The 288,358-nt window shown below is 48.9% G+C and overlaps 4 protein-coding genes across 5 annotated transcripts; 3 read left to right on the forward strand and 1 right to left on the reverse strand.

The window, feature by feature from the left end:
• The first annotated feature begins 1,624 nt into the window (after positions 1-1,624).
• Positions 1,625-5,859, forward strand: LOC117879661 (perilipin-3-like). 2 transcript variants are annotated; one of them, XM_034774933.1, is made up of 7 exons: positions 1,625-1,969; positions 2,543-2,738; positions 3,360-3,442; positions 3,546-3,831; positions 4,556-4,746; positions 4,945-5,067; positions 5,189-5,859. In XM_034774933.1, exons 1-7 carry the CDS (start codon positions 1,916-1,918, stop codon positions 5,558-5,560), a joined length of 1,305 nt encoding a protein of 434 aa, XP_034630824.1. In that variant the 5' UTR covers positions 1,625-1,915; the 3' UTR covers positions 5,561-5,859. The 2 variants fall into 2 exon arrangements, with proteins under 2 accessions (XP_034630824.1, XP_034630825.1); XM_034774934.1 differs by having other exon boundaries at positions 5,192-5,859.
• Positions 5,860-9,056: 3,197 nt separating this feature from the next.
• LOC117879650 (perilipin-3-like) lies at positions 9,057-17,704 on the forward strand. Its single transcript, XM_034774922.1, has 8 exons — positions 9,057-9,081; positions 11,626-11,705; positions 12,639-12,834; positions 13,529-13,611; positions 14,005-14,242; positions 14,745-14,920; positions 15,333-15,461; positions 16,658-17,704. Exons 1-8 carry the CDS (start codon positions 9,057-9,059, stop codon positions 17,021-17,023), a joined length of 1,293 nt encoding a protein of 430 aa, XP_034630813.1. The 3' UTR covers positions 17,024-17,704.
• A 3,256-nt stretch (positions 17,705-20,960) lies between these two features.
• On the forward strand, positions 20,961-28,800 carry LOC117879225 (perilipin-3-like). Its single transcript, XM_034774255.1, has 8 exons — positions 20,961-20,988; positions 22,450-22,526; positions 23,056-23,251; positions 24,741-24,823; positions 25,177-25,462; positions 26,691-26,878; positions 27,812-27,940; positions 28,049-28,800. Exons 2-8 carry the CDS (start codon positions 22,464-22,466, stop codon positions 28,421-28,423), a joined length of 1,320 nt encoding a protein of 439 aa, XP_034630146.1. The 5' UTR covers positions 20,961-20,988; positions 22,450-22,463; the 3' UTR covers positions 28,424-28,800.
• A 21,095-nt stretch (positions 28,801-49,895) lies between these two features.
• On the reverse strand, positions 49,896-190,836 carry SHB (SH2 domain containing adaptor protein B). The gene is made up of 6 exons (XM_034774138.1): positions 190,208-190,836; positions 150,065-150,182; positions 104,456-104,671; positions 89,816-89,987; positions 83,964-84,083; positions 49,896-53,833 (listed from the first exon to the last, which is right to left on the reverse strand). Exons 1-6 carry the CDS (start codon positions 190,766-190,768, stop codon positions 53,650-53,652), a joined length of 1,371 nt encoding a protein of 456 aa, XP_034630029.1. The 5' UTR covers positions 190,769-190,836; the 3' UTR covers positions 49,896-53,649.
• Positions 190,837-288,358: the final 97,522 nt, after the last annotated feature.

The following is a 288,358-nucleotide window of genomic DNA, read 5'->3' on the forward strand; positions in this document are numbered from 1 at the left end:
GAAGCTTTATTATTATTTGTATTACAGGAGAATTTAGAAGCCAAAATCAGAACTGGAATCCCATCATGCTAGGTACTGTCTTAACACAGAGTAAAAGGCCTGCCCCAAACAGCTCATAATCTGAAACTAGATTTGCCAGCCCTCCAGGATTGTCCTGGAGTCCCCAGGAATTAAAAATTAATCTTTAATTAAAGATTGTCATGTGATGAGACCTCCAGGAATACATCCAACCAAAATTGGCAATTCTGAAATTGGCTCACAGCCCTCAGTGGGCAAAGTAGAGAATGCAGCTGTGCAATTGGTCTCCTGAGCTGTCTGTCAAGTGTGTCCAGTCCCATGATGACATCATCACAGGAATATAATGGCTGAGAGAGGGATTGGTCCTAGTATTGATGAAGGATTAGTAGTGTTGATACTTGGTAAGATGTGTGGCTAAATTCTGTGAAATGTCTCTGGTTCCTAGGTTGTGGGGGTGTTTAGATGGGGGCTCTTTTCTTACACAGAGTGTGACCTGATGTCTTGCCTGATTGATGGTCGTAGCTAGGATTGAATGATCAGAACCTCTTAGTCCCTTTCAGTGCTTGGTAGCTGTACTTGTGTAAAGCATCTCTAGGTGATAGCTGGGTCTCCTGAACAAACAGTCCAGGGAAAGAAACTATTTGTCTTCCAGACCAGGTTGCCTGGATTAATGGTATGTTCTAGGAGATGGAGCTTCCCTAGAGGAGAATGGCATATTTAACAAGAACTAAATTAGAGCCTGGACCATGGAAAAACTGTCTACATACCTTTCTACATGAGCGAAGCTGTGCTGTTCCCATTCATGGATGGGGATTGGGACTTCTGGCTGTGGTCTGAGTTCTGGTGTGTCATAATGATCTGCAGGTGGAAACACTTGGCTGAGGTGGCTGATTCAGCTGGGACTGGGGTGCTGGGTAACCAATATGTATCTCAAACAGATAATTTAGGAAACACTAAAGGAAAACAGGCCTGGTGCCTTCTCATAAGGGAAATGCTTTCTGGCCTCACTCTCACCTCTAGAGGTGATGATGTCAATTTACCTCAACTGGAATCTGGTGGGTTTTTTTTAACCAGATCAGTCTCTAACTGATAATAGAAAATACTTGTATTTTACCAGCTAAACTGGCTCTAAAATAACCAGTCTGCCATAGTGGAGATCTCCTATGTAATTAAATATCCAGGGAGACTCAAACACTACTCATTCTAGAGGTCCCTGAACACTCACCGATGGTACCTTCTCAATTCAGTGTTCTCCATGTGCAGTCAATGACTGCTACCTTCAGCAGGATAACGTCTCTCGGTGATTGTACTCTGGTACAAATGGAATTAACCCCTGGCACTATCTGGGAAAATACTGAACTAGGAGGGTGCCTGTGATGCACTGTGCAGCTGTCCTGGTGCTCTCCTCGGGAGGCATTGCTGGGTCTGTAAGTCTGAATAGAAGCTTTAGGAGTGTGTAACACTGACAGACCCTGGTTGTTGGCGGGCGGGATTGAACCTGGGACCTCTGGAGCTAAATGCATGAGCCTCTACTGCATGAGCTAAAAGCCATCTGACTCTTGGCTAAAGCTGTAGAGCAGACACATTAATCTCTCTCTAACTGGTCTTTGGTGCCACTAGATGGGACAGAACACCACACCCAGAAGGTGTAGGTTCCAAGTGCATCCCTGGACTTGAGGATGCACTCTGGGCCTGCCTTGGATCAAAGGTTTAACGTACTGGCCTGTTCTCTCTGTAGAGAGAGAGATTCACTACAGGGCACAACCTGGTCTGGTTCTTAGAGAAAACAGAACTGGAGCACCTCTCCTGGTGTTATTACCCAATATTTATTCTATTGTTTCCTGCTGTAGCCTCTCAATATTCCTTTTTGGGTCTTGCAGGGACATCTCACTCCACCATGTCTGCTAATGAAAATGAAACACAGGTAGAGATCCAGGCACAGGAGCAACAGGTGGGTCCCTCCTGGGGAGGCAGGTGTGCTTGGCAGCTGGAGTTGCTGCTCTAGCTTGAATGTGCCCATTCCTGGAGATGGGGACTCATAACCACAATAGTAGCCGATGCTTCAAGTTCTAATGCTCAGTCACTGCCCAGAAGTGCCTCCTGAAGCCAGGGTGAGCACTGGCACTGGTGACCCTGTGAAGGCTGTCTGCGCTGTAACACTGGCAAATCCCTTTGACAGTAGTGCCCAAGGGCCCAAAAAGGAGGGGGGCATTGTACCAAGTGCTGGACAGACATGGCTCCTGAGCGGGAGACGCTGCACTTGGTAAGACAAAAGGTTGCTCAGTTCCTGCTCTCACTGACAGAACAAGATTGACACCATTCTGTTTTGTTGGTGGGTGTGCCAGGATGCAAACAGCATTCCTGAGATCTTGCTGAATATAGGCAGCTGTTCCAATGGAACCAGGCTTCTGAGGACAGTCTCCTACATGTCCTACAGAATCAGTAGTTGCAGAAGGAAAGAGATGGGGGGGCACCTTGACAAGCAGGAACTCTTCCCCAGCTGACTCCCCTTTCCCTCCCTCAGACTGCAGTGGGCAGGGTGGCTGGCCTGCCCTTGGTCAGCTCTGCCTATGAGATGGCCTCTGCCAACTATGTGGCCACCAAAGAGACCTACCCAGCCATCAAAGCTGTCTGTGAGGTGGCAGAGACTGGGGTGAGGGCCATCACCTCTGCTGCCATCGTTGGGACACGGCCCATCCTGGACCAGCTGGAGCCACAGCGTGAGTAAGGGAAGGGAGCAGGAACACTCCTGTGTGCGTAGCAGGGGAGGTGGGTCTGGGTGCAGGCTCCACCTACAGTGGCTCTAGGCCCACTACTGAACTCGACCTCCAACTGGAGGCAAACAGAATCCAGACTCCCTTCTCCTGCTCCACTGAACTCTGCTAGCTCCTAGAAGTGATCTGGCCAAGGCATTGTGCTGAGCTGGGCCAGTCTAGAGAGAGGCAGTGCCCAGGCACAATCCTTGGTGTGCGTGGCTGGCCCAGTGCCACATAGCCACATGCACAGTGTATGGCACCTAATGCCATGGAGCAATACTTGCTAGAAGGCACTGGAAGCAGCTCCAGTGCTAAAGGGATCTGAGCCCATTACGGCACTGGAGACTCCTGAAACCCTCTAGGAGAAGCTGGGGTGGTTGAACAGACAACTGGCAGCTGGGATCTCCCGAGTGCTAAACCTGGCTCTGACACAGACTGGCTCCATAGCCTTGGGCAAGTTGCCCAACCCCTCTTCCTTGGCGTCCCCATCAGTGCTTAGGAACACCAGTCCCTCAATGTACACAGATTAGCAGCCCCACAAGATCAGTGCACATGAAGGAATAAAGGGAACTGGTTGTGTTACAGTTGCAGCAGCCAATGAATACGCCTGTCGGGGTCTGGACAGACTGGAGGAGCAGCTGCCCATCCTGCAGCAGCCGATTGAGAAGGTAACTACACTAGTGTCCAGGCTGGTTCTGGAGCAGGCTGAGGCTATGGGCTCTTCACTTCCACTAGGTGTTCAGTGACCTCTCCTGACACCTTTTCCTCTAGGTGGCTTTGGATGCCCAAGACCTAGTGCATGCCACAATGGTGGGTGCCAAGGATACAGTCTGCAGCACGGTCACTGAGGCGAAGGATGCAGTGACCAGCATGGTGGGCATGGCCAAGGGGGCTGTTCAGGAGAGCGTGGAAGTGACCAAATCTGCAGTGACCAGTAGCATGAGCACAGTGATAGGCTCCAGCATGGGGCAGATGGCTGCGAGTGGCATAGACGTGGCATTGGCAAAATCTGAGCAGTTGGTGGACCACTACCTCCCCATGACAGAGGAGGAGCTTGGTAAGAACCCCTTTGGTTTGTATTCAGCAATGTGACTCTGGTGTCTTGGGGCATGGCTTAGACTCCCAGCGTTCACAGCTGAGCTGCCAAACGAGCCACCTCTCCTTGGGGTTCCCTTGCAACATAGCTTGGCTTCTAGGCCTCCCCTTGTTCCTTCATGTTGGGCCCTCTGCTAGCCCTGCCTGATGGAAGGAGGCTGGACTAATGGCTTTGCTGCTCCCTGTGCAGTTACCCGCTCCCTGGCTGGTCAGTGCCGCAGGACATCCAAACATGCTCTGGGAAAGATTCTGTAGGCCACAAGCTTTGGGAGGTCTGAATGCAGCTGCCTTGGTATCCTGGCCCTGCCAACCAGTGGTGCAAGTAGATTTTTAACTGTTACCAGTATGGTGACTCATGGGAGGGACCCAAAGGTGGGGACATGTGACACCCCCCCCCCAACACACACACACACACACACACACACACAACCCCACGCTGCCCTGTGGGGGGGCTGTACAGACCCTAGACAGGAGATCCAGTTGTGTGGAAGGGATGGTGGGGCAGCTGGGGGTGGTACAGCCACACCGGAGGAGCTGCTGGCATTCTGCTCCTTTTGCTGCTGTGATTCCCGGGAGAGCCCTGCGGTGTTCAGCAGATGCTAAATGTCTTAATGGTACGGCGTACCTGACTGTACTGGCTTACTTGCACCACTGCTGCCAGCTGACCCTCTTTTTCCCCCTTCCAGCTGAGCTTGCAACAGCTCCCGTGGAGGGGCCGGGAGAGACTCCTGCAGAGCAGCAGAGTTACTTTGTGCGTCTGGGTTCCCTTTCGAGCATGCTGCGCCAGCGAGCCTACCAGCACACCCTGGGCAAGATGAGACAAGCCAGGCAGCGCACCCTGGAGGCCCTCTCCCAGCTCCAGCAAACCATTGACCTGGTAGGAACATGACCTCTCTCCCCTTCCCTGTAGCTGCTATGGGTCACGGTCTCTGCAGCCTCCTGTGCTCAGTGCCGTTGGCACTGTTTGTTCCTAGGCCCAGCAGTGTTGCTGCAGTAGTGCTGCCTGCCTGCTACCCGAAGTTCCATGGCCAGCCGCCTCCTGCTGTTCCCAGCTAACTGCACTCTCCTCCTGCAGATCAACCATGCCAAGCAGGCTGTAAATCAGAAGCTTCACAATGGCCAGGACCGTCTGTACCAAATGTGGCTCCAGTGCTGCAGGGGGAAGTTTGAAGGGCAGGAGAACCCAGACTCAGCAGAGGTATTCTCCTCCTCCTTCTTCTTCTTCTTCTTCTTGCCCTGACAGCCTTGCTCCAGCAAACTCACCCCATCTGTAAGGGTGACTTGCAGATACTCCAGTCTGTCTTGCTTTCTCCCTCCAGCAGGTTGAAGCTCAGGCTCTTTCCATGTCCCAGAGCCTCACCGAGCAACTGAAAACCACCTGCCTTACTCTCCTGGGCAGCATTCAGGGCCTTCCCAGCACTATCCAGGACAAGGCCCAGCAGGTCTCGAGCAGTATAGAAGCGCTCCAGGCTTCCTTCTCCAGTGCCAGCTGTTTCCAGGATCTGTCCAGCAGTGCCCTTGCCCAGAGTCAGGAGAAGGTGACCAAGGCCCAGGAGTCCCTGGATGAGCTGCTGGAATATGTGATGCAGAACATTCCCCTGGACTGGATTGTGGGACCCTTCACTCCCACTGGAGACTCCACACCATGTCCTGATGAGATGGTGAAGGAAGGAAAGAAGGTGGAGGCCTGAAGGGTTCCATTCCCCCTGTTGCTGGAAGGAATCTAGATGAATTCCCTGCATAGCTAGTGTGAGGTCTCCTCGCTGAGGCTGTGGTCCTCCTTTGGCAGATGGTGGACTGATTTCAGCTCTTCCTTCTGCAGAATTAAAGAACCTGAATGTCATTTCCCCAGGCACACTTCCCTGGAACCGTTTATTACCAGTTACAGGGCGGCATCGCTAATCATGCAGGACTGCACCCCTTACAGGGTTAGTCTGCTTCTCTGAGGACATGGCTTGTAACTGACATACAGCTGTCTTCCTCTGTACATACCAAGTGCTGCTGAGCTTGGGGTTTTTTTTTTCTAGCTCTTTGTATTGTATAAAACTAGGGTTTAACTTCACAATAAACCTCAACTGCATTCAAAGTGCTGGCTGCTTAATGTGATCCCTCCCCAGCTCATGCTCTATACAAACATGTACAGTACAGGTGACCCCATCTGCCATGCATGTGTACACACACACACACACACACACCTTTTCTCTGGCAGGGCTCCAGAATGGCTGAGCTCATCTCCTGGGTGAAGGCATCTCTTCAGTTGCCTCCATTTGACACTCTTCCATTGAGACTTTTCTCAAATAGGAGTAGGTGGGTGAGATTCTGTGGTGTGTAGGAGGTCAGACTAGATGATCATAATGGTCCTTCTGACCTTAAAGTCTGAGGCAACAGCCCATTGGGAACACTTGTCTGGCTTCCAGTGGGTAGCAAGGCAACATTACAGCCTCTGAGACCAACTAACAGAGGGAAAGACCCAGGGTGTTGGGGCACTATCTCCTTGAGAGGAAATGGGGTGTGTGGAGAACAGAGAACCTACTATTGATAATAAGCGAAGTTAAAAGGATAACCTACAGTGGTGTGAGACTGCCAGGCCTTGCCTCTAGTCCAGTGCAATAAGACCAAGTACAGCAGCTACTTCAACCTAGATCAGAAGCGTCACAATGGCCAGGACCATCTCATGACAGCTGAACAGGTTGGGAGTGTCTAGGAAAAGAGTTGGTGATTTGACAACTCCAGACAACTGGGATTTAACAAAACACACACAGGGAGATAAGTTGCAAAAAAATAGAGCAGCAGATAGGATCGCTGATGTCCAAGCTTCAGCAAGACTGCCTCCTTTCTCCATGCCATTAGCCAAGCCCCTGTCTAACCTTTCCTACTGCCTAGTGTAAACCTAGCCAGGCTGCTAACAGTACAGGCACATGGCTCAGGGTTGTGGGAGATGCATAATATGACCAGTGCTGGGCTTTTAATGCATTTCCCTGAGAGCTTGTGTCTATACTTGAAGTCACTTGTGGAGTGTCATCTAGGCAGCTCCATCACTGTTGCTTATCTAGCTAGAGCTTGAGCTATTAAAAAGCTTCAGGCAAGGAAATGTCTCTCAGGTTCAGCAGTACCATGACCATTGCTCTCAATGATGGGGAAGAGTAACCAAAGTAGTGATGTAGCCAGCCATGTGAGCTGCTTACTCCTGATCTCATTGGACAGGGCCTGCCTTCTACTCCAATGGGCTGGGGATATCAAGCCCTTCAAAGTCTAACTGCCAGGGAGTGATCACTGAGGCTAATCTGCCTGGGTAACTGGAGGTGTGTTACAAACCCTGCTGTGTTCTGGATTAACAAAGGCCCCTCCAACACTCGGGGGGAAAAGTAAGTAAAAGCACTAGCCAGGTGGAGCCCTGCTTGGGTGAGTAGAGGTCCTAACCTGCTCCTTTTAAGGCTATGGAAGAGTAACTAACTACAGACTTTAGCTGTTCTGTTCAGCTAATCTGTCTTCTGTGTTCAAGCCCTTTCCTATTTAGTCTAAGTTTAATAAAATGTATGAGGTCAATGAGTGGATTTCACATCAGCAGATATTAGCTTCAACCATGGATTTTCTTTACACCATGAAGAACATTGTAGCCTGCATTTCCCCAGCACAGCCCCTACAGCTAATCCTTACGTAGAGAAGTGGTTCTAACACATCCCCAAGCCAGGGTCAGACCTAAGATACCCCACAGAAACTGTTGCTGGACCAGTCTTAAGTTATACAAAGCAAATGCAGTAACTGACCAACCCAACGGATGCAGTGTTTATGGCACAAGGAGCAGTGAGTTATTTCAACAGGCCCCAGCATGATACACCAACGGGCTCAAGTGTTTAATCCAATGGCCTGTTAGAAGATCCAAGGCATGAGCATAGAGATCACGCCAGCTACACCCTAATGGTCTGAATGGGAAAAGGAAAGAGATGCTTCCTGCCCCCAGCTGGCTCTCTCTCCTGGGTGGTACCCCCTGGATAACTAGCGATTGTAGCTGTAGATACCCCAAAGGAAGACTTGCACTGTGCTCTGAACATGTTTGGGCTTGTTCTGCTGCCTACATGTACATGTGCCGGGGGGCTATGGTTGGAAAGGTGGTTTCTATGCCCTGAGTACGCAGTGGTCTCTGTGTGCTGGGGATCCTTGCACCTGTGCAGAGCCCTCTGGAACTCAACTACTGCTCCCAACTGCCTGGTGAAGCTAATGGGGGTCTGAGTAAATGCAGGGGCTGGTTTGTGCAGGGCTCACTGTAGGATCAGGGCCTAATACTGCCCCACTCTGGCACTTGCAGCCACTGAAGCGGAGGATCGTGTCTCTGGATAGAGGCCCGCTCACATCCCTCTGTGGGACAGAAACATGGGTATAATCTAGGCTTGCTTTAAAGGAGTGACGTGAGCACCAGCCCCAGGCCTCTGTCATCCTCCCCAGCTGCTCCAGGCATTTGCACTCCCTGCTTTGATTTTACTCCATGTGTGAAGGGCAGTGGGGAGGTTATGGGAAGAAGATATCCATGGTGTGATCTGCTGTCACTCCGGCTGGGAAGGGCCCTGGCACTGAAGTAACTAGGCCAGGAATGATAACAGGTAGGGTTACCATATCTAATAAATAAAAAAAGAGGACCCTCTATGGGCCCTGGCTCCGCCCATTTCCCCACCCAGCCCCGCCCCCAACTCCGCCCCTTCCCGCCCTAACTCCGCCCCCTCCTCCGTCCCACTCCCAGCCACGTGGAAAGGGCTGCCCGAGCGCTACCGGCTTCACGGTTTGCCGGGCAGCCCCCAGACCCTGCGCCCCCGGCCAGGCACTTCCCCTCCCGGGCTCCGACGGCACTCGGCTCTTAAACAGAGCCGAAGAGTCAGGGGAGGAGCAGAGCCGCCATTTTCCCGGACATGTTCGGCTTTTTGGCAATTCCCCCCGGACGGGGGTTTGAGTGCCGAAAAGCCGGACATGTCCGGGAAAAAGAGGACGTATGGTAATCCTATAACAGGAAGAGGGCAGAGCCGAGCATGACCCGCCTCCCCACCCAAACTTTTCCCAGAGCTTGTCTCCACACTTAGTCCTGCCCTGTGGCTGTCACCCCCAGCATCTCCCCAAATGCTCCCCTGATACCCCCTGAGCCTGTGGGTTCCATGTATTGAACTGACACCTATATTAGACTGAGTGCAGTTAGTGGAGATGGGAAATGCTATCAACAGCAAAGGTAAAAGGCACCCAGGAGAGTCTGCTGAGGAAATGCCTGTTGCTGGGACAGTGCTCATGACGGCATCAACTCACACACGAGCCAGCCACCAAACCATGGCAGAGAGATTGTCAAACATTTAACAGGCTCCCAGGAGAAAGCAAAACTCAGGTAATGATACCTGATGGAGTTGTTAGTCTGATTTATTGTGCATGAATGGTACTGGGGTAAGGGCCAAAGGCCTCCCCCGGGACCGGAGCCCCAGTTTGCTGAACGCTACACAAAGAGGTGGTCTGCCCTGGAGAAATACCACACAGCATGAGCCAGCCCTGGGACAGAGAACGCACCCAGCCTCTGCCAAAGTGGATGGGGAAGCAAACAGCTACAGCAACCACCCTGCTGCCCGCTGACCTGAACGCCTGGATCGAAACATGCCAATGAGCTGGTGTGGAATTCCCTGGCTGATGGGCACTTCCAAAGTGAGGGCTATATTCATTGGCAGCTTGGTGGGCCTGATGCAGGCATATCACCGTGTCTATGCTGGGGGGATGCTAAAGATTTTAGCCCCCCTGCCCGCTCCAGGAGCAGCCTGAGTCCTGTCTCGGCTGAATGCACAGGTGTATTACGCTGCTCGGCAGGCACCGGGAGCTGGAGGGTTGCCTGAGGAGAAGTGTCCACATGCAATGTGTAAGGAGGTCCCTAGTGATATATACATACCGTCCCAGGGGAAAACCCTGCGGTCCCAATCCTACACTAGCTCTGTGCTGCTGTGACCTGGAGCCCATGTGGTGGAGTTGCCCTGAAGCCCGCACTCCTTTCCTAAGGTCAGCAGAGCTGCACACTGGCAGGGCCGGCCCATGGGCCGGCCCTGCCAGTCAGGTGCTGGATGTGGCGTACCCTAAGAAATGTCCCCTCAGCACTCCACGGGCATCCCACCACCCTCTACATGAACCGAGGAGAACTCAGAGCTGTGGAAACAGTTTCCCCGGTCTCATATATCATCACAGTGGTCAAGGTTCCCATCTGGAACAGCTGGGACTCTATCTAGGCAAACAACTCCCTATGTCAATCGTAACACTGCCATTTTCCAGGCTCCACCCCCTTCCAGACCTCAGTGGTCAGGGTAGAGACCGCACCTTCCTGATTGCTTTGCTGAGCTGTCTGTCAAGTGGCCCCTGTCCTCTGCTGACATCATCACTGGGCTATAAAAGCTGTGCAGGGGCTGGTTTGTGTACTGCTGAGGGAGCTTCAGAGTACAGGCTTGGTGAGAGATGGGCTGAGAGCTGGAGTTATACTCTGGTTTTTGGGGCTCCAGGGTCTGAAGTGTTGAGTTCTGGGGGGATTGTTTTGTTTGAGCTTGTCTGTCATTGGAATGGACCTTAAAGCTGTGCTTGCCTTGCCGTGTTTGGTTTTCAATTGCGAGAGCTGGAGAGTTTGAACCCTTTTCAGTTCTTGAGCACTGTTAGTGTGGGAAGTTGTGATGTTAGATGACTGGCCCACTCTCCACTTCAATAGGCAGCACTTGCAGGTGTGTCTAGCTCTGACCAGGATTACTATTGGCAGAAAGGGAAGGGGGGGGGATGGGGCACAGAGACTGTCAAAGAGAACAAAATCACTCCTGACCATGGCTGCTGTTCTAAGCTCCCAGTGAACTCATGACAAGGAACAGCCAAGTGCCTGTCTCAGGAAGGAAGAGCTCTGCTCCCTCCAGGGGGAATGTCTTCTCTTGGGAGCCCGTCTGCCCAGCTAGGCCTCCTGTGCAGCTTGGCCCTGGCTGGCCATGGCCACACAGTGCTGCTGTTCTGGGGGCTGCTGGAGCTCATCTCCGTGCACACCCTGATGCTAACTCTCCATCCATCTGGGGCACCATGCTTGTCAAAGAGAATCCAGCCTGGCCTGGGGTGTGTCCATGGTTGGGGTGCAGTAGACATCTCCTCTCCCGCCCCACCCCCATATCCAAGGAGGTGGTGCCCAGAGGAGCTCGGTCTGCTCGTGGGAAGGGAGAGGGGCCAGACATTAGAAACACCCAGGGCTGCTCTGTTCTCCCCTCCTCTCAGTCTAGCCTGTGTTGCTGCAGGGGCACTGCCAGCCCCTTCCTACCGCTCTGCCGGGGCTCGGCTCCTGGCGGATAGAGTGCATGGGGGAGAGGGAGAAGCTGACTCTTCCCTTAGTGCAGTTACTACCCTGACCCTGCAGCCTGGCTGCAGCTCCTTGTCATGGCTCTGACTCCTGCTGGCAGGAGGAATTTCCTCTGCCTGGCCCTGTATCCTACTCACTGAGGTCTCCAGGGCCTGGGACAGGTTTCCTTGGTCCCAGCCATTAGTGTAGCTAGGACAAGCCAGAAAAGAGAGCTGCAAAGGGCCACGGCTTTCCGGCACTCCTGCATTACCTGGTCCTGCAGTGTGGTTTCCCTTCCTGGGGAAGCCCATGGGTGCCCTACTATGGTAGGCACTGACTGGCCAAGGGACTGCAGCAGCTGTTAGACATGAGTGTGAGGCTGCAATCTGGTGCAGCTGGAAGCCTGAGGCCTGCTGATCCCTTAACGGTTCCTCCTGGTTCTTGCAGTGACAACTCCCTTCTGCATGTCTGGTAACGCGACTGAAATCCAGGCTGTCTGCCCTGAGCCCCAGGGACAGGAGCAACAGGTAGGTCCATGCTGGGGAGCCGGTGTCCCGCTGGCCTTCTGACAGAACTTCATTGTGGCAGAAAATGCTGATTTTGCTGGAATGAAATGTTTAGCAAATCTATTGCGGAGTCAACAAAACTTTTGATGAAATGCAGGCAGACTTCCCATGGAAACCTGCCAGTCTCTGAGGGGGAGCCCAGCCGAATCCTGGGCAGCCTGTCTGGAGCAGGGTCTCTGAGGTCTTGGAGGCTCCCACTCAGCAGAGCAGCTAAGTGAAATCGATGTTCTTGTCACTCTTGCAGTTGCTATAACTGAAAAGGTCAATTTCCCAAACTTTGTTTCAAAACATCTTGGAGTTTCTGATTTTAACTGAGTGGCACTCTCTGGTTTGCAGAGAAGGTTTTTGTTTGCTTTTCTTCCAAATTTGGCTCTGGCAAGTGCTACCTAGAACTGTTCTAGAGCAGCCCAGCACTACTCACTGCTGCACTGATTGCAGATGATCACCCTGGAGCACAATGGGATTCGTGCAGGGGCCCTTCTCAGGCAGGACTCTTTCCATCAACTAGTTCTTGTGAAAGGAAGCCCAGAACTAGCTGTATTAATCCTGGCAGCAGCAGTGATGGGGTTAGCGCTTAGCTGTGGCATTCCAGCCAGAATATAATAGATAAATATAGCCCCCTATGCTGCTGGGAGCAGAGCTCTGCCATGCTGTACGTGTGCAGAAGAAAGCAAGGATCATTCTGGGGATGTTGCTAGCTATTCTTGTTGAGCCAGCTGGGGTTATGGTGTGAGGGAGCAGAAATGGCCTGGGATGGGGGAGCACTGAACCCTTCAGCACCCAGCTCTGTGGCTAGCTGGGTACAGAGTTAACAATCCCAAGAGGGTAACCGACTGAGGCATCATTCGGTCCAGACAGTGGATGTTCCCCAACTGACTCCGTTCTCTCCCTCAGACTGTAGCGGGCAGGGTGGCTGACCTGCCCTTGATCAGATCTGCCTGTGAGATGGCCTCTGACAGCTACGCGGCCACCAAAGAGACCCACCCAGCCATGAAAGCTGTCTGTGATGTGGCAGAGACTGGGGTGAGGGCCATCACCTCTGCTGCCATCACCGGGGCACAGCCCATCCTGGACCAGCTGGAGTCACAGAGTGAGTAAGGGAGGGGAGACAGGAACACTCCTGTATGAACAGCCTGGGGTGGGTACCTGACAGATTCTGTCTCAGTTCACTCTAATGTCCTGGCAAATGAGTGTTTGTAGACAGTGCCCCTTTCCTGGTATCCTTGAAGCTGGACACAGGTCCTGGGACAAGACACTGGGCAGGTAGCTCTCCATGGGGACTAGCGCTGCTCTGCAGGGATTGCTGTGGGGCAGGGCATGGTTTTCCCCCTGTCCTAGGACTGAGAAGCCAGCTGAGAGCGAGCAGTGTCAGGCATCCAACCCTGATCTCTCCATGGCCATAAAGCCAATGGGGCACTAACCAGTCTACAAAATGCTGGAGTGATGCTTGCAGGAGCCTATTGAAATCCCTGATGAGCTAGAGTGCAACAGAACATTAATCTCCAAGAGGTTCTGGTTGCTTCAGGGGGCTGTCTTCCTCTCCTGAGGGATCTTGGGGCTAGTGCTCTGAACCCAGAACTGGCAGCCGGGACCTGAGTTCTAATCCTGGTTCTCATGTGACTTTGTTGGCCAAGTTGCATAACCTCTTCCTGAGCCCCACACGACACATGGGAGGCTATTTACAACAAAGGGACACTGGGGCAGGGGGTCCCCCTGCCCAAATGCTTGCTGTGATTGAGCACATAGGAAGGAGTTGAGGGGAAACCACTCTGATCCTCTTCTAGTTGCAGCAGCAAATGAATATGCCTGTAAGGGACTAGACACCCTGGAGGGGAAGCTGCCGGTGCTGCAACAGACTGTGCAGAAGGTAAGAACCCTTCATCTTGGTTACAAAAAACACAACACGCATTATGGTTTTGGGGCAGATCACAATTACTGCCATATCTACTCCATTGATGCTGCTAAGTAGCAACAAACACTTCCTTGAAATCCAGGTTCTGTCTGGCGCTTCCCACAGCTGTAACACCTCCACAAGGAGGCCACAGTCAGCTCGATGGGGGGGTGAATGCTGGTTAGTATGTTAGAAAGCTTCCACAGATGAGCATTAACCACTTGGAGGGAGAGATCCTGCCGCACTTCCAGGCTTCCCTTGCTATGCTTCCCTCCTCTTCTCCTCTCTTCTTCCCTCCCACCCCTCCAAACCCATCTCTTAGCTCTAGTGTAAGAGTGCCATGACTTCTCCTTTGACACCCGCCTCTAGGTGGCTTCAGATGCCCAAGACCGCATGCGTGCTGCAGTGGCAGGGGCCAGGGATGCAGTCTGCAGCATGGCTGGTGAGGCAAAAGATGCGGTGACCAGCATGGTGGGTGTGGCCAAAGAGGCTGTCCAGGAGAGCATGGAGATGACCAAATCTGCAGTGACCAGCAGCATGAACACAGTGCTAGGGAAATCTGAGCAACTGATGGACCACTACCTCCCCATGACAGAGGAGGAGCTTGGTGAGAATACTGGTGCTGGCTCTCCATGACCCAATAGCAGAATGGGGCTTTAACCTCTGTATCCTACTCCTCTGCTCCCTCACGCTCTGTGGGGTAACAAGGGCCATGCAACCCACCTTGATCACATGGGCCTGCTGTCTCTTGCAACTTGAGAATCTGACTTATTTTCTGCCCATTAGGTGGCAGCTAGTGGACATCCTGCAGCAAATGTTGGCAGCTGGAAACAGTTTACCATAGATCCTTTCTTTACATAAAATATGGTATTGGTGGGTGGAGGGGAATCTCCAGCCTCATCCGGGAGGGAGGGCTGGGAATGAATGTCCGTGTATTGGTGTCCATGTCTCTGCCTAATCCCTCATTGTAGTGATCCTTAACTTGTGTTTGACACATCAGTGCCTGTAGCTAGGCCTCCATAGCCTGGAACAGGATTCCACACACTGGGGTCTGACTCTGTAGTTCAGGTCTCATCACAACTGGCCATTTCTCCCTTGCTATATTCCAGCTGAGCTGGCAACCCCTATGGAGGGGTCTGGAGAGCAGAAGAGTTACTTTGTGCGTCTGGGCTCCCTGTCTACCAAACTCCGCCAGCGAGCCTACCAGCACACCCTGGGCAAGATGAGACAAGCCAGGCAGCACACCCTGGAGGCCCTCTCCCAGCTCCAGCAAACCATCGACCTGGTAGGGCCTTTTGTCTTATTGTGCTTTCCCCTGTAGCTGCTCTAATCACTGAAGCTCAGACTGGGGCTTGCCAAGCTCTACATGTCCCTGAATGATCATATGAGCAGGTGGGGGTCATGTAGTGTCTGCACACAACTAGAATTCAAAGCCCAGCTGAGTGCCATGTAGTGCTGGGTGCATGGTATGGTACACCACTCCCATAGATGCAGGTGACACTGGTCTTTGGTGGCTGCAGAAGTCAACAGCTCCCTTCCAGGTGGAGGGTCTCTAGCCTAGTGGTATCACAGGTGTGGCACTGTCTGCTTCACTCAGCTTCTGCTGCTCCCCTGTACACAAGACACTGGGAGCAATACTGGGAGTAGCTCTTGTTCTCTGCTGTCCTGCACAGTGACTGAACCCTTGTGTCCTCTAGATGGAACATGCCAAGGAGGCCGTGAGTCAGAAGGTTCATGATGGGCAGGAGCAGCTGCAGCAGATGTGGCTAGAGTGGCACAAGGGCCAGCTAGGAGGCAATGAGGATGACGGCTCACCACAGCCAGAGGTATCTGACGGGTTGTACTCCTGGGGTGTGATGTAGGAGCTGTTGGAACCACTGATTCTCTCCCCCCCCCCCCCCCCCCCAACAACTCAGCTGGGTTGGCCTTTCTCATGTTGCTCTGCTGATAACAGGCCTTGGAGAGGCTGGCTGTGAATCACCCACCACAACAGCAGGTGGCTCCACACACCCAACTGAGTTACCTGAGTGCTTTACCTAAGCCACTCATGGACAAACAGGAGGCCCCCCCCCCAGCCAATTTCCCAGCTCCCCTGCTGCGCACCCCTACTAGAGCAAAAACCTAGAATTATACCATCTTATGCTGCACAGGGATCTGTTTGCTTCCCCCCTTGATGTGGGGAAGATGTGCAACAGCCTCTGTTTAGAGATAGGATTCCCAAACACTTATCTTTAAGATACACTGTTAAGATAAAACAAGTTTAACTACAGAAAGATATCACTTATAATTGCTTAAAGTCTAGCAAGCAGATTACTTAGCAAATAAACAAACACAAACTAAGCCTAATATATACTAGATATGGTTTGAATTAGTAATTTCTCACCCTGGTTTATATGAGCAGTCCACCAAGTTTCCATATGTAGGCTAGAAATCCCTTTAGCCTGGGACCAGCACTTCCTCCAATCTGCCTCTCAGGGATTTCCAGAAGCCCTCTTGTGTGGGGAGCAAGGCCAAGAGATGTCTCTCCACATAACTTGGAACAAAGGGTTCCCACCAAGTTGCCAGCCCAGTTTGTGGGGAAAAATACAGGTACCAAAATGGAGTTCAGTGTCATGTGGTCTGGTCACATGCCCTTGCATGCCTTGCTGAGTAATAGCAGCCATTACTCATAGGCTAGCTGAAACATTCCCAGGAAGGCTATCAGCCCTCTATAGCTTCTTCATTGTTGTACCTCAAAGGCTGCTTGTGGTGTCTTCAACTTCACAACCTCTTCCAGTAACACATACATAGCATATACAGTCTGAGAGATTAATGTTCAACAGATTGAGACTTTCAGAGTGATACCTTACAAGGCATACTTTGTACAAAATGCCACATAATCATATTACTATGGTGAATGTGGGGTGCAGAGTGTCACAGTATCCTTGTCCTCTTGCTAAGATGCAGTGTGACAATGCTGTATGTCACATCCTGACAGGAGTGAGCTTCACATGCATCTAATCACTCCCTTCTCTCTCTCCAGGAGATGGCGTCCCAGGCTCTAGCCACTTCCCATAACCTCATCTTGCAGGTGCAGACTGCCTGCCATAGCCTCCTGCCCAACATCCAGGGTCTCCCTGCCGCTCTCCAGGAGAAGGTTCAGCAAGCCTATGAGAACATGGGAGAGCTCCAGACTTCCTTCTCCAATGTCCAGTCCTTCCAGGAGCTGTCTGAGGGTATCCTGACCCAGACCCGGGAGAAAGTGACCAAAGCCCAGGAGTCCCTGGATGAGCTGCTGGAATATGTGGTGCAGAATGCTCCCCTCACGTGGATTGTGGGACCCTTTGCTCCTGCTGGAGACTCCACAGAGCCAGTGGGGGAACCAGCAGAGGAGAAGGTCACAGCCTGAAGGTTTCATATCCATGCCTCCTCCGCCCCCATGCTGCAGATGTTTGTGGTGAACAGCATGTCGCACTCTTCAGTTACTGCAGCAACTCTCATGGAATGGAGGCAAATCTCATCACCTTGATGATCCTAGCTGCACTGGGTCTGCTATTCTAATACCTTGGCTTTCTCATCTCCTCACTAGTTAGTGACTGACAGGATAACTTCTCATGAGTACCCAACTGTCTAGAACACCCACCTATTAAATGGGCCTTATGCCTTCTGAGGGCTTCCAGCTGTGACTCATGGTGACTTGGCTTCTAACAGCTGTTGATGGGTTTGCAGGATGGGAGAACCAGCTCAGTAGGTCCAACTTCCAGGCTGGAGAAGGGTGGGTCAGAGATGGGAACCCCACTACATGGGAATCCTGGGGTGTTGAGCACATGCTGGCTACAGGGGCTGACTCCAGTCCACCTAGAGGTTCTAAGGGATCACTTGTCCAGTATGAGGGCTCCACCTTGCCTTCCTCCAACAGCATTTAACCAGTGCTGCTAGTTCAGTTATTATGGGTGTTCCTCCCACCTCTCATTCCTGTGCTGGGTTTCTCTAAGGTAACTGTAACAAGCCTTGTTAATGGAACTGCATATGGGCTGGTGGATATAAAAGGTTTCTGCTGGTGACTAAACACTTCTGTATGTTAAAACAACTAGCCTCTTCCACAATAAACACTAGCTGCTTTCAACAAAGGTCTCTCGTCCTTGTGTTCATCTGCAGATCTCTCCATGTGACTCCCTGTCTTGCTATCCCACCTCAAATGTACCCTCTGAGCCAGGTTCTGGAGACCAGCTCTCTCTGAGTAGGGCAGCCTGACTTCAGTTCCTTTGCTGACTTGCTGTCCTGGGCCTTCCCAACTCCCTAGGACAGGATCTGAGGGCTAACAATGCCAGGAAAAGGTCTCCCATGGATGCTGTTCTGCCATTCCACCCCTCTGAAGACAATGCAGGTCTGGAGTATTGTTCAGACCCTGGCTATGGGAATGATGCTCTGCCCTGGATCACTCAGATTTCTGGGGCTTGCCACTCTACCTTCCCTTCCCCATTTCTTACCCTGACCAGTCCTATGTTGCCTTCCCTGAGTCCTACCACTCACCCTCTCGTTGGCTTTATGCTCTAACAAAGGAGATGCTTAAAGCCTTCATGAGAGAAGCTAGTTTGGCACTGATAAGTGTTTCTAGTCAGGCAGGGTTGGGGGAACTTGGTCTCAGGCAGGATGATGCTAAAGCATCCTCCTTGCTACAAGTACTGGTGTAAAATGCTCCCCTGAAAGGTGACTGTAGTCTCACCCATAACACTCACCACCTACCTGGGAACCAGACCAGCTTGAAGACAATGCTCAGATAACTAGGTCCTCCCTCTGGTTTCTCCTGCCATCTACTGCACTCAACATGCCTGCATGGATTTCAAAGAAGCAGAACTTAACCCAGTATGTTAACACAGGTAGAAAAGACATTTGAGAAATGACCCAAAGGAATTTAAGGGAACTCTTCTTCCTTCTCTCCCCTCCCCCCCAAACCCCCCCGACACAATTGTCAGTCTCACCAAAGCTACATACAGTATTTCCCTAGCTCAAATATTTGGTGTCTTTGCTGTGGTCAGTGTGGTTCCACATGAAGCATTCTTCTTCAGATTACAAGAATGCTATTAAGGTTGCAGTGTTTCTAGAACTTCCTGGGCTTCAAAACACAACAACAAATCAGTCAGGCCTCTGTTAGTATAAACCACTTGTGAATATATGCTATGGCCTTCTTTAGCTCAAGGTGTAGCACCTTGTACTTAAGCAGCCCTGGTTCAATTGCCAGGGTTTCATTGAAATTCTGACTGAAAAAAAATTTCAATTAACGCCAAGTTGTGGCTTGCAAAATCCCATGCAATTAACTAGTGAAACACTTACATAAAGTTTTGTGAAAATGTCTCTCCTGTTCCCACCACTCACCTGTGAGAAAATGGAAAAGACACCACATGTACAAGAAAATAAGACCCTTTTATGTGTTATGCAGATGTTTCTCCTCAGGAAGTCTGCATGGGTGCTTCCTGGCCCATGTGACACAAGGCACTTGTGTAACTCTCAATTTTAGCCAAAGGGAAAATTGTCACAGCAGCTGCAGTACCAGAATGTAGCCAATCTGCCAAGGAGTAGCAGAGAGACCTGTAGAACACATTTAAGAGTATTCCTAGACAAGCTGAGGCTAGTGAAAATATAGGCTACAATTATAAATGGAATCCATGAGGATAGCCAGAAATTAAGTAAGGAGGCATCTTGGCTGGTCCTGGACCAAGGAAAACATCCCAGCCTTTCCCAAAATAGACAGTGAAGCAAGCAACCACACAAAATGCCCAATTGCACTGAACAACAGGGTCAGCACCCTAGTGTGGAATGGGGCTACAGCCTCTAGGAAGCATATTCTGGGGCCTCCTATGGGAGCTTGGGAGACCTGAAATGGGCTGATTACTTTGTCCAAGTGCCATCTTTTAGCTACGCTGCCCTCTAGGAGCCAAGTCCTGCTGTGATGAAGTGGTCAGCTCTTCTGGGCAGGAATTATGAGCCCTAAGCATTCCCTGAGAGGCATTGTCTCACTCAGTGGTTGTACTTCTCAGCCAATCACGCTGATAAAACATCTAAAATTATGGCTCTCACTATTCCCCTGAGAGCCCTGCTGCCCACACGCCAGAGAAATCTCATTTATTTTAATATCCCTGTTCAAATGAGCCAGCTGATGGCATATGATTTAAAACTAGCTAACTGATAGGTCTCAGAATGTAATTGTAAACAGGGAATCACCATGGAGTTGATGTATTTCTAGTGGGGTCCCATGGGGATCAGTTCTTGGCCCTATATTATTTTAACACTTTTATCAATGACCTGGAAGAAAAATAAAATAAAATCATCACTGATAAAATTTGCACATGACAAAAAAATTGGGGAAGTGGTCACTAATCAAGAGGACAGGTCACTTGGACTAGCAAACAATATGCATTTTAACATGGCTAAATGTATATGCCTAGGAACAAAGAATGTAGGCCATCCTGGGTGAAACAGTGACTCTGAAAAAGATTTGGGGGATAATCAACTGAACATGAGCTCCCAGTGTGATGTTATGGCAAAAAGAGCTCATGTGAGCCTGGGATGCATAAACAGGGGAATCTCGAGTAGGAGTAGAGAGCTTATTTTTTCTCTATTTGCCACTGCTGGAATGCTATGTCCAGTTCTGGTGTCCACAATTCAAGAAGGATGTTAATAAATTGAGGAGGGGTCTGAGAAGAGCCAGAGAATGATTAGAAAACCTGCCTTATAGTGATAAATGCAAAGAGGGCAATTTATTTATCTTAACAAAGAGAAGGCCAAGGGATGACTTGATCCAGTTTGGACGTACCTACACAGGGAACAAATATTTCAGAATAGGCTCTTCGAATCTAGCAGTCAAAGGTATAACACCATCCAATGGCTGGAAGTTGAAGCTAGACAAATTCAGATTGGAAATAAGGCATACATTTTTAATAGTGACGGTAATTAAGCATTGGAACAATTAACCAAAGGGTCATGGTGGATTCTCCATCACAGACCATTTTTAAATCAAGGTGGGATGTGTTTCTAAAAGCTCTGTGCTGGGAATTATTGAGGGGCAGGTCTCTGGCCTGTGCTGCACAGGAGATCAGACTAGATGATCACAACAGTCCCTTCTGCCTTGGAACCTATGAATCGATAATATCAGGGCTCCATTAATACCTGTTGTTTTTGTTAAGATGACTGAAGGGGAAAAGGCATTTCCTACAAAGCAACTCATTGGTCAGGGTGGAGAGTTCTGATTTCTTTCTGGTGCTGTCTGTCTAGGCCTGCCCTCTGATGACATCAGCACTGGTATATAAAGGCTGAGCAGCACTTGTACTCTGTACCATTGCAGGATCTGAGAACTGACTGGAGAACCTTGCTGAGGTAGGCTGTGGTTTTTATTGGAACAGCTTTGTTTACCTGTCTGTTGGGCAGAGGGGTCATTTGGCCTGTTCGGAAGTGTTTGGTGAAGATTTTTTTTTTTGAGCTGTGAAATGTGTGGTTTTAATTTAACCTATTTCAGTGTATGGCATCTGCACTACTAAGAAACCAACTCTAGACTTTAGTACAGGCCTAGAAGGGAGATGCTTAGAGAAGAAGGTTCTTGAGTTTGTCTTGTGATCTGTGAAACCTGGATTAGTGAAGAGGAAAGAAGTGGAAGTCATGAGACTTTTCAATCCAGAGTGTCATGTTAGTCCTAATGCTGCCTAGTCACCCTTCCTGGGTGAAACTCTTCTCTTCTTTCCCCCCCCCCCCCCCCCCCCCAAAAAAAAAACAAAACAAACACCACCAACCAAAAACTCTTAAGGTTTATGGCTTTGAGATCTTGATTAATCATCTGCAGATGGGGAATTACCTGCCTTGGGAAGCTGAATCAATTAACCAGTCTTAATCAATGATCTTAGTAAGGCAGGGCTAATGAGAAACAAGGGGAATATGATCATAGAAAAGACAAATTTGCTTCTTTAGGTGAAATTCTGATGGGGCTTTAAATCTCTGTATCAAGTGGTCTTACTCTCTAATTTCTGGTCAATAACTCTGGTGCCTCTAGCTAGGGGACTTCACAGTGTGAGGATGGGAGTCCTTAACCACTTAGAAATGGTCCTGTGGTGATGGTCACAGGGTTGCTGTCTTTTTGCAGGTGGATGTTTACCTTCCATTAGGCTTGTTTTCAAGCTTAGTAGCTGGTATCTCATGTACTTAAGGGAACTCCTCCCTTCAAGCTTGTCTTCTAACTCTAAACCTGTCTTTCTCTGTGAACCCCACATGAGGGGAAATGCTATAAACAAGGCAAACTGCTTTTGGTCCCCATTTTGACCATATTTCTGTATGCAGTGTAAGAATGAAATCCTATCATTTGATCTCCTAGCTGCCTGATGGTTGGTCGGTGAGCTTGGTTGGCTGTATAATCTCATTTCAATCTCTTTTAATGATGTTGGACAGTTTAGCACCTGCTGGGGGAAGGAATTGTGGGTTTCTTGCTGATTGTGTGCTGCAGGAATCTGATCCAGCAACTGCAGAGAGTGACACTGCTGTTGTCACACTAACCTACACAGCCTTCATAGACCTGCCTGTGCCACTACCTGTGAGTTTGGCCACCCTGCTATAGCAGGAAAGTGGCATGACTGAGCTGCTGCATTGGTTGGCTGACTCTAGTCTCTTGGAGTAAACTAGAGTGGCTGAAAAGGTTACTGGTAAGATCTCTCCAATAGCTCTTCCAGGAGGACTCTGCCTTGGGCAATCTAGGAATGATCAGAAGCACTGTCTGCAGTTAAACTGTTAGTCTGGGCACTGCTTGTCTCCCTTGTTGGTAGGCTAACCTCTGTGACGTTCTCTCCACCACAGCATTTGGCTTCACCATGTCTTCTAACGAGAATGACGTTAAGGATGCTCCCTCAAAGAGTGGGGAGCAGGAGCAACAGGTGAGAGTGTTGGAAATCTGGCCAGTGAGAGCATGGTTCTATCGGCTCTTTTAGCCAGTTGTAATCCTATAGTGACTGCTGTAGTGGCTCTAGCCCCAGGCATATGGTGGTGGCAAACCAGCCTATGCCTAGACCTATGTAGCAGAACAAGAAGCACCGTCAGCCCTCCTGAGAAGTCCAGGTTCCAACTTGGCTGGTAAATCCAGATAGCTAATGTGGCCCACAGTAGTAGCTAACCATCACTCTGTCTGTGATGGGAACACAGTGCTGCCCCTCAACATGACTGAGCCTGGTTGCACTGAGGCCTGCCCCATCCTAGGAAGTCACTACACCATTAAAGGGCTCTCCAAGCAGTGGCTGAGAGACTTAATGCTCTGGTGTTACTGTGTCTGGCCTCCTTTGCCCAGGAGGCTACAGACCTTCAAATCTGAAGGGGGTGTTGGAGAGGAAAGGTAGCTGAGTACCCATAGTCCTGCACGCTAACCAGCAAGCAATGGTGGTCATGCCTCTCCTTTCATCCACCTGTTAGAACTTGGTGAGCAGAGTGGCCAGCCTGCCCATGGTCAGTGCTGCTTACGACATGGTCTCCACCACTTACACGTCCATCAAAGAGACCCACCCAGTCATCAGATCCATCTGTGATGTGGCAGAGACTGGAGTGAGGACCATCACCTCTGCCACAATCAGTGGGGCCCAGCCCATCCTGGACCAGCAGGCACCTCAGGGTGAGTGAAGGGGGGGCGGGGGAGGTGCTCCCATATGCAGGGGATGGGGAGTGAATTGCCAAGTGAGTCCCAAGAATGAACTGTCCTCCCCAGAGTGAGAAATGGGGCCTTCCTCTCCTTCATCCTGGGAGAAGGGCTCCCTGCTTCACCGGGTACCCCCCACTAAATCCATCTTGGGTATTCTGCAGCACCCATCCGCACAGCACATGAGTACCAAACACCCCTCTGAACCGTGGTCCGTGAGGGAAGTTGGCACTATTCAGTCACATGGGATCTGTTGTATACGCCAAATACAAAGAAGCGTGAATGAAGTTTCCTGATTGCTGGGGGTAGCACAGTCCAACACCGCCAGGCCAAAGCAGTTCCATGTCTTGGGCTTGTAATTGGCTTCATACGCAGCCTTATGATAGTGCTGTTGGCTCCTCCTTCAGGCACAACCCAGAGGCAGCAGTGGAATGGCCTCCTATGCCCCTTATGCTCAGCATGTCCACACGGAGATGGAACTCCGTTCATGTTACTGGCTTCACTTGAAATCCTGCTGTCCCAGCTCAAGGTGTCCCTGCCCTGAAGAGCTCCCAACATAAACATACCATGTAGCCTTCCTACCCAGTGCTGGTCACAATGCACAAGAAACAAACATGTCTGCATCTCCCTTAATTAATGGTGCAGAAACAACTCCACCAGGCCCCATAAGTGTGTGTGTGTGTGGGGGAGGGCGTGCTGCCACATCCCCTGGCTTGAAGTGGTTTCCATCATATGCAGGGTTTACAGTTCAATGGCTCTCAGCACCTGCACTATAAACACTGTTCCAGCCCCCTTGCTAGACCCTCTGGTACCAGCCACCAGAGAGGTGTCCCGCAAAGCTTAGTGTCAACCAGTGCTTGGCTGGAGCCTCCTACACCACTCCTTATCTGCCTCAGTCAGCTGACCCCATTCTCACAATCCCAACTCTGTCTCTGGTACTGTACTGGCTGACTTCTGTTTTCTTCCACACAATGTAACTCCCACAAAGCTTCCTGTGTGGTAAGGCTGAGCACTACCAGCCAAAAAGGTTTTCTCCAACAACCCACCCCTGGCCAGCCGCATAACTCCACGGGGGTGCAAACAGCCCCATGTTCTAGCTGGCAAGCCAGCACTGCTCCAGAACAGCGAGGTGCTGGAATGAACTGTCTGGAGGAGAGGTTGCTTTTCCCAAAGTGTCTTTCTCCCACCTGAGGGTCTTTCCCAGTGGCGGTAAATCACTCTTCACATGGGCGGCACAGCCTAGTGATCTCCTCACAAATGGGAGCAAGGACCACTTCCTGAGGTCTTGTCTGGCTCCAACACAAACTTACTCTAACCTCTGACTAGTTCACCTCTCTGCCCTCTCAAAGAGGAAAAGGAGGTGACCTCGCATGTATAGAGGGTACAATGAACTTGGGAACTCCCCTGGATGTACACATCCTACTGAAATGGAAAGGCTTTTGGTAACTAATCCTAGAACTGTTAGTCTCAACAGCCAGTGACTATGCCTGCGAGAGCCTGGACAAACTGGAGGAGAAGCTGCCTGTCCTCCAACAGCCAGATGACAAGGTAACTCTAGCCTTGGTTTCAGGGCTCCCTGTGGAGGGGAAGGGCTGTGGTGTGCAGGGGTTTGAGACCTGGTACTGCCCTAGCCGAGGAAGGCTCTGACGGACCACAGTTGCTGGGTTGCAGAAGCAAGCTGTTTCCGGGGACAGTCCATGCTGTCTCCACTAGCAGCATTGCATCAGCCAACAGATGCCTCTGTCAGGCAGAGAAAGAAATGAGCTGAGAAGTGGAGTTTCAGGCTGGCCAATGCCAGAGTTATTTCAGGGGGGAGGGGATTTCTCCTCCCCAATTTGGTGCCCAAGTGTAAGTGTCTAGCTTTTTGAGCAGACATAAACTGACCTTTCCTCTGCCTTCAGGTGGCCTCTGATGCCGAACAGCTAGTATCATCAACACTCACCTGTGCCAAGGATGCCGTCTGCAGCACGGACACTGGAGTGAAGGATGCAGTGACCAGCATGGTGGGTGTGGCCGAAGGGGCTGTCCAGGAGAGCGTGGAGGTGACCAAATCTGCCGTGACCAGCAGCGTGAGCACAGTGGTGGGCTCCAGCATGGGACAGACGATCCTGAGCGGTGTTGACTTGGTACTTGAGACGTCAGAGTCGTTGGTGGATCACTACCTCCCAATGACAGATGAGGAACTTGGTTAGAATGCTCCTACACTCTTCATAAACCTAAAATGTGACCCCTGGCTCAGATACCCCTACATAGGTTTTTGGTGTAGTCCTAAGGGTAACTTGGATAACAAGAAGCTTCATTTCCCCATTCCACAGATCAATGGTGGTGCTCATACTGTACCCATTGCTGTGATACAAGAGTTCAGTGCATTAAATAACATAACTTGCACTTGTCACACGGGGGGCGGGGGCTGCTTTTGTGGACCCCCTGATGTAGATTAGTAATACTAATGCTAAGCATAGCTCTCTCCCTTAAAAGTAAGGCTGGAGGTGTATCATCTGCTCAAAACCCAAGTGGTGGCTTTCAGATTCTGCCTAGGGCCAGCCTTGAGTGAGCTCCTGCACAAACTAGCTTTAATCTTGCTGTAGGTGGTTCTATCAAGCCAGAGAGCAGAGTGGTCAACTGTGACAACCCCCCCCCCCTCCCCGGCCCATTCTGGAGTCTTAGGCATTCCTGCAGATAAACCCAGATCAGTTCATGTGGTGCTTGTGAGATCTCCTGCTTGATGGCACTGTAGGGACTTCTGCTTGTGGTAGGCTGTTGCTGAAATTATGCATGGTTGCGTTTTGTAGCTTGGTGAGGCTTGCCTCTGTCTCATATAGACAGTACAGCTGCTCAGTTGAGAGGCAATGCAGGCCAGGTCACTGTGTCCAGATGAGATGCTGGATAGGAGCAGGGCCAGCTCCAGCTTTTTTGCTGCCACCCCAAGTGGCGAAGGAGGGAGGGGGTGAGCCATGATTGGTGGCAGCTCTGCTGTGCTGCTTCATTCTTCGGAAGCAGGTCCTTCCCTCCGAGAGGGACTGAGGAACCTGCTGCTGAAGACCCAGATGTGCTGCCCCTTGCTTGGGGCGGCCAATGGAACCTACTTCCTGTGCTGAAGCCTGGAGCTGGCCCTGGATACGAGATTGCTGTAGATAGTGCTATGCAAGAGCTCAGTGTAAACCTGAATTGGGAACACTTCTAGACTGGACTGACTCCATCAATTGTAGAAGTTCTAGTTCCCTTCAGTTAACTTCCCCTATGGCAGGTGTTTGAACTCCAATAAAGTCTGAAGGCCAAGCTTTCTCCAGCTCTCTGCTCTAGTACAGCCCAAACTAAAATAATACAGGAGTGGCTGGCTGGCACCAGGGCTGAAAGCATCCTGTGCGTGTCTGCTCCCTGCTGACTAGATCCTGGTCCTCCTGTTCCTTTCCAGCTAAACTTGCAGTGTCCCTGGAGGGGCCAGGAGAGGCTCCTGTTGAGCAGCAGAGTTACTACGTGCGTCTGGGTTCCCTTTCGAGCACGCTGCGCCAGCGAGCCTACCAGCACGCCCTGGGCAAGATGAGACAAGCCAGGCAGCGCACTCTGGAGGCCCTCTCCCAGCTCCAGCTAACCATTGACCTGGTAGGAACACTTCTCTCCCCCTGCCTCCCCACCAGGTCTGCTTTGGGTAAAGCCCTCTGTCTTGCTAGCTACATAGCTTGCTGTGTGTCTGTGAAGGCTTTTCCTTCACCCCTGCCCCTGGGTCTTGTCACATAGACTGAAAGCAGAAGTCCAAAGTGCAGGCAATGCGATGTTTATTGGGATTACTTCCAAGCAAGCGTATTTATAGTGCTACACACTGGCAGTCTGTTCCCCAGTGTCCCATTCCCAGCTCTCATACCAGAGCCTTACCCATGTTCCCTTCCCAGCTTTGATGCTGCAGAGCCTTTTTTGTCCCCATTCTCTTTCTTAGCAGGCCTAAATAGACCTGTAGTGGACACCCTTAGTCACACCTCTTGCACATTATGGTCACATTCCATTTTCGTCATAGGTGGGATGAAGACCCCAGACTTCTTTTGTATCCCATGGCCAGAGCACAACCTCGCTCCTTACCCAAGGCCAGTCTTTTCTTTGGCTTTTAGGGTTTTTTATATGCCTCTACCACGTTTTCTCCCTTCCCCCCACCCCCACCTAACTGGTTGCTTGACCTTGGCTTAAAATAGGAGCCAGGTAACCTTTCAGTGCATGCTCATATTACAGGGTATGGTGGGAGTGTAATACTCTAACTGTTCTTACTTGTTCCCATTATACTAACAAACCCATCTGGCCAGGCAAAAGCAACACCGTGTCTTTGTCCTTTGTTCACACATTAGTCTAGAATAGACTAATCAAAGTCAAACCCAAAATTCTATCCCAGGCTAACAGGCCTATATACCAACAGTGCCTGCCTGGCCTGAGCAGCCCCACTGTAGTAGTGGACGGTGAATTGAGTCCTGTGCACCAGCAGTTCCTCCCCTCACTATTAGCTGTGTACGTGTGACTTGTGGCTGTGGAATCGTATGTTCCCTCTCCTAGATGGAACGTGCCAAGCAGGCCGTGGATCAGAAGGCCCATGATGGGCAGGAGAAACTGCAGAAGATGTGGCTGGAGTGGCGCAAGGGCCAGCCAGGAGGCAGTGAGGACAATGGCTCACCGCAGCCAGAGGTATCCTTGTTCTCTTGCAGTGTTGCACTGCACCTTGTGTCTAGAGCATGTCATGACTGGAGTGAGGTTCACGTGCACCTAATCACTCCCTCCTCTCTCTCTCTACAGGAGATGGTGTCCCAGGCTCTAGCCACTTCCCATAACCTCATCCTGCAGGTGCAGACTGCCTGCCATAGCCTCCTGCCCAACATCCAGGGTCTCCCTGCCACTCTCCAGGAGAAGATTCAGCAAGCCTATGAGAACATGGGAGAGCTCCAGACTTCCTTCTCCAATGTCCAGTCCTTCCAGGAGCTGTCTGAGGGTATCCTGACCCAGACCCAGGAGAAGGTGACCAAAGCCCAGGAGTCCCTGGATGAGCTGCTGGAATACGTGATGCAGAACGTTCCCCTCACATGGATTGTGGGACCCTTTGCTCCTGCTGGAGACTCTACTGAGAAGGTGGAGGCACCGGCGGAGGCTGAGAAGGTGGAGGCAGAGGCCTGAAGTAGTGGCTGTATGGTGATCTAATGCAATACATCTCACTACTGCACAAATAGAGCTTAATGTTCAGTCAGAATAGTCTAGTCATAGTTGGCTTTGGGATCGGAGTCTCTGTTACTTTGCACACTGTATGTCCAGCTGTATGCACATGACTCTCTACAATGTATTTAAGGCTGTCTATCTTGTATTCAAGTCCCTACTTGCTAGAGCACCTCTGATGCTCTTCCTGGTGAGGTTTGAGTGGGAATAGCAATCTCTCTGATGCAGGCCCTAAGCTTTATGGCCTTAATGTCTCCTCCAAGGGAATGGGAACAGATCTCCAATCCCTTTATTTGGGAGACTTCTATCTCTGATCTTTCAAAGTCCTGGTAGGGCTTCCTCTGGCCTGTCTGTTAGGGGTATAAAAGGAGTGAGGGTGGGACCTGGTCTGCTTTCTGGTCTTCTTGCCCCTACTGTGCAAACACCTGACAGGATATCACAGACCCTCACCCTGGTTTCCCTTAAACTCCACTTCCCCTTGGAGTACAGCCTTAAGCATGGAAGCTCACTGCCTGTTCTGCACGTAGCATCTCCTGCTCCGCAGCACCATGCCCTTATTGTGACGGTTGCTAGCTTTTGTCCTCTTAATAGCATTGCATTGTTGGGGTACAGAGGCTGGTCTCATACTGCTCCCCTGAGACAGTCCATAGTCTCTGCCCCTAGAAAGACCTCCACCCTTCCCTGTGACTGACTTACGAGTAGAACAAAATGTAAAACTACTGGCTGTACTAAAATAAACATTCTAACTGCATTCAGATAAGGGTCCTGGACTCATGTTTTGGTTCTTAATGAAACTGAGTGAGCAGCAGGCAGGTCTCTCCTGCTGGAGAAGTATGGATTGATTGACTGAAGCAGGAAGTGGAACTTCCAAGTGTCAAGTTCTGGAGTAAGGGGCTTATAGCTTCTCCCCTACCTGTGTGCTCAGCAGGGCATGCTCCTAGCAGAGATGAAGGCAGAAACACCAGGCTCTTTCAAACCTAACTCCTCTCAGCTGCTTGCAGACTTCATTTCTGCTGCAGCACTGATGGGAGAACACCTCTACTCAAGTGAGCTGGGGGAAGCAGATGGTCACAATAGCCTTCCTTGCCTGTTGGGTGGCAAGAATCTCTTCCCTCCAATCTTCCCCCCAACTTCCATAGCTTGTGCCCTTTTTCCCCTTAAAGGGAGGAGCTGACTTAGCCAGAGCATGCAAAGTCAAATACAACCTGCATCTAGCCACTGCCCTGGGGCAATTAATAGGCAGTACTGGGCTAGAGGCTGAATTGCAATGATGAAGCTTGTCCATAGATGGGATGTTACAGGAATCATTCAGCTGAACTTAAAACTCTACACTGCAAGCACTCCTACCTTGGGATACGCTCCCTACACAAGCTGAGGGTGTCTCTTAAAGGTGCAGCTCAGCAAACTGCTGGCAAGGGCCCCAAGAACCACACAAGCTGGAGGGAGGTGTGGTGGGGAGAGTGGGTCTGCAGGGGCTGGAGTTCCTGATGCTAAGCCATGAGTGGGGGCTAGGTTGCTGTCTGTATGGGCATCTTGCATATATTTAAGGCTTGATTGCAGGAGGTGCTGGTAGAAGGGGAAAGATTCTGATGCAGCTTAACTGAGAGGACACATGTGGCCTGTCTGAGCAGGGCCTGATGCACTGAGTCTCTTCCCAACAAATTCTTGCTACAGCCATTCCCTGGGGAGAAGGGCCATGCAGGGGAAGGGGCCAGCCCTCCATCTGCTCTCAGCCCAGCAAGACTTATAGTACGCTAACCCTCTTCCTCTGATCTATCAGCTGTTAATACTTCGGTGCAAAGTGCCCATCACTGGCAGACTCCTGCCCTTAATGGGGTCTAGCTGAGCCCTTGTGCTGTCAGGAGAAATGGTCGCAGTTGACCGCTCAGGAGATGAGTTAGTTACCCTGTACGTGCAGGCCTCTCGCAAGCTTGCTGATCGCTTTCCTACCCCTGCAGTTGGAGCTTGTCTTCTGGGCTGGAGTCAAAGAGACAGAAGTCAGGGTCTAGGCTGCCAAGGCAATTCAAGTTTGCAGTGTGGCTGTAGCAGTGTTGCTCCCAGGGGCCTAGAGAGCCAAGGTGGGTGAAGTAACATCTCTTATTGCACCAACTGCTGGGGGGCGGGGGGGAGAGACAGTATGCTCACTAGAGTTCCAAAGCTAGGTTTAGGTGTGGGGAAAGACCTGAACTGTCACTGAGTAATTTCCCCAGAAGAGCTAAAATGTCTGCCTCTAACAAACAGAAGTTGGGCCAATAAAAGGAAAGATTAAAATTACAGCACATGCTAATTAACATGCCAAGGAGGAGCACCATGTGAGGGGTTCAAATATGGGGGTCCCTAGCGTCACTAAGAGGTGACTACAGGTGAGCACCTGATGCTGTCTAGGAAGAGCGAGTTTGTTTCCCAAGGTAGCCCTGCCCAATGGGAGCTGATAGTTAAAAAACAAATAGCGTGAGGCATCTCTGCCTTCAAACCACCTGTCTCCTCACTGCTTCGGGGTAGAGGGCAGCCGCTGCACTGGCCCTGCAGGAAGAACTAGTACATGTCACACAGCTCTATTCCATTGGTTGTTAGCAGGGAAAGCACCAAGGGAAAAGCGTTTTCTGACATAACCCTGGAGGCTCTACAAGTCTAGTGGGCAGCTTTGCCAAGGAGGTAACGGTCTGCTGTTGCACTTTGTAGTGACAAGGCAGGGCCTCCAGGCCCTCTCCCAGAGCAATGCTTGACCATGCCAGGAGCTGTGCGGATAGAAGAAAGTGGGTCCTTGCTCCAAAGTGTGGTGGATCTAAGTATGTCCACCATCCTAGCCCCTTCCTTAGTGCCCACTCCCAGCCCCTTGTGCCCTGGAATGGGGGGGGGGAGACCCCCTCCAGCAAAAAGCACAGCCTCTCAAAGGCCCCTTCCCTCCATTTCTGGCAAACTGAAAGACCAGTCACTTTTAGGGCCTGGTGTTTGCTTCCTGGCAGCACCTCCAGCTTGTGAGCAGGATTGGGCCTATCGTGCTTGGGGCTATGCAACATAGAAGCAAAGAGCAGCTTGTGGCTGGAGGAGGTGCCCTTTGACTGGCCACCCCCAGTACCACTCAGGCTCAGTCTGTTTGGGCCTCACCTCTGGCCTGTGAGCAGTGTGGGGCAGGGCTAGTGTCTGTGTTTTTTATAGGGGTGAGGCCCGTGGGCTGTGCTGAGCAAATGATGAGCTGAGTACAGGGCTTAATTCATGCCAGGGCTGAGCTATCGCACTTCTGGACTTGGCAGCTTAGAGCCCCCGCCCCTCTGGGTTTGCCACATCCGTTACGAACGTCAAAAAATTGCCCGAGCCCCAGCACCTCTTTCCTTACAAATTATGCCCTGTGAGCCTCTAGTGCCAGAGCTGGGGTAGGGCGGGAGCATTGCTGGGAGGCAGTGCCGGCTCACTCCCAGGACACAGATATCCTGCTAGCAAAGTGGTCAGGGAAGTTTGCATCCAGCTGAGCCCATAATTAGTGGCGAGGGGACAAGCTGTGCAGAGAGCGAGTGGAAGAGTGGCCTGAGTGGGGAAACCCTGGAGTCCACTCACACTGTGTCCAGCAGCCCAGGCAGGGAGCTGGTCACCTCCCCCCCCAGGGATGAGTCTCAGTCACGTGCATGCACCCAGCAGCCCAGTGAGTCTGTCACACACGCTCACTGGCCGGCTGCTTCGGGCTGGGTGAGGTTTCAAGCAAGGAAGTGAGCAGCAATGCACAGGTTAACCAAGCCCCAACAAGGCTGCTGGAAACTGCTGGGCCTGGCCCTGCCTGGGCAGTGACACAAAACCATGCAGTTAGCCATGCCCTAGCCAACCAGGGGGCTTGGCCCAGTGCTGTTTGGAGCTTCCCCGATGAGACTCATTGGCACCTTGGAGGGGGTGAGCCACACCTCTGGTCACCCATGGCCCGCTGGGGGCAGCCAGGCATGCTTGGGGGAGCCCTTTGCTGGCACAGGACCAGGCTTGGCAAGAATGGGATGCCACAAGCATGTGGGGTTGGGGGGTGGGTGTTTTTTTCCCCCTCCAGCTGCCTCTATGGAACTTCCCAAACTCAACCTTTCCTGTGTGCTCACAGCCATGCTGCTCCTGCCGCCCCGGTGGGTCCTGTAAACAACCCAAACCCAATGGGAGCCCCAAGGAAGTGTCACCTACTGGCCAGGGACTGGGACTCAGGGGACCTGGGCTCTAGCCCCAGCTCTGCTGTTGCCAGCTGGGTGACCTGGGCTGACTCACTCCCCGCCCCACCACCCCCGTGTCTATTATCAGGGCTGGTCTGTCTGTTTCTTTTCCCCAGTAGCTCTCGGTGGGCAGAGTTCAGTGCTCTCTGCCTGGGCGTCACGGAGGGGAAGCTATTTGTATTCTGACACTGTGACTGTCCAGGGGCCCTGGCCCTCTTCTCCACTCACCCCGCTCTTACTGGCCAGACAGGAGAGCGACTCTGGCCGGGGTGCCCTACCCTGCCCTGACATCAGCAGAGGCTGAGCAACGCTTCCCTGACCTCGAGTTCTTATGCCCCATTTTTGAAAGTGACTGGCTCTAACATCTGCATCATTTTGAGCAAGCGGAGTTTTCCAGCCACGAAAGAGAATGGCTGTTTTAACTGAGCGGAGCAGGACCATGTTTCTGATGCCAATTGAAAGCAGCAAGGCAGGAGATATGCGTCTTGCACAAGGGAAAACACCTGATGCTGTCTAGGAAGAGCTGCCCTATGGGGTGGTCTCCTGGCCGGTAGCTGGTGCTGGCACTATGCTTGTCCTGCTGAAATGATGCTCCCCCTTCTCTCCCACCCCACAGCCACTTGCTACCTTGTCACATCACACCACCTTGTAGCTTTGGAGTTGTTGGGGCTGGTTCTTTGACATCCTCTTCCTGTGGGTGGTTTCTGGCCTCACGTAGCTCATGTCTGCCACCACCCCAGCCACCAAAGATGCACTTAGCAGCACCATCGCCATAGCAAAGGATCAGCGACTGGCAAAGTGATTGGAATAGAGATGCTGCCCCGACCAGACCAACCTGCCAGTGAGCAAAGGCTAAGCTAAACACCGGTCACAAATCCTCCCAGTGCCACTCACTCTCTCTGCTCAGATACCATCCCCACTTTGCCTCATGCTTACATCCGTCAGCAACATGCTCCCGGGCCCAGGGCAAACCAGTCTCCCATCTGTAGCAGAGACTTTACAGCACTCCTGCTTGTCCCTACCACCCAGCCACCAACCACTTTTACCTTCTCTCCAGTCTCTGTCCACCACAGCTGGTTCAGCCATCACTCTGCGTGCTCCAAGCTCAGCGGCGTCGTGTGCCAAGGCTGGTGCCCTCTCAGACTAATCAGCGCTTCCTGTTACAGCTGTCGCATTCCAAACGATTTTGTCATTTTCTTTCCAGGGGAGGACATCTACATCCCTGAGTGACAAGGGGCTCATGGAACTGCTTGCAGGAGGATTAGTTCATCAATTCTAATTTGACGGCCTTGAAATAAAATGCCTGGCAGACTATAGAGATGAGCTTTTGTGTCTTCAGCAGAAGGTGCTGAATCATGCCCAACACGCTCGGAAGGACAACTCAGTTGTTTGGTTTTCAAAGCTGCATCCTTGCCAATTCAGCATTTATACCTCCCTAGCTACGGGTGTGTGAAACTAATCTGACACGGCTGCACATACAAAATATTTGCGCACACACATTTGGCATGCAGACAACCGCTGGGAAAACATTATTTACCGTCTATGGTGCGGAAACCTTGAAAGCTCTCAACCCAGGTGGTGCCTTATAGTAGATGACAGGCCAAAAGGCTTAGCCTCAAAGGTACTTGGAGGCCTCCCTCTAGTGCTGAAACACCTTTGAGGAGTTGGGCCTTGCAGTTTTAAGAAAGATACCCTTAACTTTATTTGGTTTAACTGACAGCCATCTGGCCACAGTCGTTATAAGAAAATCTTGGCTCATGACCGGCTAAAAAGCATCACGGGAATCGTTGTGTTATTGTTACAACAGGGTGATACTGGTCCATTGCAACTCAGAGCAGCATCTGGCCCAGCAGCTGGGACACAGAGCAGCAGTAGCTTCTATTCCGTCTCACATCACCATGAAGAGAAAGGGACCAAGAAGTATTGTCAACCTCAGCTTTACCAGCTAAAAGGGAACGCAGTGCAGAAATCGCTACTCTCAGCCAGCTGCCAAAGTCACGAGCTGATGCCTGGGCACCCTGCCCTATTGAACAGGGCAGGGCCCGTCTTTGTGTTCTGTTTGTACAGCTCCTAGCACAATGGAGGGCACAACTAGGGCTCCTCGGTGCTACAAATAATAATAATATGATAAATGTGTATGGCACAAACTCATCCTATTCCAGAGCGAGCCAGCTGTATTGGGAAACAAAAATAAAACAAACTGGTGATGTTTTCAGTTAACAATTAGACCATCATTTCCCCCAGCTGAGTATGGGTCCAGCTCACATTTCCACGGGACTCAGGATGAACATTTATAGCTATAGCAACACTGGGTTAACCTTGACCAACACATAAAGGTTAAAAACTACAGGGGCTTGTCGCCATTAGGATTTTACACTGAGATTGGTATCATGCCTTATCAGTCTCAGTGCAAACCCACAGCTCCCTCTGCAGGGACCACAAAACCAGTGTGATCAAACGGCAGGGAAAAGAGACAGACAGGCTGGGCAAGGGCCAGACAAAGAAATGGAAAAGCATATGGGGGCAAGAGGACACCCAGGGAGAGAAGTAAGTCAACAGCAAGGGAGTGAATGGGGTGGGCGGAGCGAAACAGAGATTCAGACACACAAAATCCAGAAGCAACTTAACAATGAAGGGCGCAAAGCGGCGGCTGTTTATCATTCGGGACGTAGGGATTGCCCCACGCCTCATTACCCCCCCATCACGGTGTATTTGGGCAATGTGATCATCACATGGTTGACAGCCTCTGGAAAAATAATGACCAGCGAGGCTAGTTTATGGGGGAAAAGCAGAGTGTGGGCAGGCCGGCACTCACACGGGTCACTGCGCCCAATGATCGCTGTGTACACAGCTAATAAAGAGAAAAGCACTGTCACCAGCTACGAGGTCTTTGACAGCAAACACTGTGTGTAAGAGAGACAGCGGGAGAGCAGAACAAGGATGGGGAGGGGGAGGGGAGGGGGAGGGGGAGGGGGGAGGCCTGATATGGTCCTGCAGGAATTTAGAGTTTGAAGGGCTAAAATCACACTTAGGAACAGAGGGCCTGCCAGTTGGACTTAACCGCGCCGGCCCTCTTGCTCTGACAGTGGCTAGCACCAGCCGCTTCAAAGTAAGGTGCAGAAAACCCTGCAGCAGGCAGTTCTGGGCTAGTCTGTCACAGGGCCAGCCTCTTCCGAACCCTGCGCAGGTCAGCTCATACCCTGAAGCTTGCTCAGGTCTTGGCCTCAATGACCTCATGTGACAATGAGTTCCACTGGTCGCTTGTGAGTTGCATGGGAAAGTACTGCCTAGTATCAGTTGTCTATCGGCTGCCCAGCCATGTCACTGAATGTCCCCTTGCATGCATAGTGTGCCAGAGAGCAAACAGAAATGCCCATTCTACTCTCTCTAAACCATTCATATGGCGCCTGTAAAATCCTGGGATTGTACCTGTCTGTTGCTGAGGCAGGATAGTTTATAGCAAAAACCAGCATGAATTCAAGTCCGTGAATCGCTGTGTCATTCCTGTCCTGCTGTGTGCAGAGCTGGGGGCTGACGACAAGGCACGGGACATCACTTGCAAATAACGTCAGCTCCATGGTACAAGGGCACTCAGTCAAAGCCCCCGGGAGGAATGCGGAGCACGGTGCTGGCTCTCTGTGGGTAGGAAAGTCAGGGCCGGCTCTAGGCACCAGCAAAACAAGCTGGTGCTTGGGGCAGCACATTTTTAGGGGCGGCATGGCCGGCGCCAGAATGCCGCCCCTAAAAACGTGCCCGGCTGCCCTAGCTCACTTCCGCTGCCGCTCGCGCACCGCTGCTCCCCCTCCCTCCCAGGCTTGAGAGCCTGGGAGGAGGAGGCAGGGCTGGGGATTTGGGGAAGGGGCGGAGTTGAGGCGGGGTCGGGGGTGGGGTAATTAAAAAAAGGGGGGGGCAGCCAAAATTGTTTTTGCTTGGGGCGGCAAAAATCCTAGAGCCGGCCCTGAGGAAAGGTGCTTGCTTTTATCCCTCATTCCCAGTTTTCCAGCCTTCTTCTGCCTTGCACTCTGCCTCCCTCTTCTGCTTTCACTGGGACATGCAGTGTCTCTCTCTCCCCTCCCAGCCCACCTCTGCCCTCACACACCCCACCGGCTTCTCACTGCCGTCCTCCCTTCCCCCCAAAGAACCTGGGGAGCAGCTGCCCCATGGCCTGCTCCAGCCTCCTCTGCCCATAGCTGCTAGCTCGCTCCGAGCCTGAATGGCTGTTTGTGCTCAGTGCACCCGTCCTGCCCTGTCCTCCTGGGGGGGGGGGGGGGGCGGGGGGGGGGTACTGGCCAAAGCTCTCTGTGTTTCAATGGGAGCAGGAGCAGGACCTTTGTCTCACCATGTTTGCATCTCTTATGCACCCCGACACCCCACCGTCATAGAATCATAGAATATCAGGATTAGAAGGGACCTCAAGAGGTCATCTAGTCCAACTCCAAACCCCTGCTCAAAGCAGGACCAATTCCCAACTAAATCATCCCAGCCAGGGCTTTGTCAAGCCGGGCCTTAAAAACCTCCAAGGAAGGAGACTCCACCACCTCCCTAGGTAACCCATTCCAGTGCTTCACCACCCTCCTAGTGAAATAGTGTTTCCTAATATCCAACCAAGACCTCCCCCACTGCAACTTGAGACCATTGCTCCTTGTTCTGTCAGGAGAACAGTGGGTTTGGCTGGGCTCTCTGGGGCAGCAGCTGTGTGAGCACTGCCCCGGCTCAGCGCTGGGCACATCGTCACCTGGCGGGACGGATGATTTTGACAGACCAGGGGGCCTTGTGCTCCCCTGTTTATTTCCTGGTGTGCACCCAGCTCCAAAGCTAATGTCAGGGCGGGTTAGCTGGTGGACTCCTGCTCCCACTAACCCAAACCTTTGTGAGCCTCCATGGGCTGGAGCTGCCAGGTGGTAGGGTCCCCTCAGCAACAGAACGGGGAAAGTCCCCACCCTCCAGCAGAACTCAGTTCTAGGGAAGGGGCGGAAGGCTGTGGCTGGCAGAGCCAGTCTTAAGGGGATGTAGCACGTATAAGTTTTCTCTACTTGTCCTGAGCCTGTGACAAGCTCTTTGTCTGAGCCCTGACGCAGAGGTAGATTTAACTACTTCAGTGCCGGTGCAGGCTGCAGAATGCACTGCTGGTGCGGCTCCCCGGAGCCGCTGCAGCTGCTGACAGCATGTCAAAGAGCGCAGCTGTATTCTGCTGCCAAGAGACCAGGCTAAGAATGCTCTCTGTGCTGAACAGCAGCCTGGCGGGGAGCGGGTTTTTACCATCTATTTGCAGGAGCCGGGGGTGTGAGCTTGGAGTGGGATGAAGTGGCAGACGGCGGGTTTCTAAAAATGCCAGCAACACTCCACTCATTGCTCAAACTGGACTTTGCCCGGGACAGCCCTCGCCGCAGCTCACCGCAGCCACGGGGTCACTTTTAGAGCCTCTCACCCGTTTACTGGCTAGGTCCAGCCCTAGTTAGTGCCAGAGATTGGCATCCCCTGCCCCCACCATGGCTAAGAAATATCTCGAGGAGTTTATAAGAATTGTTACAATCGTTGCACGCCTGGACATTCTCCCTTTGAAATGCTCCAGGACTGATTTTTTCCCCCAGCGTAATTACATCTGGGGCCATCTCTGCCCCTGAGGTGAGCCGAAGTCCCAGAGCTTAAGGCCAGAACCTGCCACCAGATCCCGTCAAAGGAGCGACACTGATCAGCAACAGCCCAGGAGATTTACTGCAATATCAAAGGAAACCCCAAAGGCATCATCTAGGGCATAGCACTCGGTTCTCCAGCCCTCCAGGCAGAGTGCCTGGCACTAGTAATAAAAGCGCAGCCTCCTTCAATCACTGGTGCTCTCGCTTAATACAGCACTGAACTAAGCAGTTCCTCCTGCCCCCAAACACTGACACTATGGAGTTAGTGCTGAGACAACACAGGAGCTGATGCAAGCCACACGTCAAGGAAGGAATCATGTGGATAGAGTGCTAGGAGCCGGATTCCCATTCAACCAATCCCGCTCTTCCTGCCCGCTAGGCTGGGCTTTTCTTTTTAGCGTTTGGATGAATCTGGTAAATCCTGGCCAGATGCCAGCAAAGGGCCATTCCCATCACACCACCCCTGCAACAAACCGAATGAGAGCAAGCAAGCCGCTCCGGATTTGTGGGTTCCCCACGCCGCCATGGGAAGCTGCTGTGCTGACCTCCCTGCAGCCACACCAGGCCTCGTCCAGGACCTAAAATAGCCACCAGCCAGCCCTGTGGATGGCCCGGGCATCTGAGCACCCCACTCTCTGCTTTGCACCCTGGAGCTGGCCCGCCTCTGACTTCCCCTCTGAAACACTGTATTGGAGCCCTTTGGTAAATTAGCCCTGCAACAGAGCTGCCCAGTAGGTTCCCATTCCGAGGCGTGACTTGCTCTGTGATCCCCAGACCCAGAGTCCAATCCCTCCCTCGGATCTAGCACCTTTCCCTCCAGAGATCTCCACACATTTTACAAAGGAGGTATCATTATCCCCACTTTACAGATGGGAAACTGAGGCACACAGAGAGGGAGTGACTTGCCCACGGTCACCTAGCAGGTAAGTCACAGAGCTGAGCCTAGAGCCAGGGTGGCTGAGTCCCAGTCCAGTGTCTGTAGCTAATGGACAAGATGGAATCACCCCCTATCTTACAGCCAGGGAGCTGAATCACAGGGTGAGTTACCCAGCATCACGCAGAAAGCCTGTAGCAGAACTGGCAATAAAACCCAGCTCCCCTGAGGGCCAGGCCAGTGCCTTTACCTTCAGTCCACCCTTCCTCTCCAGTACAGCTCACACCACCGTCCAGCCCCTCCGCCTGGGCATGCCACTGAATGAGCCTCCCTCATATTCCTAGAGACTGATAGGTCTCAGCCTACCTATTTACCATTGTGGGTGCATATGCAGCTCGCTACGTGTTACAGGGCCACATCCACACAATACATAAACTACCTGTATGGCCCTGAGGACGTCATATGGACCGCAGCTGTGTGCTGATTGGGTTGCAAGCGGCCTGCGGGCTGAGAACCACTGACCCATCCCCTGGCATGTCCTCACCCAGACAAGGAATGTGTAACTATGGACGCAACATCCTGTTGTCCTCCTCCTCCTCCACTGCCTGCTGCTGCAGCTGGAGAAGCCACCGTTGTAGCCACATCATTGGCTCTGTGGTGAAGTCCAAAACTGAAGCCACCTGGTGCCAAGTGCCCATATAAAGTACAAACAGCTTCTGCGCATCGGCAGCTGCCGGCACAACGGTGCAGAGCTCTCTGACGCCCTGGCTGGCTGACAGCCCACCAAGAGAGGAAGCATGGGATGGAGACAGCAGAATCCTGGGATCTGGGGAGTTTGACCCCAAATCCTAGAATTCCACTGGCTTCTGCTAGGCATCCCACAATGCAGAGCCAGGGAAATCCCAGCATGCACACAGCTCAGCAGCAAAGCTAAGGACTATGGGATACCCACCCAAAATGCCACGTGCTCAGTGCACACCGAGCCCTGCCCACGTGTACATAGTGAAAAGGGTTCAGGTGTCTCCTGTGCATGCTATTACTGCGTATTGCACGCTAGTTAGTGGGTGTGAACCCAATGCGCGCTAACCCCCCTGCGTAGACAAGCCTGAGAGTGAGAGACCTGCTTGTCCAAACTAGTTCTGGAGCTGGCTGGAGCCGGGAGGCAGAGTCTTCAAAGCTAACCATTCACGTATGGTCTCAGAACAATCCTGCAACATTTACTGGGGTGTGGGCTATTATTTCACTTCCGGCTTGTTTTTCCGGACAACTCCCCCTGCATAATCATACAGCAAACATCCCAATAACCAAGTCACCGCTGGAGTGTTCCTTGGTTATCACAGAGCAGTTCCACCTCCATCGCTAGGAATAAAACAGCCTGCATTTGTCCCTAGCCCTTTTTATCCCAAAGGATCGTGAACACCCCACACATTAATAGCAGCCTAATGAATGATCATGCCACCAGGGCATGAGACGCACCAAGGGCAGTGGGACGTAGCAGCTGTCCCCAGTGCCCAGATGGGGAAGCTTGTGGAGAGTTGGGAAAATCCAGCTCTTGCAGAAAAGGGGAGAAAGAAAATCTCCATTCAAATCTAGTTAACATAAGAACAGCCATACTAGGTCAGACCAAAGGTCCATCTAGACCAGTATCCTGTCTTCAGACAGTGGCCAGTGCCTGGTGCCCCAGATGAACAGAACAGGGAATCATCAAGTGATCCATCCCATCACCCATTCCCAGCTTCTGGCAAACAGGCTAGGGATAAACCTGAATAAACAAAGGTCTAAAAGAAATTCTAGCTCCCTCTGGTTTTGTCACTTTAACTCAAGCCTTTGTGGGTCAGGACAGTTAGCTGCTTTTACAGCAAGCTGCGATTTATTCATGTGGGGCTAGATCGAAGCCGTATTTCTAGCCGGCTAAGGAGCCGTGCACAGCTGAGCCGTCTCCGGAGCAGCCAAGGGGAGAACTGTGGTCTGCACCCCCCACTTACCAGTGGATACTGGGGAGTGGCTCTGCAGAGCCGGCTTTGTCCCCCCATCCCAGGAGCAGCGGGGTGGTGCGGGACTTGTGTGTCCTGAAAGCGGGTGTCACTGACAGCTCCGGCTGTGCTGCTCACACGTACTGGTGCAAGATGATGACCCTCACGTGCTCCTCCTCAGCTCACATGGACTTTCCCTTTTCTTTTGCGTATTGCATGTTACAGTCTCTAGTCTAGGCTGAAAGCTCAGTGCAATCCATCGCTGTACTGGCCATGGGCAGATCTGCGCTGCTTCAGTGCTAAACCCAATCCTCTTCCTGGCTGATTCCTTTCCGGGGCTGCTGAGGCATGTCCGGCCACTGGTAAGCAGAGCAGAGTTTAATTAGTGGTTTTAGATTTGATTTGATTTCAGACCCACTCCAATGACAGGCAGATCCCTCCACTGCATTGCTCCCTGAGGCACCCTTTCCACGGGTTGAACTGTCTGCGCTTGCCGGGCCGGCTGGGAGGCAGTCGTGGTATTCGCCCCAATAGTCTTTCTCCCACAACACTGGAGCGCCAGTGGCGGCCCTCTTGTCACGTGTGGGATATGCCTGCGCATACCGTGTAAAATGGTCAGTCACGACTAAAATGTTCCCAGCCTTCCTCCTGTCCACTTCTAAAGACAAGAAATCAATGCACAGCAGCTCCAAAGGTTTGCTGCTGGTGATACTCTGCAGATCTGCAGCTCTAGCGGGCAGAGTTTTCCTCTGAACACACAGAGCGCATGTCTCGCGTACATCGTTGGCCATCTGGGGCCAGTAGAACCTTCTACGAATAAGTTCCAGGGTTCTCTCCATTCCCAAATGTCCAAAGTCATCATGCAGGGCCCTCGTGGCCAGGGCTCTATCCTCTTTTGTTGTGTTGGTTGATTTTATAAAGGATCTACTGTGATCCGGTGCAGCACTCCCTGAATCAGTTTTAGTTTGCTTCATTCCCTCAACAGTAATCTACCCTCGGGGGTAGATGGAATAATTGCAGCAGGGTTTCGCCCCTCTCTTTCTGCAAGTCGTGAGTCACGAATGTCAGTATCTTGCAGTTGGGCTTTTTGCCAGTCAGCGGCACTAAGCATGGGCAACGGAGATTGGTCCAACACAAACTAGTTCACTGAGGCAGATGGCACACTCTCCGGGGGCAGGCCCAGAGTTTCTGCAATACAACCATGAAGACTCTCGCGGGCCTCTGACTCTTGATAACTTCCATTGCATATAGCTCTCACTCCATCTATAGGACTCTCAGCAATTTCCGATGGCAGCAGACGCCGGGACGACGCATCCGCACCTACATTGCTTCTCCCTAATCGGTACTGAATGCTGAATTCATAGCTCGCCAAGGCGGCCACCCATCTCTGCCATGTAGCATCCAGCTTAGCACTTGTCAACAGGTAAGTCAGGGGATTGTTGTCTGTCCACACTCGAAACCTAGCACCATACAAAGTAGTCACAAAACTGCTCAGTGATGGCCCATTCCAAGGCCAAGAACTCCAGCTTGTGAATGGGGTAGGAGTTTCACTATCAGACAGCCCTCAGTTGGCAAAGGCCACCGCTTTACATTTGCCTTCAACTTCCTGGCATAGGACCGCTCCTAAACCCTCCAAACTGGCATCTGTATGTGGGATAAATGGCACCAGGTAGCTTGGGGGTTGGGTTTAGCGCACAGCTTCAGGCCGGCACAGAGGAAAAGCAAACAGCTGGGATTTCTGTGCGCAGTCCGGCCTCAGCGTCGGGCTGCAGAGGTCCTTTGCTGTGATCTAGAATTCCCCCACGTGGTGGCAGCAATGGCCCACCATTGCTCGCGAGACACATCCAATGGCAGCTGACCCTTGGCTCTCCCTTCTGCTTCTCACCCCTCCCCAGGAGCGGTTCTGGCTGAACTCAGGGCATTTCTGCGGCCCCATAGCCCTCCTGCTCACCGCTGGCTGTTCTCTTAGGAGCCAACACTCCACAGCCACGCACAGGGCTGGGCCACACGCGGCTCCTCGCCCAGATCACACAGCAGCAGGGTGAGGCCTGGGGCAGAGCCAAGGGTCTCAAGGCATCCCAGGGGATTTGGAAGTCCAGTTCGCATGGAACTGAAGTGGGAATTGGGTGCCCAAATCACTTGGCTAGCTCTCAAGCTGGACCCCCGTGGCGCTTGGGTGTCTGAAGGCAGGGAAATGACTGGGCTGTTTGGAGGAGGTGGGGAACAGCTGCTCGGGTCGTCTAGCTTCTGATCCCGCAGCTCTGGCTGCCCACACAGGGCGTGGCCCCTGCAGCTGCGTTGGCTGTGACTACCCGGGACTGGCCAGACCTGCCGCGGATCTCACTGACACCGGTGTAAACCTGGACTGTCTCCACTGGGCTCAATGGCGTTAGCTGAGTGGAAACCGGTGACAGATCACCTGCCCTCACAGTGGGGAGAGGCACAGCGAGGCGGGGGCCGGGGGGAGCTTGAGATGTCTGAGACTTTGAGAGCAGCCGCCGTCTCTCCCCCTTCAGCCACGCTTCCATGAAATCAACCAGACACAGACAGCGGTTGGGGATGGTAGGTACCTGCAGCCCGAGACAGAGCACGGGAACTGCAGCGCCCATTGTGAGACCCCCTGAGCCTACCACAACTTGGGGTGCAAGCAGAGAGGCCTTGGGGGGACAGGGAGTGCCCCCAACTCCCTTCAGCTCTCCCTGGGGAGATTGGTACCATGGCTGCTCAGGCCCGGGCCCTTGGGGAGTGGACTAGACAGCGAGTTAGTGTAAGCGACGTGCCCATCCCCAAACAGGCAGCTGGGTGCTGTCCTTAAAAGAGCTGGAAGAAAACACCACAGCAAGCTCCATGGGAGGGCAGGAGACCCTGACAGAGCGGTGTGGACTTGTTCCTGGACAGAACAACAGCAGATGCTTTAATAACTCCTTGCCAATGAGTCACTGTCGGGAATGCCTTGGGTGTGGGTATCAGCTGTTGTCCCACCTGGGCGCGTGGCTTGTGATTGTGGCTGATTGTCAGCTGTTCCTATCATGGGGAAACAAATGCTTCAGTCTTAGTTCCTGCCCACCTAGGTGTTCTACCCACTAGGGCTGCCCGAGCGTATCCCAGGAGAAACTTGACCTTTACATTTTGGGTCAGTAACTAATAATGCTGGGGTTGAGAAATCGATCCTGGAGTAGAAGTCAGTATAGACAAAATCACCAACCAACACCCCCAGCAACTGGATTAACTTCCAACCCATGAGCTGCGAGGCACATCGGCTGTTGGCCACATCAGTGCAACTTGGGAAGTGGCTGGGCTGAGCCCCATGCCAGGGAGAGCAGCGCTGCGTTCACACCCTGTTTATGGAGAAACCACGCTGGGGGCTGACAGCTGTTCCTGCACACAGCCCGCCAATGAGCATCCTGCAAATGTGGGCATGGCATGGGCAGAGGGGCAGATAGGGATATAGGAGAACTGAAGTGTTATGGCCCAGATTCTCAAAGGTATAGGGGCACCTAACTCCCAGGGGGCATATGTGCCTCCCATTTCTTGTGTTCAGGGGAAGGTGACCAAACGGATCCCAATCCGCACCCCATCCAGGGAATTTAAACATGATCCCTTGTAACAAGGAAATAAACATTGCAGTGAGTAAGTTTCATTTCCAATCTCCTCAGCTGACTGCAGATGCTGTAAGTCGGTGGTTCTCAAGGAGGGGCCCGGGCCCCCGGGGGGGGGGAAGCAGGTGTCAGGAGATCTGCCCAAAAAACACCAGACAGGAGGGCTGGTGTTAGACTCCCTGGGGCCAAGGGCAGAAAGCTGAACCCCCAAGCAACTTAGCTTCGTGGGTCCCTTGTGGTGTAGGGCCCCAGGCAATTGTCCTACTTGCTACCCCCTAATGTCAGCCCTGGTTTTTAATCTACTGGATATGCAGAAAAAGAGTTGTTATGGCACGGGTGGGCAGTGGAGTTTTTATAGCATGGGAGGGTCGGAAAGAAAAGTGAAACAAGTACAGATTAAACCCAGGAAATACAATTTCACATCATGAATATTAGTAGGTTATGGTAACATTCATTACAGCCCTGCACTGGGTCCCTCGGCTGTGAATCAAGGAGAACATTCCATGGGCAGACTAGGCCTTAATAAAATGTGGTGCTTGGTCAGTTGTTTTAATAGACTTTAAAGCCAGAAGGGACCATTGTGATCATCTGTCTGACCTCCTGTATAGCAAAGGCCAGGAACCTCACTCAGGGATTCCTGCGTCCGGCCCAGAACGTCTGGTTGTGCTACAGCTGATCCCTTAGAAAGAAATAACCAATCGAGTTCAAATGATGGTTCTTCCACGGGCTACTTCCCTTCCCTCTTACAAATCTGCCCCCACGTGCATTCTCCTTTGCTTTTTCACCTCCTCCCGCCCCCCCACCCCCAAACTCATTGCAAACATTCACTTTCAATAGACAGCAGTCCCTAGCCCCCACCCTCTTTCTAGCCAGTGTCCAGCCCTGCTCACGTTTCACATGCTTCGGGAAGGCTCGCAGCTGAAAAGCAGGCACACTAAGCAGGGGTGTTTCCCCGCACCCAGAGCAATGCAGTGAGTGTGCCAGCTCTGGGTGTACCAGCCGCAGGGCTCACAGAGCGGGGGGGCTAAAGATCTCCAGCGCAGGGTAGATTTCACAGCCATTTCCAGGGTGAATCAGCCTGCAAAGGGCAGTTGAAACAAATGTTGCTCAGGATCATCACATATTACTACCCGGACCTCTCCCCTTCTCTGCAGGTGTGGCAGGCCCGCTCCACCGATGAACTGCTAGGGGATGCGCCCACTAGAGACTCCAGGTCACTGCTCCACAGGGGCAAGACAGGTCCATGCTGTGCCCACACCGTGCAGCATGGGGGTGTGTGGTTTCAGGCACTTTTGCCTTGCCCCAGTTCTGGGGCTCCCCCGGGTTTCCCCACATCACGAAATACCTGAGCCTTTGGGATTCAGACAGCATTAACCACTAACCCCCCCATCCTTTTCCAGAGTCCACGCCAGCGTCTCATGAGGGGGTTACCTCCCTGCAGGTTAGTGCAGTAGAGGCAATGCTGGTACAATGTAGGCTCCTAACGACAGGTGTGGGTCCTTTAAAATACAAACCGTGCAGGACACCGTGAGCTCGGTGGCTGTATTGGCCTGGGAGGAACGGACAGAGCTAGGCTGGCTCCAATTCAGGCCGCAGGAAGTTTTTTCCATTAAAAAGTGGATTTTTGGTCAAAAAAAGTTTAATCAAAAATGAAAGTTTGTATTTTTTTTTTAAATAATGGCAAGAAAGAATTTCTAATAAACTCAAAATGTTTGATTTTTTAAATAGGAGAATTTGCACTTCCTCTCCAATTTTTTACTGTCCTCCCTTTCATCCTTACTAGAAAAAGCCTCCCCCCTACTTCACCAATGGAAAAAAAGAATGGGTTAAAATCACACTTTTTTCGTGGAAAACAAAAAAGCAAGCGGGAGGGGGAGTGAACAATTTTGAATGAAAACAAAACTCTTAATAGCTCTGAAAACGTTCCCACCTCCCGCTCCCCAAATAACGGTCAGCCAGCCCTCGTTTCTCTGGGTCAGTTACAGACAGTGCATGATCACTGTGGTCCCGGTTGGTCTTGAATCTCTGAAGTGCTGATCGGGGGAGCTGCATCTTCCTAGCCCCTGGGGAGCAGCTTCGGGTGTGTGTTATACCTGCCACCCGGAGGAGAGGCATCATGCCCAGAATCTCCAGCCCTTGCACTAGTCCTGGACCGGGAGGAGAATCCCCTGCCAGGACGCCAGCTGGCAACCCGCAGCGTGTCTGCCAGTCACCAATGGCCAAAGGACGTGCACTTCCTCCAGCTCCACCCCCAACCACCATTGCTGGGCTGATCTGCAGTGTAGGGCCCACCTGTCACTGAGCAGGGGCAGCACCATAGCCAAAGCAGAAGGGCGCGATCACCGTGCGGAGAAGGCAAAGACAGGCATACACAACCGAGGCCAGAGCCAGGCACGTACTGGGGCCCCAGTAACCTATGGTGGAGCCATGGGGGTGAGGCAATGGAATCCCCCGACACCCCCAACACAGGGGTTAGTCACATGCCAAGGGGCTGGGAGCTGGTGGCACCGGGTAGCCTCCAGCTGTCCATCACTAGCTGGCTGAGAACTGCCAGCTGCTGGGCACCCCTGGGTGAGATACCAGAGCCCCATTCCCTGCCCTAAGAGCTCCAGGCCGCCTGTGCAAAGCAAAGCAGGGGTTGATCCCAGAGACAGGAAGGTAGCGAGGGAAGGTCAGGCACTCTTGTCATGTGCCCGAGGAGACTCCAACACCTGCTGTCCCCTCCAAATCCGATTGGCAGCGACAGCTCTTCTGGGTCCTTCTCCCGCCGTTTGGTAGATGTCTTCTTAAGCCACTAAAATCCCTTCCCCATCAAATTGCCTCTGCCCGCCCCATCCACCAGCTTGGGGGGCACTTTACGGGCTGTTCCTTCTCTCCCTCTCATCACAGCCAAGTCGCTCCTCCTGATTTCCCCCCCTGTGCGAGAGAGGATGCTGGGAGTGCGAAGAACGGCCTAACCCGCATTATCATGTGCTTTAATCGGCCAATGGTGGCCTCTTTTTCTAGCCTCTATCCAGAACACTCCCCTACAAGGAGCAATTCCCAGCCCCAGACCAGGCTCCCGACAGCGTATTCACCTCTAGGAAAAAATCGAATTTTAAAAAGCGAAGGTGATATGTTAATTAGTGTTAATTACAGCTGAAATCCTGGCCCCACTGAAGTCAATGGCAGGACTCCGACGGACTGTAATACTGCCAAGAGTTTACCTCATCACCAAGCCTCATGTCCGGGATTTGATTTAGAACGTGCTAAGAAAGTTACACTCTCGAACCGGACTTGCTGCCGTCTGGCCCACGTGTTCTCCTCTCTGCAGTTCAGACGGTGCAGACAGCCGGGATGGGCCGTTTCACTTCGAGCCCATTTTCAAGGTGGGTTCTCCTGCGTGAACAGGAAGCAGCCAGGGGTCAATCGCAGCCTGCATGAAGAACCCCTAAGATCTATGTCTAGCTTGGTGGGGCCGCGTCCCTGGCAGCGACATCGGGGCCCATGAAAGGCGCCACGGGCAGCACTGAAGGTGAGGACCCGATTCTCCCCCACTAGAGCCACTGTTTGTGCCTGCGTGCAGTGACAGTCACACACCACCCACCGTGCGCTCCCTTTGCCCAGCAGTGGGCGTCTGATCCAACCTCAGGGAAGTCAATGGAGTGGCCATTGAACCAGGCTCCAAGGCAGTGGGAATCTCTCAGTTCGCCCCCGTGGGCCTGCCGGTTCCTCGCACGGCCCTGCCATAAGCCTTGCCCCTTGTTCTGGTGGGAAAGAGAAGTCGGGGTGCCGAAGCCTAGTCTCGGAACTGCTCTCTTTAAAGCACTGCCAAGCTCCTGCAGCCCCAACCACAGTCGCTGGGAGCAGGTGCGCTCAGCACCTCTGAAAGCAGCCACTCGTGGTCTAGATTGGGCAGCCGAAGTCTCAGACCATTGTTGGAAAGTTGGGCACCAGCTCTGCCCATTCAGAACCTGCACCTTCTGGGACTGATTTCAGCCAAGGGGCCACGGGTACGGAGGTTCTTGGCATGGCTGGGTGGAGCCACAGCGAAAGTCACTCACGTGACATGGAAAGTCCTGCTAGCCCACCAGATGGCAAGGACCTGCCTGAGTTCAGACTGAAATGAAGAATAAACAACAGGTAGGAATATTAATGGGCTGAATTCAACGCAGTTTCTTTTCTTCATATTAATACCCAGCTTCGGCACTTGATTCTGCTTTTGGTTCCTATCTACCCTTTCGCCCCAGAGGTATTTGATCATCATTGATTTTCATTTTAATACGCTGCAAACTAGGGCAAATGCTGCACAATGTGGAAAAATCCTTCAGCAGCAGCAGATAGTCCAAGTTCTACAACCACAACCATCAACTCCACGCTAGCTGTACCACAATGGTGCGGAGTTCAATCACTTTTACCCTACTGCTTTATGCATCGGAGAGTAACAGTGCCCCAGCGCAAGAACACGGAAGAGATAAGAGTGGGTCTCCCAGCCACACACACACGTACAGGGCACGGGTCTCCTTGCCCGTACACCACGGGATTGAAGTGGTGCCTTGTGGCATTGAAATGATGCCCTAGACTTGTGGTCCCCAAACTGTGGGGCACACCCTCCTGGGACGGCACAGAAGAATGTTGGTGGGGCAAGGAGGGAGCCCCCACCTGTCCTGCTTTGACCCCAGCTGCAGCTCCACTCTGCCCCCTGGCTCCACCCTCATTCCCTCTCCACCTCTAGCCCCAGCTCCTCCCTCCCCCCCCAGCTCTGCCATCAGCCCAAGCTCCTTTGCTGAGCCAACCGTGCAGTAATTGGGGGGGGGGGGGAGGGGGGTTGCGCACAGGCAGATTCCATTACTGGTAAGGGGGTGGGGGAGCACACCATGAAAAGTTTGGGCACCACTACCCTAGACCTTGTGCTGTACCCTCTGCAGAGGGGGGAATTTCTGAAGGTAACTGGCAAGGCAGAATATTGAATAGGGCTGAGATGCCTGGCAGAATGTGGAATAGAATATGGCATAATAATTATTTTCACTGCACGCTGCTGACACGCCAGCCTTACAAAACCTACGAAATCTGAATGCAGTTGCTTTCCAAGAGAATAATAGCGTCAATTGTTAGCTGTTCATGAAAAGCTCAATACATGCTGACAAAGAGGAAATCTCCACAATTAGAGGAAGAAAAGGGAGAGGTTTCTAATTTTTTAAAATAAACTTTTAATGGGCTTTACAGGCATGATTGCTACTTGTTCTCTCAGCCATAAGCAATATCACAAACTGCAACAGACCACATTTTCACTGTACGTTACAAAGGGTTGGTTTTTTTTTTTTTTTTTTTTAAACTGGAAAAATATCATACAATCACTTAAATAAACAAAGACAACATTACAGTGCAAACAAACTCCTGGTTTTATTTATGCTGCGTTACTGAGCAATTTATTTTTTCCCAAGTCTTTTTTTTTTTTTCCCCCCCGTTAGAAAACATTGGTTGGATGATTTCCTTTCCCAAACTCAGGGCTTGTCTACACCTAGATGCTCCAGGAGCATTTCAGTGCAGCAATACCTATGCCAACAGGAAGGGCTCTCCCAGCAGTGTAGGTGACCCACCTCTCAGAGCTGGCAGCTAGGTCAACCTAGCACTGCCCCCATGGGGACTTGGTCAGCCTAGCCATGCCGCTCTAGGGGGGTGGATTATTCACACCCCTGACTGACGTCGTTAAACTGACCTAATTTTCTAAGGTAGCCCAGGCCTCAGTTTGTTTCTCAGAGTTGTGCTACGTGCTATACACATGGCTGTAGGGGTTTGATCTGACTGCATTAATCGTGTCGGGCCTGATCCACAGTTCATGGAAATCACTCCCACCCACGTCAATGGCATTTGGATCTGGCCCTTGTACAAAACCCTACTTGACAATTCCTCCACCTCCCCAGCTCATAAAAGCCTGACTAGGCTCTCCCTTGACTGACTCCTGTTCTTTGCACTTCATCGTGGTGAAGACGTGGGGATCTAAAATGATTATTCCACTGCAAAACCACGGAGAGACAAGTTACAGAATAAAAACAAAACGCACTTGAACATGCGAAACAGGGAAAAGGGCAGCTTGGAAGTTTGGATCGCCAGGGAAGGCTAGGCTAGGCTAAGGTTATGCCTTGGGGCAGCCCCAAGCCAGGCGTGGTATGTAAGCAGCCCCACCCTGGTGGCAGGGGACTCGGACACACCCTCCCCAGGATTCCTCCTTGCTCTGGACAGGGAGGGGAGTTCGGAATTCGCTGGGACCCACGTAGCCCAAGTTACAATCTCTCTCCACTCCCACCTGCCCCAATGTTAAACCGAAAGTGGCTCCCACGTCCCCATATCTGAGAAGTAACATCTGGGAGATCATTGCCTGCCTGTGTCCTGGGGGAGTCACGGAGGAGCGGATAAACAAGGAACCTGTAGGGTAAGTTCAGCCATTTGTAAAGACCATCACACAATCCCCACTTCAAGGGTAAGGAAACCATGGCCACGCTCCTGCAATGCGGATTCAGCCAGAGCGTTCATGAGCTGACCACGGTATTACACAGAGCTCTCCTTGGTATTAACAACCAGCTCGCAAACTTGTTCTAACTAATGCTGGAATTCTCTATACCCAATTCACATCTGGAACCGATAGGGTTAAAAAACAAACAAACAAACAAACAACCCAGGCAGCAAAATGCTTACTATCAATCTGGAAACATCATTATGGAACATCCTGGAGGTTCTTTTCACATTATACAGTACAATGAAGCAGTATTTTACAGGCATTAGAGTAATGATTATTCCATTACACTTCTCAATCAGCACTTATTTCAAAGCATGTATGAGGGGGAGAGAGTTGGAGAGAAAGGTGAATTAAATAGACATTTTCACAGCCGTATTGCAGTCTGTAAAGTCTGTAAACTGCAAGTAACCAAATCTCTGCTCCAGTCCCTGACGTATAAATACACAGTGCTCTAGACTGCAAGGTGATGACAGACCGGGATCAGGACTACCTGGCTACTGGATGTCACCAGTTCTAGCATTCACGTGCAAACACAGTTTGTCCGTTATCCTATTCAGCAGGCATACGAAGAGCGTGCCAGCCGTCTCTTGAGTTGGGGAGGCCGCTGCATTTGTCCTGTGGAGGTAGTACAGCTTCGATACAGCCACACACAGATGGGGTATGACAGAGTTGCTTGTGATGGCAGAGGTCAGGGCCCCACAGCCCTTGGGCTCCCTTCTATCTTATGTCCCTAAAGCTCATGCTTCAGGGCTTCAGCTGGCCATCTGCAGCGGTCAGGAAGGGATCTCCTTCCTCTGAAGCATCAGGGATGGCCATGGCTGGAGATGGGACATTGGGTGGGGCGGACCAGGCTTGGAGGTGGCATCAAGCAGTCTCTCTCTCAGGAGCTCAGCTGGCTGGTTCTTGCCCACGTGCTCAGGGTCTAACTGATTGCCATGTGGGGGCTCGGGCAGGAATTTCCCCCAGGTCAGATTGTCCGTGAGCTTGGGGGGGGAGGGGAGTTCACCTTCCTCTGCAGCGTGTGGGTGGGGGGTCACTTGCCAGGCTTGTTTGGGTCTCTCTCACTTAATCATTTCCCTGCCATTATACGGGCCTCAGGAACTGGTGCCCCTTGGTGCCTCCTGCTCTGTGCCTGCAGCACGTGATAGTCTCGTTTCCGGGAGGCTGCAAGACCCTGGACTCATTTCCATCTCTGGGTTTAGTGTGTGGCTGGCCTGTGATGTGCAGGAACTCAGACAGGATGATCTGGTGGTCGCTTCTGGCCCTAAACTCCAGGACTCTGGATATTCTGTTGGGGGAGGAAATGCCAGTGACCGTAGTAGTTCCATATGCAGGGGCACCAGGCTCTTCGTATGCAAGTTTCAAGAATTCCCCATAACACGCAGTGCCACAGAGCCATGTTTTCCTACACACTGTACGTCTCTCTTGGAGAGCTGGAAAACCCATCCATCACATGCTCTTCCATGCCAGAGGTGGAAAGCATCTTGGATGCCGTCAGTCAGTTGCCCCAGTGGGACTATTATCTGCCCAGATAAAATGAGCACAAGAAGCGTGGCCTCTGCCTGCCTTTTGAGGTCTGAAACCCAGCCTGTCGTCACAGTCAGATGACGTACTGCCACTGCTGACACATCAGCACCCGCTGCACTGACACAGCAGACAATGAGAATCAACTGCCTGCCTTGATCTAGGAATGACACTTGCAAAATGAACGCAGTAACCCTCCGAGATTTATTAATGTACCAAAAAATGATAAAAATATATATATTAAACCACTATTTTAATTACAGACCCTATTCATAAATAATCAAACACATGTTGCTATTGTAAAATTACTCATTAAGATCTCCTAGTCACACTGTGCGAGACAAAAGACTCTTGTGTTTAGATCATCCTGACAAACTGTGCGTGAAGAGACACACTAACACGGGGTGAGTGGGCAGAGCTGCGAGGACTCGCACGTTAAGCCGGTCCTGTGCCGATTTCTCCTTGAGCCCTGAAAGAATCTGCATCCATTTCAGTGTCTGTTAAGGACAGCATGTCACCAGTGGAAGATTATTTGATCATACACAGGTATTAAGTCAGGAGAGTGAAAGAACAAATATCCTTAGTTTCCTGACTGAAGGAAGATGTTGGCTTTATTTACCCTTGACGGCAGTTCTTTGGATTGGAAACATTTTTTCATTCACAGAAACATCCCCCAGGAAGGTTCTCTGTTCTCATCACATGGAAACAGAAACACAGTAGTGCAAGAGTACCATACACACAGGACTGTCTAACAGTTTTCAGACAGCCAGCACACATCAGAAATGAAAGGCAGGACATCTCCATTTCAACCTCGAGTTTCTGAGTTCTGGTCATCGATGCAGCATGAATTCCTGCTTCCTTGCTTGCCCGTCCCCTCCCATCCACAGGAAGGAGTGAGATTGGAGTGTTATAGGGTCCGGACAGCTACAGGGTAAAGCAGGGACAAGTGTTCTGCGCCCTTGATGGGCAGTTTTTTGGTGGTATAGTAGTGGATGACTTCTGGAACGCTGTCAAAAGGGGGGCTGTTCTGACCCAGGATGTATTTCTCTTTGGTTTTTGTCAGTTTCATGTGCATAAAACCTTGACTGCTCCTGTGAAGGAAGCAAAGGAGAGAGTGTTAGTACCTGCACAACCCCCCCGGACACAGTTAAGCGTTCAGCATCAAAAGGCAGCTCCTCTTTGGGGGCAACATGCCACTGCTGCGTAAGAACCGCGAGACGGTCCACCAGCACAGAACGTTCAGACCAGTCTTTTGTCTTGTGCCAACAGCTCAGAGCAGCGTGCGAGGTCTTCCCTGCATCAGCACAGGCCGCCGGTCCATGCCAACCGGGAGCCCTGGCTCTGTGCTGACGCTAGCCCGCATGGAGCAGTGCCCGGCAGGCCCCAGAGATAACAGGCCCTTTCAATGGCTTTGAGCCTTCGTTCCCAGAAACTTCTGGGGTTTCCTTCCCCAGGGCGCTGGTCTGGTCCAAAGCTGCACTAGGGGCGGGGCAGCCTGAACAGCTGGTGGCCCCTTCCAGGACAGCTAAGCATCGCCAGCTCCCTGCTGCGGCTAGCTAGGGACTCAGGCTGGGAAAAGCCAAGGGCCCGGAGATGTGACACATTTCAGCCTTTTAAATGAACGCGAGGCCCTGCTCTGTCAACCCCTGCAAGAGGCTGAACTCTCCCCGGGGTGGCCTCAGGTGCTGCACAGGAGTCGGGCTGCAGCTTTCCGGCTCCTAACCCCAGGCAGCCCCCACCCCCACCAGGAGGTAACAGGCACCTGTGCAAAACCCCTTCCGAGCTGGGTCCAGCAATATCCTTCGAATCAGCAGGCGGCTGGATTCCTGCTGCCAAGGGCCCCAAGCCTCGCGGAGTCCAACCCTCAGAGCACCGGCACAGGGACTTCCGCAGACGGAGCAAGCCCCTCCTCTCCCGAGCCCGGCCGAACCCTCCCAGCACAGCAGGGCCCCGCCTTTCCCTGGGCCTTGACAAGGACAGAGGCAAGTTACGGGCTGGATCGGGGCTTTCTGGCTACAGCCCTGCGCAGTGGGGGGCGTGGGGCCGCCCTGCCCCACCAGGTGACTGTGTCTCTGGCAGTGAATGCGGCAATGGGGGTAGAACAAGGAGCCAGAATTCTGCCAGTGCAGCTCCTTGGGCATGGTCGGGGGATGGGAACAGCCCCCCCACTTATGTGCCAGCCAGGCTGGGGCGGTGCCAGCATGGCCCTGCCTCTTCCGGCCCGCTCTTCACTGCTGGCTCCTGGGAGGGGCCGGCGAGCAGGAGAGAGTTCCGGTGAGATGCCCACATGGCAGCAGTGCAAGGGAAGGCGGCTTCTCGCATGCCCCCGCGCTCCTGCCCAAAGCCAACTTGGCACCCGGCCCTGAGCGAGCCCAAGGACTACAGGGATTTGAAGGTGCCGTACAAAGCGTTTTCTGGCCCTGGCTCCCTGCTCGGGTGCCCAGCTGTATCGATTAGCCTTAATTCCCCCTTCCTGAGGGGATGGGCACAGTGGGGAGAGGAATCGAAATGCAATGCCCCCTCTGGCCAATAGCGAGGGGGGCACATCTCAGAGCTGCCCTGGCACTAGTCTGCCTGGCCCATTGTCCCAGACGGGCAGGAGTTGTCTAACTGCACCGGAGACAGTGGCGGTATGTAGCGAGCAGCGCCCCTCATTTCCACGGGCATCAAACGACTGGCAAATGCAATGACGCGTAGGCTGTCCATGCCAGCGGCAAGTCAGTTACACGGCAACTGTGCGAGCTACTAAGCATCAAGAGCAGCCTCCAATCCACCCGCCTGGCCATGGGTGTGGAGCAGAACTGCAGCGCTGGGGACAGAAAACCTGGAGAAGTCACCCCTGTTCTGCTTTGCTGCCCGGGCAGGGCAGAGACACAGGCCTCAGCACCCGGCACACAGGGCAGCAGCTGCCAACCCCACCCGTGGGCTCCAGTACCGGGAACACAGCACTGCACACGCCCACTCAGCGTAGCTTGGATCCCTGCGGGGACGACACAAAACCAACAGGCACTGGCTGCTGGACGTGGTGCAAAACGAAACAAGTTGTAGCATGGCTAGCACTGCTTCCTTCGGACCGTCTTTCCGCCGCCGTTTCCACTAGGATGCAGCATTACTTTATGAATGGGATCAACATTTCATTTTTAGCCCAAGTCACCCTTCTGTGAAAATGGTGTTTGGAAAAGCTCCCTCGTTCCATGCGCTAGAAACAACATCTCCTAGGGAAGAGCCAAACGCTCGGCTTTTCCAGATTTGCTGAGGCAATTCTCTGATGAAATGACCCTTCTCTGCTGAGCAGAAATCACCACAGGCCCTGTAATTACAGCTCTGCAAGCTTAAAATCTTGATTTTAAGTTTTTTACAGGAATGATTCTCTTTTGAAAGCTCTCTAAATGATTTCCTGCAAGCCAAGGGTGACATCTCTAAATACGTTCTTATGAGGAGATCGATTGTCCCCTTCCCTTCAGCTTATTGTCTATTTCCTTTGCTAGTAAACGGCTTACGAGTCTGCCATTAAATTAGCAGGATCAGAGAAATAGGTGCATATGAATTTAAAGAATCTGGCCCGAACTGGAGAGCAGGCTGTTAAATGTCTTCAGGTCTATTGCTCAGGCAATCGGAGTGGAGACGTGCTACTTTTAACAATAGTAAGGAAGAAAGAGGAGAAAACATTCTTCATGTTCCCAGCAGAATGCTAAATACTATGAAGTCACCCCAGAACAGTTAGTGTTCTCAAAGCAACCAGCCACCCCCATTCACAAGACAATTCGCTTCTGCACTAGGACAGCACATTACCGCATTTTCAAAACCCCAGGCTGGGACACTTCTGGGGGACGTGTTTGAGGTTAGCAGGGTACTCCTAAGATAGCCAATAGCTGTTCTCTTTCCCAGCGTGCTGGTGTCTGCAGCGGGCACCCGGCTCACAGCGACGTGGCCGGACTGCTCGGAGCAAAGGGTTTAGCCAGTCCCTTAGCGGCTGCATGAGTCGATGGGGACGCACTGAACGAGCGTCCTGAACATTCGCTCAGAGCAAAGGAACAGTCTGACAGCCACACTCCTTTCCCCTCCACGCCCTGCCCAGCGCACCCAGCGCTCACTCCATGGGCAAGTGCTATGCCACACAGCAATGCACAGGGGATAAGGCAGATAAAGAGGTGGAGATCTCGCCACACCCACCCCACGGGAGAGGGAGGAAGTGCTGTCCTCTCTTCCCATTTTCTTGGCATTTCCTCTCGAATGACCACTGTCATTCTAACCGACCCAACGCTGCGACTGGTGAAACAAAACCAGGTCCTTTCAGAGAGCCCCAGAGATGTGAGACGCGGAGACTGCACTGGACAAGCCAGCTAGCTCAGATCTCACTGCTCGGCTCCAAGCACCCAGCCACGCATTCAGTGTGACGGAGTCTGCTCCGCCCACCACAGCCTGTTCTCCAGCGCGTGTCCTGCTCCAGCAGCACGAGCCTGTCCGAGCCAGAAAGTCCCAAGGGGAGCGTAATGAACCAAGGAGCTCAATGGAGCTGGCTGCCAGATTGCTAATTAGCAGCACTGGCCTCCATTAAAATGGAACCTGCACACTCCCCTCAGCGGCGCCGCACCCAGCGACAGGAAGGCAATGGCCCTGCAGATCCATTCAGGGTGGGCGACGCTGCGCTGGGACCTCTGCAGGTCGAGCGGCTGGGGCTGGTGTCCCCAGCGGACTGGAGATGGGGGTTATGCCATTGGATACTGTGGCAGGAGCAGAGCTGGGAAAGCCTTAAAAGCCAGAACAAAGACTGGGTGAGGTAGTGAGCTAATGGAGGGCTTTGAAGAGGAGCTGATGTGGTCAGAGCACCCCTAAGAGTGGCACTTAAAGTGGAGCAGAGAGGGGGCCTGCCATGGCAGAGGGGGCATGAACCGGCCAGCAGTAAATCCAAGCTGGAAATGAGAAGGTGTCTAACCACCAGAGCGGCAAGGCTCCGGAAGTGTGAGGGGCAGACAACCTGCCTAGCTTTGAGGTAGAGCTGGATACGTTTGTTGTGGGGATTATAGGAGGGGCAGGGATTGGACCCGATGACCCAGGAGATCTTGTCCTATGTCCCCACGGAGTTGATGGGAGATGGGGAGACCCCGGATGCGTGTGAACTCTGGGCATCAGGGAGAGGCAGCAGCTGTGGGTTTGAGTTGTGTGGGGCGAGGGAGGAGGAGACAGGCCCCAGCCTGTGCGTGTACGTGGCAGGGTGGCTCTGGAGGAGGGCAGAGAACAGGAAGGGCTGGGCCTAGCACACAGGACAGGGTGTTGGCCAAGTGGCCATGCAATAGCCACAAGGGTCAGGGAATGCAGGACTCAGATTGACAACATCCCTTGCTGCTTCCCCTTCCCCTCCTGAGCAGGGTCTCAGCGCAGCACAGTGGGGTCCAGGGCACAGGCTGCCCCCCGGCTGACAGCCTGGCAGGTGGAGAGTCCGGCAATGAACCGCTTTTCCTCCTGCTCCGGTGTCACTGTGCGAAAGGAGGCAGGAGTGCACATAAACTGCTGAGTGTGCAGCCACTCCAAAGAAGCAGGCCCCCGTGCAGCCCCTCGCTGCACCTGTGCTTAAGGCCCAGCCTGACCCCAAAGACAACGGTCAATGAAGGACCGCATCTGCTTTGGGCTTATTGCTTCTGGCCGTGGTGCATACAGGAATGTAACCCTCACCCCGATCTGCTCCTGCCAACATCCCCCAGCCCAGCTGGAGGGGCGAGGGCCACTCACGCCAGGAACCAGAGAACATGACCCTACGGCTTGGAGAATCCTGCTACAGCTGGACGTCACGACCCCTCTGCTGATTTTTCATGATTGTTACATTTCCTGCCAACTACAGCCCAGCCGGTCAGACCAGGCCTGGACCAGCTGGGTCTGGCTGGTTGGGGAACGGGACAGAAGGCTGGGAGAGGGCTACCAGGCAGACGGCAGTAGAGGTGAGCTGTGCCCACTGGCCATGGCGTCAGAAGGCTGGTCAGAAAGCAGCGGACGCTTTGGAGAGATTTACTTCTGGCTGGCACCTGCTGCCAATCTTTTGTTCGGAAGGAGACCAATTGCGGTATAATTGTGGCATTCTCCAGTACCACCCTACATACCAGAGACCCTCAGTTGAGGGCAAGGTCAGATTTCTGCAGCTGTTTTTTCCCCTTGATTACAAACCCACGGAAATAAAGCTTCTGTTAAGAGCACTGTAATGCCACCATCGGTTTACAGCAACGCTAAAGAAGCCAGGACCAGCAGCCCTGTTTCTCCAAAAGAGCAGAGCGCTTAGGTCATTTTCTGCTTCTTTGATCCAACAAGCTGAAGGAGCAAGCCATAAATACACAGCCCTCCCAGCGGGTGACTTGCCTAATTAATGCACCAAAGCTTTCAAATAATACAGAACACTATTCATACCTAGGCTAACCCTGTTCATTAGCATAACAAAAAGCAATTTCTGATCTAGAGGATTATTAAATACTATTGCCTAGACAGACCCTAATAATAGGAACGGTCCCCTCCTAATAATCAAGGTATTTAATAATACATTACACATCTTTGCAGCTGCCGGTGCACATTGCCTGCAGAAAGTATGCCTGCCCTATACCTCTTCCTTTCAGTTGTAATTGCTTAATGCATATTTCATGAAGAATGCAGAGTAACTGTTATGTTAAATCATTTCTCTTCAGGATAAAATGACTTAAAAACACTTGCATATAGTATGTGTGTGATTGCAGGCGGGGCGGCTGTCCGCGGTATCCAGGCACTGTTAGCCTCTGCGCCTCTGAGTGGGAGACCAGGGAGAATCAGCACCATCATTTTCCAAGCCAAGTGGAATAAAACAGATTTCTGCATCAAATCATGGTTCCCAGGCCTCTGCTGAACACACGCCTTTCCTCAGTTTGCACCGTAATTCTGAGGAACCTGAGCCTGCAATTAGTGACGGCAGGACTGGGCCCAGAAGGCTCAATCATTGCCCTCATCACACCATCACTGGATGGCCCCTCCTCCTTGCAACAGGTAGCGCACACGAATCCGTTCTAGAGTGGGAGGGAAACGCAGCCCACGCTTACCACTGGCTCAACCGAACTGCCCACAGACGGCTGCCTGAGACTAACGCACATTTTGTGAATGCTTGACTCCACCAAGCCTAGCTAATTACCACCGGTCCTGAAATCACTAACAGCATTGTCCACAGAGCACCCCACGTTACTAGGCAGAGAGACAGGACCAAAAGACTTCCATTACTAACAGGCTACCAGGTGAGGAATTGCCTCCGGGTTACCTTCGCTCTCAATGGTATCACTGTGATTGTTCCAACACCCCCCATCACCAGAATATCTGGCTACCTTCACAATAGACAATAGACTTCAAAACAATAGATTTTCAAAACTATAGACTTCAATCTTGGGAAAAGTGATGGAAATCAGCAACTCTCCTAACCCATTTCCCACCTGTCTTCACTTTGAAGCAAGTCTGACACTTCCATCTGCTGAATCCATTTATTACCCTGAATTTACATTTCTTCTGCTTCTCTTCAGCAACGCTGTGCTTAGCGTAAGGACGCAGCGAAGTGCCTGAAAAGAACGGCCTTCAATTAGCTGAACAGAGGCTGTCCTGACTTTAAATGTGCTAGCGTTTGTTTTACCGCTAGTTTACGAAGAGTATCAGAGCAGAGTGGCGGGGGATACACTTCATCACACAGCTACGGCAGTGAACCTCAACCCTGGTGTGCAACCCCCCTGCCATGTCTCTCCATAGTCTCCTGTGAAGATCCTGCCCCGTGCACAAAGCTGTGCGGTGGTATGCAATATGGAGACAGATTCACTAGGAACTCAGACACTCATTCCACCTGAGAACCCAAGCTGTAACTTAAATCCAGGTCTCTGTAGCTGGAAGGCGACTACATTAACTCATTGTGCCATGGAGCAACCGCTGGGAAATATTTAAAATTAAGAGTGTGCAGCACTTTCTTAGTTCCATTTCACTGACTATTTGTAGCCAACATAGTGACCGCGTCGTTACGGCTGGGTTCAACATTCCGTTCCGGCCCACTTTTGTCAGTCGTTCATAATTCTCTCCGATTTTTTGGGTCTGGACGTTGTCCCAGGCTCAAATGCAGCCGCAAGGCAAAAGGTTTTGGAAAGCTGGAGATAGGTTGGTTTAAGCATCTTTTCCCTTTAACGTCAGCATGACAGCCTGACTCCTCCCTCAGCCCCTTCCCCCTTTGCCTGTGCTCCAGTCACAGGAACTGTGCTCATGCTGGCGGCAACTAGAAATATTGGAAGACGTTTTTCACCATCCTGCACGAGGGTGAGAAAACAATCAGTGGAGCACTTTGAAAGCTATGGCCGTTTAAATGCAGCACCCTCAAGCACGCACGATGGGAGTTGGTTCCCCCTCCCTGCCCCACGATGTTCAGGGCCTCTTGACACATTTGTTACCGAGGCCTCTGCTAAGTAGCTACAAATCCAGAGTCTGCTCCTGAACGTCCCCCGCCCCCCGCCCACCAGGCCATGTGTTTTTACAGACACTTTTCAAGTTTCTCTTCCCCATGTTGCTGTGCCCAAAAATCAAAGAGAGGCAAGTAACTAAGACCCAGATCCTCATAGGTTTTTAGGCACCTAACTCCCAGCGAAGTCAGTGGCAATTAGGCAGATAAATGCCTTAGAGATCTGGGTCGAGCTGACAAGTCTTGGTGGGCAGAATGCATGTAGTCAATTGCACACAGTGCTGTCATCCATTGACCAGTGACTAAATGGGAACGTTTTCATGCCCATTCCCCCCATCTGCCCCCCCTCGGTATGCAATTAGGAGTGTTCCATTCTGGGGCACTCGGGGAGGCGGAGTCTGGGAACGGGGCATGCTGACAAGTTAGGGGGGTCTAGCATGCCCAGAGCAGAGCGTGGGGTGCAGCCCACGCAACCCCACGCTGCAGCTACAGCTCACTACAGCACAGCTTTCAACCAGTGGATCCACGCAGCAGCAGGTTCTGTGGAGCTGTATGCTACGGTTCACAGTGTGCACGCGCATGGCCTCTCTGCCCTATGCCCACCGCAATGGTACCATTACATATGGCTCCTCGTGCTGGTCTTGTGCTCATGGAACACTTGTAGAATACATATAGGCTCTGTAATGTGGCTGCAATGACCTGGGCCCCACGTCCTGCTTTCGGTTACTCGGGTGCCATTGGACCAAACAGGAATGGACCATTGTGACCATCTAGTCTGACCTCCTGCATAGCACAGGCCAGAGACCTGCCCCGCAATAATTCCTGGAGCAGAGCTTGTAGAAAAATATCCCACCTTGATTTAAAAACTGTCGGGGATGGAGAATCTGCCACAACCCTTGGTAAATTGTTCCAATGGTTAATTACCCTCATTCCTAAAAAATTATGCCGTCTTTCCATTCTGAATTTGTCAAGCTTCAACTTCCAGCCATTGGATCGTGGTAGACCTTTCTCTGCCAGATTGAAGAGCCCATTATTAAATATTTTCCCCCACGCAGACACTTATAGACTGAGATCAAGTCCCCCTTCACCCTTCTCTTCGTCAAGCTAAATAGGTTGAGCATCTTGGGTGTATCACTAGAAGGCAGGTTTTCTAACCCTTCAGTCATTCTCATGGCTCTTCTCTGAACCCTCTCCAATTTATCAACATCCCTCTTGAATTGTGGGCACCAGACCTGGACACAATATTGCAGTTCCAGTCATACCAATGCCCAACACAGAGGTCAAAACCTCTCTGCGCCTACCCAAGATTCCATCCCAGGATCACATGACCTCTTTTGGCCACAGCAACACACTAGGAACTCACGTTACAGTTTGAAGATGTCATTGTCACCCACAAAATTAACATAGGGTTAACACTTGCGTCTAAAACTATTCAAAATGTGACTTATGAACAGGAAACACAGCCGGTAGTGTGCAGCATGCAAGGAGATCGCAGCACGACAGTGACGCAACTTCCTATTATAATCAGCATGTGCTGCTGAAGCCATGTGGGGGTGAAGCTGTGAGCCACGAGTGCCAATTCACCTCTTCTCTCCCTCCCCCAAGCCCGTGGGGTGAAGTTCCGAGCTCTGTGAGCTGCAGCTGACCCCTCACAAGCTGCGGCTCGGCCCTGCCTGGTATATTACATCAATACTATTACCTTTATCAACCAAACTTGCAATCTCACCCAAAAAATATATCAAGGTTAGTTTGACTTGCAAAATCAAGAGTAGACTTTATCCCTAAGTTTTAGTATGTCTTTAGCATTTTTAATATTTCTGGATTTTTCATTCCCAATGTTGCTAGTTGCCAAGTTGACGTCCGCTAAACCTAAGAAATTCAAAAACAGGGCCAGGGTCTCTTAAAACCACACTTTTGAAAAATCAGACCATCTGCCTAAGTGTTGAACACCCAGCAATGCCGACTGATGACCACAGAAGTTGCTGGGTGCTGGGCCTTTGTGAAAATCTTGGCCTACATACAATAAGCAACTTCTAAAAATATTATCACATTTTGCTGACTTCCTGTCTATCAGCACAATTATTCTTTGCCAAAGTCCTGTTTTACTGAAGCAAACCAAAAGCTTCGCTGCAAACAGCATTTACCTCTTTTGCCTTTTCTTACTTCATTCATCTCCCTGGGCTTCGAATGCAGAGCGTGAGTATTTTTAGACACTAATCATTGCAATAAATGCCTTTTAAACACTTTTAGACCCAAACTGTTTACATTGATGTAATAGCTTGTGTGACACAGTTACGCTGCACTGAGGGAAATATGTTGCAGCAAAACTACTGTCATGAAACTGAACCTTTGAATTAAAAGTTTCCTAGGCATTTTTCTTAGACTGAGTAACTAATTGCGGGGAGAGGGTGCCTGTGTGTGTGGTTCTGGTTGGGGGGGGGGGGGGGAGAGAGGATTCTTTATAGGCAGCCCCTCAAACTACACTTCATCTTACCTTGCTTTGGCATTGCTCGAAGTGGCAGCACGTCTGACATGTGTGTTCTCTCTTTCTCTCTTTTTTTTTTTTTTTTTTTTTAAAAGGAAAAAATAATTTAAAAAATTCTTATTCAAATTATGGTGACTGGTCAAAAGAGCGGGTCAAAAATTCTGTCCATTTATTTTTAAATCAGAAGATCCCATTTAATCAAAATGGGAACTTTCCATGGGATGTGCTGATTTTGATGACGTCTCATTTAAAAAATGAAAATGAAGTGTTTCAATAATGTCAAAACATTCCACTTCAGCATTTCAGGACTATTTCCATTTTGAAACAACTGTCCGCATATTATATAGATGACTGAAACAAAACCTATTTAAAAAAAACCTTTGTTTCATGGGGAAATTTCAAAATACAACATTTTGTTCCAATTTCAAAATTGCAAAATTTCCTGTGAAACAGAAATTTCAGTTCCCGGATGGTTCTAGCGACTGGTGTGCCGAATCCTCAACTTAGAAACGTGTAGAAAATCGACCTTCTGGTGCGTGGGGTGGGGTTTTTTTGGTTTTGGCTCAGCTGTGTTCTTCTCCAAGAAGAGACGACACAGCAATAGATCATTCTGTACCTGACAGCGGCTATCTCCACAGAGCAATTAACACCGTCTCTCTTCTAGCACTGGCTGATAACATGTCCCTCAGCAACATTATCAAACAGGTGGGAAAGCTACAGCAGTGTCAGCCTCAGTTCTCTATGAAGGATTTCCGTCAGCTGCTTTGAAAGAGGGGCGAGATTGTTAGCCTGTTGGATAACTTCAAATGACAGGGTACTTCTGAGGAAAGCCAATCTGCAAACAGCAGGGGCCCTGTCACTTCTGTTTAGATTATAAGAGGAGTAGAAATACATTAAAAAACCACTTTGGATAAAATGTTTATTTGAAGAACCCTGAAAAATGTCCTAGCTCTTCCCAAATTGTACAGGGAAAGGGAACTAAGATTTTCTTTTGCTATCCGAGTTACATTGCAAGGGCTTAGGAAATGTTTTAATTAGATTATTTAAGATTTCAAAAACACAGCACTGGTTCGCTGTTTTCACAGATATGTATAAGATTTCTGGATTTCCAAAATCTGGGCTCTTCTATTCTACAGCCCAGTTCTGAAAACACTTAAGCATGTGTGTAACTCAACTCACATTGACAGTCTCAGGGCTGGTCCACACTAACCCCTCAGTTCGAACTAAGATACGCAACTTCAGCTACGTGAATAACGTAGATGAAGTCGAAGTATCTTAGTTCGAACTACAAGGTACTTAACGCGGGTCCACACGCGGCAGGCAGGCTCCCCCATTGACTTCACGTACTCCTCTCGCGGAGCAGGAGTACCGGTGTCAACGGCGAGCACTTCCGGGATCGATTGCTTACCGCCGAACCCGGAGGTAAGTATAGACGTACCCTCAGCTACTCACGCCTAGGGAGTTACATTCGTGCTTCTGAGTGTGCAAAATCAGGCCCTCGGTAAATATTTTTCTACACGCTGGTAGAAGATGCCAGAAGTATCTTCTGTCCTCACCCAGGCTTACGCTGATGTGACTAATGACATCAAGTGGAATTACTCCCCGTGTACACCAGTTGGAGCAGCGTGGCCCTGTTTTGACACATTTTTGCAACGTTTAGATGACTTGTAAAGTAATCTCCAGCTAAAATAACCGCATTGCCATGAGCTTGACATTGAAACACAAGCCAGAAAGCTTGGGGCAAAGGCTGACTTCTCCATGCTTGACCGAGGTGAGGGGCGGGGGAGGCCCCAACTGCAACTGCTTGAAAGGCATATCAGCCTAAACCCTGAACAGCCTGGCTTCTGACAGGTTATCAAAGCTTATACCGACTCCAGGGTGAATATGGATTTAGGGGTGGGGGTTACCAAGGGAATCCCACTCCCAAGACCATCAGAAACAGACCACCGAGCAAGCAAGGAATACAGATACAAAAGTTATGGATCTGAATATGGACTTTTAGATTAAGCTGAAGATTGGAGAAGCAAGCGTGCGGATGAGGTTAAGGCATGGTCGGGCTGCCACTCTTCCGGGCGTCAGGCTGGAAAGCTGTAGAACACTAGGTGAACATGTGTTTTGGCACGGTACTAATTCTGAAAATACCTCCCATTCACCCCAGGGACGTGGCGCCATCTATCAAGCAAGCATATACTTAGGCACTTGCACGAGAGATTTTCTTTTTTATAGACTTACTGAGCATCTTGACATGTAAGTCTGAGTTCATGAATTAGCACCCTACTAGATGGTAATTTCTCCCCGTCATGTAAACCTGACTGCTGCTCAGACACACACTAAGTTCCACAGGCTGGACGACTTTGCATTAGAGTCTGTACATATGGACAGATAACCGTGGCTCTAACCAAAATAGAACTTGTAGGTTGGTTGTTAAGAGATCTCCTACACCCTCCGAATAGTCACTTCTCATCTGTCTCGTGGACTAAACCGCCTGAACGATTACTTTGAAGTTCATACCCATGGCGGGCCGGGTCCTCTCTTGGAAATCATAAGTAGATGTTACCACCATGTTACCAAAACTTAACGGCATTCAACGGAGTTTTAAAGGGTTATTCTCGAATTAGACGTGCGGTATTGCTCTCCTACTTCGGGCCTGACATTACAACTTGGCTCAAATGTAAATATAGACCATTCATCGAGATGCTGTTCTGGTACTGGATTCAGGAGACAGAGCCCAGATGAGCCAGATGCATCAAGGAGTCAAACCTAAGCAACTTCACCCCCTATTATCTGGGTATATTTCATGAACCTGTGTTAATAAATGAAAGGCCACCAGGAGCCTGCTGCTGAGTGCCCAGCGCTTGAGGTGTTACCAGTCTGGGAGTGGCGCTCCCTTTCACTGCTGGCTCCAGCGGCATCCGTGGGGCCAGAGCTGGACGAGTGTGCCCTGGGGCTGCTTGAGAAGCACTGATGGCTCTGGCAGATCACCTGAGATGTCTGTCCTGGGGGGTGGATCCTGTTCCTTTGAATTCTTCCCCTGCCCCAAAACACTCTGGTGAGAGCTGCAAAGGGATTCCTTGTCTTTGCCACTCCCCCCGCACCTGTGTGCCAGCAGGACAGGCACATCTAGCCTTGTGCATTTGTAACTGACCAGACCAGTTCTTGATTCAAATGGGACATGCAATAAATAGCAAAGTGCTTGCGTGAGAGCGGAGACCTTTGCTCTAGCGTCAGCCTACAGTGAACTGAAAGTGCAAATAATGCTGGAGATCAAAGGTGCTGACCTGATTACGTGTAACTGCCTTGACACCTGGAGAAGATGTTTTACGGCACTGCCCTGTGATTCCTGGCAAGGGCCCTAGTCCTATCTGTGTTTGAGTGAGTGTTCTTGGCTGCCCCGTCGAGCTTCCCTTCCTGCTGTAGATATGGAGAGAAGGAAGCCATGACAGAAGTCACCAGGACAGAGACAGGATTCTGCTTTATTTCCCTCTGCTGCGGAAAACCCAGAAGGGCGGGTTCTCTGCTGGATCCCCGGGGACAAGGACAGATGTTGGGGAGCTGGTGTCTAGGGAGGTCTAATGCACACCCGCTGCCTATGCTCTCAAAGCGCCAAGCGCCACTCAGGGACCTGCAGGTCATTCCAGTCCCAGCCACCCGCGCTGGGAGCTGCTGGCAGCATAGTAAAGGAGCTGGCTCGAAGCTGGCTACGGACTGCTCCCCCAAGGGGGAGGACAATAAAAAGTCCAAAATTCCCCCTAACACAGGCTAAATATCCTCCCCCACTCCACACTGATTGGACATGGACGGCTTTCCTGTGGCACAGGAGACATACTCTCCGGGAGGAGGGGGGGGGGGGGAGTGCAGTTTATGGTGTCATTACTCAATCAATGACATTTGAGTGAAGTTAGGATGACAAGAGTGGTTGTCATCGTATTTAATGTTAACTTGGCAACTACAGGGGGAGTAGTTTGCAGATTCTTCTTGCCAAATATGGTAACATTATTGCAACTTGTAGGCGTAGAGCCAGTCTCCTGGTACAGTGCACCTAATGCAATTTTAAAATTCAATAAATAAAAACGAGATGTTGTGAAATAAACAAAATCACCAAGAGATGCCACACACAACTAGCCACACACAACTAGCTTCAGAACCCCGTGTCAATGTTTAATTAAAAAAAACCCAACCCGACATTAGCCCTTTAAAAAAAGCAGCCATGTGACATTAAAGAATAGACTTTTCAATCCTTGACACCTAATCTTGATATACAATCTGGGTGTCATTCTTCCTTTTTCCTGGAATCGGAACTCAGTGCACCAAACAGAGAAAATAAATGCAAACACACTAGGGGAAGGTCTCAGAATGGCACAAACGCACAATATAAAACCCCTCCAAGCCTCACAGACAGTGGTGCACGTTTCATTGCATAGGAAATGCTCAGGAATCTACGCAACATTCAGATGAAAAGGAACGCTGTTTTTAAACGCATATGGTTGCGCAATTACTGTTACTTCACCTTCAGAATTCCCCTTGCCCCTTTGAGAGTTCCAATCGCAGGATGACCTACAGAAGGGAGAAGTGATCATCTTTAACTATATAGGAGACATTTGTGCCAAAGCAATATAAATACTAGTCACAAACAGAGTGATGTAACAACTGGGGACAAAAGCAACTCATTACACTTCAATCCCAATTTAAACAGACAGAAGAACCTCCATTTTAATGAACAAAAATGGAAAAGGTAGCACTCCTAAATGTATTAATATGCAAAGCACCTTCAGCTTCAGCAACACTTACGAAGACTTGGAAACGCAATTTAGAAAGGTCAGTTTCATCTCTTTGTAATTTGGACTTTGGATAGCAAATCCACTCCTGGCTGGTACTCTATCAATTTCTTGGCAGCCTATTTCCACAGGGTGAAAAATTTTCTCTAAATTAAATCTCCATCTCTGTGCCCTCTAATGCAATTGATTTATGCACTGATACACAACAAAGATTCGGTTTTATTCTCTGGCCCAGAATGTGCCTACATTAATTACAGGGTTTTGCAGCATGACTGCTAGTAATACAGTTCCAAAAATTTACTTAATCTCAGAGCTGATTGCCTCTTTTTGTTTTTTTAATTCAACACCCACATACATCAACACAAATCAACATTTATAGATAGAGTTCGTTCACTAGAGTGCATTTGTGAGGAGCTGAATTTTTTAAACTGTGCAATACCTATGAAACTGGTGGGGGAGGGTTCGGATGGGGGAAAATCCATTTTTAGAGAGATTATCTGCCTTTGGATGCCACGGCTCTCCCCATATCTCCTCTATAGGTTTTGTCCCACAATGCAGTCACATCGATAACTACAACGATGTACTGCTGGGACCCTTCAAATCAGCCATTAGCTGACAACTGCCCCTGAAAAGCTGAAGGGAACATCTAGCGAGCTGCTCCTGGGAGTTCTGGGCAGGAGGCCTGCCAAGTCTGCAGGCAACAATCTCCTGCTCTTCAAACACTCACTCGGTCCGTCCCCACGCCGCACTCAGGTCCTGCAAACATTTGGGGCCATTTGTATGGGTCTCAGGTGTTCCTCACTGCCCCTAAACCCCCCTCCCACAGGCTTTGACAGACTTCTCAGCCCCTGATCAGCCAGAACAGGCAACTAGAGGCCAACAAGCCTTCTGCGGTTGCAGGGGGTCGTGGGTGGCCCTTAATGAGCCTTTCTGGCTCAGGGGCGGTCACTCTGTAGTGGCCAGAGTGTAGCCTCGTGGCCAGGACACGAGGCTGCGAGTCAGAACTCCTTCGGTTCTATTCCTGACCCACTGTGCGACCTCCAGCAGGACACATGCGTAGAACGCCATCTCCTTTGTCCAGGGCTCTGGGAGGGCTGCAGAAAAGCACTGAGTATTACGATCGCTACCACGTCAGATGACAGAGCAAGAAAAGCCATGGGCAGAGGTGTGAAACCCACTACTGAGCTTGGAAAATTGACACTTCTAAAAAAAAAAAAAAAAAAAAAAAAAAATTCCTCCTTCCATTACTAAATAAAAGACGCACCCTCCTCGTGAGAAGTGTGTCCATTAACGGCCTGAAAAGTGTAAATATTAATTACAGAACAAACTGGCTATAATTACACAAGTTATTAAATATGTATATTATGGCAATGCCCAGAGGTTTCAAGCAGGTTTTCTGACGCACCGGGTTGAGTGTAAGATAACCCGCATCAGGCGTCTGACAGATTCCGCTATGTTCAGAGGGATCACGGTAGGAGGAAAATGCTGCCGATAAACAGCTTAGTGCTGTACAGAGCATATTAATTAACAAATGAAAAGGAATTGCAGTAATTTAAAAGCCGTTTCATTAAAGGTGTCTCCATACAGCTGCGGTTATTATTGATATTTCTATCTGGTGAAGTAATCGCTTCTCAAATCTGTTACACTTAGAAGAAATAACAGCGAAGTGTGACATGCAATTAGATAACCAAGAAGAAATTCAATAACTGCCCCCTTGAGAGCTTATTCTAACACACTGCCAGAGAGAGCCTGTCTGGGCTGCAACTGCCGCCCGGCCTAAGGGGCTTCAGCCCTGGGTTACTTTCAGAATCACAAGGATGCTCTGAAGTTGCATCCAAGGCTTGCAGTCGCTGCTCTTAGGGCATACAAACCTGGAAAGAGATGGCAGAACGCTGCTAATAACTCAGCCTTAGCATCGAGAGAATAATTCACCATCAGAATAACCACAAATGTCGGCTCTGGAAGAGACGTTGTAGTTAGCTTGGAGCCAAACCACGGCTGGGCCTTGGGGAGAGCGCGGGGGGATGCTAGGCGCCTTTCAGAGCCCGCCATGCGTGGGGTTGTAAATAATCTCTTTGGGGAGCTGGCTTACTGCTTCGTGCCTTCCCAAGCACGCACGGCACCATTTAAAGAGGGGGCAGAACTAACAGCTCGGTGTGCCTGGAAATTCTGCTGCGGCTCCCAGAACCAGGGCTGGGCTCTCAGGGCGACAATCCAGCCTGTTGTTCGCTTTAATTTCAGACTGACCTATCAGGCTGTGTATGACCACACACTATCCCTTCTTATGGACAGATTCAATCACCTGTGCATGGACTATTAGCAGAAATCATCACTTCGTGAGGCTGCACCTTGCTGTTTATGCACGTCAGTGGCCCTTGGTGCTTCCCATCTTTATAGTTTCAGTACTATTAGTTACAGACTGTCTAAAAATAGCGGAGGAACAAGAAAGGATAAGCTATATACAGCAGCTGAAGCTGCTCCCTTAGAACAAAGGTCTCTGAAGATGAGATGTAAGGCCAGAAATATTTGTGGGATGTTATGTTACAAAGACTGAGCGGATCTTTCCATCTCAGCTCTCACCTTGGAAAATATTCACTTGTGCATTCTCTTATTCCATTGCAGGAACACGGCGAGGAAACATACGCCTACTCATCGAGGGTGATTTACGAGTCAGGGAGGTTTCCTTGCCTCGAGAGCCTGGACAGCCATTCGCCACTCAAGGCTACGGTGGAATAGCAGCAGCACTAAATCACAGCCGTCTCCTCCTGCTTTAAATGGAAGTTGGCAAAAGACTCCGGATCTGCAGGGTTTTTGATTTTACTTTTATCTATTACAATCTCTAGCCATGGCTGAACATGCATGGTTCAGTATCCATTACCACCTTAGTTCCCTTCACCAGGGGGCTCTGATAAATGGCCCACCAGACTGATGGGCTGGACTGGTGTCTCTGCCAGTGCTTTTGGGGAAGTGTGGTTTTGTAACTCTGTATAGCAATCCTGGGGAGGAATAAATATCCCTCTGCTTCTCCCGGCCTGCTGGGTTCTAGAGCAGTGTGCGTAGGTCTGTGCATTCCCCCTTCACCCGCTCTTCTCCGAGCTGGCTCGCACTGGGCCAGGCAGGGAAATGGCCTAGAGAGCGGCTAGGCTCCCGCTCTCAAACGCAGCACCAGCTGTTACTGCCAATGACCCCACGTTGGTGTTACACACCCTTGTCAATGCAACACGGCCCTCTGGGCTAACGGCTCCAGGGCTCGGCGTGCCCACGGCCACCAAGCCAGGTCGGTGGCTAGTGCTGTGGTGCCGCAGTTCCCGGAGGCGTTTCGCCTGCAGGAACCCTCGGGCAGACAAAGGGAGTGTGTCACCTGCTAACCCCCCCACCGGCAGAGCGCAGCACAGGCCCAGTCTGGTGGCCGGTGTGGAGGGGGAGCATGAAATCTCCCCTCCACCAGCCCCTCCCAAGGGGGTGCTAGTGATCATAGATGGCAGGCGCAGCTGGCCCCAGTGTGAGGGAAGCTGATTTCACATCCTCTCAGAGGCCAACCGCACCCTGACCCTGCAGTGAGGATGAGCTGGGCGGACTCCAAGCTCCCTTTCTAACGAAGATCACAGAACACAGCAACTTCTTAACGTTGTCGGGGTCTACTCTGTAAAGCATAACGTTGCATTCTCCATGTACTGGAAATGGGACTCGACACTAGCTGCGGGACAGCAATCTGCACTGGAGAGCCAACATTTACAATACATTCCCCAAGAGGTGCTCTGACTGTCTGAAGCTGGGATGGGACAACAGGGGATGGATCACTCAGTAATTGCCCTGTTCTGTTCATTCCCTCTGAAGCACCTGGCATTGGCCACTGTCGGCCGACAGGATACTGGGCCGGATGGACCATTAGTCTGACCCAGTGTGGCTGTTTTCGTGTTACGTGCTAGGTCTGTAAGAAGAATCAATACCTTGTGCAGCGGGACACAGCTCCCAGTGTGTCTGTGTGCCCCGTAAGTTATCGAAAGAGTTTCTGTTGTTGCACGCTGCCCAGCTGGAGCACGGGAGGGAACATCGTGGCTGGACACAGCGCTGGAGTCTATCACCTGTCTGCGATCGCCTACCAACTTTGCTGCCCCATATTCATGCAACTGGGACTCACTCAGTGCGTTGGCACTGGAGAGCTGCCCTGGCCTCTCCCCGCCAGCTGACAAACACAGGCTATTTGCATCACAGAAACAAACCCAGAGGTGTTCAACGGGGCCTGCTGCAGTGGCTCTCAGGCAGAGCAGCTCTCCCCATAGCTCCTGCCCAGTCTTCACTGGGGACAGTGATCAGAAGCCCCACTGTTTATGCTCAGGCCAGCACCTAGAGGTTCTGTGCCGACACCCCTGGACAAGTCAGCCAAGAGTGATTCGCCTCAAGCCCAGCTGTCCGTCACGGAAGCAGATCTGAGTGACAAATCACAGCACTAAGAGAAGAACTGATGAAACGCCCATTCTCTGGGCCAAGCCTGAGAGGCAGCTTCGCTAGGGGAGCCGAAGTATTGCTAATATTCCTCAGAACTCTTATAGGACAGGAAAAAGACCTCCCCTCCCCCAGCCTGACAGCTCCAAGTTCAGCCACGCAGTCCCCCCCCCCCCCCACCCCAAGGCATCCGGGTTAGGAAAGGCCCTAGAGTGCGCCCCCTCCCCTGGGGTGTAGAAAGACGGGGTTCGCGGCTCACTGTACCAAAGTGGGGTGACACTGCAGAGTGACCGAGGAACAAGGATACAATGAGTTTCTTTCTGGCACCCACCTACCTGAGCTTGGCTTTCCTAGCTCTGTGGAAATGGATTTTGTTCCTTACCGCTTATTGGTTTAACCTCCAATTCTCATCACTCCCTGTTTTAGGTGTCGAACACCCAAAACCCCACAGGTTTCATTGCTCAGCGCCTCGGACAGTCAGGTCCTATCCGTTTCCATGCTATTAGTGAATCCTGGGTTGCATTTAAACGCATAGACACGTGTCCCTGACTTTCAGCACCTCGTTTGATCACAGGAGGCGTTCATTTGCAGGATGTTTGCATTAACTCCTTAGCCCTGTCAACAGCTTCGGAGACATTACCATGCTAACTGAGAAAGCTCCTTCACGGTAGCCTCTGGCAACATCCCTTCTACCAAGCCCAACTGGGGAGCACCGCAATGAAGGTGGCCAGTTCTTATCACAGCAGGTACACCCCCTGCCAGAGGGGCTGGTGATACGGTCACAGACGCGGTAGGATACCTCAGCGATACAGTGTTAAAACTTCAGAATCACACTTGGGATGGAGCCTATTAATGAATCAGCACTTCACTTAGCATGCTTTACTGGAAAGGGCTAACACACCTGGGCCAACACCCAACCAACCCGCAGGCTGCAACAGGAGGACACGGAGGTGCTGGAACCCCCCAGCCAGTGGGACCCCCTCAGCACTGGGCTGCTGAGAGAGGAAAAGCTCAGGGTCTGCACTCCTACTGCAGTCACTGGCAGGGAAAAGGAGGAAACAGAGGGCGGGGAGCAGAGCACCCAGTGGCCAGGAGGCAGACAGTATGTTTTGGGAAAAGGAGCTGGGAGGGCAAGAACCTGCCGGAGAGGTAGAGACATTGCCCCCGGTGCAAACACCGCACCCCACCCGAGTATATACATACAGTCACATTCCCAGCACCAGGGCAGCGGGGGCACGCGTGCAGTCTGGCTCGAAACAGTTTTCCCCTGAATTTCACAACGTCAGGCAATGATCTGGAATCAGCCTGTGTGGACCTGTCTTATGCTGGCATTCTGAGCTGCATATCTCAGCAAACACTTGGTAACGCCATCAAAGGAAGCGGTCATCTGCACGGCTCTTTTCATCCTGTTTAGAAGAGTTAATCCTTTCAGCCTGGGAGACGTTTACACATTTCCATTAATATTTGTGGTGATGTACTGAATTCTAGCTTATTTTCAGACTCTAATGTGAACACATTCCCTCGCCACATGCTGAACAAAACAGCAGTGAGTCCTAACAGAGCCATCCTTGTATCAACACCCAAACTGAACTGTTTCAACAAGCAAACGTGCTAGACTACGGGAGGGCTTTCCAGACGCACAGCAAAGGCACCACTTTTGTCTTCACGACTCCATGTAAAATGGCGTTGGCCTAACACTGAATTCGGTTTCACGCCCGTTGCACACCTGTGTCAGACTGCAAAGACAGAAGTCCCAGTGGAAGCACTGCCTCCCACCGTGAATGCTAGATGATGTTCGAAAACCCTGCCACTAAGCCACAGACAACAGATCCTCTGGGGGATTCCAAAGACACCACCACGTGCCCGTTCCCACTAAGGGACCCTGGAGAAAGTAATAAGGAGATAGGCCCCTGGCCAAGGAGTGCACCGTTCCTTCCCTACTCATGGCTGACTGCTCTAAACTGCCGACTACCAACAGCCCAGTGTAACAGCTCGTGAACAGCAGAGGGCACAGAAGCCTTGGACATGACCCCTCTCCCCTCCCGTGCCCCCCTGCTGGCAGAAAGAGGGATGGTGCACATGTTGAGTTCCTTTGATCACGCTAAATTTGGTGACCCTCCTATGCCTGGATACAGTGGCACAGAGCAATGGCAAATGATACCAGCTGTAATATTTATTCGCAGGCGCTGTTCCAAGGGGGCCTTTCGTTCTGGGTGCACCACTTTCCGCCTTTCAGAAAGGCCGAGTCTCCACCCCCGTCCCCTCCCCCAGATCCTCCTGAAGTAAGTGGGAGCTTCAGGACTAGGGTGCCCAGGTTATGCAACAAACAACAAAGCACCGAAGCCAATGGCCACTTCTGCAAAGACTGACCAGAGCCTGGGATCCAGATGACCCCCAATCACTACAACAGGATATTGCATTTCTACAGGCTCAAGGCAGGAAGATTTAGAAATCCCCATATGGAGACTGGGTAAATAACAGTAACCTGATGTTAGTCAAGTGCTTTTCCCAAGTTGTGAGCAGCTCTGGGGGCATTTAGGGAAGGATACCATGCTGACTTGCTAGTTAGCCTCTAGCTTCACACTAGCACAGTAGCTCCAGGAGATAGCGATGTATCAATGTCCCATTTTACAGATGGGGAAACTGAAGCAAGTAGTAGTTAAGTGAGTTGCCCAAGGTCACATAGAAGTTTGCCGCAGAACCAGGAATAAACATTGATCGCCTGATTCCCAGTCGTGTAGTTTGAAATACAAGATTGCCATTGTCCTCTTAACAAAAGCGTCCATCCCTCCACAATCTTGCAGAACCCTGCAAACACTCTCCCTGGTTGGGCACAGCGGCTTTCTCAAGTTATTTTCCACCAACCTACTCTTATTCCTGACCACCACCTAACCACTAGCTCTCACTGCACGCGAGTAAGACAGAAGTGATGCAGACGGGCAGAGGGGAGCACTCGGAAGAGTTTGCAGCCATGGTGCAGTCTCCTGTCACACCCACTATTGGTCAACTTGGGTCCCTGGCTCAGGAGAGCTGCTCACGGATTCATCACTGACCCTGAACTTTCACATAGCAGCATGAGCCACACTTTCTATCATCTCTGCTTGGCTAGAAGAGATTGTCCCATCCTGGCACACAAGGGCCTGGCCTGTTTTTCTTGGCTGAACTACAGCAATGCTGTAGGCCTGGGCACGAAGCTTTCAGAGGAAACTCCACCTAGTCCAGAATGTGGCAGCGCATCTCCTCAGCAACGTGGACTAGTGTGAGCACATCCTCCCAACACTGACCTCCCACAGAATAGGGAATCTAGTTCCAGGCTTCAGTCCTTATCTAAAAGGAGCTCCAGGGCCTGGGCCCAGGGCATGTCAAACAGCTTAAAGCTCTGGGATGAAGACCATGGTCCACAACTCTGGTCTCATGGCACAACAGAACTCTCTCTATTAAGGGCAAAGCTCATCGGTGCAGGAAATGGGACTCTCTCAGGGCTGGTCTGAGACTCCGGAACGAATTCCCCAGAAGGAAGGACCATCACAAAGCTCCCCATGTTTCCACTCCAAGGGGCGGACACATTTCTTTGATCTGCCTTCTTTAATATAAACACAGAGCTAAATATGTATTAAAATCCACACTCTAAAAGCAAGACACTCAACTGCACCTACTTCTCCCCCGTGGCAGAGGAGAGAATGAACATCACATGACAGATGTTACTTCTATTCCTTAATGCACTACTGGAAGGAGTTCAGATATTACAGCAATGAGCACGGTATAAGAACCTAAAGAGAACAGAACTGAAGAATAAAACAACTCATGCTTCCTCAGAACCCTAGGTCTGACCAAAACAAAACAGAAGAAAAACGTTATCCCTTGCTCCAGCAGCATTTATATACAGACCAATATTCATTGTCAACCGCTATTCGCAAACCTGTTGCTGCAAAACCAACTATACATTGCGGTTATTCAAGTTCACATTCTAGCTAAAGGGGTGTCCGAAAACTGAAAGCATCTATTTAATATAGTGCAAAAGAAGTGAGACTTGGAAATGGCTCTCTGGTCCCATGTTTATTAACAAGGACAAGGTTTATTCTGTAAAACAAATAAAGGGCTACCGGGTTTTTACAAAGAAAATCTTGTTTCTTGCTCTCAAACTGGCAGTGGCCACAAACCAAGATTTACAGCTGACTGTCCATAACTGAATGAAACACGCCTACTGTACCCCTTGGAAAATTGTCTTGTCACCCCATAAATCAACGAGGAAGCAATTGCTGGACTGCAGAATGGCAGCCCTTTGAATTCCCGTTGTTGCTCCTTTCTCCCTGAAGCCATACAGCAAATTAGTGAACGGGGGTGGGGGTGGGAAGGTATCCAAAGACGTCCTTCTAGAATTCCATTGCAATTAAATTGTGAGATATCAATAATGAAAACTACACCTAAGACTGACCGGACTAAGAACTGTTGTGCCTTGAAAGAGATTTTGTTTTTTTTAACTCTTATTTGAAAGGAGTCAGGCCATATTCTTTGTCAAAGTGGAGTATTTCTTGGGGCCAGTATTTGAAGCCAATAACATCAAAGGCAAAACTAGCTCGTTGAGATTAAAGAGGCATGTGACTAAATGGCAGTGAAACTAAAATGGAAATAGCGACAGAGTCCTGTGGCACCTTACAGACTAACAGATGTATTGGAGCATAAGCTTTCGTGGGTCAGTTTACTGTCAGTTTCACAATTTGTTACCAATTTATTACAAAATGAGGCTAGCCACTGACAGATGCATAGCAAGTCTGCTTTCTTTGATCCTTCCAGGCCAGTAAAATCACTCCCCCTGTAATTCCGGTTCTCTCGCAGTGAGAATCAGGCTCTTACTAACGGACAAAAACGTCATCCCAACTCTGAAAGCAGATGGGTCGAATCTGTAACTGTCTGCTCTCTGAAGGCAAGATGCTGTGGTTCTAGGTAAAAACCAAACAAAATCAGGCTCCAGCCAGCTCAGAGGAAGTCTCTGTAAAATAACATTTAAATTCACAAACTAATACTTAGCAAGCAGAGCTATGACGTGGCTCTGGAGAGCTTCCCAAGGACATCCTGATGTAAAGAATTACATGTGCGGCATGTGCCAAAGCAGTGGGCAGGGATGGGGCTCGGTTTAGCTGGAAGCCAGAATACTGTCTTAGAACAGAGAGTTGGAGCACAGATGCACTCTAATTACTCTGACAGTAAGCTGCTCCCTGATCAGTCTCTCTCTCTTTACTGGCTAACTATGACCTACTGGGTCAACAAACACGGAGCAAGGGCTACACTCGGATGCAACCGATGTACAGAAGAGCTTTTTATTATTATTATTTTTTTTTAAGTTAATTCAAACTATTTTGGAGGGTACATCTCACTAATGACAGCACTAAATTATGCATGGCTTTTGGGAACTAATAACGTGTGCTGAAGTTGTTTTTCATACATGGAATATCATCACTAATTACCATGTTTGTTTATACTAGGCTACCAAATGCACTAAAACAAACAAGGTCGTAGCTGGCGGTTCCTAATTTAGATCTTTATAATTGCAACATTAAAATAATTTACAAAGTGGAGAGGCTCAGCACTGAATCTTATTTGTATATTGAACACATTTAACATCTATTTTACAGTTGCATTCAAGAACCTCAAACAGTATATTCTGTTTTATCTTATTTTACACACCCCCAAACACACCTCCATGAATGCCTGTGTCTGTCTACCAGGGGAAAACTGAGCATCTTCAAAATCCCGGGCTGGTTTCTGCAACGATTGTCCTTACGCTGTAACTGTTGATTGCATTCCTGCGGGTCAGCAGGGTACTGAAGTTGTGCAGTGAAGCACTCTGAAACTTTTGGTTTGTATGTGTGAAGAGGGTGGGATACAAGGATGGAGGGGAATGAGCAGCAGGCTGACCTTGATGAAGAAAGGTCTGGCTCGGTTGGGGTCAGGGAATGTCCATACGGAGGGTCACAGCGACCACCAGCCAGGAGCCGGATGGCTGCATTTCATTTACACTTCTTAAAAAAGGAAGAAGACAGAGAAAACTCTAATATGATCTTGATGTTTTATTGTCTCTGAAAAAGAACAGCTTGTTGATGGTGCTATGCAGCATTCTAGACCAGCTGTCAATGAGTTCTGAACTCACCACGGGCCCCGGCCTGCAAACATTTCTACATGTGACTAACTTTACTCACAGGAGTAACCCTCCGTGGGACCATAACTCTGAGTTACGTTACTTTCATGTGTAAGTATAGGCAGGATTGGGGCCAATGCCGTTCAAGGGAGAAACAGCCTGAGACTGGGTTTTAGCAGCCTAGCTCTTCCACCCTTCTTGGAGCACCCTGGGTATAACATGTTAGAACCTATACAGGAGATCACGAGGTTGGGAAAACTGATGGGGTCTAGTATTTCATCTTCTTTACATCAGCCTCAGGGTCCAGACAACTGCATTAAGAGCCACACAGGTGGGCCCCTGCACTCAGGCTCTAGGTGGGTGCATGGGGGTGGCCATGTGGTTCGCAATACTGGATCAGGGCCTAAGAGTAACCACAAAAGTCTACTGGCTTTAGAGAAGGAAGGCAAGGCAGTTACGCTAGATGCATGCTACACATCAAACACCACCTATTCCAGGAACACAGAGCAACAAAGTCACCAGGGCTCATACTCCCCAGGGATTCTAAATTACTCCGATATTTATTGGCAAGTGGGAACTGGAAGGGCACAGGATAGCCACACAAAAATGACACCAAACAGAACGACAATAGATGAGCGTGCAATTGCAGTAAAGCTTGGTAGGAGTAAAACCTAAGAAAAGCTTCAAAATGAAAGTAAAAACGACCAAACTAAAAGTGCAGAATTAGTGTGAGGTTTTAAAACCTGCATCAGGGACAACAACAAATACTAAAGGGAAATACAGAGCTGCTGCCAAACACAGAGGAAGTTCAATAACAGAGATGGGAAAGGGCGAAATACTCAGAACACATGCACTTTGTTTCATTCTCCAACAAAAAAGAATGAAGGAAGCAGGCGGCACGGCAAGATAAACGTTAATGAGGATCTGGAACGGAGCAGCAATGAAGTTAATGAGGCAGGTAGGAGATTACTCACTGAACTTGAAGCTAGTGGGCTGCCTAGGTGGAAGTGATCATGATGACCTGGTTACATTTGCTTTGAGCAAACAGAATTAAACTAGACAGCAATAAATGTTTGGCACTTGAAAAGGGTCCATTTCCAAAAGCTAAAAATAATGATGGGAAAAACGCATTGGGAGGAAATAATTAGACAGAGACACGTGACTAATGCCTGGGAACAGTCCAGAAGAACATCTTACTTCAGGCCCAAAGGGAACGAGTCCCTCAGCAGCCAAAGGGCTATTTTGGTTAAACAGCCCTCTTCATTAGGAGGGGATATGAAAGCAGCAATACAATATAATGAAACAATACATTAATAAATGGAAAAACAGGGAGGCAGCTGGCAGCGAATAGGAATCAGATGTTAAAGGAATGCAGGCGATTTATTTCAGAAGCTAAAAGGTATCAAACTTTCCCATGGCCAACAGGGCCAAGGACAAAAAGATGGCATGTTTTGAAATAGATCAGGAACAAAAGGAACCCATTCAAACGTACAGATCCACTCCTAGCTGGAGATGTGGAAAGTGACAACAATGAGGACAAGGCAGAAGCAGTGTTCAATAAATAGTTCTGCTCTGTATTTGGGAAGAAGCTGGATGGTGCAGTCTCACCATATAATGATGATGAAATACTTTCCAGTCCAACAGTAGCCAAGGAGGATGTTAAAACCATGTCTGCTAAAGACAACCGTTTTTAAAACCATTTTTTTGCACCCAAGAATTTTAAAGGAGCATTCCAGAGCACTGATGTTAATCTTGGAGAGCTGGAGATAAGAACGTTAGTGATTTGCCAATATTTAGAAAGGGCAAATGGTATGAACCAGGTAACCATGGGTATGCTTACATTGCATTTAGACACCCGTGGCTGGCCCCTGCTGGCTGACTGGGGCTCACGGGGCTGTTTAATTGAAGTGTTGACATTTGGGTTCAGAGGCAATGCAAGCTCTGGGACCCCCCTCACCTTCCAGGATCATAGAGCCAGGGCTCCAGCCCGAGCCTGAATGTCTATACTGCAATTAAACAGCCCCTAAGCCTGAGGCCTGCCAGCCGCTGGTTTTCAATTGCTGTGTAGACATAACCTATAGGCCTGTTTGTCCGGGATCCAATAGCAGGCGAAGTCATGGAACGGCAGCTACAGGACCATCGCCGAAGAGTTGAAAGGATGAAAATATAATTAACTACCTGCAATGCGGGATCCTGGGAAACGCGGTTCTGTAAAAGAACGTGTTATTGTTCTCGGAGAGGAGTACAAGTGTGGCTGACCGCGGGAATCGGGCGGCGGGAATATCCTGGGACAGCTGACAGCACCACACAACAGCCTCCTTGAAAAGGGCGAATGAGCTAAAAATCGGCGTGACTCAGATGAAAGGGATTTACAAGGGTTAACTGATCAGCCTCAAAACACAGTTGTGAATGGGGAACTATCAATGTCTAGAGGGGGCCAATTCTCAGCCCGACGCTATTGTGAAGGACTAGGGAGGCGGTATACCTCGCTACACTGTATATTGCGCTAGTGAGACCATCGTTGTATTCTGTGTCCAGATTTGGGGTCCACACTTTAAAACCATGTTGGGAAGGGTTTGGAGAATAGCGACAAAAACGATCGGTGGCCTGGAAAACGTACCTTATCATGACAGATTAAAGGAACTTGAGCTATTGAGTTTATCAAAGAGTCGGTTAAAGGGAGATTTAAAACACAGACTAAAGACCCACACAGAGAGTTACTAGTAACAGTCAGCTCGTTAATGTAGCACATGAAGGCACAGCAAGAGCCAATGCCGGGAAGTTCAGTCAGCAAAATTCAAACCGGAAATAAAAATGCAACATGTTACCAGCGAGGTCAATTAACCCCTGGAACAGGTTCCCGGGGGAGGGGTGAGTTCGCCATCATCTGGAGTCTAACACAGGGTTAGTTAGTTGTCTTCCTAAAAGATATGCTCTAGTTGGACCACAAATCATTGGGCTGAAATTCTCTGTCCTGTGTCATACAGGAAAACAGACTAGATGATCCTGGTGCTCCCTTCTGGCCTTAAAACCTATTAAATGTATAATTTAAATGTACTTAAGTCAGCAGAACCGGGGTCATTCATTCCAAGGTTCTCAGAGAACCAGAGGAATCGTTACAGCTGACAACTCACAGAAAACAGGCGAGGATCAGAGGAGGATATCATCCACACCAGTGGTTCTCAAACTAGGGCCATCGCTTGTTAAGAGAAAGCCCCTGGCTGGCCAGGCCGGTTTCTTTACCTGACGCATCTGGAGGTTCGGTCGATCTCGGCTCCCACTGGCCATGGTTTGCCACTCCAGGCAACGGCGCGGGCTGAGGGATGTGCTGGCCGCCCTTCCCGCAGCCCCCAGTGGCCTGGAGCTGCGATAGGCCAAACCTGCGGACGCGGCAGGTAAACAAACCGGCCCGGCCCGCCAGGGGCTGTCCCTGAACAAGCGGCGGCCCCAGTTTGAGAACCACTGCTCTACACAGAAACTGCACTCCAGCTGTTCTGGGTGGGTCTCTGCACACGACAGCACAAAGCCACAGTGCAAGCCTGCATGTGAAAGGTGTGTTGACACACATACAGAGAGGAATCTGGATTTTAATATTCTTGAACGGCATATTTTTAACCTGTAGGGCCAGACCCTCAGCCTGTGCACATTGGCACACATCTGCTGAAGGCAACGGGAGCATAAAACCAAATCTGAGAACATGAAGTCAATGGACTATGCTGAGTATTTGGCCTGTAGCTTTAAGGGTAGGAGGTCTGAAACGGGCTAACTGCTAGATTTACATGTAAGTGTGGAGCCCTTGTGAGATTTTAGGTACCCCTCCCTACCCCCATGGAGTAGGAATGGGCCTGCTGCACCATCCCAGGACTTGCCGTAGGAAGCATCACGAATCGAGGTATGTCTACACTGCAGTTAGCCCAAGCCCCAGAAGCCCGTGCCAGCCACAGGGGTCTAAGGGACTGGTGGAGGCTAGAGACCAGGTCGGTCTGGAGCCTGGGCTCTGGGACCCTGCGAGGTGGGAGGGTTCCAGAGCCCAGGTTGCAGCCAAAACCTGAACACCTATAGCACAGTTAAACAGCCCCTCGCCCGAGCACCGCGAGCCCGAGTCAGCTGGCACAGGCCAGCCGCGGGGGTCTCACTGCAGTGCTGACGTACCCTCCAACAGAGGCATAGTCTTTTACACAGACCTGTTCCAGGGAGGGTGTAAATAAGCCTCCTTACGCCTGCGTGCCCAGACCCAAGGTCGGCGTAGCCCATGGAGGGGCTTCTTCCTGCCGTACGCAGGCACAGAGGGTTAGGTTGTGACTTCGGCTAAGACAGCATTTCCTTAGCTGCTGGAACAGTGGCATGAACGCTTGAGCCAGGTGAGTCTATGATGAGCTGATATGCACAACGTGAGCATGCTCTGAGTGAGCCAAGCCAGGAGGGGAAGAATTGTTAACTGGAAGTATGGAAGAGATGAGAACAAAGACAATTACTTAATTTTGGAGTTCCATGGGCCTTGACTTTGTCCCATTAACTGTTACGAATCTCCTCCAATCTCTCACTCATAGCACTACATCCTACACACCAGCTTCCCCCAACTGCACATTTCCAGCCAGAAAGACAGTCTTTGTTAAAAAGGAAAACAAGCAAGAAATGGGTGTCTATTAAAAAGCTGAAACAAAACAGAAAGAGCATGAATGTTTTAATTAGATGCTGGAAAAGATCAAGTGTATTTCGTTAAAAGCGCGCCAAGCAAAGATTAAAAATCCCTTAACACCCCAGAAGTGCAAAGCCAAATCTAGGAACTGTCACTAGACGCAACACAAGCTGACAATCCGAATTCTACAATTCCTTTGGGTACATTATCCAGCCTTACTAGCGCCACAAAAGTGACTGAATTCTACTGCACCAAAGGAAGCCTTGTTTAGAAGGTTTTGTCCATCATGTTTTACTGAACTGTACTTACTTTAAGGAAAGAGAATAGTCATGCTTGCTTGTTTGACTATTCCTTACAAGGTAGCTACATTCTTTACACAACCGTAACAGGTTTTCTGCATCTGTCCGACTGATTGCGCCATGATACCATCTAGGAAAAAGGAAAAGCAATTAAGACATCAGTAAACAAGTATTCAACTCACAGAACATTTAGCTACATAAGTGCTTTAATTTGAATCATTGGTTAACAGCTTGAAGATCACTCCAATAAAATACATTGGTTACGTTCTAGAAGGCTGTCATTACAATTTGAGAGAGACAGGGGGAGTGAAGTAATATCTTTTATTGGACCAGCTTCTGTTGGTGAAAAGGACAGAGCTCAGTGTCAGCTTGAAAACTGGTCTCTCTCACCAACAGAAGATGTTACCTCACACACCCCGTCTCTCCAATATCCTGGGATCAAGCTGGCCAAAACAACACTGCAAGTTACAATTTAAGATGACGCTTGCACAGGAGTGTCACAGAAGGCTGAAATATAAATCAGGATGTATATACTAGTAGCGTCTATATGAACCTTCCCATGCAATGTTTGGTAACAATCTGAGGACATTGTTAGAAAACAATGGTATATCTGCCATAATCATATGATAGGAGAGAACTGTGAAAATCTCTGGTCTCCAACCCACACAGGTTTCCTGCCTCCCACAGAAGGGAGTGTATCTGTAATTTAAATAATTGAAATGATCCAATTGTATAAATCTAACTGGGGAATAAAAACAGAACAAAAAGGGAACATCAGGATTGCTATATATGAGAAATGCTATATGAAATATGAGAAAGCATGAAAGAATAAGAGAAATGAGAAATAGGTGTGCCTGTTTCCTTAACAGAACGGCTAAACCAAAGGCACTCTTTCTAAATACACCTGTGAATAATGTAGAATGTTTTTATTTAACCCCCTGGATAAGTCTATCGGGCTAGCTCCTTTAAGGAGAGATGAAGGGGTCAGGCATTCTGAAAGCTCGTCAATTACATCATGAAGGAGGGGAGGGAGAAATTAGCCCTTCCTCATCTGCAAGCATGTCTGCAAATTAAATGTTGTGGAGGCTTGGTTTCCCTAGGATTTGCCATACAGGATCAGGTTGTACTAGTCCCATAATGCACAAGCTAAGGCATTAGAGGAAAACAGACCTCACCCCTTGTGCCAGACACATGATATGCCTGGTCAGTGGTGCAATGATGTACATGTATGGGGAGAATCTCTTCCTTACTCCTGCAGTGCGCAGCTGACACCCCGATGCAGAAAATTTGATCCCCCACCCCACCCTTAGCAAGCATTACCACAAATATTACTGGGCTTGAATGCCATGCATTGCTGCATGCTGTGTGGAAAAGCATTTCCTTTTATTTGTTTTAAATTTACTTCCCCAATAACTTCCTCTGAGAAGGGCGCTGCACTCACTACCACTGAACAAAAGGCATTGCCAGAGAGATTCCCTGGAGGACAATCCATTACGCTCCTCAACATCTGTGGGGTAACGTTAGCCCTATGGAAAATCCTGCTAGCAAAATCTGGTGCAAGGCCCTAAACAAAGCTCGGTGCTAGTATTAAATATTCATCACGTCATCCTCTCTTGTTACATCCAGAGTCTCCACCACAAATGGAATATCTCAACCGATGGAGGGATTAGGACATAGGCTCTTGAGGGTCTTTATTCTGCTCTCTACTAACTGTGAAATGAAAGCATGAGAAGTATTGAGAAATGAGTATGAAAATTAGCTGACAAGGCTTTTTCCATCAGATATTTACAGGTAGGGGAGATTTCTTAGTAAGAATTTTAGAGGTTATCCTGATAAGGTTCTGAGAACCAAATTGAAAGAAGCGTTATCAAATGGATGAAGTGATCTGAGCACGGAAGAAAACACTAAAATGATCGGATTTCACAAAGTGACAGAACAATAGAATTGAGAAGGGTGATCTGAAAAAATATATCATTTCCATTCGTGCAAAAAAAAAAAAAAAAAAATTAATAATCCTCAAAAACAAAACATCTAAGCCAACAACATGGAAATACCCATTAACCTGAGATTGAAAGCAACACACTTCAGCTATACCCATAGGGCTTAATGCATGCCTCCCGGCCCGGGGCAGCTGCATTAGACGTGAGTGTGCAAGGCAGAGTGTGTGCACAAGTGAGCAATGCTTGTGCTACTGCTTCACGTGTGCGTTGCAACACGGAATTTGGGCTTTAAAATGTGATGGGCGAAAACAGCAGCCTGAGGAGACATGGGGTAACGGCGGATGGCGATTACATTTCTGTATCAGAGATCAAGATTGCTAATGTGGCTTTGGGGAGTCAGTGACTCTTTACTGGTATATAGGAGTATTACTTTGCATAGCATAGCCATATACACTAGACACCCAATACTGCAGAGATTTCCAAAGCCAACTACAGGCTTTAGCACGGCAGTGTGTCCTTAGGCAGCGTTAGAATCTCAACGGATAGGTTTATTTTGTTTGCACTGGGGCTGTCTATTGTTCAAATGTCTCTCTCTCACACACATACACATACACACACACACACACGTCAAGACTCAGCTGCCAACAACATGGCCAAGAAGCCGTGAAATTGCCGCAGCACGTATGCTCGCATAAACATGTAAAAAGAAGACGGTCTAGAGGTCCAGGTCTCATAAGGATGCTAATAAGAGACCCAGCAAAACTGTATGGCAAAACACTAAAAGAGGGGTAGGCAATCTATGGCACGTGTGCCGAAGGCAGCACGCGAGCTGATTTTCAGTGGCACTCACACTGCTCGGGTCCTGGCCACCGGTCTAGGGGGCTCTGCATTTTAATTTAATGTTAAATGAAGCTTCTTAAACATTTTAAAAACCGTATTTACTTTACATACAACCATAGTTTAGTTATATATTATAGATTTATAGCAAGAGACCTTCTAAAAACATATGACTGGCACGCGAAACCTTAAATCAGAGTGAATAAATGAAGACTGGGCACACCACTGCTGAAAGGTTGCCGACCCCTGAGCTAAAAACGTATACGCATCATTCAAATGTGATCATGTATTTCTACCCACGTAGGGCCTGTTCCAGCTCCCAGTGAAGTGAATACAGAGAGTCCCGTTGATTGCAATGTGCAGTAGATCAGGCCCTTAATGCGGTCTTTTCACTTTGCACCATTGAATCTGCTTGTCTACACATGGCGTTGTTGCTGATTAACTTAGCTAAATGGCTATTAGCTAAACAGGATCAAGAAACTCTAGTTCTGGAATAACAGCATCCAGCCACGGAGTTAATCGGGGACCACCACCATATGTAGACACGCTCTTAGAATGAGGGCCAAATTCAGCTCTGGTGTAAGCAGCTACAATGCCACTGAAGACCAGGTAGTTGCATCACTTAGGGTATGTCTTCACTACCCGCTGGATCGGCGGGTAGTAATCGATCTATCAGGGATCAATTTATCGCGTCTCGTCTAGACATGATAAATCGATGCCCAAACGCGCTCCCCGTCGACTCCGGAACTCCACCAAGGCGAGAGGCGGAAGCGGAGTCAATGGGGTAGCCGCGGCCATCGATCCCACGCCGTGAGGACAGGAGGTAAATCGATCTAAGATACGTCAACTTCAGCTACGCTATTCTCGTAGGTGAAGTTGCGTATCTTAGATCGATTCCCCCCCCAGTGTAGACCAGCCCTTACTCATCCTGTCATGCCCATGTATTGCAGATCACCTGCTATGCAGCATTACATTACTCACAGTTCTGAGCTGGGCACTGGAGGACTAGAGTAGCTGCAAAGGACCTTATTTACAGGGGCAGGGGGAGGAAGGAAGATCTCATCTCCAGTGAGAGGCAGGAAGTACAGAAGAGACATCATCATCTTCATGGTCTCATTTTTTGCCTTGTATATGGGGGAAGTGGAGCAGTTCCACTCAACTTCTTCAGGTCTCTGACTTGCCAGGTACATGTGCTTAGAGGTTTGTTTTTCCCTTAACACCAGGCATCTAAAAGTAATTTCCTGATGCTTAGCTGGAGCTGACATTTGTGTCTTGCCAACATACCCTGCACTAATCCACTCACTTTATAATCTGCACACACACACACACAAACCCTGTCTCTCTCTGCTTTTCAGCAAAGATTTAGTAGCAGATGCTGCAGAAAGGTGTCATATTACTAAGACTTATTTTAAACCAATCATTTACACTCATATTTCAAGATGTACTGCCGCATAGTTTGTAAAAATGAACTACCTGTTCACCTATTTTGTGATACGTTACTGTTGCTTTTTAAAAATGATTTGTTCATTTCAGGCTTGACCCTGGAGATGCAGTTATGGGAACTGAGGTTTCTCGACACCTCACAGCTTCAGACCTTTACATTTGCCCGTTCACAAAATCCAGAAAGTTGCAAAGGGTCTCCCAGTTACTGGTGCAAATTAGCAAGGTGCTACTGTATTCCCAAAGTCAGACGCTGCTCCTTTGCGGGGATTCAATCTTGGATTTCATGTCAAGTTGATGAACCAAGAGTCTGGTGTAAATATCTGAACATCACCCGATGAATTGAAGACAGAAGTACAGCCAGAACTCTGGTTTTTACTTTCTATTTTAACACAGTTGTTGCATTTCAAATTATCCACTAAATCTTGACCTCAGTCATGTCCTATTTTATTCGCCCACCAAATATTCTGAGTTACACTACCATCCCCACCCTACTAAACTTTGTATTCTTTAAAGAGCCCAAACTACTTAACTGATTCTAATCAAAATTTGTCGTATGAAACTGATGGTAGTTTCTTGGCTAAAAACACTTAAATCCCAGAGTGAGTTTTTATAGCCAACGTTATAGTCCTGTAAAAGCCAGGGGGTTATAGTAGAGGTGTTGACTGATCCTTGACCGTTGCAGTTTCCTAGATTAGAGATTTCTGTATTTTCAATGCGTAGCTGCTTGAAAGCTTTGGGCGATGCCAAAGGGGTAGCATGACTGTGTGGATGGGAACATTGCCCATTGGAGAACTTGAGGTGCAAACCCCACCTGCAGAATGTGCTGCCACTTGGCTAAGCTGTATCTGCTGCAATAGGTCCGGTACCAGATCACATTACCACTTGTAACCACACATGCAGCTCTGCTCAGTCATCCGTTGTGTGACATGGAAGCACAGGGAACCCAAGAGGCACCCCCGTAGAGGGGGGGGGGGGGAGGAGAGAGAGAGAGAGAGAGAGACAGACAGACACAGACATGTTCTGGAGACTCTTCCCAGACTGCCCTAGGAGCAGGTGTGGAGCCAATAAACCCAGAGCTGATTATCACTCTTGTTCTGATGACCCCTCCTTATACTGGTTTTTTAACAGGTCCAGCCAGGTGAACCCAGAGACTGTTCTCACTGATAGGTGGAAGGGGATGAATATCTGAAACAGTATGACTACTTTCTATATAAACAAGATCTTAATTAGAGAGACTTTAAACCAGGGCTTTGATAGGCTTGAAATACAAGAATAAATGTGATCGACACAGATAAAAATTTAAACACAAAAATGAGCCACTTACAATTCACACAGGTCATGATGATTACAGTTCTTGAGCATCATTCAGACAGACTTCTATTGTTCCCCCCCCCCCGGCACCTATCAGCATAATATTTACACACTGTACAACAATTAGAGATAACCCTCAGGGTGGTGACATTCTCACATCCTCCCTTGTTCCTTGTGTGCATGCTTAGGGGTTTGTAACAGCATGAAACACCGGGAAGTACAGGAGACAACAAGACCGGAATGTTAACAGGCCTCATTCCTTCCAGCTGCCTGTCACTCACTCAGGCAGATTCAGAGCTGTGCACACACAGCGTTTTCCATGTGAACTCACATTTGTTTTTCCAGTGGCACAGTTGGATCTACTCTCTCTCCCAGGATCCCACAGAATTCCGGGCTGCCATGCTTGATGGGTTTGAAGCCACCTCCTGGCGCTCGGAGCTGTCGACGCCTGTCACTTGAAGGTGAAGGAGAAGATTGCCTTTTCTCATTCCCGTTAAACTGGGCTGCAAGAGATTTGTAAGAGACAACAGTTACCTTTTCAGAATCTACTGACAAAAATAATTCTAACAATGATCACCAGAACTGCAGCATTTTAGAGGGCTTTATGCTTTAGAATGAGGATAAATATGCATCTCTGACATGGGATTTAGTGGTTTACCCAAGATGCTTAACGTAATATGGAGCCTTTCTGATAGTTCACATTACAGTCCTAAAATACTGCATCAGATAACTTAGTCCAGTTGTTAGACAACCATCAACAGTGCTTGTTTTCAACATCTGACTTGCATCTCCATCACATTTAACTGCTCAGTGTGGAGCAATTTGCATTATACTGAAGAGACTTATTTTCGCTTGTTTTAGGGATGTGATTCAAACATAAATCAGGTCAGAGAAGATGCAAGAACCCAGTTCCTCTGAAGGTACAAGGAATTGCTTGGACAATGATCCAGGCAAAAACACGGACAGTACATAGTTATATGAATACTTCAAATGCACTGACTGATGAGCAACCATTTAAAAATGCAGCCAGGCAGTGTTTGGCAAGACCAGGGGTTCGGGACCCCTCAAGGGGTCACGAGGTTATTACATGGGGGGTTGCGAGCTGTCAGCCTCCACCCCAAACCCCGCTTTGCCTCCAGCATTTATAATGGTGTTAAATATATAAAAAAGTGTTTTTAATTGATAAGGAGGGGAGTCGCGCTCAGAGACTTGCTGTGTGAAAGGGGTCACCAGTACAAGAGTTTGAGAATCACTGGGCAAGACGCTTGTGTCTTGAAATAATGGGGTAAAATGAGTGACAAAACCAAAAACGTTATTCGCCCGTCTCTCACGTGGTGGTCCCACCAAAGCAGAGTGTCCGTTCTGGAAGCCTGTGATTAATCATGGCATTGCAACATCAGTAACAGAAAACACACTGAAATAAGTGCTCATAAAAACTACACTTAAGAGTTTTAGGGACCATCACGCAATCATTATTTTTATCCAACCCCACATATTGATAGCTGTGGTCCTCCAAGGAAGAAGGCACAGATGTGGTCACAGAGGTTTTAATATCTACATTCCCTGCTCTAAGTTCCTGGGTCATCTTCCCCATAAAAAAATGGGAGTGCTGACTCTGCTGCTCTGGAGAGATTTCTCTAACAGCAGCAGCAGCATGAAGCTGTCATGTTTCACTGCCGCCGACAGATTTCTGAATAGCAGCTGCAAAACTGTCCCGTCTTGACAGGCACATGCTGCTGTTGCTGGACAACAGGTTGAGCAGCAGCAGAGGCACTGGAGCTGCCTGGCTGCAGATTCAGGATGGCTGCACTGCACTGGTTTACATTCAGCTCACATTTTTGATTTTCTCCTGGCAACAAAATGGGTTAAAAAGCTTAATTAAAAAGCACCCCTCACGTGCAATAGAAATTGATGTCATAGAGCCCCATGTTTGCCAGAGAGCTGCCCACTCACCTCTGGAAGAGGATTTTTCCTTCTCTGCTGAAGATCATGAATTATTGATTCTCAACAGATCTGTGGACCCAGTACAACACAAACCAGTCTTTCCAGGGGTTTAGAATAGGGCAACGATCGTAAATTAAGATCAGTGGTTACCTGCTGAGAATTTTGACAGCAACCACAGGGAAACAGTCATATCAAGAACGTTCCTGGACATGCTTGGTCGGTGCCAGATGCTAAACACCACCTAGTGCTCCAGGGCAACGGTATTACTATGGCATAAGTTTGCAGTGACTAACATGGAGAGTTTGGAATGGTTTGTACACACCCTGCAGCTTTGCATCCACAACACTTTGTTAAAGCCAGCCTGGATGACCAGCTTAGTCACCATTTAATTGACAGGACAGGAATCAGCATGACCCGGCACAGCCAGAATTCAGCTTACTAGGATACATAGCATGTCAGACGTATATTTGGTACGAATCACAATTGCTGATCTGATCCAAACCATTTACATATTACACGCTCAGGGGCGCTAGCCAAAGTGTCCTAGGCATTATGCAAATCTCAAAAGATTGCACTTAACGAAACACAATGAATGTGGGGAAAGGGAACAATTTTTTTTTTTTTTTTTTTTTTTTTACTTAATTTGCAATTTTAAAAGGTTTATCTTATCAGTTGTAAGATCAATTCCCAAGTGCCCCTCTACCTCGGCATTATAAATTAGGGGCAGAAATGGGTCAAACATATTCATACATAACCTATTTCCTTCTCGCACTGGCAAATTTAGCGTAGTTACTGCAGAATGAGTTACTCTCCAAAAGAAGATGAAATAGCATGTGCCACAGAGAGCCAACACATAATCCGTTATTATTTCCACTAGGAAAGAAACAAACACACTAAGCTGCTGTAAAATGGACATCATCTCTCTACTGGGACTCTGTGAATGAGAATGAACAAGTTTTATGCCTCCAGCCGACGAGAAATATCCTTAAAATAAATATTTTATTAATCCTAGCCAAAAAGAGAGACAACCTACCACTAAACAGTAATATTGTAATAGCAATGCGGTATTTAAAATCAGTGTCTATATACATTCCTTGTGCAAAAATCTCCTGTTTAAATTCCAGAGGTACTTGCATATTCTGTTTCTGGCTGGTGGCCTTAGGCATCTGATTCGGGCACCTGGCCAACGAGTGTCTGTGTGTGTGGAGGCAGTACAAGCTTCCCAGCTACAGTTTGGTTGAAAGTCTGAATTTCTGTTCTGCAGGAAATTCGGAGGGGGGGTGAGAGGGAGAGCCTTCCATTTTGGAACAAAAAGTAGAAATTTCAAAAAGGTTGCCACAGAAGGGAAGTCTGAAAAAAGTAAGTTCCTGGAGACAACTGCAGAATTCCTGGGGTATGACAGCACTTGGCAGTGTTCTAGCAATCCAGCCAGTCCTGCAGTGCTATACAGGTGAGGGTACGCGGCGAGAACATGGAAGTAACGGCTCAGGCCAAAGGTAACCGTTTCGAGAATGAGATAATTGGTATTAATAGGAATGGATGCGGTATTAATACACAAGAATATTCTAACCTACAGAGTAAGTGTAACCCTACGATTTATCTGGATGAGGAAAAAAGATTTGTGCGTGGAAGTTTGGGCACTGATATGAATACTCAGTATAGTGCCAGGACCCTATAAGGGGGGCAAATCACCATGTGGAGAGGATTCTTTTTCCTTTTCTTTACCCTTAAGGCCTCTCTTGTTTCGGCTATCAGCTCAGCTTTTGCAATACAGTTTAACGACTAAACACCCGATCCTGATCTCCACCATCTCAGGAGTAAAGGAACCTGGACCATCGCACTCCCACGACCAGGCCCCAAAGAAGGATGTGAGTATACTAGTTTAAGTGGCTTTGTAAAGGGATGATCATAGAATATCAGGGTTGGAAGGGACCTCAGGAGGTCATCTAGTCCAACCCTCTGCTCAAAGCAGGACCAATCCCCAGACAGATTTTTACCCCAGTTCCCTAAATGGTCCCCTCAAGGATTGAACTCACAACCCTGAGTTTAGCAGGCCAATGCTCAAACCACTGAGCTATTCCACCAACCCACCCACAAGGGTCTATAGTACTGTACTACTTCTTTGTGGCTCCGTGGTTTGGGGTGTTAACTCTTTCCTTTATTTTCATAAAAATCTCTAAAGCCTGGCTTTGTCCTCAGTGTGAATGTCCTTGCCATACACCCCGAGGGTCCAGACAAATGATTGAACGCTTTACATTCTCTCATTCTGTAGCCTGTTTTGGGACAAGCACCTAAGTATCTTTTGGTCAGAACACTGGCGAGCCTATAATAAATCAGCCCTATAAAAATCAGGTTAATGATGGCTTGCTAGGCTTCTCGGCTCCTTGCTTTCTGCTAAGGCTGATGGGGCGCAGAACCGGTGACTGAGCCAGGAGCCTCGGAGCTTGGACTTAAGTTCATTTTAAATGTTAGAAGTGAAACATTTTGATTTCAAAATATTTCCTCCCTCGTCTCTGCTGGGGTAGGGAACAAGAGAGGACGCTGGGTGGTTTTGCTTCCTAGTAGCTCTTTCTCCCCTCTCCTTCACCAATAGAAGGGAGAGGACAGAGGTCAGTTTAAAGTGAGCTGCCTGGGAAGACAAGTTGAGCTTGAAACCTTTTTGCAGTTTTACGGAGTATCGGGCTAGTAAACCAAACATTTCCTGTAACACACACCTGGCTCCGTTTTCAAATTTCAAAACGTTGACGACGTTTTGAACATTTCAGCCCGTCCTGCTGCTGACACTTTTACGATGAGAAAACTCACCTGAGTGTTCTTTGTGCTGCATAGAGCAGCAATAAAAGGGCAGAAAGATTTTTAAAAAATAATTTGCAAGTCACTGTTCCAGGCTAGTTGCACCGGTCGCCTCTCTGGTTTGTCTGAGCACACCCTCAGGTATTGGGGTTCACGCTTTCCCCTCTCCTGTAGATGAGGATGGGGGGAGGGTTGCAATTCTCCATTCTGGTCGAGGCTACAGGGCCCTGCAGATCAACTATGCTTATCCGGCAGGTCCAACTGGCTTCTGAACCTATGATTCTTCCCTGTGGGAGGGAGTCTGTGACCAGCTGCGAATAGAGTGACCAGCCAGCTGCCTTAAACCAACATATTGCTTGTTCAGCAGTAGAAGCAAAGCATTAGAGGGAAGGATTTTAAACCACATGCAACCTGCATGTGTGTCCATCTGACCAGGCCCTGATGGTAGCCTACACAGGCTTAGGTTCCCTCAGACACCCCAGCAGGATCCTGCTTTCCCTGAACAGCTACCTAATGGCCTTTGGGAGGGCGGGAGAGAGAGATCCTCACAGCCTAGATCGAGTGTTCCTTTGTTCTGCTCAGGTCCCAGGCGTTGGGCCCTGATTGTTCAAACCAGCTCCCCGGACTCAGCAGCAGGTCCAGCCAGACTCCTCAGAGGCAATGGCCCCTCGGGTGTTTGCTATGGGGTGGTTCATCCGGAGTCACTGTTTCCTTTCTGCTTGCTTTTCCTGACAGCCCCCTATTAAACTAACCCAATCCGTTCAGACTGACAACATCCACTAACCCGGGCGACACACAGGAGTAATACGTTATTACGCAGCAGTTATTCCATTTCCATCATTATCCCCTGAGCATTCTAACCACACCCTGCCCAGGCTGGCTCTCTAAGGACTTGATGGGACATTGACTCAGAACAGCCACACTGGGTCAGACCAAAGGTCTATCTACCCAGTATCTTGTCTGTCGACAGTGGCCAATGCCAGGTGCCCCAGAGGGAATGAACGGAACAGGCAATAATTGAGTGATCCATCCTGTCATAGAATAACAGGGTTGGAAGGGACCTCAGGAGGTCATCTAGTCCAACCCCCTACTCAAAGCAGGACAAATCCCCAGACAGTTTTTTTACCCCAGTTCCCCAAATGGCCCCCTCAAGGATTGAACTCACAACCCTGGGTTTAGCAGGCCAATGCTCAAACCACTGAGCTATCCCTCCCCTCTGTTGCCCAGTCCTAGCATCTGGCAGTCACAGGCTAGAGACACCCAGAACATGGGGTTGCATCCCTGCCCATCCCGGCTACTAGCCATTGACGGACCTATTCTCCGTGACAGAAGCACCTGCTCTTGGAAGATTCCATGAGGCAACCTTGGGGGCTGTGCTATGGGGCACACTGGCCCTCAGCCGGAGTTGGAAGGGTTGGAAGGGCTGGCAAATCTCTGGCTACAGGAAGAGATTTCTGACAGTTGTAGATTGTGTCTTCTCCCATCAGTGAATCTAGAGAGTAGACTTTGCCTATATCATTTCAGGCGTAAATCTATCTGCAGTAGAGGATCAAATGTTTTCTTGAGCAGTAATTGAGTGGGTGATAATTCTCTGCATTTCTTGCGGTTCTTGTTTTGTTTTCCAAATCTCAATTACTCCACAGATCAAAACCATCTACCAGGAAGGCCCAGCATTTACCGAGTTCACACCACTGGAGCATTTGCAGATTGGTTTTGGAGGATTAGTCAAAATCGGGAGGCCTAGAAATGAGGATCCTGCAAGACCTGCCTGGACTCCAATGGCAGTTGTGCGACAACAGCTGGATCAGGCCCAAAGCCTGTACTTTGAGTACTAATCAGTGCCAGGGCCGCCCAGAGGATTCAGGGGGCCTGGGGCAAAGCAATTTTGGGGGCCCCTTCCATAAAAAAAAAAGTTGCAGTACTATAGAATACTATAGTCTCATGGGAGGCCCCTGCGGGGCCCGGGACAAATTGCCCCACTTGCCCCCACCCCACCCCCCAACCCCCGGCAGCCCTGATCAGTGCAAGGCTCTATTTACCTCTTATGAAACTAGCCACTCTTAACATGAAACAAAATCCCACGTACCATTCAACAACCGAGCAGGCTTCGGTAATTCAGAAAGTGCTCTAGTTCAAACAGGAATTCATTCGGGCGAGTCCTATCGCCTGCGTTGTGCAGAAGGGCAGACTATTCGTATTATTGATACGACCATAGAGCCTTGAAGCCCCAAACATGGACTGGGACCCGACAGTGCTGGGTGCTGTACCAGTGCAGAACAAAAGGATGGGCCCCAGCCCCCAAGAGCGACAGTCTAAGCAGATGATCACAATGCCCCTTCTGGGCTTACCTCTGTGAATGAGTGCTTGAAGGAGATTTTCTATCCCAATGTAGTGAATAGAACAGTCACCCTATTGGACAACCCTACAGAGTTACAGTTGAGAGCTCCTGTTTATAGTTCACCTATATAAATATTTATTCTTCACAGAAATTAAACGTGGTACAATATCATGAAACCGTGTTAGCTTCAAGCTGTTGTCTACGCTCAATGACAATACTGACACATTCACTTGCAACAAATAATCATAACCCTATATTTTAAAGACAGCAAGTGCCAGTGACTGACAAGTATAATTACAGAAATCTCATTCACCTAAATCAAAGAACTCCCATTCAGAACACTATAATTCAGAAGTAAAAGTGCTGATAGGAACCAACAAAAGATTCAAATGTATCGTAATACATTTTAATTAAATTTCTTTTTGTAGGAAGTAATTTTAAACTGGCAATATTTTTAATTTAGTGGATCTTCATAAAAGATAACTGTTGTAATCCCTTAAAAGAATATTTACATTTAGACAAATCATAAAACCAAACAGTAATGACGGAATTAATTACAGCCACATGCAGCAAATTAAAAATTAATCTTAATCTAACACATTCCAGAACAAAGAAATAATTGGTGCAAAACAAAAGCTGTGTTTTTTTAAATAAAATTAATTCAACATTAAAACAGTAAATACAATATCGGAGAGCACCAAAGAGTGCATTAAAAGCTTCATTATTACTCAAGAACCAGACTCCCCATGAGTTGTGTAAGGGACCTGAGGGGAAAGAGGTAATATGTTAAGGAGACCAACTATTTATTGTTTTGATCAAATATAAGTTATTGATCTTATACTATATGCATAGAATATAAAGAGCATTGTCTAGTTTGACACACATGTACAAACAAACGTAAACTCAAGATTATTTTTGAATAAAGCCAGGGATATTGTATTTTCTACATATTTTGTACTCCTAGTTCAAAAAGGTTTCAGTTTGTCCAAGTGTACTCAGGTGTGATCTCACTTTACATGGAAGTGGTGCGGTACTGTACACTCACACAGTAAGTATTTGATTTGCATTCTCAGCGTTGGACAAACAATGAAGTCTCTGTTTTAACATTTCACATACGGCCTCAAAGAAAAACAGTGTTTGGGCAGCACACAAACAACACCCTTGTGTGGGAAGCTCACAATAACTGATATTATTCTTTATGGTTGGAAAAGGACCAAACTACTATGTGAGGAATGACAAGAACTTAATGTAAAATGAGAACCGTGTGCACTACGTTGCACAAGTATTACAGAAAAGTGATACATGTCCCAAAAGAATCCCGTCTTTAAATGTTGGTTATGTAAATGCATCTGTCATTTACTTGACACTTCCACCATGTTTTACACACCAGCATAGCATTTCCTTTCTTTAGAAAGGACTTTAGCACAGACAGCACACCACACAGGCAGAGGAGCATGTCCAGCCCTGCCTATGGCTTGGGTAAGGCAGAAGGTCAGAGCGGAGGATTCCATTTGGCCTTAAAAATTTATGTCCATGGGATTTTGCTACTCAGCTTTCACCTCTGCTAAGCGCCTGCGTTGCCCTGCAGAATTTCATCCGAAGTCTCCTAGCTAAATGAACGCTGACGCACGGAAACGTGTCACCCTGGGATCCTCGCTCAGCTGACTCCTCTCTACTCCAGTCCTCGCTCACCCCTGGATTAACAGCCACTGGTGTAACCCAGGGCATGGGGCTCCAGCGGGTCAAGTCTGCCAAGAGAGGGGCTGCTGCAGCTCCAAGCACCTGGAGCACTTTCTCCACCAGAGGCCCGCAGCAGGCCAGCACGGACCCAAGTGCAGGCCTGGCTGGGCAATATGCTGAGGCCTGGCCCTCCAGGAGCAGTGAGGAGAGACTCCAAATGAGAATTAGAACCGCCCTCTCCACCCAGCCGGACCCCTAAGGGTGGGGTCTGTGGTGCGAACGCCACCCGCCTTTTGCGCCAGCAGGGTGGATCAGCCCCATGGGTGCTGACCGGTTTGAGTGAACTGACGCACAAGCTCAGTGGGGCAATATTGCTCCAACTCCCTGCAACTCCCGCACTGAGGGGGTATGTCTGGGTAACTGCTTGGAACTAACTGAGGCCTTGTCCACACTTATATTTTATAGCGCTCTAACTTGCTGGCTCGGGAGGGGGTGTGTGTGAAAAATCACCCCCCGGTCCTTGGCAAGTTTGAGCGCTTTAAAACGCTAGAGTTGGCAGGCTCCGAGCGCTGGGAGCCCTTGGAGCTATTCCCCTCGTGGAAGTGGATTCCTAGGAGCCCTGGGAGAGCTCGCTCCCTGCGCTCGTGTGTGACCACATTCACACTTCAAAGCGCTGCCGTGGGAGCGCTCCCGCGGCAGCGCTTTGAAGTGTCTAGACGTAGCCTTACTGCTCACAATGTGCACAGGAGGAACAGCAGAACAATGAGTCTCTAGAGCATCAGGAAGTTGCACGACAACTCACTGATTTGCTGTCTCCTTTTTCCTAGTTAATCTTTAACACCTCGTCGTGAGTAATGCAGCACGTACTCTGTCTGTTATGGAAATGTGCTCACCGCTCACCTACAGTGCAATAAACCAATACACCTGCCATTCAATAACGCATGGCAGAAAGTCCGGACCCCAGCAAGGACCCTGAAGCCGGCCACTCTGTTGGCATCACAAAATCCTGCATATGTTTTATCAGGCCAAGTGGAAACAACCCTTCTGATCCTCTAGCATGAACAACAGCCTGCTTAAAACAGAAGCAAAGGAAAACCAGAACCTAGGTCCCGCCTAATCAAAGACCTGCTTATGCAGACGCTGTAAATTATAACCATTTGGTAGAGTCTACATAAGCCTGTTTGTTGCGTTTGATATTTTCATCCAGATATTATCTTAGAACGAGACTGTAAGCTCCTGGGGCAGGGCCCATCTTTGTGTTCTTTGTTCGTACAGCGCCTGGCAGAAATGGGTCCATTATCGGAGCCCCTAGGTGCTACTGCAATACCAATAACAAACAACCAAGTAGAGTTCAATGAAACCAGGGCCTCAGCCACAACCCACTGAAGTCAATGGAAAGACTCCTAGAGATTTCAAAAGGGCTTTGGATCAGGCCCTAAATAAAAAGCTTGCCCTAGTCCAGGACATTCCTTAAAGTGGAACAATGAAGAAGCCACTACAAACAACCAAGCAACTCACTGGCTACTTATTTATTTGCTCTCAATGACTCTGATCTAAATTAGTCTATTGACAAGTTACAAAATTCCCAACCCCACCCCAGCAACACACAATCTGGCCTGTAAAAATCAGGAGCGGTTTATGCCTCTTATCTCACCCTTGGGATAGAGCCTGCCATCCGAATTGTTCTGACAGCTCTATTACTAGCATACGCACCAGAACACAACCCGGCTTGCTCTCCAATAGCCATGCTAACGAGGGGGGAACAGTAGTTCCTCTCCTCCCCACTCCGTGCAACAGAAGAACTAACGCATTGTAGGAGCGGCTTGATTTTTTTAAAGCCATCTTTATGTTTGTGTGGGTGTGATAGAGACAGACGGATGCACACACATTTCCGAGGGTGTACACTACAACTGAGGGTGTACATTACAGCCAATCATTAGGCTTGAAAAAAACATATCAAATAGAAAAAACAACAAAACACAGAAAGGCGGCAAAGAGGCAGAAGGGTGGTGTCTGCTCACCTAACCTGGCACGGACAATCCTAGACAGCCAAACGGCACTATGCTATGGCGCACGACAGCTCATGCCATGTGCTTCTCCACGACGTCTGACGTACCCTTCCACCATCCTGCTGCACACGGAAGAGGGGCAGTAATGATCTTTTTAGGGAAAGGTACGGTACTGAAGTAACAGCCCCTGGAGGCTGAATGTCTATTAAGCCACAGAAAAACTTCCCCAAGATAGAGACACTTGGTGGAGATGATGCGGGAGATTATGAACTGCTTCTTTAAAATTAATCTAGCCCTTATGCGTGCCCAACTGAATGGTCTTCCTCCTCTTGCAGAGCAGAGGATGGCTCTCTCGGGTCGAACTGCATTCCACACCCTGGCAGGCTCTGCAATGTGACTAGCAAGCACATTGCAGAACCCACCTGGTGATGCAAGTCTGGACAGACCGTGCTGTTCATTACCTCAACTGGAGTGCGAGTTTTACAGTCTGGTAGGAACGGACGTGGAAATGGCTAACATGCAAGACCCCTGCTGACTGGAGCCAAGGTGGCCCGTAAGGCTGATTAAACCCACAACATCCTCCTGTTCCTATTGAGATGCTGTGTCATTTCACTTCACAAGCAGCGCAGACTGCAGCTCTGTGAAATCAGACCCTTCGGATCTGCTCTCGGTTGTTGATACTCACCAAAAGCCAAATGCTCCTAATCTTTTATGGCATCCTGGGAATTTAAACAAGTGACTGCACTCGCCTAGCCAGCCCGGGAATTACACTGATGGTCAAGGTTACCGGAGAGACTATTCACAAACCCAAACACCCTCCTGCCCGAACAACATGCCAAAAGAAAAGGAGCGAGTCAGCATACCAAGCGTACCGCTGAGCAGCCTCACAACGTGATAGAAATAGCAGATTGCGGGGAATGCCAATTATAGGTTTAGATCCTGAAAGCACCTATTGCCACGTACTGTGCAACTGACGCTAATGGAGCTACAACTGATCAGAAGCATTAACCTCCAGAGCGCTGGCAGAATATTGCCCTGAATTTGGAAAGTTACATCGAAGTATTCTTACTACGCAGTTCGTATAAAGCCAAGATTCCCTTCCAAAGACCAGGTTTATTTTGGAGCCTTAGTACAGTGTTACTCCAGCAACGCATCTGATTAACAAGGATGAACTCCCATTGTTCGGTCCTTCGAAAGCTTTCCCAAAGTAGAACTCTTTGGTCTTCTCTCTCTCAGGATTGTTCCCAGCTCAGAGGGGATTTTTGTTTTGGGAAGCTGAATCAAGTTTTCCTTGGTCACTGGTGTGTTATTCAAACATGAAATAAAAATGGAGACGCTTGCACCCTGGTAACACCAATGCTTGAGCACGTGATTTTGCATTCACACGTGTGCAACAGTTTCACACAAGAGGGAAGCTGAATGCAAACTTACTTGTATGTTTAAGTGTTAACAGAGCCAGAGAGCAAGTCATCCTTTCCACACTAACGTTTACATTTTTCAGCTCCTAGACGTGCTCTAGGAAGAGAGCGCGCAGAGCCGAAGCGCAATCCCAGAGTGACTATCACACCCGATACAGATAAAAACTACACTTTAAAGAGCTGACACACAGCGTACGCTGGTCAATCGTGGTCTCTGGCTTGGCAGAGCTGCTGTCACTCCTACACTCCTGCCATTGCCGTGCCTAGCGCAATCTGACCTGTAAGTACATAACTCACATAACTACACTTACAAAAACTAACCTGCCGGGCAGTCTCTAGGGCCCCCGACAGGCTCTTTCCAGGCACATATAAAGGGGATTCCAAGTGGCCATCCAAAAACACGTCTTTGAACTTCAGGCTTGTCCTGGTTTAAAACCCCAGTGGGGGCCAGCAGTGCCTTTGACAGGTTGGACAATATTGGGCTGGGAAATAACAAGGTGACAGTCCTTTGCCGGTGAAGATAAGCAGCTCCTGTGTTAGCTCAGGGAGCGCACTGCCCATCTCCTTCATTCACTGCCTACTTCGTGATGGTCTGAAAAGAAGAGTCATCAGGAGCTCTCCCACAACCCCGAGGGCTGACCAGAAGCTACACAGTGGTGATGCACTGAATCCTATGGAAGGATTCAAAGACCCTGGCTGTGGGGGACACCTCCACAGATAAACAGATACGCCAGATGCCAATATTTCAAATGCTCCATAGGGCGAAGCACCAAGTCTCTTGGTGCATTTTCGGTTCCATTTTAGAAAACCTTTGGGACAGGTCACGACCACGGGCTAAGTGAGAAAATTCACCTCTAGAAAGGACGAGAGGACGGAGACGCATGTGCGCGTACTAGGGTTTGATCTGCTAACCAGTCTTTCCAAATGGCTGATGCAAGGATCACGTGACTAAGGTGGCGAATTGTACAGTCACACAAAGAGGGAACAAATGCTCCTCACGCCTCCTTTGCTTTAAAAAATCCTATTTGTTTATGTATAAGACATGCGAGAAGTGGTTCTCACTTTTCATACATTAAAGCAACTACACCTCTACCCCGATATAACGCTGTCCTCGGGAGCCAAAAAAATCTTACCGCGTTATTGGTGAAACCGCATTATATCGAACTTGCTTTGATCCGCCAGAGCGCACAGCCCAGCCCCCCCAGAGCGCTGCTTTACCGAGTTATATCCGAATTAGTGTTATATCGGGTCGCGTTATATCAGGGTAGAGGCGTATTAACAAATTTAGCTCAATATCATCTCCTCCCGCTCCATATTCTGCTGTCAGCTTGGTCAAATAGCAGAACAATCGTTTTCTCACTGCATATTTCAACTCCTACCCTAAGCTAGAATATTGTTGCCGTTCTGCTGAACAGAGATTGGTGCTTTGCGGGGGCGTTTCCCATTGGAGGAAAAGTCACTGATGGGGAAGGTTTTTTTTTCACCCCACTTCTCCAAGAGAGGTGGTCACAAACAGCGAGCAGGCAAGCCCCCTTCTCAGAAATCTCAGCCACAGCGCCGATGGCAAGTCCTCGGGGAGCCACTGTGCCTCAGGAATGGGCACTAATTAGAGGTATTAAAGCAAAGAGCAGAAATTCTTCATGTTTGCAACAGTTCTCCCCAAAAGAAACAGCATCACAAAACACAGAGCGTTTATTCAAAGACTGGACCCTGCCTGCATGAAGAAAACACATGAATGACTAAGTAACAGAGTCACCTGATAATTCCCACCACAGTATGTACAGCCATGAAAAAAATCACTAACTTGTCAGCCCCCCAACTCCTAGTCCAGCTCCGCTGTGTCCATTTAATCTCAACAGAAAACACAGGATTTCTGTGGCTATGTATTATTCTAGAGAATTAGCAATGCTATCACCGGTATTACGGTACTCAAACAGGTGCTGGAAACTCACCTTACTCCAGAAGTCAGAGCTTCCTTAAATGAGTCAGATCTTCAAGCGTTAATTGCTCCCTGACTCAGAACCCTCCACCACCTTTCCTTTTGGATGTGGAGGCTCAAGAGACCTCAGCATAGTGGATTAAAACATCATTCCGGCCCACCCCACACCCTGCGAGCAGTGGGACGGAGGCAGTTTGCCTGTCTGAAGCAGAATATCGCCACTGGCTCCAGGTGGACATCAAGCCTGGAGCACTGGAGATGGATGTACAGAAGTGACTGTCTGGATACAACATTTTCGTGAATGGTGAATTTTGAGGTGGACTAATGTAATAGTGCAAGGGGGTGAATTTAAGACCAAGCTATGCAAGTTACTCATGTGCACATCAACCAGCTTGACTCAAATGAACACATTTATTCACTGTAACAACTACTGAAAAGTTGTTTTAACAATGTATTAGAGAAGGCGTGAGCTTTTCCGCTTGCCATGCACATCTAAGTCGCTAGCTTTATGGAGCCATCTGAGGTGTATCTTAAGGAACAATACTTCTCAGCAGCTCCACAGTGCTGCAGTAAGTGCAATGGGTTATTCACCTCGAGCATCTGAGACGATTCGTATACCAGAGACTGGACCCACCATGGAGTTTCTTTGCCAGATCTATGCTGGAATGCTGACAAGTGTCTATTGTTTCTTATACTGATGGAAGGAAAAAACTCTCAAAATGACTTAACCTTTTCTTTAAAAAGCCCTTAAAAATGGACAAAATTCAGGGCACTGAGCCTTCCTCACTCTGGGCATGAGTGCTGCACATGCAGGACACACAACGGTGTGGACCAGATCCAGGATTCCTACCTGCCAAGGCTGGGATTGTGACTTTGTTCCACTCCCAGGGCTGATCGTATTCATCTGCAGGCCTGTCGTCATCCTGTGGCAGCTTGCTCTCTCGCAAACGCTGGCCCACCAAGCTGTCAGTGTCTGACTCCACGCCATTGCCTTCTGGTTCATAGGGCGTGTCATAGAGCTGAATGCCTTTCTGCTGGGACTTCACGCTTTCTTGCCTTTGAAATTCTGTAGCAAAGAGAGAAAATAATTGTGTTAGGCTGACCACTGACGATACCTATATATTGAACAATTGTATAGCATTAAACACCGATGAAAACGTTGCTGCAGACAGCAAGCTGTTTAAAGGCTTCCCAATTTATTTCTCTATTAGGTAACTGACATGAAACAGACCCAGGTCTCTGTCATCAATATTTTGCATGAAGTAAAGATAGCCCACAGCATGAATGATTTCTCCTCCTGCCCAGCTGATGATAAAAATACTGGAGGGGAGATAAGTGCCGACTAGATCACAGGATCTATGCAGCACTTTGATGAGCAGCACTTCAAATGGGTCTGGTTGTATCAGAGTTCACCATTATTCCCAATGTCATTTTGATACACGGCAGCACCCATACGCTGTCACAGAAAGAGAGAGAGGTCTTCATGATCACAGAAAGATGTAAAGAGAGGCATTTAGGTGGCTATGTCGGATGGATGCCAATGTGTCTGTTTTATTCGTTGGATCACTACAAAAAATATAAAAATAAAAATACCAACACTACACAGAACAATAGTAATGCTGATATAAATAATGGGTCTGGGTCTCTACTGGGCTAGTCCAGTTTCAGCAGGGTATAATCCAGGAGTTAACACCTCTGGAAATTTCCACTACATGCATCCGATGAAGTGGGTATTCACCCACGAAAGCTTATGCTCCATACTTCTGTTAGTCTATAAGGTGCCACAGGACTCTTTACCACCCCTAATGTTATAACACCTCGCTTTCACACAGCACTTTCCATCAGGAGCTCCCCAAGCACTCTACAAAGGAGGTCACGTATCATTAAGTCCATTTTACAGCTGGGGAAATGGAGGCACAGGGAAGGACAGTGTCTTGTCCCAGGTCCCCCAACAGCAGCGGAGCCAGGGCCAGAACCCAGTCCAGTTTCTATCCATTGGGTCACACTGCCAAGATACAGTCTACAAGTTACATGCATTAGTACTAAGCAGCAGCATTACGATAGTATTTCTTTAACTTAGGAAACATCAATTGAAGTACTCAAATAAACAAAGCCCATCCCTGCCTATAACACTGCAGAACATTCCCAGACCAAACTGATGGCTGACGTTTTCCATCAGGGCCGCCATTATACTCAAGAGATGAAATCTGGGACAGACCAGGATGGCTACACTATTTCCTTCCTAGGAGGATAGAGCAGATCAATCCCATGCAGCAGTCGTTCAAAGGGAGAGCTTTTAAGGCTCAAATGGGAATTTGGCACCTTGTTCCCCTGGAAAGCCAATGAGAGTTGGACACGTGACACCCATTTCTGCCTGTCAAAGTCTCCCCTGAAGTCCTTCTGAGCAATTCATTTTAGAGGGAAAAAACCTCTCCAGGGAAGTCTGACTAGGGCAACCAGTACTGTCAATTACAGCGCATGTCTTACAGGAACCGCTGGCCAGGCTTCTTGCAAAGGGCACCCCCGGGCCACCTGAGCGTTTGCAGTGTGGGCAGTGGGAGCACGCAGTGTGCCACAGCTCTTCCTAATTTAAAAGAACTGACAGTCTTTAAATTAGTCTCTTCCTGTAGCACATGGACAACGACAGTCAGCTCTACTGCAGTGAAACGAAAGGGCACATTGGGGAAGAGTTTTTGGAAATGAAAAGACTCATCTCACACCGAAAGCCTCTCCTGCCTGAGTACGAAGACGGTTTGCGGGGGAAGTATTCTGCTCTGTGCATTTTACTGCACACGCCCCTTTAAAATGTCCATATTGCCACCAACACATCCTGCTCCCAGCTTGCCAAGGGTCTGCTCTAAAGCTGTGTGTACTGCAGGGAGAGCAGTGTCCTGGACAGAGGCGAGAATGAGTCTCCTCTGCCCTGCCTGGGATTCAAGAGTTTAACTGCAGCTGTGGGCCCCATCGCTGTTGGACCAGATGTAAGCGGAAAAGGGAAAGGTCAAAAGGGAAAGGAGGCCCCAAGAAGCCGCCTGCAAGCTCTGCAGAGCCAGCTCCCATGCAGCAGCAGTAGCCATCATGTTCAAAGCCTGACATTCACTTTCCTACTAGGCCAAATAGATCTGAAGTACTTGGTAAAGACCACAATACCCTGGGCAGGAATCACAAATAGCAAACACTGCAACAAACCGAAGAGCCCTGTAGAGTTACTCATTTGGAAAAGGTTAACCTGGCCCCTCCAAGAAGAGAGTAATTAACCGCTGGAACAATTTACCCACGATGATGGTGGATTCTCCATGACCGGCAAGTTGTAAATCAAGATGGGATGTTTTTCGAGAAGATCTGCTCTGGGAACGATTGTGGGGCAGGTCTCTGGCCCGTGTTATACAGGAGGCCAGACTAACTCAGGGGTTCTCAACCTTTTTCTTTGAGCCCCCGCCCCCCACCCTCCCCCACACACACACATGCTATGAAAACGCTGTGCCACAACAACTAGTTTTCCACATATAAAAGCCAGGATCGGCATTAGGGGGGTAGAAAGCAGGGCAACTGCCTGGGGCCCCATGCCACGGGGCCCCCACAAAGCTAAGTTGCTCTGGTTTCGACTTCAGTCCCAGGTGGCAGGGCTCGGGGCCTCGGGCTTCAGCCGCACACAGCAGGGCTTCAGCTTTCTGCCCTGGGCCCCAGCGGATCCAACACTGGCCCTGCTTGGCGGATCCCCTGAAACCTGCTCGTGGCCCCCCAGGGGCCCGGACCCTGGTTGAGAACCACTGGACTACTGATCTCAATGGTGCCCTCTGGCCTTGGAACCCAGGGACACGTAAACCACTATCATGCACCCACATTAATCAATCAGGCATTGCAGAATTATTATCTGTAAAAATTTATTTTAAATGGATGTTTATTTCAAAACATTTTTCTCAGTTGCAGAACATTATGGGGACAGGGCCTGTCAGACAATTATTTAATGACGGGGGATGCGGAGATTCAAAAAGTTAAAGCTTTCCAATTGTAAAGCACAAGTTATTAACATCGCATCAAATGAGCATAAATATCCTTACATCAAACTCTCAACCAGCATTTTTCTGACTTTGCCTATCTGTAAATTTTAATGGTTATTCATGGAAATATTTTCGCGTGTGTGCGTGCTGAAATCAATGCTTATCAACATTTACTGATAAAAATTTAATCCTCCAAAGCCTAGTCATAATTTTGGATTTCACTACAGAGAAGTGATTATTTTTAATAGAGCAACAAAGACCTGCAAACATCACCACCCTGACTGCATAATCCATTTTCCTCCATACAAAAAGAAAACTGATTTAAGAGTTAATTGTTAAAAACAATACTTCAAAATAAATAATCAGAACTACCTATGGAAGAACAACTTCACTGCCGGGCAGAAGCATTTCCAATGTTAACTTATACATTAAAGATGCAAATAAACATCAAGAAAATCATACTGAAACCCCTGATGCATCTAAACGACACAGTTCCAGATAATTCACAGCCGTGGATTTCAGACTACACTCCCACCTTTGTAACAGTAACAACGCCTAGAAAACAGTTATCTGAGTAGTTCTTCTACAGCAGCTTAAGTGTATGAGAAAAGTGTCATTCCACATCATTAGTGCTTTCACATAGTGAGATACAGGGAATCTTCAGTGCCTATATTGAAAGTGTCTCTTTGTAAAAGAATTTTGCTCAAGGGTGGAATTCTACATTAAGAAAACTCTCCCTGTCAAAGATCACATAGGCTGCACCCAGCTATAAGCTATTAATACCCTCCTGACTCTTGCTGGATCAGAACCACAAGAGTCTCCTCCCTTTTAAATCACAGCCATATTTAGTGTCTGGCAGTTTACTAAAATGTGAAATGTGTTTTGTGTTCAAAGAATACAAAAGACAATCTTCCTAAAACCAAGAGTCCAGAGCTAACAACGATCAGTACCTGCATTTGCGCTGCAGACGCCATTAACCCCATAGGAACCCATGAAAGGCAGGAGCCCAGCAATCATATGTTTCAAGTCACAAGTTATTTTTACAAAGCATCAACAAATTCATAGAAAAATGACCTTTAATAAAGGATGTGGCAGGTTGCTATTTCATGCCTTCTAGTCAGAGAATACGAGCATTAAACAGACATGTGTCTGAACCCTGAAGGAGAAAGGTTTTCCGTGTGAAGCCAGGCTCTAAGGCAAGCAGAGAAATATTAAGATCCCTTTAATTTGTTTGAATTTCAATCTTTAATTAACATGTCAAACGACTATTTACACAAGAATGTAATTTGTCTCAGTTAAATCACACGCGCTTTCCCCGTCAGCAGCAGGCTGAACTGAGAAGCTGCCGCACAAGCAGTGACAGCGTGATGCGTTGCTGACAGCACAGCCGGGACCGGAATACTTAAGCATTAGCTATTTGTAGGAGACAGAACATTTGTGCTGGGGCACTTCTTATGGATCTTCATGAAAGCTGTAATCGCTACAGCTCTAAGCACTAAAATAATTCTTGGAATGACCAAGGAATCTGAAAGTGTGTTAATTCCACTTTCTTGAAGTCTGGCTTTGAGGATTACAAGGCCACGGGTCTTTTCATTCAAATAGAAGCAAGAGCAAATCAAGAATGCATTGAACAAAAGGCTGCTAAAGCTTTATATAGACTATTTTCTGCTTTCTTTGAAGACCAAATTTTAATGCCCCGATTTTCGCATTTATTAATTTTATCCTTTGATCTCAATGCTGAAGTGCATTTTTCTAGAATTGTGCTTATTAAAATTCAACAGCAGTACAGGGAATTGAAGTTTCCATGGAAGAAATGTACTGTCACTTTTGTTGCTAGCAGGTTGAAAGTCACCACAATGGGAAGAATAAACTTACCTCCAATTCTTATTCTCTGCAGTTAGTGATTGTAACAGAGCCATGGTCCAGGTTTTCAGTCTCCTGTGTGAAATTCAGAGGCTGACTAGCAAGCTAAAATAATTCAGAACTTTTGGGAGGATCAGGTTATGTGACCCAAAGGCTGAGCTAAAAATCTTATGACTTCCAACAGCCAAAGAAAAATGCCTACAATATAGAGAGCTACGACTATCAAGGGGAAGCAGATAACCACTGTAGCAGTTACACTAGCGCTAAATTGCTCTTAAACTTTTCAGTAGCCTAAATTACTAAACAACTTAAGTATTTGTAGCATTCCCATGGTATCCGCTTACTTGAGGGAATACCTTTCGAGTTAAATAGGGAAGCAGCAGAAACTCTGCAAACACAGAAGTAACATTATCTAAAGAAAACTGGAAAGTGTTGTTTATTTTGGAGACCGGCACTGTGCCTTCTGAGAACCAGACTGATTGACAACCATTTTCTCCTCCTCCAAAGTAAATGCAGTAGATGAAGAAGCTATTTTTCCGGAATCTATACAGCTCCTTACTCTCACTAAAAAGAACAGGAGTACTTGTGGCACCCTAGAGACTAACACATTTATTTCAGCATAAGCTTTCGTGGGCTACAGCTCACTGAAAATAAGAGATCTGGAAATTGAAAATGATCAGATCAAAAAACGTAGCCCCATCCCCAATCTAAACATATTTGTTTCCAGTTGGGGGAGAAGGGAAGTTGTTTCCTCTATCCACAAGCCAAGTATTTCCATAATGTAACTACTAAATAAATAGTTATAGCTCAGTCTAGCCTGATACATTGCTACAAAACATTCATTAAAACCCTTGGAAATATTCCAAGTTTACGTCTGATTGAAACACAAGTCAAGGAAACTTTTCTTTTTATATTTCTAACACAATGAAATACAGATTAAGGTGCAATTCAGTATTTTATGTAAATATTTGTACTAGGAACACAGTATATAGAAAGGTACCCTGAAGTCAAGGAAATGCTTATCAGCACTTAACTGGCAAAAGACCATCAGCTGTCTGCTGGTGCTATTCTCCAAGTACCAGCATCTGCACTGAGTGGTACTGTGCAATAAACATCCTGTCATGTCTTTAATGAATCTTGATGCCTTAAAAATATCACATCTGCACAGGGCCGGCGCAACCCATTAGGCGACCTAGGGCGCTAACATTTGGGGGGCAGCGACCGCGGCGGCTGGACCTTCGGCCATCCCGGTCATTGGCGGTATTTCGGGGGCGGGACATTCTGCCACCTGTCAGGGGCGGCGTTTCGGGGGCGGGACCTTCCGCCGCCTAGGGCGGCAAAAAAGCTGGCGGGGCTCCTGCATCTGGACTATGCTTGCATCAAAGGATGGACCTACTAGGACTGCGAACTGTCTGATCCATGATGCACATTGTGTCACCTTTAGACTGAAGCTATATCTCCATGCACCACATGTTGGTGTCCTGATGATACGGCACCTATACCACAATGGCCTATTATATTGGTGTTTCAATGTTACTCCCATTGGTCACAAGAGACATTGACAGCATTCGGACACATCACGCTGTTGGGTCTCAGGCTACCCTGAATGCCCCAAAGGAGAGCGGGGGTGGGGCGGGAAGAGAAGGGAATGGACACATACCCAATTGGGAGGGATGGGGGGAGAAGGACGACAAATGGTTAGGTGCCTTCCACCTTTGGCACAGCTGACTTATGGGGAACATACAAAAACAGCCAAGCATTTCAGCTACCGAACAGCATCAGCAGGCGGTCAGCCGCACAGTGAGATACAGACACAACAGCACCGTCAACCAAAGAGCTGCACCAAAGACCAAATTTGGAACTCTGAACCACTGAGGCAGCTGGTCTCTTCTGGGCCCATGCAAATCCCACAACCCCGAGTGAAGCGTGGAAGAGCTGGGGACAAAAAAGCATTCTCAGCCAAGAGGATCCCAGAATAGAACAAGCTTCCAGAGGAGATAAAGGTGGATAGAAAGCTGGCTAGATCATCGGGCTCAACAGGTAGTGATCAATGGCTCCATGTCTAGTTGGCAGCCAGTAGCAAGCGGAGTGCCCCAGGTGCCGGTCCTGGGGCCAGTTTTGTTCAATATCTTCATTAATGAGCTGGAGGATGGCGTGGATTGCACCCTCAGCAAGTTTGCACATGACTCTAAACTGGGAGGAGTGGTAGATACGCTGGAGGGTAGGGATAGGATACAGAGGGACCTAGACAAATTAGAGGATCGGGCCAAAAGAAATCTGATGAGGTTCAACAAGGACAAGTGCAGAGTCCTGCACTTAGGACAGAAGAATCCCATGCACTGCTACAGACTAGGGACCGAATGGCTAGGAAGCAGTTCTGCAGAAAAGGACCTAGGGGTTACAGTGGACGATATGAGTCGATGGTGTGCCCTTGTTGCCAAGAAGGCTAACGACATTTTGGGCTGTATAAGTAGGGGCATTGCCAGCAGATCGAGTGATCGTTCCCCTCTATTCGACATTGGTGAGGACTCTTCTGGAGTACTGTGTCCAGTCTTGGGCCCCACACTACAAGGAGGATGTGGAAAAATTGGAAAGAGTCCAGCAGAGGGCAACAACAATGATTAGGGGGCTGGAGCACATGACTTATGAGGAGAGGAGTCTGCAGAAGAGAAGAAGGAGGGGCGGGAATTGGATAGCAGCTTTCAACTACCTGAAAGGGGGTTCCAAAGAGGATGGATCTAGACTGTTCTCAGTGGTGGCAGATGACAGAACAAGGAGTAATGGTCTCAAGTTGCAGTGGGGGAAGTTTAGGTTGGATATTAGGAAAAACTATTTCATTAGGAGGGTGGTGAAGCACTGGAATGGGTTACCTAGGGAGGTGGTGGAATCTCCATCCTTAGAGGTTTTTAAGGCCTGGCTTGACAAAGCCCTGGCTGGGATGATTTAGTTGGGGATTGGTCCTGCTTTGAGCAGGGGGTTGGACTAGATGATCTCCTGAGGTCCCTTCCCACCCTGATATTCTATGATTCTGGCTGCCTCTAGGGAACACTGCAGATCAACCCAAAAAGCTCAATACAATCAAATACAATTGAAAGAAAGCCCCACACCCCCTATCCCAAGCAGAGTTTTACTGCAAAAAGGGAGAAGTGCCAGACACCCCATGGAGTCCACTAGGGACTTCGCTATTGCTCCCAATTTTACACGCAAGGGGCTCAGATACTGTGGTGATGGGCAGCAGCAGCAAACACCTCAGCCTGTTATAAACATTCTCCAGCTCAAACAGGGCTACTCAGAGACCTACTGGGCTATGCCAAAGGCCACTCTCTGCCCCGTCCCTGCCTCCCGTGTGTGCTTACATTACAGCCTTTCAGCCAGCTCAAGATACGAGTCAGCCCACTGGTGATGTGCAGGTTAGCTAAAGGCTTTGCATAGCTCTTTCCCAGTTTGGGTGAAAAGAGGCAAGGGCCCAGAGGTGGAACCCTCCCTCCAACCCTACCTGACTTGCACTGCCCGGCAGGCCCTGCCAGAGGGAGGGTGGGAGCCTCTAGACTGTTAAGCAGACACTTAGTTTGCAGCCTTCTTAGGTGGCACAACCAACGTATTGGTTTGAGGGACTTCTATTTCCTCAAGCAAAAGCTTGCATCGGAGCACAGCACCAGATTGGCAAGTGCTCCAGAATGTTAGCTGATCAGCCAAGCGCTCCTCAAGGAAAGCTTCAACACACATATTACAATACACTAAATGTTTATTTAAGAGAGAGGCTAATTGCTCCATCAAAGGGTTTGCTAGGTAAAACCGTCCCCCCGTTTGCAGGATTTATTTATTTTGCAGCAATCATTCCGGGGGGGAGACGGGGGGACAAGACACTTCTGTGTTACATCCAACAGCAAGCAAAGGGGCAGTCTTTACAAGCGGTGTGGCATTGGGGCTGCAGAGCCTACTGGACCCTATTCTACCTTCAGTGCCCGTACATCACTCTTATAAACAACACTAGCTGGCCCATGCACTGCGCGGGAAGGAAAGACACCTCAGCATTTAGCTTCAAATGCTAAATGTTGGGAAGGGTAACACGGCGAATTAAAATATATTTAAACAATCACCAAACCACGAGTGCGAGTGGCTAGCCTCCAGGCTAAAGAATGCCCAGGAATTTTACATCCAGAATTCTCCCCAGGGCCAAGACTGCCCTGGGGAAAAGGCAGGGGGGCAGACTGCCAGGGGGGCAGACTGCCAGAGAGCCCGTTCTGCCTCCCTGACTGTCTGGGTCCAGCTGTACCAGGCCTGACAGCTGACTCCAGGGGAGTGCTGGAGTGCACCAGCCTCCAGCCACGGCATATTTCTAAACTGGAGGTGCTGGTGGGAGGGGTGGGGAATGTCTGCCGTGGCAGTTTAAACCTGCCAGGGACCCCGACATACATAGAATCATAGAATATCAGGGTTGGAAAGGACCTCAGGAGGTCATCTAGTCCAACCCCCTGCTCAAAGCAGGACCAATCCCTAACGAAATCCCCAAATCCTCCCCTCAAGGATTGAGCTCACAACCCTGGGTTTAGCAGGCCAGTGCTCAAACCATTGAGCTATCCCTCCCCGCTCATAGGGCAATGAATCCCCTATTGAGGAGACGTGGACACGTCTCACTCCGTTTGCACTGTAGGTGCCCCAGTCTGTCTCTATTTCCACAGCTGTGATGGTCCCAGGATATTAGAGGGACGAGGTGGGTGAGGTAATGCCTTTTATTGGACCAACTTCCGCTGGTGAAAGAGACAAGCTTTCAAGCTACACAGAGCTCTTCTTCAGCTCCTACGCGTCCAGGCTTCTGCCACAGCCTCAGCGTTAAGTATGTTTGTAACCTGTGTAAAAAAGTAATCAATCGTGTGGCTAGTTCTAGTCCTGCCACCCCACATTGCTATAATGGGTTTTTCCAACATTTTATATGCTGAGACTCCCCAACATCCGTGACGGAAATGCCTGCCTAAGACATCGCTTTATCAATCAGACAGCACACAGTCACTTTCGCATGCCTCACTGAGAAATTAGAGATAGAGGGTAACGAAACACAGACACATTAACCAGCAGACTAATCAGCTGTGGCATGACAAATCTGCTCTGACTCAACAGTTGTGTCAGATTCTAAAGTGTACTGACCCAAATAGATCAGCTGTAAGGAAGACAAATAGACCCATCCATTTCCTGCCACAGATTCCCACATTAGTGCATCGTTTATAGCCCAGCCCTATCTGTTCTATTGCAATTATTCAGCTGGTTTCCCAAAAACCCTGGTTAGCGAGCTTTTGTTCAACTAGATCAGACAGTGCAGCTAACACATTGGAGATGAAACTGCTACAAAGTACAAGTTTCTGACCAGCTAACCTCGGAAATAATTCCCTAAATAAAGCATGACTGATTGCTATTTACGGCTTTGGTGCTGCTAGCAAACAAGAGACACAAAAGCTCTAGAGGAGTATGAAAAATGCACATCAAGAATTACGTGACTAGGATCAAATCCAATACTGCTTTATAAATATTAGTTATCCCCACGAATGGCAATGAACTACCACGTCCCAAACACAAGTGACAGGTTCATGGTCCCAGCATTTCGTGAGAGGGGTGTAGCGAAGCAGTTAGCTTACACTAACCATACCCTGTTTATTAAGCTACTGGCTGAAAATACTTTGCAATGATTTTATGGTTCTTTCAGGTGAAGGCTACTACCAGTGCCTCTTAAGTGAGAGCTAAGGCCCGAATCCAGCAAAGTACTTATGCATGTGCCTAACTTTAAGCACCTGAATAGACTTCATGAGGGTACTGCAATGGAAGTATTCACCTGCTTAAGCACATGCTTGGCTAAAAGCACTCTGCTCGATCAGTCCCACAGAGAGAAGTGATTAGAATTCAGGAAGTCTTGTCTCCCAGTTCCGAGTTCAGAATACACCACTCCTCTAGACTGTGGACCTATCTGAAGAACTAAGAGGAAGGAAAGTGGTCCTATGGAGAACTGAAGACCACTTACCAAAACTCTATCCTTAACAGAATTTCCTCCCAGGAGAACTGGATCGAGCTTCTTTGCCATCTCGGTATTTATTAGCAGGAAGAGGGAAATCTGCCTGTATCTGCTGCATAATATGCAAAACCTTATACAGCCGAGACTGAATACCAATGTAATACTGTCCTCACCAGTTAAACGTGCATATTTAAGTACCTCTAGCTGCAGGATTCTTGGCATCAAAGACAAAGCAAGACAGCTTTATCATCCAAAAGTGAGACATATTTCTGTGAGCAAATTTTCAAAGCAGACAGATGAACTATATATAAAGATGTTTACTACTGGAAGTCTCTGAATGATTAAGGGTTAATTAAATAGGCAATGAATGACCAATAATAAACTGCAATAGATAGGAACTTGTTTTCTAGCCCTGCTGGTCATCTGGATCCACTGTCATGTCAATAAACCACATGTTAAAATCATGTTCCTGAACAAGGGGAGTCCTGGGGCCCCCGTGACAGCAGCTATTGGGGAAGGGGCTCATCTTCGGTAGGACATGCAGAAGAGTGCAGCTGATGCAATCATTGTGACAGTGCAGCTTCTGAAATATGCATTCACATTCCAAATGAACAAGCCCCAGAAGAAGAGTAAACAGCAGCAGACACTGGACCAGATGTTGCTCTGCTAAAGCAACATACAAAGAACAGTGCGGCCTCTGCCTGTGTCTCGATTTTGTGTTGGTCCATCTCACCTCTCTTGAGCCCCACCTACCAGAGACAAGTCTCCCAACAGCAGCTGGGAACATGATCCTGTTTCAGACAGGGGGTTGCTCAGATAATTGAGGAGACCCACTTATAGACAAGGGGGTCAATCCAATTCTCACGGAAAGACCCAATGGGAGTCAGTGGGAGCTGGATCAGGCCTGGGAAGAGGGGTGCTTTGCTCCTGTGGACTCAGGCTTTGTCTACCCGGGGAATCTGCCCAGACTCGACAGCCAATGACAAGCCACGGATATAGTTGCACTGGAGCGGACAAGGAAAGCCAAGATTTACACCCCTGTTTGAAACCAGATTCTAGCACAATGGTGCAAGTCACAGCATTTCTTGTATATGCTTGAGATTTCGCAACTTCCAGGGGCCAGCCATCAACTGCTGGAACTGGTGCAGTTTCCCCATCCCTGAGAGCAGAGACTGTTGCTGTTTTTTGTACACCTCCGTGCACATTCTTGAAACTTACGCCCAATCCGGACTAGATTTAAACCAGCAACTTAGAGGTGAAACTTTCTACGTCACATCACTCGTCACCTGAGCCTTACAGCCCAACCTCATATATAAAAACTTATTTCTAACCCCATATATAAAAGCTTGTTTCACTGGTGTGGTGCACCCATCTGCTCAGTGGAGGGATGGACGCATTTCCAGAATACAGACTGCAATAGAGATCTCTACCAAATTGGCAGGTTTTGATCTAAGTAAAGCAAATGGCCTTCCAATCCATGCAGAATGCCTAGAACTGGAGGGAAAGACATATGGGCATGCAGCCCCTCTTCCTTCTTATTAATGAGCCATACTCCAAAAGAGAAAGCACTGGGAAGCGTAACAAAGTTCTGAAGGGATGATCGGCGGGTGACTCAGAACTAAGTTCACATCCAAATGATTTAACCAAAAATAAACCACCAAACCAACCCACAACACCCTATCACAGCATACCCGATCCCAGCAGTGTCTTTATAGCCCCCCCAAAGAGGGAGGAAAAGCCAGAGGCTTCATGTGACTTTGTTATTGCTATTGATTTTTCATGGAAGGCGCTCCGATACTGTGATGATGGTCAGCAGCATAAAACCTTAGGAGATAAGACCATAAGAATGGCCATAGTGGGTCAGACAATTGATCCATCTAGCCCAGTAACCCGTCTTCGGACAGTGGCCAATGCCAGGTGTTTCAAAGGGAATGAACAGAACAGGGCAATTTTCAAGGGATCCATCCCATCATCCAGTCCCAGCATCTGGCAGTCAGAGGCTCAGGGACACCCAGAGCACGGGGTTGTCTCCCTGACCATTCTGGCTAATACTCATTGATGGACCTGTCGTCCAGGAACTTCTCATTCTTTCCTGAACCCAGCTATCCTTTTGGCCTTCAGAACATCCCCTGGCAACAAGTCCCACGGATTGACTGTGCGTTGTGTGAAGAAATACTTCCTTTTGTTTGTTTTAAATCTGCAGCCTATTAATTTCATTGGGTCACCCCTAGTTCTTGTGTTATATGAAGGCGTAAACAACACTTCCCTATTCACTTTCTCCACAGCAGTCATGATTTTATAGACCTCTGTCATATCCCCCCTTAGTCGTCTCTTTTCCAAGATGAACAGTCCTAATCTTTTTCCATCTCTCCTCATATGGCAGCTGTTCCATACCCCTAATCATTTTTGTTGCTCTTTTCCATTTCTAATCTTTTTGAGAGGGGCAACCAGAACGTCCTGCAGTATTCAAGGTGTGAGCATACCACAGACTTATATAGGGGCATTATGGTATTTCCTGTTTTATTATCTATGCCTTTCCTAATGGTTCCTAACATTCTGTTAGCTTTTTTGACTGCTGCTGCACAATGAGCAGATGTTTTTGGAAAATATCCAGTGTGACTCCAAGATCTCTTTTTTTGAGTGGTAACATATATGTATAGTTGGGTTTGTTTTCCAATGTGCATTACTTTGCATTTATCAACATTGAATTTCATCTGCCATTTTGTTGCCCAGTTACTGTTTTGCAAGGTCACTTTGCAACTATGTTGAACAGCACTGGGCCCAATAAGACCCCTGGGAAAACCTGCTATTTACCTTCTCTCCACTGTAAAAGCTGACCCTTTACTCCTACCCCTTGGTTCCTATCTTTTAACCAGCTACTGATCCATGAGAGGACATTCCTTCTTATTCCATGACAACTTACTTTGCTTAAGAGCCTTTAATGAGGACCTTGTCAAAGACACTGTGAAAGTCCAAGTACACTATATCCACTGGATCACCGTTACACATGTTTGTTGATTCCCTCAAAGAATTTAACAGATTGGTGAGGCATGATTTCCCTTTACAAAAACCACGATGACTCTTCCCCAACAAATCGTTCCTCAGATCAGTCACCTAAAAAGAATGGCTGAGGTTTGGGAATCTCCCTCACATCCCCTGCGGTGAAGACTGATGCAAAAAATTCATTTAGCGTCTTTGCAATAGTTCTGTCTTCCTTAAGTGCTCCTTTAGCACCTCGATCATCCAGTGGCCCCACTGGTTGATTAGCAGGCTTCCTGCTTCTAATGTACTTAAAATAATTTTGCTATTAATTTTTGAGTCTTTGGCTAGTAGTTCTTCAAATTCTTTTTTTGGCCTGTCTAATTATAGTTTTACATTTGACTTGCCAGAGTGTATGTTCCTTTCTTTTTTCCTCACTAGGGTCTGACTTCCAGCTTTTAAAGAATGACTGTGTCTCCATCTGCCTCTTACTCTGTTGGTTAGCCATGGTGGAATTTTTTTGGTCCTTTTTTTTATTTCGGGGTATACATATAGTTTGAGCCTCTATTATGATGTTTTTTAAAAGTTCCCATGTAGTTGGCAGGCATTTCACTCATGACTCTTCCTTTTAATTTCCATTTAACTAACCTCCTCATCTTTGTGTAGTTCCTCTTTCTGAAGTTAAATGCTACTGTGGTGGGCATCTTCAGTATTCCCCCCTCCCCTACCTCCAAGGACATTAAACTTAATTATATTATGGTTGCTATTACTGAGTGGTTCAGCTATATTCAGCTCTTGGACCATACCCTGTGCTCCGCCTAGGATTAAAGAATTCTCTCCCCTTGTGGGTTCCAGGACTAGCTGCTCCAAGAAGCAGCCATTAACGGGGTCTAGATTACTTGGGGGAAGCTGAAAACACTGAGGAAAGAGGATATTTTCAAAGCACAAAGGGCAGCTAGAAGTGGGGCATCTAACTCCCATTTGTGCCTTTGAGAGGCTCCCCCAAACCTACTAGTGCATGAGCAATCTGTAATATCACTGACTGTCAGCAACTGCAGCGAAGCCCATGGGTCCTGTTCAGATTTTTAACTGTATGCCACTTGTCACTGATTCTTCTTTCAAATCCTTCAATTATGAACCTCTCTCTTTGTACCGTCTTCTCCTACCCCCTCCTCTTTCTTTACTGCAACATCACACTGACAAGACCCTCCTCCCCCCGGAGTGCTTCAGGAGTTGATTAGCACCAGGGTCAAAGGAACACAAGAGAGCACAGACATTTGGAAGGCTTAGCTGGCCTCAGCCCTTTTCGGTAAGACCTGCACAACCACTGTCCCCTGCCCTGCTCACCCTCAAGTGCAAGTCCTGACCCTTATCACCCCAACGCACAGGGCCAACCTATGGGTGTAGAAAAGGTTAAGAAGAGGATTCTTTAGGAGACACCCCAAATATAAAGAGTTGGGGTCCAGGGAAGGGAAGTGTTTAGGTCACTCCTGCTGGAGGAGTGGAACATCACTGCTTGTTTCTCCCAAACTTAGCCTGAAAAGAAGCCTTCGGACTATCTTCGCAAGATGAAGGGTTGGCACCTTTTTATAATGCAGGGTGAGACACATTGATATTCCTATCATTCTCCGAGTGAGGACGCCCCTATCAACTCTGCAGGGACCAAAGGCCAGCTTCTGCTCCAAGTGGCATCACTCATTCTAACTCAGCCCACCCAACTGAGCGGCTTCCTGCTCTGGTATTGGCTCCAGCCAGCCGCCTGTGTCTGCTGTGAAGCATGTGTCAACACAGTGCAGCACTCAGGCAAAGTGCTCCGAGCAGAGTGATGGCGATGCTCAGTGACTGCTGCCGAGGAGAATTCCTTTCCGGAGGAGCTGGGGGCAGAGGATATTTTTATTGCATTCTCTTGTCTCCCAAGCTCCTAGTTTTGAAAGCAAAATGGGAATTCCTTTAGTTTTTGCAGTGATCTGAAGGCAGAAATTTATTCCACATTCTCCCTTTCCCCCAATAGCCTCTTTTCTATTAAATGAGTGCTGGATCAGAAGTTTTAATTGCCACCATAAAACTGGTATAATCTCTGCCGACTTCCCCTCTTCAGAATGAATTAATGCCAGTCAATTTGGCAGCTACTCCAGACAGGCCCCCTATCCATTCCCCGAGCGAGGAAAAGGAGAGGAGCGGGAAGCCTTCCTTCGTGGGAAGTGTCTGGTTTCAGAACGTCTGGTGATGCTTGGCCAGCAACCAGCTCTCTGGACGCTGCTGTAGACTGTTGCACCATTACACTACAAACCCAGCTTGTGCTTTATTATCTTGCGTGGCTCCAGACAATAAAACTAATGCTTCCCATGGATTCCCCACATAAGGGACAGGATGATGCAGTAATTCCACTAACAGTGTCATGCAGCTAACAAACAAGTACATCCATCTACGCTGCAAATGAAAACGCAACAAAACCAAAAACCAAAACCACGGCAGCAAATCTCAGAGCCCAGGTGAAGTGACTCAGGCTCACTCGATGGGGCTAAAAATAGCAACATAGATGTTCCCGCCTGGTCTGGCGCCTGGACTCTGAAACCTGGTGAGAGCCCGAGCCTATTTTTAGCTGCGTAACACATGCCCAAGTCAGTTGGGCTCAGACTTGTTACCACTGGGGTTTTTGGTTCACCCTGCCCCCCATCCCTTGCAGCACATAGACCTACCCTATAAGGACCCAGGGTCAACCCACACTTTGGTTTCCATTCCCAAACTCAATTCTCTGCAAAACTCATTCTTTACCAGATCAGAGGAGCAGCAACCCGAGTGTTGGATCAAAGCTTGTCTCCCTCACGATGCGGGCGATGGAACTAATTTTTGATTTACTGAATGTGTTTTCAGAGACCTGCTAATATTTTAATGTTTCACTTACATCTCTGTAACCCACCCTGAAGCTGAGCTCCTGGCATGTCCTTTTAAGCAATGAATTCTGTTGCGGAAACTCCTCTAGGATTGGCACAGTCAGGCATCCAGACTAAGATTGGGCCGTCTTTAAAAAAAGGGGTTGAAAAATGGAAATTCCCCACAAGAAGTTGAGAAGTGTGTGGTGTATGTGGGAGCTACTAAACCAAACCATTTGCCTTCCTCTGCTCTCCCCTACGGCAGCAATTAGTCAAAATACTGAGAGCCACACTAATACGGATTGCCTATAAACAAAAAACGAAAAGCCCTGCTTTCACGTTAGGCCTCCTTAGGAACACAAGACAACAGCTTTGCCAAATGGACACAATACCTAACGGGAACAGAAAGAGGAGCAATAAGGGATAGGATTCCATATATCAAGCAAAAGGAGATTTTGAAAACAAATGCAGTTTTGTCCGTTGACGTAAGGCACATTCTTTTGTTTAACCCTGTTTACTTTTCAGTGTCTTGTGTCTTTTTTCCCCATTTTTACTCAGAAACTTGGCACAAATCCAGGACAGACTGCCCACATACCTATTTTAAAGAACAAGTCAAAATAACTGTCTGTCTACCCATGAATAAAAGCAGGGACCGAAACAGCTGAATACGAGTGACGATCATTTTACCACAATCCGGAAAGAGGGCTATATCATTTTTCACTAGAGCCCGTTTGACTTCTATAGGAATTACTGAGCAGAAAACGCTAATCCTCCTTTAGTCGCAAGGAAGCTACCATTTGAACAATCTATCCAAGGCGTGCTGGTGGTCACGGTGCTTCGGCGGTCATGGTAACACTGACAACTGTGTTATAACAATTCCCATCTCAAGTTTAACAAGCTGGAGTGTGAGATGAATGGTTAGGTCATGATTCTATACAGCACAGACAGAGGAAGAGACTTTGGTAGTCAAGAGACGGCTGCTGCTCAAGAATATTTTCAAGTGAATCTTTCCTGTAAACACCATTAGGGAGCTGCGCAGTCCGTGACAACACACCGATGTGAACAAGGGTTTAGAACGTCTGGCGAATCAACGTATGATAAAAACACCTTCAAATATGAACTTCCAGTGGGGTAGCAGCTACAGGGGGACTCTGCCCAGTTGAAAACCCCATTATGTATAATTTCTTTAATTACTTGATCTTAGAAAAATGACTATGTACTTATCAAATTAATGAAAAAAATCAACTCAATCTGTGTCACCGCTTTGGAATTCACCATTTTAATTTAGATCACATCAAAGCAACCGACACCAGGATACAATCGACAGAGATTTCTCTCTGAGCACCACATTCTTCCTCCTTCGAGGATCCCTTTCGCTTTATTTACAAGGCCTAATGCAATAAGCAGCAACATCCGAACGCCTGCTCACAGCTTAGTGGACACTTGAGTTTCTTGTTCAGAGGTGCAGAGCAAGTGTCAGAACATTCGGGTTCAAATCACTGAAGGAGTTTTCCTGTAAAGCCTTAAGGCCATGTACCAGATGGGGTGGGTATAGGGNACTGAAGGAGTTTTCCTGTAAAGCCTTAAGGCCATGTACCAGATGGGGTGGGTATAGGGCCACTTTCAGCTCTGTGGGTTTATCCATTTGCTGTATTTTTAAACTTTGTTCATGTCCCTGGAAGCAAGCAGAATGCAACAAAGAATGCAACAAACCACCAGGCCAAATTCTCTTTGGGTCAGGGAGTTCTGAGGAGAAGAGGGCTTTTTAATTACTAAAAAAAACCATGGCTGGAAAATGAACCCAGACAAATTCAATTAGAAATCAGGCACACATTTTTAACAGGGAGGGTGATTAACATCTGAACGAACTACTAAAGGGGGGGGCGGGGGAGGTATCTCCATCTCTTGTCTTCGATCGGATGTCTTTCTGGAAGATCTCTTTTGGCCACACACACAAGTGGGCTCGATACAAGGGTAACAGGGTAAAATTCTATGGCCTGCATTCCACAGGAGGCCAGACTACAGGCTCACACTGGTCCCTCCTGGCTTTAAAAACCCATGGCCCTTATACAGACAGCTTGGAACCACATGCACCCAGCTTGTCGAGCTGGGGTCCTTGAGGAAAAGTTGACTTGTTTATGACCTTTCCACCCTGTTGCTCTAGGGAGCCCACAGGACGCAGCCTAGGATTTTGAGGCGATTGTCCAAATCCAGGCCACTTGTGCGGCGAAACAGCAGCTGCAAACAGTGAAACCTGCCCCAAGTGAGAGGGCTGAGATACGAGCTCTAGCACGGTGGCTCTCCACCTTTTTTGGATCAGGACCCATTTGTAAACATTGATGGCCAGCCCACAGCCGAGCGCAGGCCCATAGCCTCTGCCTTTGCCCCCTAACTCCACAGCGCTCTGCAGGGCAGTGCACCCGGCTGCCCAACTCTGTCAACTTCTCAGGAAAGGCAAACGTGCGTGCCTGGCCCCTGGCACCGAAGCGAGCCCCGCGGCGCTACCAGCAGGGATGGCAGGGCCACGGTTTGTATGGCCAGCCCCGGCCTCACCACGAGCACCCAGCGCGCCGGGCAAAGTTTGCACGGGCACACGCGGGACTCTATGAAGCCCAGCTAGCTTGCAGAGCACCAGGTGCTCTGGCTGCAAAGGTGCCCCACGGGGACTCTCCCCTTCCCACAGCTCTTCTGGGATTCCATCCCCTGGGACTCTGGTATCCTCCACTGCTTTGCAAGGCAGGAATAATCCTCCTGCCTGACCCCCAGTGCTCCCCAGCTGCGCCGGGACGGAAGGGACTGCTTGGGGGTCTCCTCCTTCTCAGGGCTGCTGCGGCCCAAGGCAGGGGCTGAAAGTTGCCCAGTGGCACCCAGGGACGGTGCTGGGGCTGGGTGGGATACCCAGGCAGCTCCCTTCTGCTGGGCTGCACTTGCTTTCCTCGCCAGCAGATCTGCATCTCCTACTCTCTCAACCTGCCTCCCCCCGCCAGAGCCACCACATGCCCTTCAAGCCGTGCGGCCGGCGCTTACGAGGCAGCTGGGCACCAGCAGAGGCTACCACGCACAAAGCAGAAACAGGCAGGCAAGCCAACGATCCCCACCACTTCCCTTCCCAAGGCAGTCAGCTGGGGGGGCCGGAACGCGAGACCGCTGCACCCCGGTGCAGTCTTTCCCATCACCCTTCGTGCGTTGCATTCGACTGGCTGATCAGTGGCACCTACATGTCCGAATAGCTTTATGGGTACGCGAAGTGTTAACACACAGGGAAGCACAAGCGGCATCTATTTAAACCCACTTTTGGGTTGCGACCCCTGGGTTGAAACGCTGCTCGAGCAGACTCGATATACAGCCCAGCCCGTCTTGCACATAGATGCGGTTAGGGTAATTAGTGCCAGCTTCCTCCCCCCGACTCAGTACGGAAACACTGGAGCTAATTATTTTGTTTTGACCACCCAGGTGAGGGAGCCAGATGGTCTGCAGGGAGAATTCCATCAAACCTAGCCAATGACAGTAAGGAGAAGGACTCTGACACAATCTCTACTTGGCCTTTCCCTGGCTCTCACGAGCCAGTTGTCTGTGTCTGGCAGAAGGCAGATGTCCTCTTGTGGAGGACAGGCTGTGATTTTAGTAAAGGGAAAGAGTTCCCATCCATTCCCTGGCCTATGACTTTCCTGTTCGCTTGGGGAGCTTGGCAGAGAATGTTTGTGGGGAGGGTTGGCATGCCAAATCTCAGAGAACGCCACTTGCAAGGGAGCAAAACAAGAGTTACCCTGCAAACCTGAAGTTTAAACATTTCGTACGGCATTTGTTTACAAGGCTTTTTTGTTATTTGTCTGCACCTCCAAACTTCAGGGGTGTCTTATTTCAAAACCCAGTTTCAATTCAAGACCATTTCAGTGACTGACTGACTATTATAAAGTGCTGCTGTACTTGAGCTAATAGTAATGTGGCCATTAGCAACGTATTGGGCTATTTTGACAAGTGTACTACTCCCTTCTATATAGAATATTTGTCAACATCAAGGAAGATTTGAAACCAAGTATTTTTTGTTTTTAATATTCTTGAGAAAAACTAATTCAGATTGTTTCCATATTTAATGTGATAATCAACCAAGCTCTTGTCTTCTCTTTCAGAGAGAAACCATGTTAGAACAAAAGTCAACGACAATCCAACATCCATAATAGCTTTAGGCTATAAAACAGATTCACCTCTTTCCAGGCCCTTCTTTTTAATAGCCATATTTTCTTAGATATTGTGTGTGATTCAAACATGGATATTTCTCCTTTTATGCCAGTTAGAAAGGTCACATCATAAAAATTCATTCCGGTCAGATCTTGCTGAGTCAGCACTTCCTGGTAGCATTTCCAGACAGCCCCTTCGTTTTCCAATCCCCTCCTCTCAAACCACCAGAGCAGAGGGATCACAACCTTTTTCACAGCATGAACCACATCTAAAAAGGTTATTGCAAAAGAGTTTTTATTTTCTTTAGCATTTCTTCAGGGGGCCTGAAAGGGGTGGGTGACCGGGTGGTTTCTTGTTTTATTTCAGTTTGTTTTATCTGCTCTTGTTTTGTACTTTCCAGTTCTCAGGTACGTCAAGTGGGGTCTGCCCAGGTTTTGCTGGAGAACTCCTGGGAGGAGCTCAGGAAGGTTGACTGAGATTCCCAATATATTAGCTGAAGTACTGAATCTTTAACTAGGCATTTTTCTCCAAAGTGTCGGACAGAAGTTTGTTCTTGTAAGCTAAAACAGTTACACATTCTGAGTAAAAACCCATCCACCCTCTGGTGCACCACTCCCGCCTTCCCCTCCTGCGATGTCACCATTCCACTCGCTGTTTAGTCAACATGGAGTCTGCGCATGCTGGCAGAAACCGAAGCACGTCTAACCCAGGGACACGGATATCAAACCACCGGAGTCCCTTCTAAGCCTTCTTTATAGAACAAAAAACAGAAAAAATAAAGGGGCCCCAGCCCATCTTTTTTGCCTTTGCGTGTCATCTTAGAGTGAGAGAGACTGTCTCATGGATACCTGCCCCTCCTATTTGAGATTGCATAATATCCCTGTGGCAACGGCAGCAATTGCTTGCATGGAAGAGTAATATTAGAAGAGTACTTAAGGTATGTTTAGTTGTTTTAATGCAATTTAGCAACACCCCAAGACCACCAGCAATGACAGAATCCTAGGACCAACCAACAATCCACAGTCCATCAGCAAGCGCTCCCTGGGCCAAAGAGCTAGAGAACCAATCCACTAGACCATACTCCCTTCCCTTGCCAACCTCTGCAGCCTTGTACTTACACCAGAAAGGACATTCAAATTTACGAATACAGAACAAAAATACTGGGAAGGGTGAGACTACAAAAAACAGCCGTATTGTATGATGGAAGTACCTCCACCAGTCAGTGCTTTGTGAGAGAACGTGATGATGCCTGTGTTACAGCTCTTCCGACAATCCGTGGTTTCTCTCAGCATATAAAAATTACACACATCTTGTAGAATGAGTACAAATTTCCTCTGGAGAAGTCTTCTCCTTTTGGCCTGCTTCCTTAATTGCTAGTTTGACCTATTAGAAAGCTATAGTTTTGTAAGCATAGCCCTCACTTTGGGTAGCCAAATAGCACAGCACGTAAGTTTTCCCCAAGCGACTGATTTGCTTCTGTTGTCTTAGTGGTAACAATCAGTAGGGTTTGTTGCACTTGCCTGCTGCCTGCCTGAATGATACAAGAAGGAATTCTCCAACCCACAGAGCCAGCTTCTCGGATTCCAATCTGCTCTTCTCAAGCCTGACCTATGCTAGGAAAAATAACTCCCATTATTCACCGCAGGTGCAGCTCCAGTCGTTCAAACAATGGTGGAGCCATCGTGTAAATGGGGCTCCAGCATTTTTACTGTAGTGCCATCTAACCTTGCTCCAAATAATCTAGGACTACAACCGTAAGAGCAATGCGTTTTATTACCATCAAAAGGGGATCTTCCTGAGAAGATCAGACAAAACCTCTGGCCACCCTAGCAAACAGCACAAGACCTCCACTGTAACCAGCACGACATTTACAACAAAAACTCATACACACACACCGGCTGTGATAATGGGGCCTACAAATTTATCCTAATTGTATGCTCAACTGTAAGAGTGGTCACAGTTCATAAGACGTCAGGGTAACCTATAACAATAACAAATGCTGATGGGAAAAGGTATGAATGGGAGATGGACTGAATTAGTTCAAAACAACAAAAAACACCTGTGGATATAACTCCAGGTCTGTGTGAAGATCATTCTGGTAAACAAGAAGCGTGGGGCCCAGAAATCAATGAACCAAAATTGGCACGTCGGAAATTAGGCCTAATTGGTGAATAATGAGGCGATGGGCCATTCCCCCATCACTCCATTTTGGAGTCCTTCAGAGAAAGGACCTGAGCGGGTACAGGAAGAGGAGGCAAAACACAGCAATTCCTGAATGAAAGAAGGGGAAGGCGCAAGTCCCACCTTCGCGGCTGCCACCCTCACCATTTCCTGCAAGCCAGATTTACCGTAGCACCATTGGGCCTTCCCTGAAAGATGTCCAGATCAGACTTGGCCAGAGAGAGGGACCCAGCTGGCACTGACTTTGGCTAACTCTCAACCACCACCTGGGATGCGAGACTTTGCCTACTCTGCCATCACCCCTGTGTCCTTTTCCTTCCCCCGCCTTATTTCTTCTCTTTCCTGTCTCTCTTCTTTTGCCTAATAAGAGACTGGCTTAGCCAGCCAAGACTTCTACTTCGCAACCGTGCTGTAAGCCTGTGACCAGGAAGAGGCAGCTGAAAGCAATGCCCTAAACAGCCTGGCACTGGTGCAAAAGTTTGCAGGTCTCAGAGCAGCTAATAAGAGCACGTGCTGCGCCTGTGTTTATCCAGCAACAAGGCTGCAAGTCAAAGTCAACATCAGAGACAGAAGCTACATTTTCTCCCTTTGCTATTCTTCACTCTCCCCTCGTGTGTGTCTTTGTTGTGTCCGTTAGGAAACAGAACTGGACGTCAACAGGTCCAGCTCATCTCAGCGCACTTCTTCTCTTTTCTCTGTATACCAAACCCCAAACCTTGTTTAACACTGTGAGGTTGGATAGTTTCAGGGTCATGGGAACACCTTAGACCCTCTGGATCCCTCCTCCCTCCCCCCCAAAAACAGCTACTTTCAAGCAGCTGTTTGAGCCATCCTAGCCAGAGACTAGAGAAAGGCATGAGCGTGCATGGCGATCCTGTTTTGCTAGGTGGAAGATGCTCAGATAATCTGGTGATGAGAGCTCGTTGGAAACCCGAAGGTGGGCAGAAGCGAGGAGTAAGTTGGACATTGAGGCTGGCGGTCTGACTCAGACACTGCTGCTATTCCCCATTTCCAGGAAGGGGACGTGAAACGGAGCCAGCAATCTTTTAGAGTTATTTTTAAGTACAGTAAAAAAAATATTTGGTTTTAGGCTATTCCAGAGATCCAGAAGCTAAATGAACGGATGCTGGTTGACAGCTTAGCCAGTATCTCTAGGGCAGCTCATTGGTTTAAAAAAACAAGAGGAGCAGCAGCTGTCAAATTACAGCGGATGTCAAAAAACACTTCAGATTTCACTCCCATCTCCCTGCCAGAGGCTTCTGGCATTTGAAGGCAAAACAAAAGGAAATATTAACCACATGCACCGTCAGCTTGGCATGACAAAGATGGCAAAACAGCTAATAAAAAGGTCTTTTTACCTCTATGCAGCATTTTTAGTTTGTTTTATCATGAAAACTAATATTGAGTGTGATTGTTTGATCCAATCTATTGTTCAAAATGTCACTTTGGTAAACCAATTCTAAGCAGCAGTTTAATTATTCTATACCCTCAGCATACATATTTCATTCTCTTAAATGGTGGCAGACTTTTTAATTAGCTAATCATCATATTTGATTTGATTACGAGTCTTCTTGAAAGCCTTCTGTGCTCAGTTACCTAAAGGTGTGGCTTTTTCCAGATTTGTCTAGATCTAATTTAGAGAGAGAATTCAAATAATGCAGTATGAATGAGAGAAAGAGCAACCGTAAGATTACAAATACAGGTAAGTCATGCGTTCACATGGAGGTTGGTAAGAGGAATTGCCATTGGACAACTGGTAACCTGCTATAAAATGTTTTAATCTTAACTTCAGTTGTATGGAGTCGTTCAAAGCTCTTGTCTGATTAGGGACCAGCTCCGATTCAGTGGCTGGTTTACCTGCCCAGTGCATGCCCCGGGTGCAGACAAGGAAAGCTGCGATTTGCACGTGAGGCTTTTTCTGGGTTCAGGTAGGATAAACCATCTTCCCTGTCCGTACTTGGAGCTGCTACTGCCAGGGCCTGGCCACCGATGGCTGAATACCCAAGGTCTACGGTAGAATCAGAGATGGCTCATGCATCTGGAAATTCAGTGAAGAAGCTGAATGACTAGAATAATGGTCTCTCCCCCGGATGGCATCCTATGTCAACACAGAGATCTCTTCCCCAGCTCTCAGCCCCCTCAAGGTCATCACATTGGGCATCCCTTCAGATGCCATACAGCCAGCGGGTAGCAATGCAAGCTGCTCTCCCTTCCCCCCTCCGGGTCATACTTTCAGCCCCTGCTAACTGAAAAACAAGAGATTAAGTCATAAGCTGAAGATCTACTCCAGAACCCTGGGGGCTTTGAAAGGACAAGCAGATACGCCGTAGCTAGTTCTGGAAACAAATCCATTGAATCCAACTATCAGCTGTATAGAAAAATCAAACCTAAAGCATGTTAGAACTCAAGGGCTGCGCATTTGTTATAAGTATTGAAACCAACAATCCTCAGCTTCTGATGTTAGCACATATGTTTCTTTCAACAGAGAGGTAAGAAAATTCCTCTTTCCATGTCCCCAGTGCTTCTGTGGCCCACTGCCTGCAAAGTGTCGCACTTGCTTCAGTTCCTGATAGGGCTGCAGCCTTCATGAGGGGAGTGCTGTATTTGCCAAGGCAATTGGTACAGCTAGCAACCTACACACCTTGTGCTCCAACCTCACCTGGTCCCTTCCTCCTCTACTACTTTCTCGATCTTGCTATAAGTTCAGAGTTATTTTAAATTTCTTTATACAGAGGCATCAGTTGAAGAAAGTGGCTTAGGAGAACAAATTGTGGCTTGTGTCTAAAGAACAAATATTTTGAGGGCTTTACAGAAGATGTGAAATTGTGGGAATTTGCACGACTGCAGCCCACATGGGAAGGCCACCTTAACATAGTCCACTAAATGCTTTTTAGGCCCCAATTTAGCAAAGCACTTAAGAGTGAATAATCTTTAGCTCTTATCCAGCACTTTTTATCAGCAGATCTAAAAGCACTTTACAAAGGAGGGGAGTATCATTATTCCCATTGTACAGATGGGGAAACTGAGGCACAGGGAGGGGCAGTTACTTGCCCTAGGTTCCCCAGCAGGTCAGTGGCAGAGACGGGGATAGAACCCAGCTCTGCCAAGTCTCACTCCAGTGCCCTTTAGGCCAGCCAGTGGCTTTAGAGGAACTATTCACAAGTTTAAGTGTTTGTACAGTTGTAACAATTGTGTCAGTATGTCTATTGCAGCTGATACATTGTTAGCATCTATACAATTTCTTCTCTTAGTTGAAGACATTTTTAGATTCTTGGAAGTAGCCTGTACTCTTAAAAACACAGGTAAAGCAGAACCAAACAGCCTACTAACTATGCTCACACAGAGTTGAGTTACCTGCATGTGTATTCACGGGACTAACCCTATTAAGGCCCCAATCTGCACAGGCTGGGTGGGATTTTTCAAAGTTCTGGATACCCTGTTCCTATTCATTTGAATGAGAACAGCTTCCAAATCCCTTAGGTGGCTTTGAAAAATCTCAGCAACTACAGAGATATTCAATTTAAAGCGCAGTCCCGCTGAGGTCAACAAGACTGCTCAGATGCTTAAAGTATCAGAGGGGTAGCTGTGTTAGTCTGGATCTGTAAAAGCAGCAGAGTCCTGTGGCACCTTACAGACTAACAGACGTATTGGAACATGAGCTTTCGTGGGTGAGTACCCACGGACATGCATCCGATGAAGTGGGTATTCACCCACGAAAGCTCATGCTCCAATACGTCTGTTAGTCTATAATGTGCCACAGGACTCTTTGCTGCTTTTACAGATGCTTAAAGTGATGCTTACAAGAATCATTGTGTTTTGTTATCTAAGTTTGGTTTGACTGCAGAATCAGGGCCTAACGGGCAAGGAAAAAAAGTTTTGAACCAAGTTATATGTGTGGCACAAAAGACCATTGGTGGTTCACTACGTCATCAACTTTTGTCAGGCCTGGAATGCTCACTACACCTAACACTGTCATAATCTGTATCTAGAACATGCCATGTACGGTATTATACTAATGGGAACATGCTGGTTCTGAAAATCATGTGGTGTACGTGCAGGGTGTACATGAAGAATTACAAATGTGTGCTACAATTATGTTCTTAAAATGGTGTTTGGCAATGAATAAACCAGTCTGCCCTAGACAAAGGGACGTGTATTTACGTGTCTGACCGACCTTGTCGTCAGGCAGAGACAATGAAGGTACATTTACATGCAAGATAAACAAAGCCATCAGGAGAGCAAGTGAGAAAAGACGACCAATCCACGTGGGATTGAGACTAGGCCCCAGGAAGCCTTCCTGCCTCTTGAAGCAGGATCAATGCACTTTTTGGGAAGATACAAGGAGAGAGGAAAAAAGACATTTTGACATCTTTCACCTGAAAGGACAAAGGAACCGAGTACTTGGAGATCAGTGAAGGGTCCTGGCCATACAGGCTGGAAAAGAGACATGGTGAGAAACCCTTCTTCGAAGAAGAGACTCTAGTTTGTTGAATCATCAGGTTTTAGCTTTAGAAGCACATTTTTACTTTTGTTTGCTCCTTTTCATCTTTACTCCTTATCCTCAGTATCACTTACTCCTATGTACCTTTGTTAAATAAACTGTTTTACTTTTACTCTGAACCAGTTCAGTGCACTGACTGAAGGGAAGGAGGTGTTAACCCCAGTTAAGCTAACTGAAGGGAAGGAGGTGTTAACCCCAGTTAAGCTAAACCCCAGTTAAGCTAAACCCCAGTTAAGCTGCAGCGTATTGTCTTTTTAAAGGAGCAACAAGCTTAATAACTTATTTAAGTGTTCAAATATAGGGCTGGACACTGCAGAGAGATGAGGAACTCGGGTGTTGGGATTCACGGTTACCTGCAAGGCAAGGTTTGGACTGGCAGAATCCTGAAGAGTTTGCTGGCCGGGCAGACAGGCTGGTGCGTCAAGGGATTATCACACAGCTTAACATAGTAAAACTCATTTGCTGAGGCTGAGAAGGGTTACAGTAACTCACAATTCTGGGAACCCCAGCAGATTGTCACAACATCAAAGTATGCCAAAATATTTCGTAAACTAGAATTAGCTAACCAAAAGTGGGTTTATTTTAGGACCCTGGAACAAGTGTAATATGATCAAGGATCTGAGTGTATGTTCTCTCAAGTTTAATTTATGGCCTCAATTCAGCAAACTGACAAACATGTGTTTAAGTCCTACTGACTTCAGAGCGGAGTATACACAAAAGTGCTTTGCTAGATCAGGTTTATCAGGCCATGATTTAAGCAGCAAAACACAGGACATATTGGAAATTTTTCACTGGAGCAAGAGACTTCGTTTTCAAGAAGCCTTAGCAAAGGTGGAAGTTAATTCCAAGCTTCTAGAGCAAGTAGACAACCTGCATTCTTAAAATAAAAACCATTTTTAACCTCTAGTGAGCTGTATGGATGTAATTATGAAAATAAAAAAAGATACAGCACTGAAAACATTTTATCTAAAACTAAAACTGGCAAGTGTCAACCAAAGCAGCAGCAATATCTCTTAAAGCATTAGAAGAGGACATTACTGACCTGTAACTGAAGCTTCTTCAGAGGTGTGGTCCCTCTCTGTATTCCACTGTGAGTTCTGCATGCTCCCCATGCGCCCAAAGCCGGGGAATTTGAAAGTAGGGTCTATTGGTCTGTGCCCACGCCCTGACGGCCTCATGCCTCCATCCAAGGGGATAAAGGGCAGGGCGGACTGGCCACCTTTCCAGTTCCTTCTCCACTGCAAATCAGAGACGCTCCAAGGCAGAGGGGAAGGAGGACAGGTAGCAGAATACAGAGAGGGACCAAGCAGCTCAGAGAGCCTCCAGTTACAGGTCAGTAACTTCCTTTTCTTCTTCAAGAGATGGTCACTATTGTATGCCATTCTGGGTGACTAACAAGTAGCACTTAGGTAGGAGGTGGGTGTGAGGATGTAGAGTCAAGCAGAGGCGTCAGAGGCATCCTGCACCGGAGCCTCACAAAAGCGTGAGAAGCTCCACATGGCCTCTTTAGAGATATCCAGGAGGGGCTGCTCTTGAAGTGATGCCATATTTCTTGCGCTCTTGTGGAATGAGCTCTCACCCCATGGTAGGGTGGCAGAGGGTGGGTTGATAGAGTAGAATGCAGCCAGAGATCCATTTGGAGATTCTCTGAGTGGAGATGGCATGGCCCCTAATTCCTTCTGCTATACCGAGGAGCAGTCTCAGGGATTTCCTGACTGATTTTGTTCTTTGCAGGTAAAGGGCCAAGGCCTGTCAAACATCAAGGAAGAGGAGTCTTCTTTCTTCTGCGGAAGTGTGAGGTTTTGGGAAGAACACAGTTAAGTGAAATCGATTGGTTATGGTGAAATTCTGAAGCTACTCTGGGGATGAATTTGAGGTGTAGACACAAAGAAACCTTATCCTTCTGGAATATAGAATAAGGAGGATCTGCCATCATCGTTCCACGCTCGCCAACCCATCCAGCTGAAGAAGTGATGGCTATAAGAAAAGTGATCTTCACGGAAGAAGGAAGAAAAAAAAAAAAGAGAGAGACATGGTGCGAGAAACTAAAGGTTCAAAGGGGGGCATTTTGAGCACTGAGAGAACAAGGTTCAGGTCCCACTGGGGAATAGCGGAGAGGCTCTGGACTAGGTCTTTCTGGAATCTGATTCTCAGAGGATGCATGAAAACCCAGTAGCCCTGAGAAGGTGGATGGTATGGACTGATTACCAGCAAGTGGACTTGCAAGGAGCTGATGAACAGGCCTGGATGTCTTCAGAGAGGATATAGTCCAACATGAAGGAATATCTGCAGTTTCCGGGATAATGCTCCTTTGCTGTGCCCAAGAAGAAAAGCACTTTTATTTAGCTAGGTAACATCTTCTAGTAGAGTCCTTCCTACAATTAGAGAGGATGTTTCACGTGGCCATGGAGCATGAACGTTCTAAGGATGATGCCCATTCAAATACCAAGCCTGGAGGTGAAACGGATGTGGTGCTTGATCTTACCACTCCACTGGGTCAGGAGATGAGGAAACGTTGGGAGGAGGATTGGTAGTCAGGGATGTCATACTAGAACTGTTTACAAAGTGGAATCTAATTCTTATTTTGTAGGCCGAAGCCAAAGCTACGGACAGTGCAGGTTCCGACCTGGATCGTGTGGGTGAGAAGAAACTGGAGACACGGTCAGTCTGCCCCACCCTTTTCCCCTCTCATACTGAGGGACAAGGTGAGCCCAGACACACGTGGGGACCAACAGACACTAGTTTCAAATTCTCTGGCTCCAAGCACGTGATGAGCATGCATAACCCACAGTGGAATACAGTAGGGACCATCACTCAAAGAAGAAAAGCACAGTATAATCATATAGAAAAAACAGTGCCAATTGCTGACTGAAAAACTCAACCTTCCACAAAAATTGCAAAGCGTTTCTCATTGTCTGTGTTTTGAGTGACACTTGCCACAACTAAGCATCAGTAAATTGCTGTCTGATATGCTCCATTTTGTATGAAGAGTATGCTCACCCCTCATTTTGACCCTGGCTACACTGGAAAGTTACAGGGTTAGAACTCAAGTTAACTCACATGATGTTAAGTGCCCAGCGTAGACAAGGGCACCATTTTGTCAGTTGCCTGTAATTTCACATCAGACACGTGGTCTTTATAGCTATAGTTAAAGAGAAGGGCAGGGTTTGCTTTGATGCAGCCCTGGAATCTTTTCAGTCATGTCCTACCTTGCATGCATACGAGGTAATAAAAAGGAAGGAATCCTGTTTGTTAGCCTTCCCTTTCTATTTCACAACAGCGGGGGAAATAGTGTAGTAAGACCTGCCTTCTCCAGCACACTTTTTTCCCCTTTTTCAAACCATTTCCACATGAAAGCTGTAGCCAGATTTCTAAAATGGAGCAAGGACCAACAAAAAAGTTGGGTCAGAAGGACTTTGTCCAATAGTCTCTCCTCCGTCAATCCATGTCCCCAAACACATAATTGCTGAATCAGAGCGGGCATCTCCATGACATCTCTGCGGACATCTTTGAATGGCTTTCCAGACCTCACTTAGCCAGCGTTACTACTATACAGCCTATTTACATTGGCTATGTAATTCACAGAATCATAGAATATCAGGGTTGGAAGGGACCTCAGGAGGTCATCTAGTCCAACCCCCTGCTCAAAGCAGGACCAATTCCCAACTAAACTGCTGTCCTATAGGCAATTCATGCTACTCAGGAAGCTGTGATACAAATATTAGATATCCAAATGTCACCATTATCTCCCAGGGGCTTGATCCTTCCCACTGATTTCTGTGGGCTCTGGATCTGGCCCCGAAATGCTCTTTAAGTCTGGCCTCTATTCTAAAGGTGAGCATCTGAATTGATGAAGTTTGAAATGTGCCCCAAAATTTTGCTGCTTCTTCCCACAACCAAGGGTCAATCCTGCAGTCCTTACTCAGGACAGAGTCCCACTGGACTGAGCGGGAGATTAGCCCAAGTAAGAATTACAAGATTGGGCCCAAAATGTTTAAAATGTAGTGCCTGCTATCCACAGTTTAAGGGGCAACGTGGCTCTTCATTCTCCACCACAGGCAGCTATTTCCCTCTTCTCAGAGTCAGCTTCAGCTAGCAAGCATACCTCAAACTGATCTACTTCCAGCCACAGATAGCTGCTAATGCGAAGCATCTATGGCAGGGGTCGGCAACCATTCAGAAGCGGTGTGCCGAGTCTTCATTTATTCACTCTCATTTAAGGTTTCGCGTGCCAGTCATACATTTTAACGTTTTTAGATTCTATAAGTCTATAATATATAACTAAACTATTGTTGGATGTAAAGTAAATAAGGTTTTTAAAATGTTTAAGAAGCTCCATTTAAAATTAAATTAAAATGCAGAGCCCCCCAGACCGGTGGCCAGGACCCGGGCAGTGCGAGTGCCACTGAAAATCAGCTCGTGTGCCGCCTTTGGCGCATGTGCCATAGGTTGCCTACCCTTGGTCTATAGATTACAGGTTTGTTTTGCTAGGTCCAACATCCTCATTTCCGAATGGGTCTTCATGAAACAGACCTGGTCACAAACTACCACCAGTAAGGACTGAGACCTAATAAAGAGGAAAGTAATTACACCCTATCATTTCTTCTTTACCAGCAGCAGCGATGTGCCAGAAACAACCTGCCTAAAAGGATTAAGTATTTTGCAAGGACTGACTCACCGCAATCTGAAATGCCTGCAGTCGCTGCGCTGCATGAAGTTACATGCTCAAACAAAAAATGTCCTCTGGAGTTACAAGGGGAACTGGCGTCCAGGGGTTGGTTTACAGTAGGTACAGGTCCATGGGAATGCTGCTTTCCCAGCACTCCCAACATTTTCAAGCTATCTTGCAGAGTGATCCTGCTAGTACTCCTAGCACGTCTCCATAAGAGAGGGGACAGTAGCAGCACCAGTCCAAAGCTACAGTGATCTCAGTTAGTTTCATGATGTTGCTCCTGGTAGGTGGACGGCGGGGCATTTGGTGCTCGTGTGACAAGCAAGCAGTCTGCTTCTGCAGACAATACAAGTGAAGTACAGTAGAACCTTGGAGTTATGAACAACTTGGGAACGGGGTTGTTTGTAACTCTGAACAAAACATTACGGATGTTCTTTAAAGGTTTACAGCTGAACATTGGCTTAATACAGCTTTGAAACTTTACTATGCAGATGACAAATGCTGCTTTTAACCCTCTTAATTTAAATGAAAGAAAGTTTCCTTACCTTGTCAAATCTTTATCTTTCCCTTTATTTTTTAGTAGTTTACGTTTAACATAGTACTGTACTGTGTTACTATGTACTGCTTTTCTTTTTTTTTTTAATCTTTGGTCTCTCCTGCTGCCGGATTGCACACTTCCAGTTCCAAACGAGGTGTGTGGTTGACTGGTCAGTTTGTAATTCTGGTGTTCATAATTCTGAGGTTCTACTGAAGAAAAAAATGACTTAACCCCCCCCTTCTGCCCCTGGACACACAACTTCCCCCATCCACCAAGATCAGAGCTGAACAATCCCCCCCCCATAACTGAGCTAGTTTAACTCTCCTACTGCTCTCCTTTCTCGGTGAAGCAGCGGGTACAGGGCTAGGGGGAGAGGACCAGACTGGGAAGGAAAGGGGAAATGCACAGAAAGGACAACTGAGGAAACATGGAGGGAGTTTCACAGCTGATCGAGAGGCAGGATGTTCGTTGGGAATCAGATTTGCTTGGCTAGGGGGAGAAGAGACAGCGGCAGTCTGCGCTGGGGGGCAGGCAGCGCTGCACACTGCTCTTTAGTGACTCCCTCTGGTCCAGTGAATTCACAGCAAGCACCAGGCTGTGAAGGGAGTCACGCCCCGCCACCTGCAGCCAGAGGGGACTTGAAGGAAGCACGAGAGAGCAGAGGATCCTGGGAGAAACCCACGCACCCACCCACCCCAACCAGAAGTGAGGTCTCACACAGACCTACCTACAGGATGAAAACAGACAAAGGAAACAACAACAGTGAGAGCAGGGAGGGGAAGGCAGCTCACCTGGCAAGAAGAAGAAAGCGAACGAAAACACACAGAAGGGGAGGTCCAGAAAAGGAAGAAAGGAAATGGAAGTGCTTCGTTTTAGTAAGCCTAGGGGAGCAGTTCTTGGGGGTGATTTGAGCTCTCAGAATAATGCTTGGTGACCAAAAGGCACTCAGCAGTCCCTTGAAAGTATCTTTGTGATGGGGGGCAGAGAGGAGGGGAGAGAGAAGGCAAACCACACCCTACACAGCAATTACATTCTCCACTCCATTATACAGGGCCACAAAGTGCTTAAAATATTACATAGTGAAATCACTCCACCCTCCAAACAGCAGCCTTGAGTGAGGTGTGCCAGCCCGTCTCTCCCAGCCACTCCGGGCAGGGCAAGAGCAGAACAATGTATGGCAACAAAGCCAGCGGTACGAAGAAAAATAAATACAGAAAATTTGAGGCGTCAGTTATTGGTCATTGGGGATAACATACAGAGTATAGGGGGGATGTTAGTGTTTTGGGGTTGGGCAGCACACATAATATATACAGACTGCAATGTCCCCAATGGGGGGGGGGGGAAACCGGTGGGCGGGATCAGGAAACAGCTGATAAGTGGTAAGGGTCAATCACCCATACAGAAAGTAGAGACATTCATGGGTATCAGTAAATGGGCTGGGTAATGGGGTGACCCTCATGTGGTGGGATTCAGTTAGGTTCGGTGGGTTCAGGGGATAGAGTCCAGCAGGGGGGTTTATAAGTCTCTTCCCCCTTGTGGGTGCACGAGGTCTCCCCGGCTCACTCTCGGTATTGGCGGTGGCCGGTGACGTGCTCTGTGTAGATGTCCCAGGACCAACTAATAGCGTCCGAGACCATTAGGCGTCTCATGAGCCGTGCGTAATGACGGCCCACCCCACAGGTCCTCAGCATGCGTTCGTTACATGGGTCCCAGGCACCCAGGGCCCCAACGAGCAGGGAGTCGATGTGCACCTCGTAGCCCTTAGTCCGTAGGGTGTCAGCTAGGGGGGCGTACTTTTCGAGCTTGCGGGCTCGGGCTTCATGGAAGGCCGGGGTCCTGTTCTTGAATGGAATTGTGACGTTGACCAGGATGATCTTTTTTCCAACCTCGTCCGTGACGATGATGTCTGGGCGCAGCGGGCTGTCGGTGCCGGGGACAGTGCAGTTGACAGTGATCTCTCCCAGACGCGGGTCGATGGCCTTCACTAGACGGTCCTGGACGGCGTTGTGGCGTAGCTGCCAGGCTCTGGCGTGGGGCTTGCAGCAGCATAGGACGTGGGGCAGGGTTTCGGTGACGTACCCGCACTTCCTGCAGCATTTGTCCCGGTTCCCGTGGCGGATGGCACCGTTGAGGGGGACACAATTCAGCCGGGCGCAGTGTATGAACCGCCAGTCAGCGAACCGGGTGAAGCTGCCCGTGGGGAGGAAGTGGTTGCTGGAGTCCCACTTGCTGGTTACTTCGAAGGCCTTGCCCGGGTCCGTTTTTTTCTTCACGGTGTCCACGTAGAGCACATGGACGGCGGCCTTCAGGGATCTCTCCAGCACGCCTCTGGCTCCAGGGGTGACGATGATTTTGTCCTCCGTTCCGATCCGCGGTATCAGGACTCCCAGCTCCTGCCGTTCCTCGCTCCATTCCCAGCGGCAGCCCAGTCGCTTCCCCAGCCGGCACGTGGCATTGCGGGCGCGGGACCACAGTGAGGCGAGATCGCCCCTGTCCCGGGCAAAGTCGCCGTCCAGGGAGCCGCTCAGGAAGGTGGCCACATCTCGGTCGGAGGGAGATCTGCCGATTCGTTTCTCGGTGGCGGCGTGCAGGGCGATTGTTGCAACGTTCTTCACCTTGGTGTCCGGGCACGTCAGGAGGCGGAAGGCGTGTGTGATGACCGCGATGTCACAGAATTTCCCAGGTTTTCTTTCAGGCCAGTCACTTGGGCTAAGCTTTCCCACTATCCCAAATAGCCTCCTGGAGGTCAAGTAACCCCAAGTGCTCAGGGCTGCATTCAGCGAGCCCCAGGGTCCTGCTGGGGCGCCTTGTGGGTCCGGACTCAGAGGAATCTGAGTCCGGAATCAGCCCCACTTCCTGCAGGCGCTGTCGAAACCCATCCCTGCTTAGCTAGGAGATTCAGCTCCTTGCACTTGCTCTTGTTGGCTTTGGGCACCCTGAGTGACAGATGTGTTGGGAGGCAGATTTGGACACTGGACGGACTTCCTGCCTTGCTGAACTTTGACTCCCTGCCTATCCCTGTTCCTAGGCTCACGAGCTTCTCACGGGCAACAGGGCCAAGCTTTTCCTGAGCTGAAGAGAGACGTACGGTAGGTGTTGTACTAGGATGTCTGTTTTGAGTCCCCTAAGCTGGAAGTGCCTGTCGCTGTACCGCACTTTCCAGTCCAGGCAAATAACGTTACAGGCCACAGTACGGGAAGCATTGGCTATGCCGAGACTCTCCCATCCACAAGGAATTTTGCAGAAGGCTGAAACAAAGGAATCGCTTTTCTAGAAGCCCACTCTGTGTTGTGGCCGTGCTTAGGAGCCCTAGGCATGGATCGGGACCCACTGTGCTAGGCTCTGTACAAACCTGGCGGCAGCACAGATCACAGAATGCTAGATGTGCATCCAGAGCACCATGCAATGCAGAACCCTCCAGCATTAGCTTCCCTGTCCACAGTGTCACTAGCCACTCTGTGCCCTCTGTACTAATGGCAAAGCTCTCATTCCAGGTGGCAAGGGCGGCCCCCGGGGATTAGCACCGTCCTGCTCGGACTTTAACACCCTGAATTCCGGGGAGAAACAGAAGTTCCCCAGGAGGCAACTCTCCTTTCACACTTCTTCCAATTTCTAGTTTGGAGGAGAAAATTAGCAGAAAGGCCAAATGAAAAGCTGCCAGCCCTCAGGACAAACAGCAATTCAAACCAGGGCCCTGAATCGCTGCTTCACACCTCCTCCGTGCACCCGGGCTCCTGCTTTGCCAATCTTCCACAGCAACACCTACCTGCAGAGTCTGGCTGCCCAGACAGACGGGCCCCTGGCTGATCACACAAACAGCAAGGGCAGACTCAATGGAGAAGCGCGGAGCATATGAAGGGAATCCCTGGCTGTCAGCGTTTTGAGTAAGACGACAGACTGGGTGCTGAATGGAAAAGGTTCGGATCTGGCCTGAGAAGTGAGGAGAAAGCCCAGCATATCCTGCCGCAGGAGAGGGGTGGGTTGCAGAACCGCCGTAACTAAACACAATGTGCTTCACAGTACTGCAGGAGAGGACAGTCGGAACAGTACTTAATGGACTGGCAAATGGGAAGTCAGCAGCCTGCCAAAGGGTTTATCGAGCTCTTCGGGGCAGAGTGTGTCCCTTTGCTGTATCTAAGCTCCTGGCACAGCGGGGCCCCACAGCACCATGGCAATACACGTGACAAAAGTCTCACGCTTCCTGAGTACTGGGGAGGAGGGTGGGACCTGCGTGGAAGGGACCCTGTTGTACCTCAAAGGGTTAATCCGCCCCCCTTGCTCTTCCCTTGAGGGCGTGCGTCGGAGGGGGGAGAAGAATGATTATCTGGTCTGTCCCCACATCCCACACCCGTCACACACCACCATCCCACGCAACATCCCTATGGCTCCGCTCCCCTGTGCTTTAGAAGATACCCGGTTCCACGCATTTGTATAAGTTTAGTACAAAGAGACATCCTTTGTTTATTAACAATCCTAGCTCTTAAGGCAAGAGGGACCATCAGGATCACCTGGTCTGGCCTCTTGCACAGCACAGGCCAGCCGTCAGAGAAATTCCCCTAGTGCGGCCTGCATCAGGCCCAGCACGTCTGCCTGCGCCAGCTCTTCTCCAGCACCAAGGAGCCTCCACGTCAGAAGTGGCTGACTTTTTCTGAAAGAGAATTCACCCCGTGACCTGGGAAGCCGTGTCAATGGTTAATTACCACCTCACTAATTTAAAAAATTGCATCTTAGTTCCAGTTTGAACAGATGACACATGGGAAAAGCGTGATACATTCTGGGTACAGCGCACACCATGCTCATTAGCATTCTAAGGGCTGACAGAACACACTTTGGAAATGAAGTAACATCAGATAGAGTGCTTGTAGTAAAAATAAAAGCATTTTTATTAACTATGGTTTTACATATTCTTAAAGCTAGACCACAGCTGTATTAAGAAATATTGAGAAGAATGGGAAAGTATATGACTGAACTAGGAAAGGCTGAATGCCAGAGTGAAACTTACGCAGAAGCGGACTGAAAACTTTCTAGAGAAGGAACATGTCTGGGCATAGGACAGTGCTGCATTTTACATTCAGCCAAATGGAATTTTTTTTAAATACATGCAGCACGTGAAAAATGACCACAACTTGGCCTCTGTGCAACCTTGAAACAACAGCCACGCATTATGCATATTGGAGTCATTCTCCAAGCTGAAAGACATACAGATTATATTAATGGCATAGCAGAGAACTCAGCTTGTGTAATTTGAAATGGGCTTTGGGGGAGGTGGAGAATACCCTTCCCACAGATGTGTTTGAAAATACTCAACTCCTGGCACAATCTGATCCTTTCCAAAGGCCAAAACAGGTGCTTTTCAGCACTAGATTCTGGGGATAAGTCATCTCTGGCTGGGAGGTTGATTACCCAGCCTCTGGAGAGGGGGTGAAGTGCACTGCAGACAGAAGTCACCCCAAGCTTCTTTAACTTGGGGGGGGGTTGAATTTTAACAAGGGGACCAGGACAGCACTGGATCAGACAGAGCTGTGGGATGGTGTGATGTGCAAACACCATTAATGGCACACATGCCCAATGCCCTTCTCTGTCGGCAGTACAAGCCCCAGTATCCTCTGCTTTGCCAGCTGATGTTTGGAGGGATGGGAATTCATTTTTGTTCTTTCAGGATAGCATGAATTTTACAGACATTTTGCAGGGCAGTTCGGTTTGGGACATGTAATCTTTGATTGGGTCTAAATTTATCATCTTTCAAACTGATCTTTGTTTAATCAATTATGTGTCATCTTGAGTCCCTGCTAATTGAAACCAGGAGTTGAAATAGAGACTAATTTAATTTGGCGCTCAAAAAAATACCGTCACAACAGACGTAACTGGACAAAGTCTCAGAGTGGATTAGATTAACATTGTAATTAGCGTTCACTTATCCCTCTGATAAGGTGACACACACACGCTCCTCTGCATGCTGTCCTTGTATAACTGCATTAGCACACTGTCCGAGTCACGGTCCACACTTGGACCCTCTCCTCTGGGCTCTGTAAGAGTCCTGCTTTGTCGAGTGTCGCAAGCAGTCTGCGGAGTATATTGCTTCACTCAGCTGCGAGAGATGGGTCACCCAGCTGGAGGGCTCTGCTCACTGCTCCCGGGGGCCCAGCTGCACAGAAGGAGATGCACCGCCTCGGAAGAGTCACCAGGAGACACGGCACTGCTCAGGTGCCTCCAAAGTGCTGGGGAGCAGGAGGAGGGGACCGCACAGAATGGGCCTTGCTGCAGTTTTCAGAAAAAGCATGGCCCAGCCAAGTACAGCCATCCCCAGCTGCATGGGAACAGCAGTCCCCCCAACCCTTCCCCATCTCCCGCTCGGTCCAGAGCGCCCGCCCCAAGAGGGGTGATACTCGGTGCTAAGAGCCCAGGTACTGACACTAGGTGTACAGTTATAAAAGCAAGTTAGCACCCATCTCCTAGGTCTCTTCAACAACGATACCCAGGCCCGACAGATCCATTCAGCCACCTGCCCTGCAAGGACACACAAGCCACCAATTCCTGCCACCGGGTAGCCCTTCGGGACATGCACAGAACTTGGTGGATGAGACGCCGGGCTGCCCTCAGACAGTCCCAGCACCGATCAGTGAAACCGCTGAGACCCGGGTGAGTCTCACAGCGGCTACCCAGACCGACAGCAATCGCGTCCCGTTACACTCTGCTGCCTCTTGGCAAAGCTCTGAGCAGCCGGCGGCGCTGGGCCGGCGCGTGGGAGAAAAGCGAGGCTGGGAGAGGTAAAGCAGTAGAGATGCCCCACTCGCAACAGCCAGAAGAGCTGGCCAGGGGCCCAGCAGCAGGGAGCCCCTTTCCTTGCCCAGAAGAGCACAGATTCTTCCTCCCCCCGCCTCTCCCCAGCCAGAAAGAAGGTCCTTAGATGGTTGTGGGGTGAGGGAGGACAGAGGTGGCATTCTGCCTTCTGGCAGCCAGTGATTACACGGGGATTGGGGAAAGCTTCAGCACGCACTGGACATCTACTACCCAGAATCGGACATGACCTCTGGAGCCCCGGAGCAGCGACTGGGGACAGCAGCCTAGCAGCAATCCCAGTAGCTGCCTCTTTTTCAAACAGCAGGGGGCAGACACCACGTTTCTGACTCACATTCCTCCCCCCAGTCCTTCCTCCTGGGCTCTGGCTAGGGGGCGTCCTGCAGCCGTGACAATACCGAGATGCTGGGCTCTCCTTATAAAGCTGCCTTCCAGCGCTCTGCTGAGGACCGAATGGGACAAGCTGACTGGGCAACTTTTACCAACAGGGTTACGGCCTCAAGCAAGTCAATGGCAGGATTTGAGCCTTTCAACACTTTTTATTGCATTGTGAAGCTTTCCATTTTGAGCCATACATAGTCCTAGCCAAGTTCAGAGCCGAACTGTGCCCGGCCCTTATGCAGGAGCACAGGGAACTCCCCCTTGCACCCCGTCCCTTGCATGCCCTGCTAAGAGTCAGGCACAACTGCAGTCCCTACTCAAGAGGGTGCAAGGTCCCTGTGTAGTGGTATGAGGATGCCCAGCACCTCAAAAAGGGGTCAAGAGGCAGCCATCCTGCTACCTTTCCCTCCCTCCATCTTCCTCCCTGCCAGCCTGAAGGGCAGATCTGCCCCTGGAAGAGAGGGCTGTACCCCAGGAAGGAATGTAGAGCAGATGCACTCCCTCCTACACATCAAAAAGCTCCATAGAGCACACCAGATCCCACTACTCCCCTGAACTGCTGCACCTCACAGTGATCCCAGCACACAGCTGGCTGGCCCTTCGTTTCGGAGGATTACATTGTGCCTTTATGGATCTTCTCTTTAGAAGCTGTTCACCGACACTAATACCACGTCATAGCTGCCACAGACCAAACGCACTCCAAATGCCAACCATTAGCAACAGACATCACAATCTGACGTCTGGACTTTTAGTAACCGCAGTGTAATTCTTCCCTTTTATGAAGCTATCTTCCCCGAAGTATTCGACACAGACCCCACGACACTGCCTGAGCCAACATCTTATTGTGAGTGTCCATGAAATGCATTAGAAGGGTCTTCAAAGTAAAGCACTGTATCCATTAAACAGCACATCCCTGGGGAAGTGAAAGCCAATCTAGAGTAAGTAAAGGGCATAAATGCAGAACGAGCAAGATCACTGAATGTATTTAGGGCCTTGCTGTCCAAGAAGGTCTTTGTTCAGTCTTAATCACAGATCGGACCATAAAATGACAAATGAAGAATCAATTATATTTTTCTGTCCTGCTGTTTAACACATTAAATGATCCTATCAAGGCTATTGCCTACCCACTTGTGACATAATTAAACAGCAGGCTCATTCCACAAGAATAAAGGAAGACAATGTTGGGGTTTTATTAAACCTTGCTTTTATCCTGGCTATGGAAAGGAATACAGTTATGCTTTAGATAACAAATCTACCCAATTTATTCATCCAAAACATGCGGTGTCTACAGCTTCAACCGCCAAAGGCTGAATTTTTGGTTGAAATCTCAGAAAACATGGACATGAAATGTTTTTCAAATATAACCAAAAAGTCTCACATGATTCAAACACAGAAAACGGTGATTTGCCAAGAAGAAAAGTAGCTAATGGCCAAGAGCACGTCCACAGCTAACTTTTGTACAGCTCTGGACAGCAATTCTGAACAAAGGCAGTAACGCAGTTTCCTTTTAAAGTCTGACAAGTGGCTTATGTCCAAGGTATAATCAGAAAGAGAGGAGTAGTTTGGAGCGGAAGAACCATGGTGGTGTAGCTACAGGAAGCCCAAACTCCAAGGCAAACAGGGCAATACTTCAGCAAGGGAATATTTTAAAAGGTTTCCTCTCTAAAAACTAGTAAATATTTTTCATGGAAAATATCGGTTCTCTCTTTCGCCAAATTTCAACACTAAATTCAGTCCCTGAAGTGTGAAAATAGGGATCTCGATGCAACTGGAACTGTGGAGTCACCTCCAACATCTCACAAAACTTATTATTCATTTTACAGTGGTTCCGGGAGGCCCCAGTCAGGACACCAGCACCTCCCAGTGCTAGGTGCTGTAAAAATACCTATTACAAAACAAAGGTTAGCTAGGCCACCACAAGGAATGGAGTCCAAAAAGTGGCTTCGGTTTCCTGAGGAACTGGGTAGCCAAGGTCCCACCCTAGAACACGGAAGAGAGACCACGATTAGACTAAGAGTTCACAGGGCTCCAGGTCGGAAGAACATTCACCGAAGACAGCCCATAATCATTTCTCTCTGATCCAAGTGCCTGAGACAGAACATCAGTTGCTGCCAGGAGAACAAGCAAATTTGCTCCGTAACAGGAACATTTTGTTTTCCCCTGGCATCAGTCTTACAACTCAGACCACGAAGGGATTTTCTCCCCATTTACAGACTTTAGCATGAAGACCGAGCTAAACCGCCAGTCTGGCAAAGAATGCGCTTTTTGGGACACTATCTGGAAAGCAAGTGTTGAACCAGATGAGAGTTGTGTCTACACTGGACAGGGTGCTGGATCAGGCAAACCAGTGACTGCTAAGGTTCACTGTCTTATTTCATTGCTGTTGCAAATTAAGTGCTTGGAGGACTACACAGTACTGTAAGGGAAGTTTGCTTGTCTACAAGCAAGCTACATTTGTCAGGTACACGATCAAAGTTATTGTCACTAAGGAACGTAATCCTTCTCCTGCTTGAGCTCTGACTACTTAATACAATTGAAGCGGTTAGCTTATTTCTGACAGAAGGCTGGGACTCTCGGGGAAACTTATTTCTCCAGATAGTCTGTCTTTCTTTCAGTCGTATATTTAAGAACTGTGGCTCCATTCTGAGAAACTAAAGTTACAAGAAGTCTCTGCTCATTACTAACCCAAGTGTCTTTTCCTCCCTACCTTGAGCAGCATGAAATCCAAAGGTTTTAGGTCCCTGCCTGGCAAGGTGCTCTGAATGGATAGATCCGTGTGCCCACCAAGAGCCTTCCTTAACTTCAGCCAGCGTCCATGCATCTGGGGCCAGTTGCTGGACCGGTGCCTTGGTTAACAGTAGTTCGATATGGAGAAGTTAAGAGAACGATTGGTCACCCACCCATCATTCACGGACATGGGAAACACACATAAGGTTAAGATTTCCATGTCATCTGTTTTACATTGTTCAGAATCTTTTTATCCATGAATGTCCATCTTTTGTTTGTTTTTTTTAAGCAAGTAGTTTGAAATATCTTTAAAGGCTGGGAAGGTAACTCGGATACTTGGGAGAAGTCCATGGATGTGTTTGGGAGAGATAAAAGAAATAAATGGCAGGTTTTGCCTTAGTTTGCAGACTTCCGCTATCTGGGATCCATCAGGTTTTGAAACAAATCGGAGTACTTTTCTTTTTAAGCCAGTTCTCCGGATCAGCTGAAACCTCATTCATATCTGTCAATTGTAACATGCTCTTTCACCTGTCAGTCACCACAGCCAACCTAACAACTTCACGGAGGAATTCAACACTGAACATTTCACAAACAACAACAAAGACTGGAGTAAGAACGTGCTCTTTAAACACGATAGGTGAGAGCAGTTGCATAACATCAGTAACAGATCCTTGCATGCCGACACAGGAATCCAAAACGAAATCTTTGAAAGCTTCCAACAAATGAGCCGTCTGGTTTTCCTCAAGCAATAAAGCACCAAGAAGCATGATGCTTAGATATTAAGGGACATAATCCAACTGCAGTCAAAGTAAGCGGAAAGGCTCCCATTGGCTGTCATAGGAGTTGAACCATGTCCTTAAGTAGTGGACAACAAATCAGTGGTCCAATCCTGAAAGGTGCTGGGCAACTCCTGTGAGATGCTGAACATCCTCTACTCCCACTGAATTTAATGGGAGCTGAGTGTGCTCAGCATTCACTTTGCTTGATTGGACTCCTGATCATTTAACATCCTTGCAGTGCTCTAAACATCAACCTTATACCAATATATATGCACAGAACTGGCCTGCCAGTACATCCACTACATCGAACGCTATTTGGACCAAGACTACTGTAAAACGCGCACTCTCATGAATTAGTAGCACATCCACACACACTCGTTGCCGGTTATCTCAGCTAATGCGCTCTGCAACATGGATGTAACAGTCTTGTCCTTTTCACGGATTATTTAAAACACAGAGTTTCTATACAGGGCAAACATTTATATTTGTGAAGAAATGAAAACACTGTAAACATGAAAGGAAAAAAAAAAAAACGTACAACCCCCGCCATGATATTTAGACTGAAAATAAAAGAATTTATTCAATAGCAGTGAAAGCAAGAAAGCATTCAACCCAATTCATCTAAAAAGCCTCTGAAGAAGATGGCTGAATAGATTTACAACAATAAAAACAAAAAGGCCCAATGACACCTTGATAGGACACTGAAAGCATTCTGCTTATAAACAATGCAATCACCGGTGATTTTCTGCACCTCTCTTCAAGTGTGCTGTTTAAAAAAATAGGAGTATGGGTATTTATACTAAAACAGGACGGCTGCTTCATACAGATTTGGCTTCTCCTGCTGCTTAATCTCCCCAAATGATATAATCCTGCTTGGACCTCATCCAATGCCCACTGCGGAAATGAGAAGATCCCCATTGATTGCACTGGCATTGGATAGGGCCCTTTGTGACATTTGTTTAATGTAACGGTGAACTTGCTGTACAAGCCGGCATCTTAGCAACATGCCATAGGTCCCCATGCAAAAACCACTTAGATCAGAATTAAAGCTTCACCAGCCAGAGCCCAAGGATGTGTCTGTCTGTCTGTCTGTCTGTGCTTTTATACTACACTCATTGCCATGGTATCATGGGGGCATCCCAACAGCCACCAGGCATACCCGCCAAAGTCTCAGGCAGACAGCAGATTGTGAATTCAGGTGTTCATTTATCTACGTATGCTTCAGATTATCCAAATATCACAGGGAACAAGGATTTTATTCGGATAATCAGGAATTAAGGTAATCAAGAGGTCAGGGGCCACCCAGCAGGAGCATGCCCTCCCCTCCCCTCAATGGCCAGGGCTTGCCTATTTGCACTAGTTAACCTAAAGTTGCTTTAGTTAAACAAGTTATGATACTTGTGCGATTTCATATCAGGATAGTTAGACCAAGACTACTTTGTGTGTGGACGTCCACCTGTAAATACACCTCTACCCCTATAGAACGCTGTCCTCGGGAGCCAAAAAAAAAAATCTTACCGCGTTATAGGTGAAACCGCGTTATATCGAACTTGCTTTGATCCACCAGAGTGCGCAGCCCCGCCCCCCCCCAGAGCACTGCTTTACCGCGTTATATCTGAATTCGTGTTATATCGGGTCACGTTATAGCAAGGTAGAGGTGTACACTGATCCAAGCTAACCTGATCTAAGCCCATTTTGAACCACCATAAGAGCGCCCCACACAAAGCTGCACTGGCCTTGCCCGAGTTCTCTCCTGCAGGAAGCGCTGCAAATTGCAACCTTCCTTCACTCCCTTTATTCCTGAATGTCTTAAATGCAGTTTCAAAAAGCTATGTAAGACACAGTTTAATCTTCATACTTGCTCTGATGTGTTACGCAGCAGAAGGACCTTGGTTCAGCTAGGTTGAAGACCAGGGCTGTCATGTGTAAAACACCCCATATCAAATATCGATCTCACTGACACCTGCCTAGTGCCCATGTTCTTACCGCTCATTATCCTTTGGGCTTCATAAGGTTCCATGTAGCCAGTGTTTTCTCCTTTCACCGCTTTGTTCAGCTCACTCTTGGCATCAAACGGATCAGAGTAGTCATCTGCTATCAAGACCTGAAATGAAGAAAATTACACTTTTATTGGAGGAAGGTTTTTTGTAATCTGAGACTCACAAGCTAAAGCTAAGTGAAACTAAATCAGCAGCAAGTGCTGGAAGGGGCGACATCTGTACAGTGAAAGTGAGAACAAAAGCTTCACAAGAGGCCTTAACCAACTCCTTTTAGCATTGGAAGTAAGGCCCCGATTCAGCAAAGCACTTAAACATCTGATTAACAGAAAGCACCTGCTTTAAGTGCTCTCCTCAAATCAAGGTGTAAGCGCTTGCATCTCCTCATTCAACCATGGACCTCTCACAAAAGCAGCTCTCCTCTGAGGAGTCTGACTCACACATCACCACACAGGGAATAATGGGACACCAGCAAATTAATGAGATCTGAATGCTTAGTGCAACTGAATCCACCGCAGGACTCCAATTTATCACAATACCTTCTCAGAGCTTCCAGAAAGCTTCTCTCCTTGTCACACGTTTTCAATACTTAAGATCATTTTTATGTGCTTTGTTAACTCTTATGTATATTTACTCAGCTTGTAAACCACAAAACTGCTAAAGTACCTTAAAATACTGTCAAGCTACTTCCTAGGAAAGACACACACGTCGTCTTCTCATTGCATTAAATAAAACCAAAGCATGGTTCAAGTCCTTGTTTCTAATTTTCCATTTAAAAAATTAAAAAGACCACGAGACCAAGCCCGTTCTTTGAGGCTGAGTTTCTCCACCTGACCCATACTTTTTATTCCTTATAAACACTATAGAAGGCCACTCAATTTCCCGTCATAAATGCACGTGAAGTTAGATGGCAAGAAAGTAAACTGAAATTAAGCGAATGCAAGCGCCACCTCTTTCTTCCTTGATAGATAGGCGCAGGTGAATTTGGGTACTGTATTACCTGGGACGTGCTGCCTTTCCACTCATTCCCACCCCTTGCTGGCTGCCTGCAACTTAGCCATCTGCCAAACGGGGCTGGAGGCCGCGTCAGCCATTCAGCGGCGGACAGTTGGTGGCCACAGGGAGAGGGCAGGAGCCCACTGATTAATTAAAAAGTCTACAGTGCTGTAACTTTGCACAGCGCTTTACAGAGACAAGGGAAAAGGCCAAGCTGCCCCGAAGAGCTTCCCATCTACATCAGCCTGATGCTGAAAAGGGAGGTAGTGGACAAGAAAGGCACAGGGAAGGAAAGTCCAAGGATGAAAAACTAAGGAGAAGGCAAGCTGCATTGTACCGCAGACACACTTGCATTCCCCAGTAACTTTGGCACTGGGAATAGGGCGAGGCGGAGCAGACACGGCACAGAACAATAGCAGAGAGTGAAGTGAGGATGGAGCCAGCGACGAGTGAAAATGAATGCATTTGGCACCACGTGAGCTGGATTTAAAGTTCCAGGCTTCAGACGCCACACGGGCGAAACCACCTAGGCAAGGGCGGAGTCAGAGACAGCAAGGGGATTGTGGGCAGGGACCCAGCCACACGCCGGCCCAGAGGGTGAGGAGTCTGAAGGGAGGGAGCGTGGGACATGGCAAAAAGACCCATTTTTGTTCCTGCCCAGATTGGGCAGGGGCTGAGGAGGAGATGGTTACAGACAGTACTCCGCGCAAGCGCGCCATTGCAAACAGCTGCGTGAACTTCCCCATTTAATGTAAGGAGCCCCATTACAGCCAACGGGGCGCCTTGTCTGCTTAAGCACTTTGCCGGATCAGGACCTGTGCATGAATCCAGCACAAGCACCCGCACTCCCGTTAGAGGTGGCCGATGGCAATTGGGTCACCATCTTTTTTTCAAATTAGTCTCTGAGCACGGGAGGGCAGGAATCTAAGAGCTTGAGGAACCCCAAAGAATCCTCGGAGAGATCCTACCGAAAGCCCGACAGCCTAGCCATCATATGGGTTTGTTTTGCGTGTGTCTGTGTGCGCACACAGGGGGGAGGGGGACTAAAACATACACAATGCACGAATGCATATCGCTCCCATTGTTAAGAATCATGGCCCGAGTCCCTGCATGTCACACGAGAGAGAGTCACTTACAATGAAGGAGTAGTCGCTATCTGACAGCGCACACTATAAGCCAGGGTATTTGTTACTCATACTTAAAAAAAAAAAATAAAAAAAAAAAAAAAAAAAAAAAAGAGCATTTGCCTCATGTCATCCCTACAGGCACAAGTTAATTATTGCAATTCTAAATTACTTCTCTCGGCTGTTTTAAGTATAAACCTACGGTGCCTGCTTTCCACATATAATTTAAAGATATTTGAGGGCCTGGGTAAACTGAAAACCACTAAGATGACAAGGAAAATCAGGAGGAGAAAGACCAATCCTTTGTTTCACCTAACAATGAAATGAACGGCTTGTTATTGCAGATATAGTTAACTCACTGAAAAATGCTCCATCTTCAGTAATGTATGCACGAGCTGTAATCAGCAGTGCTGTCAGAGCAGTGTCAGCGGCTGCGTGCGCTCAACACAAAGACAACAATGTGCATCATGCAGCAGTAATTCCTCCCAGTAACAAGGGCATATTTATCTGTAAAAGCCCTACAGCTGAAACACCATCCATTTACTTTCCCAGATAGCGCTTTGTCAAGAGCTGATGGATAGTATCTTGGGCTCCCTGCTGGTCCCCTATTCCAGATACTGACACTGTAATAGCTGCCTTTCTTTAAAATAACTGCACTAAAATGACATGAAACAGAAAAATAGCCTCACAAGGACAACGTGCTTTATTTGCAATTTCTTCTTCTCTATTTGCCGAAAAGCATTAAGGGGAAAATTAGACATATAATGCTGTCCAACAGCAGAATGTCAAATGTTGATTTGGTTTAAAAGCAAGACGGTAACATATTCAAGTGCTCCAGGTACCAGACACCACCAGAGGGACTGAAATGATGAACCTGCTTTATAGGAGGAGACCTAATCAAAGATGCGGCAAACAAACAGATCTGAATGTACGGAGCCTTATTCCCATGTGTATCCTTGCAGAGATTCACACAGGAACACGGGCCCCGTGTATGTGGATCTGTCTGCAGGATCAAGCTCATGATTTGTTAACAGTTCTGTCTCCAGCATCCTGCAAGCACGGGAAACCCCGTAAGAGATCCGTGGACTTCCCCCCCCAAGCAGAAAAATGATTATGTCGTCCAGATGGTGGAAGTGCTGGGCTATTCATCATAATCTAGAAATCAATACGTGAAATAAAACATGGCGTATAAAACGTGTAAATGCAGAGGGCTGCAGAAGTAACAAGCTAATGCAGTGTTCACTTGGACAGACACAGGGACCGGCTCTTTCTAAAATGCTGCATCCGTATTTTCTAATTAAAATTAGATCTCTAGCTCTGTGCTGTCAGAGAGCCCCCAGCTGCCCGCATTACTATTTCAGTTTAAATTAGAATTTACAAATTCTCAGACTAGATAAAGCAGCTGGCCTATGCTGACATATGGTTTCTTTTATACTTGCTGACAGTTGCAAATCCTCACAGTTTCTAAGAAGTTTAGAGATTTCTTTAAAGCAGTTCCTTAAAGCCCTACGTTGCTTTTATTTGGATCCTTTTCCAGATTAAGGCCAAAAGGAGAAGAATTCTCTAACGCTTCCAAATGCTTAATTATTTTTGCATAAACGCATTTAAGTAATTTATATAGCACACCTATCAGATCCCCTCCCCCACCACCATTGTCGTGGAAACAACAACAACAACAGGAGCACTTTGCATTGGGATAGCATCTAGCAGCCCCAGCCAGTTGCCGGCCCCCCACTGTGCTGGCCACTGTGCACACAATGGCCATTGTCGGCAGACAGGATACTGGGCTAGATGGACCTTTGATCTGACCCAGTGTGGCCATTCTTATGTTCTAAATAGGGTGACCAGACATCCCATCGGGACTTGTCCTGCGTCCTGACCTTACATTGGTCGGGACGCTCTTTGTCCCGATATCAGGGACTGTCCGTGCTGCCGCTCACCGCTTCCTGGGGCAGCTCCCAGCACCCGCCTGCCGGCAGGAGCGCCACATGCTGCAGGGGCAGGGCTTGCAGGCGCCAGGAGCGGGAAGAGAGCCCTCCGCCCCCTCAACCCGCAACCCTAGGACCCAGAGGGGTCAGCCTGCCTGCTGGATGCTTCCCGGGACGGAAGCTGCCCCAGGTGAGCACCGCCGGGACTCCCCACCTTGCTCCCGGTAGATCCCTCTGGCTCTTAGGGTGGGGGGGGCTCTGCGTGCTGCCGGCGCCTGCAAGCCCTCTCCGCGGCTCCGGCAGCTCCCATTGGTGTTTTTCCCGGCCAATGGGAGCCACGGAGCTCGCGCTTGTGGCGGGCGCAGCACGTGGAGAGTCTGGAGACTCCCCTCGCTGCTCTCACCCTAGGAGCCAGAGACCTCCCAGCAGGGCTGGTGAGTGCGGCCAGGGAAGGGGGCAGGGTGTGATGCAGTGAGTGTCTGGGAGGCGTGTGGGGGGCGCTGGGCTGGGAGAGTGTGGAGAGCGCTGGGGGAGGTTTGGGTGTTTTGGGGTGCTAGACAGTGGGGGCCTGTTGGGGGGTGCTAGACAATGGGGGAGATCTGTGTGTGTCAGGGCACTGGGCAGTGTGGGTCTGCGTGGGGCATTGTGTAGTTGTGGTGGTGCAGCTGTGGGGGAAGGGCACTGGGAGGGAGGAAGGAAGGGAGGGAGGGAAAATCTGTGTGTATTGGGAAACTGGCGAGTGGGGTTCTGTGTGGGGTGCTGGGAGGCTGTGGACAGGGGGGCGCTGGGTGGGGGGGGGTGCGCACAGCACTGTACATTTGTGGTGGAAGGGCTGTAGGGGGGCTCTGGGCACAGTGGATCCAGGGGGCATTGGGCAGGGGAGCTGTGTGGCACAGCATGGGCCCACCCCCAACAGGAAGGGGCACGCTGGTAGCACAGGGCCAGGCGGACCAGTGTGCCCCTGGCTCCGGTCGGGGCTGTGCACCTGTGTCTGTCATCCCGTCCCCTCCGGCTCGCCCACTGTGTCCTGCCTGATATTTCACTCTTGATCTGATTGCCCTAGTTCTAAAAAATGCTTCTTGCCCCAGACAGCGTAAGTAACTTTCCCTCCCTGCCCATCACACGTCTCCAGACCCTCCTCAGGGGGTGGGTTGACTGAAGGACAGCCCGAGACGGTAAGCTCTGTTGCATGGCCAACTAGATCCCAGAGTCAGCATCCTGCCCTGCCAGTAGTCTCTTGACACAAAATCTAGGGGCCCATCAGCCCTAGCATCCAAGCAGATCTCCCCTAAGAGAAGGCAGACCCAGCTACAAGGCCACCCCCTCCACTTATAGCTGAATCCAGCAGATAGGCATTGCTTGCTGAAGCAAACTGGAAGCCAGTGCAGACTGCAGGACACAGGTGTCGGATACTGCATGCATAAACCACTAAGAAAGTGAACAGCTGCATTCAGGACCAGCTGCAGTTTCCCTCCAATCTAAAGGGATAGGGAGCTGGACACAGCTCTTTCCATAGTCCCCTGACTAACCACTGCCATCTGAACCTCCAGAGGCGCGGAGGAGTCAAACAAACCCCTTAACAAAGAGACAGGCCAGGCTTCTGCCTTCTGGGAACAGTCTGGTTCCTCACCCAGAAGATACTTTCAGCTTACAGTCACCCAGGGAACAATGAGAAGCAACAGCCCACAAGGACTGTGGGGAGAAGGTAGGAGAGAGTCATCACTAACACACAACAAAAAATCCACCCCAATCGTATTTATCGTCATGCTTTGTAATAAGGCTTCAGCTTTCATCTTCCAGGAATATATTCTTTTCCATCTTCAGTTCCTCAGTAACAAGTTAGCTAGAGACTGTACAGGCAGCTGGCCTACGGCAGCAGTTCGCAGTCTGTGGGTCGAGAACCACTGGTGGTTTATGGATTCCTTGCTTATGGGCCTGCAGAGAACTGGCTGGTTCCTTGTTTCAAGCTAATACATTACAGTAAAAAGACGGCTAATTTACACTAACCCACCTAATTTCACCTTCCATATCAGCAATGGCTAATCACAAACAGGAGGGAATGTTGTCTGTATGACTAGGGAATGAGAGAATAGAGGTGACTCATGAGACAATCCCTCTGTTAACAAAGACGGTTGACTCCACACTACAAAAAGTTGAAAGCCCCTGGTCTAAATAAACTAGCACTGTTTGGTGCTCTGTTCTGTGTGTGTCCAACCATTTGCTATGTGTAACCACCAAGTAGGGATTCAGCAAGAGAGAATCATTGTACCATAGACAGTGCTGTGTTCAACATACTCACTGAAGAAAAGGATTTTCAGCTCTCCACGCAGCTAGCGATGCTAGCCAGAAAATAAATCAGGAGGGAGCACACTCAAAAGAAATAGAGTCAGGTCTCGGTGCATAAAAGGCTGCAAAAGGATCGTCACAGACACCAACTACATAAAGGGATCATGAAGTTTAATTAGTTCTCCCAACAGAACTCTGACCACTCAAGCTACCAAGGACATCAGTTGCCTATGGGTCGGTCAATTGATTGTCACCATCTCAATTCCAGACAGCATCAGCTTAAGAACAACTTGCAGAGGTAAGTAACTTTATCAGCATGTGCCGGACGCTCCACATAACCAGGTACCATGCTGGTGATGTAACAGCTTTCATGGAACCCCAAGGGAGCTGGCCTAGAGGATTCAAGTATGTATCTTAATACGTTGCACTTTTCCCCACCCAGTTTTTCTATTTTTTGAAGGACTCAGAGACAGCTTACAGAATGGTCCAGTAGTTGGAGTACTAGCGTAGGCTCTAAGAGACCCTGGTTCAATTCCTGCTCTGCTACAAACACCCTTTGTGACTTTGGGCAAGTAACAGTCTCTCTGGGCCTCAGTTCCCTTTATAAAACGGCGATAACCGCTCTTCTCCCCCCTCACTGGGGCCTTACAAAGGGAAATGCATTAAAGATTGTGAGGCACTCACACACTAGAGTGAGTTGGTCAGAGAAGTACCTGAGACAGACATTTTACATGGTTACAGAATAGTTCTGAGCACAAAGAGAGCAGCTTGATATCAGAGATTTCCGCAATGCTACAAAAACAAAGAGATGTAAATATATGTCCCTTGCATGCTAAGGACAAGACATCCTCACTCTGAGAAAGCGTGGCTAACATGGCTATTTCCAGTGTTTCTTATTGCTGCATTTTCTTTCCAAGGATTTAATTTCAGCGGGGTGATCAGCATTTCACGCACATTAACGGAGTCTTTCTGCATTTCAAGCAGTGCCTATTTTCACATAAAAGTCCAGTAGGTGCGAATGCTCTCCAGTGCTATACGGCCAAAACACCACACATGCCCTATCACATTGTTACCTTACAAAGCTCTTTATCTACTTATGGAATAAGGTACTCAATCACCTTGTTTGGGTGGGGGAGGATAGCTACGATCATGTTTTCCAGGTGTGTCGCCTAGCCAAGAGAAGCAAGACTCTCATTCAGCGTGCCTGCAAAAGTTCGGAGACCCATCCTGGACCTGTGACATTTTCTGAAGTTACACAAAATACCTCTTCTCTTTAAATCACTAACAGGAGATCACCTGCATGTTACAGAGCTCACTAACCAACATCTCCCACATGTGTCTAACTTCTAACAGATGCATGCTTTATTCCGGTGCTCTCAGTAAGAGAGCAGGGCCTCAGTTTCCACAAACTGGTAAAATGTATCCTTTCCCCCTTCCAAATAACTGAATTTTGTTGATTACACGAATATCCCAAACGTTACTGAGAACTCACTTTAAATGGTTTTACGGGCATTTTTGTGAGGAATACAAGTAAGGAAACATCTAAAAGTATCTGAAAAAATACCTAGGCCACTGCGCAATTTAGGAGAGTCTAACATAGATTTCTAATTTTAAAGAAATTTACTCTACTATAGATTTTAGAAAATCAAGGCGAAACTTTCTACCATGTGTGAAATTTAGCCAGTCTGCCTCCAATTAACAGCATTTACACCGAAAAGCAATACACTCATTACACTTACATAGAAGTTAAGAAATGCCAATTTTGTTTTGTTTTCATTTGAATCCACTGAGCTGGCAGTGGGTGGGCTTTTTTGGGGGGAGTGGGGGGGGCGCCAAGGCCCTCAGAGTCCAAACCAAAATTAAACCCAGTTGTTTCCAGCTGTGTTTCAACTGCTTCTCCAGCCGCTGAAGCAGAGAGCATGTTCCAAACGCAGTTTCTCATTGAAAGTCAAGCTGTCCAAGGTAAGTCCAGCTGCAGTACCCTGCATGGTACTCGGCAGTGACGCAAGAAACTACATGGGCATTTAGATGGTCATACATTTAAACATGATGCTTAAATAAGGAGGCATTGACACCTCTCTGCTCTCAGTTTGTCCGGCTGCAGACTCAACAGGACACAAGTACATTGGACTATCACTGCCATCTTCATTGCCCGAAGGGCTAGAAACTTTAGAATGTATGCGTGCATACAGCAGAGATTACAGCAAACTCAGCAGGAAGAACCCAATCCTGTGGGTTCTTCAAAAGTTTTATGCTTGTGGATTCTCTTCTCTGGCAGAGAGGGAACTAACCAGAGGTCCGAGAGAAGGGGAGGGGAGTTTGAAATTGTCAGTCGGGTGGCTTGTCCCACAGGTAGCTACCAATATTACCACCAGATATTCTGCTTTCCAACCAGCAGTTGTTTACACCCACTTTCCATACAACTTCTTTGGTCCTGTCCACGAGCCAAGCCTTTGTTCAGAAATCGATTTTAAAGCTAGTTTTTAAATGGTTTCTGTAAACCCGGTTATGCTAGCCAGTGCCAACGGGGATCTCGTCAAAATCAATTTTTAGGAACTCAGACTCAGACTTTAAGGTCAGAAGGGACCATTATGATAATCTAGTCTGACCTCCCGCATGATGCAGGCCACAAAGCCGTCCCAACCCCTTTCCCTTGACTCTGCTGTTGAAGTCCCCAAATCCTGTGGTTTAGAGACTTCAGGTAGCAGAGAATCCTCCAGCTAGTGACCCCTGCCCCATGCTGCGGAGGAAGGCGAAAAACCTCCATGGCCTCTGCCAATCTACCCTGGAGGAAAATTCCTTCCCGACCCCAAATATGGCGATCAGTAGAACCCCGAGCATGTAGGCAAGACTCTCCAGCCAGACCCTCATTGGCCATTGATACTATTTACCAGCGATGGCACGCTGTTCATTTGACTAAAATCATGTTATCCCATTAAATCATTCCCTCCATAAACTTATCTAGCTTAATCTTAAAACCAGACAGGTTCTTCGCCCCCACCGTTTCCCTCAGAAGGCTAGGTCACCATCTAGCCTTGAGAATGGATTTTTCAAGCGTTATGCCCCAAGCAAACCAGACCAGCATCACGAGAGCTTGCAGAAATCGTTTTTAAGAGCGATGTTTAAAAGTTTGCAAACACAGGGGGAAACTGCAGCATCAGACAAGCCTTGTTTTCTTCTGAGAATATAGTGAATCCATTTTGTACAGAATTGTATTTCTAGTTACGCTACCTCTTCTTTACGGCGGTTTGTTTTATTGATAGGGATTTTTGCTGTCAGAAGCCAGGGCACACTTGTTTCATCAGGTGGTGTTTATTCAAATGGCTGACAAATACAAAAGACCTTGAAGTCTATTAGCCACACAGCAATCAGTCATCAGTTTTCACTAATACAGGCTTTAATCCAGACGCCGCCAAGAAACTACATTTAACTTACAGGAAACAGGTTCTCTGACTGTTTACTCGCCTTCCCCGGTTTTCAAATTCTTGTTTACTAATATTCCAGTTATTACTTTTCTAAACTAGGGATGGGGCCAATTCTCTTCATACCTTCAATTGTAAAGAGAACACTAAAAATGGTTAATTTGAAAAGGAGGAGAAAATAATAATGGCTACTAAAAAAAAAAACACCCATGGGCCAATGTTCAAAGCAAGGTGACTTCAATTAGTTACAGTCTTTTGATTAGCAGAGCAAACATCCTGCCCGATCTATATGAATAAGTCTGGCCTCACATTTACTGTTTAATGGAAAGAAGCTGAATTTGCAAACCACTACAGAAGTTGAAGTACTAGACAATGAAAGTTTAAAGGGTGATTTAATTCAGCAGAATTCATTTAAATTTAGTCAGATATAAAGTGATTCACATTCTCTTTTAACTACTAATCTTGTCATCTGCCAGAGGTAGTTTTAACAAGAAGCTCCTGGGTCTAGTGCTAATCATGAAAGAATCTGAAAGATTCGATATAGTCAAGATTATTAAGGAGGCAATTCCACATCCCTCTTGCCCAATACAGCCAGTGCAGGAATTTCTACCTCTTTCTCACAGCAACAGGAGACTTTGATGGGACGTGCAAAATAATTCTTGGCCTGTTGACTCTTGCTGAACTAGTTTTTTCAATTCAAAACCTTCATCTTAGGTTTTCTTAAAATAATGTATTTACTAGTCTCGTTTGCTGTTCCAGGCAAGCCAAATATACTGCTAATGGAGTGGAATTTGGCCATGCTGGTGAAAGTATACCAGACTTTCTTCGTAAATTGAGGTTACGATGCTTAATAAGGCAGCAGTCCATGAGCAACAGCAACTCTACATTTTTGCATTATTATTTATAGGGCCTAATCCTGCAACCGCTGAAATCAATGGCAAAATTCCCATTCACGTCTATGGGGCAGGATCAGTGCTTTAGCGAGGTTCAAGATCACAGAAAAACAAGAGAGGACACAATGCATAACAATTTGAATGCAAGTCTAAAATTATGGGTCTGTTAGTCGGTGCTCCATTACCATGGAGATCTCTTATGGTAAGTGGGGAAGGATTTTTCTCAAAGGCCCATTATGACCACTTATAAAAACAACAGATTATACAATCTCTAGGCTGACCAAAATGGAAAATTATTCTAGGAGTTCTTAGCAAGTGGCTCTTATTCTAAAATTATCCATTTTTTCTGAGAACCACAAAATCTGAAACTATCCATTTGTCTCGCTAACGTTTCATCCAGCATATTTTATTAAGGAAAGAGCACAAAACATTCAGCCCTTCAAGTGTATCTAATTGCTTTGCTTCGCAACGAGGAGATGTACAAGAGGTGCAGAAAGCAGCATCCGAACTATAATGGGAATGGTTTACAGCAACTCTAACTGCACAGCTGTGCTCTTCCTTTTTCTGAATCCAAAGACCATCAAGGTCAGAAATCTGGAGGACTTTCCTACCAGTGCAGTTTCCTTGAACTGAAGTTCATCACAGTGCCCTGCCCAAAAAAGACATGTCACATGCAATGCCAGCTTCTGCCCCAGTCACAGAAGCACAAACAGGGCAGCGAAATAGGGCGTGGCTGAGGATTTTGCTGCATTCTGCAGAATCTAATTATTATTTTTAAAGGGATGTTTGTAGCCAGATTATGGAAGTGAAAAAAGCAATGAAGTGTTTTGTTGCCTCCACAGAGGCTAAGAGCCCCACCAAGATCCATGTGGCACTCGGTGCAGAACCTACAGATCACAGCCTGTCCTGCCTGGAAAAGCTGTGCTGCGGATGGCTCTACTCCCTTTGCCATCCCTTGTGAAGGCGGAAGAAGCGGCAGCAGAGAAGTTACTACTGTTCCATGCACCAGTAACTCCTAACAGGATTGCCACTGGAAATTCAAGCTGCTTGAAGAGGTGCATAGGGAAAACCAGAACGGAGCCCTGTTTTTCCATCTCAAGAGTCTCTGCATCCCAATGTATCTTCTCAAGAGGACTCTCTCTAGGAGACCCACTGAAATACCTCTTCATCCTTCTCAGAAGCAAAGGCAAACAGCCGGATGAGATCCCAACCTTTCAGAAGACAGAAAAATCTAACGGCTTAGCAAGAAGAACAAAGAAGAAAGAACTTGGTCCCATCTCTGAAAGCTTCGCCTTCCCAAGGTCTCCAAACACAATTTCTATTGCCTTGTATTTAAATGAATCCATGCACACAGGAAAGGACATTGCCAACTCAGCACGACTCTGCCTTAGGACTGGTGTTCCTTGTCGATGGCATATTGGTATACAGCAATCGGGGCAGAACCATTTTTCATTTCGAGTCGCCCCAAGACCAGCCCATTTTAAGGAAGGGGTGGGGTGTTCCCAGCAAAGCACTAGCTTCTTACTTCAATGGAACATCCCATGTGCAAGTGTTTTATTGCATCAGGGCCTTGAGCCAATGAGAAAAAGAGAACAGGGAAACAACTGAAGCAGACAATCGCCCCAGGTCTGTCCCTTCCCTGCAGCCCAAGGGGAGTAAGGCACTCCTCTCCTGGCGTTCTCAAGAGAGGAACCACCAAATTCTGACTCCGGCTTTACTGCCCCCACGTTACCTTGGCATTTCTCGGTCTCAGCAAGTTGCCCTCATCTATGAAATAGGGACAAGACTTGCTTTGCCTCCTTACAGGGGGGCTGTGAGAGTCAGCTACAGGGTACAGGGCAATCCCCTGCTGCTAGGTCTGGTTCTGCCCCCAAGCGGAAACAGGCTAACATACCCGCTGTAACCGATCTCTTTGGACGTTAGCAAGATTACGACAGGTCACGTTTAGTCACATGAATGAACACTCAGATTCTTTCCTTACAAAACCTGGGGGAGTTTTTCCATTCTAGATTACGGCAAGTGGATTAGTTTTAGCATGGAAGTCATTTAGACTAGTGTTTCAGATATCCTATAAGATTAGATCTGGAATAATCCTATCATCATTAATTACTGGATATCAGGTGGATTACAAAGGTTTATTACAGACCACGCTTCACATAATCCATCCTTCTGGTAGACCATGCCAAAAACTGGTATTTGCTTTCAATCATTCACATAAAGTATTTTTTCCACTAAAGACTCTTCCCACGTAAACTATCTAAACGCATTTATTCACTTGCAATAAAGCTCCCTTTTCGGGAGTCTATGAACAAAATCAATTAGTCTTGGCTGTAGCAGACTAGCACATGGAAAAAACCCACCAAATGTTATGTTTAGAAAAGTGAAACCACCTATAAATTCATCAACCAGTTTTGACTCCATAGTAGTTCAGTGCTATGATTTCATGTTCCCTTTACAGTAATTGTAAGTGATAATTCATATGTTCAAAATATTTTTACAAGAAATCACAATTTCTGTTACTACATAGTTATCAAATAACGTAAACTCCAGAAAACATACAGTAGAACCTCAGCATTACACACACCAGAGTTACGAACTAACCGGTCAACCACACAGCTCATTTGGAACTGGAAGTTCTTGCAGTCAGACAGCAAAGACCAAAAAAAGCAAATACAGTATAGTACAGTTCTGTGTTAAAACGTAAACTACTAAAAAATAAAGGGAAGGTTTAAAAAAAGATTCAACAAGGCAAGGAAACAGTTTCTGTGCTCGTTTCATTTAAATTAAGAAGGTTAAAAGCAGCATTTTTCTTCTGCATAGTAAAGTTCCAAAACTGAATTAAGTCCGTCAATGTTCAGTTGTACACTTTTGAAACAATAATGTTTTGTTCCGTTACAAACGACCTCCATTCCCGAGGTGTTCGTAACTGAGGTTCTACTGTATGTAAATGTAAATCAGTCTGAGAATATTAAAAAAAAAAAAACTAACATGCAAATTTGAGGAACTAACACACCTCAAGAGACTAATAAAAATAATTTTTTGCATATGAAGGGGAGCTACACCAACCAAGTAAAAACATTCAAAACTAAGACTTTGACTACAAGGGGGAAAATTTTCACCATAAATAGAACAGAGTAACTAATCTGCTAGAGGTCAGCTATTCTGGTATTACCCTCCCACCCCCAACGTGGGCACTATTTCAGAATAAAAGTCACTTTGGGGAGTTATTGCAGCATAGCTACAACAAAATAGACTATTCCTCTACAACAGTGATACTCAAACCTCAGCGGTTCAGGTGCCAAATTAGAGGTCAACTTTACCCAAGAGCCATAGGTATGTGAATTCATTGTTTCATGTACACACTCAATTCTCATAGCAAAATGACTGACCAAACGTTTTACAATTGATTAATACCATAGTAAAAGCATCCTGATGGATTGTTAATTAAATCACACAGAGTTTTAATCTCACATGCTGCAAAGAGACATAGGAGACGCATTAAAGCGCCCCTTGCGGCTCCCAAGCCTCAGTCCGAGTATCACTGCTCTGTAGCAATGCCGCGTAGTTTCCCTGTATACACTAGCCCTATCATCCAAGTACACAAACATGCTTTAGTTGTGGAGCAGATCTGTTCATTCAAAGCATATATTGGTGGTAACCACGGTCCAGTTACTAGATGCGAAAGAAGCCAAAATAAAAGTATCAGATACTAGAGAAAACAGGCTGTATGATGTAGATGGAGTAGTAGTAAGTTGCCATTTAGACTCTTCTAAAATCCAATTACTAAAGGTGCGTTTTGTAAATTATTAGCGGTTCTACACCCACTATATACTAACGGCCAGATATTCAGAATGGGGTGTGTTCAAATAATTAGTTATAGGTCTAATGGAACATTTGTGTGTGTAATTTCAATGACTGATGTGCATCCATGTAATTGCACAACCAGAAAAAGGACACACTACTATGTGAATTTATGAAAATCTGGCTCTAAATCAATGGGGCTCTAATTTGTTAAAATAAGGTGTGGGGGAGGGGGTGGTCGTTGAGAAATCCTCACATGATCTGAAAACACCACATGTTGGAAGACTATCCCCAGGAAAGATAATGTAATATATTTTTTTTTAAATCTGACAACTGGATTCTGCACAGAGCATTGATTGGATCCCATCTAAATTTGCCAATTAACACCTTTCACCTCAGATTAACCAACCCCATTTTAAGGTAGAGGGCCTGAGAATTATGATGACAATTTAACGTTAACAAAAACAAAAGCCTATGTCCTGCCAGTTTGGTTTTGGGACTTAGGCCTCGTCTTCACTGAAAAGTTCAGATGTTATAAGAACATAAGAATGGTCCTACTGGGTCAGACCAAAGGTCCGTCTAGCCCAGTATCCTGTCTTCTGACAGTGGCCAGTGCCAGGTCCCCCAGAGGGAATGAACAGAACAGGGAATCATCAAGTGATCCATCCCCCGTCGCTCATTCCCAGCTTCTGGCAAATAGAGGCTACGGACACCATTCCTGCCCATCCTGGCTAATCGCCATTGATGGGCCTATCCTCCATGCATTTATCTAGTTCTTTTTTGAACCCTGTTATGGCCTTGGCCTTCACAACATCCTCTGGCAAGGAGTTCCACAGGTTGACTGTGTGTTGCGTGAAGAAATCCTTCTTTTTATTTGTTTTAAACCTGCTGCCTTTTAATTTCATTTGGTAACCTCTAGTTCTTGTGTTCTAGTTAATACACTCAGGGATGCAACAAATCCACACCAAGTGCTCTAACTACACAGACATCTCCATCTCCACTCTACATCTCCAGTGTAGATACAGCTAGGTTGACAGAAGTATTCTCTCAACCATAGCTACTTTTGCTTAGGGAGGTGGAGTTCCTACAGCAATGGAAAATCCCCTTCTGTTGCTGTAGTCTGCTTCTATCCCATGGGTGCTAGAGCGGCATAACTACAGCACTGCAGCCACAGCACCTACAGTGTAGACGTGGCCTTTGTTTGCATCGGCGCAGACTGCATTCACCTCCTCATCTGGCAAACTGAACGCAGAAAATAGGCACTCAAGATGGAGATGTGTCATGCTCTCCCTTGCTACATTCCCACCCTTCCCCAATCAATTGTTTGTTTGTTTTTTGTTTGGTTGGTTTTTTTTGGTGATATCCCATCTCCTAGAACTGGAAGGGACCATGAAAGTTCATTGAGTCCAGCCCCCTGCCTTCACTAGCAGGACCAAGTACTGATTTTGCCCCAGATCCCCAAGTGGCCCTCTCAAGGACTGAACTCACAACCCTGGGTTTAGCAGGCCAATGCTCAAACCACTGAGCTATCCCTCCCCCCTAGTTGAGGGGGAGGGAGAGGGGGGAATTGTATGGTCACACAGATATAGGGGCTAGCTGACCAAAAGGAGTGACCGCAAATGAGGGTGAAGAGAGAGACAGGAACAACTCTGCCCGGAGCGGTGCTTATGAGCTGGCGGAGACACAAGCGAAGCTGTTAAACCCTCTGACATCACTGGAGATGCATAAGCGAGTCGGGGCGCCCTTACACAATTCTGCCCTGTAACGGTAAAGCAGCAGGTAGGGCTCAGTGAAGGCAGACGGGAGATTCGTCTTTTGGAAAAGGAGAAATAAATGAACATTAACTAGCTTTGAGGAGGTTTATGTTAAACAAACTCCGATTTTCCACAACGTCATGTGAATTCCTTGTTTTTCCAGACGTGTACACTTACAATGAAGCAGTCACTAGTCACAGTAGAAATCAGTGTGTGTAAAATGCCCATATATGCACCAACATTTATTGCCTACTTTTTACAACCATGCAACATTTCAACAAGTACCAAATTTGCCTCCTCAACACCCAAGGGGTCTTCCAGTCTCGCTTTTCAAACAAACCTGCAGGCAGGTGTTTCCTTTAAAACCGCCTGTCAATGTAACACCATTAGCTCAGGTGCCTACGTAAAAATGCATCAGAAAGGTCTCCAGAGTACAAGCAGAGTTTTGCCAGCTTATAAAGGGGCCGTCAATTTTTTAAATTTAAGTGCTAAACTCAAAACCCTAATTTAGGCCAACCGCCACATGGCCCCAGGTAGTGTTTTTCAAACCAGTGCTTCCCCCAGCTGCAAGACAGGAGACAAAAAGTGGATTCGAGATCTCTAAAAAAAAAAAAAAAAAAAAAAAAATCAAAGCAATAGGCCAATACAGCCCCCATTCAAGTCAATGGAAAGACTCCCATTAAGGTCGGTGGGATTGTGACTGGGCCCTCTGACAGCAGATGCAGGTTATTTGGTTAAAGAATCATACATGGGCCAAAATGTCGCAAGCCCTCTACATTGGCAGATCCAAATGGAGGCTCCAAACTAAGCCCAAGCAATCAACCTGATTCGTGGGGGTTCACGTGGGCTCTGCCAGAGCAGTGCTGCTGGCAGGGTTGGAAACACAGTTGTTTATAAGGGGCAGGCGATAAGGCCCATGTGAAACAGAAGCACCATGAGGGAATTTGGAAATTAAACTCCCCGTGAAAAAGTCTTTTGAGTTCTTCAGCAGCCTCTGAAGCTTGCTACGCAGCTGCTGATTGACAAAGCCACAGTCATACCAGTTTCACTCTATGGCAGTCAAGTAGGAGCACTGAGGAAGGTCGAAGAATATCAGATTTTCAATGATTATGGAGCAGCTGATGAAGATAAGTGGCACGACAGAACCAACAAGGAGGCTATTCACAGCCAAACTCGGCAGCCATTTCCATCAGCAGTGATTCAGGTGCAGCGGCTTTCTTGACATGGGATGTAGTATTAGCATGCAAGATCAATCACCTATGAAACACGTCTAACGAGGAATGCCACCACATGATTTGGTGACCATGTGATCCCCAGAGCTTCGGTGGCCAATCAGATCATCAATGATGGACACACACTGAATATCCAGCCAAACCACCCTTCATGCCATAGTTAGACATTGATGCAGATGGGGCTCTGTCTGCAAGGAAACTACATCCCTTTGACATTTGCACTGATTATTTTTAAAATCACCAAGTAGGTTGATGATTTAAATGATAGTAAGGTTTTGGGATAAGAAATCTTGATGGGAAACTTAGAACAATAACTTTACTGTAAACTTAGGAATTTCAGAGGCTACTGCCGGCTAGGCAAGCTTTAATTCTAAAGGAAGAGCTGGATTCATGTTTGTAGACTCCCAAGATTTAAGTGAACCCAACAGGTTATATTAATTTTACCATCAATTTGCAATCTGGAATAGCAGACTCACCCAACTCTATTTTATATTAAATATCCTTATATTCCCTGCTTTACAATCTCATGTCTGCCAGGGATAGCTCAGTGGTTTGAGCATTGGCCTGCTAAACCCAGGGTTGTGAGTTCAATCCTTAAGGGGGCCATTTCAGCAAAAATCTGTCTGGGAATTGGTCCTGCTTTGAGCAGGGGTTGAACTAGATGACCTCCTGAGGTCCCTTCCAAACCTGATATTCTAGGATTCTAAAAACCACCCTACCGTCTGTAGAGGCCGCATCATTTGTAAGTTTCCATGGTCTGGCTCATTGGAGTTTATTTTATTAAATGTATGGAAACCATGATTTGGCCCCACTGCTTTGGAGTGTATTCTTCTTCCCATTCTACCACCAAAATGTGTCTCTTGATACCAGACTTTTCAGCTCCAGCTGTCAGCTTTATGCTACCCTGGTCAATTACACACCAATACCTGGAATCAGGTTGATAGCCAAGGTCCCGTATTTCAGAAGCAGAACAAACTTCCCACATATAATTGTCAAAAACTGACAGAATGTGGAACTGCGGCGTTGGTTTGTCTAGAGAAGACTGAAGCCAGAAAGCCCAAGAAAAGTAGAGAATGAAATAAAATGAATGTTGGCTCATCTACTCATTCCCTTTAAGATCTAAAAATAATCTTTTGGTTGCAATTTAAATGAATTTGTTGCAAAAGAAATAGGTTAATAAAGTGTTATTAAAGCTTCAAAAGGTCTGGCAACTATGGGTTTGATCCTATGAGATGCCAGGCACCCTCCACTCCTGTTAATTCCAGAGGAAGCGTACTCTACTCAGGACCATTGTCCTTTATCAGGTGTGATGCCCTTTTGTTTAGGCAAGCAGCTGACTAAATTTTAGTAACCTTACAGAATGGGATGCTTTAGTGGGCAGGAGGCTTTCATTTTAATTTGCAATTAACCTCTTGTTGCTGTCAGACTCCCAGCTGCTTTGGCAATGTTCACCAGCAACCATTTCTAACACAAGTCCATATTGTGTGCGACAATGTGCTAGTCAGCGTGCATTTTAGTAAACATGTGCAATGTAGCCAAGTTACAGCTATTACAGGGATAATAATTTAAAATATTCTGAAATGAGAAAGGAAAAAGGAATCTGGATACTAACAAAGAAAGAAGATATACAAGCCAAGCCATGTTCCCAGCATCCCAACAATTAAGTGTCAACATCCTTTACACCTCCATTCCTGTCCGAACTAACTACACCGAACAACTCAGGCAATCAATAACCCAGGAAAGGCGCCGGTGTGAACAGCGCTTCGTCAGCGGGAGAGCTCTCGCACCGACAAAGCTACCGCCACTTGTTGGGGGTGGAATTTTTTTTTGGTCGGCGGGAGAACTCTCTCCCGCCAACAAAGAGCAGCTACACTGCGCGCCTTTTAGCAGCACGGCTGTAGTGGCACAGCTGTGTTGCTAAAAGGCGCGCAGTGTAGACATCACCTAAATAAAATCCCTCTCCACATACTACTGTCAGCCCTGCAAACTCAGCCTGGAAGCTGCAAAAATCAAGCAGGGCTCTTTTCTGTTTGATCACCAACACCAGTATTAGAGGTTCTGCAGCCCAAGTCAGACCCACAACACATGTACAGTCAGACTCCCTTCAGTGGACAAGTCTACTCAACTGGAACTTCGTAAGTAAATCTGCTGAGTTGCACACACGTGAATCACACTCCCTCACAAACCTGCAGAGCCAACAGGCTAAAAAGGTGTAAAAAGCAATTAACATTTTATTTTTGTCATTGAAGTCAGATGATGTGGCTCTAGATGCATGCAGCAAGACGATCCCAGGATACACTGAAAAACAGTAGATGAGAACTGCACTTCAAAGGATTGTAGGTACAATCCCAAATGACAATGCCTTAACTGTGTACTGCACTTTCCATCAAGCCCCCGGGCAATGTCAATGCTTCATGTTAGCTGCAAGACATGAGAAGAGAGTTCTGAAGCTATACTGATCTACACTGAAGCATCACAAATAAAAACATTACATAATACTGTGTGTGCGGAAGTTATTTCAGCAAGACTTCAATGTCATCAGTAATAAGAAATAACCCTAGAATTTAGCAACTGACCTACTACCAGAGTAAAACTGCAGCACCAATTACACTGTAGTAATGGGATAATATGTAGCAATATTCTTAAAGACCAAAAGCCATCCAAGCGTCATCCTTTCTAGAAGTCTGGCTACACAAGGTGCACAGAAACACACACACTTACTTGTTTTCTTTGCAATATTTTTTACACTCAAATAGCTTGATCACGTGCACCTGAAGGCTTAAATTTCTGACATAAGAGCGATTATATTTCTCATTTCAACATGATCCTCGCTATGATGCCTGTTACATTAAACAAGGGAAATGCAGTCATCCCTGTGCTTTCTTCTTAGACAGGGCAAAGTGCAAGTTAGTGAACACAAAATGCTGCCAATGGTTTTTAAATAGTGTTTGGACTTTTCTCCAGCTACAATATATGAAGCCAAGCACATCCCATTTTTGCCTGTTTTTGCACATACCCAGGCAAATTTCAGCATTCAATTTGGATCCCCATTTGCTCGAACTTCTGAACTCCGTAACAAGCGTTTCTAAATGCATGCACACAGCACTACTGCAAATTGGACTGAAATGCTGTAATTTCTCTCTCAAATTTCTTCGTGCCTGAGCTGGCTTATGAAGTTAAATAGAAGGGTTGGCTCAATACAAAAAGCAGAATGACCTAAAGACTTTACGCCATGGAAACACGTCTCTGTATTATTAGACCTTCTTTAAAATATCCCTGTCCAGCTTACAGCTGTCCCTCAGTGCAGGCGGTGCCCCAGGCTTCCAGCGTCAGTGACGGTTAAATGACCAGGGACTGAGCCAGCAGGGATTATGCCTGTGGTGGGCAGCACGCTTTTCCGGCACGACAGGCTAGCTAGCGAAACGGGGCCAGAGCCAGCACGACTGGGTCAGTGTAACATAACGCAGCGGTCGATTTCACTCCCTCCTCTCCAGGCTGGACGCTCCTCTTGGAGGATTCCTGGAGTGCAAATCTGAACAGTACATAGCTGAGACAAAGGTCAGGGAAAAAACGCACGGGTGTGTAGAAGAGCAGTAACGAGAGCTCCAGTTAGCAGCCATCCTGAGATACCACCACCGTTGCCAGCCGGCAGAAGCCATCCCAGCACCACAAGCCAGGCTGTCACAGCCCACATGCCCTGGGTTCAAGGAGTCGCACTGAGAATTACTGAGCTCATAGCACTGTTGAGCATCGCAGTCCTGGGCAATTCTACATCTACTGGGGGCTTAGGCAAGGGAAAGTAACAGCAGGGCCTGGGGGGCAGAGCTTCTCTAGTGCCGCCTGCATAGAGGTGAACGGGTTCCTGGATCTCTTCAGGGCTGGAGGAACATAAACACCTGTTAGCCTAAGGACCAAGCCTCCATGCCAGCCCAGAACACACCAGCCTTCCAGCCACACTCCCAGTGCCCCGGCCTGAGGGCCCTGGTGTCCTACTGGCCAAACTCTGTGCCTCAGCATCAGCCCCATGCACCAATCAGTCAATGCCCCAATGCTCTCCTCCACACATCCCCTCTCCCGGCTGCTGTCCTCCACGCCTGGACAGATCAACCAAAGCTGGCCCTACACACAGGCCTCTGCAGGGAAGGTGGAGTGCTCCCTTTTCCTCGGCCCAACCCCAGTCCTCCCAGAAAACAGGGAGCAGCCTGCTGAGGAGCTGTGGGGCGCCAGCCAGTCTGAAGACCAGCAGCAGCAGGCCCCTGCCCGTCACCCTAGCTGAGGACCCATATATGGGGGTCTCCGCTGCTGACTCAACCCAAGCACGTAGAGAGCTGTGCAGAGACCCTCCTACAAGGCCAAGAGAGCCCGGTGTGTGGTGCCCCTCCTGCCACCTTACCAAAGGGCTGTGGGAGAGGAAGGGAGCGGCACCATGATCCCACTGCCCTCTCAGGGGCTCTCACACCTTTCCCCCGGGGCCAGACTGGCAACCCACTCGGGCACCCTAACAGCGCCAGGCTGGCTTTCACCTCACAGCAGCAGCTGCCCTGCCCCACACCATCCCACAGGGCAGTGGTACTACTCCAATCACACATCTGAGCGGCCACAGATTGAAGGCCAATTTCACAACCTAGAGATTTCACAAAAGCCTTGTATCAGAGGGGCAGCCGTGTTAGTCTGTATCCACAGAAACAACAAGGAGTCTGGTGGCACCTTAAAGACTAACAGATTTATAGGGTCATAAGCTTTCGTGGGTAAAAAACCCACATCTTCGGATGCATGGAGTGAAAATTACAGATACAGGCAAAAATATACTGACACAAAGAGAAGGGAGTTACCTCACAAGTGGAGAACCAGTGTTGGCAGGGCCAATTCAATCAGGGTGGATGTGGTCCACTCCCAATAATGAGGAGGTGTCACTACCAAGAGAGGGGAAATTGCTTTTGTAGTGAGCCAGCCACTCCCAGTCCTATTAAACCCCAAATTAATGGTGTTACGTTTGCAAATAAATTGTAGTTCTGCAGTTTTTCTTTGAAGTCTGTTTTTGAAGATTTTTTTGTTGAAGGATGGCTACTTTTAAATCTGTTATTGAATGTCCAAGGAGATTGAAGTGTTCTCCTATTGGCTTTTGTATGCTACCATTTGTGATGTCTGATGTGTGTCCATTTATTCTTTTACGTAGGGACTGTCCGGTTTGGCCAACATACATGGCAGAGGGGCATTGCTGGCACATGATGGCATATATCACATTAGTAGATGTGCAGGTGAATGAGCCCCTGATGGTGTGGCTGATGTGGTTGGGTCCTCTGATGGTGTCACTAGCGTAGATATGGGGACAGAGTAGGCAACGGGGTTTGCTACAGGGATTGGTTCCTGGGTTAGTGTTTCTGTGGTGTGGTGTGTAGTCGCTGGTGAGTATTTGCTTCGGGTTAGGGGGCTGTCTGTAAGCGAGGACTGGCCTGCCTCCCAAGGCCTGTGAGAGTGAGGGATCGTTTTCCCGGATAAGTTGTAGATCGTTGTTGATGCGCTGGAGAGGTTTTAGCTGGGGGCTGTATGTGATAGCCAGTGGTGTTCTGTTATTTTCCTTGTTGGGCCTGTCCTGTAGTAGGTGACTTCTGGGTACCCATCTCACTCTGTCAATCTGTTTCCTCACTTCCCCAAGCCCTGTAAACACTGGTTCTCCACTTATGCGGGAACGCCCTTCTCTTTATGTGTCAGTATTGTAGTTTTAAGAATGCTTGATAAAGATCTCATAGGTGTTTGTCTCTGTCTGAGGGATTAGAGCAAATTCGGTTGTATCTTAGGGCTTGGCTGTAGACAATGGATCGTGTGAGGTGTCCTGGATGGAAACTGGAGGCATATAGGTAAGATTAGCGGTCAGCAGGTTTCCGGTATAGGGTGGTGTTTATGTGACCATCACTTATTTGCACTGTAGCGTCCAGGAAGTGGATCTCTTTTGTGGACTGGTCCAGGCTGAGGTTGATGGTGAGGTGGAAATTGTTGATATTAAAAGCCTTGATTCTCTAGCAGCTCAGGGCAAGGGCTCCCCCCCACACCTCCCCTAGTTATCTCCAGCACTGCTGCCCCCTTCACACACCTGCAGCTCATGCTACGGCAGGAGCAGCAGCTCCTGGAATGGCTGACTCAGGCAGATTGATTATTTCTTTAGGAGAGCACACCAGGCCTAGGTCAGGCTTGGGACAGTGAAACTGACTAACCGTGCTAGCAGGAGCAGATCCTGGGCAAACTTCCCCACGCCGCTTGGATCAGGAACTTGGGTTCTGACCCGCAACAGCCCTGTTAATTCAGTCCACGGCCTCTGGAGCAGGGACTAGCAATCACGTGCAGTTGCGTGGCAGTTTCCCAGCGTAGGAGCAAAGGTTTGCTAGGGAATAAGACTAGACCACCTACCTCATTTTCACCGGTGAGCCAAGAAAGCATTTGTACAGAGCTCTCCTAAAGTGAAGTGGCGGCACCTAGTCCCCTGCGCAACTTTGCCTCTGGCAACCTCTTAACGAGCGAACTGTCTCTTACAGATTCATGTCCAACTCCCACCCTTAAAGAAGTCAAGCAAGGACACTTCACTGTACTGGTCAGCCACAGCAGCTCAGAGCTTAGCTCGCTGTTCTGGCTTAGTGGGAAGGCGCCTCTAAGACTCCCTGGTTTGACTCTTCACCCCGAAACCCACTCCTGCACCCTGCTAACAGGCACGGGCGAGGATCATAGCCTGGGGGAGGCTGTGCCTCCCCAAACAGCCTGGCATGGGCCCACACTCCATCTCCAGACCCCCTCCTGCAGTTCCTGGAGCTCTGCCCTGGCAGGGACTGGCTGGGCCTGGACCTGGCCTCCTGCAGGGACTCAGGGTGGCTGGCGCTGCGGGCCATGATGGGGGTGCTCTGGGCTCCTGCACAGGAGGGGGATGGGGACGGGACATGTCCCCCCCAACGGCCAGGTCACCGGACGCCCATGCTAACGGGATTTCTTTCCACTGTGCTGGGACAGATGGGACACTCTGGAGCCCTGGAACCAGTCGTTTTAGTTCTTGGGGAGCTGGGGGTGGGAAGTCACCACACGCCTCTTCCCGTGCTGCTCCAGGGCCCTCACGCACACCTTCATTTCTTAATTGCTCATGGTGTCCCTAGCCTCTGTTTGTCAGAAGTTGGGAATGGATCACTTGATTCCCTGTTCTGTTCATTCCCTCTGGGGCACCTGGCACTGGCCACCATCGGAAGACAGGATACTGGGCTAGATGGACCTTTGGTCTGACCCAGTAGGGCCGTTCTTAGGTTCTTATGGATGGACCAGTGGTCAGAGCACTAGCCTAGACTTAGAAGACCTGGGTCCAAGTTCACAGACATACCATGTCACCCTGGGCAAGTCGCTTGGCCTCTATGCCTCAGGTCCCAGCTGTCCAATGTAGCTATCGGCCCGGCCCTGCCCCTAGGGTGCTGCGAGGAGAAATACAGTAAAGATTGCGAGGCTCCGTGACACTGCAGTGAAGGGGGGCAGATGAGTACCAGATATAAACAGATCTCTTTCTGAAGCAGAGTTCTGCAGGCCCAGGGCCAGTCTCGGAAACTTTCATCTTCTTCACGGAGAAGGATCTGTCCAAGGCTGAAGAATCAGTCTCAGTTATTCCAACTTCACGTACTTTTTAAAGCCATTTCCTTTGGCAGTTCCAGGGGAGAAGGGATTAGAAAGGCCCGCAAGGTTCCGCTCACTTGTTTTCTTTGTTACTACGGAGAACTCACTAAACCTAGCGTTTCATACATAGCTGCCAGCTGCCGCAAATCCCCACAGAGGAGATTTAGGATTTAAACTGCCTGCAAAGTGACTGTTTCTTAGAGATCTGCCGCAGGAGATCTCTGGCTCGGCTCCAGCTCGTCTGCCCAGCGTCAGCCATAGCCAAGTCCCTCCTTTGCAGCGGGGCTTGGAAAGGAGATAGGAGCACAGAGGGGTGTTGGCAAACTTTCACTTACCATCCCTCCTCCCCGTATCTGATCTCCGGTTGCTCCCAATGGCACAGAGATTTACTGGATAGCCACAAGGGGTGAAAGCAATGTCAGCACACCGAGGTGACCCCACCACACAGCATGCTAGAGCAAGGCAAGCAGACCCCGTTTTCACCATGCTTCTCCCCTTGACTCAGAGATTCTTGTTCAAAGGGCAGTGCTTTCAAAAAGCAAGCATTGATTTCCCACCGCTGCACATTGCACCGGGCATCTCAGAGCAGAGGAGGGCAGAACTTCATCTGGAATTTCTTTCCTATAGCTGTAGAAAGCAGAGACCGGCTAGTTAACAAAAGTACATGCTTGGAGGCGGGAGTTGCATTCCTTTAAACTGCTCTCTGAACACTGTTGTGCCAGGATCAATTGAGATGCTTTGCAAAAGAAGTTACATTTTCACCTACAGCCATACACACTGTGGGCTGTGATCTTGTCAGATCTCACAAGCTTGGCAAGGTCAGGCCTGTTTGGTCCTCAGATCAGAGAATTGCTGCATTAGTGTTGTAAGTTCACTCGCGAGCGCTCTTCCTGCCAAGCGAGAATTACACACCAGTGCCTCCAGCATGACTGGGCTGGGTTAGGCTCTGGGTTATTGGTAGTACTGTATTTTTAATGAGAATCAGAGCTTAGTTTCTGTCTATACAATGTCTTAATACATCATGGCACTTCTTGCAAGAGCAAGCGGTTACCTATTTTGAACCCAAATAACATTGTGTCCACATACATTCTCCCTTCACTTTTCCCCATCAGGAACTCTGTCGTGGTGCTGTGAGCTGTTATACACCAGACATTGGAGGTGATGGAATACAGCCAGGAGCAACATGACCCCTATGTATGTAGTTAGTGACATGCTTTGCATCCTTTAGATTAGAGCAGATGTGGGCAAAATGAGGCCCATGGGCCCCAGCTGGCCCGTGGGACCGTCCTGCCCAGCCCCTGAGCTGGGGGAGGTTAGATGGGGGCGGAGGTTCTGGGAGGGAATGGATAGACGTGGGAGTCCCGGGGGGCCTGTCAGGGGGCAGGGGTGTGGATGGGGTTGGGGCAGTCAGGGGACAGGGAGCTGGGGGGCATTTGGATGGGTTGGGGGATCTGAAAGGGGCAGTCAGAGGTGGGAAGTGGGAGGGGGCCAGGCTCTTTGGGGAGGCAAGGCCTTCCCTACCTGGCCCTCCATGCAGTTTTGAAACCCCAATGTGGCCCTCAGGCCAAAAAGTTTGCCCACCCCTGGATTAGAGGCACCATATGAAAAGGCAAGTGACTAAAGTCACCCTGAAGAAATTTAAGAGTGCAAGTGAATGCAACTTGGCGACACAAGCAAAATCCATCTGAAACCAAGAGGTCTCAGAGCTGAAAAAGTGTGTTGTCACCAACCAGATGTTGCACTTCACGGTAGCTGTAGCAAAGTGACAATGGGTTACTGTTGTTTCTGACAACAAATATTCAGAAAAACCCAAGAGTGACTCACAATTGCAATTTAAAAAGAAATTAAGATGAAAATCCACAAAAACCATTTGAAGCACTCGCAGCCCAAACTGTGGCTCTTGGCAATTTAATTGTTGGGTAATAGTGGCTTGTTGGCTTTCCAACTCAAATTTAAAGGGCTATTCTAAAAACTGCTGTCAGCAAGCTCCCCGTTGTGGAGGCTAAACCACTGGCTACAGTTTTCATCATTACTGAATTCCTTCGAGGACTCTTTCAGAATGTGGCTCTGTTAGACGTAGAAGGAAAGAAAGAAAAGCCAGTCAGTAACAAGGCCAAATTGATTTTGCTCCAAACCTATCTCTGAAGCCTGCTTAGGGCATAAGACACACATTGAGCATTTAACAGAATCAGAGGCTGATGAAAACATAAGAGACTGAATAGCTTAGGCCCAGAACGCTGTATATTAAGCACGTTGATTTCAATCATGATTTAAAGCACTAGTCAGGAAGACTCGTTTTAATCATGGATTTCTACATAAAAGTGCATTCTTGTTGGTTGTTATAACCTTAATACACCTCTACCCCCAATATAACGCTGTCCTTGGGAGCCAAAAAAATCTTGCTGTGTTATAGGCGAAACCACGTTGTATTGAACTTGCTTTGATCTACTGGAGTGCGCAGCCCCCCCCCCCCCGAGCGCTGCTTTACCGCGGTATATCCGAATTCGTGTTGTATCGGGTCGCGCTATATCAGGGTAGAGGTGTACATATTCTTCACAACTCAGAGATAGATGAAACCCAAACTGGGTCTCTTTTATGGCCTGCTGCCATTATAGGTTTTCCCTTCTAGGGAGAGAATGGTATGGTGGATCTCAAATCAATGAAGGCTACACTCAGAAAGATCTCAAGACTTCTGGAATATGCTGCTCAAACTGTTTCAGTTGTTTCTACTGCCTGTCCCTTCCTTCTCACATTTATCTCCAGACCTTTTCTCCTTGTTCAGATCTAGTCCGCCTCCAACAATTTCTATTCACTGAATTTTTTGAAACTTTGCACTTTTATAGAGAGAGGTAAGGGATTGACTGTGTACACAAAATTGCAGAGGGACAATAGGGTTGAGGTCCGTTATTTCTCACCTCTATATGTTTATTTATTTATGAATATTTTTGCTGTTAATAAATGTTATTTCTGGAGAGACAAATCCAGTTTGAGAACTGCAAAACTAAGCATCTCTGATGGTATCTTCTAGACTGAGCATTGAGTGCCATTGGGTAGATAGAAAGATTAACCTAAATCTATATCGAAGCACCTGGAACCCCATAAGATTGGGTTCCTAATCCATGAACTATTGGAAGTCATTTACCAAACTTTTCTTAAACATTACATGAATATATTGTCTCATACTACAGAATTAGAATTTATAATCCCTATTCCATGATGAGATATCTTTGAGCTATAATGTATGTTAATTAAAACTACCTTTAGATAGGTTTTTTCCTCAAAAAGCATTTTATCAAAAAAATTAATTTTTTTTATTTAAAAAAAAAAAACTCATTGAGTTTTATCCACCCTGATATTAAGACAGCATTAATGTATTACAAGTAGAACTGCAGTCACATAAGGATTATAGGATTGCTGTCCGGGAAGAAGCACCAGGAATGAAAATGGGGTAGATTTTCGGCTTTCCTCCCCAACCTCAAACAATGCTTTCACCTGCACCCATCAGCCTGAGAATGCAGAATTTCAGCAGGACTTACCCATTATCACTGTAGCACACGCCTCTGCATACATCCTTTAGTCCTAAGAGGATGGATACTACTTAGGCACAAATCAATCCGATAGTGAACAAAAGGTGCTGAAGTACGTCAGAGTGACAAACTGAGCGGCAGGTAGCAATAAGGAGCTATTTGTTCTGTGCAGTCAGAATCTGCTCGTTAACCCATCGCTAGCTAATGAATTTCAGCAGTGCTACCCAACAGACAGATTCCAGGGCACAGCAAATGTTGTGTGGAGGAGAATGAATGAGGATATAAAGAAATGTGAAATTACAGAGCACACTTATCTGGGCCAGTAAGTTTGGTTCCTTAATGCTAGGTAAGTAGGCAGACAGGGTGTGGTGCGGTGGGTAGGAGGAAGAGCGCATTACTGGCCTTTCCTTGTGACAATTCCCTGGGAAGGAGTCACTAGAAGAGGGCCTCATCCTCCCTAATTGAACTAACTTCGTTATCTCTAGACTGATTCTTGCCTGCATATTTATACCTGCCTCTGGAAATTTCCACTACATTAATCTGACGAAGTGGGTATTCACCCACGAAAGCTTATGCTCCAATTCGTCCGTTAGTCTATAAGGTGCCACCGGACTCTTTGTCGCTTTTTAAGGATAGAAGTTTATCATTAGCTGGGATATTCAGAGCCAGCCCCCACCCCCCGCCCGACGTCGGAACTGAGAAACTGAGAAACACTTCGAGAGTTTGGGAAGAATTCTAGACCCATCTACGGCTGTAGAGGCAGGACTGCAGGCTGCTGCGTTCTCCCTACCAGCCCAATACTCTGCTAAGCCACCGCTGAGATCCCAGGTCAGAGGAAGGGGCAGCTGAATACCCTGATACACAGGGGTGAGGTACGTTTAGAGACATCCAAACCATTATCAAATAAATCAGTTAAAACAATAACTAGGATAGGCGACACACACATTCACTATGCGATAGGGACAAGCCAGTACAGCTTCCAGGGGCAAAGTGAGCCTCTCCAACCCATGCCAATGGAGGGAGGTCCTCAGCACGAAGGATCAAGGAGACCAACCCAGCAGATAGTTAGGAGCACCACACATCTACTCTTGACTGAACAGGATCATCCCAAGAGCTCTGAAGGACTTACACCCTGCTCCTGAAGTACGGCATTTGTGGGGAAACCTTACTGCCGCACAGGGGGAGCAGTCTGGCAGCAGCAATAGGAGAGAGACAGTCACCTACGGTACCCTTATTACAACAGCTAGCATCCACAGGCAAGACAGTCACACCAGATCATTAAGAGAGAATCACACTAAAGGGGCTAGTCACAGACTGCTTTGCAGTACGTAAGATGGCGGTAAAAACCATGGGTCAAGCAATCTCCAGCAAGACGTACGCTCTGTGAGCACAAGTCTAAACGATCTCCTCCAATGGCCCACAACGTCACCATTCAGATTGCAACCAGACCACCACTATGTGACCCAGCATTCCCTCTCTGCCCCCATCGCAGTCTTTAAACTCGTGGCGCAGAAATGGTTTTGGGCTGCTTCGTGAACGGGAGAGGTGAGACTCCTTTTCATTTGTGACAAAACGGGACCCATGAAAGACAAAGCACTGCCTCTCCGTTTGGAGATGGGACACGGTCACCTTCCCTGCAAACACACCCACACCAAAAGGTCCTTTTCTCCTCCACAAGCTGCAGCTGTGACTTACTGGTTGTTCTGAATCCGTCAGACATAGCTTAGGGCACAAACAAGGCTCCACCAATGCTGTCCGGCCTGGATCGCTGTCTATGTGGTTGAATCCCATAACTTTTCCCTAAGTACTGTTCGGTGGAGGGATTATTTTGGTCGGCCCCTTGTCCGTGTTTTTCCAGCTGCCCAACGGCATGCCTGCCATAGCAGACGCTTTGGCCTCATTCTTAACGCCTGTCCCAGTTATTTCCATCTTCTTTTCTGCATAACTTTGGAGATAAGTAGTTGTTAAATGCTAACAAATCTCCGTATCTGTTACAAATTCATTCCATTTAATAGCTAGCATTTTACAAAGCCGCTTGCTTTGTAAAAATCAACACTCCAGCCAACTCCTCAGCCAGTTCTTTTAAAGTTCTTGGATGCAAGTTATCTGTACTTGCTCATTTAAAACTATTTAAGTTTCGTAGCTGCTGTTTAACATCCTCCTGACACACTACTAAAATGGACAGAGTTATCAGGTTGCAGATGGTCAGTTCACCCAATCTTGTGTAAGCTGGGCAATGCAGTTGCCACTTTGCCAATTCAGGACATTCTTCCCTTCCAGATACACCTCTTCCCCGATAGAACGCTGTCCTCGGGAGCCAAAAAAATCTTACCGCGTTTTAGGTGAAACCGCGTTATATCAAACTTGCTTTGATCCACCCCCCCGGAGCACTGCTTTACTGCGTTATATCCGAATTCGTGTTATATCGGGTGGCATTATAACGGGGTAGAGGTGTATTCCCATTGGCTTGCACTTTACTGCCAAAGTGCATGAAGATTCTCCTCTACTGTTCCTTTGCCTTCTCAAGTAAAGGTTGAATGGGGCGTTGCTGGGGTTCTCATTAGGTATGTATTTTCATAATTAATTAACCCCATTGTTTCTGTGATGCAGCATGCACAGAAAGTACACACAGGCTTGAGGGAATGGTTCGACCTAGACACTGGTGCCCAATTAGAATATAGTCTCACCTCTCCTGTTTGACGTCGCCACTGACTTCATCATGAGAAAAAGCACAGCTGGATACAACACAGGAATTGTACGGCTCAACAAGAGTGCCCTAGAAGATCTAGATTTTGCTCGCCACATAGCTCTAAGCGACAACTCAACCAACTGCGGTTGAATCAAGTTTAATTTTTCCTAAGTTTTTCTGTAACACTTATCACTGCTCTATTGGAGCACATCATAAACATTAATACATTACGCTCACCACTAAGGTCTGCTGTGTACTACAGACCATAGGCGCCACCAGGGGGTGCTCCCACTCCCCCGCCCTGATTCCACCCCTACCCCGCCCTCCTCCCCTAACCGTGCTGCATTCCCGCTCCTTTCCTCTCCCTTCCACAGCTTGTTTTGCGGCAGCAAGCCTGGGAGGAGAAGCGGGGACGCGGCGCGCTCAGGGGAGGAGGCGGAGCCGAGCTGGGGAGGGGGGAGCAGGGATCTTGGCTGCAGAGCACCCACCAATTTGGAGCACCCATGGAGTCGGCACTTATGCTACAGACCTATGTCAGTACAACATCACTCAGCGGTGCAAAAAAATCCACATCCCTGAGCAATGTAGTTATAGCAACCTAGCCCCCCCGCGTAGACAGTGCTATGTCGCGGGGGGGGGGGGGAGGGAGAGCTTCTCCCATCCACACAGCTACCGCCTCTCAGGGAGGTGGATTAACGATGCCAACGGGAGAGCTCTCCTGTCAGTGTAGAGCATCTTCATTAAAGCGCTACAGCAGTACAGCTGCACCAATGCAGCATTTTAAATGTAGACGTGCCCTAAGTAGTGAACAAAAAATAGAATCACCCTTGTTATTGGGGTTTAGGAGGTTAGCCGGGGTCTAAGTGCCAGAGAAGGGTGGACACACCTAGGTTCAGCTCAGTATTTTTGACAGAAAAAGCATCACCTTCAGAACATAAACTTGACCTTACAAGAACACTTCAGTGGTGCCCAAAAAGCACTCAGGAGAAGCTGGTCCTCTTCCCAATCTGACCCTGACTTCTTCTGACCTCTCTGCAGCTCTGGTCCCAGCCTGGAAAAAGAGAGACGATATTTCCATACCACACAGGCTGTTGGGAGATGCTCAGATACTGCGGTGATGAAATGTGCAATGCTCAAGCCACAAACTTTCCAGTTTTACCCTTCACTGCTAAGGAAACTGCTTCAGACCTAACAGCTGTTCTGGTTGTAAAACAGCAGTCAGGAGACTGTCAAAAGTTATTTCCAGAAGAAATAGCTTTACGATGAGCCAGAGCGCGAGTGCACTTGATCAAAGGAACTGAGCAACTGGCTTTCAGGTCAGGCTCACAGATGGGAAAGTCACCATTTCTAGAGACAAAATAGGTGCAGACAGTGTAGTATGTCGAGGCCCCAGAGACAGAGAAGGGCCTGAACGTCTCTCTAACACTACCCTCTGAGTGAAGGAGCAATGCTTATAGACTAGATAAATAAGAATCTACACCCCTTCCTGGAAGGAAAGAGTTGCAGCTATATATAGGCTACATAGCGAGAAGTGGGGACTCCAGCAGACACTGAGCCAGAATGAGGGACCGGAAAGAGGAAAAGCTGCGTGATGTGAAATAATCTATTCTTACAATTAGGGTGGGGGAAGGAAATCAGTGTCACAAGACATCAAATACAAACAGTTAAAAGTAATTAAAAGGCCTGATGGTCAAGGACACTGAAGATGCACTATCGATGGCATTTATTACTCTAACTTTTGCCACTGAAAGAAGGTTCTCAAGTAATTCATTTGATTCTCAGGTTACAGGTCCCCTCAATTATTTGTGGAAGAGAGTTTGCTCATGTGCGCAGGGCTATATTGAAGATATTTGACTGGAAAGTTTCCATGAGTAGTGAATGCTTACAACATGGTATTTCGTAATCGGAGAAAAACGGAGGATGCTGGAATACTGAAGGAAAACGGATCCATACCACCCTATAAATTCTCCTCTTCCTTTCCCATGCTAGCCTCCTCTGACAACTGTCCACTGGCCTTACCCTCCTGGCTGTAATCTGGACAGATCTCACAAGCCAAGCAGTCAGGGTGGGCCAATGCTTTGAGGGGAGATCTCAGAGGATTAGCTGGGTGATGGTTATTTCGTGGGTGGGATTTTACTGAGTTCGCACTGAACAGGGGTTCCATGAGGGTCCAGCAGGCAGTCTGTCAATAGCAATGTATAGTATAACTCCTCAACATCACATCCTATGGCATGACACTTCTTTCCCAGGGTAAGTCCAAGGCAGATACTTATATTCTGCCTATCGATAGCCCCTTACCGTTCTAAATGGAGATATTTCTCACTTGGACTGTTGTAGGATTGCTAACCAATGTTAGACAGTTGCTGTACTTGACCTGCCACTAGAATAATCACACCTCTGTGTGTACACAGGCTCAAACAAGTGTTGCAATTCAACATTTGTGAAGTACTTACAGATCTTCAGATAAGAGCCACTGTAGAAGAACATACTAGTATTTTGTCCTTAAAAATCTAAATGCCTCTTCTGCACAGCAATCTTACAATGTTCAAGCCTGTTTAAATGCTAGTATCAATCACAACACTTCATCACCACGTACATTAGACGCATTTTGGTTGTTTTAATTGCTTACGTGCAATGAGTCCACAAAAGACAGATTGATACTTTACACAGCAAGGAAGAAACAGGAAATATTTAAAAATGTGTTAAAGAAATCTCAATTTAAAAAAAATAGCACCGCTCTGATCAGGAATGTTATATTAGTATCACTAGTTTCAGATTAAAGGCTCAGACAGAATTAGCCCCATATTGCTTAGAATATATGAAACTGTACTGGTCAAAACAACAAAACCGTCTTGCATATAACTTTTAGGCTGGGTGTATGGTGCTCCTTAGAACTACATCCCACAGAAATAAAAGGTTTTTCTTCATGTTGCAAAGTGGTGTTGGCCACATGCAAACAAACAGAGAGACGTATCTTCCTCAAAACTTGGGCGAGAATGCAGCCAACTGTGCCAGCGAGGCGCTCGCCTTCAGATACAGAACCCTACCTCCCAGCAGCTGCCATGTGGCGTTTGTGCGCCCCTCCCTCATTTCTGCTCTGCCCCCTCAGACTGAGAGTATTTATTATGCCATCAAATACACCCATTTCTTTGGCAGCACATCTCGCACCTGCTATGTGTCACTGCATTCCATGCCTAACGCAGAGGAGACTATGCAGGAAGTTATTTGTTACGAAACGAGAACAGTGATTAAAACAAACTTTTTCCCACAGTCTGAAACCTGAGATGATCTTAAGGAGGAAAACTACTCAGACCTTTAAAGGAAGAGGGGCACTTTGGGCTTAGTCACTTTAAACAATCCGTACTAGACGTTTCATTAATGCAACCAAACATACGCTTTTAACAAAAGCCCACCTTAAATATAAGCAGACATTCTGGGCCCGATTCTCTCGCGCATGGTACCTTGCACTGACATCCCACACTTGTGGAAGAAGGTGAAGGGGGCAGTGTGTGCAAGATCCCACCGGGAGCAGATGCTGCTGTAATGCTTCATCCCCATTTTGCACACATCTACCCCAACACAGAAAGTGCAAGACGGAGATGAATCAGGCCCTCTCAATTCCACCTCAAAGAGTTCTACCATGGCAACTACCGCTTTGAGCAAAAAAGCCAAGTAAATACACTAAAGTCTTTGGGCCTAGTTTTGTCCTGAAATACCCAGATGGAATTCCCACAGAAGTAACTAGATGTGGGAGACTCTGGAACATGCAGGTTTGCAGAACCACAATGTATTGACTAGATATTTTAAAAGTTGATTCCCACTGTTTCACGTACATGATGTTTTTCCTTGTAGGACTCTCTTTCCCCAAATTCACCAGCTTTGATTCTTCAGGTACCTCCGAGTCGCAGGTTATTGTCGGTCACAACATCAAACATGCACACGCAGCTTTGACAGGCAGCGAGGGATCAGCTTGATTTTGTGTTAACTAAATCATGTCAGATATTCCTGCAGGAACTAATTTTTTGACTGCATCAGCACCTAATGAATTTGCTTTTAAAAGCTTTATGTAGGGCAGGAGTCTCAAAAAGAAAAAAGAAAAAAAAAGAAAAAACCCACCACCATTTCCAAAAGTTACAGCCACAGCCTAGTAACTGTCTGAGGTGCCTAAGTACCACTCCATCTGCAGCGCAGTTCTGGAGTGCAAGACAGCCACGGACCAGTTACGAAGCAAACAAGGTGCTTCACAGCACAAGAGGCTCCAGTTAACACAACAGGATTTAGGTTTCACTTTTGCCCAACCGTTGCTCTGGGCCAGATCAGCGGGTTTTCCATTGGTTTAAACATATTTCACAAGGCTCACGAACAGGCCATCACACAGTAAGCTTTGCCACATGCTGTCAGGGCCGGGACTCCACAACGGCATTGGGTTCCTGGGCTGCGTTTACATTCATTTAAAAAGTTCCGTTCTATACCCATTGCACTGCTCAATTACTGATGTCTAATGAATTCGACAGTTTAACACACGAGCAGATTTATGACATTTCGTGTTACCGTTAACGCAGAAAGCGTTAAGTAAAGCCATATGTTTTCACCTAATGCAGAGTGCCCCTTTTTCTTGGTTATCTGGGACTATTGCAAGTTTGTTGGGGCAGAGAATCACATCTCCTGAGTGTACTTACTGCTTAGCAAATTATCTGTATTACAGTAGCGCCTGGGGCCCTGATTTTGGCTGAAGCCTCTAATGTGCTAGGTGCTGTACACACACAACGAGAGGCAGTTCCTGCCGCAAAGAGCTGACAATCTAAACAGAGAAGACAGACAGCGCAGGAGAGAAAACAGTGGCCCAGAGAGGTGAACTGACTGGCCCACCTTCCCACAACAGAGCAATGCCAGAGCTGGGAAAAGAACCTCGGTTCCCTGACTCCCATAGCCCACTGAGTAGACCACACTGTCACCCGTGGGGCCCCAGCACCGACTGGGGTCTTTGGACACTGAAATATAAATATTATTAAAGTCAACCAATACCTACGAGAATCTTGTGCTGAACTTAAGGTTCTAAAGAGTATTTCATAGAAAGAGTGATTCCCTGTCCTTTGGACCAACTTTCCAGGCCCTTCCGCTGCTTGTCAGAGTAATGGAAAAGCCAGAGAGTTCTCATTTCCACAACTGAGAGGAAGCAAATAATTCAGCTGGAAAGTTATGTCGTTCCTCTTTGTTCTATAGCTGAGAAAGTCAGTGTTCAGGAAATTAACGCCTCCTACGAAAGTTAACAGAAATATCATCTGATGTTACCAAACAGGAAAGCTTCATTGTTTGGGTTGAGTCCTCAGTCTATAGCTGGATTCCTTGGAACACTGAAAGTCAGTAATGACCTCCAAATCCTATTATGTGGAATATTAGCCTGGTACCATGCATGTGGAAATATAATCGGAGTATGCACTTAGCACAGTCAGAGAAGTCAGACAACTTATATCTGGTCCTCCCACCCCTCCCCCCGTGAGACCAGGTACATTAATGTTCATGACTGAGATGAGCCATCACAGCAGGAAACAAGACTAACACGAGCTCAGGCAAAAATAGTCAAGTATATATGCCTTTCACACTACAGCCGTGGTCTGGTTCCAGTTTTGTTCTTCAAAATGCTAAGAGTTTGTGTTCTCTCTCACTTATATCAATCAGAAAAGTGATAACTGAGATTTGGGAAGTCACTTTTGGCATTATCCTACTTTAAGGGCCTTCAACTGCTTATCCAAACTATTTTTAAACGATTGTTGGGTTTGTTTTGTTTAACTTAGCATGTAGCCTCAGAACAAGTATATAATTGAAAAGAGCAGTTCCCTGAGTTGTTCCAATCTAATGGGTAAATACTGTACATGTTTTATAACAGGCTGCCATGGTTGCAGATTTAGAAGCTGCTATTTAAAAAAAAAAATGCTCCAGTAGGGTTTAAAATTGAGTAAAATGATTTTGCTTGTGACTGTCATGTGATTTTTAGAAATTCATGCCCAATGAGCAACTATTATGCATTGCATATGCCCTACTAGGCAGGTACTTTCTAAATATACATGCCCCAAAGGAGGAGAGGCCGGAGGCATGCCACTTTCAAATACAGATCTCAAGCCATGCGGCCTATGGAGAAGTGAAACAAGAATTAATATTTTAACTTTAAATCACTCACTTCCTTGAAAAGAAGTGTTTCCAGTCAGTGACTACATATGACTGACTGACAATACAATAAATATCTTGGAGTTTTAATCTTATTTTATCCTGACAACTTAATTTATTTGGAATTAGGTTAGGACAGAATATAATTTATTCATTTAAATCACAATGGAAATGTGTTACCATTCAATTCAACCATGTTATATGCCTAAACATGCACACACTTATCAATTTAAATTGATAATATCCAGCAAATATTTAGATTATATGAACCTCCTGTTACATTAATCTCTCCTGTACACTCCAGAGTACACTGCCGTTGAATTGAGAACTAGTCACTACTACGCTCAGGGAAAACTAGACTATGGTTATCAGGATAATAAAAGCGGGGATACCAGCTTCACTTTTAAATGATTAATACTACTTCCCTGTACAAAGGCCGCCATGATTTCTCCATAGATGGTCTAGTGTTTGCAGTATTTGGTACATACCTGTAGAGCAGTGGTTCCTAAACCAGGGTTTGTGAACCCTGGAGGTTCTCGGGGAAAAAATTCACTCATGGCAGACAGAGCTGTCCCTAGGAACTCCAGGCAGCACTGGGCCAGCAGCCCGGAGCCCCTGGACTTCCAAGAGCTAAGCAGATCAAAGCAACCATATCTATCACACTGAGGAGATTTAAACTTCAAAACTCTTTATAAGAAATGGAAAGGGAGGTGGATATATTTTGCTGTTTTTAAAATTAAATAGGCAGCTAGTGTTGTTTTTAAAATTATTATCAAGAACAAGTTTAAGCTTTGTTGTAACGTGTGGTGTTTGCCTGGACTGCTCAAGACCTGAATGCTTGTGTAGGAGGAACTCTGAGTTGGCTTCTTAAATCCCTTCATGCTGTTTCACATCTGATACTCCTTGATGAAACATAGGAGCCTTGTCTTATAACAGGCTTATTCAAAGCGATACAAGCTACAAAAGTGAGATCTTGGAAGAGTGTTGCGGTTTTCATAATGTAATAAAAATACTGTCATGATAAATAATAATTAATAATAAATAGCGTGTAATAAGCATGTCATAAAAACTTCCAAGATCACTGCTTTTATTATTTATACTCGGGTAAAGGACAAAATCCCTGGAAATGTTCATTTTTAGGAGGGGGGCCGCAAGACTTGACATTTTAGTGAAAGGGGTTCACAGGTTAACGTTTGGGAACCACTGCTGTAGAGAAATACTACCCGAAGAAAGCAAAATATTTTCAGTTGAGCCTCAAGCACTGAAATCTCTTTCAGTATTGTGCCTTCTATTGCACAAACCACCAATAGATATGGCGTAATCAATGGGACTTTACTCAACCTTAATCTCTGCTTCACCTTTGCCACTGAACTTCCCCTCCCATTCATTTACAGGCATTTCTATGGTGCTCATCACCATAGTATCGAGTGTCTATTTACATTTCAACATAAGTGACTAAAAGCAACCCTTCCATAATGTTCATATCAGTCAGTGACAAACATATGGAGCTAACCTCACGTGCTGAATCACATCTTGGTCAGGTATTCTTATATTCTAGAACCTACACCAGAAGTAAGCAGTGACCAGCAAAATAATTCAGTTGTATGGAAGAGAATCCCTATATTCTTAATATATATTTAAAGGCTTTCCAAACATTGGACATAAGTTTCCATTAAATAGTCTCTATAGCAATCTCACTACCATTTGCCTTACTCTTCAAATCAACTTTTGTAATTTGTTCAGTATGACTGCCTACAGACAGCGTACATGCAAAAGGAAGAAGGTGATGTATACTGCTTTCCCTATGAACAGCTCTCAAAAAGTTATGTAGTAAGTATCCACAACTTAAATCACAGAATTATTTCCACAGAGCATCTCCAGGAAAAATGCAAATGATTGAAGCCAAGAAATCTCCCGATTCTAGCACATAAATCACTTTTCATATCTGAAGACAAAATAATGAGATGGATTGAAAAATCAGGCAAAGTAGGTCACAGCGAAACCTGTAAAAAGCTTCACTTGCTTTCTGATGTTTGATGCATAGGTGACATAAAATCACAGACAGCAATAGAACAGATGGTGATGTATCTTCAGCACTACTAGCAACCTTGCTAACACCTCCAGCTCTGAGTGCCAGCATCAAGGGGCTGGCGTTAAACTCCTTTGAATACTCTGGTTATTGTAGTGCCTGACCCACAGTTCTTTTAATCTTTTCCAAATCTTATTTCCTGCAAGGCTGAGATTAAAAAAAAAAAACTCTCTCCCCCTTTACTGACCTGGACACCTCTCCTTTCTCTCTTTCTTCCCCCCTCTGACACATGATGGCATCAGATCTTGCTCTTTGATTTGGTCAGAGAAAGCAGTTGAGTCACCGTCACCACACGGCAAGTCGGAGCCTAGCGGTGCCCAGGCCTCTGACCAAGAGACAACCTGCCCCCCCAGCTGGTCTCCCCTCAAGCGCTTCGCACCCTGCGTCTCAAAGATTCCCCGCGGGCGTGTGCAGAACTGGTGCCACCTTCAGCTCCCGCAGACCGGGCGGCTGAATGCCCGCTGTACTGCCCAAAACCAGGGTCACAGCCCTGCCAAGCCTCGAGCTTGGGGACCGCTTGCCTGTCTGCCCCGAGACCCAGCACGTCCCACGGCAACCCCAGTGCCCCATGCCCGGCGGCGCTCTCACCTTCTCCGGCTTGGCGGAAGGGACGCTGCTCTCCGGCGGCTCCGGACACTTGCCCACCTTCTTGCCGGCGCCGCCGGGCGGGCTCCAGGTGATGGCCGGGGCGGCGGCGCCCTTGCAGCCCCCCGCGCCCTCGCAGCCGCTGTCGATCTTGATGAGCCGGTGCTTGGGGGAGAGGTAGCGGCCGTCGGGCGGGGTGGGCGGCCGGCGCTCGCTCTGGCTGCGGAAGAGGTGCGGCGAGCCGGCGGCCGAGGGGGGCTTGGCGGCCGGCTCCTCGGGCGCGCAGGGCTCCGGGCGGCACAGGGCGCGCAGCTTGCGCAGGGACGAGCCGGGCCCGCTGTAGGGGTCCTCGAAGTCGCGCTCCTTCTGGGCGCGGTAGGCGCGCAGCAGCTCGCCGGGGTCGTCGCACAGGTGGCGGGGCGCCAGGCGGGGCGAGGTGTGGCGGTGCGCGGCCAGCAGCTCGGCCCCGGGGCGCCGGTCCCGGTAGTCGGGCCGCGGCGGCTGCGGGGGACTCTTGGCCTTGTTGTTGCCCAGGCTGAAGTACTTGGTCAGCCACTTGGCCATGGTCCGGCGCTAGGGCGCAGCGCCCATGGGGAGGGCGCACGGGGGGCCGGGCCGGGGCGCTGCCCGGCGCTCAGGGGCGCTGCCCACCGCCGCGCCCGGCCCGCGGCAGCCCCTGCCCCGCCATGGGGCCGCCCGGCCGCGGGCTCCGACCGCCTCCTGCCCCGCGCACAACTTTCCCGGTGCCGGGGGCTCCCCGCAGGCACCGCCGCGCTGCGCCCCGCGCCGCTTCTCCCGGCACCCGCTGCGGGCTCCGGGCAGCGAGCGAGCGTCCTGCTCCGCTCCGGCTCCGGCTGCTGCCCCGCTGCCAGCCACCCCACGCCCCCAACCCGAGCCCGGCTCTGCTGCGCCGCGCTCCCCGCCCGGCCTGACCTCAGCACGCACCGGGGAGGCGGGGACGCGGCTGTTCCGAGACTCCCCCGCCCCCGGCAAGGGGGCCCCTGCCTATCCCGGGCCGGGGGAGGGGCCGGCCCAGGTGCCGGGGAGGCGGGGAACTTGCTCCGTGCCCCGGCTCGGCTCGGGGCCCGGGGACTAGCTGCGCCTCCTGCCCTAGCCGCTCAGCCTCCCCCGGGCTCCGCTCGCCGAGGCTGGGCGCTCCGGTGGAGGGATGGGTCCCGTCCCGGTGCTTCCCACTGGGGAACCGCTGTCACTGCTCTGATCTAGCCCGCACGCCGCGCACCTAGCCGAGCCCCTGGACAATGCGCCCGGCTGCCGCAGGGAGGGCTGGCTGGCTCCCGGCTTCAACACGTGTCCCAGCCGCTCCGACACGCACCACTGAAAGCGTGTCCGGCTTACACGTATCGGCGCTTTCAGTACAATTCGGGTGGGTCTGTAGGGCTAAGGTCACCCAGGCGCCAGGAGACCCACTTTCCTACACTCCACGGACCCTCCCGGGCCTTTCCTCCCAGTGAGTGTGCGGAAAAGGACCCGAGGGATCCGCTCCGGGCAGTGCCGCGGGGAGCTTTTTATTTATGGAGCTGTGATTGTGCCAGACTGCGCTAAATGTGAAGGCAGACACAGACCTGCCCCCATGCACTCGCAGGCCAAACTCGGACACAAGCAAACAATTTGGGCACGAAACATGGGCTGGTGAAGCAGAATGGTTTGTTCCTAGATCATCTGCCCCGCCGGGTTTTATTTCCGGGTTTTTTAGGGGTGCGAAGAATTGATAGATTAACACTGGGGTAAACACGCCCAAGCGCTGAGGAAGAGGAATTGTTTCGGGGCTCCCAGGGTGGAGGAATGGGATGAAAACCAGGAAAACTGAGATGGGGACAGTGAGATCTATGGACTAGATCTCCCGAGGGAAACAGTAGAAGCCACATTACGTTGGGACGTTTAAAGCAAGAGTGGGAAAGGTTCTTCAAAGTGTGCTGCGGTGTGAAATCTTGCCGAGGACGGATGAGCCTCTTCCGTCCCTCTAGCAGCCTGTGATTGTATTACTCTGACACTGACACATGTCGCTTCAGCCATGCGGTGTTCAGCCTGGCCACTGGGCGGGAGTAGACGGCACGTTTGGTTCTGCAGGCCCTGTACTGGCTGACCCAGTTCCTACTGTTCCTTTCAGGTCCTGTAAGAATTGTACTGATTGTAGATTTGTTTTAAAATGAGAGTCTGTCTTTGGGAGGCATATTTCTAGGGATGTCTTTTAACTGGGCCCCGCGCAGTCTGCTGCTTTTTAAAGATCCATCCTCACCAAGAAATGGCAGACAGACAATGTCAACAGAATGTGTTCGCAACACCCTCTTGGGGCGGAGCGGGATTTGGAAACAGTCCCTAAAATCTTTAAGGTCATTGTAGGAGAGGCAACCTCACAGGCCGAAAAGGCCTGTCCCATGGAGGGCTTTGACTATGGGAGAGCCACCTTGAACCGATTACGGTAGGGAGCCAGTGCAGAGCACGGGGTGATGTGTTCGTGGTGACCTGTGTTGCTAAGCAGACAGGATATTGTGTTTTGTATCAGTTGAAGTTTTCCCAGGGCATGTGGCTTCATTTATAGATAACAACCGCAATAACTCAAGACGCGGAGGGGGGATTGGTGTGAATCTGTATGGTTGCAGCCGTGCCTGTGAGGAGGGTGAGCAGTCTTTGGTCTCTGGCAGTTAGAACTGGGCGGGTTTGGCTGTCGTTGCTGTTTGGGGCCCCAGCAGCACTGAGAAGCCCAAAAGGTCCCCGTGGTTTCTGAGAGGAGAGGCCCTCACTAGAATCATAGAATCTCAGGGTTGGAAGGAACCTCAGGAGGTCATCTAGTCCAACCCCCTGCTCAAAGCAGGACCAATCCCCAACTAAATCATCCCAGCCAGGGCTTTGTCAAGCCTGACCTTAAAAACCTCTAAGAGAAGGTTGTGGTTATATAGGAGGCCTGTTCTTCAGCGTGCAGCCTGCCAATCTCACCTCAGTCTTACCGGCAGTTCTTCAGTCTATATAGACTATATAGATCTATATCACACCCTCGCTGAATAGAGGAGAGGAGTGAGCTCAGTAGGACTGCAGAGGTGGGAGACGCAGAGGTGGAGAGACAATAGCCTATAGTGACTCTCTCAGTTTGATCTCAGAGGAAGGACATGAAGAGTTTGTGGTGTTTTTGTTCACCCCTGCAGCAGGTTGGTTAGGATTATCTGGCAATGAAGGAATCAACACCCTCCCTTCCATTGAGGACCAAGAGCACTCCCAGTCCACATCTGTGGGTCCCTTAGGAAGAGCTCTCCGATGAATCAGGGAAGACTAGACTTGATGTGTGAAGCAAAGCCCTGTTGAAATCAATGACAAAATGCCTATTAACTTCAGTGGGGCCGGGATTTCACCCCAAAACTGATATTTCTAATGTTAAAAAAAGCAGACTTAACCCTCCCTCTCCCCCAACTTTTGGGCATTCTTTCCATTCTATAGACCAGGGGTAGGCAACCTATGGCATGCATGCCAAAGGCGGCACGCGAGCTGATTTTCAGTGGCACTCACACTGCCCGGGTCCTTGCCACCGGTCTGGGGGGGGAGGGGCTCTGCATTTTAATTTAATTTTAAATTTCTTAAACATTTTAAAAACCTTGTTTACTTTACATACAACGACACGCGAAACCTTAAATTAGAGTGAATAAATGAAGACTCGGCACACCACTTCTGGAAGGTTGCCGACCCCTGCTATAGACACACAAACAACACAGTCCATCTTTTTTGTCTCCCCTCTGCAGGTCACCTTTTCTATGAGAAAACGCTTCTATTCAGATCAGTTAAAACAAGGGCGGCAACCTTTCAGAAGTGGTGTGCCGAGTCTTCATTTATTCACTCTGATTTAAGGTTTCGCATGCCAGTAATTTTGTATGAAGTCTGTTGCCTGTACGGATAAACTTGGCCTGGCTTTTGGCCACACCTTTTCTCTGGAAATTCATGGATAGGACGTGGCAGGAAAGGTGTTTTTTGTTTTGTTTTTTTTACGGTTGTGCAACTGGCATAAGCTGAACCCTTCTTTATGTTGCAATGACCTCATAAGAGCACAGCCTCTCCCTTGTGACCATAGGGTTCAATTATCATTCCTTCCCAAGACAACTTCCTCTGGTGTTCCTTCATCGCTTGTCATCTAGGTAGCCCGAAGTGGAATGCTTGCATTTCTGGTTTGAGCGACTGCGGCCAGGTTATATCCATCCTGGAGTCTCTGCATCATCTGCCAAATATCGATCAAGATTCTGCCCCCTGATGCCTTCCAGCAGCCCCCACTGTCTCCAGTCTCAAGATAACCTTCCGAGGAACATGGCAATTGCCAAAGTGGATCAGCCCCGAGGTCCATCTCGTCCAGGATCCTGTCTCAAGAATGGTCAGGGCCAGATGATTTAAAGGAAGGTGCAAGGCTCCCAGCGCCAGCAGCAGCTATGAGATAACCTTCTCCCAGGGAGAGTCTTCTCACCCACATAGCCAGAGGTTTGTTTATGCCCTAGAACAGGAGAGTTTAGCTTCTTCCAAAGCCCTGGGGATTTCACTGTTCTAATAGCTCCCCTGTTCAGCCTTGGCTCCAGTCTGTTCCTTCTCAGAACCTGCCCCATTCTCAGCCTTCCACAGCTACATTGGCTTGTTGCCAGCTGGGGGAGGCGAGGCAGAGAGTGGGGGACTACATTTTGTGCCCACAGGCCTGTGACCTGAGTAACAGGGTTGCCATGAGTTTCACGGGAGATGCTGGAGACTTGGCAGCCTTGATCCAGCCAGCATATCACAGCTGGTAGCATTAGAGGTGTTTCAAAGATTCATTTAATCCACACAGTTAGTAATTTCAAGGGTCAATGCTTTGGCTGTAGCTAAAGCTTGGTGGTCGATGGAGGGGCGGGGGGAAACCATTTGGGTTTTTTTATACAACCCTAGGAAAAAATCCTTGACTCTTGTGAATGCACAGTGGCAGAAGTAATGATTCTTTAAAAACGAGTTGGGAAATAGTGAACAATCTTCTCCTCCTATAACGCAACGACCTGAAAAGCAAGGTCTCTCCGCACCTCCTGCAGCAGTCAGTCATATTAGGACAGGGTTTGCAACTTGTTAAAACTTAGATAATACATGATGCAAAAATATTTGATCTGCACTAAGGACAGATAGCTGGCAGATGATGTGTTTCTTAACACACTTGACTACTTGGGTTGTGCTGACTAAGAGTATGCACAAGCAATTATATCATTAAATTTAATTAAATAAAGTTACATAGCAACTTATTTTGAGTGTGTGGGACATGGTTTCCTCTTGTAGTTCTGGTTTGCATGCTTAATAAGTCTTGCAATAAATTTTCATGGCATTTATAATTAAGATAATAAGGAAAAGAGTAGATGGTATTCCATGGAGACAGTGCTATGGATTGATAGTCAGCCAGGGATGCTGCCATTTCCAAACCTGGAGTTGGTCTATTGTATCAGACTGGGGGCTGGGAGGAGGACAGTCCTGTTGGTTAATATGGCCCTGGGCAGGCTGAGCAAAGGATCATATAAATTGTGCACAAGAATTGCCATAGACAAATGTTCTACCTTTTCTGACTCCCTTCTCTAAGAGTGGCTAACGCCAGATCCTTCAGAAGGAGGTGTATAATATCCAAATGCACTTAATTTCATCCTGTGGTGCCATATGAAATCATTTTCTGATCCCAGGTAGTCACCAGTTTGTGGCACGAAGGACAGTCTGTTTTCTGTGTGTGACTGCAGGTGTTAGCGCTAGCAGTGCGAATCACTAAGCACCCAGGTGGCATCCCATAGCAGTGAGTTCACTCAGCTAATTGTACTTTGTGTAAAAAAAAAAAAAAAAAAGTCATTTCTGGTATCCATTTGGCATCCTTCTTCTCTGTTCTCCTGTTCTGGCGAAAGGTGCACAGGTGTCTTTACACTCTGCTTTGTATGTAAACCTCTTTCTCCTCTCACATCTGCCGCTGCCCTGCCATCGAGTGCTGCTAGTCAGTTTTGCCACCTTTCTGAGTCGTCTATCGTTGTTATATTGGCGTGAACATCGAGGATCAGATTTCTAAAGGTATTTAGGTGCCTGAAGGGGCAGCCTGGCACCCGGTAGGATTTTCAAGGCACCTAATTCTCACTGAAGTCAGGAGGAGTTCGGAGCCTAGGCGCTTTTGGAACGTTCACTTGATGCCAGTCTTAACCTTCAGGTGTCTAAATACCTTGTAAAAAACAAGCCCCAGGTGCCCAAACAGGGCCCAGCCTTGGCTGTACCCAAGCCAGGGCAGTGTGCCACTGCCTTGCCCCAAGAGCAGACCAGAAGGCAGAACGACTCTGAGTCATGCTCTGCCTCTGGGGTTTCCACTGCTCTGTGTGGGCACACGCCTGATAAAGCAGACTCCCCCCCATCACATTGGCACTGCTAGGCTCCCCCACTCCCAACCCGTCCTGCACCTAATGGCACAAGTGGGGGACAGAGCTCCCCCATGGAGGCTGCTCTCCTCCCTGCACTGCTACCCACAATCTGGAGAGGGGGTGCCAGGCAGTAAGGTACAACGTACACCTCCTACTTCCTTGCGCTGTTCTGCAAACCGGGACGTCCTCTGCCCCAGAATGCTCTGCTGGCCAATCATCAAACACGCCAGTCCCCGAGCTGGACCTGGGGCTCTGCCTTCTCCTAGCCAGTTACAGGATGTGGAATGGTGTTATAACATTGTCCAATTCTCTGTCCTTTTCTTAACGCAGCTCTGTTCCTTATTCACCTAGCCCCTTGTTTGGGGGGTTGACTGCACTTCACATTAAGCAGATTCCTTCGCTGAGCTGCCCACACTGCTGTCAAGATCTTTTCCTGGGAAGTTACTATTCATTCTAAACCCTCTGGCATTGATCTAGTACAAATTGTCTTTCCTTGATATATTATTTTGGATGTGTGACTTTCTTTTTTCAGTGTCGCCTGCTTACCTAGTTTTCTTAGATCCTCTGGAGAGATCCTCAAAATCTTCCCTAGTTTTAACTAGCCTAAATAATTTTCTGCCATCAGCATATTTTGCTGTCTCTCTATTCATCCTGTCTTCCAGGTAATTATTACTGAACATCAGCAATCCTAGTACTGATCCCACAGGCATCTCATTATAAACCTCTTTCCCAGCTCAGAGTTGGCCATTTAGTCCTTCCCTTTGCTTCCAATCTCTTAACCAGTTTTAATCCCTCATAGGACTTCAACTCCCACTCCTTAGTTACCTCATTTCCTTAATAGCCTCTTGTGAGGAACTTTATCAAAAGCCTTTTGAAAGTCTAAATAAATTATATCCACGGGTTATTTTTATCGACTGCTTTAACTCTTGCAAAGAATTCTAACCGTCAGAGAACCATGGTTTGCCCTTAGATTTATCCTGATCATCGGCTTCATGCTAGGTGCTCTATAAACATTTACATTCTATTATATTATTTGATGCTTTCCATCTCAAAGTGTAACTTAAAACCCAGCTGTTTAGTGGAAGAGCCGTGACTGAATCACCAAGGGTGCGTCTATACTCCAATTAAACACCCGCGGCTGGCCCGTGCCGGCTGCCTCTGGCTCATGGGACTCTGGCTAGAAGCAGTTGAACCGCAATGTAGATGTTCGACCTCAGACTGCAGCCCAAGCCCAGATGTCTGCACTGCAGCTAAACAGCCGCTTACCCCAAGCCTCGAGAACCCGAATCGGATGCTGGCTTGTGCCAGCTGGTCTCTAATTGCAGTGTAGACATAGCCTAAGGGTCTCCTGCATCGTCTGTGGAGTCTGAGTGCATGTGTCTACACGGCAATGTAAGCCCAGGGATAGTAGAACTCAGTTGACCTTGGGTTTGTTAATCTAGGGCTTGAGTGTCTACACTTATTTGTAAACCCAGGTTAGGAATTGTTGAACACTGGCTTCCGACCTGCGACTCTAGCAGGTTGAAACTACACTGCATTATATGGGCCCAAGTCAAGCTACCCATATCCCAGACTTCCTAGCGCCCTCTCAAAACGTGGCTGCTCTAGACCCCTGTTTGTGGTGCAGTGTGGGAAAAGTTGGCTGTCCGCCAAACTTCATTGTCCAGAGGACAAAGAAAGTTGGCCCGTGGGATACTTTTGGCGGATTCCCAGAGCACAAGTCTGATGGGGCTGTGTCTACACTACAAAGCAACAGGGCTTGAATCCTGTGTGCCAGCTTGACTCAGGCTTGGACCCTCCACCCCTGTGGGGTCCTGTGTCTGAGTCCTAAGGTAGCGTGATTTGTGTGTAGACAGAAGGGGGCATAGGCTTGATCGTGAGTTTGAACCCTTGGCTTACATTGCAATGTAGACATACCCAGTGATAACTGATCTCACATCACCACTAGCCAAACAGTGTGATGCCAAGGGAGCTAAAAACAAAAGAAATATGTTTAGAATAATGTACTGAGAGCCCCTCTCTCCTGCACTCCAGGGAGCATGCTGCACACATCTACAGGGTTAATGTCTTCCAAAACTTTGCAGGTCACCTTTAAAGAGAACTCTGGTTTATGTCACGTTTGGGGGAGTTTATACAGAAAATATTTTCATTTGACAGACTAATTCCTTTGACAGGTCATTATTCTTGGGTGCTTTGCATTTTAGTGCACCGGGAGTTTATTCTTTTAATGGGATTTTCTCTGTAGTAAAAAATACATGTAGCAATACTGTAATAAATCCCACTCATAGATAAGTTCATGGAGGATAGGTCCATCAATGGCTATTAGCCAAGATGGTCAGGGATGTAACCCCATGGTCTGGGTGTCCCTAGCTCTGAGTGCCAGATGCTGGGAATGGGAGACAGGGGATGGATCACTCGATAATTGCCTGTTCTGTTTATTCCCTCTGAAGCATCTGGCATTGGCCCCTGTCGGAAGATAGGATACTGGGCTAGATGGACCTTTAGTCGGGCGCAGTATAGCGGTTCTTACGCCAGGGTGTCACTGAGTACTGTGCTATCCCAGTCCCTCCTCTATAGCTGGTAGCATGCTCTGGATATGGCAAACTTGGAGACAAGTGCTAGCTGCTGCCGACTAGTTCCGGGGGGCAGTCATTGATACTCTGAGCGAAGGAGGACTCTTTACTAGGGCAGACAGAAAATGAGAGTATTGGTACCCTGATGCCATTGCAATAGTTGATCAATCTTGTACTTCCTAACTCTTCCCCGCGGGAATCAAGATGAGCAAAGGAATTTCACCTCCTGGGGCCTCTCAGGCCCATTCCTGTACTGGAGGGCAAGGGAGCACTGATCTGTAGGGCCCTCTGACCAGAGAGCCGCGTCCCACTGCAGTGGTGATAGGGGGGTTACTCTGCATTTTCCTTGCGTCCTCCAGCTACAGCAGTTGTTTCATTCCCCTGCTTGCAGGCTGCTCCCCCCTGCTCCTGCCGCCGCTGCTGCTGTGAGAGAATTGCAGCCACGTGCCGTATTTCTGGGGATCGTATTGTGTTCAATTTATGGATGTTCTGTGGATTGTTACGGCCTACGGATGGGGTTCTGCTCCGTGGTTCCTCCAGGAATTGCAAACAGTGGGGTGCGCTTACGGCCATCCCTGGGCCTGTAAAACCCCTCCAGAGAAGTACCGCCCCGGGGCTGCCTCACATAGACTGGTTCAGGCAAGTACCGGAGTTCCTAGGAGACAAAGAAAGGGCTTTGAGTATAGAAGGCTGAGCTTAACCTGACAGAGGGGCCTTCTTTTTCATTCAACAGATAGACATGAGCTTTGGTCCAAGGGCAGACCTCCACCCCCGGGGGAGGCTTGGAAGGACTTGTATCTGCTGTGTGGAGAATGGGTGGCTTCCGGGGCGGTTAGTATGCATGTAGATCTTTTTATTGTTTGGTGTGTTTTCCATAAATCGGCATACTCGGCTTTGAAAGGGCTGTTTGGTTTCTGGAAAATCAGTGCCAGCATTGTCCCTGGAGAGAAAGCAAAGCACAGGGGCTGGCCGCGAGTCAGGCCTGCTTGGGATACTCACAGTGGATTGCAGGGGAGCTGTAGCGTGGCTAGAAGCCTGAGCGGGCATTCCCGGAGCAGACCCTGGAGGGGGGCTACAGGGACAGTTACCCTGGGACTGTCATAGCTGCTGTCCCTCTGCCTGCCTGTTTCCCGGCTTCTCCATCAGTCTCCTGGTCCCAGCTCCCAAGTCTGCCTTCTGCCCGGCCTTCCTCTCCCAGCCAGCTCCCAGGCTGCGGCTCCTGCTCACTGGTCTCCGTCTCACCCTCTCCTCAACCCATCAAAGGCCTGGGGCTGCCTCCAGCCCCAGCATCTCCCCTGATCTTTACCTGTGACAATTCCTTGGCGAGTGCAGAATCGGTACCTTGGCCTTGCCTCATGGAAGTCACCTACAGCTGCTGCTGCTCCTCCGAGCTCCTCTCTCCCACGGGGCTGAGACTGGGCCCACCACTGTCCCCATTGCCAACCGGTCTGCAGGGCTATTGTCACGGGCACAGCACCAGAGGGGTTACTGCCCCTGGGAATGACTAGCGCCCTTCTTCCCTGGAGCCCCGCCCTTCTTCCCTGGAGCCCCGCCCTTCTGAAGACTCAGTGGCTTTTGGAGAGCCCCGGGCCTGTGTCGGGTGGTGGGGAGAGAAGTGTGGGAGCAGGGAGGGGCAGTGCGGTTGTTCTGCTCATTCCCACATTCTCCAGGAGAACTCTTAGCAAGTAGGGAATGAAGAGGGGGTTGGCCCTGGGCAGTTTTCTAGCTAGACTCAACCCTAGGCCCCCAGGAGAACAACATCGATATGATTTATTTTCATATTAAAGTGTGCTCAGCCCGAGGACACATACCAATGTTATGATTATAGAAGGACTCCGCTCTAGTCCCTCCGTATCCCCTACAAACTTTGCCCCCACCCACCTGCTTGTCTTCCTCAACTCTCTCCCACCCCTCCAGAAAAAAAAAAGAGGCAGAGAGGGGAAAAAACCTGAAATTTTCCATTGACTCCAGATAAGGTGGAGAAAAGGAGGGAAGTGAATTCTACATCCCAGGACCCTGCACTGAGAAAACCCTGGCCAGAGCCCCACCACCGTGAAATGATGGGAGCAGCAGGGAAAAGTGTTAGCTAGGACACCTTGGGGTACGTCCACTGCCGTGGTATCACGCGAGGGGGGGCAACCCAAGGGAAGCAGTACCCTAATCACGCAATTTGTCATCATTTGCATGGCATTACATTCATTCTTGGCGACAGGTGTTACTAATGGAAATGGATTATTTTATTTCTCTGTAATTTATATTCATTATTACACCAGTCCAATCTCGGCTCTGTCAGAAAATATATCATTTTATGAAGTTGGTGAATTTGCATATTCCTGCGTTCGGTTTAATGAATAGCACTGGCTCGTGACCTCTGGTTTCTGCTGCTTGCAGCTAGTATAGAATTAATAGCCAGAGCTGGGTGACATTTTGTCAGCCCCTGAAGGAGAGGAGAAGGGTGTCTGCATTGTTGGTGTAAAGCCAGGCTGTCAAACCTATGGCCCACCGGCCAGCCCCAGCCCTTGGAGTAGTTTCATCCAGCTAACAGACTTCGCATAAATATCTAGGCTTGTCTACATGACCCCGCAGGCTGCACTGTGGGGGTGTGATTTGTACAGCGGACCAGCATGTTGGACTCTAACTCCCCCATGTAGACCCTGCTGGAGTGCTTTGAAGTATTCCGTGTCAAACAGGACTAGATCAACGCGCACTAAGAACAGTCAGTGCACACCAGCAGGATCCACACAGGTGAGTTAGAGAGCAGCATGCTGATGAGCTCTCCAGATCACAGCCCTGCAGGCCGGATTCCAGTGCAACAATCCAGCAAAACCTCAGGTGCAGGTGTAGAACCGCTTGGCCCTGTTCACGAGGCGCTGGAGTGGCAAGGTCGGGTGGAAGCTGGCCCGGGTCCGGGTGAGGAGAAAGGGCACTGAAGAGTGCTAAGAGAAGCTAGGTACTGAGGAACGACGGTAGCGGTCACTAAAATCCAAAGTAAGTGAGTGCAATTACCAGCGTGGTTTAGCTTTAGTTATTTCTATTTTAAGAACTTTTGCTGAACGTGGTGGCCCGGGTCAAATGGCCGGGTATTGGCTCAGGACCGCCCGATGAAACGACTTTGACACCCCTGCTCAAAAGCACCAAAGGTGAGTAATTCAGCCGGTGAATGAGAGCACCAAACGGCTCCAGCAGAAGAACCAGGCCAGGAATCCTGATAGGTCACTCAAGAAGCTGATCCAGCTAAAGAAAGCAAGACAGTGTGCTGCTTCTGCTCAGTGCCAGGGCAAAGCAAAGCACAAGAACAGAGCTGGGGATCTTGACACATGCCTGGGAATTTCCCCGGACTGCAGCTCATGGGGGCAGGGGGAGAGCCAGCACTGACAGGGAGATTCAATATAATTGACAATGATAATGGAGGAGAGAACAGGTGATCGTCTCTGGAGCCATATTACAAGGTGGTCATAACAACAACCCCGGCTACTATATTACAGATGGGGAAACTGAGGCACAGATCGGGGCAATGACTTGCCCAGGGTCACCCAGCAGGCCAAGAGCAAGGCCAGGAGTCCCAGTCCAAGACCATACTGCCTCCTTGAATAAGTGTTTACACATATAGAAAGGTTAAAAGAAGTACAAGCGAGAATGCAGAGCCTTGAATGAATGAAACGAGGCAAATACATTGATTACGCGACTGTCGGAGAGATTCAACTTCTAAAAATCTGTCCATAAGGTTAAATGAAATGGAAAGAAGCCTGGACAATGAGGAAGTCAAGAAGCTTTGTAACGACAGCAACTGTAGCAACAAGAGCAGGGGAGGGATATGTGGAAAACCTGTGCGGATAGAGTCAAATGCACTGCTGGTGTAACTCCATTGAACTCAATGATCCAACTTCCGTTGAAGTCAATGGGATTACACCAGGGACAAGAAATCTCTCCTACAGGGTTTGGTACAATTGCGGCTGAAGTGAAGGAGAATCTGTCCATTGACTGGGATCAGGCCCGTGCCAATCAGATGAGTTAGTGTTTGCAGGAGCGGGGCCCAATACTGTCCAGGGGAGGAAAACTATTCAGAGCCTGATGTTCAGTGCACAGACATGCTGGGAAGCAGTAATGCAGGAAGCGGCTTTGGGGAGACAGAGAGCAGCGATCTAGACATGAGTTTGCAATGCTGTCTTCCTAGGCAGACTGAGCTGTGCTATTGTGGTTGTTCTTTGGTGCAAACACCAACGGCGTACTGTGGTCAGTTCTCATGCACCGTGCTGACAACTCATGCGATGTTTGGGTTGAAAGCTGGCTCCATTGAAGTCAATGAGGTTTTGCAAGTGTTGCTTGGGGATGGGGAGTGGGTGGCATTATGACTGGACATGTCTTCCAGGGGAGCTCTGGAGTTGTGGTAGGAGCTGGGCTGAAAATCAGGGGGCTCTGTTCCCTTGTGAGTCCCAGCTTCTGTCTCCGGACTGATGTGAACGGCTGCTCCAGCATGGGTGGGTCGGGGAAGAGCTGGAGAAGTAAGTGGCAGAAAGCAGTGGTGAGTAACCAGGGCAGGGGGGTACCCGGACAGGGAGGGGGGACCCTCAAGTTAATCGTGTTTCCTGCTGCTCATCTCTTGGGATGGGACAGGAATCTCTGCCTGTGCTTGGGCACGATCTGACCGATGTCTGGTCACCCTGCCGATGGCAGAAGGGGGAAGTGAAAACTCCACGAACCCCCAACACACTGGGGTAGCACGCCTGGCAGGTCTCATCTGTCGCTATGGCATACATCTCGTCCGGGACAGTCAGCAAAATAGCATCAGTTAGAATCTGAACCTAGACCTCATGAATACCGCGGAGGAGAGGAGCCGTGCTCCAGTCTGTCTTCACCTGGAAATGAAGCTTGTCAGATACGATTCACTGTGTCGGAGTAGGAAGCTGGTGAACCCAGCCTAAAAGAGGCCTGTCCAGGTGCTAGCACCCCCCCGCCTCAGCACTTCCCCTCCTCCCTGCTTTAGCAATGGACCCTTGCAGCACGGTGGAATATAAACATGGCCCTTTCTGGCTCAGGTGCTCTGCTCTGGGCGGGTGTGTTCAGGGCCGTCTCTGCTGAGGTCAGTGTCTGCAATAACGCTGTCCTGCACCGCTGGCCTCCTGCGAGCCTTGCCCAGCGCAGAGAGGGGGCGGGGCTCTGTTTCTCCCAGATGAGCTGAGTGGAGACAATGGAATTGCATAGGTGTGATTGAGAGCATCATTTGAAGCTAACGGGGCTGTAGCTGAGGCTGATTTGAAGGGCAGACTTTTAATGCCTGGGGATAATATACAAGAAGGAAGAAACGCAGCTCAACTCTCGCAGTCCCGGAAGCATTTGCAGGGCAGGCAGTTAGCAAAACTCCCATTAATTTCAGTGGGGCCAGAATTTCACCCACCGTGATTTTACATGTAAATTGAGCAGAATTGATAGAGCCACACATGAAGGATGCCCATGATGCCATTTTTACCGTCATTCTCCAGAGCAGGGCCAGAAAAATGGATTCTTTTAAAAATAACATGTCATTTAAAACGATTGGGTCTTTCTCTTCCCTTTCCCCACCTGGTCTGATCCTTAGAGCACGCTCCCTCCCTCCCACAGTCAAGTGCTCTCTTCATTACAATTGGTACACTGTCAACATTTTGGGTGGGAGGGAGGCTGTGACTTGTATTGTGTTTCACTACATTTCCCAGGCCTGGGAGTTTGCTCAGAGGCTGGGCTGGGAAGAGAAGGGGCCAGAGACCTAGATCACTTGCACAGTCTTGGGTTTGTTCATTCACTGAGTCTCCTTTATGAACACCACTAAAGATTCAGTACCCTCCTTTTTCCCCTGTGAGATTTGTTAAAAGTGTGTCAACAAAGCATTAATATCGCTCACAGCTGCAAACAGAAAAGGGCTAATAAATGATCTGAAGCCTCCAGAGTTTGCAACGAAACAGAACGCACACCCCATCAATACAGACTTCCAGCCATTATAGCCTCGTCTTTCTTTGAGACAACAATTTGATTTTCTTTGTGGCTTGCATGCAGATGTAGCCCTGGGAAACAGAAAGGCTCACGTCTGAATAGGAAGATGAAGTGTGACGTTAGCCAGGTGCAAAACAAGATGCTGAATGAGCCATTTTAAAAATATAGCCCCCCAAAAAGAGACTGCCGCAGACCCCCACAGCTCATCCATAAAACATTGGCTCGCTACTGTACGTTGTTTTCCAGCTTAGCATTTCCATAGGCGCAGGGTAGCTGTGATGTATTCATCTTTTTGAAAAACACATATTTAAAAGAATTCCCTGCCACGGGAAGCATGCTAGAGCAAGATATTGCCCTCTGTGAAACCCTGCGATTAAATCTCTGGAAATAAGAAACAAAATGTCTGGCTTAATTACTGGGGATAGTGAGTCTTAGCTGAAGGGAGGGAAATCTAGGTAGGCCCTTTTTACAGAAGGGGAGGGCTCCAGCCCCGCAGAGGGGCCGTCTGGACTACAATGACATTCTTTGGCCTTTGCTATGCAAGAGGTGAGACAAGATAATCATAAGGGTCCCGTCTGGCCCTGCAATCTGTGAATGAAATGGGGCTATGTGTGGGTGTATGGGTCTGCTTGTGCAAAGCAGCTCGCAGGATTGGTTCAAATCCCATTGAAGTAAATGGGATCTGTCTATTGGGTTTCATACTAGGTCTAGGATCTGGGCCTAGCTCAGGGGAAATTTTGAACCTCAATTTTTGCCTTTATCATTGGCACCAGCTCAATCCATGGGCCCTTCAGGATGCACCGCCTCAATCCATGGGACTCTCGGGCTGCCCTGAGGTGGCTCAGCAGGAGGGGAGATCCTGGTGTCTCGTGTGAGATGTAGGCCAGTCAGGTAGCCTGACCTAAGAGAGGAGAATGGAGAGGGTGAGGGCAGTACAAGGTACTAGAACTACAACTGCCATGATGCACCGTGGTAGCATTTCTGAATCAAAAGTTTTCACCTGAAAATGTTCCGTTTTTCACGGTTAAATTGCAAATTTCCACAGAAAATGTGGATGAAAATGTTTTGTTTTGTTTGTTGTTGTGGAGATTCTCCACTGGACCCTTCTCTCCATTTTCTGACCACCCGGGTCGGGAGATCTGAGCTCCGGACGCCACCCCTTTCAGGACAAAGCTCAAGCAGATGATTTAATGAAGCCAGGGCCTACACCCTTCAACATTTTAAAGCCCATCAGGGACCTGTTAAAGTCACGAGCAGCCCATGTAAGGAATGCAGAGTAAGTGTAATATGAGCACAGTGGTTCAAAGCACTGAGCAAAGGGGCCATCGCATTCTGAACAAGATGCTAGCAATAAAGAATTCTTGCTGAAAGGCCCTGCTAGGATAGAAGTGCAATAAATAACCTTCATGGTCTGAAGGACATGTGCTGCTGTCGTGAGGGTGTCAGAAGACACATAAAGACACAGCCAGAAAAATATTGTACAACAAAAAATAACCCCTGGCCCTTTTCACCCCCCAAGTGATAGGTGGCTTTCCATGGAAGAAAGCATAGTCACAAATGATTAGAGCTTATTGAAAATTTGGAATTTCTGTCCCAAGGGAAATTCCAATACTTTGACATCTTTTTTACCTAAAATTGGGAGGAAAAGTTGAAATATTTTTCCAGAACCGAAAGTTCCATTCGGAAACATTGAAACACTTAATTTTAACTCAGTTCAGAATTGAACTCTCTCTCTCTGCGCTCTGACTTCCATGATGCACTGTGGCAGTTCAGCCAGAGGAGATACCATGGTGCTTCATGGGAGTTGTAGTCCAGCCATGGACCCCAGCCCAGGGAGGAGAATGCTTGCATTGATTTTGCAGAAACGGCATTTTTGTTGAAAAATCATTTGGATGGAAAATTCCCAAAATACAAACGACACCACGGTTCTGAACCGGACTCCCTCCCTCTGATCACGTCCCCTACAGCCTAGCCTGTAAGTGAGCACACAGAGCAACGGGAGTCTCCTCTTATCAGTGGACTGCCATGAGATTTCTGTTCTGCTGTGCCCAAAGTTCGTCCAGCTGGCCATGGCATTCCACATTCTTCCAGGTCCAAGACCAAACTTGCAGGATCACAGTCCAGGAGGTATAATTGTAAAAGCATTAAAATGAAATCTCTGAGGCGTCTGACAACAATAAAGGAATGAAAAAACCATTCCTCTTGTTCTCATCCTATTTCCAAGCTTTTATGGAACAAACAGCCTGGTTAATGAGGAAACACGCCTCATTTAATGAGTATCACTTTACATTATTACAGAGTTTGGGATTCAGAACATCAGGAACGACTCCCAGATTTGCTAGTGAGCTAGGAAAACATTTAACATTAACCAACTGCAAACTCAGACTGAGAACGACTAATTACCCTTTCCACTGGAGGACAAAGAAGAAAAGATCAGGTCCTTTAGATAAGGACCATTAGAATAGTCAAATTACTCATTACACTTTTCAAGAAAAACTGTCAAAGGAATTATCTCTGGTATTAGCATCACATCGCTAATGGAAGAGGGATGCGTAGACTTGGTAGTCCGGCACATTTTCTTAATGAACTGTTCAACAAAACTGGAGTAATTAGAGCATACTCATATTAAGCTCTTCAAGCTAGGAAATGTTCGGCTTACCTCAAGTTCTTACGTAAGGCCTAGTGTACACCAGAAAAGCTTCAACAGTAACATCAACATAGCTATGCTGACATACCCTCTACCTTGTACAGGCAAAAAAGTTATTTTGCTGGTGTAGCTTGTGCCAGTTCCCTGAATATAATAAACTATATTGGCCAAAGTTTTTTTCATTCTTTCTTTCTTTTCTTTTTTTCCCCTCCTGGTATAACGACATCTACATTAGGGCTTTTGCCGTATAAAAATGTAATTAAAAATCCCACCTCTAGCAGACATTGTTAGACCAACAAAAGTTTCTAGTGTAGACCTGGTTTTAGTAAAATCCACAGGGAACTGACTGACTGGGCACCCTCAGAGATCAGGAGATCAAGACACTGGTTTGTATTCATTCCTTCTCAAGGAGGTTTGACGTTGAGATTGGTTTACAGGACAGCTAGGTGCTAGATACAGGTCCTTCACTTTGACTCCAGCAATCATCCTATGGGATTTCTCCAAGGGCATCTTAAGAACAGAAGAACAGCCACACTGGGTCAGACCAAAGGTCCATCCAGCCCAGTATCCTGTCTGCTGACAGTGGCCAATGCCAGGTGCTTCAGAGGGAATGAATAGAACAGAGCAATTATGGAGTGATCTATCCCTTATTGTCCAGTCCCACCTTCAGGCAGTCAGAGGTTTAGGGACACCCAGAGCATGAGTTTGCATCCCTGACCACCTTGGCTAATAGCTCTCAATGGACCTGTCCTCCATGAACTTATCTTATTCTTTTTTGAACCCAGTAACAATTATACTTTTGGCCTTCTCAATATCCCCGGCAAGGAGTTGCACAGGTTGACTGTGCATTGTGTGAAGAAATACTTCCTTTTGTTTGGTTTAAACCTGCTGCCTATTCATTTCATGGGGTGACCCCTGGCATTGCCTGACCTTTGAGTGCTTGATGTTGCCACCTTCATGTTCTTTAAAGTCATTGTTTGGATGTAACATTCATTATAGATGGACCACGTTCAATGTTAAATGCTTTCTTTACACTGACTGACTGTACCTCAAAACTGCCCAGTATGCCTGTGTGAAAAATCAGCTGTATTTTAATTAAGACACACACCCATATAGCATCTCAGTGTCAGGTCTCATCCGGGTCCTTACCTCTCCACATACAAGTGGTGGATTAAACAGATATGAATGTTGGAGCCTATTACTAAGAATAAAGGTCTTTAGACTTCAGTGGAAAAGCGAATTTAGGCCAGGCTTACACGCACTAGACTTTTGCTGGTATCGTTTTTTTCCTGACATTTCTAGGCTGGCTAAAACCCTACTGTGTGGTCTAAGGGGTAGTGCACAGGCCGGGGACTCAGGGGGTCTGGCTTGTGGTCCTGGCTTTGCTACTGGGTGACCTTGGGCAACTCACGTCCCCTCCCTGTGCCTCGGTTTCCCCATTTGTAAATTGGGGGTCATGATACTGACCTCCTTTGTAAAGCGTGAGCTCTGCTGACGGAAAGTGCCAGATAAGAGTTGGGTGTCACCAATATTCTTGGGGGGGACAGAGCAGCAGAAAACGTGCTGCTCGGAGTCTTTCAGAGGGTTGGGAAGAGCTGCTGCTGCTTCTCCTAGATTGCCCAGCGAGCTCCCAGCCCCTGGTGGTTTGTAGGGAGAGGGTGTAGCAGACGGCGGATGCTCCTCATGGCCTCCACGGGGAAATACCTGTGGGAATTAAGGGCCTTGTTTTCAGACCTGGAGTCCATGGGGGCTGAGGGTGCTCAGCATCAGAGAACCAGGCCCAAATTCGGCCCCTAGCAGCACTGAATCCCCTCGGTGTGAAGGTGATTGCCTCAAGTCTCCAATGAGAATAAGCCCGCCCTGCCCTGCCCTGCCCCGCTCAATCTGTCTGCAGCATCCGAGAGCCGCTGTGCTCACCCTCTTTGGCAGCTCTCTGAGCCTTCCACTGGTGGCGTTTTCCCAGCTGACTTTACCCCCACACGGGGGACACGATCTATCCTCCAGCTCCAACATAACGAGACTGGTCTGTTTTAAAGTGGCAGCTCTCTGGGGCAGGGGCTGCCCTTTTCAGTCTGCGTTTGTACAGCGCCTAGCACAGCGGAGCCCTGCTCCATGAATGCAGCTCCTCGGCACTGCCACAATAAAATAAATCCTGCAAATAGAGAAAGAGGCGCTTGCAAGTGGGCACTGTCCCATCTGCAAAGAGTGAGTGTGTCCAACCACAGGGTTTATGTCTTTCAGAGCTGAAATCATTTGACTGCCTTGTCCATTTAGAACAACGGAAATTAAACAAAACCAGATTTCGTCTTTTTTTTAATCCCTTACAAATCACAGTTTCATTCCAGCTCCCCAGCCAGCAGATGGGCCTGCAACTGTTTCCCACAAGCACCGTGAAAGCTGCAACCGTGTTAGTTTCACAGCAACACCTCCTGATTACGAATGCTGGTGTCCCTGCATAGCTAACTGGAATCTAATTGAAAACCTCCTACGATGGCGTTGGAGCTTGGAGATGAATCATGGTTAGTTACGTATTTCCAGCCAAGACACGTTTCGGTTTGTTGTGACCTGAGAAAACTGGTTATTTCCAAGGTAAAAGCTGCTATTTAATTTTGCTGTATACCATGTCGTGCAGCATGCATAGAAAACTTTCCTCCAACGCGCTCCCTACTAAACAGCGCTCCCTACTAAACCTGTCTGCACAGGTTAGCTCACTGTAGAAAGCAGTTCTGGGGGACGAGCACTGGAGCCAGGAACTGGTGCCTTCAAGGAATCCTGCCTCTACCCTTAACTAGGGTGACCAGACAGCAAGTGTGAAAAATCAGGACGGGGGTGGGGGGGTAACAGGCACCTATATAAGAAAAAGCCCCCAAAATAGGGACTGTCCCTATAAAATCGGGACTTCCGGTCACCCGACCCTTAACACAATGCAGGCAGGTGTTCTCCGGCATGGGAATGCTACAGAGCAGGCCGGTTCTTCACAGTGCTGCCCCTTTCCGAACTGCATTGCCTCCGTCTTTGTGGGCTCAGCTCTAGCCAGTTGTTCTTCATCCGGGTGCTGCTCTCTGCCGGGCACTGAGCCAGCGGGGAGGTGGTGCTGTTTGTGTTTGAGGGAAAGGGGCTGCTGTTATCTGCGTGCGGCTGGCGTGTCAGCCCAGGTCTTCTCACCAGCTTCCTACAGACGGGTGAACAACACTGGGGAGAGGACGGAGTCTTGTGGGCTGCGTAGCCGGAGAAGCAGTTACTCAGAGGGTCTTTCCGTTCACCTCTGCAGCTCCTGGGAGGCATCTGCCGCTCGGGTTTCCTTCTCTGTTCCTCTCCCAGTGGAGAAATTGAATCCAGGCTTTTAAAGCTCCGTGTTTGTGAAGTGTCCTGTGCAGCGAAGGCAAGTGGAAGGAGTGTGCCCTGCTCCGGGAATGGGCACGGGCCTGGTCTGCGGCGGCTCGGACACCTGCAGGGGTTCACCAGAGAGAGATCTGTGTGCTGCACCCAGCCGCTTCACCCCTGGGGAAGACCCTGGATTTGGTGGCAGCTATCCTGGCTCTGAGCATGAGGCAAACCCAGGTCCAAGTCAGGGCTGAGACCTTGAACTTCCTGCGGTGTGCTGGGGGGTGGGGGAGCATTGTTCGCAGAAGCCAGGTCTGATGTGCTTGCAGTCATAGGCCGAGGAGTCAGGGATGGGGGGCACCAGGCCATTGCCCAACCACTTTAACTAGCGACCGTGCGCATCACAGCTGGGAGCGTGTCATGGCTGGTGCCCGGGTCCCGCTCTGCGTGCGCACATTGCAGTGTACCGGCTGCTGGGCTCCTCTCAGTGCCGGGGACTGGCCAGGAAGTGGGACAGACCCATCAGCCGAGGGCAAGGCTGGCCAGCAGGGAGGGGTGAGGGACGGAGTGCGGTGAGGAGGCACCTGGGATGAGTTGTAGGGGGGTCCCGCCAGAGCTGAGTCTCCTGGGAGGAGGCGGACATAGGGGCCCATGGTTCAGGTTGCTGGTGTGTGGGGGCACCTGAGAGGGGACGAGGAGGGTTTGGGGGCATTCTGTGCCTCTCTGCAGCTCTCCAGCCCATGCTCACAGTAGCTGTCCCTGTCCAGCGTCGATTGGTCTAGCCCTGAAGTGCCTGCTTCCTCTGCGGCTCACCTCAGTTCTTGGCTGGGCTGGGCCAGAGAAAGCAGGAAAGAAATGGGAGCGCTGGTGTGGAAGAGCAGCCTGCTACAGACAGACTCCCCTTTCTCTCCAGTCTCACTCAGCATCTACGTGTGCAGCCACTCCCCGCCTCCAGCGCGGTTTGCACTCCATGTCCAGGGCTCGGTCTGGATTGTGTGGGGGAGGGAGGGGTCTAGCCTATTGCCTTCAGCTAGATGACCCCGACGAGCTTCTGACTGTCCTTGCTCCGGAGCAGCAGGTTTGATACCGGGCAGTAGTTCGTAGGTTCTCCGCTCCAGGAATGGTTTCTTCACAGTTGGCAAGACAACTGCTTGTTCTAAGGAGAGAGGAAGTGATCAAACTTGCATTCCGTCTTCTTTCACCGGCACAAAGAAAAGTCAGTGACAAGAAAATCAGGGGCTGGTAAGTGGCTGGGGCTGAGTACACGGCTAACTCTCTGACCCCCACCACTGTTCTCCAACCAAGCCACCGTTCAGACCAGTCCATCTCTCACTGCAATCAATGGCAAAGCTCTCATTAGCTTCGATGGCAGCAGAAAAGGGCCCCTTGTAGAACCTCAGGCAGGAGAACAGAGCTTATTGAAACCAGTTGGAAAACTGGTCATGAAGCATAGATTCAAAGTTGCACAGAATTTAAGGCCAGCAGGGACCATTATGATTGTCTAGTCTGACCTTCTGTATAGCACAGGTGATAAAATTTCACCAAGCGATTCCTACATCAAGCCCATATCTTATGGATGAGCTAGAGCATATAGTTTAGAAACAGACACCAAGTTTGATTTAAAGACTCCAAGTGATCAAGAACCCACCACATCCCTAGCTAAGTTGTTCCTATGGTTAATTCCCCTGATCGTTAAAAATGTGCACCGTATTTCTAGTCTGAAACCCGTCTAGCTTCCAATTCCAACCACAGGATTTTGTTCGGCCTTTATCTGCTAGACTAAAGAGCCCTCTGCTCTCAAAACTCTTCCCCATGTAGGTACTGTAGACTGATCAAGTCACCTCTAATTCTTCTCTTGGATAAACAAATACATTGAGCTTCTTTAGTCTCTCGCTGTAAGGCAGCTTTTCTAGGACACAATTTATTCCTGTTGCTCTTCCCTCAACCCTTCCCGATTTGTCACCCTCTTTTCGGAGGAGTGGATACCATAACCGGACACAGTATCCAGCAGTGGTCTCTCCAATGCTCACCTAAGCAGGATCGCTCAAATATCCCAATGCTAGAAGTAAGTTGATCTTCCCGGGGCAAACAAACTGCCAAACAAGTGAAGAGGAAAGAGAAAACCAGGGGACAGAACATCACAAAGTCATGGGACGTGGGGAAGGTCATATACAGGCAGCAAAGTGATTCCAGAGCCCTTCTCCACTGTGCTAGGGAGAGACCATGGGGCCCCTGCTCCAGCCCCTTTGGGCTGATCCGCACAGCAGGGATGGGAGCTGGCCTCCAAGGGCGTATGACGCCAGCATGCCCACCTTTAAGCCGGGCCCACGCTCACGTGCGAGAAGGCAGAGCCAGAGCACACTCTATTCCAGCTGGTCCCTGGCAGCGGAGCCGAGCCAAGGCGACTGTGCTGCTGGTGTCACTTAGAGCTGCCCTTAGGCATGGCCCCAGTGCGGCTGAGGCTGGGAGCCACCCTTCCCACACGCCAAATGCACCTGGGCTGGCCCGAGGGATCTGGGCCGATATGTCAGGTGGCGTCTAGTCTGAGCATTAGATAGGGAGAGAAACGATCAGTTTTCATCACGGAAATAGGAAAATTCTTGACAAGCCTGGTCCCATGCACGCCGCAAGGCACCGGCAGATAGCATCAGTGCATTCTGCAGGACGCCCGTGCCCGGCGAGGGCAGCATTCCACACCTCTGCACCGGGAAAACAAGCAGGGGCTGGAGGTGGAAGAGATGGGGAGAATGCGAGCCCCCATAACTTCACCTTTTCTTGAGGCCTTCGGTAAACCCAAGCCCTCCTCCTCCTCCTCCCAGGAATTCCAGACCACTGTCCTCCAATCAAATAGGCCCTGCACCAGACCCCTTCTCCCACAATTCACAGGGAAAGCCCCGGGAAAGGGAGCCACGGTCAGCAAATACATATAAACCCCAAGCCAGTTCCCTCCTCGGTTCAACAGACTTCCCTATTGCGTGGCCAGATGTGGAAACCCCGGAAGGAGGGAATAAAAAGGAAACTAAACAGTAAAGACAAATGGATCGTAGCCAGGCCGTGTCCACGAGAGTCCAAAGATCAAATAAATGAATCCTCAGCTGTCTATTGGTGCTGCTCCACTGATTGCAATGGAGATAGAGCCAATTTACACCCGCGGGGATCTGGCCCCACTGACTGCAATGGAGTGAGGTAGATTTACACCTGCTGGGGATCTGGCCCCACTGACTGCAATGGAGAAAGAGACACACCAGAATGTCTGTGTGATTTGGCCTGCTGAGGAATTCACAATCCTAGTTTTGTTTTATAGGTCATCAACCTGACACTGAAGTTGCTTCTTGTCCTGAATTAGGCCATTAATACGACTTGAGACAATGGTGTACTTTCAGAGTGGACCTTGCTATACGACGTTTCATTCCATGAGCATCAATGAGAGGTTCATTGCTCCCCATTTAGGCAAAGTCCACCAGCGTTTAGCAATCGTATCTTTTCAGTGCGGCATGTCCGAACCTGGTCGTGTTGGGAGGATTTTGCAATAGGCTGGCCACTATCTTTAGCCTAGGTCCAGGGAAGTTTAAATGAACCTTGACTAGAGGGGATCTAGGTTTGTACATGCTTGGAGCTCATTATAAGCACAGAAGGAACTTATGAACTCAGAACTTGGTGAAAAGGCCAACTTCTCCGAAATGAGATGAAAAGTGTGTAACAGATCTGGAAGCCACAGGTCCCAATCCCGCAAACACTCACGTGCTTAATTTACATAGTACCACTGGAGCAACTCACGGATGTGAAGTAAAGCCTGGGTGTAATAAGTCCTTGAAGCATCAGGGCCTTAGTGAATCAGCTTCCGTAAAACAAAGCCGTTTCAGATTTGATCTCCCTGCACAACATACTCTACGCATTCAATCAGAAGATGGGTTGGCCTGTTAACATATAATAGAACTGTCATGATCCCCAGGACCAGCCTTGACAGTGAATATTAACAGAGAGAGATGAAAGCACGTCACTGGGTGCATGTAATAGAGATAGTTAAGGAGGCCATGTACGTTTCCCAGGAAAATGTAAATGCTATCTTTACACAGTCCTTTGTTCTTTATCTCAAGTCAGCCTGAGTGATGGATGCTGTAACTGATGCAGGCAACAAAGATGATATTTGCCAAGTCTCTTGAGAAGATTTGTATAATGGTGCATTAAATATCCTACTCACTTATCCCTAATGAATAATCATCGAAGGTCTAATTTTGCTTTGATAACTTTTGTGATCCAGCTGCACCCCTGTCCAAATTCCAGCTGCATGTACTAATACTGTACTCTGCTCAGACACGACAGGCCTCGCTGTGGTTTGCATAAAAGGAAAGTTAAAACATATGCAGATGGGGCATGTTTTTCCTCTGGTGTGGATGCCCAGATATTGCAATGGCAACATCACAAGCGGCTAGGAATATTTGCTGCCCAATGACAGGAAGCAGGCCATTCCCCTGTTTTTCATCGTTAATTCTTTGCACCTAGACACCGCCTTCCCACTCAAAGTGCTTTGAGGCACATTAAGGGCTTTAGACTCCCACTGGGGAGACGGTAAGTATAGGCCCTGATTTTCAGAGGTGCGATGCCCGCCACTCTCCTTGCCTTCCGCTGAACTGGTCTACGGTCGGCACCTTGGGAAACTAGGCCCAAAGGGCCAGATTTTCCAAAGAACTGCGCAGCTCCCATCTCCCATTTCGGCACGAAGTGAAGTGGCTTTTGAAAGGTACTCAGCTCCCTTCTAGGCACCGAACAATGGGAGTTCCTGGGTACTGAGTGCTTCTGCAAATCTGGCCCTGCCTAGGTGTCGAAAGTTGGATGTTCCCAAGGGAGGTACCCAAAGTTAGTGGACACTTTTGAAAATTCTGTCTTAACTTCCCAGGTCACACAAGAAATGTCTGGACTAGCCAGGAACAGAACATGGGTCTCCTGATGCCCAGGCCTGGGCCAAAACCACAGGACTACCCTTCTGTATCTTTAACAGCTTTGTCATGAAAATCAAGGAAGTGGTTACCAATATTATAGTACACCAAACTCTTCATGAAAAGCTGCTAGTCTACAAATGGATGGTGACTCAGCCATTTAATCGGCAATAAACTGCCAACTATAAAAGGACAAATCTACCTCTCTTTGCAGGAAACTCAAGGTTGGATCACGAGCTCTCCTCAGATCGACTCTGTGAGTGCTGTGAATGTGGCAGGGTCACACATTGAACAGAGAGGATAACAAAGAAATAATGAACTACTGCCTTGTTCCCTGAGCACCGTACTGGCTGCACCCTGAGTGAGGCAGGGTGTGACGGGGCAGCTGCCCCTCACTGGCTGGCAAAGGGTTAATAGCAGCCCTTGGAGTGGCTACGCAGAACCCAGCCAATCAGAAGAAGGCTTAGAAGCAGCCAATCAGGGCCAGTCTGGGCCCTATAAGAAGGGCTGAAGGGCAGAGAGGCGTGCAGTCTCTCTCTGGAGCTTGAAGGAGAAGGACTGGCTGTTTGTAGAGAGAAGGGTCAGGGTCGCAGTAGCAAGCGGAGCTCCAGCCTGGCTGGCTTCCAGACTGAAGCCTTGATATAGGGGCCGAGTAGGTGCTGGGGCTATGGGGAAATGGCCCAGAGAAAGCAGGTAGTGGCAGAGGGGAAGGAGAGGCAGTGAGTAGCTGCCAGCTATAAGGTGCTTGGGTCAGGGCTCAGAGTAGTGGGTGGGTCTGGGCCCCCCACTTTGCCCCACTGGCTGCCGAGGGAAGTGGCCAGCCAAAGGACTGCAGTTTGCCCCTGAGCAAGGGCTGGACTAGAGGTTGCAGTTTACCACTGCGGTGAGAGGCCAGGCGAAGGACTGCCGGTTCCCCCCAGAAGGGGAGAGACAATGGAGTCGGGGCACAGCAGGAGGGCTGTGCCCTGAAGAGGACATCGCGGTCCAGGAGCAATGCGGGTCCCCACAGACAGCAGAGACAGTGGAGAAGCAGCGATGGAGAGTGAGATGCCACAAGAGGGGAGCGCCCTGCTGATGGACAGAGCTAATTCCCGGAGCAACCCGCAGGAGGTGCCACAGTGGTGAGCACGACCCGTTACACAGGGGTTCTGCGGAAAAAATACTATGTGACCATGTCTTTAAAAAGCTGTATCATAAGGCAGGCTCACAAGGGGGCTGAATGGAAGTTGCCCAAGCATTTTCCAAGTTTTTAGTGCTTCGCAGAGCAATCTTAACATTTATTTAAGGTGGGGAGTTTTCATATGGGATTTCCTTTACAAATGGATAAAACAAAGACATTTTGTCAGATGCTGGTATTTAAGATGCGCTGTCCGGTAAAATGGGTGCACAATTTGATGCACGTGCCTGTCTCACTGAGTGCACGAAGATCATCATCGTTTCCTCCAGAAACGGAGAAAGCAGGAAACTCCAAGTACATTAAAAACAGTTTGATGCTGTGGAAATGCCTCAGTTTATGAATAAGGCTACAGTTTTGGAGTGGAGGTCACAGTGTTCAATCATCTTGTATCTGAATAAAATCCAGGACCCCTGCAGTGGTGGTTCCTTTCCCCTGCAGGCATTACAACCTGGCTCACGCGGTCGCAGCTCCCCTGGGGCGTGGCCCTCTGCCTCCATCTGTGGCGGGGTGGATGCTCCAAACCTGAGCAGCACTGCGACCAGGTGGGCTAGGTCACAACGTAGGGAGCCGGGCTGACCCTGCAGGACAGCAACTGCTGCTGTGGGGTGAGTGTAGGTTGGGCTGGCTGTCCAGTCCTCCTCCCCAGCCTGGGGCAGGCTCCTCCGGCCTCTTGCTGGCCCCCTTTGTGTGACATGGCCTTGTTTTCTCACACCTCCACTCTGAAACGGAGGACGATTTTCCAGGAAAAAAACTGCAGCCGTGTTGATGAAGCCCAGCCTGTGGTTTATTCCAGAGTCCAAAGGGAGTAACCTCATGTGATTATTGCAATCCTGTCTGTGCTCCCACCCTTTCACCCCAGGCTCGCCCGGGTTGCTATAACCCCCCTGTGCTCTCTTTGTTACTGCAGGTAGCGCTTCAGTTCATTGCGACTGGACGCTCCTTCCCTGCACCGTCCCCTCACCTAACCCTTCTCATGGCTCTTCCTGGCCACTGCTTGGATCCAGCAATGTCAGCCCTCAGTCAGAGCAAAGGGACTTTGCAGTGCAGTGACTGGGACATAAGCCTACGTTTCGATGGCTATTAGAGGGTAGGGATTTGCAAAAGAGACAAAAGTGGCCCATGACTGCCCAGCATTCCCCGGCTGCCACTGGCCAGGGCAATTCCATTTCACTTTAATAGGAGATGCATCTAGCAAGCACCATCGCTGAGTACAACCGGCCCTTGGCAGCTTATGCAATCATAAAGTAGCCGAGTCCTAAAGGAAGAGGAAGACCCCGGGAAAGAGAAGAGTTAATCGTCCTCTTTTCCTTTGTGTGAGCTCCCTCTGAGCTTTACATTCTCCTCTCTGATCTTTGCCAGAAGCCGTAACTGATGCAGATCCCAGAAAACATGTCTGATTTTTGCTCATCCCTCCCCCTAGTTTGGAATGACTCAGGAAAGCTGCCTTCCCTCCCTCATCTCCACAACGTTTTGCTCGATGGGCAAAAGGTTCATTCGTCCCCGTTGAAGAGCAAAGATGGTGGTTTTCCTGCCTGTTTGCTTGAGTCCCTCACAGCCCTTGTAACATCACTTCCAGTTCCCCAAGAGCTGTGAGTCTTTAACATTTTTCCCAGGCACAAAGTGTCATCCCCAACACTTAGGTCTGACAGTTTGACAAGTCAAGTTTCCACAAGTTCAAAATTATCCAGAGGCAGACAGGTGCCTAGTGAGATTTACAAAGTGCCCAAGCAGGGTGGGTTTGCTCACGTTAGGGTGACCAGACAGCAAATGTGAAAAATCAGGACAGGGGGTGGGAGGTAATAGGAGCCTGTATAAGGAAAAAAAAAAACACCAAAATCAGGACTGTCCCTATAAAATCGGGACATCTATTCACCCTAGCTCACGTAGGCACCGCTGGAAAGCTCCACTGGTGGGAGCTGGGGCTGGAGAAGCCGGGGCGTGTGCACGTGAGCTCGTCAGAGGCGCACACGGCCGGCGTAAGACAATCCAGGCCCTTTGGGGCCTGCTGCAAAACTCCTATTGGCTTTGGCTCGGGGCCTGGAGCCCTGTATACCTGGGCTGTGCAGGGGCCTCAGAAGAGCAGCACAGCCGTGGAACGACTAGCCAGGCCCCCCTTGCATGGCTGGGGTGGCCACTGTCCCCCGTACACCGCAGCGGACAATGGGTCTAGGAGTGCTATCACTGTACAGAAGGCAGGCCTCACGCCCACACAACATGGACTGGACCGCCCCAGCCTACCTGTGACTCTCCTCACAGAGCTGCTTATATCTCACAAAGGGAGAGAAGGGGATTTCCCCTTTGCTCCTGCCCATCATCCGTAAAGCAGAGCGTGTCTGAATCGATTGGCTGGGCTATAGAAAGCCTCTCACCATCGCTACAGGGTGCTTTTGTGGGTCACACAGACAACATCTGGCTTGGCACAGCCCCACTAATCCACCTGGCTAGCAGAGGCGCCCTTGGCTGGGTTGCTGTTACCTAGGCTGGCTGCAGGGGGAAGGCCTGGGAAAGCACTGATTACTGTGGCAATAACCAGGAATCACAATGCAACAAAGGGGAACTGAATGTAGCGGGTTGGGAGGGATTCGTTCCCCTAATAGTGAGAGAATATAGCAGGAAGCAACCCAGGGATAATAATAACAACCCATAGCTCTTGTATAGCACTTTCTAGTCATTGATTTCAAAGTGCGTCACAAAGGCAGTCAGTATTCTAGCCCAATTTTACAGATGGGGAAACTGAGGCACATAGTGACTTGCCTAAGGTCACCCAGGATGCCAGTGGCAAGGACCCAGTTCTCCTGAGACCCAGTCCAGTGCACTATCCACTAGGCCCCATTGCTTTCAAGGTGTGTAACATGGTAACAGTCCTGGGGCAAACCCTGCCGGAAGCCCAAACCGCAATGGAGATTGCAGGTCAGTGAGCACTGCAGGCTCTGTCCCATTGGTACACAGAACCACGCAGAGGTTCCTAGTGCAGCTGGATGCTTTTATCTGGCATTGCGGTCAGGCATTTGCCTACAAAGCAACAAGGGTTTGGTTCACACTGCAGTCATGCTTCTTCCCGGGAGGATGTGGTGTGAATTCAGATGCTTTCAGCACGCTGCGATTCATGTGCCAATGAATGAGGCATTAAAGGCTTCTCCCCACCTTAATGGCCATCAAAAACATCCTCGGTCGCAAGTGGTGGAACATGGACAACTCCTTGGGATCCAGCCCCTTGAGCGGGCGGGTTGATTTTACAATCTTCTTTCTCACCAGGGGGCTGATCCAAAACAGACTCCCACCCTGAGGAGACCTCTACACTTTGAGCTGGCGGTGTACGTTTGAACTTCTCACTCAAGGACACGCATCCACCCTAGCGCCATTAGAAGTACAGCACAGCGGGAGGGGATAGCCACCCCAATGTGATGCTAGGCACGTCTTCTAGTGGCTAGCTTCTCCCTCTGCGCGTGCTGCTGGGGCGGCATTGCGATTTTTAGTGTGCTGGCTTGACCAATGCTAGCCTGGGTTGTGACCATTCTCAGGGCACCCAGGACTGAGAGTCACCCTCCGGCAAGATGAAGACATTTAAAAAACCCATGTGGGGACATAATGGGGCTGTGCTGGCTTGCACCATCCAAGGATCTGGCCCCGGATTTTTTAACTAATCATTAATCTTGCTGAGGTTTTGGAATTCAGCCACTTTATCCAAAGAGAGCACATCAGCTACTCTTTGTTTATTATGTTTCAATATGGGCTGACAAGGTAATGCAGTTCTCCGTATTGCTAATGTAGACGTGCATAACCAAGACTGGTTACATAATTTAAATCTTTAACTAAGTTGTCAATATACTTTCATCTCTAAAGAATTATCACAAATCTTCTTGTAAATTCAATCTAGGGCCCCAGAAGGTGAGGAGGGTTTTACTTCTTTTCCAGAGTGGAAATAACAAAACATTGGTGGGAGAGTCTTTCCCATTCAGTTGGACTGGTCATACTTCATGTGTCAGAAAATCAGGTTAAGTTAGAATAGTTCTTATTAGGAGCTAATGACGAAGCCCCATGTCCCACAAGTTAGGGATGTGCGGCTGCCAACCACTTTTCCTACGTGTCATAGGTGACGTAGAGCACCGACACTACCTCCTACCTCTATCTTTCTTTCATTTAAGGTAAAGAGTTTTCTTTCTTCCCTCTTAACCTGAGCTGTTTTGCTTTGTATGGATTTTTGCTGGAAAAGGCCTTGATCCTGCTAAAATACCCCATGGGAGGTAGTAGCGCTTACTACTATGAGTAAATAATCTTCTTCATGTCTATGGGACTACACCTGGTAGTAAACACTACACACAGTAGGGCATGATTGCAGGACTGGGCCCTCAGTAATTGATAACACAGAGTTTCTTCATCTCTTATAGACGTTAGGAGGGTGAGGAGTGGGTGAGAATCTCCCTGACATGCCCTGGATCCATTACATCTGTCTCAGTATTTACCCCATGCCTGTCCTCCTATAGGAACCTGCTTCCAAGCTGGCAACCCTGATCCTTCTTGAGACTCTCAGTCTGGTTCTGAGATCTGCCTTGCTGTGTTAGAAGCCTGGGCACAGAGGGAGGGATTGTTGGACACTGATGTGAATGGGAGTGCAGGACCAAGCCATTAGGCCCTGATCCTGGTCCCATTATGACAAATGTGTGAATTTTCCCCTGCGTTCAGTGGAGGCGCCCTTGGGGAAAACCCAGTCCCTTTCTCCCTAGCCAAGGGAGACAGAGCCAGAGTGGTTCCAGTGTGGGGCTGGGAGGTGGGGCTGGATGCAGAATGACTGCGGAGAGAGTATCCATGCCCAGCAGTGCAGAGCTCAGATCTGTGGGCTGCCATGCATGCTAGGGCACTGGGGTGGGTAGCGGGAGGGGGGGCACAGGGACAGGGCAGCAGAACTGCTGCTATGCAGATCCGTCCCCTTACTTCTAGCGGGGGAGTGACTGCACGCTGGAGTGACTCCCCTGGTGAGCAGCAGCTCGCGGAGTGGGCCAGCACAAAGCCCATTATTGGGGACACCCCTGAAGTCACTGGGTCGGGGCATTGCTTCACCTTGCCAGGCCCTCCAGCTTTTCCTCTTGTGGATGGTTCACAGAGTTGCCTCTTCTCTCCAGGGTGGGAGCATTTGCATTCAACCTTCTGAGACTGATTGAAGGTCGACACCACCTAAATGTGCAGGAAAATGTACTGGCACATTTCCTCTTCAGTGCAATGGGTCAGGAGACCCGAAAGCCAGGAAGCACATTCCTGTAGGGCCGCTTCATAACTGACTTACTCCTACAATGCCACTCCATCAAGCTGTGACATGGACCCATTATCCCAGCGTTTGGGGCTTAGCGTTCATGTGAACTCCTGATTCTAGTCCCTGGGCTGTGGTCTGAGAATTACAGCTCATGTCCTCTCTAACGTGTCTCCCTGAGAAGCATGTTCCATGAAGCTACTTGAATCAAAGTATGGAGCTGTCATTACGATGCTTAACTAGCATTGATTTTTCACTAATGACACTGGTGGTGACCAAATATTTATGTTCACATAGAATGCCAATAGCCAGGAGACAATTCTCTCCCTCTCATCAGCTCAGACATACAGCTGCTGCTTTTCTAACATGAATTATTGACCTCAAAAAGGGAAGCGCTCTCTCCAGGGAAGTCTTAGATTATGAGAGTTTTTTCCTTTCACAGGAAATTCAGGTATTTCAAAATTACTTTCTGTTCCAAATCCTAGTGAACAGTCAAAATATTCCAAAAAGTTTTGAACCGGAACAGAAAATGTCAACATTTTTTGATGGAAATGAAAGGATTCAATAGGTCAAAATGAATTTTCTCCTCTCGCATTGAGATGAATTTTTGAGATGAAATCTTTTGTTTTGAAGCCAAAAATGTATATTCTCCCAAGCAGAAAATTAAAAAAAAAAAAAAAGTTAGTCTAAATCAACATTTTCCCATGAAAGGTTTCTATTTCAAAACAATCCCGTTTTCTGATGGGAAAATGTTTTAGTCAAGACATTTCTTTCAGCTCTAAAAAGTCGTATCTTTTGATATGGGGGTTTCTAAATCTGAACATTTACACGGTTACATTTTAAAGGTACAAAACATTCTTAGTCCATCCAGCCTAGCTTTTTGGTATTACAGAGGACAGTACAAACTAGGAAGATAGGAATTGCCAGACTGGATCAGACTGTGGTCCATCTAATCTAGTATCCAACCTCTGCCAGTGGCCAGTACCAACTGCTTCAGAGGAAGGTGCAAAAACTCCTGCAATAGGCAGTTATGGGCTAACCTGCCCCAGGGACAGTCTCCTCCTCAACCCCCCTAGTTAGAGGTCGACTGCTGCACTAACTCATGGGGTTTATGTTCATACCAAGGTTGTTTAATTTCAAAACTTTGCTATTATAATTCTAGACCTGTTTTATTCATATAAAAGTTTGATGCTGCTAAGCTTTTTGACATTGATAATAGCCTGGTGCAGTGAGTTCCAAAGGCCAATTTTGCATTGTTTGGGGGGAAAAATATCCCCATGAATCATATCAGTCTTATTTCTCTGTTTCCACTATATCCTTTCTGAGTCCCCTGTGAGCAGAACTGCATTTAGATGTGTGACCTCCAGTAGAACTCCGGACTAAGCAATATGGGAAGGATTGAAACTTGTTCTGGCACTTATTTAAGCTAAAAGCCCCTACAAATAGAAAAGGTGATGAAAGGTTCCTCCCCCCACCCCCTCCAAGTATTAAACCACAACAAGAAAGCAGGAGGAGAAGATGCTGATTCATGAGACCTTGTGAAAACTAGATAAGATGGTGAGATTGTGTTGACCAAAGACATGAAAGAGGCATGAGTCACAGAAGCTGTTTGAGTTATACACCCTGCTCCTCCATTGCCAAAGATAACAGCGGGGCTTGTAAATAAAGCTGATTTGTTAGAGATCAGGTCATTTCTTCCCCTCTGCCTCACTGAGATCCATGCCAAGGCTGGGGGTGAAGATTTATGGGTAGGATTTGCAGTCTGGTTATATGACCGTCTTTCTCCCACACTCCATTTATTGCACCTATTTATCCACCCTGCTAGCTGAAGGACACTCCTGCCAGAAGTGGTGGCCAGCCATAACTTTCACTGTTACACAGCGGGTATCTAAAGTCGCTCATAAGGGGTGGGTGTTGGAATACAAAGAAGAAACCTGCAGAATGGGAGAAACCCCTACTAGAATCAGAGCGAGGTAGGTTTAGCTTATGGAAATCTTTCTTTAGTGGCCCACGGAGAGTGGCCATGTGGTGCATTCCCCTAAACCCAGGGCTATCCTCTGACCCACAAAGGTCTCTGATTATCCACAGACACAGGGGCCCCGTTTTAGTACTCCACTACGACTCACAAAACTGCCCCTGAATCCTGCCGGTGCCTAAACACCCGCGGCTCCCTCTAGGGGCCTGGGTTCTGCTCCCCCACCTGAGGGCCAGGGCGAGGCACGATCTGGGGAGGAGAGGCCCATGGAACTCACGTGTGGGGCACAATCCTGTAGGCATGTTCAGATAGGGGCCTGCACGCGAGCTCCCCCCAAACAGCTGGGGGAGGAGCTTCCTCATAACTTTTAGCCCAGTGGTTAGCCCCCTGGAATGTGGGAGACTCTTGGCTCAAGTCCCCCCTCCTCCTGAGGGGAAGGGGATTGAACAGGGATCTGGTCCCTCCCAGGTGAGTGCCTGAGCCATGGAGCTAGGGGCTAGTCTGCCGGGAGACTCCCTCAGTCTCTCCTGTTGAAGCTGCTGGATGGGGGCTATAGAATTAAAGAGTTAGTGGAGCAGAGGGACTGAATCCTATGTCTGCCAGATGAGTTCTTTAACCAGCAGCTACAGAGTCCCTCTCTCCTACAGTCACCCTTTCATTAGTTAGTCACAGGGGCACAGCTTGAACAGGAGAGAGTGAGGGGCCCCCGCCCACCAGAATGTCCCATTGCCCAATGGTTAGAGCACACACTAGCGAGGTGGTGGAAGACCCCCTAGTCACATCCCTTTTCCCCCTCAGGCGGGGCTCCTAAACCAGAGGGCTCTCAACTAAGTACCCTGACCAGTGGGCTGAAAGTGAGGAGGGACGTCCTCCTCTGCCTCCCCCTCCTCCTCCGGTGCCGAGCTCCCACGAACAGTCACGGCTGAGCATCGCCAGCAGAGAAAGGCACCGATCTCGGTGAGAGGCATAGATGCGGGAACCTGTGGTGCTGCAGCACCCCCTGGCTTGAAATGGTTTCCATCATATAGAATCATAGAAGATTAGGTTTGGAAGAGACCTCAGGAAGTCATCTAGTCCAACCCCCTGCTCAAAGCAGGACCAGCCCCAACTATAACATCCCAGCCAGGGCTTTGTCAAGCCGGGCCTTAAAAACCTCTAAGGATGGAGATTCCACCACCTCCCTAGGTAACCCAATCCAGTGCTTCACCACCCTCCTAGTGCAATAGTGTTTCCAAAACCTAGACCTCCCCCACTGCAACTTGAGACCATTACTCCTTGTTCTGTCATCTGCCACCACTGAGAATAGCCGAGCTCCATCCTCTTTGGAACCCCCCTTCAGGTAGTTGAAGACTGCTATCAAATCCCCCCTCACTCTTCTCTTCTAAATAAGCCCAGTTCCCTCAGCCTCTCCAATTTGTCCACATCCTTTCTGTGGTGGGGGGCCCAAAACTGGACACAATACTCCAAGTGTGGCCTCACCAGTGCCAAATAGAGGGGAATAATCACTTCCCTCGATCTGCTGGCAATGCTCCTACTAATGCAGCCCAATATGCCATTAGCTTTCTTGGCAACAAGGGCACACTGCTGACTCATATCCAGCTTCTCGTCCACTGTAATCCCCAGGTCGTTTTCTGCAGAACTGCTGCTTAGCCAGTCAGTCCCTAGTCTGTAGCAGTGCATGGGATTCTTCCGTCCTAAGAGGAGGTCTCTGCACTTGTCCTTGTTGAACCTCATCAGATTTCTTTTAGCCCAATCCTCCAATTTGTCTAGGTCACTCTGGACCCTGTCCCTATCCTCCAGTGTATCTACCTCTTCCCCCAGTTATCAGCACCCCTACTACACAAACTGTTCCAGCACCCCTGGTGGGAGGGGCAGGGCGTGGCACACCCTCCCCTGTGTTAGCATCTTCCATTGGCTAGGTTGGGTGGCGCCCCATTTAGCATGCTGCCTTTTGTCACCTGATCGGGTGTCTCTCTCTCTCCAGGCAGTGTATAGCACCTAACTCAGGGGTTGTGAATCATGACACATGCCTTGATTTTCTAGGCACCTAGGAGTTAGGCAGTGGCGCTGGAACACTTACTAGTGGGGGGGACTGAAAGCCAGCCCCCTTACCCTGGTCTGTGCCCCCTGCCCCAGAGCTGAGGCCAGGAGCTGGGACCCAGACAGAGGTAAGAGGGCTGGCGGCTGGAGCAGAGCCCCGGGTGCGGGACCAGGAGCGGAGCTGGAGCGGCAGCCAAGACCCTGCAGGTGGGGCTGGGAGCAGAGACCAGGGCGTGGAGCCGGGATCCCACATGCAGGGCCAGGAGCGGAGCCCTGGGCTCAGGGCCGGCAGCCGGGACCCCGTGTTGAGGACCAGAAGCAGTGCCCCAGCCGTGGGTCTGGGACCCCGCATGCGGGGCCAGGAGCAGAGCACCGCGTAGAACCTGGGGTGCTGCAGCATCCCCCCTCACCCTTAGTCCCCGCGCCTATGGAGTGAGGCGCTGTGACACTGACCATTGCCACACTAAGTTCCTTTGTGAATCTAGGCTAGGACATTCTGCCCAGCTGCCTATGCTCCCCCATCCTGCACTGCCACACAGATCCATGTGCTCCCTGCTGTGCCATACCCCTCAAAGAAGGGAATTCCACTGGCATCAGCACAATCTGTTGTGGGCAATCCTGGCTGCGTTGGTATAGGCCAGAGAGCAGGGCTCTATCCCAACCTCGGGCCACCTCCTTCTCTGTCCAAGGAGCCCATAGCCCATGAGACGGCCGCACTATTGGAGCAGGTGAGAAGAAGGTTGGAAGCTCAAAGACGGGCTGGAGCCTCTCTCTGACAGAGGGAGCTGCTGGGGGGTGTCTGGGACCAAGAGGCTCTGGAGAGGAAATGCGTAGGAACAACCATGACTGGCATGCAAGTTGTGTTTAGCTGTGTTTGAGTTACAAGTAAAGCCAAACCCCAGGAAGAGAGGAAGGCAGGTCTCTACAGAGAGTGAACGTCATTTATTAGGAGCAGCTATAAAACGCTGGCCCTGACAAAGCAACTTCATTTGTTTCAGCTAACAAATCAGGCCTTTTAGCTAGAGAGCCCGGTCCTTACTCTTCAGATGAGCTCACAAGGGGAGGCGGGGCTATTTGGACTGGATAGCGTCATGATGGTTCACGTGAGCTGCCTTTTTGCGTTATACCACCAGTGTGGCTTTTCTTTGCATTAATGCAATTGATATGGCTAAGCATGCAGACAGGCTTTCGAGTTGTTAAAGGATGCAGCTTCGAGAACACCCTGAGTAATTGGAGCGGTGAATTATTGGAGTTACTGGATACGCAAATCCCCTGTGTTGCATCTCGGGGAATTCTTTTAAATGTTAATCTGCACCTGCTGCAGGCAGAGGGAAGAGAGGTGATGGATATGCATGGGAAGGGAATCGATAGGCCATGGGGACCTACACAAGAGGCATATTCTGGTTTCATGTCTGTGTGAATCAGGAGCAGCCCCACTAGATCCAACGGACTAATGCGAGAAGAAAATCAAGCCCCTAGTGACGTTTCTGTCTAATCCCTATAGGTATTTATTCCACGTTCATTGTCATGGTATCCAAGCCCCCGTGCAGTATGAGTTTGAGCATCCCTTGGGCTGTGTCCTTGTCAGATTGGAGCTGACTCTGCCCACGTGTGTGAGATTCAGTTCTTCAGATCCGTTGGAGAATAACACCTACATTATGGACACAGAGTCGCTCATACATTTCCCATCGCTGGTTCATTTCTTGCTCAGGCTATGAGAGAACTCAGGAATGTTCATTTGTCTCTTGTACTCCAGTGCCACATCTGCACAATAGCACCAGGAGACCTTGCTTTGCCGTTTTAGAGCCCACGTGCAAACTCGATGTTCCAGATTTAGAACAAAAGCACAAGACTTTGAGGCTCGGAAAAACGGGAACTACCATATGGCTGTGATTTCCTCCCCATCGATATCTCTGCAAAGAGAGTGGCGCCCATATTTGGAAACTGTATTTTCATTGAAAAAAGAGAAGGTTTTAATTAAGGGGAAAGATTGACAATAACACGCATAACCCAAACTATGTTCTAGAGACATCACAGAGCAAAACACCCCAACGGGTTTCCATGCCTGAGCGAAGCACTCGTAGACCAGTAGTATGTATCATTTGGGTTCAGAGACACCAGCAGAGATCAGGGCCCCACTGGACCAGCGGTGGGCTAGAGCCATTGCAGCGCAGGACTGCATAGGGGGTCATCCCCCACCAGCCAGCAGCAGCAGCATGGGACTTTTGCTGGGGTCTGTGTGCAGGGTTTTTCTCCATTTGGTTGATTTTTCCCTGGGGGCCCAACAGGGAGTCTCTGCACCTGCTCTTGGCTGGGTGTGGCCTAGCAACTTTCCTCCTGTTTTGGCAATGGCCTGCGCTAGCCATGCGGTGGTCTGCGGCTTCCTGGGACTCGGCCCTCTGGCCAGGTCACTTTTAGTCCGGCCCCTTCTGGGGACAACCAAGTTCAGCACACCACTGGTCTGGCAGCGTCATGCCAGAGCTTAGGCCCAACTTCAGGCTTTTGGACCTGCTAGTCCTTGGCCCCGGGGCCTTCACGCCCTGCTGTAGGTGGACCGGTGGGTTCCAGCCCAGGTACCCTCTGTGAAGTATATGAGAGACCTTCTGCTGTATCCCCGGGCTGCTTCCTACCGGGCCCTCACAGGCTGTCCCCTGTCTGCCTGTCTGCAGGGCCCCCAAAAGAGGAACCAAACTAGTTATGGGGGCCAAAAGAGAAAAGACACAAGCTGATCCCGCACTGGGCCTATGTGCCCTTAGTGGGCTCTGACATCTAGGAATCTCTGGGGTCCTGTCCCCAGCTGGGTCTTCTTTCACAATGCTGAGATGGACTTTTCCTCTTCTAACCCTCCCTCCAGGCCCAGCTGCTCTCGCAGGCGGGATGACTGGGCCCACAGGCTCTCGGTAACCCCTTCCTGGCCAGCGTGGGGTCTGTACATCCCATCACAGATACCTAGCTGCCATGGCCAGGTCGGGAGGAGCCTTCCGCTCGGATGCAGGCTCTGAGCCTGTGAGCGACGCCTATGTCCCCGCAGGTATAGGTGCTCTATGGGGCGGCCGTGGGCTAAGTGGTGTATCTTGCTGCGGTGCTTGGGACCTGGGCTCCGGGATCTGCACTGCTGCCTCTGGGATTCCAGGGGGAGTTTCAGGAGCTGGTTTTGACCTCTAAAGCTCTAAGTGGCCCTGCGTACCTGCTAGGTGCCTCTCTCCCCAAGGACACACCACAGCTGGGATCAGCAGGGGGCTGCAGCTGGAGCTGCACCGGCAGATTGAGAGGGGGCTGGGGGCTGGCTGGGAGGGCCCTGTGGGGTGGGACTTCACTCCCAGCCCCTCTCTGAACTATCCCTGGTCCGACGCCCTTTGGGGCTCACTGCCACATTTCTCTTTCCTGCAGCCCTTTAGAAGTGGAGGATCATGGGAGGGGGCAGCTGAGACGGTGGGGGTCCCACTGCTGCTGCGCTGTAGTTATGTTGAGGTGTTTGTGAGGTATTGGTTGGTTATGTGCACGGCACCTGGCTAGCTGCTGGCCGTCAGTGTCTCTACACATCTAGGATAAATACAGGAAAGACTCTGCTGGGGATGTCCAAACGCAGCTGGCAGCCAGTCAGTCCCTGCCCCAAAGAGCTTGTAGTCTGGGACCCCGACCCTGCCATGGCACCCAATGGGAGTGGACCTAGATAGCAGCAAGGCGCTATCTCAGAGTCATGGTGCTGCTGGGTTGGTGTGCGTGGCACAGCTATAGATGGGTCCACACGGGCGTGGCTCTGCCCAGACAGGAAGGAGGCAGGAAATTCCCCTGACAGGAGGGTCAGGGTGGGAGTGTGCTGTGAGCTGTGGGGGAGGAAGGCAGGTGAAAGCATTAGAGGCAGGATGCGAGTGTCCTCTGACCCCTCTTCCAGTGATTAACACCCATTCTGTTGTGTACCGAGCGCTGTGTCGTCGCTCTGGGGACACCGCCTGCTTGTGCTGACCCACCAAGAAGTAGCACATGAGGCCACGTAACCAGGCAGTGGGTGTGTGTAGGGCACAAGGGCATGAGGTATGGGGGAGCACGGGATCAGGACTAAGCACATGCAGTTGCTGTGTTACCTACCTGTACAATTTAGAGGCCTCCTGGCTTTGTGAAGCCAGTCAATGCTATTAGAGATGGTGTTTGTTTTTGGGGACAGGTCACTTTGGATGTACACGGCGCCCAAAGGTTTTGTACTTAGCTCTCTGGGAAAGCACCTTCATCCGATCCATTGTCTCTAAGGCCCGAAGGAACTATGAGATCATCGAGTTTGACCTCCTCCATAGCCCAGGCTAGAGAACTTCACTCACTTAGCCCTGTGGTGGCCTCATATCCTCTGGCCTAAAGGGTATCTTCCAGAAAGGCAGCCGGACTTGAGGTGTTGACACCAAGAGATGGGCACTTCCCTTGGCGACGTCCCACCGTGAGCAACACCAGCGTGGTGGCGGTGAGCAGAAGCACCCTCGCTATTGTAGCACGCCCATCACCCAGTACCGAGCACCCAGCACAAATACACACAGACAGGGAATTGAAAAGGAAAGTGGCTGTTGGGAAGGTATTTCCTGTGAGAGATCCTCAGCTTTGGAGCTCACTTCACCCCTGGGTCTGTTAGAGCCTGGGCTTGTTCACCTTCTGGGCAGGCTGCGCCTAGCTTTGTATGTCAGGTGTGGGGGGAGGAAGGTGGGCAGATGGGGATGTAAACGATCAGATGTGGGGCTGTTATTATGGTGAGCAAGTATTAATGTCCTATGGGAGGGCACCTCACCATGGAACTTGTGTAATGTATAGTTTATTATAAAGCATGAAGGGCAGGATGGGTGCAAGAGAGAGCAGCAGAAGGAGGAGGAGGAGGAGAAGAAGAAGAAACAAATTAAAGGAAACTCTGCATTTTCCCAACAACTCCACGGGCTTCTGCTTTGCAATCCTGTGAAGCCAGCTCCAGGTGGGGTCTGAGTGTATTTACAGAGCCTCATCATATACATTCTGTACATGAATCTCTCCCATCTTCTGCCTAGGGCCAGGCTCTCTGCTCGGGCTGCACCTGCTGTGGCCTCTAGAGCTATTTTAGAAGTCAGCGATGGAAGAGCGCTCATTGATTCTCCCAGTGCAGAATGGCCATTCCCGGGACATTGTCTAGGGTTTGGTTTGCTCTAATGTAAAGTCACTAAGCCATGGGCCTGCCATGCCTTCCCTAAGGAAGAGTCTTTCCCTAAGACATTTGGGATTTGCGGCAGCAGTGCCTAGAACCGCGAAGAAGCGCCACTTCCACTTCTGTACAAATCCAAAGAACATAATTAATTTTGCTACCAGGACATGGTCCCCTGATACTCTGTCTGTATTTCCCCATCTTAGTTCCATCCCATGTGTTCTAGTTATTACCCAAGTAGCACACTAATTAAGTAAGTCAAGGTTATCACTGCAGTGCCTAAGGGCCACCCAAGAATGGAGTCCCATGGTGCTAGGGGCTGTACAGACCAGACTGACACAGGGTCGGGGAAGAGCTGGGACACACAAGCAGAGCGAATAGTGTGGCAAATGGTATGTTAGTGCCACCGTTTTGTTTTGGGTGGGTTTAGTTAGGTGGGGATCAGCTCAATAGAAAGGGAAGGGAAGGGAAGGGAAGGGAAGGGAAGGGGCATGAGGGGTACAGGGCAGCGGGGAAGAGAGGCAGGTGTGGTGTGAAGAGACTGCCAGGGAGTGGGAAGACTCAGGGTTGGAGCAAACAACCAATCAGCAGAGGGCAGAGAAAGTCCAGTCAAAACTGTAAGAAGTTCTCTGAAAGTCCAGAGAAGGGGAGGATCTATTGGGGTCCCAATGCCCCCAGAGTGTGTGTGGGGTCTGCCTTGCTGTCCTCCTTGGCTGTTAACACCCTTCAAATACCAGTAGCAAGTTGTTGTGTCCCCCCCCCAGCCCCCATACACACACACACACACACACACACACACCATTGTTCAGCCAAGCTATGCATATTTAGATGAAAATGAATGAAATCCAGGAGCACAAGGGACTTTCTCAACCACAGCCAGACACTGCTGCCCCCAACACAATTATCATTCTTAAGATCCACCCATCTCATGAACTGTGCACATGTCTTCCCAATGGAACGCACACTTCTCTATGAGACATTGGCAGCCCGGTGAGCCGCAGTGCTGAGGCCCTCTTGGAGTTACTTGTGAGCTGTATCACGGCTGGAGGCCACCAGCTGGGGCAGTTCTTGGCAATGAAGGTACTTAAAAGACTCACATGTAGAGTGGGTCCCCATTCATGAGTTTCCCTGCATGGGATGTTTAGCACACCTTGAATTTTAATCTCCTGACTCCTTGCATATAAATGAGGGTCCTTTCTTTCTGCTGCACGAACGCTACCTACACTGGAAAATACAGATGAGTTTGAGGCTAGCCTTGCTTGCCCATTAAGCTTGTAATGAAATCTGAAGTATGAGCATGTTTAACACAACAGGAGAACTATTATGACATCATCTCCAGTGCATTTGGCTGGCCTCCGTTATGTGTGGGTCAACAGGGCCCACGTTTCATTAAACGTTGACATACTATATTCTGAGTGGGTTTAACAGCCACCTTTTTTCAAAGGGAGGCCCTATGTCAAAATTAAATACTGTTCCAGCGGAACCACCATGAACCACTGAATCTCCTAGTAGACTCCAGTGCCCTCTTTGCATGGCATCCATTCTGGTTAGCCGAGAGTTGGAAGCCTGGAATGAGAAAACGGGCAGGGCTAGAGAAAAATTAGCCCGTTCCGACATGAAGCGATGTGGCTAAACCATCCAAGGATGTTACACAAAGGCGATGTAACCAAAGTGCAGCTAGGCAGGCCCTTGGAGGACACTAAAAGCACATGTAATTGCTTTGTTGTCTATGGGTTGGCGCTTATGAGATGGCTGCTGTCTAGGTGCTATTATTGCATTAACTGGCACTCTCTCAGAAAAGACCACAACCCAATCCTATTGGAATTAGACGTGGTTACTCATCAACTAGCGGGATCCAATGTCCTCTTTGCAGACGGAATGAATTGCACACTTTGCTAAATCCACCTGGTCTTTTCCCCCACATCATGTTGTTCATTTTCATCTAAAGGTTTTTACTGCAGATTGGAGACAAGAGGAGCAGACTGTCCACTAGGACATCTGCCCCACCGCCATCTGCACACACAGAGTTCTAGTCCAGAAGAGACATTTCAGAACTAGCATCTTCGGATTCATTTTCACAAGTGGGCTTTTCAGGGGGAAACTCAGGGAGTTGCTAATTGGATACAAAGCCAGAGCTGCTGCCTCTCACGATTTTATTGCAAGTCGGGTGCTTTCTGTGAAGCTCCAGCTCCTGGAGGCAGGTGATTAGGTAAGGGGCCCAGATTTTGTTTTAAAAAGGCACATTCTAGCCGACGTGGTTGCAGAGAAACATTTGAAAATGCGACTCAAGTGTACCTGAAAGACTCAGAAACCAGAAGGCAAATATAAACCACACCAAGTATATTCATTTTTTAAAGATTGCATGATTTTTAAACTCGCTCATGATTTTGCTGAGGCCTGATTCATGCGCTTTCAGCTCTTGGCATTGGTGACACTGCCAAGGCTTTTCCCTCCACCCTGCCAGTCCCAATCCATCTCAGGCTGGATGTCCATGCTAGACCTGGTTGAACATTTTTTGTGGAAAAAAAAATCACAACGTTTCATGAAAAAAATTTCATTTTTCACTGCAAAAATGATCCGCATGCAAAGGGTTAGCCTGGCCAGCCAGCACATTTTAAACATGGCAGTCCCCGTCCACACTAAGAGCACAATCGTCCTTAACTTCATGCAAGTTACAATATGGTATTAACATCGTTTGTCCTGTGACACACTTCCTGCCGTCTCTCCGAATTTTGGTGGACGGAGGCAAATGGGGGAGCACCCCTTATTCTGTGGATCAGTGGAGAAGTAGGTTTTGCACCATCAGCCTGGCGCCAAATCAGCATCGAGAATTCAAAAAGAAAGAAGTGGGATTTTATGAGAATTAATGTATAATGTTGGGACAGTTGGATCAGCCTCTCTGTGCTGGAGCTGTCCTTCACACAGAGCCAAGTGGATTAGGAAGGAAGTAACTTGCTCTCCTAGACCATCCTGCTCCACCAGTCTGCTTAGCAAATACCAGCTCTCATTGCCTGGTCAAGGGGAAAACACCTGCCAAAGATCACGGCCTTGCAGAATAAAATAAATAAGTAACTGTTCTCAGGAGATAAGCACATAGAGGATGTCAGAGTGAGGGACCTGACCCCTGTTGTCTTAGTTTTTCTGTCATGGACGATACCAAACTAATTATTTTTCCTGGAATGTTCCAAAAATTGCATGCGCTCATTTTAATTGTAGTCACGTGTGCATTATAGAGACAATTGTGCTCAATACAGGTTAAATGTCTAGTGCATTCATTGAGACACCGTTGGCTTTGGCTGCTGTTGAAGCTCATGTAACTTCCTTTTACACAACTTGAAAGATTTAGGAAGAAGCCTGACACCAGCGTCAAATTAAGCAAAGGGGCTAATAAGTCTATGTGTGTTTGCTAGTGGGATCGAGGTACCCATGGAGCGCTTGACATAAGCAAGCAGGTGACGTTAACACATGATTGCGATTCCAGAATTCTAGCATCTGGCCGGTGTATTTTATGATGCTTGTTTGTATCGATCTGACCATCTAGAAGAAGGCTATTCATACAGCTGATGATGATAACGTTGTGTTTGAATGGGGCAGAAGAAGTTGCTGTCAGCTGTCGTTTCCTATATAATCAAAGTGAGATACTGTATGTTTTAAATAGTGTACGAAAGACAAAGTAGAATATGATCCCAAACAAAATAATGACTCCCTCTCTGTAGCAGATGGCTCCTCTCTATTCCATCCCCAGCTTTGATGACACCCAGAAGTACATTTTGTTAACATTCAAAGTAATCAAAATAATGTCTAATGTGAAAATCATTATCCAGAATTGCTGCTACCCTGAATTGCCTACTACGCTGTATAACTCTACCTCCGTCTAACGGGCGAGATGTTGTTGTCTGTCAAATCTCAAAATATGAAATTCAAAAGCAGAACTCCCTTGACAAAAGCAGGGCAGAACATTCTACTTCAGTCCGCCCTTTGTATTCTTTGCAGCCTGGCCCCTACCATCTGCTTTATGAAGCTGCAGGACTCCGGCGACGGTTTCTCAGTATGTAGATTAAGGAATGGAGGATTTTACATTCAAATAATGAAAGGTGGTCTCATTTAAACTCAGAGAAACAAACCAGGCTCAAACTCCATCTGTACGCTACCCTGTGGCATAACTCAGAGTTCTCCTTCATTGCTCTGAATACCTTGCTGTCCAACCCAATCCACTGTTATTGGCCCCAGCTGAAATCAGGGCCCCATTGTGTTAGGGTCTGCACATAAATAATAAGAGCTAGTCCCCGCCCCAAAGAGCTTATGATCTACATAGACAAGACAGACTAGTGTAGGGAAAGGGAAAATCATTATTCACTTCATATGGATGGGGGAATGAGAGATCAAGTGGTTTGTCCAAGGTGACACAAGAAGTCACAAGATTGGGAACTGGCCCCTGGTCTCCTGATTCCCGGCCCAGAGCCTTCATGACAAGAGTTGTTTGTGTGTTTTTCTGCCCACAGCCTCATCAGTCATGGATAAGGCTGCGAGTCTGTCCTGGAGGATGCGGAACTCATGAATTCTGTGACTTTCCGCGACCTCCGTGACTTCTGCAGGGGCCAGTGCGGCTGACACCAGGCCGCCGAAGCAGCTGGCCTCGAGACCAGCAGCACCGTCTGCTGCTGGAGTGGCCCCGGGGCCAGCCGCACCAGCAACTGCTTGGGTGGCCCCAGGGCCTGCCCGAGCAGCAGCCAGTGCCCCGGGGGCCCTCCAGCTAAGATTTAGTCAGGGATATTTATAGGAAAGGTCATGGACAGGTCACGGGCCATGAATTTTTTTTTACTGCCCGTGACTTGTTCATGACTTTTACTAAAAATACCCGTGACTAAATCTTAGCCTTAGTCAAGGATTGATCTATCCCAGAGTGATCTTTAATCTAGCCAAGAGAGAACTGTATCCAAGGGCTGGAAGCTCAAGTAAAAAGAATTCAAAATGAGATCAAATGTCGACCAATGAGGGTGATCAACCACTGGAGCAGATTCCTGAGGCGTGTGGTGCATTCTCCATCATTTGCAGTTTTTAAATCAAGACTCGGTGTCTTTCTGAACAACCTGCTCTGTCTCGACCATTAGTTCTGGCTTTGATGCCAGAATCACTGGGTAAAATTCCCTGGCCTGTGCTGTGCAGGAGGTCAGACTAGATGATCACAATAGTCCCTTCTGGCCTTAAAATCTCTGCATACATGTAAGTCAGGTATGCGTCTAATATTCCGCTAAAATGAATATTCCTTATGTGTCAGCAGCTGCCGTTCCTTCTGTCACGCGTCTGGAGTGGCTCACGACCAGGAGTGCTTAGGGCAGAGACCCCAAATTCGTGGTATGCTCTGTGATTAGATGTCACCAACCCAATACCAAATGTAAACTCCTAAATCACTACGACAGTCTTACCATGGCTTCCCAGACAGCCCCCTTGGGCAGTCCAGTCTGTCTTGCCACCCAGGCGAGGGGGTCTTACTGATAGTTGGTTGCTATACATCAAAGACCACAAAATATTCAGGTTGCTTCCAGTCCCAAGAGATCAGTCACTTAACCCAGGTCAATTTGTAACTAAGGTCTCTCACCAAAGACAATGCTCATAGCCAATCCTGTAGTAAACTAACTAAAGATTTATTACTAGGAAAAAGAAATTTGAGAGTTATTACAAGGTTAAAGCAGGCAAACGTATATACGCAAATGAGTTACAATCTCTAGTTTTAAAAGGTGACACAACTGTAGCAATCGGTCAGCTCTGGATGTCTGGAGGGCTAACCCAGGTTGACCCTGGGGATCTCTGCTTCTAGTTCGTAGCTCCGGCCCTATGAGAGTCCAAACAGCAAAAGAGTTAAAAAAAAATAGTTTTGTCAGCTATCTTTAGTTCCTTCTTCTAGAATTCAAGCTGATGGGATGAGCCCTTCTTCATGTCACCTCTTCATGGGTGCAGGGGGGGCAATTAGCAACGTCTTTGTATTGTGAAGTCCCACAATGGCCCGTTTAATTTTGATGGGCTTCCTGATGGGCAGGAGACGATCCCTCCTGACTGGGTTCACAGTTTCAGGGCGAACACTTTCTACAATCATAAAGCAAAAACTTCAGTATTACTTTATAGCCTGTGATACAAATGCTAGAAATGAGATTAATGCATGCAGTGACTTACAAGCATTTCATAAAGTCTAAACACTAAACACACTGTTACAAGTTCAATACCCATGTTAGCCATACTAACATACAGGGGAAACAGACTAGGCCATCCATCAATTTGTCAGTGCTTGGCTGAGGCCTAAAATCTTGGCCAGAGTTGGCACCTGGTCTGCCAACATCACACCTTCCTTTTAGATTGCACTGCTAACCTGAAAAGTGACCTAGTATCCATGGAACTGGTCCATATTAATTGAGTCAAATTCACTGAGTTAGAAAGTGAGCAGATACATTATCCTAACTGCCAGTCCTGTAAAGTCACCCACACTGGCCAGCCAAGTTGGGTTCTTCGCATCTCACAAGCCCTAACCAGCGCTAAAGTTTCTACAGGCCAAATTATGCTCTGGGTGACACCTGAACTACCACCACCCCCAACCCCCGTCTTCCAATTATGTCTTCGGTGATGCCTATGATATGCCCAGGTTACATATGTGAAGGCTAGTGGGGGTAGTACCGGTGTCAGTGAGGGCATAACATGGCTTTATTGCCGGTTATGATGCGTGAGGCGAGATGAACCAGCTGGACTGTCTGAGCCCAGGGTGAGCTCATCAGAATAACATCATGCGCAGCAGTTCATTGACCCCTCCCCTCCCAGCCCACACCCTGTCGGTCTGTTTCAGCCATGAGGAGCAGCCTGCCCGCAGACTAGACCGGGAGCATTCTGTGGCTTCATTGGTGTGTACAGTGCCCGGCACAAAGCAGGCCGTATCCACGACACGGCCTCTAGGTGCTACTACAATACACATGCTAGATAACAGCCATTAAGTAATGCTCTGATACTAGAAAGCTGATGCAGAGAAATCGATTTAACCTCATCGAAACAAAATCTCTGAGTGTACAACTACCTACAGCCCCCAAATTCCTCTTGCTGTGATGCGGGAATATTCTGGTTTATAGCAATTAAAGCAACTGGGTTAGGGTCTGTGTGGCTTGCCGCCATGAATGACTTTTAGCACTACAGCTGCAAAACCAAATATTTTTCTATTTTAAAGGAAGCTATTGATCCCGGGCTCTGGTATAAACACGGATAACTCAGTTTTATCACCTAACTGCCAGAGGACGTGGCCTTCCATTAGAACAGACACACAAAATATATTCTGCTCAAAAACCCCAATGGCCCAGTGCTTCAGAGCATGGCATTTTAGTGTGGAAGAGGGAGATATGTTATTAAGACCGTTACCCACGTGGAGAGTACTTTTATTATCGCAGGACTCTGCTGGCTTCTGTTTCCTAAGCAGAGTCACCTCTCTCCTGTTTTCAGCCCAGCAAAACACTTAGGGTGAAATGCTGGCACAAGCAGTCAATGACAAAACTCCCAGCGACGTCAATAGGAGCAGGATTTCAACGGTAGGGGCTGACTCGGCACACTGGGCTGTCTGTAGAAATTTGACCATTGCCATCTCTCCTTTGTCTGTTTTCATGTATCAACGTCAATCACATGTACGTGAAAGAAGGGAAGTGGGTTTCTGCCTTGACTCTGAATGTTCCTGACGCTGTAGTTTTAAATTCGATGCTTAACAATACTAGCTGGTCGGAGGGCTGAAGTCCGGGATTTCAGCCCAGGTATGGAAGTCCTAAAATCCTTAGAAAAACAGCTTCCAATCCTTGGAGTGGTTTGTCAGCTCTGTTCAGGAGGGAGGATTCAGTGAGGGTTATGCACTTTAACTTGAGGAGCTCTCTTTTATAAGCTTCTGCAAAACTCATAAAGATCCCCTGGCATTTTTTGCTAGATTAAGGCATTTGACCCAATATACTTGTCCAACTCCCCACTCCTCCAGTGGGGATTAGATATTGCAAATTGAGATTGTGTCCTCTCAAAGAACTACCTGGTCTCTACAGTCACAGGCAGTTTGGGTGGAATCTGAGTGATTTTCTCCACAACACACCTAGACATTTTCTCCCAATAGAAGGAATTCTAATCAGCTATCGAGTGGAGACAGCTGGGTTAATCCACCACCCAGAACAAATCTGTTGATTTCAGATTGCACGGATGATGTGGCAAACCAAAGACCCTCCTCTTTGTCTCCTGCAAATCACAGCATAGGAGCTCAGAAACAGAAGTGACCATGTGGAGGTGGAGACTTGCACCCCACAAGCTCCAGTTATCTCTTCTCTCACATCACCCATCACAGGTCACCTGGCAACCAATCCCAGGAATGGGACTTCTGGTATCTATAAAAAAGAACAAAGGACTGTGGTAAAAACCTTCTGAACTACTAAGGACAGACTGGCCTCCCAGAGCGAGAGTCCTCTCCCTCAGAAACATTCCCGTTCTCCTAGATAGACCATGCAAGAAGGATAGGTTTTCCTGACCTCAATCCACAAGAGGGAACACCTAGATATCCAGCTCATATAATGACCTACTTGGCCCTCTACCAGCTCCACCTCAAACGCTAGATTAACAGTATGGCCAACTGCATCTGTTCAGTGTCATAAACTGTGAGGCCAGAAGGGACCATTATGACCTTCTGCATAACACAGGCCAGAGAACCTCACCCAAATTCTCGCATCAGACCCACAGCTTCTTGCTCAGCTGTCGCAGATCTTAAATACCAGTAGCCAGTGGTCCCATGGCAGCCATGAAATCCTGAACTAACTTAGAAGATTTGTCGTCAATATGCAGGTTTTAATCACCAAGTATTATCAGCCTCAACCCTCCAACTACATCAGCCAAGCAGGGACATTGTAGTGCTTCAGTGCAACTTTATCCACCCCAAGTAGTCCCATATTCACTCTATATGGGACTTACACAGACACACGGTATTCAGTCCAGTTTTGAGATGAGAAACTACAGGAGAACAGCTAAAGAAGAGAGACAACCAAACAATCAAACACAGAAGAACTGGCAGTATTCTCTGGGAGGCCTGGAAGTGAAAATTCTGGCCATATGCTGTGGAAAATGTGCTTGGTGAAATAAATTCGAACAAAGATCCAGGGAGTATGAGATGTTCACAGTTTGAAGGACAGACAATGACCTGCCGTTCTTATTTGCAGGGTGGGTGGGGAGAGAGAAGAACCAAGTTGCAGAATCCTCTTTTCTGTTCTATGCTGGGAACTTTACAAAACGCCAGCAGGGCCTTGTGCGAGCAGACTGAGCCCTGAGCAGTTTCTCCCCTGACACTCAGAATAGGTGTTCTCTGAATGATTCACGGAAGCTGACAACACAGTGCTGCAGGACTCCTTGGCTGTAGAACTTTTGAAGGTGATTAAGCTCTCACCTTCAGACAAGCAAGTCTGGTTTAATACAATTGTGATAATCAGAACATGGTGTAATTTGATTCATCTCACTTCTGATTATATGAGTGTCTGCTTAAGTGACTAATGAACATTGATAGCACAGGGGGAAATGCATTAAATAACAAAGGCCTAGTCAATTAGAGAGGAAGAATGGCCTTGTGCTTAATCATGGAATCATAGAAATGTAGGGCTGGAAGGGACCTCAAGAAGTCATCAGGTCCATCCCCCTTCACTGAGGCAGGAACAAGTAACCCTAGAGCATCCCTGACAACGATTTGCCCAATTTGTTTTTAAAAGCTTCCAATGACGGGGACTCCATGACTGCCCCTGACAGAGAGAAAGTTTTCCTGATATCTAACCTAAAACTCCCTTGCTGCAGATTAAGCCCATTGCTTCTTGTCCTACCTTCAGTGGACACAGAGAACAATTGATCACAGTTCTCTTTTGAACAACCCTGAACATATCAGGTCCCCCCTCAGTCTTCTTTTCTCAAGACTAAACATGCCCAGTTTTTTTACCCTTTCCTCATAAGTCAGGTTTTCTAAACCTTTGATCATTTTTGTTGCTCACCTCTGCACACTCCAATTTTGCTACATCTTTCCTCAAGTGTGGTGCCCAGGATTGGACACAGTATTCCAAATCCATCTTGCCCGTCTTTAAAAAAGAGAAAAAGGAGAATCCGGGGAACCACAGACGTCACCTCAGTCCCTGGAAAATTCATGGAGCAGGTCCTCAAGGAATCCATTTTGAAGCACTTGGAGGAGAGGAAGGTGAATAGGAACAGTCAATATGTATTCACCAAAGGCAAGTCATGCGTGACCAACCTGATTGCCTTCTATGATGAGATAACCAGCTCTGTGGATATGGTGAAAGCGGTGGACGTGATAGATCTTGACTTTAGCAAAGCTTTTGATACGGTCTCCCACAGTATTCTTGCCAGCAAATTAAAGAAGTACGTATTGGATTCATGGACTATAAGGTGGATAGAAAGCTGGCTAGATTGTCGGGCTCAATGGGTAGTGATGTCTAGTTGGCAGCCTGTATCAAGCAGAGTGCCCCAGGGGTCTGTCCTGGGGCCGGTTTTGTTCAACGTCTTTATTAATGATCTGGATGATGGGATGGATTGCACCCTCAGCAAGTTCGCGGATGACACTAAGCTGGGGGGAGAGGTAGATACACTGGAGGGTAGGGATAGGGTCTAGAGTGACCTAGACAAATTGAGGGATTGGGCTAAAAGAAATCTGATGAGGTTCAACAAGGACAAGTGCAGAGTCCTGCTCTTAGGGTAGAAGAATCCCATGCACTGCTACAGGCTGGGGAGTGACTGGCTAAGCAGTATTTCTGCAGAAAACGACCTGGGGATTACAGTGGACGAGAAGCTGGATATGAGTCACCAGTGTGCCCTTGTTGCCAAGAAGGTTAATGGCATATTGGGCTGCATGAGTAGGAGCATTGCCAGCAGATCGAGGGAAGTGACTATTCCCTTCTATTCAACACTGGTGAGGCCACATCTGGAGTGTTGCGTCCAGTTGTGGGCCCCACACTACAGAAAGGATGTGGACAAATTGGAGAGAGTCCAGCGAAGGGCAACAAAAATGATCAGGAGGCTGGGGCACATGACTTATGAGGAGAGGCTGAGGGAACTGGGCTTCTTTAGTCTGCAGAAGAGAAGAGTGAGGGGGGATTTGATAGCAGCCTTCAACTACCTGAAGGGGAATTCCAAAGGGGATGGTGCTAGTCTGTTCTCAGTGGTGGCAGATGACAGAACAAGAAGCAATGGTCTCAAGTTGCAGTGGGGGAGGTCTAGGTTGGATATTAGGAAACACTATTTCATTAGGAGGGTGGTGAAGCACTGGAATGGGTTACCTAAAGAGGTGGTGGAATCTCCATCCTTACAGGTTTTTAAGGCCCGGCTTGACAAAGCCCTGGCTGGGATGATTTAGTTGAGGTTGGTCCTGCTTTGAGCAGGGGGTTGGACTAGATGACCTCCTGAGGTCTTTACCAACCCTAATCTTCAATGATTCTATGATATTTCTATGAAATGAGGCCTCATTAGTGCAAAGTAGAGCAGGATAATTACCTCCCATGTCTTCCATACGACACTGTTAATACACCTAGAATGATATTCGCCTTTTTTGCAACTGCATCACATTTTTGACTCAGATTTCAATTTGTGAGCCACTATAACCCCAGATCCTTTTCAGCAGCACTACCGTCTTGCCACTTATTCCTCATTTTGTAGTCGTGCATTTGATTTTTCCTTCCTAAATGCAGTACTTTACATTTGTCTTTATTGAATTTCATCTTGCTGATTTCAGACCAGTTCTCCAATGCATGAAGGTCATTTCGAATTTTAAACCTGTCCTCCCAAGTGCTTGCAACTCCTCCCAGCTTGGTGTCATCCGCACATTTTATTAGCATACTCGCCATTCCATTATCCAAGTCATTAGTGAAAATATTGAATAGTATGGAATGTTCTAAACTGGGACTAACAAGACCTGGGTCCAGTGCCTGGCTCTGGTGCAGATTCTCCAAATGACCTTAGTCAAGTCATTTAATCTCAGTGGGCCTCAGTTTTCCATCTATAAAATGGAGATAATAATACTTTGTTGGTTCACAACTGCAACACCGGCTCTTGAAGGCCAGGGCTGTACAGCACAATGGGGCCATGCTCTTGACTGGAGCCTGCAGGTGCTACTGTCATATCAATAATCATAAGTCAAGGGCTTTTCATGAAGTAGGCCAAAAAAAAAAAAGAATAGTGGGGAAGGAGCCATAGCTCTGTCCCTTTTTGCAGGGATAGTAAACCTCCTTCTTCAGGGTTTAACCCAGTCTCTAACTACTAGAGACTAGGATGAGACCTAATGTGTAGGCAGATTATCCACACGTCACGTCTGTTATAGAGTTCTTGCATCTTTCTCTGAACCATCTGGCACTGACCAAGGTCAGAGACAGCCCTGGCTCTGAACCACTCTAGTGACTCTTATGGGCCCAACTGCTTTCATAGAAGAAATTCATCTCAGCGAGATTACACTAATTCTTCCCCCAACAGTAACAGACTTCGGTCTCGGTCTTATAATCCTTACTTGGGCAAAACTCTCTTTTGAAATCAATGGGAGATTTACCTGAGTAAGAATTGCAAGATGGGTCTATGGTCTGACTTACAGTTTTAAACAACATTGAACCAATGTTTATAACCATGTAACAGAAGAACATAAGAACGGCCAGACTGGGTCAGACCAAAGGTCCATCTAGCCCAGTATCCAGTCTTCCGACAGTGGCCAATGCCAGGTGCCCCAGAGGAAATGAACAGAACAGGGAATCATCAAGTGATCCATCCCCTGTCACCCATTCCCAGCTTCTGGCAAACAGACGCTTGGGACACCATTCCTACCCACCCTGGCTAATAGCCATTGATGGACCTATCCTCCATGAACTTATCTAGTTCTTTTTTGAACCCTGTTATGGTCTTGGCCTTCACAACATCCTCTGGCAAAGAGTTCCACAGGTTGACTGTGCATTGTGTGAAGAAAGACTTCCTTTTATTTGTTTTAAACCTGCCGCCTGTTAATTTCATTTGGTGAGCCCTAGTTCTTGTGTTATGAGAAGTAGTAAACAACACTTCCTTATCTATTTTCTCGACACCAGTCACGTAGAAAAGGAACGCTGTATTACTGGCTGAGAAGATAAGGAATTGCCAAAACAAAGCAAACCAGCTAGTTTAGCATCCCGTCTCTGACACTAGCCCCACATCCATCAGAGGAATGTGAAACATCCCCTGCACCTGGACAATTGTGCAATTCTAGCCCATCCGGGTATGCTTCTTCTTCGCCTCAGCTGGCAAAGACATTGTGCCCTGAGGCAGGAAGTCTCCTCGTATTTATTATTACTCTTGTAACTGCTTCCATATAAGACTATCTTGTACTACAGTGGAGAAAAATCTAACCCATTAGGCATTGCAGCCTATTTTACAATGTCTTTACATCGGCCAAACTGGACAGTCCCTACGTAAAAGGATAAATGGACACAAGTCAGATATTAGGAATAGCAATATACAAAAACCTGTAGGAGAACACTTCAAGCTCCCTGGACACACAATAGCAGATTTAAAGGTAGCCATCCTGCAGCAAAAAAACTTCAGGACCAGACTCCAAAGAGAAACTGCTGAGCTCCAGTTCATTTGCAAATTTGACACCATCAGCTCAGGATTAAACAAAGACTATGAATGGCTAGCCAACTACAAAAGCAGTTTCTCCTCCATTGGTGTTCACACCTCAACTGCTAGAAGAGGGCCTCCTACTCCCTGATTGAACTAATCTCGTTATCTCTAGACTGATTCTTGCCTGCATATTTATACCTGCCTCTGGAAATTTCCACTACATGCATCTGAAGAAGTGGGTATTCACGCACGAAAGCTTATGCTCCAATTCGTCTGTTAGTCTATAAGGTGCCACAGGACTCTGTCGCTTTTTACAGATCCAGACTAACAGGGCTACCCCTCTGATATAATGTCTTATCTGGCTTAGAATAACGCATACAATGAGAACTGATAGGGCAGCCACTCACTGAGGCCCTCTAAAAGCTGGTTCCTGTATATTATATACAAGTACTGTTTTAGTATTCAGATCTCATTTTACATGAGATTAAAGTATAATTCTAAAAAAAGGTACTAACCTCCTCTGAGGTTCAATGGAGAGCAGAAGTACAAGAAGGGATCAATTAAAGCTTTTTCTTAGCAGAGTTATGAACATTCCTTGAAAAAAAAGTGTTAATTCTTTCCATTGTAAGCTCCTCAGGGCAGTGAGCTTATCTGCCAGTGTATTCAAACAGCACCTACCACTGCGGGGCCCTTAGCCAGAATCAGGTGCTTCCACACGGCAGATAATAAATAATGAATCCAATAGTAAGTTTTGAAAAATCAGGCTCTACAATGATAGAGCTAAGGATGAAAACTCAACCTTAAAGCTCCTCCTTTCTTCATATGCCTTAAAATGTCTCTCTGTATAAGATATCCGTCAAGTAATATAATACAAACAGGAATTTCTTATGCAGCCTTCCACACAGCAAGTTACTGTACATGATGTACTGTAAGAGCTCAGTGAGACCGTGACTGCACAGTTGCATCTGTGCAAATGCACGCCTGTGTTGCACTACTAGGTATGTGCGTGCAAATCCCTGGTATCGCACGTGCACGAGGCTAACTAGACCGGTGCCGACAGTCCTTCTCAAAGTCAGGCCACAGACCAGACTCGCTATGTGAGTTTCCATCCCATTGCCATGTGAAGCCAAGTCTGAAGAAAACCAATTGAATCATTTTCAAGGTACAAGCCGTGAAAGCGGAAGAGGCCTGTGCTGGACATCTCCAGTTCAGAATGAGCTCTGGTTTCAAACGGCGCTGTAATACTGCGCAATCTGGAACTCCCCGGCGGCTGTGACGGCCCATCATCTGCAGCCACAGGGGCTCTGAACCCATCTCACAAAGAGGCGGAAAGTTTCCACTTGCAGTCCAAGGTTTGCTTCGTTATAACTATGGACCCAATTGCCTGAGAGCCGGGGCCGGTGTGTAGCTACACTGCTACGGAAGGAGCATGGCTCAGAGAGGCACAGTTCTGTCCTGCTCCCCTCTCATCCCGGGGCCAGTCATTTCCTGCAGCCCTGAAAGGGGGGCGGCTTATCACCCTCTTTGTGCCCAGCCTGCTGCACTGGGGGGAGCTGCCTGCTATGGGGAAGGGGCCACGGCTCGTCTCACCCCCACGCTCAGGGGACCCAGAGCTGGAATATAATGGCTCCAATGGGGCAGGGCCTTACCTCCCTTCACAGCTGTCAGGGCTAGAGACAATCCCACCACTAGCTGGGAGAGGCGCCTTAACGTTGAGGTGTCCCCCAAGGCATTGCAAGCACTTTCCAGTATACTGACTCTAGACGGACCATATTCCCATGGGCTAGGTAAGGATTAGCCCACCTCCTTTACAGATGGCAGAACTGAGTCACAGACGGGTCAAGTGACTTGACCGAGGCCATGCAGACAAGCTTGTGCCAGTCGCAGGATCAGAACCCAGTCCTGTGCTTTAACCACAATCTCGTTCTTAGCAGCCACAGAAAGAAGCCCAATCTCTAGCTACTCCAGCCATGCTGTTTCCAAGCCTGCGCCCCTCACCTTTCAGGCATCCCATGCAGCCCCACAGCTCACAGCACCCACTTAACCTGCCTTCTCTGCGTGCTTGGCCCCGCTTTCCGTTTATCAATACAAGCTGTAATAATCTGTGTTATGGTCACCTTGCAAAGCTTGGGGCTTACAGGCTGCTAAGAGCTAGGGCCTTGAAGAAATGACTTCTGAAAGCATATTCCTAGGAGGCCCTTTCCCCCCACTGAATAGAAAGAATGTTTGTTTGTTTTCCCCCCTGCTGTATCAAAGGCACCTATGCCCTGAACAGGCATCCCTGCAAGGCTGATACACGGCTCCATTAAACAACTCAGACAGTATAAAATCACCTGCTTTCTTATTACGGAAAGGGTTTGAAAGCTGAAATCCTCACAAGCAATGGTGTGAGCACTTGAAATGTTATCCACTCAGGCCACAGGTCAGCCAGGAATCCCGGGGTGTCAATAACTGGCGTGTGCTTCAGGCTCAGGCTTTTTACTTCTAAAAGCATAACAGCCCTTTCTCTTCCTCCAGGCTCGCATTTCCATCTTCAAAAGGCACGTAATGGGCACTGAGGGCTGGATGGGCTACGGATAGCCAGAGGAAAGGGGACAGGATCTTCCTTACTTGTTAAAGCCCTTTTCTTTTTATCATAGAATCCTAGAACGTTAGGGTTGGAAGGGACCTCAGGAGGTCATCTAGTCCAACCCCTGCTCAAAGCAGGACCAATCCCCTGTCGTTAGTTCCCCTGCAACATCCATAGTATGGGGCTGGGTAGCTAGATGGCCAGATTTCTCCCCTTTCCTGGGATTACAGCTGGGCAAAAAATAAAATGGATTTTTTGGGTCATTGGCAATGCATCTGACGAAGTGGGTATTCACTCATTGTATGCTCCAATACATCTATTAGTCTTTAAGGTGCCACAGGACTCTTTCTTGCTTTTTACAGATCCAGACTAACACAGCGGCTACTCTGATACTTGACACCTCCCAGAAAGTAGTTATCAGTGGTTCACAGTTATGTTCGAAGGGCCTAATGAGTGGGGTCCCTCAGGGATCGGTTCTGGGTCTGGTTCTGTTCATATCTTCATCAATTATTTAGACAATGGCATAGAGAGTACACTTATAATGTTTGCGGGCGATACCAAACTGGGAGGGGTTACAAGTCCTTGGAGGATAGGATTAAAATTCAAAATGATCTGGACAAACTGGAGAAATGGTCTCAAGTAAAAAGGATGAAATTCAATAAGGACAAATGCAAAGTTCTCCATTTAGGAAGGAACAATCAGTTGCACACATACAAAATGGGAAATGGCTGCCTAGGAAGGAGTACTGTGGAAAGGGATCTGGGGGTCATAGTGGATCACAAGCTAAATATGAGTCAACAGTGGTTCACCGTCCCCGGCCAATGGGGGCGGCGGGAAGCCACCCCCAGTACATCGCTCTCCCACGCCGCTTCTCACCGCCCCCATTGGCCCAGGACGGCAAACCGTGGCCAGTGGGGGCCGCGATCGGCCGAACCTGCCGCGTCAGCAGGTAAATAAACTGGCCCGGCCCGCCAGGGTGCTTACCCTGGCGAGCCGCGTGCCAAATGTTGCCGACCCCTGATCTAGACTGAAAGCATTTTGTCTAGTGAGCGTTACCCAGGGGTAACTACATTTGAAATACAGATACATAGTCAATATTCCTAACGCCAGAAACCAAAATGATACATGCCTACAAATAGGATAATCATATTCAGCAAATCATAACTTTTCCAGTGACATCTCACATGACTTATCTTGCATAAAATACAACATAATTGTGTCAATCAGATCATAATAATATCACTGTGAAGAATATGGGCTCCAGTGTCACAAGTTTCCTGTGCCACATACATTTTTTCACGTAGCTCCTGTAATGCTGTATGTAGCCGCATCAGCAGGAACGCAAACATTTTTTTGCAGCGTTTGCATGGCTTGGGTTCCAACTGCATTTCTGCAAGTACATTTTACTTACCAGCTTTTTATTACCAACAGAATTGCTGGCAGTTCAATTTATTTTCTGGCATGGGCATTAAAAGAGAGTGATAGATATAAAAGATCAGGAACAGCTACTGCGGAACGCAGGCTATGAATTAAGGCGAATTTGCATATTGCTATTATAGTAAGTTATAGCAAGGATTTTATTTAATCATTTCATCTCATTCGACCCATCTTTCCTCAACTAGTTCAGCTGTTAATCCAGCGCATTAAGTCATTTCATTTCCCTGCCTGCTTTTATTCGAGGCAACTAGATTTTTATGGCTGGTATTTGTTTTTGCAGCCTTCCTGATGAAACCCAGGCCTTGGCAGCAGGCCTGGTGATTCAGAGCAGGACTCTCTCTTTGTCTAATTGCGGCAGAGGCCAAAGGGAAGTCTTGTTTGCTTTTGCCAGCAGCGCTGAGAAGATGAAGCTGCAATATCTTATACTCACCCTCGGGTAGCAAAGCTCTACAAATGCTCAGAGAAAACACAGCAGTGCAGCTCTGGTGGAGAACCAGCTGTCTCTGCCAAACAGGTAGATCTGACTGGTCATTACTTAGGGGCAACAAGAAGTGAGTGAAATTAACTGTGTGGGTGACTGCAGGCTTTAAGGGACCGGCGGCTTAGCAGGGTGCTTAGAAAAGCTCTGACCTCCGAGCCAGACCTGAGAGCAGGGCTTTGTCCCTCAGGCACCCTCCCCCTGCACTGCTCCTTTAGCACGTTTAATAAAGCTGTCACTCAACACTGGCTCCAGCAACTTCCCTTCCTCAAAGAGAGAGCCAAGGTCACGTCTTCATTTAAACAGGCTGCACGGCCGACCGGAGGGGACTGCCCAGGCAGGGGGCCGCCCCACGATCAGTCAACGAACACTTCATCAGCACCTCTGCTCTGCAGATCTGACCAGGGCCTGTTTCATGCTCAGCTTCGGCCTTGGGGAAGGCCGAATTCAGTCCTGATGCAACGAGGGAGAACTCCATGGGAGTCGGTGGACCTGAACTGCTTAAACCAGAGCTAAATTTGTCCCTGTGCCTTTAAAGGCTGCCGATGGGTGTCGCTGTCCTGAACCATGGAGCTGGGACAGGCCACCGAGCCAGAAGGAACGTGCATGAGCTACGTGCATCATTTAAGCCGATGAACTACGACAAGAGAGAGAACCGGCACTGAAAAGCTTGTTAAAGACAGAAACGCTGGGTGCAGCAGGACCCAGAAGTCATTAAAACGACGGTGCCTGCGGGGCTGTGAATGCTGCTTACCTCGCTGAGAGAGATTAGGCTGCAGCACTGGGACAGCACCTAGCAATGGGGGCTTTGAGCTGGTGCAGTAACCCAACTCTGTCTATGGTCCACTACGGTCCCCTTCCTGCCTGGGCTGCCAGGAGCTCTCCTCTGGGTCAGATTTCCCACGTTTTCCCCACACTGATTGCCATATCCCCATATCTCCTATCAGGCATTTTCATTCTGCCCCTTATGGTCCTGTCCATGGCACCATCCAGACTTCACCTCCTCAAAGGGCTGATCATTTTCTCATGCATGGCGTCATTCAGTCCCCACTGTGGGCTGGTTTAGTTATTCCCCTCTGGGAAGGGGAAAAGAAACTTGTTCACTATTCTCCCTCTGGTAAGCCAAAGATTCGTTCATGTCCCATCCGTTATTACTAACAGGAGCACTTTGTGGAAGCCTTCACCTTCACCCATGGCACCTCACTGTGAATCTGGGATGAAAGGCCATTCAAGGAACCAAATGCATCTGAGGCTACAGCCCACTGCTAAGTGCAATGCCGACATTTCACCTACTGAAATGGGGGGGTTGGATGGAGCATAGGAGTCCCGGGGTCTGTCAGGGGGTGGAGGTAGATAGGGGTCAGGGGTCAGGGAGCAAGAAGGGTCCTGGGGGGGCAGTTAGGATGGGGCGGGCCTCTGGAGGGGATGGTCAGGGGACAAGGAGCTAGGGGGGATTGGATGAGTTGGGAGTTCTGGGGAGGGCTGTCAGGAGGCAGGGGTGTGGAGAGGGGTTGGGGGAGGCAGGGAGCAGAGGGGGTTGGATGGGTCGGGAATTCTGGGGGTCCTGTCAGGGGGCGGGGAGCGGTTGGATAGGCGTGGGAGTGGATAAGGGTCGGGGTAGTCAGGGGACAGGTAGGGGGTAGGGTCCTAGGGGGCAGTCAGGGGACAAGGAGCGGGGGGGTTGGGGGTTCTGAGGGTGGCAGTCAGGGGGCAGGAAGTAGGAGGGAGTGGATGGGGCGGGGCTAGGGCGGGGCTCCCTGGGTGCACGCATATGCTTTAGGCACCTGTGTTTGAAAATCTTGTCTGAATGCGGCGGGTACATTGCAACTGGAGCTCAGATGTCACAGCCGTGCGTGACAGGAAGAACCAGAGAGAATGCAGGGGCGGGCTGGAGAGCTGAATACCTGTTTTTCAGAAGCTTGGCTTAGATCCCTGTTACAATTCTTTCTCCCTGAAAACCTCCATCGATAGCTTGTCATGTACCCTGTGGACAGGCACCAAGACAAGTCCACACTCTCACTGTAGTCAAGAGCTGCTACTGTTTCCCCCCTCTCGCCTTCTGCATACACGACACAAACCGGCTTCCGCCGAGCTTCGCCGCAGGGCAGCTGACACCCAGGGATTCCCCTGGGCCAGGCCCACTCCACAAATCAGCCGGATTGCTATTAGGCACAGACTCAGGAGGCCGTCACACAGTGAATGGCACCAGGAAGGGGAGAATCAGCAGTGCACAGAATGGGGTGTGGGATGGAAGCAGAGCGAAGGGTGCTTAGAGAACTTTAATTCTGCGTTTTCACACACGCATACACGTCGGGATTTTAAGTGCCCTGAATTTGACATTCCCTGGCCAGCATTTGGTGTTGGAAAAGGGCCAGATCCTGAGGGTGCTGTGGACTCGGGGGTGGGGGTAAATGAGACTTGCAGGAGCTCTGCGCCTCCCACATTAGGCCCAAGCACTCACTCCCATGGAAATTACAGCTCAGCTCATAACCATAACTCCTTCTTCCAGGTGCTTTTTGTGTGCAGACACTGCTGCGCACGGGAGGTGCATCGCAGGAGATAAGGCCCCGGAGAAACTAAACACAATACACGAGTGTTTGGGCTGCCTCCAGCACATCCTGCAAAAACCGTCAATAGCATTTCACGGCAGCAATTTCACATCAAATAGCCTATTGACAGCCGGGAGAAAAATGAATCCATAAAATTGCCCTATCCCCCGCCACGCTCCTGGGACAGATTTCCCCTTGAACACATTTATTCAGGTAGAGGAAATTCCATTTTGAGGATCAGAGTGTGATTGGAAGGACAGCCTCTGAAAAGCAATGCCTCTGTATGGCTTTCGCAACAGGAGTTACTTATTCATGTTGGAGGGTAGCCACAGTAGACTGGCCCCCTCTGCAATCCACAATCCGATCTCCCCTAGTCAGTCTTACTCTCCCGCTCTGTCAGGCAGAGAGAGGGCTCTGTGGGCTGGATTCAGACCCTTGAACTTCAGCACCGCATTCAAAACTCTGGCAGTATTTAGACAGACGGTCAGCCAAGGACTTTGTGTGTGGGAAGCAGTGCACAAAAGCTGCAACAGGCAGACTGGCGCAGCTCAAGCAATGCTCTATGGCTGGTTGTGTTGTGCTTTTGCATGGGTTTTAACTATCTAATACACAAACAGCACCAGTGACATGTAAGCAGGTGTGTTTTCTGTCCTCTCCCTTGTTGGCATAGGTAAGAGGTGTAATGGGCCAGAAAGACATCAATATGCATCAGACCAAAAAAATAATTAATTAATTAAAAAACCCCTCCTGGCAAATGTTCGGTTATTTTGTGGGGCGCTCAGGTAGGGTGCACCATGTTCTGTGCTGGCAAATGGGACAGCTCTGGCAGCAAATAACAGCAACAGAGCAACGCCCAGCAGTACCCCATGCTACTAGAGAGAGACCAGAAGGCTGCGTATACACGGCCTCCTGGGGGAGTCCCCCAAAGGGGCTCTTTGCTGAAGAAAGTGCCCCTCTGGGTGAGTCAGGGCGTGGCTGGCTGGGTTTTTTGCTGCATTACGATTTTGAGAGGGCTCAGCATTCTAACACAACTGTTCCTGTCATCCCCCTGGCCCACGTGGCTTTGCACTGACAGACAGTAGCTGAGTCACTGATCCTGGAGGGTGCGTTATCGCAGCTGTCCCAGTGAACTAGGCTGTGCTGAAGAACGGAGGTTTCTCACCAACATTCCTTTGGCTCTATAAGAACAGCCACACTAGGTCAGACCAATGGTCCATCTAGCCCAGTATCCTGTCTGCCGACAGTGGCCAATGCCAGCTGCTTTGGAGGGAATGAACAGAACAGGGCAATTATCAAGTGATCCATCCCCTGTCACCCAGTCCCTGCTTCTGGCAGTCCGAGGGTTAAGGACACCCAGAGCATGGGGTTGCATCCCTGACCATCTTGGCTAATAGCCGTTGAAGGACCTGTCCGCCACAAATACAGGGTCTTCTTTCATTGTTACTGGAGTCTTAGTCAAGATCAAACATTAGCAGAGAAAAGGCCTGATCCAAAGCCCAGAGAAGTCAATGGAAGAACTCCCGCTGTCTTTCATGGGCTCTACACAACCCTTTGGTTAGAGGGTGAATTCTCAGAGCCTCTGATTGTGGGCATGGTCAGTAGAGTTGTGTTGTGGAAGGACTGTCTGGGGAGACTGTGAATTAGGGTTTAGTGATCTGTTTACTTTCAACTGTATTAGTAAGTATCGCTGACTAGGGCTGCTCGGAAACTAAGGAAAAGTTGACTAAATTCTGCTGAATTTTTCTTCTCTCATTGTGAGAAGTTGCGTACTCAAGAATGAGAGCTGCCCTGCCGTTGGAGAAGTGCGTGGTGATTGCACTGTGGAAGCTGGCTACTCCAGACTTCTACCCATCGGTCGCTAACCAGTTTGGAGTGGGAAAATGGACCATTGGGTTTGCGTTGACGGAAGTGTGCAGGCCCATTGATCGCATCCTGCTCCGAAAGACCATGACTCTGGGCAACATGCGTGACATTGTGGATGGCTTTGCACAAATGGGCTCCCTTAACTGCGGAGGGGCGACAGATGGCATGCACATTCCAATTCTGGCACCAGACCACCTAGCCACCAAGTACATTAATCGCAAGGGGTATTTCTCAATGGTTCTCCAGGCGCTTGTGGATCAACGTGGGCGTTTCATGGCCAGTAACGCAGGCTGGTCCGGAAAGGTGCATGACGCACGCATCTTTCAGAACACTGGCCTGTTCAAGAAGCTGCAAGCAGGGACTTTCTTCCTGGACCAGAAGATCACCGTAGGGGAAGTCAAAATGCCCATTGAGATCCTGGGAGACCCCGCCTACCCTTAATGCCATGGCTTATGAAGCCATACATGGGGCACCTTGACAGCAGCAAAGAACGGTTCAACAACAGGCTGAGCAAGTGCAGAATGACTGTGGAGTGTGCATTTGGCCATTTAAAAGCCCGCTGGTGATGCCTGGATGGGAAGCTGGACATGGCCAATGACAATATTCCTATGCTTATAGCCATGTGCTGTACGCTCCATAATATTTGTAAAGGGAAGGGTGAAAGCTTCACTCAGGACTGGACCACAGAGGATCAGCGCCTGGAGGCTGAGTTTGAACAGCCAGAGACCAGGGCTATTAGAGGGGCGTAGCGCGGGGCCATAAGGATCAGGGATGCCTTGAGGCAGCAATTTGAAACTGAAAGCCACTAATATTTGTTGCTATGCTCGGGATTGCAGTGCTTGTAATGCTAGGAGGTGATTGGTGCACATGATGCAAGAAGGATCCTTAACATAATTGTATGTTGCTTTGCAGGGCTCTTTTTGCTTTCACTTAATAGAATAAAGATTGCTTTCAGACCAACACAATTCTTCTATTAAAAGACAACAACCGGAGGAGAGAGTCAAACGAAAAAATTAATCAGCAGGGAGGGGGATGGGAAATGGGGGAAGGGAAGGTCTCAAGAGGAGGAGGGGTCCTGGGATGGCTACAGATTTGTGTATGTCCAGGAATCCTATCCTCAACCTTCTCCTTTGGAGTACAATGCAGCGGGTGCTGTACTTCAGCAGGGCCAGACTGCAGAGGGCTGGGTGTTGAGTGCAGTGGGTAGTGGGAGTCCGCAGGGCTGGACTGTGATGGGGGAGGAGTGGAATGCTGCAGGTAGAGACTGGAGCCAGGAGGTTGATAAGAGTGTGTTGGCGGTGTCTGGGGGGAGCACGGGAAAGAGCTTTGCGACAGCAGCTGCAAGGGAGGGCAGGCATGAAGCTGCTTGGTTTGAAGAGCTAGTATCGGCTGGAGCGTGTCTGCTTGGTGCTCCATGACGGTTAAGAGCCGCTTCTTTCTGGTGTGCCACGTTCTCCTTTCAGTCCCTCTTCTCCCTGTCCCGCCACTCCTTCAATTCCTGTTTCTCGGCGGCGGAGTGCATCATAACTTCACAGAGAAAGTTGTCCTTAGTCCTTCTTGGCCGCTTTCTAATTCTGCGCAGCCGTTCAGCTGCCGATAGCAAAAAGGGAGGCTGGGCTCCCAAGGTCATCTCTGCGAAGTTTAAAGGCAACATTTTACAGAAGTAGTATTGTGTGCAACCCAGACAACACTGATTCAGTGCTTTAAAACACAGCCAGTACTCACGGGTCAGGAGTGAGGGGCCCCAGCAGAGCTGGGGGTGGGTGGGAGCCCAGGACTGGAACAGTGGGGGGTGGGGGAGCTGTGGTTCAGCACTGAGGGGTATCAACAGAGATTCATGTTGAGTTTCCAGGGCTGGAACAGCAATGGGGGATGCTTATGTGTGAGGGAGCCCAGAACTGCAATGGGAACGGAGGCTGTGGGCCAGCACTGAGACACAGCAGCAGGGTTTGGAGCAGAGAGCCAAGGAGTGAAGTAGTGGGAGGGTAGGGGGCTATCGCCCAGGATTGAGGTGCAGCAGGAGGCTAGTGGGGGGCGGGGGGGAGGGGGCAGGACTGGTATAGCAATTTTCAGATTTAGGGCTTGCTTCTGCTCTCACTGAAGAATGGTGTAAATTACATGGGCCGTGCCACTGAAATAAATGCAGCGACACCACTTTACAACTAGCGAAAGACAGGCCAGAATCACGCCCTCCTACAGCAATACAGTTAACCTAGGAACCCCACTCCCAGCGTAGAGCCACGGCAGTTTGGTTCCGGCCCCATTCAGAGAGTGGGCTTAGTTTCAAGATCAAGTTTCTCCTAAAAATCTCAGGGAGTTTTGTCTTTCAGCTGATACCCCCACCCCATGCCACCAGAGCTATTGTTCTGATGGTCCCACGGACAACACGGCCGGGGTGCTGATACTCTCACCATGCGGGGAGGCCGTGGTAGGCCTGGATTATCTTGAGAGTGGAGGATGACTCACCGGGAGAGGATCATTCCACACCTGAACCATGTGGTAACCAAGCACAACTAACAGCGTGTGTAGCAGATGCCACTGAAACAGGACTTGGGAAGATGCAAATAATGGGCCCCATTGCTCCTTGGTGAACTCTGTTGCCATCAGTGGCCTTACACCAGGGGTTTCTGTGTCTCATGGAGCCAGTGACGAGTTTAGCTTTCTGCAGGCAATACCCATAGGCGACTCTGCCGCCTCCTCATAAGTGAATCCTTCCACCTAGCAACTGGGCTGGCCGATGAAAACAGCCTTATTCACCTCTGCCCCCTGGAGCCTTGACTACCTCTGTATGAGAGCTGGCAAAGCCTGTTAGCCATGATTGCTTGTGTGTGTGCGTGCTCCAAGGGCACCGGGCCGGCTGGCTGCGGTGGGTTTAATTAACCCCCAGAATGACCCAAGAGCCTCAGCACAGATGCTTTTCAATATTTGTATTGATGCTCAAAGTAGGCAAGAGACCAGCAATTCCAGCTGGAGCCAGGCGGATGCAGGCTGGTGGTGGGCAAGCTTCTCCGTACAGCCTGGCCAATGCTTCCTACCAGGGAGCTGCAAAGGGGAAACTTCCAGGGGTGTGCCCAGGGCTTGATTCCTTCTGATGTAAACAAATCACAAGCTAGGAAGCAGGGCTGGTCCGGAACAGAGCCCTGCTGGATTCCGGCCAGCTCAGCTCGAAGGTGCATGTGGATGCCACGTGGTCTGCCTCAGGGTCAGGGCGCCCAGAGCTTCTACCCTTCACGCTGTACAACTGGGAGTTGGGAGCCCCGGCTCCAGCCCCGGCTCCCGACTGCCATGGGAGTTGGGAGCCAGGAAGTCCTGGCCCCGGGGTCCACAGCTCTGGGGCAGTCCCACCATGCAGACTGCCATGAGTCGGAGATCCCACCGCCCCAGGAGTCCTGCAACCCAGGAATTCTGTGTTTCCGCCAGCTCTGCTGTGCTACTGTATTACAGCCAGTGACAGAAATGGCGCCATCTCTCCCTAGGTTGTCCCACACAAGAAGAATGAATTGCTCTGGATGGGAAACGAATAGTTTCCATTTTTCCACCAACGCTGCATGTGACAGAGCGAATAGCTGAGGTGCTCAGAGCACAAATGACTGCCAACAGCTGTTAGACCTGTGACTCCCAGGATCTTGCACTAACCCCTAGGCCTTGCTGCCTGCACTACCACCTGTAAGGCTGGGCTAGTTCTATCAGAACTCAGTGAAAAAGAAACAAGCCAAGGAAGCTGAAATCACAAGGTTTCTTGTGTGCCTTTCACAGCTTTCCAACCACTCCTGATCCACCATCCCTGAGCGAGTGATTGCTCTGGACGGGACTGTACCATCTCTTTGCGGTATTTTGTATCCTTTAGCATCGTTGTGGTCACGGCAAAGGACAGGTGAGTAGAATTGCATGCCTGGGCTGGTGCATTTTCATTACAGTTGTGCATGGGCACAGGATCAATTCTTGTCACAAGCTCAAAGGCCGTTCTCAGAGCCAGAAATTTGGCTTAGGATCAAATCCTCCCTTGTCTGAAGTCAATGAGAATGTCACCATTGACTTTAGGGAACCAGGACCTGGCTCCTTCTGCCTGGAAAGCCGGTGACACAAACACAGGCCTGAAGAGAAAACTCTCCCTGCACAGCCCAACACGTCTCAGTAAACTGCAACACAGCAAAGAGATAACCAATCCCTGAACAACAGTCTATCCAAGCAGCACCTGCCCAAAGAGACAGGCAAGCGTGCTTTCCAGCTTTGCTATTTTGCATCCTGATTAAAACACAAGACACATATTCAAAGTGTCAGAGCTGTCTATTTTTGATGCACAGGAGAAGATTTGTAGAAACACCCGAACAATTTCACCTTTCTGAAGCTAGACTAAAACGGATATTGGCTAATTACAGCTGTAATGTGGGAAATGCTTTCAAGGGACTGTAACCCTTTACCTAAAAAGAAGCTACTTTCAAAGGTTACAGCAACTTAAAGAGTCAAGAGACACTGCTTTCAGCAGCTAAATCAGATGAAAATTAGCATTGGGGCTACCCCCGGCCACGTGTGGGATGCAGTGTGTAGAAAACAAGCTCCTAGTATGGAGATTTTATTATTTGACTATAGGTAGTGTGATGGGTTGGGTCACAGAAACCCCCTTGGGACTGCCACCTGATGTGCTGAGACTACCTCTAAGCCCATTTTCCCTGCCAGCTTGGGACTTCAGTACCCCGTCTTGTTGAGCCAGACATGCTAGCCTGCTGCAAACACAGACCCAGGTCTGAACCATGTCCCCACAAGCTGCAGGCTTAACTGAAAACAGCTGAAGAAGTGGTCCTGTCTCTAGCACCCAGATACCCAGTTCCCAATGGGATCCAAACCCCAAATAAATCTGTTTTACTCTGTATAAAGCTTATACTTGGTAAACTCATAAATTGTTCGCCCTCTATGATACTGATAGAGAGGTATGCACAGCTGTTTGCTCCCCCAGGTATTAATTGCTTGCTCTAGGTTAATTAATAAGTAAAAAGTGATTTTATTAAATATAAAAAGTAGGATTTAAGTAGTTCCAAGTAATAACAGACAGAACAAAATAAATTACCAAGCAAAATAAAACAAATACACGCAAGTCTAAGCCTAATACAGTCGGAATCTAAATTTTGGTAAATCTCACCCACAGAGATGTTCCAATAAGCTTCTTTCACAGACTAGACTCCTTCCTAGTCTGGGTCCAGCAATCACTCACACCCCCGTAGTTACTGTCCTTTGTTCCAGTTTCTTTCCGGCATCTCTTTGGGGTGGAGAGGCTATCTTTTGAGCCAGCTGAAGACCAAATAGAGGGGTTTCCAGGGCCTTTTATATTCTCTCTCTTGTGGGTGGAAACCCCGTTTGTTCTCCTGTGCAGAATCACAGCTACAAGATGGAGTTTTGGAGTCACATGTCCATGCATGACTCAGTTCTTTACAGGCCGACGCCATATTTACATGTTAATTTGAATGTTCCCAGGAAAGCTCAGATGTGGATTGGCATCTCCCAAAGTTCATTGTCAGTTAAGTGTTTCTTGATTGGGCACTTATTGAGAATAGTTCCTTCTCAAGAAGCTGACCAAATGCTTCACTGAGGCTACTTAGAATCAAAACACATTGAGATACAAGTATACAGCCAATATTCATAACTTCAACTACAAAAATGATGCACACATAATCATAACCAGCAAATCATAACCTTTCCATAGACACCTCACACAACCACCTTTGTACAATATTTGCTGCAAATGTATAACAGTGGTTGCAACAATGATCTATACGGTCACAGTTAATAGCGTCAATAACATCACAGGTAGGCTGTGCGTTTTGTGCTGCATGAGGCACATGACAGTCACTGGCACAGATGACAGCCCAGATGGAAAAGGTAATGGAAAATAGATTGCATTTCTTTAAGTGCATATAATATTTTCAACAACCTCAGTGTCATGTCTCTGCTTTGCATTTCTGAGGTGAATTATTTGCACGAATAAAAAATAAAAATCTCTAGCTCTGAGACGGTCCTTTCCATTAGTAGGTCTCAAAGCACTTTACAAAGTAGGTCAAGATCATTATTTCCATTTTATAGATGGGGAAACTGAGGTACAGAGCAGTGACGTGACCTGCCCATGGTCACCTAGCCCTAGTGCTCTAACCACTAAGACACATTGCCTCCCTAGAGAGAGAATAGTGAGCAAGTGCCAGATTTACATAGGACACAAGTATGGATTGAGTTGAGGCCCAGCTTTGAGGAGGAGGGAGGGATAAGAAGTATGTGTCTACCCTTTTCCCATCAGTAGTGCACAGTGGAATACCCCGTAATGCCTGCCGTTACTCGCTGGCATTCGCAGCGCTTGCTTTCTTTGCATAGACCATCATAATGTTCTGCTGCCACCTTTCCAAATCAGCCAGTTTCCTTGAAGCCAATGGAACTGGCCGGGGAAGGTTCTGAATGACAGAGTACCAGAGGAGTTCTGGCCAGCGATTTCCAAGCAGAGGGGAACTCCTCCACTGATGTCACTCAGTGCAGCTCTACTGATGCCCATGGGGCTATGCGGAGTTAAAGCACACGAGGGGCCGGCCCCATATCCTGGTCTGATTAATGGGTGTAGCCATAGGTCTTGGAGCCTGACCCTCAAACTTGCTCAGCTATTGTGTGACTAGCGCAGCAGAACAATATCAAACTTGGGCAGCAGCCACCTTGTTAGTCTCTAAGGTGCCACAAGTACTTCTCGTTCTTTCTGCTTCTCCAGGGACCCTTCTCTGCAGGGTTCTCTTCAGAGCTCTGGTTTGCTCCCACGCTCCGCCAGCTGAAAACCCCCTGCCCCAACTGCTAATAGCCCTGGTTACAGTCCGCCAGGGAACAGAGTGAGCCAGCGTTGTCTGACCTGGTCCCTTCAGGAACTGCATCTAGCTCCATGTGGCTGTGTGTGCTGCCTGGGTGTGTCTCTAGACCCCCATCCAGCATCCCCAGTCATTGCTCACACATGTTGGCACCAGCAGCCTTCAGCTTTTAACCCTTCCCATAATTCTGGAGCTTGCAGTAAGTTCCCGATAGGTACAGCCATCATACCCCCCGTGCCCGGTCTCCATAGGCCTCCGCACTCACCATCCCCAGAAGGAAGGTCTGAAATATGCAGGTATAGCGTCGACCGGGACCCTTCACGTACCCCCTTCCCAGGAACGGTGATGATGTCCCAGAACTGAGAACAGTGTATTACGGATCTGTGGTGCAGGACTCAGCCATTCCTTCTGTCTCCTGGGCTCTCTTCCCTCACGGCTCAGTCCCACCAGGGAATCGGCAATAGCTGCATATGGCAGTGCAGCTGGGAAAGCCACTGCTAGCTTGTCTGCGCACTGCCATGCGAATGCACCATTTGCTTCTAGTTTTACGCACCAAAGGCAAAGCCATTGCGTGGTTGTCAGACAGCGAGGCTGCCCCGCCGTGCAGACCGGGGGGTGCCGCGACGCCAGGGAGATTTCGCAGATGCTCATTTACGAGCCATCTGCTTCGCTTCCCGTCTGCAGAGCTGGGCCGAGCTGCACCGTGAGATTCACGTTTCAGAAGAGGAGAGAGCAGTTTTCCAGCGCCGTTCAAAGGCTCTGTGGATTCTGTGTTCAGCCTGCTCTGTGGACGGGCAGCAAGCGCTGAGTCCCCCGGGGCAGAACCCATGCGCTGGGATGCTAGAAAGCCCAAGTAACGTGACAGTGCGTCTCCTCCTGACTGCTCTCAGCACCACTGGCTCATCCACCTTTTGGAGGGGCACGTTTCATAGCACCCAAGGCCATAAGCGCTGTATTGGAAAGGGTGCCTCCGCTCAGCACACGCGTTCTTTTCCCCCATGGAGGGGTGAGCAGGACTGCCCCCTCCCCTCCCTCCAGCAGTCCCATTAATTGTATTCCACAGCGGAGATGATCCCCATTGGCCGAGGTGCGGCGCATTCGCAGGGCGAGACGGGCCCAGAAGAGAGATCCATTTAAATGGACAAACCCGAGGACACGTTATTATCCCCATTTTGCAGCTGGAATCTGAGAGACTCAGGCCCAGATCCCGACAGCCGCTTCTGGCTCCTTCGTCCACCGTTTAGAGACCAGGGATATTTTCCAAGCAGCCGCTCGGCGGCTGCCTAGCCCCAGAGGTGCCTACATCCCCGCTGGGCAACATTTGCACAGTCCTCGCTCAGGCTGGGTCCCCGAGGCTGGATTCTCAAACTCTGCGGGAGGATGCCTATCTCGCCAGCAGGGCCCGATCCTGTGGGCAGGCTCTGGGCACAGCTCACCCCTGGCAGTTGTCAGGCAGGCCTCCAATGGGGGGAGGGGGAGACACAGCCCAGGGAAACAGGGCAAGCATCCGGGCACGAGTTAGCCAGCTGCTGACCTGGCTCAGGCACCTAACTCCAGGAGAGGGTCTGTGGCTGCAGATCACAAGCAGAGGGAGACACCGGGGTGCCGAAGCCCTGCTTGGCTCCTCGCCATTCCGCTCCTGGCTGGCTTCCGGCTCAGCTTGCTGTCCATTGCCCGTGCTTTGTGTGGGGAGCCTGGGCACCTCGCTCCCTGCTGGGGATCACATGAGGCCAGCCTGAGTCTCCCCGAGGCAATGCACCGTGCCAGCCTAGCCGAGGGCTCTTTTAACCTGTGCGCTGAATTCTTTGGAGCTGGGAGCGGGGATTTCCCCAGCCACTGGGGCAGCGCAGAGGGCACCTCCTCCACGTGCATGGCCGGCTGCGGCTTGCCCAGGCAGAAGGGGCTGCTGGGAGCGAGCGGACTCCCGTTGGTGGTTGGCAGCAACTTCCAGCAGGCTCGGGGCTCTTTGTTAGTTGCCTAACTAGAAGACGTCAGGAGCAAGTCGGAAGGGGCTTGTTCCTCAGAGTCGAATTCTTTGGCAGAGGCCTGGCTGCCAGTCTAATTACGGCACCGCCGTTGTTGTTACATGTTCCCTCCATCTCATCTCACTGTCTGGAGACGCTCAGTCCTCCTTGGAGCAGGATCCTCCAGCCCGTGGATTAGGACATAAACAACAACTGCTTCCCTCCCTCTCTGCACGGAGCCGCCTCGTCCGCTGGCTCCGGTTAGCTCCTGCGAGGCAGGGAGACAGGGAACTGTTTAGAGACCCAGGGGAGGAAGTGCCCAGCCACCCTGCAGCTTTCTACTGAGTGTGCAGCCAGGGAACGATGCGGTTGGCTCCGGCCATGGTTCATCCCCAGAACTGAGCTCGGCAGAAGGGAGCCCCTGCGCTGAACCCTGGGGGCGGGGGGACCCATGTGATGTAGACTGCTTGTGAGCACTGTGCCAGCCAGGGCAGAGGGGCCCAGGCTCACCCCCCTCTGGCCTGCCACCAGGAGCCGAGGTAGGATGGGATTGGGATAGCTGCAAGGTGGCACTGGTGAAACCAGCCCCTTTCCCATGCCCAGGGCCTGAGAAGCTGCGTGGGCGACTGTGTTGGAGCTGCTGGGAGATTTGTTCTGATATTCAGCCTCACGTCCGCTATAGCAGGGCCTAGTGGACCTGCGTTCTGTCCCTAGCGCTGCCGGAGACCTTGGCAAGTCTCTTCATCTCTGTGCCTCAGACGAGGATCTTTCCTCACTCGCTGTGTAAACAGCTCCCAGCACAACGGGGCCCAGATCTCAGTGGGGCCTCTAGGTTCCACTGTAATATAAATGATCAAATACCGATGGCCGTGGGCTCGGTTCAGATGGATCACTCATGTAGACGGGCAGCCAGCAGCTTTCCTCATTCCTCAGACATCAATTGGCCAAATTCATTCCTGGTGTAATTCCTCCTAAATCAGGGGTTCTCAAACGGGGGGTCGGGACCCCTCAAGGGGTCGTGAGGTTATTACATGGGGGGTCACGAGCTGTCAGCCTCCACCCCAAACCCCGCTTTGCCTCCAGCATTTAAAATGGTGTTAAATATATATATAAAAAAAGTGTTTTTAATGTATAAGGGGGGGTCACACTCAGAGGCTTGCTGTGTGCAAGGGGTCACCCGTCCAAAAGTCTGAGAACCCCTGTCCTAAATCAATGGAGCTACCCCTTGAGAAGGATCTGGACCAGTATCTACAGTCCTTTAATAATTGTTGGCTTGCTCCCTACATTTCCTCAGTACCTTAACCCAAGTAACACCTGGCACCTCGGGCTTGGAGAAAGTGGAAATAACATCTGACAATTAATCCTGAGAGAAAAATCATTGTCCCTTAGAAAATCTATCCCCATACGGTACATACAGTGTGGGTGTGTACACACACACACACACACACACACACTAGCATGTTCTCTTTTCTGGTAATTTCGGCTGCATGCGATCATGGCCCATCATCTTCAGAAGTGACTCGGGGTGGGGTGCCGGCCTTCGACGGGTCTGGCTTTTGGAGAGTGAGCCCTCAGAGAAGATTTGCCCTTCTAGGTGTCTCAAACTGGGTTTCCAAAATCACTGGTCACCCTTGAAAATCTTTGCCATGTTGATTAAAAAGTTCCCACTTGGAAGCGGAAAGCCTGATTGCGTAACCAGAGGTGTATGTGCTTTATAGGGTCCCCCTCTGTACCTGATCCGAAAGGACACAAATCTGTTACACTCCTAACTGCAGTAGCTCATACTTTAACTCTGGATCCGGGTCCCCAAGTCAGTCAAGACAGCAGCCATCCCAATTGCTTGTCTCCCTCTCCTTTTTCAGGCTGTTTTGGTTCTGATCCCAGCCTGAGATGTGGAAGGGCCTTTATAGTAGCAGTAAAATGTTATTGCATCACTGCAGAGAGACACTGACTGACAAGTTGGTGCAATGGATTCTAAACATTTAAGAGCAAACTAAGATGCCTGGGGTGATTTTCAGATCCTTTGAAAGGGCCAGATAAACCTCCTTGTGATAAATTTGTTAGTCTCTAAGGTGCCACAAGTATTCCTGTTCTTTTTGCGGATACAGACTAACACGGCTGCTACTCTGAAACTTGTGATAAAAAAAAAACCTTCCAAGGTGTTTGCCTGGCTCTCATCCCTCCTAGCTGGAGGATGGTTTGCCATGAGAACATCTTGTGCAAAGAAGCTGCAAAGTGTGGTTTGCATTTATTGACCAAATTGCATACCACACATTTCACAGGCAGTTGAAAACAATTATTTGCCTCTTCATAAATTAGCCTTTATCAAGAGTGTCAGGATTAAGTGAATTACCAGGTTCCTTTCACTGAATTACATGGCATTTCTTCTTATCTTGAATTGCTCCGATAATGACATCAATTTTGTTGTTTCTCTTCACCTAAATTGATACAAGCCCTGGTAAAGCACCCGAGACATTCAATTAAATGCTACACAATAGATCACATTACCTAAAGGTTATAGGTCCTTCTTCGCCAAAGAGGAGACATGAACTTTGGTCACCTTTGAACGAAGGAAGTCACCCATTCATTCCCTGCTGAAAACAGGTCTCAGCCCACTGTCAATCCTTGCTGTTGAAATGCTTGTGTCAGAGACAAAAAGTCACTGACCTTTGCAAAAGTTTTCAGAAGCTCCTGGACAAGTTACAGTCAATTTGCATTGAGCCACCAACAATTGCCAGTGAGTTTAAGCAAATAAAGACTTTCTCCAAATACGACCGAGGTCAGTCGTTTGCTTCCTGGCTCTCAGGAGAGTTGTCCTTCAGTTGTTTGTCTATTTAACATATGATTTCGGCCTTTTATTTTTAACGTGATTTTACAAAATGACACTTTTGGTTTTAAAACATTTGTGATTAATCTGAAACTAAAAAAGGAGTGTAGGGGGAGAAAGAAACTTATGAATATCATCCCTCTTGCTTCATTGTTTTTAAAAAGTGAATTTTAGCACACTAGTAGGGAGTCCATCTGCTGGGTGTGGGAGATTTAAGACCTGTATTGGAAAGGAGGGAGCGTGATCTAGTGATTAGAATGAGTCCTTGGAATCAAGTCTCCTGGTTTCTAATCCCATATTTGCTATTAAATTGTGTGCTCTGGGGCAAGCTCTCTAACTTCTCTTTGTTTAGTATACTCAGCTGTAAAAAGAGTTCTCTTTTCTCACAAGACCATTGTGTGGCTTACAGCCCTGATCCCACAAACACTTATGCACGGTCTGTAGCAATCTACCTACATTATCTATCACCACTGAACTATAACACTTGAGTCAGTGCAGCCTAGTGGATAGAGAACTGGGCTGAGTCCCACTGGCCTGCTGGGTGATCTTGGGTAAGTCACGTCACCACTCTGTGCCTCAGTTTCCCCATCTGTGAAATGGGGATAAGACCACCTCCTTTGTAAAGCTACTGATGAGAAGTGCTACATAGGAGCTAGGGATTAGTACTGGGAGGATTCTGTATTCCAAATCTGAGCTTCATTAATGGGACACACAGGCCTTGTGGCTTCCCTGTTCAATGAGCCTCATCTTGTAATCAGGCATCTGGCGCTATTACAAAACTGACGTTTGCTTTCCATGCAACGTCTAGGTATGTTTCTCTCTCATAGGGCTTGTCTTCACTAGTGAATTACAGCTCCAGGGCTCACTCAGCCTCCCCTCCAGACACAACCACCCCATCCTGCATGTGCAGTAGTGCCAATCCCAGGAGTTGGCTGGCACTGCTGGGGGGACGGGACAGAGCTGCTTCCTTGAGCAGCGTGGAAGCCGGCTGAGCGCTGGGCTATGAGATAACTGCCTGCAAGGGGTGAACGGCAATGCGCTGTAGCAGAGGCCTGGAGCAGCTGGGCTCTGGTGCTGCTCTGGGGAGGGAGTAAATTGTGCCAGGCCTTTACCCCGTACAGCTGCATGGGCTACTGCCACCTGTACAGGGAGGAAGTAGCTGCAGTGCAGAGTCTGCTTCCACTCCTGCCCAGATGCTTACGGTGGGCACCGTGCATGCCCCTGCTCCCCTGTGCCCCCACACTCCCTGGCCCTTAGTGCCCGGAATCTCTCCTGCTACTATCTCCGTGGGAAGCATCTGAGCTCAGGCAAAGGATTTAAAGAGCAGAAAGCAAACGTGTGGGCGAGTGGTTCCACGTTCACCCAGATCTAGTATTTGAGTCTGTAGTGGCTAGTTACGATGAGGCAAGCAAACATCACACTGAGTAGTTCTACACTACAAAGCCACCCGGGACCCACCCACAGAGAAGCGCTAAAGGACTGTGGCTGCCTGGCCTCACAGCTGCAACTAAAACAAGGCATTCTGGATGCACTTGAGGTGTTTTATTTTCCCCCCCTTTTCACAGTTTGGCTTTTCTCCTGTGCCACTCTGCGGATTTGACCCGAAGTTCCTGTTAGATTTCAACACCCAGTCCTCTGCCTCTGTTTGTACTGGCCTTTCCTTAATCTGGCCTGATCTGTGAAGCACTCAGAGATACCATGCCAGGCCTGGGGCCTACAGAAATGCCAGGGACTGAGCAATTAATAGCCTTAATGACGACTCTCACCCACATTGGTATGTTCTATGGAGGAGTTCACCTCTAAAATCACATCCTTGCTTTGCATAGTGGGCCCAGAGAGATACAATCTAGAATGATAGCGTAAAAACCGTGCAATTGCTTCCCGCTCCCCCCTTCCTTCCAACACCCTGTGTCTTTAAATGTATTATGCAACCAAGCGTCCATATTGCATTGGGTCAGGTCAGTTCACATGTTCTCCATCACATGACGCAGCCCACGCTGCGATCGCTCAGCACCGTGAGTCATGCTGCCTCAGAATGAAAGGAAATGAAAGCAGATCCCAGTGTATGATTAACTGGGCAAATAAATATTTTGCCATTGCCTATTCCCTGAGACAAACATTGAGTAACCAGGAATTTCATTTATATTCTAGCAACGGATGCAGCACTCATGTTCCTCTCCACTCACTCCCAGGCACCTATCTGTACATTGCCCCCAGCTGTTCACCCTTTGGCTTGCTTCCAGCAAAGGCTCCTGTAGTTGGTATTTGGTAAGATCGCTTCTCCCACCCCTCCCCCAGCCATTCCAAAGTTTTACCAGTGCCCCCTCACCCCATCTTTGGTGGCCTGTGACTCCCACAGAAGCAAGAGCCAGTTGTGTTAGGCCCTGGCTCAACAAGGTACTTAAGCAAGTGACAAACTGTAAGCTTTTGTGGAAGCCCCACAGAAGACCCGCTCATGCTTAAGTACCTTGCTGAACTGGGGCCTGGGAGAACAGAAGGCCCAGTGGGTTTTGCAAAAGCCTGCTGGACACCAGTGTTAGAAAGGTAGTGGGGCTCTGCCAGCCAATCCCTGGATTGCAGCATGTTTGAGTTGTACCAGCGCTCCCAGGCCAGCTCACCTCTCTGGAGCACAGCAAGGTTGCTAGTCCCCAGTAGACACAGGGGTACATAAAGAGGGCAAGATTAGCATAACCACTGGCCCTTGGAGCAGTGTGGTAACTTAAGTGAGGGCAATTTCACTGTTTGGAACCTCTGAGGAGAAGGCAAAGCACAGCTGCTGGCCTGTTTAGGCAATCTGGCTTGCTGGGGATATCACACTGTAGGCAGGGAACTGTGCAGCCTGGAACTACCCTGGTGAGGAAGGAAAGAGTGGTCAGTCTCCATGACTGAAGTGACAGCTGAGGAACCTGGACCCCAGAGTGGGCCTGCCTCAGTCAACTGTAGAGGGGGAATACAGCTGAACCATGACCACCCACTAGGGCTGGCTGTGGGCAGTGGGGTTTTGTCTGCTAGGATCTGCACTGAGGCCAGCACAGGTTTTAATGGAAAGAACTGAACCATCAGCCCTGCCAAGTCCTGCTGGGGCTGGATTTGCACCAGGCACTGGGGACACGTTCTGTGCCAGACTCACAGCCTGGAGCACTCCCCACCCCTCCCAGCACGACCCAGAACTGCAGCCCTTCCGGTGCCATTTCCCCACAATGAGCTGGAGCCTGCTCTCACCGGAGGGGGGATTGGGCCCTCCGGCCAAGCCCCTGTAAAGCCCTCACCCCCTCCAGGAAAAGCACAACCACCAGAATCTCACCTCAACATCCAGCCCCCATCCTTACTGGCAGGGCCCAGCCCAGCTGCAATGGCCTGCCTCAGCACCCACTAACAGGTACCTGGGCTCTTCTCAGCCCAGGGAGCCAGTCTAGACCCACCCTCCTACAGGGGCTCTGGCCAGGCCCAGTTCTTCAGACAGCCCCTGGGCCTCAGCTAGGCATCCTACTCCAGGTGGAAGCAGCCTGTCTGCTTTTCCTCCCTAGCTGGGCTGGGCTTTCCTCTTCAGTGCCAAGTTCCAGCCCAGCCCCCCAAGTCTCTGGCCCCCCTCTACCTGTACATGCCCCATCCTGAGCCAAGCACCCCAGTTTCTGGACTTAGGCCCCTGCAGAACACTCTCATCCTCCTCCCCTATCAGCCCTGCAGGGCTGTGCTTTCCGCCTTTTAAGTCCCACACCCTGCACAGGTGTCATAGGGTGGGGCTAATTGGATAGGCAGACTGGCCATTAAGGGGCAGACCACCCTATTACAGATTTGCATTGGCTGAGGGGTGGGTGGTGTGTTTGCAAATTCCCCACCTTCCATTGCTTCCTGAGGCCTGTAAGTGCCTTCCTCCCACTAGCTCCTTCCTTGCATGCCTTGAGGCTGGATCAGCAGAGGCTCCTTGACCCACAGTGGCTGCAGAAGACTTCTTCTCCCTAAACCCTGCTCTCCCACTCACTCCCCAGGGCTATGTGCTGGCCCACCTGCACTTCCAGGGTGAATTTTCAGGAGACACATTCGCCTGGCTAACAAGGGGGCTTTCAGGTCTGACAGGAGCCTCAGGAGTTGGGACTAATGCTGAGAGTTTTGAGGGTATTTGGGAGCAAAAGGGTGTAGATGGGAGCGTAGGAGGATTTTCAAAAGTACACAGGGCCCCTTAGCAAGTGTGAGATCCCCCTAGGCACCCATCTGTGCCTTTGGGTGCCTAGGTAGTAGGGCTGGGCCTGGCCTGGAAACCAGATTTTCAGTTTGTGAAAAACATCCAGGGTTCAGCATTTGTTTTTGTTCTGATGCAGAAGATAGCCAGGACCCTTTGACATTGTTTGTGAAAAGGCCCTAGGGTCCCAGCTGGTGTTGAGGGCTGCCAGTGAGCCAGGTTCAAACCCTGAGTCAGATCAGAGACTTGAACCTGGCTCTGCTAGCTGCTAACAAAGGGCTCTAGAGCCAGTGGCTAAACAGGGCTCTCGCTCTGGCCTGTTAGACCTGGTTCCATAGGCCTGAGAGAAACTCGATAGCAGTGGTGAGGACACTCTGCTGGGATGTGGTTCGAGTCCCTTGTCTGAGCCAAGCAGAGCAGGGATTTAGATGTGGTTCTTTCCCATCCCAGGTGAGTCCCTAAGCAATGGGCTAGTCTGGAGACTGCTGCCTTCATTCTGATGAAATCAGTGACTCAGAGGACACCATTGTAACAATTGGGGCCTAGCTAGATAGTCCAGCCTGGACTGGAGTTCTCAAAAAGTTCTCAGCAGCGCTACACTATGACTACCTGGGGTACATCTGTCTGAACCGTGACCCAGAGCAAATGGGATGGGACGGGCCCTGTGAAATGGTACGAGGCTCTGTGCTGCCTCCTTCCCATTGTGAGCTCTTCCCTGGAATAGCCACTCCCTAGTACAAAGTTGTGGCGCACACACATCGCACTGACTCAGGGATGGCGGGGAGAAAGTGAATGCCTTAAAGGGTTCCTTTCCCTCCCTCGTACATTGCACACAAGTTATCTCACTTACACCAGGAGAGAGACGTGTCATTTGTTCATCCGTTTTTAGCATCAGGATAAAACCTCTTCCTGTTTTCCCCCTTCACGTCTTTTGCTAATCACTGAAGCTGTGAGCAACGGCGGCTCCTCATGCTGCACGTGATGGTTTGAGAAGGAGATGACACTTTGCTGGCTCTTGCAGTGGAAGTCAATCACCAGGGAGCAAAAGGGCCCATACGCATTAGAAATCAATGCCCAGCTGATTGATGTGTTTTCTGGAGGAACATTATTAATAGAGCGCTGGGCTGCACTCGGAGGTTTGACTTGTAATAACTCTCTCACAGTCTGAGATACTTCATCACCTGGGTCATTCTCCTCTCCCAAGGACCTAGGGCAGCACTGGTCATGTGAATCCTGGCGTAGGTTATTTATATATCATGTAACTAAAACTTTCAGTGTTGATTTTATTCTCCTTTCCTGTTTAGAGATAATTCACTTTTAAGAGGTAGACACGGGAAAGCAGATTCGCTGCCCCTAGAATGAGGCCTTTCCTCCTCTGGGTTGGTAGCAAATCCATGCAGCAATAGTGTGAGAGGAATTGGTCAGGAATTTCATTTTTTTTTCACCAGAAATGCTGATTCGGTGAAACCGAAACTCTTTGAAGGAGCAGGTCAGGTTTGGTGAATTTTCTGACTCAGAAAACTGTAGGGGAAAAAATCTTGAAATTGTCTAAACCTCCTGTTCTGACCTTTTCAAGGTGAAAAGCTTCCGTTTTTTCCCTAAATGTACGTAACTGATATTTAAAAAAGGATAAAGGGGGGAAGAGATCAACATCAAAAATAAATGTTTTGAAATGATCAAAACATCATGTTTTGATTGACCTGAACCACGTCCCCTCTCCACTCCACCCTCTCCCCCACCTGTTGGTTTGTGAAATTTTTCAAGATTTTGACATTTTATCCCAATTCAGGATAGGAAATTGTTTTGAAATCTCAAAAATGCTTGATTGGGAGGGGAAAACCGTTTCCGACCCAGCCCTACGTGTTAGTGCACATTGGGACTGTCACACAATGAGGGGACGAGTGTGAGCCGCACTCGGAGACCTGTGGGCTGGGTCACTGGGAAAGTCAGCAGGAAAAAGCTTTCAACTTAAGCAGGGTTAAAGCGAGCAGGAGGTGCAGCACAGGCAGGAAAATGACGGCTCATTCCTAATCACCTCTATGGATGAAATACAGCCTTGGGGCCCGATCCTCAGCTGATGTAAATCAGCATTGACTTCAACAGAGATACATTGATTTACACCAGCTGAGAATCTGGCCCTTACCATCTATGTTCCCAAAAGCCTGATAAAAAGAAATCTTTAAAATGGTGTTCTCAGCCCAAGAAATAACCTACCAATACACATAACCACATTGAAGGGGTCATAGGCTTTCTCAGACCCTTTTTTCCTGGTCCAGTGTCTACATGAGGGTAGGCCAGGTGAGTGTGTCCTGGCAGTGCTGAGAAGACTGAGGGAAAGACTCCAATGAGCTGTAATAATAATTGTTTTTGTTCACACAAGCGTTCTTCCCCCATGGGTACTGGCCCTGCATCGTGGCCTACGGGCTGCTTGTTGGCCGTGCTGTGTTTACGGGGAGAAGGCGCTATGAGGAGGCCTTCTTGGTCCCTCCAAGCCTTTAGCAGGTTCATGTGTTTCTTTTCTCTTTTCTGGCTGGCAGATTTCATAACTGACTGTCCCCACCCTTCTTACCACCTTGAACGGGCCCTGCCACCTGGCCAGAAGCTTTGACTCTGAGGTCATTCGCAACAATAATACCCTGTCCCTGGGCCCAAATTCTCGCATCCTGGTCCCTCGGTTGTAGGTCTCCTCCTGGTTCTGTTGAGACTTCAGCAGATTTTCTTTAGCAAAAGGTCCCAGTGTCTCCAAATTCTCCCTCAGGCAGATCACACACAGTACCACATTTGGGACTGGGCTCCTATGTCTTGTGGAGGAGGTTTAGGTTGCCTCCCATATAGTAGTTTGAATGGTGAGAACTCTGTTGATGCCTATGGCACCTCCCAGATGGCAAAAAGAAGCAAAAAGCCGATCCCAACGACGGGGGTCCTAGTTCACAAACTTCCCAAGCATCTCTTTCAGCGTTTCATTGAAGTGTTTCACCAGCCAGCCTGTCTGAGGGGGGTAGACTGACATCTTTAAGGCCTTGATTTTCAAGAGGTCACACGATTCCCCCATTAACTTGAATGTAAAATTGGCCCCAGGCCAGTCAGTACCTCTTTTGGTATCCTTACCTATGCAAAAACCTTCAGCACTTCAGTTGTCATGGTTGCCGCAGTGGTCAAGCGAAGGGGGGTGGCCTCTGGGCACTGCCTGGCATAGTTCGTTATCACCAGAATATACTTGTACCCAGCCGCGTGCTTTTCCAGTGGCCTCGCCAGGTCCATATCGATCTTCTAAAAGGGATCTCTGGCCACCAGGAGGGGGACTAGTGGAGTTTTTGGGGTCTAGCTGGGTCCTGTTCCTTGGCACACCAGGCATGACGCGCAGTTGTCTTTGACCTCACTCTGCACCCTCAGCCAATAAACTCTAAGGGTTACCCTTCCGAGGGTCTTCTCTTGCCCTAAGTGTCCCCCACAGGGTACTGCATGTGCCAACTGTAACACTGAATTGCTTCAGGACTGGAAGTTGTACCCTTACTTCTCTAGCTTGGGGGTCTTTTGCCACCCAGGATAGTCTCTCCTCTCCGAGTCCGAGCTGGGGTCACTGCTTCATCAGTTCATCAGAGCGGGTCATCTGCTCACCATTTATACTGGCACATACACACACTCCCCAGCCAAGTTACACCATCAGTCTGAGGGCCTGAATCGGGAGACGCTCGGACGCTACCCACGAGAGGCTGTGTTAGAAGAGCTCCTAGCAGTCGGGGGAGAGGCAGCTTTCCGCCAGCTTGCAGATCTACGGAAGGCAGCCAGACAGAGCAGGTGTTAAAGAAACTGCCCTCCAGACCATGCTTTCAAAAGATACGCCAGCAAATGGGAAAAGACATCCCAGGCCACGTACAGCTGTTACCAACTGGGTGCCGAAGAGAGGGGCTAGCAGGTCTGCAAGAGGGGGGAGTGAGGAGAGATCAAGAGACAGCATCCCACCCACCCTTTGCAGTGGATCTGTTGAGCCCCACTCCGGTAGGAGCAGCGTTCCCACCTGGCCGGGATTTGACCAGCCTGGCCGGTTTATTTATGGATTTGCCAGTTGCCAGAAAAATCATTTAATCTGTCGGGGTTTTTTCCGTGGGTCTAAAGATTTGCATTATTCTCCCCATACACTGGGATGGCGAACGGTGAAAGTTTCTGTGTCCAGCTAGAGACGCTGCAGGGTTCCCGCTTCCGCAGGTTAAGCAAGAACAGATCAGAACTGTTGAAAATACAGCAGCTGTCTGCCCCCCCACGCCAGCACCGGGCGCGTGTGAGAGAGAGAGTGGGCTTGAGTCACACGAGAACGAGGAGCCGGATGATGTTATCCATCTCATCTGTCTCGGTTCTTTCTCTCCAGGTCCTGCCAGTGGCTGTTGTGGGGGAGCGGGGTTGCGGAGTTGCCTTCTGGTTTGGGTTGCGGCGGCCTTGCCTTGTGGGGGGCAGGTGTTCTGGCATTTCGATGGGGGTAACCCTAGGCAGGAGGTGCCCAGGAGCAGGGCTCAGCCGGCCCACTCTGAGCTCAGCAGGGTTGCTGTAAAAGGTGAAGGAGGCTGGCAGTGGGGTGGAGCCTTAACAGACATGGTAAGAGAGGCACCATGCTGCTCCCTGCGAGCCTTAGGGTCCATGTCCCCTTCCTAGGCTGCACAGGAAGTGAGCACGGGAGCAGACCCATTGGAGAGGGATCCTGGGGAGAGCAGAGGAGGCACCAGGGCAGAGATTCATTCTCCCCACTCAATGAATGGATGGATCCACCACACAAATGATTTCTCCATTTCCAGGCTCTTCTAAATTACTGCCAAAGGCCAGAGGTTGGTACCTCTGCCAGGGACGGCCAGGGCAAGGGGTGGGAGGTACATCCACAACCTATTTCCCCTGGTGACTCCTTTGCACCTGGGAGGCCAGCTCAGAGCCATCAGACAGTCCCCCTGTCCTGGGACGATCCTCCCTGGGGCCAATGGCAGGGTGGGGCAAAGTGGTTGCCGGGCAGGGCTCAATGAGTCAGATCCCTGAGCTGGAGACAGGCATCACTGCCACTCTGATCCACAATCAACGTCATCTATTATTACCCAGAGGAACAGCTCTTTGTAACCCCAGTTTGCAACTGCTAAGTTACTGCTATGAGACCTCTGCTAGTGATGACAGGAGGAGTCGAAATTAACACTCTTTGCCCACTCCCCAAGGCAAAGATCTTGCTCAGCAAATGTTACCCAGCACTTAATTCAGTGTGATCACTGCAGTAAAGAAATGCCAGAACTGATGCATGCAAGGCCAACCGCATGGCATGTCAAACAGCTCCCAGGGATAAAGTTTCTGAGTGTCAAACGAAGGCAGAACCATTCTGGGTCTGTAGCTTCAAAATTCATCATCTTTCCAGGTGACAACAGCTTTGGAAAATGACTGCCGTGACTTTAATAAATAATGCTTTAGGCACAACTACTACTTTCTTCAAATGGATGAGGGCTGTCTCCCAAGTGACTTTAAAATCTGGCTGGAAATTCTGTCTTGGATCTCAACACATTAACAACCTATTTCCCAATGAATAGAATTAATATTTGGTTTCCCAGAGACAAAGTAGCCCCAGCAGAAAAATCACACATGGTAAGCGCTTTGTGCCCCTATCTGATGTTAACCCAACAGAGGAGAGATCACTCAATACATTTTTTAAAAATGGTTTGTTTGTTACAATGTTCTATAGCTCTTTTGTTACATTAGGATGGTAATGGAGAATGTCAACCTTAATTAATAGTGTAAGAGTTCCACAGTAAAATACAACGGAAAGATCATTGGTCCTAATGAAATAATATCCCAATGTGTAATATACAAGCAATAAATCAGTGATTTTATGCCAGCCACAGCTAGGAAAGGAATGGTACAAAAACCTGTACAAATAAAGGGTTTGAATGAAAAATTAAAAAACTAAAATTTGTGCAGATGAGTGGTTTGGACAACACTTAATAGCAATGAGGCCTAGCCTTTATCTAGTGCTGTTCACCTATAGATCTCTAAGTGCTTTACAAAGGAGGTCAGTATCACTACTCCCCCCCTGTGATGTTATTGACATAAACTGGGACCATATCGATCATTGTTGCAACCAAGGTCCTGTAGTGGCACCCAAATCTTGTATAAAGGGGGTCAAATGGGGTGTCTAAGATAAGGTTATGGTTTACGGGTTATGATTATGCTGTCTATATGTGTGTATCAGTTTTGTAGTTGAAGTTATGAATATTGGCTCTATACTGTCTGTATGGCAAACTTATGCTATGCTTCTGGGTGACATCCCAGACAAACTGAGATTAGCTCTGCCTAGCCTGCTTGATGGCCCATTAAGGACCATCAGCTATACAATGGACTCATTGAGAGAAGGCAGATATGCCTTCCGACTCAGCAAAGTATGCAGGGACTGGCCCATGTTACTCCAGGCTCCATTTTGCTGTAATTTTCCACAGTAAGACCAAAGAGGTGTTCTTACACCTGGAAAAGACTATACAAGGCTGATGCCTCATCTCCATTTGGTCTTCAATCCTGCTTCTTACCTCTGGAGGAACTTTGCTACAAACTGAAGCTCTGAACAAAGGACTGAGGACCCATCCCAGCGGGGGATGTATTCCAGAGATTTGAACCTGCAGTTTATTCCATCACTGCTACAAGCCTGAACCAAGAACTTTGCCATTACTGTATGTAATTGATTCCATTTAACCAATTCTAACTCTCTTCTCTATCTTTTTCCTTTTATGAATAAACCTTTAGATTTTAGATTCTAAAGGATTGGCTACAGCGTGATTTGTGGGTAAGATCTGATTTGTATATTGACCTGGGTCTGGGGCTTGGTCCTTTGGGATCAGGAGAACCTTTTTTCTTTTATTTGGGTATTGGTTTTCATAACCATTTGTCCCCATAACGAGTGGTACTGGTGGTGATACTGGGAAACTGGAGTGTCTAAGGAAATTGCTTGTGAGACTTGCGGTTAGCCGGTGGGGTGAGACCGAAGTCCTCTTAGTCTGGCTGGTTTGGTTTGCCTTAGAGGTGGAAAAACCCCAGCCTTGGGCTGTAACTGCCCTGTTTGAGCAATTTGTCCTGAGTTGGCACTCTCAGTTGGGTTCCGCCAGAACCGCATTGTCACCCCCCCCTTACAGATGAGGAAACTGAGGCACAGAGCAGGACATGACTTGTCCAAGGTCACCCAGCAGGACAGTGGCAGAGGCAGGAATTGAAGCCAGGTCTCCTGAGCCCAGTCCAGTGCACTAGCCTGTAGTTTCAGTTTAAATTCAATGGGCCACATTCTCCTGGCAGTTACACCACTGCAATCTTGCTGACGTCACTGACCAGATTAACCCCCACCCCCCCGTGTCTCAAAGGTCTCCACCTGTGCATTGCTCTAACACCCTTTGCATGAGGAAGGCGTATGGAGCAGGAGGGGTTTCGTTTGACTCCCTCTTTCTGATCTGATGCATGAAAAAACACACGTGAGTGAAAAATATTTCCGCAAAGTATCAGAACAAAGTGACAATGGGCTCCAAAGGCTGGGGTGCACACTCACAGAATCTAAGGCCAGAAGGAGCCATTCAGACCATCTAGGCTAATGTCCTGCATTTCTCTCATTGTAAAAGTAACACGTTCTTTAATCCCCATTCCTGCAAAGACATAGGCATATGCTTTGCTTTATGCATCCGAGCCACCCCATTGAACTCCAAGGACTCCGAGGAGTGGATCTGGAGAAAGAGGGTCAGGTTTCCTAACGGACCTCGCTTGGTGTGACACAAGGGGCTTGTTTCGTGTGACACCAGGGCTAGACAGCTCCCAGATAAACACCGACCTCTCAGCATGCTCAATAGAGAGCATCTTCCTGCCTGCTGCATCCCCTCTCGCTAATTAAACAGTCATGGTGTGTAACATTAAACATGGGCATCTGTCCTTGAAGGATCAAGGCCTTAGATTAGAAATTCTACTTGGATTGTAATCCTTTGGGACGGAGCTTCCTGCCATTACATGTATGTACAGTGCCTAGCACGATGGGATTCTGATCTACAGCTACTGACAATAATAATAATGAGGCCAAATCCTACTTTGAGTAACCCCAATCCGGCCCCTTGGGCATCCATGGCATTGTACCAGTGCCACACAGAGAAGAATTTGCCCCCGATATATAAACCCAAACCACTAACTATAGTTGAGAATTTTTTGCCCCTAGGACAACACTAATGAATCCCAAATGAAAAAGCAAAGGCAAGACATTTGCAGCCCTGTTTGCTTTTTACCGCGAGGCTTTCGCTAGCAGCCCTGGAGGTTAGGGCTCTCCTGCTGTTTGTGAAGCAGAAACACAAAACTATTTCTGTGTGAATTAGCTAGTTCTAGCTCAACCAGAATTGATGGGCTTGGAGCAGAAATCATGGGGTGAAATTCTCTGGCCTGTGATACGCAGGAGGTCCGACTGGAGGAGAAGAATGGTCCCTTCTGGCCTGGGAATGTGTGAATCTGTGCAGCAACCTATGTGTGAACTACATGAAGCAGAAAGTGTGAATAATTAATTGCTGTTTTCACACCCGCCCCACCACAATGTGACTGGCTGCGATACGTAACAGGCCCAATCCTGCAACCATTGGTCACATGACCACTCCTGATTGACCCAGGCCCACTGATGTGCACTGGCATGAGGATGGCTGATGTGATGGTTGCAGGACTGGGACTCCAAACAATAGAAAAGGAATGTAACTAGTGTTCACTAGCTGGACTGTAATTTACTAAACAGGAGTATAACTGTATATTCCCCCCACACACACACACACCTCCCCAAAGCTGAGTGACCCAATTCTCTGTGACCTGAAGGATAACAAACACAGGGGAAGACAACCATGGACATTCAAATCTAAGCTGCTGCAGTTGTCCTCCCTGGTAGCTAGGAAACATGATGTTTAGTGCTTTAAAGGGCATACCCTGCATCAATACATTTCCTAACTAGTGTTTTTTATATTGTTGGGGAGGGGGAATGAAAAATTCAGAAAAATTTCAATTCAGAAATGTCAAAACATTTAGTTGAGAGTCAGTTTCATATTAAACTGCATCTGCCTATGGTGTTGCAGTGCCTCATGCCTTCGCTCTTCACTCTGGCCTGAGGTTCCTGGCCAGACTACAGCTTCCATGATGCACTGCAGTCAAATGCCAGGCTGTGGTGCATCATGGGAGATGAAGCCTGGTCAAGGCATCTGGCCCACAAGGGAAAGAAGAGCATGAAGCACCTGAACTACAACTCCTATGAAGCACTGCAGCAGCTGAGGCCGATGCCGATTAACATCAAACTGACTCAAAACATTTCCATTCAGTTCCTCGAACTGAAACGTTTTTAATCGGTCAGCCCCACCTGAAATGAAATATTTTATTTTAGTTTGCCCGAACTGAAAAATTTAAACATTTTGATTGTGCAGAAACTGCATTTTTCATTAAAAAATCATTTTGATGGAAAATGCCAATCAACTCTACCTTAAATTAATCAACCAGTGCTGCTCCCATACCATAGCTAGACCTGAAACCCAACTGACAGGAATCCAGCAAGCCTGAGGAGGCCAGATGGAACCATAGCTGCCCTGGACAACTTTCTCAACAGCTTTTCCCAAAGGAGATGATTTGGGTAGGGTGATAATGGGAGAAATCATTAACTTTAAGCCAAGTTTTCCTGAGCAATGGCCTAATCATTGTTTGTTTCAGGGTGCATGGGAAGTTTCGGTATCTTGTCCTTTGGTACGGAGACACTCAAGAATGAGCCCAAGACTTTCCCCAGCCAGGAAGGGCCATACCCCTCAGCACCCTCAGTGACTCCAGCACCCATCCACTGGCAATCAGGTGTCACTGCGTGTCTGGCCGCAGAGCTCTGGCAGAACAGGAGTGTCTCCAGGTCTAGTTCTTTGGGGCCGCACCATGTCCTCTTTCACACTGTGAGATGCCAACACACATCAGCGGATGTAAAACAACAAGTAGTAGTAGATTATGCTAACTAGTTGTTCAAAGAACCCTCCAGCTGCTAGTGGTTTAATCTCTCACAGTTATCAACTCTGCTGGCCTTCAAATCAGAAGCAGGGGCATAGCAGGGGCTTTCACTTGGGCTAGTAACTTGTCCATTGATAGTCCTCCAGTGCCTTCCCACAATGCCCCCTCTGTGCCCAGAAGGACAGACAAATTCTCCCACAATTCACTGGGAAAGACGCATAGCACAACTCAGCTTAGTGCAGCGCTGAGAACCATGGGATGTGCCCCCAGAACTTCTAGTGACACACAGGTGAGTAAAGCACCAATGAGGACACAGTACCTCGGACAGGGCTTTGCAGCGTGGCTGCTCGCATCTGGCGTCCATCACCTGAGTTAACTCTGCTGTGACAACATACCCTTAGACTTTTGCTTAGATACCAGGATGATGGGTGCAATTAAAGTGCCTAGGTAGACAAACAGGATACGTTTGCTGGGCAGTACAATTTTAGGGCCCAAGAAAACCTGTTACCTACGTAGGTAATCCTAATTTACACAAATAGTGCCATTAACTGCTGGAGGACTATGGCCTGAGTGAGGCCTGTTTATGTAGGTATGGGGTTGCTGGATCCAGTCCTCAGTTTTGGCTTTGGTTTGGAAGGGTGTATGGCGGAAGCAGTGACCGTCAGGAAACCTGCCTTCTTTTCCCAGCTGTGCCACGGATTGTGTCCCCGGTGAGCAACTCGTTCCATCGCTCTGTGCCTCAATTTCCCAGCTGTAAAATGGGGTAAGAATGTTGTGAAGATAAATCAGTTAATGTCTGGACGGGGCTCATATGCTGTCGCGACGTGGGCTGTATCCATTCCTAGACACTCTTGGCATTGCTATTTCAATGTAGGTGTAAGACGCTTGGATGTTTACTTTCTTATTTCAAATAAAAGCAGAAATTTCCCACGATCTGGCCCAGAAATGTTCAAAATAACACACAGCTATATTCACACAAAGTAGCTATGGTTACAAATACAACAGAATTGCCAAATGCCATCACAACTGTTTCTATTAGTTTGTTCTGGCGCTTAGCTTCTTGTTTTCATAGAGAATGAGTAAATAAGGTTTTCATTTCTAGTAATTTTCATATGAAGATTGTGAGGGTGATTGGCTGTATTGTCATCACAGGGGAATAATATACAGTGATACTTTGCTTTTGCATTTATTGTTGTGATGGCGGGGAAACATGATTATCTTTGAATATATCATCAATCAGCATATTAAAAAAGGCACGGGATTTGTCTTTTTCTGAACTTTCCCCCCCCACCGCCTAGTTTAAGAAATGGAAATTTAAGTATCTTAAATACACAGAGTTACCTGTGGAGCATTCAATAGTTTGGACATTTATTTACATTGATTTTCTTTGCACAGCTAGTCATGCTGTGGGCTGAAATTGCCATGCCCAAAGGATAGTAAAATTCAAAGGCATCATTGTGCTCCACAAAGCACATTGAAACAGGTATTACCAAGAGTAGAAGTCACATATTTAAGCATAGCTCACTCCAGTTAAAAATAGCCCCTTGGAATATAGAAATGGAGCCAGAATGTCAGTGGCATTTACCTTGCAGTAGAGCTGGGTGAATTTCTGCTCTTTGATTCATTGGAAACTCAGGGGAAAAAATCGTTTCGGGTCAACTCCAAACCCATTTTCCCCCAAAAATTCTTGGCACATTAAAAAACTCGAAAAAATGTCACCTGGGGGGTTGAATGAACCATTTTGTTCATCCTGAAATGAAACATTTTGTTTAGATTTCAAGAATTTTCCAATTTTTTTTTTTTTAAATGTGAATAAAATTGAAGGAAAGTTCAAAACAAAAAGTTGTTTTGAATTGAAAAGTTGAAACACTTTGTTTAGAAAATGTCAGAACGAAAGATCTCCGGTTCTTTAAAGATCAAAATTTTCTTGATGAACAAGTCCGCAAAACCAGCATGAATTCACAGTGACACCAAAGCCGCATTTTTTGCCAAAAATAGTTTTGGCTGAAAAATGGCACCCCGCTCTACTCTGGACTATGCGTGCTGTTTGCAGACTTGCTATCCCAGCCGTTCAAAAATCATGAGTCAGCCCCCAGTTGCTTTCCAAAATGGGACTTAGGGTCCTAAGTCACTTAGGTGCTGTTGAGATTTTGACACCCCGTCACTTCCACTCCAGGCCTGGTTTGGAGTGATGCATGTGCATGGTGCTGGCTCCCTGGGTGGAGGGAGATGGATTTCACTCCCCCCGCTGCACAGCTGCACGAGGCAGTCCATGACAGCAGCCCCGGGGCTCCTCCTGGTGTAGGCAGTGCAGAGCGTCCCCACTCCCCCAGAAGGGAGGGGAGGGGGCGAGAGGCATGGGGCATAGCGCTGCCCACCTCAATGCAGAGTGCGGCTAGTGCACCAGGGAGAGCCAGCAATGCTGCTGTGTGCTCACCGCAGACAGCGGGTGCCTGCAGCACTCTCCCAGCCTGGGGTGGGGCGCAGCAGCCTGCCCTCGGGGCGCTGGCTCGGAGCTCGGATCCAGCCCTGTGTGGAGCAGATCCTCCCTTTGCTCTAAACCCATTGCACTCTCATTCCTCTGGGGTCCCCGTCTCCTCCCCTGCTGGGGCAGGCCCCATCCCTTCACTCTCTGCCTTTCATTGCTGGGGGGCTCAGTCCGTCCCACTATCCTGTAGTCAGCACACCCGTGCCAATCTGCACCAGCGGAGGAGCTGGACCCAGACCTCTGACCTCGCCCTGAGCACCAGGAACACACCTCTGCTGAATGCACATTGTCTTGGTCTCATGGGATGTGCGCCGGGCTTGCGGTTGTTTGGCAGGTGCCTGGCCTGTCTTTTATCCTAGACCAGGAGCACAATGGCCATCTCCACCACCCCTGCGGAGTCTGGGTCGTGACAAGAATCCAGGGGCCCCGTTTTGTCCCTATAGCCAGAGGGCAGCACGTCCCCCAGTCATGCAGGCAGCTGCTCCCTCCACTCCTGCCTCTGTTGTGTGCCATGAGGCTCAGCACCCAGGGAGCTGGTGGCCCTGAGCCGGGCCCGGGCTCTCTCTTGGGGCTAGTCAGAGCCTAGCTTTGATTTGGGAAGGGGAGACTGCTGGAGAGTGAGGTGCAGACTGGAGAGGCAGAAGGAGAAGCAGGGGGACCTGGTGTGACGGGGGAGAGACTGACAGCCAAGGCTACACAGGGATCCAGGAAAAAAGCCCAGGTCCTGGACTCGGAGGAGGGAAGACAGAAGCGGAGGAGAAGGGGGCAGCTAGAATGGAGTGGAGGAGATTACAAGTGGGAACCAGGCCGAGGGGACAGGGTCCACAGGATAGTGAAGGGCTGGGAAAAGCCCGACTCTGGTCTCCCTTGGAGTCTGGACGGCTAATCTAGGGTGTCAGTAGTTGTGCTTGGGAGCCTGTCCCCAGATGGCTGTCTCTTGGCTCTAGCTGGGTGGTTTAGCAAGGCAAAGACTGAGGGGGAGGGGAGAGGTGACTAAGCAGCCATTGCAAAACCCCGACCTTTACACTGGAAAACAAGTGCTTATCTCTGCTGGACGCAGTGCATTTTTGGAGAATGATGCTTCAGCTCCCCCCCTCCGAGGCAAAGCCACAGCTGCTTCACATTCCCTCGCAAGCTTTCCTGCGCAGCTCTGATGATTTAAACCCTCCCTCTCCAGCCCATGGCACAGTGCCGGGCTCCAGGGAACCTAGCGCTTGCCTCCAGCTGAGACACTGAGCTCTGGTCATGACACTGCTAATGACTCCAGCTAGCGCAGTGCCGTGGCGAGCGGGAGTTTGCTGCCCCCATAAATTGTATCCAGCGCCGAGGCCCCAACCTAAACCCTGGAACCAAATGCCCCCGAGCTCTGGGAAAGTGGGCTCCAGATTCAGAGCCAGAGTTCAGAGCAGCCGCTGGGACTCAGTGGGGTTGAGCCATAGGCCCACATGCCGACACCTTGCAGAAGGTTTGGGTCTGGTCCTGATGCTAATTCTGGGTGAGATCCAGCTCTAATTCTCACGCTCACAACCGGGGAGCAAAACTCTCTCACTGGGGTCCCCTGGGGACTGGTAGGCTGCAAGGCCAAGAGCTATTGGAGTGTGCCCCCCAGTCCAATTGTGCCCCCTTAGCTGGACACCCGCTGTTAAACATGATCGGGCTGTGCAGCTAACCCAGCTACCTTGGGAGAGACAGCGAGCTCCTCGCCAGTGAAGGAATTAACGCACTTCCCATGGGCCAAAGGGCGCCCCCTACTGGGCTGTGAGCTCCGCCAACGGGAGAGAGCTCAGAACAAGTCGCAGAGCTTCGCACTAGCAGGTCCCAGTTTTGCACCCATTACTCACATTGAGTAATACATTGCTTTGGTAATAGCCTACTGCAGTGTTTCCCAAACTTGGGATGCCGCTTGTGCAGGGAAAGCCCCTGGCGGGCTGGGCCAGTTTGTTTACCTGCCACATTCGCAGGTCCGGCTGATCGCGGCTCCCACTGGCTGCGGTTCGCCGCTCCGGGCCAATGGGGGCGGCGGGAAGCGGCGCAGGCCGAGGGATGTGCTGGCCGCAGCTTCTCGCAGCTCCCATTGGCCTGGGACAGCAAACCACGGTCAGTGAGAGCCACGATCGGCTGGACCTGCGAATGTGGCAGGTAAACAAACCGGCCCGGCCCGGCCCGCCAGGGGCTTTCCCTACACAAGCGGCATCCCAAGATTGGGAAACACTGGCCTATTGCCATCAATGTGACTAAACACACAAATGACGTACTACCCAGCATGAATAAAGGGGGCAGAATCAGGCCCCTGCTCAACAAATTCTAATGTAAACCCCTTATGCATACAGAGAGCAAGAGAACGGAGGAAAGTCAGTCAACTTCAGCTGCCTGGGAAAGCTACTGGGTTACTAGTCTTGGTACCAGGGTAGTGCCTAGAGGCCCCAGCCAAGCTCAGGGCGCCGCTGGGCCAGGTCAGGTGGGAGAGGCAGTCCTTGCCCCAAGAGCTGGCAATCGGACAAGAAAAGGCAGACCGAGGAAGTGTTGTCGTGATCAGAGGGGGTCTGTGATCAAGCTGAACCCCAGGCCTGGTCTACACCTAAAACGCACGTCGACACAGCTACGTCACTGCGGAGGGGAGGTCACACCCCTGAGAGACAGAGTTATGCTGACCTAAGCCCCAGCGTGGGCACTGTCAAGTCGCCATAAGGATTCTTCCGTTGACCTAGCTGCTGCCTCTCGGAGAGGTGGATCACCCGCATGGATGGGAAAACCCTTCCGGTGCTGCAGCGAGCATCCACGCTACGGCGCTGCAGCGTCCGTCGTGCCGACTTAGCCCAGGATAGTGCATTCACCACAAGATCTTCCTCTCCAACCAGGAGAGCCTCTCCCCTGCTTCTTCCTTCCACATCCACTGCTGGCTAGTCCAGAAACAGTCTGGGTTACCTTGGGTCTTCAGTTCAAATGATGGCAGCTGTTTATACTGCCATGGCCCCTGGGGCTGTCCCTGGCCCCCCTCCCACGCCAGGCCCCTGCCTGACTGCTCTGGGGAGAGTGCCGCCCAGTGCGATGGCAGGGCTGAAGGGAGGCCGAGGAGGCCTGCAAGGAGCCCTCCCGTAGCAGTGAGGTGTGGGAGGCAGGCTTCTGCAGTCTGGGACGTGAGGAGAAGACTAATTCGCAATGCCGCAACCATGGGCCGGAGCCGTGTGGATGCCTGAGGCTCCCGGGGGCGTTGTGCAGGAGGTGGATAGCTGCGCTGCACAGAACCCACCGAGAAGGCTTCAACTAAACAGATAATCAGATGTGACAAGTGGTCTCTGCCTCTCCGGAGCTGGGCCTTCAGAGGCACGTGAACGAGAGGCACTGCCGGTGTGGGCTGCCTTGGAAGAGCTCGGCGGCGATATATTTTTAGCCTTGTGCCTGCTCCGGTAGCAGGGCTATCAGGATAATAAATGGGATGAATAACTTATTCAACCCTGCACCATATGCCAGGACCTTCAAGTAGTTAATCAACTCTTCATTACCTCCAGTGGGGAGCACAGCCTATGTAAGCACCAACAATGGTGACAAATTACAGATAATTGCAGGATCCATCATTGGCTTTTTAAACAGCTACATTACTCGGGCCGTAATAACTGCATAATTGAGAGCGCAGTCGGAGGGGTGAACGGCTCGTGTGCTGCAGACGGTGTCTGTGCACAGGAGGAGTCTTTCTTGCGAGTCTCTGTCGAGTGCCCATTCCCCTCAGGAGACTTCACTGACCAGGCCTCTGGAATTGTGAATGGAAACGGAATCTGGTTGCGCAGTGTGAGGAGATGGGGCTGCTTCCTTCAATCTGTGGCAGGAAGCCAACCTGCAGTGGGGCTGGGGCAGATTTTGGGCAGAAGCTCTACAGTGACACAGAGCAAGAAACACAGAGTAGCCTAAGGGATGAGTCTGTCACCCTTATTCTCACCAAGTTCCTTGTTCAGCATTAGACGAAAGCGATTCTTTACCATTGTCACATGACTGTTTGTACAGAGTATCAGGGGGTAGCCGTGTTAGTCTGTATCTACAAAAACAACAAGGAGTCTGGTGGCACCTTAAAGACTAACAGATTTATTGTATGTATGCATGCATCCGAAGAAGTGAGGTTTTTACTCACGAAAGCTTATGCCCAAATAAATCTGTTAGTCTTTAAGGTGCCACCAGACTCCTTGTTGTTTGTACAGAATAACTGGCAATGGTCAGACAACACACATACAACCAGATTCACCCTGGATTTGTGCCAGCTACCCTAGACAAACCACAGGCACAGGGCCCTCCGTGGGAAAGTCCAGGGGGGCAAAGGCTAAGGTGGCATGAAGCAGTAACAAGTTCCCCACAGCCTAGGGGCAGGAGTGAGCTAGCACACCCAGAGGCATGGAAAGGCACTGGTGCGCAGGGCTCCTTGCTGCATGGATTCATCACAACCCCTCAACAACGCCTCATCTGCAAAGTGAAGAACCTCCTCCCCACAGCTACCGGCCCCACGCATTCCAAATACGGAGTCCAGCCACCCAAAATCAGGAAACTGGCTTAAAAAGCGTGAGATTTTAAAGCAATAAGATACGCGGGGGTTCATTTTCATCCCTTTAACCCTTCTGAGTGGTGCGCTTTTAGGACACACTCTGTGGAACCGTGGCCAATGGGAACTGCGGGGGGCGGTACCTGTGGGCAAGAGCCTCCCACTTAGGAGCCAGACTTGCTACTGGCCGCTTCTGGGGTGCAGCGCGGAGACGGGACAGGCTGCCTTACCCTTAGACCCCCGCTGACCAGGAACCCGAGCCCCAACCCCCTGCCCCAGCCCTGAGACCCACTCAAACCTAGAGCGCCTTCCTGCACCCCAAACCCCTCATCCCCAGCCCCCTGTGCTGTTGGACTGGCCACAACGCCAGTTGCCCTGGGTTCTGGCTTCTCTCCCAGTGACAGTCTGGGACATCGTCTGGCAGGTCTGGTCTCTCTTTTTTACCTGTCTCTCTCAGGCTGGACAGAGGTAGAATTGAAGATAAAGCTGCGTCTCTGGCTGGAGTCTCCGTGGTGGGGTAGCGATGGCTGGGTGTCCCTGCTGATGTGTTGAGGTCTGGGTTCATGATCGTGTGATGACTTCTGAGAGCCACAGGCAGAGGACAAAGTCACTGGAGTGGAGCGGAGACCTGCCGGCCTGCCCTCTCCTCCAGGAATCCTCCATTGGCCACCCTTCTCCTCCCCTACGTCCCTTTTTAAGGGTCCCAAGAGAGGAGTGATGGAGAAGGTAGTCCGTCCTCTCATTTTCTTGCCCACCAGTTAGGCCTAACTTCCAACATGGCAAGTTGGGTCCATTAACTTCCAGTCCCACACAATTTGTGTTCCAGGGAAGGGCCGAGCACCATTACAGAGCTATAGCAGGAGAACTTTTTGTTTGGACCAAGTCTTTCTATTTTTTACTTTTACCGACTCTTAGACACAATTGTACATAACAGGCCGAGTTGCACTTTTGTTCCCGTTTCCTATCAACATCTGGGATTACAGGTAACGGGACCATTTTGCAGTGCGCACCCTTCACACAGTTTGGCCTACAGCTGGGATACCGCGCCAGGGTCCTCTCTGGACCTGAGACGCCAGGCAACGCTCCCGCTGCACTGTGCCCCACAATCAAGGCTCAGGAAGCAGCACTGAAGGGGTTAAAGGCCGTTTGGAAGTGGGCTGAGTGCATTGCAGCGTGTCAGGTTCTGCATGCTTTATCGTTATGTGCATGAAAGATGCTTTTAACACTTTGCAATAACCCATGATTCCAAACCAGCCAGGCTCAGCCTCTGCAGCTGAGAGACAGGCCTGGCTGATGGGCGTGAAGGCTGAATGGAGAATCAGCAGCTCCGGGGTTGCAGTACCGGCCCTGCACCTTGACTCACACCTGGCCTTGGTGATTCACTCTTTCTCTGAATAGAACGGAGATAATAGTACTTAGGAGCTTTGCA

Source organism: Trachemys scripta, chromosome 6, assembly GCF_013100865.1.
Source record: "Trachemys scripta elegans isolate TJP31775 chromosome 6, CAS_Tse_1.0, whole genome shotgun sequence".
NCBI classification, from domain to species: Eukaryota; Metazoa; Chordata; order Testudines; family Emydidae; genus Trachemys; species Trachemys scripta.

Bases quoted from the DNA above. Each gene is read 5' to 3' on its own strand.
- SHB (XM_034774138.1), bottom strand. From the start codon at position 190,768: ATGGCCAAGTGGCTGACCAAGTACTTCAGCCTGGGCAACAACAAGGCC. The intron at 150,183-190,207 runs GTGAGAGCGCCG...TCTTCATTTCAG, and splicing joins CTTCCGCCAAGCCGGAGAAG to GTCTTGATAGCAGATGACTA. The intron at 84,084-89,815 runs GTGAGTTCACAT...CCTTTTTCCTAG, and splicing joins GTGCCACTGGAAAAACAAAT to ATGGTATCATGGCGCAATCA.
- LOC117879225 (XM_034774255.1), top strand. From the start codon at position 22,464: ATGTCTTCTAACGAGAATGACGTTAAGGATGCTCCCTCAAAGAGTGGG. The intron at 22,527-23,055 runs GTGAGAGTGTTG...TCCACCTGTTAG, and splicing joins GTGGGGAGCAGGAGCAACAG to AACTTGGTGAGCAGAGTGGC. The intron at 25,463-26,690 runs GTTAGAATGCTC...GTTCCTTTCCAG, and splicing joins AATGACAGATGAGGAACTTG to CTAAACTTGCAGTGTCCCTG.
- LOC117879661 (XM_034774933.1), top strand. From the start codon at position 1,916: ATGTCTGCTAATGAAAATGAAACACAGGTAGAGATCCAGGCACAGGAG. The intron at 2,739-3,359 runs GTGAGTAAGGGA...GTTGTGTTACAG, and splicing joins GGACCAGCTGGAGCCACAGC to TTGCAGCAGCCAATGAATAC. The intron at 4,747-4,944 runs GTAGGAACATGA...CTCCTCCTGCAG, and splicing joins TCCAGCAAACCATTGACCTG to ATCAACCATGCCAAGCAGGC.
- LOC117879650 (XM_034774922.1), top strand. From the start codon at position 9,057: ATGGGAAATGCTATCAACAGCAAAG. The intron at 12,835-13,528 runs GTGAGTAAGGGA...ATCCTCTTCTAG, and splicing joins GGACCAGCTGGAGTCACAGA to TTGCAGCAGCAAATGAATAT. The intron at 14,921-15,332 runs GTAGGGCCTTTT...TGTGTCCTCTAG, and splicing joins TCCAGCAAACCATCGACCTG to ATGGAACATGCCAAGGAGGC.